Source organism: Buteo buteo, chromosome 3 (assembly GCF_964188355.1).
Source record: "Buteo buteo chromosome 3, bButBut1.hap1.1, whole genome shotgun sequence".
Lineage (NCBI taxonomy): Eukaryota > Metazoa > Chordata > Aves > Accipitriformes > Accipitridae > Buteo > Buteo buteo.
In genome coordinates, this window is record NC_134173.1 from 64,530,759 (window position 1) to 64,819,116 (window position 288,358).

Below are 288,358 nucleotides of genomic sequence, written 5' to 3' on the forward strand. Positions count from 1 at the left end.
TGACTGGGTTTGGTCCATCCGTGCTCCGTAAGGAAAGACCCATCAGCTTTTGCTTCTGGCCACTGCCAGCCGCTCTCTTAGCTCACCGGGAAGAATACAAACAGGTACCTTTGGTGTCTAACCCCAAATTATCTGCCCTAGAATTCAACCTCATTAGTAACATAAACCATTTGTACATGTGACTGACACCCACAGCTGTGTACATCGCAGCGCACGTTCTGGCTCTGCGGCTGCATACCTTCCTCTGCTGTGTTCCTGTTTTCCCACTATTTCTCTCAGCCCTAGCTCCCACCACTTTATTGGAGCAAAGTGAGAAAAGTTCATAGAAATGTGAGTTGAGTAGTCATTTCCTTACCTAGACTTGCATTTGAAGTAGAAGGTAAAAAAAAAAAAAAAGTCTAACATAACTTAGGGACTTTATTGTTAAGCAGCTTAACCCCAGTTTACAGAACACTGAGGCACCGAATGAGCACGGCTGTGTGTGCACATGTGTAGGTGGCACAGCCTTGCACACACACCTGACATTCAGAGAGATATTACTAAAATTAAGCACAGGTTATGGCTGCATCAAGATTAATTTCCCTGGTTGCACTTGGCTGTGAACGCCCAACTCTCTGCCCCCCTCCCCAGCTGGCACTCTCCCACCTACGTGTTGTACTGACACCTTCTAGAGTCCCGTCCCCCCTGGCTGTGACGTGCCGACTTGTAGGTCCTGTGGAAGCGACTCTGAGAAGGTCACTGATGGAAAATCAGCATCCAAGCAATTCCGCCTGTGTTGTCTCAGAAAGACTTTGACCCTTACGTTACAGTTCATAATTAATTTGCACCCCAGACTGGTCATCAAGCAATGCTATATCAAATCTCAAGTTCCTGTGGGACGAGGAAGAGTGATAAGCCAAAAGCAGGGATGTAGGGAAGACAGCACAGACAGAGTCAAACTCTTCAACATAAAGGCAATTGGTGTTATTTGCGCCATATCTGAAATGGATGGTAACAGCCCGACCAAATCCCCGAGCGTGCCTGTGTTGCGCAGTCGGTGTCACCTACCCTGTGCCCCTCCAACAGCTCCGGCACCAGTCACCCCAGTCACCTGGGCTGGGGCAGCGGCTGGAAGCAGCACTGCACCCTTCTGCCCACGGGAACCCGGCTGCCCCCAGCCCGTGGGGTCCCCGGCCCGAGGGACACGCACCTGACCGGCTGCCAACACAACCATCTCCCCCCTCGCGCCGTACGGGATGTACGTGCAGTGAACCAAACGAATGAAGAGATTACCTGGGGGTAATAAAGTAGGCATACTCATTACAATTTTATAACTTAATTTTATATACTAAAGCACAAACTGTAATTGCAGTAGTTAATCTGCTTTAACTTCATAATGACATTTACTGGCGCTCCGCTAACCAGAATGCTTCATGTATCATTGGTCATATGTTCACTTGCTGGGTATACCTTGGTAATAAAAAGTAACTGGTGAGCACTACCAATTTATAAAAATGTTATTCAGGTTTTGTATGTTCACCAAAAAAAGTAAGACATAGATGCATATGGTCAACATTTTCTCCAAAATTCAGTCTCTGAATAATCAGGAGCATCTCCTATTTTTCCAGACTGCCTAAGAAACTTAAGTTGCTGACAGTGAAGTATTTAGCACATGATGAACTGCTCATGCCACCCAGATCTTACCAGTGAAGTGTATGTATGTACCTTGTCCTTCCACAAAAAAGAACATTTACTTTAACCTATTGCTTTTAAAAATACTTTTACCAGTTAACTAAATGTGGTTACTGACTTGGAAATGAAGTCTGCACATTCACTGGATGGGAACATTTCCTAGGATAAGCCCATCTGAATGCCAAAGAAATGTCCGATACCAAACTATTATTTCATATAATGAAATATGATTATAAATAAAACAATGTTTTTCTTCCTATATGATACTTGTACAACAGATATAGAAAACACAAATTTTCCTCACCAAACATTGTAAAATTTGGCAGATAGATACCATATCAGCATCTTCTACTATACAGAAAACAACAGGTGCTTCATTTACTTACACAACAGCTTTGGCTTGAGGGTGTTCTGTGCAGAAAAGCAATAATGAACTTCAGGGAAGTAATTTGCAGAAGCAAAATAATTTTTAAGACTTATTTTGCATCATTCAACACTTAAGTTCAGCTTCCTCATTTGGTTTTCATAATAAAAATGTTGCTGCTTCATTCTTTAATACATTCTTTAAGTAAGGAAGGCGTGTTCCTGTGACTTGAATCAAAATCAGATTTTGGCTTAAGAAGGGGAAAAAAGGAAGAGTCTCTCCCCGTGATCTGCCTTTACTGTCTGTTATTTCAGTAAGCTCTTTAACAAAATCTGTACTGTGTTGGGTTGCTAGCAGACCTACTCCTATAGAGGAAGAGCCACTTAAGAAAATACTCTGCACAGCCCCAAACGGGTGTTTTAGTTGGTCAAGAGCACTGCGAGTCCAAAGTGTGCCATCTTCAAAAGCTGTGCCTCGATGGAGCGGTGTTCTGCTCGTCTACTTTCTTAGGTAGACAGAACGCTATGGATATCAACTCTCCTGTTGACAATCACGTAACATCTCCGTATCGAGAATGAAATAGTATTAGGAATATATTTAATACCATTCAGCAGCTAGAATGTAGAGGAGAGTCAACCTTGATGTCATTCAGCACACTAGAGATTTAAGTGCAGAGCAGACCAAACATTATTAAAAAAAAGTAGTCCTCATTCTGTTCATTACTTGCCTACATTCATTATGCAGCTCCTGGAGGTATACCTTTCCCGCCAACACGGTTTGCTGTTTGGATGCAATCTAGCAGACAGTATCACCTCTGAAATTCATGCTGTCCTTGCTGCTCTGCAGTATTCCAGCAGTAAGTTCTGCTGGAACTGAAACGTTACTCTTCCAGCATCCAAGAAACTCCAGACACTGTAAAATGCGGCGATCTTCCTCCCTGTAGCAAACGGGCCCTCTGTAAGCATAAACCAATTTCCCCTTGGCTTCATTTTCAGTGTTCCACGCACACAATATGGCATTCCATATCAAAAGACAGCCAAAGCTTCAGGAAGAAAAATTATGGTCAGTGACCAAATACTTCTTTGGTCATGAGGAACAGGCTAAACTATAGGCAAAGCATGTTGTGCAGAAAAACCTCTTTCTGGAAGGTAGCTGAAGACTGCGAGATAAACTCCCACAGGACATAAAAAATGACCAATAAAAACCTCACCACCTCCTCATTCCTCCAAGATGCATCTTTTAATAATATTTTTCTTCTCTCTAAGAGGACTACAGTATGCATGCACATGTATTTGGTACCTGCACTGCTTTCTCTGAAGAGTTGTGTTTTTCTAATGTCATTTGGCTCTGGAATAAGTTTGATTTTGCTTACCACCATCACAGTAACTTCAGTGGGTATATTCACCTAAAAAGGTAAGGGAACTGCAGGCCTACATAGACATGCATTCAGCAAAACCTCCCCATTCATTTTTTATGGTATATATACTCCGCGTTCTAGAAAAGGCTTTCAGAAGAACCCCACAATCTACTACAGAAGTAATAAACAGCTCAAGCCACTGGCTTTTTTACATCCCCCAAAGAATGAATTCTACACGAACAATTCCCTTTTTCTGAATTAAGGCTGGCATCCCCTCATTCATCAAGCTGTGTAAAGGATGGATTACCTGTTTCACCAGTCATTTACTGACAGCGTGCCATTCGTGGGAGCTCTGTGACCATAATCATTAACTGCTCTTACGGCATGGAATTCAAGTGCTGCAACTTTCAGACTGAGATACTTCATTTCAGTAAACAATGTACTGTTTCCATGAGATGTAAATAATCCTTAAAAATGTATCAATTCTTCAATGATAGTATTAAAACAAATGTAATTAACAAATATCCGATCATACAACACAGAGTACAGGTGGTATTAAAAATATAATATCTATTCTTAGCTGTTTCAAATACAGTAATTTTTATAATCTTTCCAAATAAATTTTGCTAACACTCATCAAAAACATTGTGTATAGAAGGGTTGACTGAGATGCACAGATGCTTCCATGTTAGAATTTTTTTTCAAGGAGGAGAGACATTCCTGATGGCACTTCTTCTTCTTCTTTTATTGTTATTACTTCCTTCGAAAATCTTTAGGTCTAGGGAAAAAAAAAAAAAAAAAAAGGCACTTTAAGAAATGTATGGGACCTACAGTGGCTTTGCTTTAAGGATGCAGTAACAGCCATATCTATTTTTATTTCCTTATTCTGGTGCTTGAAGGTTTTGTGCTAAAGAAGAGTTTTTTCTGGATTACGTAAAAAAGACAAAACAAATCAAAGAAGTTTACTAAGACCTCTAAGAATTTACAGACACCAGGACTAGTTGGTCAAGGTGTTTATTACGAGCCACTCCTACTTTCCTAAGCAAAACAAAAAGCATCTTTAACTGAATGCAGTCTCACAATGACTTTAAACACTAGTATTAATTTGTCTCCACTTTAAAAAAAATGAATAATTCATGCATAAGATGGCAGGTTTTAAGTTAACAGCATAGTCTCCCACTAGAGTAATTAAAACCGATGATTTAAAGAAAAACCTACTTTGAGTCTTAAAAGGGTCTGCAATCCTTTCTGCTTGGATAACAAATGTGGAAAGCGCTCAGACAACAGACTGCTGTTTGTAATCCTCTGCAACTTCCTATTCAAGCATATGTCACTACACCTCTGCCTGCCACACATCCACGGGCTATAGAAACCACGTTCTCCCCGAACCTACAAGGTTCAGACTAGATGATGATTTTTAGAAGAATGCTAAGTCTGAAGGCTAGATGCAAGTCTACATCCCTAACAGGTCCTGGAGAGAAGTCAGGGCTCTGCCCAGTCGCTTCTAAGAAAACAAACAGTGCAGGCCAATGGTCTCTGATGGGCCCGGGATGCACACCGCGTGTGCACAGCATGAAAGGGCTGCTCTTCACAGCACACTGCACCCACACACAAACACGCTGCCTGCAACAATACAACCTGTTATAAATACAGCAGCCCTTTATTCTTGACTCTTCTGATTGCTTCTCTCGTATACCAATCAAAACAGGTAATGTGAACTGTGTCTCACTAGAATTGAACAAGAGATGTAATAACAAAGGTTTTGTAAACATGTAATTGGATACAGGGTCAGTGGATTTGCTGTGAAGTCAAACAAAACCAGCCTGGAATACAGGAAAAGCTGCAAGCCACAACAGTAAACCAAGTTAGATTTACAACAGTGGTAAATTTTATCATTAATTTCGTTCATCAGTGCAATTATTAAAAGCAGATAGCAATGGAAACAGGGAGCTTACTTCGGAGACAGAGAGTTTAGATGGCTGCAGAGATGCCATACAGAAACCTAATATTAGTCATTAGAATTGTATGTTGCAGATCTAGCATTTTTCAACCAATAGCACTGCAAAGTGAAGTAATTCATGCAATTCTTGTACGAGCCTGTAGGTTCTTATGTGAAAGCAACTCTCTAATTCAGGCTATGCTATTTCAAGTGTATCATATAAAATTTGATGATTATATGAATTTTAAAGAACAACTATAAAGACAAGCTAGTGTTCATGCTGTAAGGAATCATAAAGCCTCTTTGTTTTCCATTTAAATGGCGTATTCTGTATTAATGTTTGGACCTGTATCTTTTGTGCATGAAAGAACTGCTGTAAGCACCATATCCATTGTTTACATACTTGCTTAATGTTGGACTTGAACATATGCAACATTTGATGGCAAGTATGTGCTGGAAAGACAAGTCATATTTCCTAGAATCCTGGATTTCAGCACTCGGACATATTCCGCATTTTATAACTCAGATCTCATCTCTGCATACCAGAATATATATATTTCATTATATTACAGTTTGTGGTGTATTAAGAGAGTGGGATTTTGAAAAATTCTCAGCAGTGACTTAGAAGTTTTATCACTGCATCCATCCTAGACAGGTGGATCAGTGTCAAAGGATTTTAGAGATGCAGCATGGCAAAGACATCATTGTCTTGCAGCTTATAGCTATTACTCTTGTTTTAAAGGCCAATTCATCCTCTTGCACATTGCTCAAAGGATTTTGCATTTTTCTTCGAACAGCACATTTAAAACGTCAATCTAGGGTTATGTTGGAGTGCTGCAGAGCTAGGGGTCTCACAGTACTTTGTTCTGGGGTAAAAATCCAATTTTTTTTTCTTGCTTTTTATCTGCATTTCAACCTTAATGCTCATTGTCTTAAAAGTTAAACGCATAAAACACTGGACTCCTAGTTTGCAGTCTTACAAAGTTAATGAAGCTTAACGGCAGGATTTTCTACACTGAAACACTTGTGTGAACAAATACAAAAGTTCTTAAAGCCTTTTCTATTGCCACAGTGGGCTTTTATGCCTACTAGTACTTGGCTTTTGGAGGCCACAACCTCTGCTTTTAAAGAGTCCTTGGCACTAGGAAAGCTAAGCCTTGAAAAACACTGCCTTTGCCAAAAGTGTTATAAATATTTTGTCAGACGAAGAATATGAACCCACAAAACCCTTGTCTACTCAGAGAGAATTATGAACTACTTGTGAACACCAACGGATAACTGCTCATTGATAAATGACATAAATCCATGCCAGAGTGGTGTTCTTTGATGGCAGCGCTTTTGCCCTTCCTCAGCAAAGCACTGAGATTATGCATTTGGAACAAAGGAAATGATATCTCCTCAGAAATTCACCCAAAGGCAAGACTTCACATAGCTGCTGCCTTTTTTTTTTTTTTAAAAAAAGGTAACATTCTTGGGAAAAAAAATTTTGCTGTATATTGACAGCAGGCTCCAAGACAAGGGGAAATAGGAGGCAGAATGTGGGAACTAGCATCTCTGAAATCTAAGCTGAAAGGCAAAGTATTATGGGTTCACTGAAAATATGCAACATTAGTCTGTGCAGCAGATGTCTGCCACCAAAACACGTAAAAAAATATTTGTCCCACTAGCATTTTATACTGCATATAAAAAGCATTAAGACACAGTCCAGTGAATTCTACGCAAAATACTCAGCAAATTAAATTAACAACCATTTATGCTATGCCTCTCAGTGCTTCTCTCTCTTAACAAATTCTTTACCATTGAGTAAAAGAAACTGAAGAGCTGGTCCTAAACTCTTGATTACAGATTTAAAATCTCTTAAATTCTCCCAACTTTTTTCCATACTCACAGCTATCAGAAGAGTAATACAGTTGATGTAAAATTCTGACAATCCACAGTCACTGAACCTTACAAAATAGGTAAACCTGAACATATGTGCAGTTCATAGGATGATTTTTTGCTATGGAAAACAAAGGGTTCTTAGTTGTCCCCACTGTAACTGGTAGTGCTTCCCAAAATTCTGCAGAACTAAGGTATTCCACATAGGCATTATCTTTTGATACGGATGCCAGCCCTACACTCTTGAACGCTGAAGAAATCAAATGGACCAAGAGAGTTTTCCTGTTTACAGGGAAACAGTAACTTTTTTGCTCCGTACCCCACTTCAACAAATAAGACTAAGGTCAAACTAAACCCTAGAACACGGGCTAAGATTTTCTCCAGCGGCACAGCAGGTCTGGTTCAGACTATTTTATAATCTGATTTATCTCACACATATACCTCTTTGCAAACCAATACTCTACAATGCGTTTCTACTCAGATATCTCAAATTTCTAAATAGCCTTGAACTTGCCTTAATTTTGAAAATAATTGCTATTCTTATCTCTTGATCAGTGACAGCTGTTAATGGTAATAATTTCAGCAAGTGTTAATCCAGTCTACAATACAGAGAAACAGTACAACATCAGGAATGAATGTGCATGCAGTTAAAAAAAACATTTCTGAAACTAAGTCCCATTATGTAACAAAATAAGCCAAATGCCTCCTTAAAACATCAAAATCACAGCTACATGCGCCTACAGTTTGTGTCTTCCTAGCCTCCACGATAACTCCCATATGAAAGAAGCTCCATCACTGATAACAGTAATACTACTGTTACATATGCCGTATTATAAATCATAGTTAAAAATACTGCAGTCCTGTGACATCACCACTTTACAATTCTGTAGAAAGCACAATAAAACTTTGATTGCATTTACTCAAGAAACAAGTTATTCAAAGTATAAAAGAAAACAGAACTGAAGGCAGATTAACAAGACTGAACTGTTAGTATTAAATGAAAAATGGAAAGTGAGATAATAAAGACAATCTTCACTGAAAAATCCTTTAATATATTACATCACTCTCTCAAAAAGATGTCAAGATTAGAAAACAGAAGTTCAACTTCCTGACCTGCCACTTTATAACTTATTCACGATATCTACAGATTCTGAAAAAAATATTAAGAGGAAAATGGTAGGAATCCAGTTCTGCCTGGCTCACTACTACAAACTATTTTCAGCATGCTAGTGTGCAAATACAGAGTGATCTCCAAGAAAGGGATCATAGAATCGTAGAATCATTTAGGTTGGAAAAGACCTTCAAGATCATCGAGTCCAACCATCAACCATGCCCACTAAACCGTGTTCTGGACCTGTGAACTACCTGTGGCCCATGAAGACTCTCTAGGCAGCCCGCAGAATTACATGCTCAGCAGAGCAGAGGAACAGGACAATTGATTTATAAAATTCAGAGAAGTTTGTTTCATATTCTAAAGATAAAGGACCTGAACATCCCTATTATAAGGCTTTGTGAATCTGGATGTTCTTTTCATACCACTTATTTGAATGTAATGAAAATCATGAGCTAACTGTACACTGTGTATAAAGGATAAAACGTCCACTTGTGAACAAACTATAAAGGTTGGATCTACAACACTCAACAGAATATGCAAAATGTTGGTGGAATTAAGGATCAAATGCAACAGTTATTTAAATTCTCAGAAATAATGTGCTAGCTATATTTAAGGGATTCTGAAGACACCCTATACATCCAGGTTATTTTTAGTGATTAAAAAATCAGAGCAGTTTGTAAAATCTCACTGATACACAAAACTGACTTACTCTTTCTCAAAATTAGAGCCATTCAGATATATTAACAAACTCAAAAGAGTAGTTGGAGGGGCTAATTGAGATGTGCAGATGCTTCAGATACCACTCACCTACAAAGGTTTTGGGAGTCTTGGTGGACACCAAGTTGAACATGAGCCAGCGATGTCCCCTTGCTACAAAGAAGGCACACGGTATCCTGGGCTGCATTCAGCAAAGGATTGCCAGCAGGTCGAGGGAGGTGATATTTCCCCTCTACTCAGCGCTGGTGAGGCCACAGCCGGAGTACTGTGTCCAATTCTGGGTTCCCCAGTACAAGAGAGACATGGACATACTAGAGAGTCCAATGAAGGTCCACAAAGATGATTATAGGACTGGAGCACCTCACATATGAGGACAGGCTGAGAGAGCTGTGACTGTTCAGCCTGGAGAACAGAAGGCTCAGGGGGATCTCATCAAAGTATATAAATACTTGAAGGGAAGACGCAAAGGGGACAGAGCCAAGCTCTTTCCAATGGAGCCCAGTGACAGGACCAGAGGCGACGGGCACAAACTGAAACACGGGACATACCGTCTGAGCATCAGGAAACATTTTTGTAATGTGAGGGTAACCAAGCACTGGAGGAGGCTACCCAGAAAGGTTGTGAAGCCTCCATCCTTGGAAATATTCAAAAGCTGTCAGGACACGGTCCTGGGCAACTGGCTCTAGGTGGCCCTAGTTGAGCCAAGGGGTTGGACCAGATGACCTCTGGAGGTCCTTTCCAACCAACTGGTCTACAGCAATACAATGACACAGTTAGAATTGCTTTTCAGACAAAACTGTAAACTGTGTGAAATCTGCACAGACACTCAAGACAGAATTCACGATGGCAAGCTTTAGCCTAAGGAGCAAAGTCTCTTCAAGTCATCTCTAAAATCAGCGAAGAAAGACAGGGCTTCCCCAGAGTACTTTAAGTAAAGATCCATTTTATTTATTCCAAATGGAGCTTAAACTACCTGTGCTAACTTAATACTGAAGTTTGGTGATCAAACATGTTAGAAGAAGAAGAACTTAAGCAGCCTCCGTAACAACCCCCACCAATTCTAACATAACACCACCTTGTGCAGCTGCATAAAACAAGGTTATCTTCAATCTAGGTCAGTTCCCTGATTTTCTTTATTCTGTTGCTACACAAGCAGAATGGAAAGGCAGGAAAAGTGATGGATGATACTTAAAAACCAGCCTTTTTGCCAGAAGAAATGTTCATGAAGCTATGACCTCAGCCTCTGAATATCTCACATGGCAAACAGAAACTAACAGTACAAAAAGACCTACTTGCATAGTTGCAACTATGATGGGACCACCCTCTCCCCATAATATTTAATATTCTTTTTCAGTATGATGTGAAATGTGCTCTTCCTAGGGTATTTTTCCTGTCAAAGCGGACAGAACAGAGACCCTTTCCAAAAGTTAAATGTGTTCAATTTTCAACTCCTGGAGTGAATATTTATTTCCATCAACTCTGAACAGACTTGCTGCACAGTTCCATCTTTATTAAATTCTTGTCAGCACATTCCAGCAAAGATGTTTCCCCTTGCCTAGCAATGTTTTGTGGAGGTAAAACAGCCTCAGAAAAAATAAAATAAAATAAGGGGGGGGGGGTTTACTCTGTGAAGGCCAAATCTAAGTAACCACCAGTTTGTGTTATACTGCAACTATCTTGATTTCAAAAATATATAAGCCAACTTACCGCCTTATTTCTAGGCAAGCAAGAGAACACCTTGTAATACAGTCCTTACAGCAGACAGATGAAAAATAGCATTACTTACCTCAAAGAAATAATAAGGTTAAGGCTCTAGAGTAATACACGACACTATTTTATATGTAAAGAAGTTATTTTACAACACTTTACAGCATTTTTATTTTCAGACAATCCTTCAAAAAAGATTTTCTTTTCATTTTTAATAGGTCAGAATACTTCTTCAAAACTACATATCTTAACCCAAATTATTCTGTTTCTCAGAACCTCTAAATGCATTGGGATTAGCTATAACAATATAATTTATATTAGACATTGCTCTTCCTTCTTCTTCCAAAAGAAGTTACACATCTGCCTAATTTTTTCAACCACATGCTGCTCATAAAATAGCATTTAATAACATGACCTTATCTTCTTTCAAGCTCAAAAAACCTGGATAGTCATCTCTCCATAAACAATCTCTACTCAGAATAGTTTTGTTGTTACGTTGCATTGTCCAAGGCATTTCAAAAGAAGTTATACAAAGCCAGATTTCACGGTTACTACAGTCATTCATGTGCTTGAAGCATGTATTCATGACTGCTAACTAACAGTTTCAAAGCTGCCTCTGCTAAGGAGTAAGATTGTCAATGCTGCAGAAGAAGTGACCTGTCAATACCTGCTCTTGACTCAGCAATGCACACCTGGTTTGGAAGCTTTGAAGATCTCAAATTGCATTTTTCTCTTCACCTGCAGGCAATTATCTCACCATTGGAGAATGTGACCCAGAAAGCCAGAGTTCCCTGTACTTTCTGCAATCTCACCAGCAATAACAATGAGTGTTCAGAAAGGATTTAACCTTGCATCAGCACTGTAAAAGGTCAGTGCCTTACGGCTAACTAATGCTGCACACTAATAAACTGACAAAGAGATGAAAGGAGTGGTACAAGAGCAAAAGTTGAAAAGGATAGGCTTAGAATTCTGTTAAGACTTCACTGCTTCCATGAATGAGAAAAAACACTCCAGATGCATTAAAAACCTCGTAAAAATTAATAACCATCCTGTATGAAAGGCACATCCATCTCTTCCATTCACAGTCTGTGCAACACTCCCTATTACTTGAAAAATGTCATGTCTGGTAGGATTCCCATTTGCATGGGTTATCCATTAAAAAAAAAAAAAAAGTATCAGTCTTAACTCACAGTTACCAAAATGTTTTAAGAGTAACTCATGCCAGAGGATTTTAGGTCTGTGGTGGCTATGATAAGACTTTTTTGCACTGGCTTTTTTTTTTTTTTCCTTTTTTCCCCCATTTCCTGCAGAACAGTGGAAAGTTCCCCAAACAGCTGAATGAAGTCTTCAGGATGACTGTGTAGTTTTACAGAAGCTCTGTGTGATATTCCTAAACAGACTTCAAGAATTCTAAATAACAACAGGGAAAAAATCTCTCCAAACTTGGCTGAAAAACTAAAACATAAAAACAAATGTAGTTTAATTAGTGTTAAAGTACTTCTAAATTAGTCCTGAATTTGTTAAGTAGTTAACCAATGATATCCAGTGGCTCATAAATGTGTCTTTTAGGAGAGTTTATAAACAGTTTCTAACAGAAGACAACAGACAGGGGAAGACCAATTAGTGAAAAGATCTTGCAGATTGATCACACCACTTAGTATCTAGCCCTCAGCCAGTCTGTGATCCAATTACTCTGAGGTAGCAGGCACACTAGATCTGTATTACTGTAATGCTCTTCTTCATATTTATGGAAATCACAATCACAGGAATGTGGGATTATTGCTAACTGATGACAGTCGGCTGCTTACACAGGATAAATCTATGGCTCACCTTTCGTGTCCGCTTATTAACAACAATACGTGTTTTTAAGCCTTTTCTTACAACAAAAGGTTCCAAATAATTTGTTTTTGTATAAAACTGTTGCACAATACACATAGCATGAAATTTGTGGTCTATCTGGCATACTTTTAAAGGTTAATTTATGAATACAACTATAAAATTTTGAGTATCTTAAGATTCATTTTTATGGACAAACTTAAAAGACAGACTTCAACAAAGAGTCAAAATTTACTGTAGACTCCAAAACAAGAGGAATATATATATATATATTTTTCAGGTACACTTCGCAAGTTGTGCCAAAGTCAATAGCTACTAGGTAAGTGCACTACAGCTGAAGGGGATTTCTGAACACATTTCCTCTGTTTCACTAATCACACTAGTAAATCAAAAACCAAGGACTAGGCATGGCTATCATTCTCTGTAAAACCAAATTATGTGGTTACACTCAAATATCAACAGAGTTTGGAATGGGGCAGTGCAGGGGGTAGTTGCATCATTTTTCTACTCAAGATGTACCTACTATCCCAGGGTAGCTCTGTGCCTCTGGTAAAATAATCAGTGAAACAGCTAATGATACTTAAACTATCATTAAATTTGCAATAACCACCTTGGCCTATTGTAAACTGTGAACTTCTTGCTCTGCTTGGGGGCAAGAGAACCTTTTCCATATTGGCGTAGTTCTGATGCAGACTATCATGTCAGCTAAAAAGCATTTCTACAAGTGTAACTTATTTCACTTGGAGAATAAACAAGAGTAACAGAAACTGCACTTAGTAACAAAACAGAGTCAGAAAAGGTGGCTTTACTGATACTGTTATGCCAGTACAGCTATAGTGACTAACCCTTTCCTGCGTACACAAAGTTTAAGATAAATCTTTTGTGGTCCTCGACTGCAGCTTGGGGTTTTTTCTATATAAAACTAGCACCTGTTTTAATTTTTAAAAAGTGTCCATAAATCAAGTTACCTAAACCAATGCTCATATGCATTTAGGTACTCTTAGTGAAACTAATAACGCCTTATTTAAAATAAATTGGTTACAACCCCAGTTTCCCTAAAACCAAATTAAGCAAAACTGAACTAAGCTCTTTAAAAATTACTGTCAATCCCAGGTTTTGACATGAATTATATGAATTATGTCTGTAAAATGATTTAAGTTAAACCAATGCAATGTACATGTAAACTTCATCTCAGCAAGATGATGCTTGTTGCAAACGAAAAGGTTTTCTTTAAATGATGTATTCTGCTAAGAACTGTAGGACTGTAGAAAGAACAGCACTGTACACTTGGCTTTGTCCAAAGAATTACGTTATTCTTCAAATAAACAAAGAAGTGGGTAAAGGAACGGTGAAATGCTTTCCAGACTTAGCGTCAGCACCAAAAGTGAAAAAAGCAAATCTAGACATTTATAAAAGAACAATTAAAAAATAATATAATTCTCATTTCATCTGGGCAAGTAGTCCAACAGTAAGATATACAACCATTCTCATATTACTCATCAAATTCCCATTAATATAGTTTCTATTCTCTCATATGAGATCAACAGATTTTACGGGAAAGGAAAAGTAGCTTTGGAACTTTCTTTTTGAGAGCCTCTTCAGACAGCTGAAGTAAAAGTACCCAGTTACTCATTTATTAAATCTCTACCTTCAACTCTAGTTTTAGCTGCAGTGTAAACTAAAGAGAATCAGTAGCACTGGTGTGTTTCATCAATGCTAGAGAAAAGCCAGTAATTCATTTTAATAGGCTAAACAATCTAAACATGAATTTGTCAGATTTCTAAGATGTTTAAGCTACTGACCCTTCTCGATTAGCACCCAGTTGCTGCCTGCTGTTAAAACCTAATGTAGAGAAGAGCAATTTGCTTCTCAAGTATCTGTGTGGCTTTTTGTCCACAGGAATTTAGATCCAGCTATAGTAGCCTGAAATGTGAGACCCAATTACCTTCAAGACTTCTGTTAAGTTAAATTCTACAAAAAATCATGAGATTTTTTTTATGCCCTTACTATAAAAGAAAGTTACCACTGATAGTTCCCAGATTTTAATGGGGGTTAATGATCTCCAGTTAGTTACTGGAATTCCTACTGAGACCAGAAAAGCCACAGAAAATGAACTTCCATAGGGATTCCTCAAAGAGTACAGTGGAACAGGATTGGGGTGTATTGGCAGGATAGCTTTTTCCTGGTTTATAGAGTTTCTGGTTTTAGGAAAAAGTAAGACTGGCTCAAGTCTTTCACAGAAGTTTGTGTTGGCTACCTCTTCTCTGAACACTGATACATGCCAGCCGTGCTCTGTGAGAGAAGATGAGCACTCAAGTTGGAGGGGCAGTACTTATTCCTAGCACAGAAACACCCCATAGCCCAAGATCAGAACCAAACGCTACGACACAAGGCACACTACAAACACAATTCAAAACCCAAAAAGCTGCAGACATACTCTTCAACTAAGCTGAAACCAAGAGGATGGCTAGAGTATGTTTACCTCAGTGCAGAATTTTTAAAGGCTCATTAATAAACTTGAGATGGTCCTTACAAAAAATGCTCAAGACCTCACCATCTTTGGAGGAAATCTTTATGGTTTTCTTTCTGAGCTTCTCCATATAGCTGGAGTAACCATCCCCCAAGTTTTCATTTATTATACGTTATATTTCATTGTAGAACAAAAAGCATTTTACAAACTTGATATTAGCTACAAGTTATAATCTTTGTAACACACCACATCACTGGAAATACTCCAAAGATCATTTTTGTATCCAATATAATGCGAAGTGTCTTTTGGTGTTGGTTCCCTGTAATCTGAGTAAGTTAACAGACAAAAAAAACTTCATAAACTGAAACTGCCAGCATCTTACATTTATAAAAGTACTGTTTATAACATCATTTCAGCCACTTATCCATGATATCTCTGGCGGCTTCCTCAGAGCTGTTACTACTACAGCCCAGAAATAATTTGACTAAAAATAGGAGCTTACACTAGAAACTGTACAATTGGGCAAGACAACTACTGTTGCAGTTATCTTGTAAGACAACAGAAAGGGCACTGTAGCTTAGAGGATCTCTTAATCCAAAAGCCTGTTTACCAATGCCTACAAATTTCTTTGCTAGGAACATCAGCAGTAGGCTTCAGGTTGCCTGAGGTTGGCATGGCTAGCTTTAAGGAACACAAAGCTAGGGAGGAACTGGAAGTGGAAGTTACAACCACCGTATCATTAGCACAGGATGTATGAGAGGATTATCAGAGCCACCTGCGGTTCCTAGGTGTCTGACATGCTTGTGTTTCATCACCTACAAACTTTTCTTTCTGAGAACATTGTGATCCTCTGCTTTCAAAGCCATGGAGCACACTGCTCATGAAGTACCAAGAACCTGTGTGCCATGCCATGGGAGTGACACGCAGCGTCAATACTGGGACCCTGCCCAGCCCATGCTGTTCAGCTGAAACAAAATTACGGCTTCAGACCAGGTTCTGCAAGCTCCTGTTCTCAAAGCAGGATGTACAAATGGGGGCCAGAAACCAGGCAAGTTACTCAGAAAATCAAACATTAAAAAGGTGTTTGGTTTTCTTAAACCTAATGTCAGAGTTTACAATACATCAAGTTTTAAAAACCTCAAAAGTTTTCAAGGACTTTTTCCCCAGAAAGACAAATGAGAGGCTGTCTGGCTCAAGGAGAGTTCCTATTGAGGCTGGCAGCGAACAGGCGTTCAGTATGCACACCAGCACCAGCCCGAGTGCGCTCCTGGATGTCAGACAGCTCTGCTTTCTTAAGGGAAACTCTCAGGAATGCATCCATCTAACTGGAACAACACAGAGCTGCTGTTCCATATATTTGGTAACATTCTTATTTAAATACTTCTTCAAAAACAATTTCCTGCCTTTAAAACTGTCTAAAAACATATATATACCCAGACAGTTAAACAACTTTAAAATGGTATATAAGAGGAAAAATTACACATGAATCTGATGTATCCTTGCTTTTACAGAACAGATTTGTTTGCTTAGTCATATGTGACTGGCAAATTCTGTGATGATTTCTGTTTAAAACTCATTCAAAAGACATACAACCTGAAACTTCAAACACACTTGAAATAATGGTTTCATTCATGTTAAGAAGCTACAAAATCAAATGCAGTCAAAGGAACTAGTTTTTGATCTTTCTCCCCTCTAAAAGTGACTGGAAAAGACATAATTTAACTTTCCTGTATCTGCATGGTTTTCCACCACACTTCTTTCAAACCTCTCCCATCAAGGGTCTAAGAGAGGAGCTCTGCACAATTTGGGAAGTCAATTGGTTCAGGTTAGGGATAAAAGGAAAGAATGCTCAAAGAAACTCTCTCACACTGGAACTATGCTGACATTTAATTCTCCACTTTCACAGAGCAGGATCCCGCTTGATGTCTGCTGTGTTGGAAGGAGGGGTGACGGGAAAGTTCTTTCTGAAAAACAAACTATTTGCTAGGTTTCCACACCAGACCTGTGCTTTCCTTAAAAACCGTTTTTCTGTTTTAGTGTTCCACTTGGGTATGGCATATTTGTCTATGGTGTGTCAGTCTCCGATTAACAGCAAAACAGCCTTTGAAAGAACATCTATAGCAAGACATTTTGATACAAAATATAGGTAAAAAGTCCAATGAGATCATTAGCAGCACTGAGCATGTTCTCTTCACGTTCTGAATGAAAATTATTTACATATTACTTCAGATTAAAGAGAAAAAGGCTCTTTTCCTCCTAATACTAGTAACTTCTCATATAAATTCAGTAATTTATATTCATTCCACATTATCTGTCTTATGGCTATTCTATATACAGTGAGGGACATTTCTTGGGTGTAAGTTTTAATGTAAAACCTTAAAGAATAATTTTCCTGTTGTAATTATATTTACCTCTATTTTATAGCCTTACATATATTTACACAAGCTATGCTTTTCATTTGCTCTTTCCATTAAAGGATACAGCTACTTTTAACAGGCTAGTATCAACTAAATATTTTTTTTCCCCATAGAAAGATGTTCCACAAAGAGTGCCTCCCTCTAACTCCTTTTTTTAAAAATCACTCTCAGAGGAATTTAACTCCTTTTGAACCTCTATCCTTCATTAAACAGAGTGGTCACCAGGCTTAGAACTTCATGGAAGATAAATAGTAATTAAAACCAAAAGTCCTGTAAGGCAGGAAGACTTATTAAAACCATCTGAAGAAAAAAATAATTGAGTTTATAGTTTTTCTACACCCTTCATTTTCTCTTTTGTTGTAGGGACTACTCTTACTGCTTGGAAGCTATCTACAGGTTCTACAGAAGCTCACAGACCAAAGTACAGAACAGTAAACATATAGGCCTTTTGTATCCTAAAATGCAGGACACAGAAGACAAGAAAAGGCTACTCAATTCTAAGACCCTAGTACAGAGTAACAAACAATAGCTCAAGGAAAAGTCAAACAGGACTAACAGTACTAGCAACATATGCATTGGGGTTCTTAAACACAATTTACTAAAATATTCATCTATTTTACTATCTATGTTTGTTTATTTTCATCATATATAAACGACCATAAAATAATTTGCATCAGAAGGGACCTCAAAAAGTTATCTGCACCACTTCCCCACTGAAAGTGGGACTAACTTCAGCATTACATCAGGTTGTTTAGGAACTCGTGCAATCAAGTTCTGAGCATCCCAAGGCTGGAGATTCCACAACCTGTCTGGGCAGCCTGTCGGCTGGAAAAGAATAAAATGACAAGGAACTCAAATAGAAAGTCAGTTTTGCATTCTGAGACACACATGTATTCCTACAATATCTGGATTTCCAAACACCAACTAATGTTCCCTTTACATTTAAAACTCTTCTGAAACAATTTTCATGTCAGGTAGCTGTTTTTTTCAGTACACCACTAACTGTAAAGAGTATCAGGTTTATACAATTATATTTTAACTAACCTGTCTTTGGTTTGTTGAACAAAGCTGTCTACAGTATTTTGTCCTTTTTTTGACTCATTTTTAAAAGAAGCTTCTTGCGGTACACCTCTAAAAAAGTGACATCATTAAAGAATACATAAACATTTAAATCTTTGTTGTTTCTACAGTGTTTGAAAGGAGTAACGCACTTCTTCCATGGGCTCACACACACTGAAAGAGTTCAGAACATAGAGTCTATTACAGCTGGATATTCATTGAGCCTTTCTTTTAGTGCCTTTGGTGCAAAGCTGTCTATTCTCAGACACTCATTTGGCATTTTAATCAGAACAGTGACTACTACAATTCACTTTAATTCCCCCTTTTACAGACTTCTGTGTTTTACTTATCACCTCAGAAAGTTACTTTACCAAATTTGCTCAATTCTGTATCTTTTATTTCACAACTAAGCCCTTCCCCCCCCATAGTACTCTGAGTGCTAGAGAATCACCATAATGCATTTATTCTCTCAGTCAGGTAGAATACCATCATCATTTTTCCCATTACTTCAAATTGGAAACTCTGCCCAACATCAAAACTGCCAGAGAAGTGAGATGAAGGTTAAACTAAAACTCATCTATTTGACACTAATATCTGACATCCACAATGGTCTGGTTGCAGGCCAGGACAAGAAGCTGAAATTACAACAGCTACAGCAATAAGCCCTGCAGCTAGTGGAGAGATGGTAGATAACCACCTTCATTCTTGATCCCTCTGTTAGGACTTAACCAGTTCCTGAGAGCAGAAAAGAAGACAGGACTAAAGTCCAACACAGCAAAGGTATGGTAGCAGTGTTAGGTATTTCCTCCTGCCTTCAAAAGTGGCTCTAGCTAGAGTAGCTGACTGAAGGGAAACTTCTGGCCTAGTCTCTCTACTCAGAGTGTTAAAGTTCTCCCTAACTCCCCTTTGTTTCCCTCTACCCCACCCAGAGGCCACTAACTCCACTCCTCTCTAGCATTCTCTCACATTCATTTCAGACCCTCTATTCCATTCCTCTCAGGTCCACCCACTGCCCTGGTTCTTCTCACCAGAATACCCACTTGAGTTACCCACCCAACCCACAGGAGAAGCACTATGATCCTCCCACTTGAAAGCCTCCAAATCAGCTGCAGGGCTTCTAAGGCAGCAGCACTCCCCAACCTCTGTAACTGGCATGGAGTAAAAAGACTGTATACAGATTGCACTCACTGAAAACTGATCAGGACGAGATTGTGGAGGAGAGAAATATAAAAAATGGAATGCATACATGTTCTGTGAGCTTGGAATTCCTCCAGAGGGAATGATTCCAGGAAATGATGGGAGGGGAATTCTAGCTTCAAATCTAGCTTCAAAATAGTGTTCTTACCTGCAGATTTTCCCCAAGAATCAACACGCTCAAATAGTTTTCTCAATGCTAACATGAAGCTTTTAGGAAACTTAGTTTGACAGCAATGACTAAATTAGATGGCATCAAGTTTACTTGTCCTCTGCCACACACACCTACATGTCAACACAGTTAAGGTGGCCCAGTGCTGAGGAAATGAACTCAAGCAAGACTATAGTATTAGTACTAAAGACAGTTATACAAGAGTATATATACCATACTCCATGAGAGGCTTATCAGCTTTACTCTAATGCATTATAGAATTCTGGTCATTGGTGCAGTCTAAATTTCTTCAGGGGTAATATCCACTGAAATCTCTAAGAACCAAGAGATATCAGCATTTTAAACTCCATCCAGTAGTGAGGATAAAACCAAACATAGCAATGTGTATAACTGATAGATTAGAAAAAGTAAAAAATCAGTCTACCTATTTCCACTCTGAAGAGGGCTTAAAGCATTGCTGGACTTTTTTCCCTTTCAACAGAGACTGTAATACTGAGGTACCTCAGATTACACAGAACTGACACACAGACTTTATTTTACTATCATCTAGGATCAGAAGCCTAATTACAACTGATTTTTTAATAAGCTTTTGAAAGTATTAACCACATTCATGAGAACACAGGAGAAATACGACAAAACCCAAGTAATTTCCAAAATGCTCTTCTTTTTATGCTGTCAATGCCCTTCCCCTATTTTAGAATAAAGGCCTAAGTCAACCCATATTAAGCAAGCGCTATCACAAAGGAGTGTCTAGATACTGATACATAAACACGCTTTTTTGTGTGTGTAGAACACGCTTCTTTTACATGTTATCTAAATAACATTCACCCGATATTTAAATTTTTCCTACCAAAACCCACATTAAACTCTACATACTGAAAATCAGCAGAAGAGCACAAGTTGGTACCAATCATCTGGAAGGCTCCAGATCAGACTCTACCCTACTTGCTTAATTCCCACAGCTCTTTGCCTTTGGCACTTAAAAGAAGCCCAGCATTAAGAATTCAATAAATTTCAAATTTTATCATAAGACAGGCTGTTTAGCAACTGCTCATTTATTACTATACACATGTAAGATCTGCCCTTCTAGGTCACATGAAAGCTCCATCATCTCAGAGGCAGGTGCACAGAGAAAAAGAAACAAGATAAATATACAGCAATATTTACAACTTCCCAAGCCATGAGTCACATCTGGAGAATCATATTTAATAGCCACTGATGACCAAACACTTCACTTTTTTGAATCCACTTAAAACTTTCACTCAGAACCTACACATTTAACTGCAAGACAGGGAAAACACAAAAAAAGACAAAAGCAAAATGGTGTGCATCTTTAGTAGTCATGTGATACAATCAAACCTCATGATAACATATGCTTCACCAAGTTCAATCACTAAAAACAGAGGAAAAACATTCCACAAATGAAAGGTCTCATCCTGTCTCTGACCTGAAAAATCAATGCAACTCTGTACGACTACTATGTGTGTGGATGTGCAAGCACAAATACACATTATACATAAATAGTTCTACACATGCTTTTTCACTTAAGACTAGATAAATGTCACAGACTAAATTTCTCCTATTATTATTAGGATTTGCAAGCAAAAGCCCACTAACGTTAAGAAGTTTCACTAAAAAAATATTCTGGTTTCTGTTAAACATGTGACAGAACAATGGACCATTACTCGGTTTTCCCCTCAAAGGAATACAAATCCTATAAATATATGCAAAACAGATACAGACATTTGTCCTACATAATTCCTGGGATTTCTTAATTGCATTTGTCTGGCTTAGGCAGTGAAAGCTGCTGGCCCATAAAATGAATTAGGAGCACACTCTTTTGTGCTTTTGAATTGCAAGAAGGTCCTTCTCGAGTGTTCATTTATGTTATCCTATTACCACCATTCTTCTGGAAAGGTTACATCTCTTGTCCACATATCTCTGCTGCCTATGAAGGGTAAATACCCTTATTTGCATGTGCCTTATAATGCAGAGAAAATACATGCTGTAACTTAAAATGCTTAATTTACTTAACACCTCCCCCCCCAAATCCTTTAATATTAATTTTAGCAAGCAAAAAGCATCAGGCCCCCTTTAAAGGTATAACAGCAGCTTTGGCCATGCACTAAAAATTATTTGCTTTGTCCTTCTACCGATAGACCACTTAAGAGTATTATTCTTATGTGAATTTCCCTTTCTCTTAATTTATTCAAATTCTGTTTTGTTCCTCCAGACTAACTTTACCTTCCTACTTAAAACACCCCCTCTCTTTGTATTTAAAGGCTTCCTTTGTTTGAAAGGTTACTGGTTTTGCTATTGTACAATGATTTCTTCTACTGTACAAGGCTTCCTACTATCCAGTCACTACTAGCTACAAATCTAAACCACAGAGTTGCTGCAGATCATTTTCTAATGGTGTTCTGCAACCTGCTGGACGTGAAAATGTACACTGAACCTATAAAATGCTCCTGTAAAAACATGAAGTGTCCAGTCCTGTTGATTTGAACAAGACTAAGTGAAACAAAGGAGGTTCCAAATGAACATCAGGAAACACTTTTTTACTATGAGAGTGACTGAGCACTGGGACAATTTGCCCAGAAAGGATGTGGAGTCTTCATCCGTGGAGATATTCAAAAGCAGTGTGGACATGGTCCTGGGCAACTGGCTCTACATTGCCCTGCTTGAGCAGAGGGGTTGGACCAGATGACCTCCAGAGGTCCCTTCCAACCTCAACCATTCTGTGATCATTCAGCTGTCAAGACACCTGAGAGATTGTATCTTAAGCAGACTCATGAGAAATAAGCTGCTACTACCATTTCAACAGCTGACCTCTGTCCACACGCAGCTAACATCTGGTTCAGTAGAACTACTCAACAGGATGACATACGATTGGAGACTTATATCAGGTCTATTTTCGAGGATTAGCGTATAAGTACACAGGAACACTTTTTTACATGACAAATTGAAGCATAACCTTTTAAACACTACTATCGAAATAGAAATACCAGTAATCTAACTGGAGATAGACCACCAAGTTGGTCCTGGTGCTAGTTTATTTACACCTTTCCCCACCTCCCTACGTGTTACATTTCTTCTTGAATTTCATTAGAATACTCAGGAAAGGGGCCATCTTTCAAAATTAATTTCTCTGTTGACTACTGTAATGGGATCCTAAGCATGAATAGGACTCTCAAACACAGGAAAAATCATACTGGTACTAGACAGAAAATGTCCTGAACGTAACACATTATTTTCACAAGCAGGTTGACTCAATGCTGCATGTGGTGGTGTAAAGCAAACCACAAATACTCACTCATATGCCACACAACTACTGTGGAAATGATTTTGCACAAGGAAAATAAACTATTTATCAAAATAAACACGTGGTATGTTCCCTGCCAAAGATCTACTCTCCAAGGGCTAATTTAGCAGAATTCTTTCCCTTCCTCTGGAGAAAATCTGAAGCATTCCCCCCCTTACAGTAAATCGTTCCCTCACAGAGCCACATGGTGTTTCCTTTGGCTATGGCTAACAGTTACGTATTATAGAGTACATACAACTCAAAGAGGTTAATGAAGTTTTTTACTCAAGTTTTACTCAACTCATTTTGATGAACGAAAGAGTTGAAAATATTTTAAGTAAAGCTTTTCTCATTAAAAGAAAGGTCAGAAATACAAAAAACTTAGCAACCACTCCCTTCTAATATGACCATTCTTTGGTTTAGTAACCTCTTCTCCCTCCCCAAAAGATGACATGAAGAGAAAAATAATACCTTTTTTTTTTCTTACTGATAATGTGAGAGTCTATATAGTACATATTCAGTCAAAGTACCCTTTTAAAAAAATCATCTAAGATACTTACGGAGTCCAAACCTTCGGAAAGGCAGCAATTTCTTCTGGTGTATATTCATCTAACCTCTTGGGGACTGCACGTGGCTGAGGAATCTCTTGTAGAAGATTCTTCTGTATATCTTCTGGAATAACCTGAGGCAGGTGGAAACAGGCTTAGCTATCTGATTGTTTAAAAAACACCACCACTCCCCCCCTAGTCCAGACCAAAATTTGTCAACAATACTGCATTCTTCGTGCTAAGTGTTTGATCGAAATACAGAAGACAATCTCACGCATATCTTAGACAATCACGCGTATCATGCGATATCATGAGGGTTGATTGTATCACATGACTACTAAAGATACACACCATTTTGCTTTTGTCTTTTTGTGTGTTTTCCCTGTCTTGCAGTTAACGTGTAGGTTCTGAGTAAAAGTTTTAAGTGGATTCAAAAAAGTGAAGTGTTTGGTCATCAGTGGCTATTAAATATGATTCTCCATATATAAATAAAAAGCAGCTTGATTTGTCTTAATTTATCTTCTTACAACAACAGTTTTGCTATTGCTAACACTCCTTCTTCACCTCCAAATCACACAGAAATGAAAATGTAACTGCATGACAACTCACATCTTCCGGGAACAGATGCAGCCTCTGCATCATAGTTCTTCTCTGAAGGTTTTTTGGAAGCATTCTATAAACGGTCAGTTTAACAATCTGAGGAAAGATAACATGGCAACAAATAATCAGACAGGCTATAAATAAAATGAAAAAGGTAAGCTGGGTTTCCCTCTGTCCATTCCACTAGTCATTGAACCTCTTTTCAGTCAACTTCTTCCATGCTCAACAACTCTGGCACCACATTTAGAAGGTGCTCTAGACTTACTGTTTTGGAAGAAGGAATACTTACTATAACAGCCACATAGATAATTTTAGCTTAGAAAGTTAAGAGCTATATTTAGCATTGTGGATAATTGCACATGATCATTCAACTTTGAAAAGAATTGAGAAGCTTATGTTAACTCCATATTGTATTGCACACTTATATACAGCCGTTATTGAGGAAAAAAATTAGGCTCTAACAAATTTACCAAGTGTTCTCAGCATCTAGTTTAACACTGTAATTTGCTGTGTTTGAAACTTCTATATAACTAATGCATCTTAAGCAAAGCTGACATACCAAGACACTGTATCACGAACATACTATACACATGTATAATTTATTCCCTTGGTATTAGTTCCAGATGAACAATCTCACTTCTGAGCATCAGGAACGAATAGAATTTGTACATCTACACTAGATGATGCTTACTGAAAAGTAACAATATTCAACAGGATTTCTCTTGAACTCTAGTATAGATGCCTGTCATTTAAATACAAAACACATTGTTATGAACTTCACCCAGAAAAGGAACATTTGTAAATATAAACCAAGGCATGCAACTGTAGGAGTCAAAAAGGGTTTTATAAAGGACATCAAAGCATTTAAGGGTAGACGTATGTGCAGTTTTGGCTCCAAGCCACCCAGACATAAACAAGCTCCAAATCAGAAACTAGCCAGGCATGCTTAGCGCAATGTTAAACTGAAGTCAATAAGCCACGCTGAAATGCAGTGCACTAAGCACAAACAAATCTCCCAGGCATCCAGATATTTTGAAAAGCGTACTGAGCAAACTTGCTTCTTTTTATACAATTAATTAAAGGAATCCAATCAAAATTTTAGAGACAATCACTGAGTTCCCAGACGGAACCACTTAGTTAAGACAGAATGATTAATTGTTACAAGTGAAATTAATGAGAAGTGCTAGTTTTTAAACTAGCAGAAATGCAGGCATTTCTACTCAGATACTTAAGTTGAACACTTAAGATAGTTTGGCCCCAGTATTATTTTCATTTTGGCACATAACAGACAGTAACATTGTCTTAGGATCCTCATAAACATATACTATATGCCTTGAGAAACTCTGAAAGCATTTAGAGAAGCCTCAACATCATTAAGATTTTCAGATGTTATGCAGCCAGTACCATAGATCTGTGAACCAAGATGATAGAAGAAATACATGAGGTTGGGCAGAGTAATCTGTAGCATTGATATCTTCTCTAATAAAAATTATTAAGCAACTATTAAAAAACAAAGATGAAAACTAATGCTTTTAGGGATAAGAACTATTCATGCTTGTACAGCATACTACAGTTTATTTAGGTCACTATATCATGTGCTTAGACAAAGGCAAGAGGAAGATAGAAAACAAAGCTTCACTAGTTTACTGAATATTGGAAGTCAAGTGAGACACCATAACAATGTAAGAAAACACATGGATATTAACAACAGCTCACGTGAACAGCCCTTTTACCATCAACAATTTTAATTTTGTACACTTATTTTCCTTTCTACCCAATATTTTTCCTTATAGCCAATAAAACATCAAAATATATCAGATCTAAAGCAACAGACCCAGAGACATCACAACATACTGCCTGTGGGGATTTTTTTCTTTATTTAAAAATTACTTTTAACTTCAGGTTGTGAGGGAACCAGTGTTAATTCCTTAGATTAATAAATTGTACATACATGTGGTCCAACATATGACCTATGACCTACAGATACACAGAGCTAGTTATTTAATGATTTCACTCCAATAAAAAGAGATACTTTAAAATACTTTAATGAACATTGTTAAATATTTTACTTCTTCAAACAGCCAATGTTTGTGTCCAATTTTTCATCTTCCTCTGCAGCATGTGACACAGACAGCTGTTGAAACAAATCAGTGAGCTAGACAAACAGCTGGTCTATTCTGGTTGTAGATACTTCTGCCTGCTGAATCTGATTTGATTTTTTTAGCCACATTACAAAGAGAACAGTTCAGTTGTAAAAATGTTCTTATTAGAAAGTCACGCTGGAAAAGAATTATTTATATGCTCAAGTTAAACAGCGAAGAAATACTTTCAACGTTGCATACAGTCGCTGCACAACTGACAACCTCTGGGGATGACAGACTAACATGAAAGCAGGACTTGGAGAATGGTAATGGGTGATGAATGATCATGGATAATTGTATATTCAATAATAGTTTCTCTAGATAAGTATGCTCAGTGCAATAAGCATAATCCAAGGTATGCTTTGGTACTTCTGCCAATCTCCACACTGTTCGGTAACTTGTTTGGCTTTCTGTGCCCTCTCACACATGCAAGAAGTGCATTACTGCAAGATCTGCAATAGAAAAATCACCCTCATATGAAGCACAAACCATTTTTTCACTGCCAGGCAGATCACAGAATCATAGACTGGTTTGGGTTGGGAGGGACCTTCAAAGATCATCTAGTACAACCACCCTGCCATGGGCAGGGACATCTTCAACTAGATCAAGTTGCTCAAAGCCCTGTCCAACCTGGTCTTGAACACTTCCAGGGATGGGACATCCACAACTACTCTGGGCAACCTGTTCCAGTGCCTTGCCACCCTCATCGTAAAAAAATTTCTTCCTCATGTCCAATCTAAACCTACCCCCTTTCAGTTTAAAACTGTTGTCCCTCGTCCTGTCACTACAGGCCTTGATAAAAAGTCATTCTCCATCTTTCTTATAAGCCCCCTTTATATATTGAAAGGTCACAATAAGGCCTCCCTGGAGTTCTCTCTTCTTTAGGCTGAACAATGCCAACTCTCTCAGCCTTTCCTCATTGGAGAGGTGCTCCAGTCCTCTGATCACCTTCGTGGCCCTCCTCTGGACCTGCTCCAACAGGTCCACGTCCTTCTTATGCTGGGAACCCCAGAGCTGGATGCAGTACTCCAGGTGGGGTCTCACCAGAGTGGAGTAGAGGGGCAGAATCACCTCCCTCAACCTGCTGGCCACAATTCTTTTGATGCAGCCCAGGACACGGTTGGCTTTCTGGGCTGCAATCACACATTGCTGGCTCATGTCCAATTTTTCATCCCCCAGTAACCCCAAGTCCTTCTTCACAGGGCTACTCTCAATCCCTTCATCCCCCAGCCTGTATTAACACTGGGGATTGTCCCAACCCAGGTGCAGGACCTTGCACTCGGCCTTGCTGAACTTCATGAGGTTTGCATGGGCCCGCTCCTGAAGCCTGTCCAGGTCCCTGTGGATGGCATCCCTTCCCTCAAGTCAATCAACTGCACCACTCAGCTTGGTGTCATCTGCAAACTTGTTGAGGCTGCACTCAATCCTACTGTCTATGCCACTGATGATATTAAATCCCTGCCTGATCCACAGCAGAAAATTGGACTTCATTGTTAGTCTCTCCCATTCTGGAGTTTCAATGAAACTGAATTAACTCACCAAGGAGACATTTCAAACCTCATTTTTTAATTGCATGTTTTTGTGGTCATCATAGAGCCTTTAATGTCTGAGCCCCTTGAAAACATTATACTCATGCAGAGAACAAGAGAGAGGAAGAACAACCTTGAGTTTGAGCACACATAATGCTTGCCCCAGCAACTCACTGTAGGGGCAAAGAGGGAACAAACCCTTGGCTTCTGCAGCAGATCATAATTTCCTTGCTGGAATAGATCAAAGGCAGATTTATAACATCCACCCCACCCCTGAAGCTCATTCACTTTGGTCAAGAAGGAAAAAAAAAAAAGTAAAAAAAAAAAAAAGCCAAATAAGTGTATTACTAAGCAAAGCCCTGTACTGTACTTTTATTATTAACTTCAAGGTAGTTAGTCCAACTGTAGAACAGAAGGCCATACAGGGAGCTAAGACAGAGAAGGTAGAGCTGGAAAACCTCTAGCTTCCTTCATTGTAACTTCTGCCTCAAGGATTTTTCTGAGCCAAAGCAAATCCAAACCCAGCTCCTGGAAAGACTAAGTTTACATCCAGCTCCTTGCCCAAAATTCTGCCTACATCCAGAACCTCACTCTGCTTGGTGTGATGACAAGTCAACAATTTAGTGAAGTACAGGCTTAACTGAAGCTGTACAGATTGCTTTTGCAACTTTAGTAAGGTTGTGTAAGAGAAAAGGCAGATTCAATGAGCAATATTTACAGGGTGTTACATAAGGGCTCTCCTGTTACCTGAACATGCTCAAGTTTTACTAAAATTACACCAACCCTAAATAATAAGCTGTGGAATTGCAAGAAAAAGTCTCTTGCTGAGCTTATGCAAAACCCCAAACGCAGATTCAATGCTCCCTGAAAACACACAATAGAACATGCTGTTTCTTTAAGGAATAAAAATAGAAATCCTTCTATCTCTTTGTAATACATTTCTAATAAAAGACAATTCTTTCTTATGTTTTGTATGTGATTATTTTTATTTTGAACTATTAAAATAACAAGAGCTTAATTTTACGAGAGGTAGATTTCAGTTGGATTTCAAATTGGCAAAGTCGTCTACCTACCCATAGTTCTCACTGCAACCTGGATCTCAGTTTAGAACTAATTAGTACAGTTTAACAGTTTGTTCAGTTAGTTATGGATTCCCACTGCCTCCTCTCCCCAGTCCTTTATCACTAGTAGTAGCAACCTGCAAAATTCCATGTCTTCACAAATACTCACTCCTAAAGGCCATGACACTTTCTCCAGCAGGTAAAGACTCGCCATCAGACATGTAAACCCTTAACGTACACCAGAGCATTAATATTTATGGGATTTTTAAAGTACTAGAATGCTGTCTGCCCTAATTTCTTTTGAATGAAAAAATTGCTATTGGCTGTAGTTACAATTGTCTTCTTGAATATTGCAATACCTTTTTTCCAAGTTGGCTAATTTATATACTGACAGCATAGACATGTTCTTAATCACAGTTTTATGACACTACTTTTTTATTTTCCAATTTAAAGGGCTAATATAGGAGAAGAGAATGCAGCTCTAGTAAAACTCTTGCACTTTCGGTCCCTCACTACCCGCTCTAACATTTTATGAGTATGAACAAATTTAAAAATATATTTATCTGAAACACTGTATGAAGCTTGATCATTTCAATTTTTGTGGTAGGCTTTGGCTCATATGCAAGTTGCAGACTATGCTTGATGGAGACCAAGTTCTGAAAAAGATTCTTTGCCAGATAAAACATACTTTAAGGATGGAAATCAACAGAGCAATACCACTCCTGGTCCCAAGAAGCACAAAATAATTGGCCAAATTTCCAGAAGAAAGTCTACCCTAATGGCTGAATTAAGTCCAATAATCACCAGGAAGCAACTCTAGAACATGGGAAGGACACAGCGCCCCAGAGAAAACAAACGGATTAATTACAGGGCATACTTAAAAAAACCTAGAAGAGTTTCAGGAGACACATCACTTAGAGGTACAGCCTGATACTACATCTTCCTTTTACCAGTTCTCGGTTTTCTGTCCTGTATATGATACTGGTCTTTTCACTGCATGTGTTATAAAAGCATTCTGAGAGCTTCACCTTTCTACCTCTGACAGTTGTACGTGTAGTACAGCAAAAATGAATGTACTTAATACTGCCATAGGAATCATTTGTACATAAACTTCCATTGCATGCCATTTTGTTTTCCACTACTGTTCAGCACTTAAAAACTTAGAATTTTAATGTGTTCTTTAAATTAGTATCAGTGCCTTGCAAATTCAAGTAAGAAATGGATTAACATTTTTTTAAACAAGGAAGTATTTATTTTTGTCTACTACAAAGCAAAAGACTGAGTCAGCTCTAAGACTTATTTAGAGCACCTAGAGGTTTTAAGACAGCAGGTTCCATAAAAATATTCTCCTCTCCATGCTATACTAACTTCTGTGCGCCTACTAATCCAGACTTTGAAGTTGTGCTCTACTTAATCAAAAAAACATTACTCCATAGCAATAGAAGAAAACTCTGTATCTGGTGTTTCAGTAACCAACTTTTAGTGTGTACGTATTATTATATGAACTATCCTATAGTGATGCAAAGAAAATAGGCTTTCAAATACCAACAGCAAGACTTAACCATGTTTTCTGTCCGAGCTTTTCTTCAAGAGATCACTCTTATGCAGATACAATGGCAAGTCTATACGTGCAAGCAGTTGCTAAAGAGCATTCAAAAGGAGAATTAGAACATTTTAAGCCCCTTCGTATCAGTGCCAGCAGCTGAACAAACCAGAACCCTGACAGCCCTGGAGGCTTCCTCACAGCATAGAGCCACCCTGCCTTGCTTAATAATCTCCCCTAGCAGGTAATATTCATTCTGAACAATTATTGCCCATTATTTCTTTGTCAGAGGCAATACAGCCTCCGAATACCTAAAGGTCAATCCTCTCACTGAGCATTTGGTATTAGGCAAACATGATTTCTTCTTTTTCTTTTTTTGGGGGGGAGTTTCTGATGCAGCCAAAAAAAAAGTAAGCCAAGTCTTGCCTACTTTTAAAATTAGAAATAGAATAAAAATTGATTGAAAACTTTGTCCTTACAGGATTACTACCTGGTTCTACAGATAAGATCTGTCAACATATTTTGCAGGCATTTTAATTAAAAGCTGTAAGATTTTTCCAGAAAGTTTTTTCCAAGTAATCTTTGCTCCCTCTCAAATCTGTGAGATTTAAAAGCACATCTTTTAGTCTTCCCACACCAAGTACTTCGAATCCTAATTTGAAAGTGTTGGTCTCATGCCTATCAGCATTTTTCCAACGAAACAAAACTTCTGCAAATTTTAGTAAAAACAAACACGAAAACCCCAAACTTCTATTCATTCCAAACACCTGCATCTCAAATAAAAAGGTTTACCTGTTTCCTTCATTTTCAAAAGACTCCCTTGGCAAACAAAACACACAAAACCTTTCAAACAGATTTTTCTTAACAACCTACAATAGAAATTAATGTTGTCCGCTAATATATATCTTAAGGGAGTAGTAACAGCATACAGAGTATTAGTATTATATTAACCTGAAGAACTGAGAGGCTGTTTCAAACTACAGCAACAAGCTGCTATGCTGCACCTAAAGAACATACTTAATACTCTCGTCTATGGGTGGTCCAAGAATTTACACTAAATCTAAGTCAGAGAAAGAAAAGGCTGAAATGTGAAGAAGCTCTTTTTTTCTTCAATAAGCACTTCCTAAAGTAGCCTGGCCAAGTCCAACACACGAGAGCTATTCTCTGCTATTCTCCAGAAGAGCAGACAAATGAAAATACTAGAAATTTTAAACAGATTCACAGACACCGCCTTCCCCATGCCTCCCAAAGGAACTCAAAGGTGCTACAGGTAAAAATGTGCTAGACTATTTACTATTGCTATCTTTTTGGCAACACACTGTAATTTTTACCCTTCCATAAAAACAATTTTTTCCAAACTGCTGAAAAACTTGGCACAATGAACATGGAACTTCTATTAAGTTCTATACAAAACATCAACTATGCAGACCTCTTTTTGTATTCACTGCCCTGTATTAACATAAAAGATACTTCGAAGTGGAAAAAAAGAGTAATATTTTGTCAATCTCAGGCACAAAATTATCCATCTGAGATTAAACACTTATAATAGGCACAGTTTTTTGTTTTGTTTTGGTTTTTTTCTTTTCAACTATGAAAAGAAGTCAAGGATTGGAAATTGTTGCCATGGGAGGTTTTCAAGACCAGTCTGGATAAGCCCCCAGCAGCCTTATCTGACCTAATAGCTGACACTGCTTTGAGTAGGAGGTTGGACTAGAGATCTCCCGAGGTTCTCTCCAACCTAATCATCCTATAATCCTATGAAAAAATGCATGTGCACGTTCAAAATTCAGCAAAAAATCCATCCAAAGCACTAACTCCTACTTGCAAGGAATATAAAGGTCCAAGTTAGTAAGACAGATAAATGATGTCAACCTCCATAAGTGAGAATATCAGATCACCATCCATCCCTATCTTGGTACCTTATGAAGAAACTAGAAATGATCAAGGAGGATTATCTAACCATACTGCAGTAAACATGTCTAAATTCTGACAACTATACTTACAACTTTCAGCCTCCCATGTAAACATAAATGATACCATTTGGCATCAAATTACTTATTATAACCTTTTTAATTAGCTTTTAGCTGTGTAACATTTTTTCCTAAAACCAGTCTCTCTGTATACTAGAAACTATGTTTAAACAAAACTGTAATGGAAAAATATTTATCTTGGGGATTTTTATGTTTGAGTTTAGACATATGTAAGTAAAGACAGTGCTAAGCAGTATTGGAGTCCTACTATATACACACACTCATGGAATCTTACAAGCTTTAATCTGTTTCTTACATATACTGAAAACAGTCATATTCATTGCAAAATCTTGTGTGTAACACCACACAAATTTACAAGATGTTATGTCAACATCCTTTTCCTTGGAAGTAGTCTCTCCCATTAATTTAATGCCTTAATTTCTGTAACAGCACTATTTCAAAAAATAACATTGACTCATCTAATGAAGCACTACCAGGATGAGCTAGCAGGAGACAACAGGACCATGGGCAGAGAAAAAGGAGTAGCCTCCAGGATGAAAACAATGCTTTACAGAATGAAGATTTTGTTTCCACAGAAAGATACAGTCTGCTTCCTACAACCTACCTAATTCCACTGGCTTCACAGGATTCGAATTTAACACGATTAAAAGAGAAAAGGTCTCTTCTTGATTCAAAGAAGTCAAAGCAATTTACAAAAGTCTCCACAAGAACTATGTGTCATTTAGATGATAGTTTGAAGATCCAGATGCTACTTAGGCTAGGCATTGCTCTCTTTACAGTAATTGTTTTTCAGGTTTTAATAACTAGTTCTAAAAATAAAACATGTTAATAAAACACCATCATAATTTTCATCTTTGTCATACCTCAATGTCTTTCACACCAAAACAATTCAACTAGTACATACATGCTTCTAGCCATAAAAATCACTTGCAAGTCAAAACCTCTAAGAGCTACACATACAGAGTATATTATGCCAAGCTACCATCCACTACTATTGATTATGACAAAAATACATGAGTCATCTTTAGGAGAGGGCCATCCAAACATTTCATCTTCAATAGAATGAAAGAGTTAATTGCTGAAGGCTCTCCACAATTCTGTTTAAAAAAACCCTTCTCTCTCTAAATTAGACCAAGCCTTGAGCCACATCACCATTTGCTGAGCCTCTGTCCAAAATGCTTTAGTTATTGGCAATGCATTTAATCCTCCCCTGTTTGCACAGAAATTCATCTATGAGTCTGGCAAGAAAAGAGGTATTTCAGAATGAATGAATGCCAGAAGGTAGTTTATAGAACATCCAGTTTCAGTCCCTAACAAACAAATTGTGTTATACTGCCTCCCAGTGCACAGCGTCTGCCTGAAGCTCAAATGAAAAAGGTTGAAGAATCCATTTTAGTCATGGAACTACCAATAATTCCCAAAGGAATTACAACTATCTTAGAGCCTGTTCTCAAAAGCATTTAGCATTTAAGTGGTTCTGAAAAATTCTAGACAGAAAATAATATAGAACTCTGGGATTTCATTTCACTTTATTTAAAGGAAGAAATTGCAGAAGTTAAAATGAAAACCAGGCAAATTCATGTGGTGGACTGCTTTTTTATTGAGTACTTGTACAACACCTTGCATAAAAAAGTCTTGGGACAAACCAGGACTTCTACATCATAGATTGAAAGTCATTGACAAAACCCAAGAATTTTACAGCAGATAAAATTTCTCAAGGAAAAAGAAAGAAGCATTTTTATAGTTTATACATAAGGTGACCCCAGCCAAAGCATTTCAAAGTAAAAAATAAACATAGATAACTGTTAATCTCTGTGGGCCTCATATTGTGTTCTGAAACACTAATACTTAGAGAATTCAGTCCTCCAAGGCTGACCATTCAAAATGCCAGTAAAAGTAATTTTGTAACTGTGTAAGTCAACATCCCAAAATGTTCATATCTAGCACCCTGGTTTTTTAATCAGTAACAAACGTATCAACACTGATGTTCAGCAGAATTAATAACAGTCTAATACAGAAATTTAGTAAAGAGGCTTAAGTTCAATGTAATCACCATTTCCAATTCTTTCACAGACAATGAACACACAGCACTGCAGAAAAGTTTTTTTAAAAAAAAGTCATTTAAGAAACCCTACAGTTGAATTTTACTGGGAGAAAGAGGCAGGTGTACTTTCTAACATTTTTAAGATTAGCATTTTTCTTGCTAGGTCTTAAAAAAGTAGTAGGGTTGGTAAGCTGAAGTACAACTTAGCTAAGTCTAACTTCAGGCACTCCCCTTGTGAGAAAGGTCAGACCTCTGAAACAAAAAGCAAGTGAATCAGTCAAAAATGAGTGACGCAAATTAACTTGATTTGCTCATTTGGACAGCATGGAAGAACCACGAACCTACCAACCTTCTAAGAGCTGTTAGCAGAACGACCTGCAGGTAACTGTTGTTTAGGGGAACTAATTAAATGAAAACAAATCAGATTTACAGATGAAAGGGAAGAACGGGAAACACTTACAGCAGTTGGATCCTTTAAATGGAGCTGAGTTGCTGTCACTTGTTTGAAACCACCAGGATAGCTAGAAAAACAGAACAAACATACAGGCTTAACGCTATGTGCTCAAGCATGATATTAACACCAATATCAATACATCTTGAACATCAGTATATTGGTATTATAAGCCTTCAAAAAAGGAAGTTTTTCTCACGAGACCGACTATACAGTATTAGAAAGATTCTATTCTGTCAAGTATGCAAGTTTAACACCATTTGTACTTTCTTATTTATTCGCTTGAGTATTGAAAAGTTTGTGTTTCACAAGCAGATAGGTATAAAACTGCTTATTAAATACAACATCACAGCTACACAATACAACGGAAGTAAGATATGCAAAACTGGTAATATTTGAAGATGATCAAGGCACATAACCAGTCTGGCTGACATACAAGACAACCACTTTGAACAGTATTTATTTTCTTATTATTTTAAATAAACTTTGGCATGATTTGGCATATCTACAGTAATAAAATTTGACTTACACTGCAATGCATCCATCTTTTTAAAGTCTATGTGATATGGTGAAGTTGCACCAACTCATAACACACATACTTTAAATGAATGATACAGTGGTGCAAGAAATTACATGGATGTCAGCTAAAGCTGGGTTTCATTTTGATTTAATTGCATTACTAGGTATCAGCCTAAGTGAAATAAAAATAAACCCAACATCATTAAAACATGTCCGCTTAAGGAGCTGCAGAGATTTAAGTATTTGTTTTAATTCTACAATTCTTTTCACTTGCTCAAAACCAACTCAGCTACTTCAGCAAGTGCTTAAACTTACACAGAAGTTTCTAGTGAAAATTTTTTAAGAAGTTATAGGGGTGGAGGAATAAAAAAAAAGCACATTCATTTCCATCAACTCTGAACAAGAACCTCTCAGAAATTCAGCAATGGAATTTCAGGACTGAAACATTAGTGCCAGCAAAATTAGCTTTCTCAATGTGATTTATTAATCTCCCAAGTGGATACATTTTAACACTTAAGAGATTATTATCTAGTGTTGTCACTGTATAAAATAGGAGTGACTGTTCTTATTTGACTGAACTGATTATTGCCACAGCATCTGTAATTGGTTATTGTACTTCCATCTGTAAACATTATTTCTGCCAGAATAATATATTATACACTATTGTACACATCAGTGTATCTTAAGAGCATCTCATTCTCACTCATTTTTCCAATTTCTTTTTTTTTCTGATTCAATAATATATCAATCTTGATGTTTACTGTTAGATAAATAGGTACTGGTAGGATAACGTAATTGAAGTTGGCAGCTGTATATATCTTAAATGTGCAGTGCCAATAGGAATGTCTTCTACTGCTTAGTAAATAGAATAGTTCTGATCATTAGGTTCATGGGTTCACACAAAACAACCTGGCTCACCAAATCTGTTAACTTACTCAATTGCTCTGACTACTTTTAAGTCAGATTATTTCCCTAACTACATACACCATGGGGAAAAAAACCAAAAGAAAACAAAAAAGAAAAAGGTTTGCATCATTTTAAACATAGTAACACATGCAAACAAACCCCAAAACATGTAAGTAGGAACTCGCTTTTGAATCAATATACTAAAAAAAGACTTCAGCTATTAAGAAAATATGACATTAAATTTACCACTAGCTCATTTGAATCTTTATTACAAAGCTTACCCAGTATGTGAAGAATATACTTTCTGTTCCCATTTGTTACCAGAGAAGGCAATATGTCTTGTATTAATTATGACAACATGATCTCCGCAGTCACCTACAAGGTAGAAATTAGTGGAAAATATTAAAAGAACGATAGGAGTAATCAACCAAAATAACTATAAAGTGTGCGATACATATGTAGTAGCTCATACATACATATTTCATAAAGCTCATATTTAAAAATCTGAGCTTTTTGAGTCATACCATCCAAATCTGCACTTAAATACCAACCATAATTATTATTTTTGTTAGTACTGTCAGGTTAGAAGGCAGGTGAGAAGGTAAAATACCATCAGAATAGATAATTAAACCACTGCAATTATTCAGCTAAGATCTGGAAATCTGGCTTACAGGCAAGCACATCACTTTATTCAACACATTATGCTGCATATGCACCTGTTATTTCTAAAAACCCAGAATAAAAAAAGGTTAGTTCTAAACAGCTATCCTACGTATTTTTTTAATTTTAGTTTTCTCATTAAAATTGTACCAACATTTACTGGAGGACTGAATATTCTGAATAAGTAAAATAATTCTGTTAAATAATTAGAGCCTCGGGCCAAATATATAAAAGAAACAGAAAGATCGAGGGGTGTGAGGGAGAAAAACCCCACAAAAAACCTAACACAGCTCTGTTGGGGAAAAAACCCCACATTTTCATTAATCAAGCAGAAGTGAATGTTACAGCACATACAGATATGTTTAGTGTTATAGCAGTAACTTTCATATCAAAAGTTTTTTTAAGTGCAAAGTCTATAATCTATCACCAATACCTTGCCAAAACCAGTTACTTTAACAGATCTTCTTTACTAATGAGGTGCTAATAAAACCCATACTATCTGAAAAATATAATGAAAATATGGAAAAAGATGTAATTTTTCATTTCAGAAGTAATGATCTTGATCAGCTGTGTAAAGTATAACCACCCATTCAATCAATTGAAAAATGATTTGTCCAAAGTTCACTCTCATATGCATTACCATATTAGAATAATGTAAGTGTTTGAATAGGCTCATTTTATCAAAACATTTTTGAGTAGGTAACAAAGCAGCTACACCAAGAAAGACTTAAATTGAGCATGCATTTTTTTATAGGAGCATATAAATTAATCAAGGCAAGTTTCACACCCTATTTAAGTTTTCTTCAATTTTTTAATCTTGTGTTCCTTTATAGCTCTACTTTCAAGTACAGCTAAAGTGCAAACACGATTTAAACATCTTCACTGATGCAGCCTGTCAGCACTGACAGATCAGTTCTAAAATCACTGTATGTCTAAATAAATGTCACAGAACTGACACTGGACTTTGTGCCTTTATTTTTCAGTTGGGAAGATTACAGAATAAGCTCATCTAAGGAAATCTTTGCCAACAGTTCTCTACTCGAATAAACACTGAATTAACAATTTCATACACCAATAGATCAATTATGAATAATAAAGAGCCAGGAGAAAAACTAACCAAGATACTTACATGCTACCTGAATAATGACTGCAACCTGTTCTTTTTAAAGTAGATTGAATTTAGGGATAGCTAATGTCTCCTTCAAAATTCCAAATTAGTACATTATTTTCCATTGATCCTTAAACAGTGTTGTTCCCATCACCTCAGGGATGGCTGCACTTAACAGGAAGAAAGCAAAAACATTCACCATCTCCACAAACACAGTTCAATTGCCTCCTACTTTTGAAAAATATTCACAAAATACCATACAAGAAAACTCTTCCTTTAGGCTATTTTCGTGCTATAATATCGAAGTATTCCTTTATGAATTATATAAGTATGTTTTCCTCAAGAAATGCACAAAAACAAGGCCAGTATATTCTATTACATTATGGTATATGCAATTTGTTACATACAGCATATACATGGCACATCTTCAGATAAAACTAAGCTGCCACTATAAATCCATTTTACATCTCTGTACATTTATAACTTCATTAATTCCCATCACACAGTAAAAACACATGCTTCAGGTGCATGCGTTTTTCCTCATACATTTTAATTAAGCGCTAAACGGTCATTAAAGGTAGGCATTGTACTGTCAACTGCTAGCTCACAAGACTGACAAACTACTTGCCAAATCTTTCATTAGAAGACAAGTCTTAGCTGCTGCTTCTAGCCTTTATAAACTAGCATCGCAATCTAGAGTAACACCTGGGATAGATCGGGTTTGTGGGACACTTCCATCTAGCCTAGCCTTTGAGGATGCAGAGAACAGCAGCAAATCCTACCCAATCAACAGAAGTGGCTCACCTACACCTGCTCACAATCCAACATAAAGAACGGATCGCCCAACTTTTTAAAAACCTGGCCCACTATTTTTGGTTCTGTATTGTGAAGCTGCTCACAAAGACAGGACACAAGGGGATGAGGGTAGAGAGAAGGGGAAGTGCAGAAGAAACCTACAAATCCAGATTCAAACCTCCTGAACAAGGTGGCATCCCCATATTTAAGGCATATGGTCTGACAGCATCTAAAAAATATAAGACTCTGGAGAATAATGAAAGATTATCCCTAAAAGAGAAATAAATATACAGGAAATCAAATTTCTTTCCTTCCCTAACCATGGCTTAAATTCAGCTCCAGGTACTTTTCAACACAATAAATAAATAATGATTTTATGGAAGGGTATCTGGATACCAAATTAAAAACAAAACAAAAAAATCCCCACAGTGTTATTCTGTCTAAGGAACTGTTCTCTCACAGACACTAAAATATTTCTTGTTAGCTCAGGGAAAAAAAAAAAAAGAAGAAAAAAAGAAGCATTAAGTACACCAACTACAAACTCATGCATACTTTGCTCTCTTAGAGAGTATCAAATGTCTCAGTAGTAGTAACCTATCGATGTCAATCTCAGGTGTAATGCATTTGGTACTGATTTATAGAATACTTTAGACAAAATAAAGTTATCCTTGAAATGACTTTCCAGGATTTTATAACTTCATGGACATAAAAGTATCAAAGATCTTTCCCACAGGACAACCAAAAACATTTACTCTCAGTGTCTGCTTTATTTTTCAGACAGCCTTAGTCTCCAGTGACATCTTGTGGATAAGACATAATTTGCAACAGCAGAACTCTGGTACTTAAAACATCTTTAGAATACTACAAATACTACCTTCTATTATGAAAAACAGATCAAGTACAATTTTAGTATCTACACTCTACATGTATGAGCAAAGTTTAATGCTTCCTTTATGTTTCAGTAATGTCTCTTGAAAAATTTGCATGAGTATTACAGGAGACACTGTACCATCAATATGAGGCATCACCCTTTTATTATCTATAAAATGCTTATCACCATGAGACAGGCAGTGCAATATTACAAATAACAAGCAAGATCACAGATACATCTTTACTGCTGAATCTTCTAATTTGCAGAAAAGCAAAATGATTTTTTCATTTGAAGGTATCTTTCAACAATGATTACGTCTCCCATTTAAGAATCAGACAGGTTCCAGCCTCATTATCACAGAATATCTGAGGTTGGAAGGGACCTCTGCAGGTCATGTTGTCCAAACCCCTGCTCAAGCAGGACCAGCTTTTGAATATCTCCAAGGATGGAGACCTCTTGGTCACCCTCGCAGTAAAAAAAAAAGTTTCCTGATCTTCAGAGGGAACCTCCTGTGTTTCAGTTTGTGCCCACTGCCTCATGAAGACAGGACTTCTCTGCACTTTATTCAGAATAAAGAACCACTCCAAGAGTCTGTAGTGTTGTGCAGCTGCTGAAAGGCAGCATTCGGAAAAATCTAATCAAGAATCACATCAGTGTTTCATTATGTGCACTGCAAATTAAATCTTTACATCTACATGCAATGAAACACAGTTCAAGTTTTTTTTTAAAAAAAGAAAGCACAACCCACTGTAATTCAGCTACTAAATTATGAATTCATAATGAGCTTTATATGGATTGGTAAAGACAATGACATAAGGTTGTAGAGGGGTATGAGAGAAAAAGATGAGAAGGAAAACAAAGGCATTTATAATATATAAGTAATTGAAAAATGTAAAGTATCAGGCTTGATTTTAAAACTGAAATCAGAAGAAAAATACAAGTGAAGGAAAGCAAATTTGCTTTAATCTACTGCAATACTCACTTAGTGCATGATAAATAGGTTTATGCCTGCCTTCAAGTCTGATTACAGTTGCAGCTGCTATTTTTCCTGGTGGCTGCATCTTTGCATCGAGGAGATACCAGGCTCTGGCAAAAGTAGCCCATTGCTGAAGAGAAAGAGAGGTAGTACTTAACACAGTAAAAGAACACACTACGATACATAAATCTAGCTCCTCTAATTAGATCAACACTTTTTTTACACCCCAAAATACTAGAGAAAATATTAATATTCAACCACACCAGCACCCCCCAAATAACTTTTAAGTAGATGGAGAACGTCGCTACACACTGCGATACACCCAATGCTGTACGTGCTTCCAACGTACGTAGCGGTAATAACACAACACTGCCAGGTTACCAGCTCCGAGGGTTTTGTTTCAAAAACGAGGATCTCCTGCTGCAAGCTTCCTTTACTGCTAACAGGCCGTTTAACGCCCAACATCTCTTTCCCTCTCCGGCGAAGGGCACACCTCACCCAGACGCCGCTTTAGGAACACGACGGGCCTGAGCCGCCCGCAGCAGCAGCCTCGTCCCTCGGTCAGTCACACCCGGCTGACCGACACCGGTTCTTTCAGCCGGCCCCTCGGGGCCAATACCGCAGCGCACGGGCGCTCCGCGACGAAGGGAAGGAGGAAGAGAGGGAAAGAGGGAGGGAGGAAGGGAGGGAAAGAGGGAAGGAGAGAGGGAGGGAAAGAGGGAAGGAGGGAGGGAGGGAAAGAGGGAAGGAGGGAGGGAAGGAGGCCGCCCGCCGCCCCGGCCCTCCCCTGGGGGCCCACCGTCCTTTCGTCCCGGCGCCCGCCCGCCCCGGCCCTCACGGCCGCGCTCTGCGCCACAGCGGCCGCCGGCGTCCCGCCACGGCGCCGCCGCCGCCGCCTGCCCTCGGAGGCAGCGGCCGCCCCGGCACAGCCTGGCCCGAGGGGGAGAGGGCCGCGCTCACCTGGGCCGCCTTGGTGTAACTGGCCATGGCCGCCCTCCCGCCGCGGCTGAGGGGAAGGGGAAGGGAAGACGGAGCCCCTTGGCCGCCGCACCGGCGGGAAGCGGAAGCGCTGCCCTGTGAGGGGCGGCGCAAGGGCGGCAGCGCGGGACGTTCGGAGCGGCGGCGGCTCCTTCCCGTCCCGTCCCCGCCCGGCCATGGACCGCTACGTCCTGCTCCTCAGCTGGGGCGACCGCAGGGGCGAGGGTGCTGCGGCGGGCGGACCCGGACCCGGGCCCGGAGCAGGTACCGCCGCGGAGAGGAGGGCGCCCGGCGGGTCCGGAGGCCGCGGCGTGTGAGGAGCCGCCTGCCGCGGGGCCCGACCGAGCTCGCTTAACGAGGGCTTTTCTTTACGGTCGCTGGGATCTGCGGCCCTGCCGGCTTTTCTGGATCCCTACCTCGTTAAATCCCCCCCTTTTTTTTTACTTTCGGACTAAAAGTCTTTAATGGCTTAAGCTCTCAGAAGTTTAGGGCGTTTTGTGTTTTGCTGTGGCGCTGCTATATGACTCGGTAGAGCGTTCCTGAGACATGCACTACTTTAATGAGAACTTTACAAAATTTGTCTTCTTAAACTCCTGCAAATCTGTAGTCGACAGGTTTCTTTTAAAACTAAACTTTAACTGAACTTTATAGTGTATTTGCAATTTACAGTTACTTCTGTAATTCACTAGCTTTAAGAAAAACTTTTTTTTTTTTTTTCCAGCTGGGGTTACTGCAACCCTTTATCAGTTCCTGAAAGCAAGCTGTAATTCATCTATAAATGCAGATGTGAGCACATTCCCAGGTAAATAGAGTGATGTGCAGTAAGGTCAGGCAAATTTTATCAAGGAATTGGCCTAGGCACGTTTTATGATCTAGGTGAAACAAGTCAGAAACTTAAGGAAACCCAATTTCTGCAGTGTGCCTAAACCTGCAGGTGGGACTGCTCCTGCTGCTACTGTTTCTGTGGAGAACTGCTGATGTCATTTCAGCAGCTGAGGTGTTAGGAGGTGATTAAATAGATTGGACACAAGAAATGAAAGAGAGGAATTTTGAAAGGTTGACAAATTTGAATACAACTTAGCAAGGAAGAGTAGGAAAGGGCTTGTTTCTCATGTCAGTGGGCAGCTTGATATTTTCGTTACTCCTGTGATGTCTTCGAATTTTTTCAGTGGAAGCAATATTTGTCTGTTGGGTATTAATTCAGAACCCTAATCCATGAATACTTATTCAAGGATTTTGTCATCTTAAAATAGATTTCTGAAGATCTGCTTTACTACTTTTAGGGGCTGGGTGTTTGGGTTTTTTTGTTAAAAAATTATTTCTTAGTTCTTTACTTGGTTTGGTATCTAGTGTTAAGGCTCATCTTGTCACAGCTGTCATATAATTATGATTCATGTGGGGAAACCACTATAAGTAGTTAAAATTCATGAAGATGGGAATGTTAAGCTCTTTTCAACTTCTGTGCTTTTTATTGCATAGAAATGTTGAGAGAGCATCTCATTTTGTGAACTGTGTAAACCGTATTTATGAAAGTTGTGATTTAGTTCAGGTTTGATACAACTGCTGCAAATGGAGAGCAATATTGCCCAGAATGGAGAAGAGGTCAAAGATTTTCTTACTTATTAACGGTCAGAGGATCAGTAATAGATAGACACTTGCCAAGACACTTAACCTACACCTTAACATGTTTAGAACTTAATTATAATGCCAAAGGAAAGTAGAACTCGAGTCATTGTGGCACATTAAATGACTCAGAGTTGTTCGTTATAATAGGAAGAACAGATTGTAGTGGATTGATTATTTTAAATAATTGTATTATCTCTTTGCAGCGTGTTCAGTGGCTGGTATTCCAGGTGAAAAGAAATGGTATTTTGCAAGTCATGTTATATGCAGTTATTATCAAGTAAGACTTTTTTTTTTTTTTCCCCCGAATGTAAGTTCCTCAACTGTCTGCCTGTCTCTAATGCAAGTTAAAACTGTGATGTTCAAAATCGTTTTTCCTTAATTAATTAGTTTTGCTTGATTAGTTCTGCAGTTCTGACTGGGAGGAAATAAATTTTGACACACAGAAAAATGAAGACTGTCTCCAAACAAGTATTGACGAATGCCTGGGAGCCATACAAAATTTTGAGGAGGATGACAATAACAGTAGAGAGTCACTGTCTATGACTGAGTATGCATATTATTATTTTTACTGAAAGTATAGTGATCTGACATTTAACAGTAATAACCCAAGGGATCAAGAAAGCTTAAGAAGTAAAAGTTATTACCAAAGCAACAGTTAACTATGAACAATCCCCTACTACTACTGAAAATAATTCTATTTTGTTTAACATAGCTTTAATTTTTTTAGCTACAGATTTTTTTTATAGAATAACTGAACAGTTTCCTAAAAGCTGATGGTTATATATACAAAAAGAAGTTTCTTGCTAATCCATCTTGAATCCTACTTCCAGTTTTACTGCAGATTGTTTTGAAGTCATTTAGACTACTTCTGCCTCAGTAAAAGGGGAGATGAGTATATCTCATTGCCTAGGTATGTTTGTGCAGAATTTTAAAGATTTAAGATACTTACACCAGGTAGTATTCATTAGTTGTAACTTTTTGTTTTGAAATGACTGTTTATATTTTTTTCCAACCATGTTGCTCTTTATTTTCAGCATCTATGATGAAGCTGCAGAAAGTCTGCATCAGTTAGCTGATAAACTGCCTGCCCCAGGTAATCTCTCTTAAAAAAGCAATCTTATTTGAGTTTTTCTTGTTAGCTATTACTCTAAAAACTCAGCTGGTAAAGTCATAGTCAAATGGAAAAATTCAGAGGATGTTAGTCTGTTAGCTGAATTAACTTGTGTGCAGCTCCTGCAAGTAGTTTAAGGAACCTGAGCATGATTGGCCTTGCAAATCAGCTTATGGACTAGTTTGCTGCTTGTTTCTCTGGAAGGCTGTATTTCTGTAGAGTTTAAGGTAGCTATTTATATAATTAATTTTTTCATCTCAAATGGCGCCAAAGTAGTAGTAGAGAGTAAGCAACATGAAACTCAACATACAACCACAGGAAGTTTTTATGGAAAAGAATGGAAGGTGTTGATGTCAGGCTTACATCTGATTTGCCAGCTGATTGCTTGTGGGTGGGAGCCATGAAGCTGTGAAGGAACATAGATCAGAACTATTGGATTCAGGTTTTGTCAACTGGAGATGCATATCACCTTCCATGTTGGTATTACATAATGTTGCAGTAGTTGATTTGGGATAGCAAAGGAACTGAATGCGGAAAGAACGAGAAACAGTAGTTCAGAGGTGTTGGAAGGAGGAAAATGACATAGCATAGTTGTACTGGAGACAACTCTGATCTGTCAAATACAGTGCTGAGTGAGAGGAGTAACGTGTAGAACCACTGTAACTGAGTGAATGGCAAAATATTTTGTGTTAATCTAAGAGGAGCAGCAAAAGATGAGCTAAAATGCGGGAAAATGGTTTTAGATCTTGCTGAAGTTACTTGAAGTTGATCTTTAAGGCCATTTTAGTGCAGTCAGTGATAATCAGTACTTTTCAATCTTTAAATAACTGAATCATTTACTGAATAATGGCACCTTGAGTCATATATAACTGTTTTTACAGGCAGAGCAATGGTTGATGTAATACTGCAGGCTGTTGAACGAGATGGACCCAAGTTAAAAGACTGCTTACCTGCTATTGGTGCCCTGAAACACCTGAGAGAATGGCACTCTGCACAAATCACTATTGCAGCAAATGATTCTAAAGGGTATGCCATTTATTTTAGGTCTATAAACAAGGTCACTCTTGTTTTGTGTTAGTATATGTTAGTGGCTTACAATAAAACAGTGTCTTGAGTACTTTACATGTATACTTTGAAAATACATAGATTTGCCTTCTATTATCATTTGAGGGAAGGAATTACTCATGCTGATTTATTGTAAATACATGCCCTAACCAGAGGGGCAGACAAAAAAGCAAGTCCTCTGAAGTTCCTACTTCTATGAAAGCAGAAGGTAAAATACTTTCCCTTTCCTTGCCATCACTAGTGGCTTCAGTGTGCATACCATGTTTCGAAGTTGTACTATGCTACATAGTAACTTGTATTGATTGTAGTTTTGCAGTTTTTGTAAAATGAATATATAACTCTGCTGGTTTTACTTTAAATTTTATATTACCTTTGGTATTGCATTTCAGGGAGGAAACAAGGAGTGTCTTATTTGTCCCTTTTGAAAATAGGAGTACAAATGCTCAATTACTTCCTGTATGCTTCTGCAGAGTCTTAACACTGAAACTATTAGTTCAATTTGAAATTAAGTCCAGTAATTTCCTTACAGTCCTCCTCTAACTGACATAAGTAGGCCATGATATGTCTCAATGTAAACCAGAGTGGTTTGGTTTGGTTTTTTTTTCCTGTGCAGTAAATTATTGTGTGGATATTGAATAACTTGGTAAGGTCTCCTCCACTTCCCCTCCCCTCCAACATTCCCAAAAGATTCAAGTTTCCTTCATAGAATAAGTGGTTAAGCTTAATCCTAAGTTAATAAAACTGTTTAAATTTAAAATGTTCAATGGTCAGTCCTTGGATAGAATAAGCAATATTCCGACTATATAGTACTTAAGGTATACGGAGGAAGGTAAAACTTATTGCAGTGACTTCCATGAGTGCTTGACCTCAGTGCTCATTGATGTCTTCCTGTGCAGCCAGCTTTTGACCAAATACATTTTTCTGCTGCTTTTTATGTAAAATGTGGCCATTTGGGCATACAGTTTCTCTGATGAAAATTCTCTCACTTATTCTTCCTGTTCTGTTGATGGTGCTGATTTCTTTCAGAAAACAGACGGGCAGTAGGACCCACAAATACTGGCTGTTCTCTCTCTGTTGTTGTTGAATTTGGGTAATACTTGTGCTGCAGTCACGTAGTTGCAAGGCTAACTACAAACCATCTAGATTGGCCAGTGATGGCCCCAGTGATGGCTACCTGGCTTTGCTCCAGCTTCTAGCACCCAACCTTACTGTGATATGTCTGCAGCTTGCCATTGCCGGTCTTATTTGATGTCTGACAAAGTTCTTTGCTGTCACATTCATGGAGCATATGAACAACTTCCTTCACAGAGCCTGAACCAGCAATTCTGTAATATTTTTCACTTTGTGGAATATAAAGCTGTACATGTTTTTCTTAACATACACAAGACCATACAGTGCTAAGAGGAAGTAGGTAAATTCAGTCAATTTGCACTGCATGTTAATTTGTAATAGTAAATTCGTTAAGATTAATTCTTCCTTATTTTTACAGTAGCTGGCAAAAGATTGCAGACTATCTATCAGCAGACTTTGTATCTTCAGATAATGTTATGAATATTATTGATTTAAAAGAACTCTGGAGAGGAAAGATTCAGATATGTGAAAGAAAGGTAAAGTAACTTTTTTCACCTATGGTTATTTTTTTAAAGCATCTGTGTACGTCATTTAAAGCATGTATTGTACAGTGCATTTTATGCTTTAAGCCAAATTTGGTTTTGACAATGCAATGGCAGAGGTAACGTGCAACATATCTGGGTGGGTGGGAGAACAACTTGCTTTTTAGCATGATGAAAGGATAAATGAGATCAAGGCATCAGGATTTGAATTTCAGAAATCCAGATGCTCTCCTCGAAATATTTGCCTTAGAACTTCTTTTTCAAAATTAGATTGTTTTCTATCTATTGAAAATCATTATGTAACTGTGAGTCATTGTTGCAAGCACATGTCTAATGTTTCTGCCAAGACTGATAGCTTTGTGATCGTGAAAGACATTGTTTACATTTTCAGTATTAAGGTTTTGGATATAGTAGTTGGTTATCTAAGTCTAATATTCCTGCCTAGTTTTACAGATCTGCTGGAAACAAAAATAATAATAATTATTTAAAATAGTAATACAAGTAACTGGCTGAAGAGAAATAAATTTTCTTTCTCTTTTGACACATTTATTGTCTCTTCCCCCCCCAGTTTGGATCAGAAGTTAGGTTTCCAGAATTTTGTATGAAGAGTACTTCAGCAAAGACATTCAGCACTTCACATTTAAGTTCTTGCTGTGCCGCTAAAAAAGAGCGACAATCGAGGAATACTGATGCTTTGCCAGAGGCAAGTATTATTCTTGATCTTTCTTTGAGCCACTAGAATTCATCTGTTTTACTTTCCTGAGAAACTTAGTAATTGGGGAAACCGTAGAACTGAAAGTTAAACATAAAAGTAATGATTGCATAAGATTGAGGAATGCTTCCTTTGTTCATGTGTGTTCTCAAAACAGGTCCTTAAAACTTCATCTGTTTGTTCTTAGGAATGTGATACCAAAGTTTTTTTCAAATAGAAATTGAGACTTTATTCAATCTTAATACTCAAAGCATGTAATTTATTTATGAATTCTGTATTTATCTAACTTTTTCTACTTAAAAGGTTTGTTTGTTTGTTTTAATTACTGTTACTGTTTCATGTTTTCCACTGGAAGTAGATATTTGATGGGAACTCCAGAATTATATTTATTGATGAAAACAAAATGAGTGCTTACGAAAACCAGTATCAGTTAAGAGATTATTATTTTCATTGTTAAAATATGTACATTTTGGATTGCATTTGTCCGTTCCTGGTAGATCTTATTTTTCTTTGTCTTTGAATAAGAGTTGCAACCCATTTGATGCACATGGTTGACGTTCTAGAAAGTAAGCTTTATTAAACAGAATTAAATACCTTTCTTGTTTTATATATAATTATGTTTAATATGGTATTGTGAAATGTTTTTATATTCCTTTATACCTCTTTCAGATGTACTTGTAAGGCAAATGCCTCCAGCAAAACACTTGAGGAAATTATACTGAGATAACATCATATATAATGTTACAGATTTTTTGATTTGATCTCTTTTCAGGTTTTTCATTACTATGGTCCTGCACTAGAATTTTTACAGATGGTGGTGCTCTCTGATCTACCTTCCTTTTTTATATCAGATCTGGAATTCGAGCTGTATCCTTTTTAAGGATCTAAACTATTACTAATAATAGTCTATAGCAGAAAGAAAACAATCAGGATCTACCCATGCAAGCAACACATGAGGATTGGCAAGGGCTCATTCCATTCTAGCCTGCCAAAAGAGTCATAGTGATTCTTCACAACTGGATTTTTTTCATGTTGAAATTTAAATTACACTAACAATAACCAGCTATTTTTGATATTATTGCACATACACTTTGTCGACGTGTATGCTATTTGTGGGGAAAGAATACAGAAATATTAACTACTGTGTAAGTTTAAAAAACCCAAGCCTTACTCATTAATGCATATAGTGTGCTACACAATATAGAAACATTTTTCCACAAATCATGTTTTCATTGTGTAGTGCAAAATCTGTGGCAAGGTATAGCAGAGAAGTTGTGTATGCTGCAGAGATCTCAAGGTATATTCCTATTGGTTTTAAATGTATGTACTTTTGGTACTAGTCTTGGTGTAACAATAGTAGCTTAGGCTGTATAAGTCTCCCAGGATTTTGAATATATAAATATCTGTTTATGCCTGCCTATATTAAAGATGTCAGGGGTGTATTTCCTCGTACAACATTTCCAAGTGTACCACTTTGCCTGGAAAGGTGAGTTTCATATATTTGTGGTACTGGAGTATCAAATATTAGACACTTGCAGTCCTGATTTGAAATATGATTGTAACATGATTTGTAAAATAGAAATGCATACAGTTCTTTGGAAAGGTAAGGTTCCTTAAGTTGTTCTGTTCAGGAGCCTGGCAGGAAAGAGTATCAAGGAGACATCTACACTGCTTTTGGACCAGATATCTTCTCTCTCTGGGAAGGTAAAAACTTCTTTATATTTAGGTATAGCAGAAAAATGAAGATACATATATTTCTCACAAAAGGCACAAGAATAGTATTTTGAAACCTAGTCTTTGTGTAAGCTGCTTCAATTCTAAAAGCAAAAGTTCTAAAGCAAATTTGGCTTTTAAAGGTTCATGCTACACAGGTCCTGACAATTTGTAAGCCCACTGAACGTTTTTCTCTTTGCCTTAGCTAAGCTTCGATCTCCTAAAACATTTTGTAACTTTTAATCCTATCCTGACAGATAATTTCTGTGCTATCATAATTCAACTATTTTTTTAGCAAAAGGCAGGCATGTGTGCAGCCTACAAAATGTATCTAGCTAGTCTGAAGTGGTAAGCTTTTTTATTTTGCATGTGCATATTCTGCTTTTCCATTCTGGTTTTGGATAAAAGGAGTTCTTGAAACATTTACAAGCCTACTTCCATCCACCCACCCACCTGCCCCACCCCACTTGGAATAACAGTATGATTATTCATTAGTTTGAAGATGTTTTTCCTGAATGTTTAAGGTAATGTATGCTTGTTTAGGAAAGGTTTTTTTAGTGTTTATAAAATAAATCTGTGCTAATCAAAACAACTTGCAATGTAAAAGTGCTGATACAGTTATAATGAATAACTTCTTTATTTACTATGGAGACAGTGTTCCATTATCAGGCTGTATGTTTCATCTTCAGCTTGTTATTTAGGTTTTTTAGTAATTTTTTTCTCCCCTGCCACTCCATTCTCCATTATGCTTAGCCAGAAAAGAAAGAAGTCCTTTTTCTAATGTTGCACCAAAAATATTTTTTGGAATAGTTTTATATTGGTAAATATCACAGGTAATTTTCATTTTACATGAGGATACTGAACATTTGGTCAAATACCTTTTACAGTCTAAGAACTTGGATTTCTACTAGCTCTTTTAAAGAAAAAGCCAAAACAGTTAAAACACATTCTCAGGCTACTTTTTAGAGTCTGCACATGTTGAATTGAATATGTTTTCAAGATAACAATTTCTTGTAGGGATTTTTTTTGCAGTCTACTACTGGAAATATTATGCATTTGTAGGCTTTTCTAATAGCCATAAAAGCATTGTTTTATTGCTTGAGTATTCAAATACTTATGCATTTTTTCTATTAGTGCTTATTGGCCTGAAATTTACTTACAGATATAAACATAGTCCAGTATCTCATTAACTGAAGAGGATAGCATGTAGGGAGGAAAAAAATTACATGTTTTTCAAAGGAATGCAGAGTCACTGATGCCAACTCTATCTTTGAATTCTCTATTCATTCTGGATACTACTTTACCGAAGTGTGTTTAGCCAGATTATTGAAAGACTTGTAATAGGTAACAGATAACTTTTTATGTATGAAATAGAAATTCAGCAGTTAATGATCTCTTAACTGGAGCAAAAAATAAGCACAATTTTTACAGCTTCAGTGTCAAATGCTGTTCCATCTCAATTGATGTGAATGACAGAAGTGTTAAGTAAAGATGTTTTTCTTCAGTATTGTATTGTACTTGTATTTGAAATAATGCCAAATCAGTAGCTCAAGAATGAAATGTAAAACAGGTTTCAGTAATATTGCATGTATTGTATTTGCTGTCATTATTTAGGTGGGAGCTTTGTTTACATTGCCATGTAATGTAAGCAGCATAGTGATCCCATCCCCTGCCCAGCTGAGTACCAAGAAATGGAAAGAATATATGGCTAGGAAACCCAAGGTCATTACTGGTAGGTAAAAGGAAGATGACTACAGGTATATTTTGTTGTAGTTATATGTGTATGTGTATATATGTGGTGAGGTTTTTTCTATACATTTGGGATGCCCTTTTTTTCTCCAATGAAATTAAGTCAGTGACAGTAATCTTCATTGACACAAAAGGTTTTGGTGAATGCAAGTTCAGCTACACAGACTTGTTGTAGAGGAAAATTGATAACATCATGGCAAGCTTTAGGGAAACAACACATTTCCTCTAACGCATTTCTGTGTCCTATCTGTCAGCTAAGATCCAGCTTTCTCACACCTTTTTAAGGTGATTGTACAATCCATGGGCAAAGAGGTTTGTTTCTACAGATGGAAATCCAGTGTGCTTCACTTAGGTGCTTCCCTTCTCACTTAAGCATTTCCAGAGGTTCTTCAGTGCACTTGCATTTAATGTCAACCTCTTCTTGGGAAAATACAGAACATCAGGAAATGCTGAATGCTTCCATTCACGTGAGAGCCTGTGTGCTTAACTAGTGGTTGAGAATATGCTCCTTCTTCCTTATGGGGCTGTACTGATGGCAGGTGACTCCTCTTAAGCATTGTGCCAATGCTTAGAAATTCTGGTCAGAAAGTGAGAGAACAGAATCGGTGCAGATCAAGACCGGGTGGAATTTCTCAGTCAGCCAGTATACATGCCCCGTGAGTGTAGGCACTGTGCAAATAGTGACTGAGGTTTGTAGGGACTTGAAAACATCAGGCTAAATGGAGCTTGGTGATAGCCCAGTGCTTAAAGTACTTATCTAGAACAGGACAAGATGTAGGATTCTGCCGCCTTATGTGATTTTGTTGTGTATACAGAGGTCTAATATATAATTCATGCAGATTCCAAGGAACAGTGACTTCTGTTGCCAACTGAAGATAGTGTTTGTAAAGAACTATGCAGATGAGGATGGCTGACAGACTGATTTTTTTTTTTTAGGTTTTGGAACAGGCAAAAAATTGAGAGGAATTAGGAAGAGCTGTGTAACAGGGCAAGAAGCTTAATTCTGTGGAGTGGGTGCTGGCAGTTAAGGAATAAGCTGCTGCCCGAGCATTCACACACCAACCAAGGAGTCGCGCGCACACCACTGAGACTTTAAATGCTAGGACCGGAGTCCCTTCGCAGCAGGCGACTCCAGGGAGCTGACGGGTGTCCCTTCCACTCCTCACACACACACGCTCACCCTCGGGCACTGCTTCTCCTCTTAGGCTCAACCCTAGGTTCCCCGAAGCAGAATCTCTAATCAAGTCCTACGAATTAGAAAGCGTGATTTATTCTATCGAGGATGCACAAATTTGGACAGCTCAAGCTTTCCAAATTACAGCCTCATAATCTTATCCCTGTATTGCCACGTGCTGTTTACATCTTGTTTGGGTTTGGTCCTCGTTCTCATGTAGCTTAGTTTGCCACCTTTTGTAACACAGTATATAGATTTAAAATGATCTCTGCATGTTTGGAGGTGGTAGAGCAGAGAGGGTGTGATTATAGAGCTGATCACGGCAGCAGCATTTATACTGGAGAGATTCTGCTGATGCAGTCAAATGAGCACAAGATCCCCAGTGTCTGCACGACCTTTGTCCTGTGCTCCAGTGGAAGGGTTTTGTAAAAGTATTAACTATAATGTGATCAGTAGTACACAATAGATTCTTATTAGGCCTCTTGAGCAAAATTTAGAATAGGAGGAGAAACATGGCCATTTAAACGTATTTGCTCATGTAGTTGAAAACTTTACTTTTTAGTGGCTACCACCAATCTGACTATATTAAGTATTTGCAAATCCGTAAACTCTTCAGTCTGTGGGAAGGTGTAATTCTTTGAATTGGTTGTTCTCAAACACTAATTAAGATTAAAATGAGAAATAAAAGCTTTCCCCTGAGGTATCAGCTTTGAGATGCCAAGATAAACTGGAAAAGGAAAATATTTCAAATTACTAGGGGAACAGGGAACAGGACAATAGTGAAAATGTGTCTGGAATCTTTTTTTCTTTCTTGTTCTTGTCTTTCTCCTTTTTTCCCTGTATTTATATATTGAGGTAGTGGGATTTTGCCTCTTCCCTTCCCCCTCCAACTTAAACTTTTCAAGAAACACTGGAATACTTCATATTCGTTACTAACAAAAATTTGTATTAATAAAAATGTTGCGGTTTAAGCTGAGCCAGCAACAAAGCACCACAAAGCCGCTCGCTCTTCCCCCCAAGCCCCGGTGGGATTGGGAGCAGAAAATATAAAGAAAAGCTCATGGGTTGAGGCAAGGACAGGGAGGCATCACTTACCACTTATGGTCACAGGCAAAAGACAGATTCAACTTGGAGAAGGAACAAAATCAATTCGATTTACTACAAATAAAATCAAAACAAGGATACTGAGAAGTAAAACCCAAACCTTAGAACACCTTCCCCCCACCCCTCCCTCCTTCCCGGCTCAACTCCACTCCCAGTTTTCTCTACCTCCTACCCCCCAGCGGCGCAGGGGGACAGGGAATGGGGGTTGCTGTCAGTTTGTTACCTGATCAGAAAGTAACTCCCAAAACATACTAAGTATGTTTAGAGAGGAGAGACGTGGCTTTATTCTGTGCAGGTGCAAGGTGGAAGATTTCCACAAATCGAGCACACCTTCTGAAGTTGTCAGTCCATACTTATACACTACAGTTAAAGCACCACGCCTATCTAATACATATGTTCTGCCTAACTATTGCATGTTCATTAAGTTGAGCAAGTATGACATGTTCTCTTGAGCACTCATCGCAGAGTCTCCTATGCCAGCGCGGGGGTCCGTGGTGGTCTTCGGTGGTCCTTTGGGGAAGAATGCCCCTAATCCTTTTGTCCTTTTATGGTCATGCATCATCTGAGGACAACAGGGTCTTTGTTTCTCTGGCCAACTCCTCCTTTCTCTATGGGGAAGAAGGATGTATGTCCTTAATTAGCAAGTCTGTGATTCTGAAATGTGCATTATCTGGTGCCTTGACTATTATCCAAACGCTCCTTAAGCATCCTCTATTGTAAGCAGAATCTTAAACTAGATAAGCTTCACCTTAAATACAGGTAATCTGAACAGTCCTTGAATAGCAAGCATACCACACTTCTCATGTTTTAGTTTTTTTCTTTAAGCTATCACCACCTTATTTGTTAATCAGTCTTTTGAATGCTTGAGGCGACAAGTTCATCACATGCTGTCTCTGCCACTCCTTCCTCCTGGGGGGGAGGACTCCTCACCCGTCCCCTGCTCCAGCGTGGGACCCCACGGGAGACAGTCCTTCCCGAACTTCTCCAGTGTGAGTCCTTCCCGCGGGCTGCAGTTCCTCACAAACTTCCCTGGCGTGGGTCCTTTCCACGGGCCGATCTTCAGTCACAGCCTGCTCCAGCGTGGGCTTTCCCATGGAGTCCTGGCCATCCTGGGGGGCCTCCGCTCCCCCGCTCCCCTCCCTGGGCTGGGGGGGGACAGCCTGCCGTCTCACCATGGGCTGCGGGGGCATCCCCTCCTCCTCTCCTTCCTCACCGACCTCGGTGTCTGCAGAGGTGTTCCTCTCACACTCCAATCCCCCACTCACTGCAGGTTCCCCTTCTGAAATCCGTTCTCCCACAGGCGCTGCCACCGTCACTGACGGGCTCAGCCTGGGCCAGCAGCGGGTCCGACTTGGAGCCGGGGAAGCTTCCAGCAGCTTCTCACAGGAGCCGGCCCTGCAGCCCCCACCCCTGCTACCAAACACCCCACCACACAAACCCAATAGAAAACGTCAAGCTCTTCTTGAGTTATTTATTGAGACAGTACTGCAAATATCTTATGAAATTGAGTGATTTGACTTTTAAAACTTAGTACATCAAGAAGTATTCATTCTTTCCATTTCTACATCTACCAAAGTACTATAACATGTTTTCTGTGTAAAAAGATAGCAAACCCATCCTTTCACTGTTATTATCAAGTCCTACATTAACTTATTTTCAAAACTGCATACTCTATGCCAGTGTTTAAAAATAGAATGTGTTTGTCTCTCACCCAGGCTATGCATAAGTGTAAAGCAGTGAGTGAAACTTACTAATGAATAATGCAGCTTCCTTGGGAAGAGTGTGTACAGTATTTCCTTTTCTTCTACAGATGTATGTTCTTGCAGTGAACACTTTACCATTATTTCAGTCCACATATGCAAAAATGCCTGTTTTTACCTAGCGGAACAGAACCTTCTATAATCAATATATGTATCGGACACTGTTTGCCTAACTCTTCATTGTTTCATGGTAGAAATGTAACTTTGCAGGTTAAAGGCTTGCCTTTTACTAAGACCAATTAAAGAACTTCTCTTAGTTGGTGGTTGGGGTTTCCAGATCTGCTTTGTAGCCTGCATTAGAAAGGTGGCCCTTGCTACAGTCCCAGGAGTTCGGTGCTGGTAACATGCTAGCTTTAAGCCAGCAGCGTAGTCCAACTCATCTTTGCTGCTGTAGCACATTTTTTTTGCATGCTCTTCAGCTTGTAGCTCTTTAAGGGGTAAACACCAGCTGTAGTTAGCGTCTTCTAAAAAGATGTTAGTAAGGTTTCTCACAGAACAGAAGAGAGCAAGTGATAGAATTTTGATGGTGGATTATAGCTTGTTCTAAAGCTGTTTTCTTGAGGGTGTTTCACAGTTATGTCCTGATGTTTTTTTAAGTTCCAGAAATTGAACTGAAAGGAGAATCTTGTCGATATTATTTCTTGCTACAAGGCAATGGCTCCGGAGGGTGTAAAGCAACCTTGATTCACTCAGCTAGCCAGATCAATGGTACGGCCACTCTTGCTGCAATAAATGGAAAGCTAAAGACAAAAGCAGAAGAAACAGAGTCAAGTAAGAGTTATTACTTATTTATTTAAGAGTACCTGAATGCACGCAAATGCTACTAAAATTTATTTGTTCCTTTTATTCATTCTAGTCTGTGTTAAAAAGGAGAAAACGAGGAATATTACATTTTAATGAGTGTATCTATTCTTTAAGCAATATTTTGTCAAATTGATAAAAAATATAATAAGACCCTGTTTATTCATACAATTTACTGCTACCATATTTTTTAAATTGACTACGTAAAGTTGTAGTCAGTCATTTCTCATGACTGTGGTTAGTTGTAATGTTTTAAACTACAGGGACATCCAAGTAATATTAATGCAAATCAAATTTGAAAAAACTTAAAGTTTAAAAAGTATGTGTATTATTGGTGTAAAGACTGAACAGCCCATGCCTAAAATCTAAGGAACTGTCTGTTGACAAGCCTATTTCACTGATGATTTAAAATAAAAACCGCAAGGCCAGCAGACAAGTTGAATTTCATGATAATGTCTTCAGTTACTTCGCAGATGTCCATATTACTGTAGAGTGGTTAGGGTATGAGCTAGCATGCATATCATAGCTGCTCCAGTAGGTAAGAGCATGTATGTAGACTTTTATTAAGAGTAGTTGTCATGTTACAACTACATGTAATAGATAACTTCGTGTATTTGCTCTCAATAACACTGACAAAGAAAAGGCGCACAGTGACCTGCATGTTACCTGCTTATTTCCTTATTATGAAACTAAATCCGTGTGCGATATGACTGACTGCTTACCATTTGTCCTAATTAAAATCCCATTAGTATGGTGTCAGAAGACTGAAAGTCCTTGACCATATGTTGGGAGGAAACTTTTCTTTCCTGGTATCAAACTTAGGATCTTTTTATCTTCTTTAAATGTCAGTCATGTTAATTGTGTTGTCATTATATTGGTTTTGTACAGAAATTCAGACCCCTATTGCACGTTATCCCCCTGGTGTTCAATTGTAATTAATTTCCTTTTTTTTTTTTTTTTTTTTTTATGATTAGCCATATTTGAAAGTCTGGTCGTTTCCTTTGAATATGAAATTTGTTTATCTGCTGTGTTTATGTCTTCTTTTAAGATGTAGTGACTTGGTGTCTCCAAAGTCCTATGAGGGAATCTTAATAATAAATTTATCCTAATCTGTACAGGCTTCTGTATTGATGACTTTATCAAGTCTCTGCCATGTTTTTGTGGAGAGGAGATTGTACAGAGAGAAGAGAAACTGTCTCGTCTCCAAGTGTTTGCCTTGAAGGAATATCTCAGTAAGTAATCGGGAGAGTACTGGTAGCTCTCAAACTAGTATTTAAAAGGTCTTTATTTCAATGTGACAGCTCACCTTACAAAACTGAGGTGCGTTGATCACTTTGTGAAGAAAATGTGGAGCTTTAAAAATAAACTTTTTGTAGTATATCTATGATTGTATGTCAGATAATGACTTTTAAATATTGAGGAAAAGAGAATGCTGAACTTAAAGTTAGTGGGTGTTTGTTACACTAATACTCTGAATGTTTGAGCATAGTTTTGGAATAATTCTGTGGTACTTGGCTTTTTCTCTGCTTTGGTTTTTTAATGCTTTTTTTCCTCTAAAACCCTTACTGCTGGATGTGCGTTCTACAAAAATAAGAATTCTGTTTTGGGGTTTTCAGGGGTTTTTATTTTATGCTTTCTTGCAAAAGCCTTAAACAGCAGAGGAGAAGTATGCATTGGAGATTTGTTACACTTACCATGATACATCATTCATAATAATAACTGAAAGGTCATCCTCTGTAGATTTTCATGACTTTGCAGAGAAGTACATTTGACTGTCCTGATTTTTTCTGCCTAAGTCCATTGCTCAGAGACTCAATTAAAACAAAAAATGCTTCTGAGTGATTGGCTAGATTATTGAAAATGGCATACTGTGAAGATAATTTAAGTGTATTATCATTAACAGAATACCAGCTTAAGGAAAATAAGATTTCTGCTGATAGTCTTGTCTTCTACCCCCCACCCATCTTGCAGTCATTCTCAGATTCCTGTCTACTTTAACACTGAGCTTGGGGCTGCTTTAGAGCTTGTGTTTTAGTTTGTTTTGAGTGGGTTGCCCATTTCCATTAGGGTAAAGACTGAATAGGAGCAGTTGGGATTTGCTAGTCTTCCTAAATGATATCAGAATTACCTGACGCTTGATACTCTGACCAAAGGGACTGGAACAGGCTATCAGTTATATTGGAGCCACACTCCTGCAACAGCTGTAAAAATAGGTGGGTAGGAGGTTCTGCAGATTGGAGCTTGTCACGTTTAGGCTCAGCAAGCCCAGATGTTTGTCTCTTGGGGATTCAAACCTAGATATACTCAGAAATGCACGTATACAGAAATTAAAGGACTGTAAAAAGGTGATTCACATGTGATTTCAGCTATTCTCACTGCTAAGTTCTTTCACTTGCCTATGGAATAAACCACCCATGCCTTGCTTAAGGGTACAATAGTAAGTCTCAGATTAACTTACATGTGTTATTGTTTTGGGGTGGGGAATTTTCTTGTTTGGTTGTTTTTTAGCAGGCTTCAGTTATTCTTTGTTACTTAGCAGGTGCAGTTGCTTTTCTTTCTTTCTCTTTCCTTTTATAGAGAGAAAGGAATTGACCAAGCAGCCTCCAGTTATTTCTACTGATGAGTTTAAAAACTTGTTAGAACTTACAAGAGAATGTTTTTTGGACCTGTGCAACACTAGTCTACCTAAACCTGTTCTACAGAAGGTTGCAAGTAAGACTAGGTCATGCACTGTGATTTCTGGTAAGTATCGTTATTTAGAAAATAGACTGGTTATTCTCCTTTGATGTATTTTCATACCTGTTGTCAATTTCTTACTAAAAGAAGGAGAGTCTTTTACCAAAAGAGGGTAAAATAGAAGGAAAAGTAAAATAGCTTTTTTAGGCCTTTTTGCAAACCAAAATTAACCTCGCATTAACTATTTGCTTTCTTTTCCTTGCCAAAAAATTATGCAGAAAAGATTTCTGATCACAGCACCAGGAAGATTTTCCTCTATATTTATGTACTTTTTTATATATATATATATATATATATATATATATATAAAAAGGAGTTTATATACATATATATATTTCTTTAAAGAATAAGATTCTTTATTTCTGTTAAGGGTTACCCACCATGTATTTCTTGCAGAATCTGATTTAATGGAGCCAAATCCATTGGAGTGGCCAGAAAGACATGTTCTTCAGAATTTGGAAAACTTTGAAAAAAACAAACAAAAAATGAGGTAATGGTTAAATACCGGAGATTTTCTTTGCAGTGACCATTGAACATCACTCTAGAGGAACTGTATAAGTTGATAGCCATTCTGTAAACTGTTTTCAAATATATTGATAGTCTTTCAGAGAAAACATTGCTTAAGGCTAAAACTAATTTTCTGTCAATTTCCAAAGGTGTATTTTCTTGGTATTTAAAGTAGTATTGTTTTGATTTTTATTGACAAAACGCAACTGCAAGTTAGCTAAAAGTACCATAGTTCCAAAACTAAGTTACCAAAATGGCACTACTAGAAAATAGTAGCCATAGTAGAAAAATACAAAAGCTTTTTTTGCTGCCAACATGCCCTGGGGAATAAATAATAAAGATAGAGCAGCAGGTTTTGTCAGCATCTATCAATGTGTTTCTAATCTCCTTATATTTCCTAAATAGTCATTATTTAGTATCAGGTCTCAAGTAATTTTAAAGTAGAATATCCTATTGGTTTTATGTTTGAAAATTATGTTTAGTTTTGTTTTTCCTTCAGTGCTGTTTAAGTAAAACCTGTAGACCTGTGTGTCACAGTACAGCCTATTGATTTCAGTTTAGCTCTCACTTTATATAAGACTTAATGATCTTTGTCTTAACATGTTTGCTGACAGACCTTTGGAGCCAGGTGTCCAACTGCTTTTTTCTTAGTCACTTCCATCCAATTTTTGTCTTTCAAATACCATAGTTGACCATGGCCTAGATTGGAGTTCTGCGTGTCAAATTCTCACCTTAGATCTCTGCTTTCTCATAGGTATTATTATTATTGGCTTTTGTCTCAAACAGGTAAAGTTCTTCCTTCTGATTAGCTTTTGAAAAGCTTCCTGAAGGACATTTCTGTTTCGTAGTCAGTTCACGTTTATTTCATTGTATTCTGAACTGGTCAGCATGTTGCTTAACAGTAGAAAGAGAGAACTTTGCTATGACTGAGGACATTAAAAAAAATAGAGTTGAGAGTTGCATGCAGTAGTGGCTTTATGGTTCCTTTGCTGCATATTCTATGTCTCTTTTTTTTTAAATGGGAATTAATTTTTGATTCTACAGGTCCATAAATGGAAAAATGGGATGAATAATATTCTTCCCATGTTGTATTTCATAACCAAGCTCTAAAATCTGGAAGAAATTACTTCCTTCAGTAGGATGGTAGAGAATTTGCATCAATATACTTTATCATGAACATTCATGCAAATGTTCTCAAGGAGCAACCTTGTTCATTCTACTTTGGAAATACGTTTAATTGCTCCATACTAGCAATGATTTATTTTTTCTTTTTTTAATACAACAAGATTACTACATTGAAAAGAAAAAAAAAATAATCTTAGATTGGTCTTTCTTTTCCTTTTTTCAGAGTTTCTATGTTTGCACATTCATCTGAGCAATTGCTGGGGCATAAAGATAGCCAGCGGGAGTCATTGACATTGCTCGATGCTAAAGAATTACTGAAATATTTCACACCCGAAGGGCTACCAGTTGGTGATCTTCAGCCACTACAAATTCCCAAACGGTATGAATCAAGCATGTTAAAACCACTGAAGACCATACTCAGAACTGATGTGGGGGAATGTGAGTAACGACCAAGTGAAAGTCTCAGAATGGCCTAACTGGATTTGAGTTTGTAACTTGCAACATCCTTACATCACGTGCCTGCCAGTGAAATCAACTGTTACAGTCCTCCAGTCAGTTTTGCTATTTAGTTCTTTCAGAATCTGAAATGGCTGGAGATGATGATGTTGGTCCTATGCATTTAAATAACAAAGTAATCACCTGATACACAAAAGTGTGCCAGTAGACCTTTGCCATGGCTATGTTACAAGCTGCTTCTACCATATGTGTCCATTTCCAAAGAAGTATTTCTAGCAAAGCAGAAGTTGCTGTGGCAGAACTTTAATTTAACTGGTGTGATTTCTTTCATTCAGTGGAGGGGATACTAGGTGGGAAGACAGAAATGTAAAAAAAGGCAATAGCTGAGCCTGTTTAACTGTTTTTGCCTCATGTCATGCTGGCCCAGCATTCCTGTCTATATTCTTATGTGGTAAAGTGCTTAAAGGAAGCTTGTCTACTCTGACTGCTTTGCAAGTATTCACCCTTAGTGTGTCTGCTTGTTAAGTCTTAGTGTATTAACCACTACTTTTTCAGCAGGAAGATTGATACAAGGAGTTAATGGAATAATTTTCAGGATCTGAACATCTGTTAGAGTTAAGGCCAACCTATATAAGAATCAGATAGTGTTTGTAGAAGCAGAGCCTGTGCTATTTGTGCAGTCTGTCATAGCCTGCTAGGTAAGCAAGACAAATCTTTGTAGTCACTACAGTTATATTTGTTGACCTTTTTAATGCTGAATAATAGAATATATAATGGAATCATTGGATACAGCCCTCAGTCCTTTTTTAAACTTCATTATATGTAATAAATTAAGAGTGCTTGTGAGAGGGAAAGGTTCTGTAGGATTTTGGAGATTTCTGTAAAATACTTATTGGAGTTTTGAAACTAACCTAAATATGTTCTGAGCAGAGAATTCAAGCAAGTTAGAAAATAGGCAGTGAAGGTTGAGAGTCTCCTACAGAGTTCTTACAGATGATTTAGGATTTTGGCTATAATGTAAAATATTTTTATTCCAATTAGTTGTGTGGGAAAGAAGTGAAGAATTTTTCACTACAAAAATGTTTTTTTAATCCCTGAATTTTCAAAAGCCTCTAGAGAATCTTTGTAGCATAGACTACTTTGATTCTCTTGAATGATTTACCTGGATTTCTGCCACTTATCATGAGAAAGTATGATGATGAAACCTTTGCTTTGTAGTACATTAATGTGAGTCACTCTCATAATACTTAGACATCTTGGATATCTAAGGGAAGTATAAAGCCAAAATCAAGATACTAGATAATAAAGCAGACTAAATGTTTTTGCTTGAAGGCTACAAGGTCTGCCAATGACTTATACTGTACGTATGTATTCTGCTTAGTCCAAAAAGAAACCAGAAAACCTCTGAAAATCCATAGCTAGATTGTTGTCTGGGAGATAGTGAACCAATTCCCTTTCTGACATACCAGGTTGCTCCTACTGTTGTGTCCAGCAGAATGCTGGACTCCTGGCTGCTTGCCCCTGCTGGCAGGTGCTCTGACTAGATTCTCTGCAATGTTTAGCAGCTTTGCACAGTAGATGTTCAAGCACAGTGACTACAGACCCAAAGATTTTCCTGACCAACAGAAGGAAAAAAGAGATTTTTGTGACAGACTGGTGAATTAAAGGTGTTTTCACTTGTTTTCCACGTTTGAGCTTAAAGGCGTGGTAGATTAGAGTTTTGGCTGACGGTCTTTCTAAACTACCATCTTGCTAGATTCAGTATCACATCTTTCCTGGGTGTTTTTTCCCAGATAATTCTTCTAGTGGTAATGGTGCAGAGACAGTCAATGTGAATAAAACTTCAAGCAATGTGTAAGTTTCAGATACTGCTATATCTTGCCTTCATCTCTTCCCTTTAGAGATAAATCTTATGTGACTTTACAGGGTATGCTAGGATCTGGCAGCAAGCTCCTGTCTGTCTTTCTATGGCTTATTCTGTTGAAATACTTTCAAATACATTCATATGATTTAGTTGCAAACGGTTACTGGCTGGAATTCAAACCTCACAGGAGACAAGTGGTTAGATACAAAGCCTGGGAAAGGTAGAGACAACAACTGTTGTTGTTAGGTGAGACAACTTGAAGCTAAAGGGAAGAAATTCACTGATTATAGCACTGGATTGAGAAATGGGACATCAGTTCGCAGTTCCTCACAGTTCATTCTACTACTCAGGTATCCCATTGTGAAATGGGGTGACAGTTGCCTGATTTTATTAATAAATTATTCGGAGCAGTGACCTCTAAACTGCTTGAAATGTCTAGGAGCTTCTGTAATAATAATAGCTCAGCAGGTATTAGTTAGTTGAACTTAAATTCTCACTTCAATAAAGATTTAATTTTCTATTGATGCTGTACCCCAGGGGCTTAGCTACAAGACATGCTGTTTTGGTCTTCCTATGTCAACACATTTGTTTCTGACTTCTGGAAGTATAATTTATCCTGATTGTAACTCGTTAAAATAGATCTATATTTTTTTTCCTTTCAGTGAAAACGCATTCCTTTTGACACCAGAGCTTACTCCTCGGAAACTCAGAGGTTTGCCTTTTGAAAAAGCAGCTGGATGCCATTATCATGGACTTGAGTAAGTTTCCTGGCTTCTTTTCCCAAAATTATTTTTCGGCTTCCAGTCAAGGTATGATTAGAAACATTTCAAGCAAAATGAACATTAATTATGGAAAACTTTATGTATCCTTTTCCTTCATTGGAACAACTTTGCACATGCCACCTCTCCCTTTCTTACCTTTATTTTATTCACTGGTTTAAATTGCAACACTCCTGCCTTGATGGTAATGTAAAAACCTGTAAGTTTTTTTTCTAAGTTGTACTGCTGTAGCTATTCTCAGTGTGTCTGAAAATGTTAATTCAGAATTAGAAGTGGCAAGGGGAAGAGGGTTCATTAGTACATATCAAGTCCCTGGAGCAGCACATGTGTGAACTACATACATAGTTTCTACTTTGATATTAAATTGTAGGCACTTTCAGACTGATAGTCACGAGGTTTGAGACCTGCTGTGAAGCTACCTGTATGTTCAGGGAACCTGAAAACAACACCAGCAGGCAAGTGTTAGTGGTAAGAATCTTCAAAAGGATTGATATGTTTAGGACTGTATTTAGTCCCAGACAGCCAGTGTTAGTTATTTGTTATTGAGGAGAAGAGGAAAAGGACATACACAAACACTAGAGTAGATAATTCAGCATAACTCTTCCGTGTAGACAGACTCTTAGTCTTAACACAGTATATATTAAGAAATGCAGTGGATACCAAGCGTAGGCAGTTCAGTCTTCATGTAAATTTCTGCCACCTCCTAAAATCACATTTTCAGATTATCAGAACGCTAATCAACTGCACAAATAGTTTGGTTAAGCCTGTGTTTTAGGTAATTTTAGCCATATTCTCTAGGGAAGCGAAGCAGTCATTCTATCTGTTCAGCTATCTGTTTCTTCTCTTTTTCTGAGTGATAAGTCATGAACCTGGTAGCCTTTTTAGGTTTGTAATGAAAGGCACAGAGAGGCAACTAGGTAGATTGGAGAAATACAGATTTGTACTCCCAGATGTGGGAAGGAAGCACTTGGTCATTGTCTGTTGGTATGTGGTAGCTTACTGACCAGCCTGACTTCAGCAGGGAGCGTGGATGAGGATTCAAATTAGGCACCGCACAGCTTGTGCTGTCTCTTCTCATAGCAAAACATGATGGGTAGAGACCACAGGGAAGCCTGGATATTGTGGAGAGGAGAGAAACTCTGGCATGTTAATATTACAAGGGGAATGTGCTAGCAATAAGGGAGGGAAGCGGTAGAGTGAGATGGTAGAAACTATTGTGAAGGGGAGGAATCCACAGCTGTACAACCAGAATATATTGTAGCAAGAGTATCATATGGTCTTTTGGAGCAGATGTGTTTTGTACCATGCAGTTGTGATTGCAGTTTCCATCTGCATAGCTGTATTTATATTTGGAAGTAAAGTCTTGTCAACAAAACCAGGAGTAGCAGTTATGATTAAATCAAATTTCTGGTGTAATGAACCTGTGACAAACACTTGAATCCTGTGTTGCAAGGAGAAAGTAATTGCCGTTAAAGCAGAGTGAGTAAAATGGCAATTTAACTTCTAAAGATAAAAACATTTTTATCTTTGTAGGGCATGTGATTACTCAGAGGTCTGAGAATATAAATAAGGAAAATTAAATACCTTGAAGTTTGTAAGTTAAGAGAACTTACTCTTATCAGATAATGAATTTATTTCTAGTGGAAAGTCTTACTCAGCTGTAGAAATGGATTCACTGGTCTGTTATTAGAAAAGTGATTTTCTCCCTGAATATGAAAATACTCCAGAAAAATCAGATCTAGCAATTTAACGTGTCTCTGTGTTAAGAGATAAAAGTAGAGAATATGTCTAGAGTTTCTAAGAGTAGGAAACATTGCTAAGTAGTTTGGAGGGTGGGCTGAGAGATAGCTCACATTGTTCAGAAGGTTTGTTAAGAAAAGGATGGAATAATACTGGATAATACTGTTGTCTTTCCCTGTGTAGAGGTAATGTAAGTTACTGGGCAATGAAGCATTGGTCTGTTGCAGGGAATCTTGGAAATCATTTACACAAGAGAAGAGTTAGTTAAGATGCATTTTGTATTGTAATCTCATGAGTATGTTTCACTGAGTTAGCACTGTTCATTTGTTCTCTTCCAGCTCCACTTCATTTAATACAGTTCCTTCTTTCGATTTGGTTGATTATTTGTAATCAACAGGAAGCTGGGTGCTTGTTCAGTGACACTTTTGTATTTTTAGCATTTAAAAAATGTGACTCTCTCATATAGCAGTGCTTATCTTAGACAAAGCTAAAAGTTGCATTTCCAGAAGAGTGCAGTTAGCAAAGAATCTGTACTAAATAGCATTTAAAACACTTGCCTTGCCCTGTCTTCCTCATACTTACACTCAGTTAATACAATCTCACAGCAACCTAGTTTTTGGCACAACCTGTCTTTTCCTAAAATTATGTCAGTATCGTTGCATTTTAGGATTCCTGAAGTACTCATAACTTGCAGATTATGTGTATTGTACTTCAGGATGTTTTCTTCAGGAGTTTCCTATGTGATTCTCTTACGGCATATGCACTGAAGAAATCTTGAGTTGTTTGGTTGGTTTGGTTTGGTTGGGGATTTTTTGACTAGGAACGTTGCATTGTCCCAGGAAGAAATGGAGGCATATTGTATGATCATATTATCATATTAGACTTTATAATTTTATGTAATATAACCTGATATTTTCTGGGTCTCAAAGTTTTGGTGGATGCTTGCAACATCTGAGGTCTGAAGATACTGTATCCATTATGGTGTGCTGGGTTCATCATGTATTTGGGTTCTGAGTTATCCTCATTGCTGTTTTATTGGAGTTTCACACTGGTTAGAATGTTAACAGGGGTAATATCTGTTAAGTACAGACTGAATCTGAAAAACAGTAAAATCTAACATAGAGAGAGACTGGTGATACAAATGTAACAGAGCTGACTATAAGGAGCAAATAATCCATTGTCAGCATCCTAATCCATCACTTAATTGTTCAAGGGAAAAATTCTGCTAATGTCCTTGGAAATCTTATTTGTAAGACCACAGGCTAAAGACTTACAAATAGTATATGATTCAGCTTATTCATTGGAGTTAGACTTAAATATAGCTAAATCCATCAGGCATGTGTTAATTTACTGGGCTGTTTTAAGGTATCTGTCAGAACAATACACCAGTCCAAACAAAAAGAGTTTTGGAGCTTATATGATTGTCAAAAGTAAGATGTTCTGGGTTTTTTTTCTGATTGTAATGAAGCAGAGACTTCCTCTCACAGATTTTTCACCAATTACAATTTTAGATATTGTCTAGATAACAGAAGAGCCTTAGAGAGAGATGTGGGATATGCTGAACTTCAAACTCGTCTTATTCGCTATGAAACTCAGACTACTTGCACCAAAGAGTGCTGCCCTGTGCCGATTGTCTTGAGCCCTCTCCCATCCCCTGCAGTCTTGTCAGAGCCTGGAAGTGTCCCTGATGGAGAGTCTTTACAAAGTGAATTCAAAACCGAGGCATCAAGGCTAAAACGCAGATCAAAAGACTTGGATTGCTTTTATCCCAAGAAAAGGTAATGCACTGAATAAAATAAATCCTTAGGATGAAATATTTCAGTAGTCTCTTGTGAAATGCATCTTTTCTTTCATCTTGAAATGTTTTTAGTGAAGCTATCTAGACAAATGTTCTAGTTGTTTAATCCTCTTCTGTAGGTTCTTTTTTTTTTTTTCTCAAGTGTGACCTTTTATTGATAGCATTAGATTAAATCAAAACCATGCAGCACAGGCAGCTTTTATTTAAGAGATTTGGGGTTGTGTCTTGCAAAGTCTCAAGTGCCTTTGAAAAGATGACAGATAGCCTCATCTAGAACCAAAGCTGTCAGTGCTGTTGCAGTACAAATAAACAACTAAAGGTTTAGAAAGCCAAGCACTGTACAAACAGAATAATTGAATTCCTAATCCAAAGAACTGCTGGTGTAAGATGACCTACGAAAATTCAAACTTATTGTCAGCCTTGTTTATTAAAGTCTTTTCTGGAAGTCTAGTTTTTAAGACTTCCCTTTGTACCTTGTCCTCACTCTGAAGATGCAAACTCTTTGCGTCAATAAAAAATAACTGCTATGTAACACTACTTCTGAATTCACTTTTTACTGTAATACTTCACTTCTTCCTTCCTTCCAGTTTGATACCCTTTGCAGTCTAGTCACAGTAAGCCTTTAACAGAGGTGTGGTTTTAGGAATATCTGTGTCTTTTTGCAGCTTATTGAATAGTTGGAAAAGAAGATGCAGTTGTACTTAGCACTTCATAAATTGGAGTTTTGGAATTACCAACGCTCTTACAGTTGAAGGATCAAGGAATACAATGTTCCAATAGAATTGTAACGCTCAACTTCTCATAGTTAAAGATGAGTTGTGACATTCCTGTAGGGCAAAAAGAAATTAGATAGTTTCAAGAAGCTTTCTCTTATCCTGAGACTGGAGGCCATCAAAGTCTACTCTTCCTAGCTATCTAGATGAAGGGTCCATATGCAAACTACCCCTTCTTCCAAAGAGTTTTGCTTCTTAGTTATCTTCTTTCTTCAGTTTGTTTCTGGATTTTTTTTCAATCAGATGTGCAATGGGTCTATGTATCAGAGACCAAATCAGTCAGTAAAGTGTTCTTCTAATACAAAAAAAATGTTACATAAAAGAATCCTGTCTTCTGTTTTCAGATGCTGTTTGTAAGAATGTACAGTACTTAATACTCTTAGCAGCAGCCTCTATAGCAGAAAGAAAGGCACCAACAGAGTCAGTACAAAATCTAAAAGTTCTATTTATTTATTTTTTTTTTTCCCCCAGGCTAACCAAATCTGAGAGTACAGATTCCCTCCTCTCTCAGGCAAGCGGAAGTAGTGGGAATCACTATACAGCTGCTGTAGCGAGGAAGCGCTCTGAAAGATCAGTTTCTTTAGCTTCGATGCCTTTGAAACAGCCCGGTCAACCTCACAAAGTAACCACTAAGGTTGTCTCAGCAACCGAATCTGAGACTTCAAAGCCAGCCAAGGAATCAAGATCCCAGAAACATACAAGGGTAAAGGTCTATGTTGTTTGCTTAGTGAAAAAGCATCTGCTTAACTTCTTTCCATGTGACTTTATTTTTTGAATGTTTTAACTGAAAGTGAACTGTCTTCACCTCTTTGTTGTTATTAAATTTCATTCTGTTCACTTGCATAAGTGAATCCTGAAGGCACTGAGGAGAGTGCAGCAGAAACAAGGAGTGAAAAAGTATGTAAGGAGTATTATATCATGCCCAGGGAATTAAGGCTGAAAGAGATAACTAGGAATAAAAAAGGTGGGAATGGATATAATGAGTAAGAGTTATGAAATGTATAAAATTAATATAAAATCTAAGGGCACCAAAGAAATATCTGTGCCAGAAGGGTCAAAGCCATTGTAGAACAACAGACTATTCTGAGAATAAAAAAATATTCCAATAGTTGTTCAAGTCCATGAATTGAGATAACATTTAAATACTTTGGTACAATAATGTTTAATTAATAGCTGTATATATTAGGAATGCCACTTTTAAAATAAAGTACACAAAACTGTTTCTGGCTTGGTGATACTAATTTTAAAGTTATCCCAGGGTGCTTGAGAGGACACTGCATGAATGTTGATGTTGTACTGTCAAAGGCAAGTTGGGATGACCCAAGTAAGCGTAAATTGGTGTGACTCATTCAGACCTACAGCAAAGTTTAAATATCTCTGATATAAAGAATGTCAGAGTAAATTTTCTAATATGACTGTGGTGTCTGATTTTTTTGTATTATTATTGTTTTTCAGTATGGATGTGTCAAATGAGAATATCAGTGTAAAGGAAAGTAATATATATATATGGAGATGAGAAAACCCAAGCCATTACCCATCTTTTTCTGTCTTCCAAGCCCCATGTGAATATTCACTGATTCTTTACATTGCTTTGTCATGTAAGCATTCCCTTAATTTTTTGAGATGAAGGAAATGGAAATAGATTGTTAATAACTCTGCCCAAATTTGGTCAGTGGGTTGATGGTATTTGGCCGATGGATTAATGACAGAGGCAAGATCAGAAAAGATAGAGTGTTCATTTTGGTGTTTGTTTTTTTGTTTATTTTTTTCTTCCCTTGGACAATTTTTCATGCCAATAATTGGGATGAACTTTTGAGTGTGTTTCTATTTTTCCAAGATGCTGAAGGAGGTGGTTGCTAAGACTCTTCAAAAACATGGAATTGCAGAGGATCACAAGTGCTTTCCATCATGTAGCCAGCGTCTATTTGAGATATCAAAGTTCTACTTAAAGGTAATTAGAAGACATGCTTTTACACATGGTTGTTCTTAGTCAAGTGAATCCATTCCTGAATAAAACTTGAGATGGACCGTGTGATATTCAGACTTGATTAAGCTAGTGTTTCCTAGTGGTGTGTTAGTATTGTGTAGAGTGTGTGGATAAACCTTTGGACTTGTTGCCAAATGCAGAAGCTAGTTTTACAGTATATTTTGGTGGTTGGTTGTTTAGTTTTTAAACCTTATAAAGCAGTTGTCTTTTGTGTGAGATAACATGTTAAAGCAGTGCTCATGCTTATACTATATCGCTTCCTTAGCTGTTGTAGTTATCTCCCAGCCCTAGCTGTGACAGCTCAGCTTCTCACTTTTTCTAAGGCTATTGGCTCAATAGGTAGCTTACACAACTGAATCAGAAATTCTAGTTCCCTGACATGCTCACAGAAGTCCTTGTAAATGCATCGTAGATGTGCACAACTATGTAACGCATACTGACTTGGCAGTACCCCGCAGAATTGCGTCAACCTCATTTTTAGGAGAGGATGAGAATTGTCTCCACAATACCTAGGAGACTTTGTAAGTCAATGCTTGAGCCGATGTTACTTAGGGCACAAAATCAAGTTAAATTACAGTACAGAGTGTTTAAAAGCCATTGCTCACAAGCTGAGCTGCTGTTTCTGTTCACTTGCATGCGTTTAGCCCACCAGTATTTGTGAACTAACTCAGTTTAGTCAGCTTCAGTAAAGGTGATTTAAGCTAAATGAAGTTGCAATTGAAGAGGGCTGAATGCTTACACAGACAATTAGAACATCTTGCTGATGAGCACCAACTTCTTCAGTAATTAGAATGCAGTTGCGCAGGCATTCTGTAAACACTCCCAAAATCTCCCTAAAGTATGCCCTGAAGGAAAATGATCTAATCCAAGATCAGGAAGGGCTGTGTGTAGGGATGAGTGAGTAGGGTAAATCAGATGGGTTCACAGTTCCATTCCAAGTAGAAGAGCAAAAGGAAGAGTACTGCAGTGATCCTGTTCTTCAGAAAGCTGATCCAGAGAGAGCTGTAGCAGGATTTTTTTCTCCTGAGCATCTTGCAGCCCCAAGTCTGTAGGAGCCCTTCAAATCCTTTTCTGTGCTGTGTGCTTCAGAAGCATGATCTCATAGGTATCATTTTTCTTTCGAGACAAGTAGTAAATGAATTTTCTTAGCTTTCCTTTCTCTTTAGGCAAAGTTATGTGCTTGCTTTGTTTAAGAGAGTGGATTAGGTTGGGGTAATTGGACTGCAAAACAGACAAGCCATTCTAGGTTTTTCCTTTCTTGCACTGATTTTCTTTCTCTATGTCCTCTTCGCTGTTCTTTGCCAGAACTCTGTACTGCAATCTAAGCAAACAGTTGACTTCCATGTTTATATAGAAATAAAATTTCAATCAAGATGTAAGAACTTTGAATATAATTTAAGAAAAATTTCATTTCTGGAAGTGTGTGGAAGGTTAGGAGAAGCGTGACTCAATCGTACACTTGACTACTAGGTTTGACCTTCTGTAGGGAAAGCTGCAACCCATTGGAATAGATTAGATTATTTCTTTTTTAAAAAACCCAAACCAGTCAAGTAATTCTTCTGTGGTTCTGAACAAGGTGATGAAAGGGTAACACCCTCCCTGGTTATTAGGGCTGTTATGATCCAAATTAGAGTGAGCATATGAGTTTGCTTATTTCTGTGGCTTTGTGTTTCATATGTAGGATCTTAAAACTTCTAGAGGACTTCTTGATGAAATGAAGAAAACAGCAAATAACAATGCTAAACCGGTAAGACCATTTGTTTACTTGTTCCTGTAACTAGCCAAGGCTAAATGTAGCTGTGGCAGCTTGGCTGTAGGATAGTTTAGTCCGCAGCTTTAAGAGAGGAAGAGATGCATTCCTATGGCTGTGGGTCTCATTTCGCTCTCTGATCTCACAAAAACTTTCTCTCAATCAGTAGTCCCATGGCAAAATTTCCAGTTGCAGATATTCAGGTTTTAGATGGTATTCTAGTTATAGCTGCCAATATGATATGCCAGAGTGAGAAATGGAAATGAAGGCAATAAATGTTTCCACATCACTGGGAAAAAAAAAAAAGAGAGACAAGATTTTTCTTCATTTGAGAGAAGCCTGGATCATTAGGGAATTCTTTACTTGTGTTGGAGGAAATAACATTTCTTTTCAAAGGTTAGGAAGCAATAAAGGGATCTATAAAAGGAAATAAATTTCTTAAAAGAAGCAATGAAAATTAGTAATTTTAATCTTGGGAATAACTGTAAGCACAAGGGATATCAGATGAGCTTAGTTGTGCCTAAGGTGGGAGTTAGATGAACAGTAGCAGAGTAAATAGCAGGAGTAAATACTCCTGTCCTCCAGAAATTAAGTAACTCTGATTTAAATAATGAAAAACAGACTGAAGTGAGTCCCTGATTTAAAAAAAAAAAAGTATCATGCATATTTACAGTACAGTTTTCAAAATCATAAATTAAATGGAAGGATTTGGACTGGGGTAGTTAAATAAGAAAACCCAAGCTCTTAAGGAAAACTGCTAGATCCCCACAAAATTTATTCTATGAGAGCAGTATTTATTGCGTTCTGTACTGTGTTCCCTTGTGAATTGCTTCGTACAGGTCATGAGGTTTCAAAAACTACATGGGTTGTGATGTTTGGTGTTGAACTGGGATATTGTGATGATACACTGTTTCTCACCACCATCTTTGCCTGGGGAGGTATCATGGTTTAATCCCAGAGGGCAACTAAGCACCACGCAGCCCCTCGCTCGCTCCCCCCCACAGTGGGATGGGGGAGAGAATCAGAAAAAAAACCCTTGTGGGCTGAGATAAAGACAGTTTAACAAGACGGGAAGGGAAGGGAAAATAGTATTACTACTACTAGAATATACAAAACAACTGATGCACAATACAGTTGCTCACCACCTGCTGACTGATGCCCAGCCAGTCCCTGAGCTGCAGTGTCCCTGGCCAACTCCCCCCAGTTTATATACTGGGCATGACATAGTATGGTATGGAATATCCCTTTGGCTAGTTCAGGTCAGCTGTCCTGGCTGTGTCCCTCCCAGTTGCTTGTGCACCCCCAGCCTTCACTGCCAGGGCAGTATGAAAAGCTGAAAAGTCCTTGACTTGGTATAAACACTGCTTAGCAACAACTAAAACATCAGTGTGTTATCAACATTATTCTCATCCTAAATCCAAACCACAGCACTATACCAGCTACTAAGAAGAAAATTAACTTTATTCCAGCTGAAACCAGGACAGGAGGCCAGTTGGTAGTTTTATGTATGTTTGCTGTTGGCAGAGGCATTAAAATTGGGCATCTCTTAAGCTGGCCACCTCTCCCTCTATTAGAGAATACTTTGAAACTACTTTATAAAAAATATGACTGCCCAGGACTAGTCAGTGGTCTGAACAACTACCCTGTTTGGGAAACAGCAGTAATAATGGTGGCAGATACAGCAGTGTACAAATTATTCTTTATCCTTTCTTTTACAGCTTGAGGAATTTTTTGTGCTGGCAACACTAGCTGTTTAGCATCGTGTGTGCACCTTGTTGCTAGTAGACGGAGAGAGTGGGGTGAAGTAGCTCAGTTCAGGGAATCTAAAAATACCTTTTTCTAAAGACAAAGCATTCTGTAAAATTAAATACAATTCTTGGATAATGCTGTATCCTTTCGGTTTATTAACAACTCTTTCTCCTTTTGAATGGATTACTTTTAAATCCTGTTCAGTAAAGACCACACAGGTGGTGATAAAGGTGGTGATAAAGAAAGAATTGATAGAGTGTATGAGATGTTCTTAAGTTGCTTTCAAGATCTGGAGTTACATAAATAATTTGTTTTCTTATTTATTTTCCCAGGTGATTGAATGGGTTTTGGAGAAGACTGGCAAGTAGAGGTAGTGAACTGGTGCTATTCACATCTTCCTAAAAACTGCAGAGACAGAGCACTTCCGATTTTAAGAAAAGCCTTATACTGCCCAACACAGGTGCACACATATCTACACACTGGAAGGACTTTGGTCAGCGTAATTATGTAGACTCAATTCCCAAGCACAGTAGCATGTTTTAAAACTTTTTATACTGAAAGTTTTAATTTTTTAGAAAATTCAAATGAAAAAAGTTTTTATATTATAAATATATACATATTTATTATGTTTCATTGTTAAAAGGAATATAGCTTGACTTGGTTTGATAAAGCTTTGTATGTTTTTCAACCCTTATATTTGTTTTTTATGTGAATAAAAACCCCACCAGATTTAATTTTAATAACAAAACTACTTTGTTTTACCTTTTTTGCATTAAGACCTCTATTCTATTTATTACTACTTGCTGTTGTATAAACAGCTGTTTACAGCGTTGACCGTTGACATTTTATAGAATAATTAAGAACAGTTCCTATTCTGCAGGTGAAAGCAAACATAATTAGAATTTGAGTCACAGTTATCTCTGTGTTGTAGTATAACAAAAAAAAAAAAGCATGTCTTTTGAAACTTGATGCAAGGTCCCATTAAAGAAAGGATCATTGTTTTACAAGCTGCATTTCTGGTATAATTTCATGTGTACTCTCTGTAACACTCCTTAGAAACAATTCATAACAGAGTTCTGAGATTTCTTTTTATGGGAGAGGAGAAAATCAGAATATAGCAGTAACGGTGATTGTGAGAACTGTGAAAGAGCTGGCATGCTATGATAAAATGTAATGGAAAGAATAATTTCTACCTGAGTTGTGGGCATAGTGAAATACTAAATTCAACCTCAGTTTGCTTAAGTCTCAGGCATGTACCTGCCTTGTATGAGTGTAAGTATTCAAGTTAGTATTATGTTGAGAGGAGGAGTTCCTACCAAAACAAATACATTTCACAGCTTTCACTGTAAGGATTTCCTGTTCATCATATAAACTAATGATTAAAATTGAAAGAGATGCAGTGTTATTGTTTGCTATATTCTCTTGGAAGAAAAAGGGATTAAGCAATACTAATATAAACAAAATGTAATATTATAAAAAAGTAATTGAACAAAACCATGTGTAGGTTAGACTTAATACTGTAAAATCTACTCATTCTCTAAATGAGCCTTCCTGATTTTGTGACATTTATTCTTTGCTTAATTCTATTTTGTGTGAAGCCAAGCCCTAAGGAGGTTTTTCGCGGCTAACAGGATCTTGCATTTAACTCTTCTGTTCCTTTGTTCCAATGTGTATTGTTCTCCTGAACTCTACAAGACCTTCTCTGTGTGGGTGTGTACTTGTTTTAACTGCACCCAGAGCCTCAGTAGGAAAGCTGTGTAGCTGTTTTACTGTGACAATGGGCTCTAGTGAGTACAATGGGCATCTTAGCCCAGGACAAACACAACTACTTAGGACCAGGATTACATTTGTCTGCAAAATGCCACACATCTATAGCATCCCGGTTCTACTGATCTGATGAAATAGAAATGCAATGAAGGTAGATATTTAAATAATTATTTAATAAGTGCATGCACGAAATTGCTCCAATATATCTATTACTGTGTATGGTTCACATTTCTTTGCATTCAAGACAGAAAACAAGAAATTAATCAAGACATTAATCTTCATTAACATTTAATACTGAATAAAGTCTCTACTTCCAAATAGAGAGAGAAAAGCCATTACAATCTCATCTCTTCAGCCTGAATGCTGATACTTTTGTCCAAATACTAAAGCAAGCCACTGAAAGTTGTATTTCCTCCTTAATTTTGGGGGGGTTTATAAACTTGTGATTACAAAAACTTTGTGGTTAATAAATTATGCAGAAGTTGATAAGCAAAAGTACAGAAACTCTACATTAAATACTTGAGGCTAATTGCCATGAACTAAGAAAAGCCCTTTCAGGAAAGTAATTAATACTCTTTAATGGGCTTTCTTGATGAAAAACTATCTGCACATATCTGTAGAAGGACCTCTGTAAAAAAGTGCTTTTTAAGATTATTTTTTATTATTTTCTCATTCCTCCCTTACCTCTCTATAGTGTCCATAGTGAGCCCTGGATGTAGATACTAACTATCTTACTTCAAGTAGAACCCAGTGGTTATTGTTTTAATTAATTCTGTAGATTCAAAGGCTGGCCTGAAATAATCAGCAGGAAAGCAGTCAGGGAAACATAAGCATTTTGATGTATTGTTTGTTTGCATAATTCCCAGTGCTGAACTAATACAATCCTGCCCATGTCTCATTTGCTCTTTGTTACTACGTTGCAGGGTTTTTTAGGGTAAGTGATAGCTAGTTTATTATCATGGCTTAACACTGTGCCCCATTTGAGCTGCGATAACTGTCCTTGTCCATGCTCCTAACCTACAAAAAAGCTTGCAAAATAATTTCACCTGGTCTACCGTTACAGTGCGAAACCAAATCATCTTACACGTGTTGTAGTTCAAAAACCCCACACTAAGAGTTCCCACAGCTCAGGTAACATGTTGTAACTTACATTGATACAGAATGTAACGTCACCCTTTGCCTCTGAATTTCAAATTATTTTCTTGTTTGTGGGTGCTGAACCCAAAATCCAGTCAGCCTATGCATACTTTGGGCGGTTGCTTTCATGTTTTTTAGAAGTCAGGATATAAGTCATATTGACCAATATACAGTTATGTTTTGCCCATAATCCATGTTATATGCTTATACAAGATTGGGTAAGATAACACTGATGTGGTTGCAATTACTTGGTGATACGATTACTTGTAATATTACAGCAATTGCATGATGAATATCACTGGGCTACCACAGAATTTAACTTGGGTACAAATGCTTTTCCAAATTCACAAACTCCCTTTTCCATATTCACAGTTCTCCCTGGGGATTTGTTTTCTAATGCCTCTTATTCAAGCACAGAAATTCTGACAAAGGAGACAAAATGAAAAGCTAATCCTTTGTGGAAAAAGTAGCTGGTATGTTCGCAAGAGGTTGTTATCTTTGTTACTTAAATATTTAATGTTTTTCCCTCACGCTTTTAAACTAAACTTTTGCCCTGGTTAACCTAGGGGTTTGCTTATATCAAGCAGGCTCAGTTTCTTGAAATTTTGCTAGTATATTATTATCTGCTCTTTAAAATCAAAGTCACCACTGAATTCAGAAGTGTCCATTTTAGATACAATTCCCAATTACTTTACAGTAATAGTATATACAGTAATAGTGTGTGTATATATATAGTAATATATAATACATACTATAGTAATAGTCTATATATATAGTAAATAGTCCCAGTAAACAGCTAGTTATAAACCTACAAGTTTGACTCTTATGAAAAATAAGATAAATTTACCAATCAATGATAGTATAACAATCTGGGGCACATCATTTGTTTAGGCCCTGATTCTGCTTCCACTGAAACTGAAGAAGCTCCAATTAACCTTTAAACATGGGTAAGAGGACATTGAGAAGTCTTGCAGATGGAAATCAGATCAACCTCTACTTCAAATCAGCTGTGCTTCTGAATGTGAAGAGCTGGATGGAGTGTGCCTCCATGTCCTATGGCAAGAAACAATACTTACCTTCCGCAGAAGGACAAAGCACTTGTTTCGTTATTTGGAAATGACCAATTCTAATGATGTTCGTGGTAGCGATTTACTTGGTAGCACATAAAGAGTTGTGTTTCGATTTATAAAGTACCTTAAGAGATGCCAGTTCCATTTAAAGAGCAAGACTCTTAGGAAACACAGTATGTTTCCCTGAACACACTCAGATCAGCTTTATTTTCTTTTATTTTTTTTTTTTTAACAAACACCTTGTATCACATTTTTCCAATAACATGTATGTTCCAATATGTATCCAAGTCTTTTTAACGGTGAAGCTGCTATACAAACTTTCTGATCAGACCGTTCCATTTACAGTCAGTATTTTGTGAAAAGAGTGGAACTCGGGAATATCCCTTTTTAGGGTTTCCATGCAGCTGGTCTGCCATACCTCAGATCAGACTGAAAGAAGAGGCTTAAATTCCCACAGTTAGCTTTTCTATTTATTTGGGCCACTAAGTTAAGAATTAAAGTAGAAGGGACGAAAACCATTTTTTTTCCATAACCATTCATAAGATAAGCAAGGCACATGTTGGCCTCACTCCTTGAATGCAGAAGCTCGAGCAGAAATTTCTACTCTTTTTTTTTTTTTTTATGACTTCTATAACCACCCAGTTAAGTATAAGCAAGAGAGAAAGCATTGTAACTTCAGCAGGTGAGTCTGAGCGACCTCGCCCAGAACATCCTTCTGACCTTTCAGTAAATGCCAGCAGCAAAAAAAAAATGCTGCATACTTATGCTTTCAGCCTGTCATCAACAGTGCCACTATCACATGAACACCGGGCTTACTTGATAGAAAGCACCAATGCACCATTGACAGTACATTAATACTTTTTTTTTTATTTTAAATTTTTAAAAGTCATTCCATCAATACGATGAACAGTTCTCTCAAGTAACTGAATTTTTAACAGAATGACTGAGGTTTAAAGTGTAATTTTCCCCAGCCCAAAACCAAAGGACAGCCTTTGCAACAGCTTGTTTGGGTACAAAGTAACCTCACCTCACAAAAATCCAATAAATGACTTTATTAAATATATTCTTTTCCTCTAAAATATAAATATTCACTATACTCTTATAAATGTGGAGTAGGCTCATATTTCATTTGTCTATCCCATCCAAATACGAATCAGTCCAAAATCTGAAAATGAAGAAATAGCATCTGTAATTATCATTATTTTTTCTATAAATATATATAATATGAATTTTCTTTGCAAACTGTTTAGTTATTCATTTATACTTCATATAGTACTGAGCACCTTAGATTACATATTGTGTCATTTAATTGTTGGTACTAATATAGGAATTTGTAATATTTACAATGCACATACATGTTAGGTATAACATTCCAGTGATTTGTAAGTGTTAAAGGAACAAGGAAATAGTGCAGTATAGTTTACATATGTATTTAACCTACCCCACTGTATGCAAGTTTTCACTTCAATCTCTGGAACTTTTATAGGAGCCTGTGTCCAAATTTTTAAGTTATACTTTGGAACAGCAATAAAAATGTCCTGAATCGCTTTTTAAAAACTTCATACAACTGTTTACTTGACGATGTGATGTGAGTCCATACTCAAAGACCCAGTCCCCCCAGCGTACCGACTGCTCTCAGCTTCTCAGAAGATGTTCCCCTAGAAGCTTCCAAGCCAAAGGACACCCAAGTAACTGCCACAGAAAGTTAAGTGAACGGCAGTGGTTGCTAAGTGAGAAAAGTCCATTTGGAAATTATTGGAGAGTTATGTAACATATTATCTCCTACCTTGTGAATTTATATGAGGAATTAATTTTTAAGTGCAAGTACCATGACAGTAAAAACAAAGTTCACAGCTGGGTGAATCCCCTCCCAGGCTTGCTTTTGACTGATGGGACGTTCTGGAAGTGGGGCTGCTCTTCCAAATGGCGATTTAGCTGTTGTTCTTCAATATCATTTTCTGTATTTGTGGATTCAGCCCATCATCTTAAATTTTTAGTTAGTTTCGATGATTAAGATAGCTATGGAAACCACCATGAATTAATTCCTATACTGTGAATAAACAGCATGACTTAGACTTAACTTTCAAGACTTAGCTTAAAAGCAACATGGAACCAAACTGTGTTTTTAATTTTCCTCTTTGCCAGCCAAGTGATGCTAAGTTGAAACTTAATGTGCTTTCTCAAGAATAAAAGAAGTGTTGTAATATGACAAGTGAACTTCCACAAACTTCGGATTTATTACTTCCTGTACAGTTCCTGTCCTTCAAAGTATGAATTTAGGGTAAAAGTCTAAAAGCAAACAAAATCTTACCCCTATATGAAACAGTTCTGTTTGCAAAGTAAGAGCAACTTAAATACCATCCCTGTTCTGCTTCCCAACCTGACCATGTTAAGCCAATTTAGTAGTTCCCTGTTCCCACCTGACCACGTTAAGCCAATTTAGTAGTTCCCTGTTCCCACCTGACCACATTAAGACAATTTAGTAGTTCCAGGTGCAAGCTGTGTGCATCATCTCTGATGATGAAGGTCAGTGTTCCTGCCTGCTTTGCACCCAATGTAACTGTGAACAAGGCTGAAACTCAGTGATTCGCATGTTTTGACTTAAAACGGTAAGCTGTGGTGCAAAACAGGAACTAGTAAGTTATGGGTACGGAGGTGAATGTCTTGCGTTGCACCAGTAAGGAATAAAGCTGAACTTGCCAAGTCATGCTCACAGGAGCAGTTCCATATTAAGGCTTTTCTGGCAGCGCAGCTCGTGTTCCTGCCCTGGTGTGTTTCCTCACTGTTGTGGAGCTTCCTGAATAATTTTTCTGATCTAATCTAGAAAAGTCTCAAAAAATCAAGTCTTCCTCCTTCCCCACATTTGTTCTTCTATGAAGACCACATAACCAGCCTTGTCAGAGCTGAGGGGGTGACACCGTAGGGGTAGGAGGACAGGAAGCTCAGCATGGCTTTCTGTTGGAAAACCACTGTGGAAATGTGCTGGCACAAGCTTTGGTCATGCTTCAGCATGGATTTAGGTAACTTTTACCTGAGCTGGGGATCTTGGGTAGTTGAAACTCATTAAGCCATTCTGGGAAGTCACTGTAAAAATACATCCTGTGTGTTCAGTAACAAAGGACACTCCTACCTACGCCCCACTGACAGCTGGCTCCCAATACATCGCTATAGCTAGTCTTGCTTTGGGTCCTTCGCTAGGAATGTACACAAGATGTCTTCGTCATTTAACTTGAAAGTGCCCCTCGGCAGGGACCCTCTGGCTGTTCACTGACCACAGCTCTATTGCTTTAGAGCATCTGACTCAAAGGTGCATATTGGCATGCTCTGCTGGGTATTCAAGCAAGAGGTTCTGACAGCGCTCCAAGAGAAAAATCTTCTGTAAGTGGTGCACAGGTTAGAACAGAAAAAATATTTTACGTTTGGGTGGTGGGACAATCTTGTTTGGAGAACCTCTACTCAAACAACTTTAAGCTTGCATCACAACCAACACCCGCTCTTGTCTGCTTAGCCCTTTACTTATTCTATATAAACAAGTACATTGAAATAGGCACAATTTATGATTCTGAAACATTTACATGTATGGTACTACATGCTTTTACTGTCTCATATGGGATTTTAAAATCCTGTTATTTACAATGAAATCCACTGTTTTCCTTGTCATGTCACCTCTTTAGCTGATCAAAATGAAACCTGGGCCTTGGAAGACTGCAGAAATGACCAACACCCAGTACTGAACCCCAAGCTGGTGTACGCTGCTAGCTGGTATGGGCTGCTGCTGTTGACTGTACTTCAGATTAGCATGGTCACTTTGTCCTTCTTTGAAGAAACAGATGTATCCCACTTATGCCACCAAGCCAAGTCTTGTAATCTTTGCTGACAGGAAGGAATGAATGATGAACACAATTGGTTTTGGACAGGAATGAAGGTCCAGTTGCTGAAAAGTACAGAAAGAAGCCAAGCTGAGAATTATTAGATTACAGCTCAAATAAGCAATCATTTACGGAGTACTTGATTAACTGCTGCCTGGTATTTTGAACAGGCTTCTATTAATAACAAGCCTTTATTACAACATACTGTCTCTCCTTTGCATACAGCTGCAAATATTTAGGTTACTGAAAGTAAGTAATAAGCATCTTGAGAGCAGATGGGATCCTGGTGCCTCTGGGCTTGCATCCACCTGGGTAAGCAGCAGAAAATGGAGTCAGATGCTGCAAGCAGTTTCCCAAGAGGCTCAACCCCTCCATCTTTTCAGGCTCTGTTTCTGACCAGGGATGGTGGTCAGATGGTCTATGTCCAATACCCAGTGCACCTGCTGTTGGTCATAACTGAAGCCAGGATACTGCACTTTCAGCTGATGCTGCATGGTTGCTCCTCTGTTCGCACAGCTGGCAGCGAGACTGAACTGAGACTTTTTTTCCCATAGTCACAGTTCAGATGATCTCACCACATGCTTGCTAAGCATGACAGACTTGTCAGTGTGACCAGCAGGTTCAACAGTAGGTTCACACCAAAATAAACCAGATTTGCCTTTCCACCAGTCGACTTTATTGAGAGCTAGTAACAAATTCCCTTCTGAAAGCCTGACAATAAGCAGTTCACAGAGTATATGTTATCAAAGGTAACGTGAAGAATTAGGCACCCAACCTGCTCAGGAACTGCTGAAAAAATTTGGCAGGAAAGACCATGTTTATATGCATAATTTATGGTATCTAAACTGCTTGTAGGAATAAGCACCTTATTTTTAGGCATTGTGACAGCTAACTTAGAGGCCTAAGCAGACAGTTTGCACTACATCTGTAGTCTTCAATTTTTTTCAGCAACTATATGTTCAAAAATAAAATGTAGCTTGTTGTCATAACAAAGTCCCTATGTGTACATTGGAATTAATAATATCTCATTCTTAAGTTCTTCCACCCACAATAATTTAAAAAGTTAAATGAATACATACAAAAATTCTAACATCTGGCTATTTAGAGATACAATTTGTTTTTAAATGTAAGAAATCTTTCATCCCTCCTTGCATGGTTTTACCATTTTCTCTCTCTTTTTAGTTTATTTCCTTCTAAAGCCAGATTGTCATGCTGCACTAGAAAACAGTGTCTAAATACTGGTACTGGAATCTGGTACTGGCCAGCTGTTTAGAATAGAATAGAACAGAACAGAATAGAATATGTAGTAGGAGGGGACCTTCAACGATCATCCAGTCCAACTTCCATTAATGCTTCTCCACCCCCACAGCCTGAAGGACACCAAAGGGATGGTAATCTGCATCCCATTGCTAAACACAGTACTTACAATTTCTCCATCCTTTCCTCCAAAGTCTAAATAAAGCATCCTTATCCCATCATCGGAGGACATTTTCAGTTTTTCGTAAGGATATTGTGCAATTGTCTTAGAGAAGGCACCATCTTGCGGTTCAGTTGTAAGAGAGAATCCATGTTCATAATGGATGGTCAAACGGCACTCCTGGCTTTTATATGTGCAAGCTGAAGACGGAAACAAAATTTAGTCTGTAATGTTCTTAAAAGCAATAAATTCTATTTGGCTGCAGATATCTGCATTTTACATTCGATCTCAACACTACTTGTGGAAACTAACCTTTCCTAAAACTGGGCTAATCATGCTCTAACTGTAAACCTGCAGATTTGGGAAAACAACAGAAATCTTTCTGTTGTGCAAGGTCGAAGCAAGGTTTGTTAGTTACGGTGTAAACACACAGACTAAAATTGTGCTCGGCAGTAGCAGTAGTGGTGTCAGGCCTTTCGGTTATTCGCTGCATTCTTCATGTTGCAGCATACATCTACATGCTGACACAAAAACAATCTACTGAAGTTTAAGAAGGCTCAGGCTGGCATTTCCTCCTTCCAAACCTTGACAAAGTCACAGCTACTCTTCTTCTTATGTCTGACAGACATAGCCAGAATCAATAAATGCGGCGCACAACACACGAGAAAATTAGAAGCTGTAAAGGGTTTCCCTAAAGTATTTTGACAAAGATGAAGACACTCCTGAGTGCTCATTAGTGTCGTGGTAATTGAAAAAGGGCCCAGATAATTGTATATAATCGCTACTGCAAGCAGAAAGTCTGCATCTTCCCCTCAGCTCAGAACCGTAGGCCGTGATCCAAATTAAAAAATGAAGAGTTCAGGTGTTCACATCCCAAATTCTCTGTTCCACTACTTTCCCCTGAACAGTTCTGCCAAGAAGGGTCCTTGGCACTGGGATAAAAGCACCACGACAAACGAAGGGGCTGATGCCCTCCTCCTCTTTTGGAAAGAAAGGCACTCATGTCACTGGGCCGAGGAGACGGACATGCCCTCGAGGTGGTCCCCACTGAACGGTCCGGCTGGTTTCCACACCAGAGGCCCTCGAAAAGCCGCCCGAGCTCCCTGCAGGGCACGGGGCCTGGCAGGCCACGGCCAGGCATCCCTGAGCTCCGCAGCGCCTGATGGCTTCAGGAAATCGGAGCTGCCCTTGGTCACGGAGCGGATTTGTGCTTTGGCTCTTGCTCTCACGTTTTTAGGCAACGAGTGGAGACAACGTTCAACTTCAACAGCCCCACCGACCGTAGGGCTAGCGGGGGAAGGACTCCCAAATCCCGGGGGCACAGCCCCAAAGCCTCCCCAGGCTAGCAGCTACCTCGCCGAACCGGGCATCACCCCAGAGCATCTGCAGCCGATTACTTTCATTCCAGTCGATTTTGCATGTACAGAAGTGCTAAGAAGTGACACCCTGATGCTCAGGGAGGGAAATGACTAGCCATCAAAATGTGGCTGTTGGACTGGTTTGTATTTTTTTTACTCTTCTCAAGTGTGCAGAGCTGGGTGAATAAATGACCAATTCACACTTGTGAACGTGCCGCTCCTCCTCTGCCTCCTCCCTCTGCAGGAGAAACTCCCGCCAGGCTCTCAGGAGTCTCCTCAATCTCAGAAAAATGCTCTTTTCTGTGGGTTTCTGGACAAACCTCTGACGATCACTCCTCTGTGACACTCAGCCCTATATGGCTGACTACAGACTTGTGTCTGAAACAACATGCCAAAAACAAGACCAAAAGTCAGAAAGACAGTGACTGTGTTGCAGGCCACAGGTACCACACCAGCTGGGACTGGCTCAGAAACCAAGGGGACAATATTTTAGACACAGAGTCCTAAATATGCACATTTTTTTAAATTAATCACCTCTAGCAGAAGGAGCCTGAGCTACCCATGAGTGTCAGGAGGAGGTGTGGAGATGCAGTGCCGCAGACGTTACTCACATGTGGTGATTTCCGTGATGAGCTCCGCAGAATTGTGGCAGCCCTGCACTACGCTCCTCGTCCACAGTGAGAGGTCTCGGCTAGTCTCTGTCCTGAACAGATGGGTTTCAATCCCTTGCCTTGTACCGGTTCGGGTTGCAAAAGACAAATCCACCCCTGACTGCGGTGAGCCTTTTCCTGGGCCAGAATGGACCAACCTGCAATTGAAAACACATCATTGGATTATCACGCTGACAGAGCACACTGTGCCAAAATTCCTACCCGAGCACAGCTCTGCTTTATCCTTTCCTAAACACATGTGGTTCAGAGCATGAGAACAGGCATCTCCTCTGTATTTGAGCCTAAAGTGACCCCTAGTGACACTCAGAACAGCGAAGGTCCAAGGAGGAGAGTACAGCAGCAGCCAGACATGCAGGTGATGATGGGGATGTCTTAAAATTTCCTAATGAATTGTACAAAACACCCATTTGGATGAGGAAGTGAGGGAAATCACTGACTGGTCTGTGGTGATGGCATTTGGTCCACAGCTACAAGTGCTCGCTCAGATAAGGCAGCTGAATCCAACTTTCACTGTCAAGCAGCATTTGCCATAAAGCTTAAACATCTGCAGCAAACTCAACCGTAAATACTGTCAGATAAAGTAAGAAGTTCTGTAAAATATGCAGATGCTGAAGTACTGTCTTGTGCATACTTTTCCCATAAGGAACCTGTAAAATGCAAAATGTTGCAGCTACCTGTAATCTGAAATTCTTTCACATTTTGCTGCAATTAACATTTTTTTGCCTGGCATCAACAGCTGATCTCCTGTGACCAAAAAAGGTTTGTTCATCTGGGCAAACACTAATTGCAGGGAATATTTTTGAGTGAGAAAATCAGCACCTCATAATATTTAATTCTTCTTTAAGACTGCCTTTTTGGTGTTTTTTTTCCCTGCAGAAGTGTGGACAGTGAATACAGAATTCACTCAGGGACATGACACTGATTCAGCTGAAAAGAATAAGCCAGAGGAGCTCATCACCCTTTGAGATCCAGAGACTAACCCTCAGAGGGAGTCACAAAATGAAATTCTTCTGAAAACCTTATTTCTGTCTTGTGTCTCGTGTTTCCCCTTCTATAGCCAAACAATATACTTCATATGAGACTATAGAGTAAGTATGTAGCATGGTAGTAGAATACTTGTGCTGAAGGATAAAACATTAGATTATACTAATCATCTACTGAATGCTAATTCACCCTCAAATTATTGTTTTGCATCTGAAAGAATAGTTGCCTGTTAGCTGACACTGTAGAAGTATGCCATCAGAGATGTTTATTTAATAGAGAAAAAAAGCAGAAAGGAAAGAAAAAGCACAACTTCAGCTTTTCAGTTATTAAACCACTAACCATAGGGTATCTGAAATTTTCCCCAATTCCCTGGCATTCCATGCTGACATTTGGGATGCACATTGTGCCGAACAGATGCATCCGTCTTTCATACCCCGCTAGAAGGTTTGCAAGATTTGTTCATGCTCAGGTTTGTGGTAACTTTCTTTGGATTTTAAGCATCTGCCTTGATTTCATAGTCCCAGGAGGTCTCGGGAGGCAAGATGCAGAGTATCTTGGTCAGAGCTGCTCTGCCCCATGTCTGGGCAGGAAAGCCTCTTCCAAAGAGGCACCACCACCCTCCCCAAATGCTTTTTTTGCCTCTAGAAGGGCTGCGTCAATGCCCCACTCAGCTTTGATACTCAAGGTCTCCTAACTGCACCCTGGGCAGATCTTGGAGCTGGGGAGTCAGTGGCAAACAGCCAGCCCAAAAACATTAATTCACTTTCATTTGGCATTGGGAAGTGCAAACTCTGTGGGGAAGCTGCATCTTGATAATTAAGGCAGGAGACTGGGAACTGAAATCTCCGGTGACTTCTGCTGCTGCCTGTCCCTGGCCAGTCACTGCCACTGCTCTCATGCTGCCTTCTGCTACTGGGGCGACTGCAGGAAAGCAGCCTGGAAAATCACATCAAGTTTGTCAGTAAAAATAAAGCTATTCCAGCTTTTCCCTGGGTCATCCCTTCTCCTTTATGCAGCGCTCATCAGCTGTGCTAAAAATTGTTTTCTAATATTTGTGATACTGAATGTGTGACAGACAGATGGTTCCAATGTTTTATATCCTTTCAAATCCAACCCCCACTCCCCTACATCTTCATACTTTATCCATAGCACTGGCACTGTAGGTTTTTCAGCATATAGACAGAATGGAGATCTACTTTACAAATTAAAGTATGTGACACATGCAACATGAACATTGTTTCTTGCCTGCCTTCTCATTTCCTTTATACCCTCATTATTAAAAATTCAGTCTCACTTTAAAATCCTTTTCTATCATACAACTCCAGATCGTGCTTTGGAAAATCATGCAGTTAAATATGAACCAGACAAATATGCAGGGGAACATTTGATAGTGTTTATGTACCAGCTGTCAGTACTGAAGTATTTGGGTACAGGTCAAAGGATTCCCAAGCTTTAATAAAGCTGCATTCAAGTGAGCTGTTTCATTTACATAAAAGATGTTTTCTGCTAAAGACCACAAGAATACCTTGAGAGGCAAAAAAATAGTCTTAGAAACTTCACAGACAGCTTCCCCTCACCCCCGCCTCCCCGTCGCTCTGACCGCAGCCTAGGATGTGTTCGTGGTGCATGCTGCATCCCAGAGCCGAAAAGGCACCCCAAGGCCAGCTCTGGTAATATTCACCCACAACCCCTGAAGGTTACTGGGCTCCGTGGAGGTTTCAGAGATGCCTGTGAGCACGCTGGAGCCTGAGCATGCTTCCCTGGAGCAGCCAGAGCCGCGAGAGGGCAGGAGAAGGTTGGTCACCATCGAGCCTGTTTTGCACAGCGCGTACGTAACAGGCAGCAGCTGTAAAATGCAACTGTTGGGATGCTCCAGAGAGCCAGGGAGGCACTTCTAATCTTCTCGAATTTCTCCCTTGTCTCTCTGTATTTTGGGGACTGTTTTAGCATTATTCTTTGCAAACGTGTGATAGCAAGATGGGTGCAGTCCAACCTGAAGTGCTGGTGCTGGCTGAGATGCACTGGGACCTGCTTCTCATCCTAATGCTACGAAAAGAGTTTCAACCATTTACCGCAACAGCAAAATCTAATGGCCTCTTCAAAAAGGACAGTGAAAACAGCACTGACATTCAAAGCAAGCATTCAGCTGCTCATTCGAGATTTATCTCAGAAGAGACCATGACACAAGTGCATCAACAGTCATGCAGCTCTACCTAGTAGAAAGCCACTATCATCTGACCTCTCTTACGCTGAAACCACTCCTTACCCTGACTTAGCATTTGAAATCTGCTCTGGAATGGCTGTACTCTTTGGAAACCTATGCACATGCTCTCAGTTCATCCGAGTTCTGCACGGAGGGAGCCACAACCACTGTCACTGCCCCGGCAAGATGAGCAGAGAACTTGCACAGCTTGCACAGCACCTCATACACCTTCCCTCGGGTGCTTGGGGACTCCAGTGCTCTCCGCCTGCCCCTCTGCCCACTTGCACAGATGGCTAATTGGTGCCCAAACTCCTTCCCCAAATTTCCATGGCATTAACTATCAAACTGCTTGAATACTTTGTGATTACAGACCTCAGGTTTACACAAAAGCTACTTTCCTGATCTTTAATCAGAGTCCAACGTGGGCTGCTTTTTTTTTTTTTCCTTTCATTTCATATCTGGCTATGATAGATAACGGAATTTGATTGCAAACGTTTAAGATGTAATTACTTAAGCCCCATTCCCATGCTGGAGGGAGGCACTGTTATTCAGGTGTAAGGAAACACTGAAACAGATTATGACAAAAAGGTCCTTGGAGTCAGGGCTATGAGCCAGCTGCTGTGCCTCCTGGTGCAGAGATTTAAAGGAACAACTTAAATCTCCTGATCTCAGTTTTATTTGAGCTATTACTTATATTCCACACAAAGCTGGGAAAGACTGACTGGAAAGTATTTTTAGGTCTTAATAGCACCCATAGGTTGAAGGCAAACTTATCAACAAACAAAAAGGGCATGTTGAAATTCTGCTGTTAAAATACTGTAAGAAGATTGCAATCCTTCTACCACTTTCCAATTTTCTCTGCTCATTATGTCTTGGGTAGATTAAGCATGACTCCGTACAGTATCTGGCACTGAAGTTTTCCAGTTTCAGCAGCTTTTCAAATATGCATTAGCTAAGCAAAAATGTTTTCCCAAGGACTCATAAAAATCTGAAAGATGGGAGCAGCCAAGATTACAACATGTGGTCTGCAAACTTTCCAGGTGAAAAGTTCTAAATTGCACTGATCAATGCACAGAGGGGATTAAAAAACCCGTCACGAGGAAGGTAATCACTGACTGAGAATGAACACAGCAGTCAATACCAACAGCAAACCCTGTGTATTTTTTTGGTATAACTGTACTCAGTGTGACAGGTCATAAAACCAGGATCCTGCAGGGTTTTAATCAAAATCACCCAAAACAGTAGGTGTCATGATTTAGGGAATCTGTCAGTTTATGTAATCTGCTCACCTTGGGGATTCATGTATTTATACGTATTTATCAGATTGCGACTCCATTCTGAATGTCACGTTCTCTATATCTGCTGTCTTTTTACCTGAGTGTTAAATTCACAGCTATATTAGTAAGAAATCACAGAGATGGGGCTGGAATGGTTCTCAGGAGGTCACCCGGCGCATCCCGCTTCCCAGCGCAGGGCTAACTGTGCCGACACACTCCTGAAGGTTACAGTGTCACCTGTCCTTCAAAGTCCCCAGTGCTAAGGATCGCACACCTTTCCTAGAGAATCTAATCCAGTACCTCACCCACACACCAAGTTTTTCCCAGGACCTACCCCAAATCTCCCCTATCCAGCAGGGACCTGGAGAACATGCTCCCTTGTCCTCCTCGTGTCTCATCTTCATACTTGAAAACTATTGATGTATTTTCCATGGACTTCTCTAGATTAAATAACTAAGGTTTCTTAAGTATTACCCTACTGACAGTGCTTTCTAGGTCTTACATTTGCATTGCTTTCTTCTAGACCTTCCACAGTTAAATGGCATCTTTTTGGAAGTGCAATGCCTCACATGAAGGTGGTGTATCACCTGAGGCTTTACTCATGCTCTGCAGTTAGGTAGGATTACTACACCTGCCCAACACACAACACTTCTGCTATAACCCAAGATGATTTTCTGTATTTTCCAGGTGCTTCCTGGCAGAACAGCTACCTTGTCACTCATTTTCCACCCCAAACCAGCGCAGTTGATTATTCCCCAGCACTGAACTTTGCACTTGTCCTTTCTGAACCACATCCTGTCTTTCTTACAGACCACTTTCCCAGTCTGTAAAGACCCTTCAGCAGCCTGACACCTGTGCTGAGCAACTTCTCATTCCCCTCCAGCCTGAAGGCTGATGCTCCTCCACTCATACGGGAATCCCATCGGACAGGGAGATGACTATCCCCACCCAAGGCAAACTGGTCTGCTATCAGATCTGAACTCCTGAGAAAAAGTAATTAAGTAACAGGCCCTCCAAGACAAGGACTTAAGACTGTTTGATGCAGTAAATTGGTGGTCACTGATGATGGGGGCTGGCGATGCCCACCAAAGTGCTGTCTTTACACGTGACGACGTGTGGACAGGAAGGAGAAGGGTGTGCTGCAGGATCTCCAGTCACTTTAAGGACAAGGACTCGGGTCCATGTACAAACGACACCCCGAAGCAGTGGGGAGGAGACGCAGCACCTTCTGCTGGGGTGCTCTTGCTTCACAAACTCTCAAGGCTTAGTGACACACCTGGATGCAGCCTCTGGCTCCAACACCTTACCCAGTTTTCACTGGGAATTGTCACCTGCAATTGTCAACCTTCACCACCACACTGCGCGGCAGGCTGCAAGCTACAAAGCTTGGGGATCTTGCCTCATGTTATGGTAACAAAGAATGAGTCAGAAGCTGGCTTCCCAGAAAGTCTGAAAACTCCATCATGGGTAGGTAGACTGGGACAAAACAAACATCAGTGTAATTCACCCACTTAATTTTTTTTTTTTTAATATACTGATTTAGCAGCAAAGCCTCAGTTCATTTGGGGAGAGAACTAAAAGACCGAGAACAAAAGTTAACTAATGAGAGTGCAGTAAGAGCCCCACTGCTTTTGCCCATGTGCAACCAGCCCTTCTGAATGAGAACTCATTGAAAATGGTATAATAGAGGCCTGTAGCAAGGCCAAAACAATGGAACAGCAGCTCTTTCTCAAGCCCTTTGACCATACTGGCAGAGAAACGTGATTAAGATTCACATCAAGAAGCACAGACAGTTTCCACTGCACAAAGACAACCACGGGAAAGCTCTCTCTGAATTAGTGTTGATGGATACATTCAAAATAATGCAGACGGTTATTTCCAACCTAGATTCAAGAATGTGTCTTCTAAGCTCACCATTTTAAGCTAAAAAAGCCAGGAATTCATTTGCTAGAGCAGGAACAGAAGCCGTGGTGAAATTAAGTGTCTCCACCGCATGTGCAATCCTCCGAAAGCCCCAAACCAGTGGTGCAGAACTGCCACACCAGCACATCCAACTCAAGGCAACAATTCCACTTTTTTCAGCCTGGAGGAGCAGCTGGAAATCTGAGCGCTTCTGCCAAGCCCTCAGGTCTGCACACTGAGATAGAAATCTCAGGAGATCGAGCTTTTGGCTTTTTCAGCACTCCTGCCTCTGGATCGAGGCCAAATGGCTGCGTCCATAATCCATCTGGTATGCTTCTGGCCATTAGCCTTGGCCAGAACTTGAAATGGAGGAGAAGAGAGGAGTTCAGGTGAGCGCATCAGCCTACTGAAGAAGAATCTGCTTCTCAAACCATGACATTCTAGTGTGATATATAGCTATGCACCAGCTATACCTGTTTCTGGCTGACTCAGCTGTTCCCACCACTCTTGAAGGGGCCATAATAAAAAAGCACAGGTACCTGGTGGCTAGCAGGGGGTAGGTATGCAGAGGGCTGAACCAAGCTTCTTTCATCCGTGGCATGCTCTCATATATTAAGAGGTCTTTCTCTGTCAAGACCACTAACACTGGCTTCCAGTGCTTCTCATTGTCTCCTGGCACCTGAAAGAGAGCAAAGTTTCAGTGAAACAACAAGTGACCATCATGCAAAGCCCGAGGATATGAACTTGTCAAGTCCTGGACAAGATAAGGAACAAAAGAGAGTTTTACTTCTTTGGCTTTTTGGTATCTCCCACCTGAATTTATAACCAGCTGCAGCAGAAATGGAGTAAAGTGCAATGACATCTGCTGCTCTCATCAGCAGTGCTGTTTCTAGCCCTCCTTGCAGCCTTCCCCTACTACAGGCTACTCCAAAAATGCAGTAGTGGAAGAACACTGAGAGAGCTGGCTGTTATTTAGCTGTGGTATGCACAAAAGGACCTTAAATGCGTACTTATAACGTGCACCATTCAGGCATAGCTGGCACACTAACCTGAGTGCTGGACACTGCTGCTGCTGTTTCTATTTCCAGGAGTGAAAAAAAGCTGCAACATCATCACTATTAAAGAAGTGTGTCAGGTAGTAAAAAATAGTCGTTTGGAAGCAGATGCTTTTTGCCTCAGCAGTTCATGTTTTCATTGCTTCTCCTTCCTTCATACCATTCTTCCAGTTTTACAAGTGCCAATTTATAAAGAGATCCAACCTAAACAGGGGGTTGATCTGAAGCATTGACTAAGTGATAGATCTGCATCCACATTTCAAACCCATCTGTTAAAGACGTCTAAAGACTGGGGCATCAGAGCCCTTTACTGGCTGCAGAATCCAGGCGTGGAATTGTATTTTGTAGGTTAGCCATGTGGTAGTCCACATGGCTACACAATTACTGTTATGGGGACCAAGTATGGATCCTGGTTTTTACCTATTCTACTCTGGCAGCATAGAAGTGTCTTCAAATAGATGGGAATATGAAAAGGTCTTAGTTTCAAGTAAGAAGGAAGCTCTTCTCTTTCACAAATTCATCATTTTCCTTTTGGTGCGCATAAAGAAAAAGACACCCCGTTAGGCAGTAACACTCACAGACATGCTTTCAAACCCAAACACCTCATCTGGGTACTAAAGGGAACGTAACAAATTCTGAGATTCACCAGAGAATCTGATTGTCTACATGACTCCTCCATTAAAACCTTCTCTGGGAAAAAGAAGCAGCTGTCTGGGCTGTTTTATGGGTGATGCCAGCCTACTTGCCATGGGCATGTGTCACTGGGCACATCACTGGGTGGAGAAACATATAAAAGGGATCAATCAAAGGTTGGCCAGGCTGGGAGTGCACAGCCAGAAATGGTGATTCAGATCCTTAAGTACGATGTGTCTTCAGTGATGGATTCAGATTGAGAACCACACTTGAAATGCTTGTATCTTATATGAAGACAGGATCCCACAAATTTCTAAACTTTTAAGGACTTTAAAGACAGCTGTAAGATAGCCTTCCACTGGAACACCAATGCCCAAAGCAGATCTTAAACTAAGATTTTTGGCTTGCATAATTTTTAAGAGTTATTCTTCCTTCTGAATTAAGCTTTTCCAATAATCATATTCCTGTTTACAACGTTACTTGCTCATTGGTTGTTCATGTCTGTGTGTTAATCAACTTAAAAGTCATGAATGGTTCATCCTTTTAATTTCTTCAGAAGCGTCAATACTTATTTACAATTTTCTTGTGGTGACAGTTTCTTGAAATGCAACCTTTCACTTTCAAATAGGGCTGAATAGAGAAGCTGCATAATTAACATAATTAATACACTTCAGAAAGAATGCAAAATCCAGAGTTCTTGCAGCCCGTGTACCACAGGAATATTCATACGAGCAAAAAGCATCCTCAGCTTCTTAATACCTCAGTTATTAACTACAGCTAACACCCCAGTTCCTAGCATGGGAATATAGAAGTAAATGTTACAGTTAATGTTAACATTTAATAAATGTTACGGTTAATGTTAACATTTAATTTTTGAGCACCTGCCTGTGTTCTTTAATTTGAAAGATTTTCGTACACACTTCTGAAGATTTCCAGAAAAGAAAAAGGAAGATAAATATGAAGGCTATCATAGGATGAAAAAGCAGGATGTTCAGATCCATACTCTGGAGGAGTAAGCAGGCAGCATACTGGGCTGTTACTTCTTTTTTTTTTCTATTCTGTGACCACAAGCAATCCAAAGACTACAGGAAACTGCTCACAGCTTTTCTGCAGAACCATCATGCCTGTGTAGCATTTTCAATCACAAGCTTTGTTATTAGGTGGCTGGTCAGTCAACTGTGACTCCAGAACATTTGGGAAACACTTCTCCCTGTAAAGCAACCACAAGAAAGGGAATAAGCCTCATTTTGCTAGCTGGTCCCACAGCTACTTGCTGGACAGCCCTAAGCATCAGGAGCCAGAATTTCCAGCACAGATCCTGCGGTCACCACCCGTACAGCAAAGCCCACAGCTTTGCCCCAGTCCTTCCCAATAGCAGGGTGACTACAGAGAAGATGTGGCTTGGTCATAAGGTATTGAAGACTTTTTCTCAAGTATAAGTGACCTTATGCTACCCCTCCTTGTAGGATGTATCCCCTGTTTGTACGGTGTATACTGGGAAGGGGAGAGAGGAGAACAATATTTGCTTGCGTCCTGCTAGAAAGCCCTCCCCAATAAGAAGGGCCACACAATACACACATTTTTAAACACATTTTTTTAAACCTTGCTGGGACCATAGCTGTCTCACTGCTAAGGAATGCTGGTGTAAGCAATACTGCTGCTATTTCAGACCTGAAGAAGGATTTGTGTGCCTGAAAGCTCGTCTGTTTTTTTCCAGCTGTAACAGCTGATCTAATAAAAGATACTGCCTTGCCTTAAAAACCTTGAATTGCGTTACTGTTCCCTGAATTTGTTGGGGTTTGGATCAGGCTTTAACGGCTGATGTCGTGCTGTTCAACAGGCAGTTGGCATTTCTGGAAGGTGCCAAAGAGAACACACTGTCCTGTAAATGATAATAGCAAATTTTACAAAGGAAGAAGAGAGGCTGCAAATATACCATTAGCCTACAGGGCACATTAAGAACAAATCATCATGGGAAATTAATCCAGATCAAGCAAGTGTCGTACCAAGCATGAATATAATAGCAAATAACAAAACAGAAGCAAAACCCATGCTGCTTACAGGCAGCTAAGTGAAGGATTTTTTCAAGTTTTAAAGGTTTTAAGATCTGACATATCATAAAGATAACATGAAATACTTCTCTAAGAGTAAATTTAAGTATCATTTGAGATAGATTTTAGAGGCACCATTGTAGACAATGGTTAGGGCCAGCTTCTTAGCCAGAATTTTGCAGAATTCTGGCACTTGTGCTACAGTTTCTTCGCTCCAGTTCCCACTTGCACGTACAATTCAAAGTGCATTGATCTGTGTTGCAGACAAATAAAATCACCATCCACTCTAAAAAACTTTTCAAACTCAACTCTTTTTCAAAGTCAAAAATGTTAGATCAAATCTAGATGAACTAGAGAAAAGAAAAATCAGTACTCCTCAAACCTCCCACCACAATAAAACAAATCAGCAAATTTTTTGCTGGTCTTCTGGGCACTGTTCAGGTAACTCTAAGCAACAAGTACCAGTGCCCTCTCTCCATGCTCTGCTCATCTCAGCTGAGGTCACTGCTTATACTCCCAGGTGAAATTCCACTTCAAGTCAATGAAGCTGTAAATGTTTACATCAGCAGCAAACTTGTTTTTTTCTTCCCTAGACACACTGTGCCTCTAGATCAAAGTCTTCAAGTACAAAGCTGAAAAGGGAGAACATATTCTAACAAAAAAACCCCAAGTGCGGTGAAGCATCCTTTTTGCTACACGCAAACCTCTTTGCTCCTCACATACTCACCCCATGAAGTGCAAACCCCACTTTTTTTCTCTATGCACCTCCCTGGTTTACCTTTCCAAATTCAGAAAATATTTCATGTATGGCAGGGATGAAACCTGATTTTTTTTGCTTGTAACACCGTGATGGCTGGGCCTGGGATGACACCAGAGGAGACCTGCATTCACATCTTGCTCGGCCATAGGCTTCCTCTGCAAAGTCAGCCTAAATGCTCTGCATTTCCATATGGACACCACGGCCTCTGCTGGGGTTGCAAGTGGTGCTGTAACACACACAGCAGGAACAGACGTAAGTGTGAAGGTGGACAAAACTGAGCAAGAATGGCTGCTGTATTTCAGCAGCTACATGGAGACTTGTCCATCAACCTTTGGCTACAAGAGCCAAAGTGCTTTGATGCAGAAAGCAGATGGCTTACGCAAGGTTAGGAAGCGTTAGGACACGCCAGACCCCACCGCACCAAGGATGCGCCTGAGCTCTGGCTGCTTCTGGATGCCTTTGCAGTGGTGGGGCAGCATCGCTCCAGGCTTTGCTTTAGGGCCAGACCTGCAGTCTGAAGGACTGACTCTGCAAATAACGACGTAGCAAGCTCAACGCTACCTGTACGACTGCTCCTGCTGGCTTTCTGGCAACTGCTCATGTGCTGAAGACCACTGCTTGCAATGTACCCTTAAAGAGTAACTAACTCCTCTGATACATAGCAAACAATATTTCAAAGAGGACCCAGCTTGTTCTTCCTGCAGGTGGTGGGGACTCCCTGACCCCTTTAATGGGTATCACAGCTTCCAAATCTTTAATAGTTTTCACATATAATTAGTTGCCGTAAAGACAATGGGCATCTCTGTAGAGATAAATCCTTTCACAAACGGTTTGGCCCTTTGCTCTTTCATCTGCCAGGTCTCCTTTTCTTAAGGTTTTTCTTTGAATTTCAGTTATTCGTCTACTTCAGGCTGCCAGGAATGGATGAAAGAATACTTCTAATCTATGAGGCTCACAGATAATTAAATTAGAGGCCTCAGTCTACTCTGGAAAGCTGTTTTATATTTTCATTAACTCAAAAGGGACATTTCAATTACATTCCCTTTTTAGTAAACAAATTATATATTGCCAGCAGACTCCACTGCAGCAAGTATCCAATATACAGCCTTTCAGAGAACTGCTGTGAAGGCAGCAAGTTTACGCTTACAGTAAGTGGTTTAACCCCCTTTTGCATCACCCCTCCCAAATCCCAGAGCTACACTATCCCCTCGCACAGAGCACAGGAGAAGCAACCAAGAAATAATTTTTTGAAACTTTTTTCTTGCTATTTTCCCTCCTCCCTCACTTAAAATTTCTCCATGCTGACAAGAACCAGCTTCCGCACTGGCTGGGATATGTTCTGCTACATATTTCTTGCCTTTTCATAGTCTTTTGATGAAGGGCTATGTCCATGTTCAGAATAAATTTGATTCATTTACAGAAACCTACTTGTCAGTTCCTGAAAATAACAGCTGGGACTGAAAAGGATTTTTTCAAGACAAACAGCAGTGATGCAGAAATACATCATGCAAACCCCAGCATATGCAATGACACTGGTAATTCTGTGAGCTCATTTGACAGGAGGCAATTTGCAGTGCAGGAGTGGGTGTAAGTGACAGCCGTAGGCAGGGGATATCAACACCTCCCACGCCACACACAGATGAGATGTGTTTTGCTGCTAAACTTTGTAGCTTTAAACAGGAAATAATGTGCACATTGTTTAGGGAAAAAAAAAAAAAGCTAATGAAAATGTGTCTGGTTTTGTTCTTCTCTCTTTGACCTCCATGATGGCTCAAAGTTGGCTCGTGCCATTATCAGATCTGGATTACAGTCAGTGCCCGCACAAAAGTTCCCCCAAAGGGCACAATATTGCCTCCTGTGAGCAGCGAGCGAGCGATGCACATGCTTGGCCGTGGTGCCAGTGCCGTGTGAGCAGCCAGAGCCACGCAGGTCAGGGGGGAACCACAGCAGGGACCACGCTGATCCACCTCTCCTGCTATCCTGAGCGGAGCTCAGGGGTACGCTGACAGCTATAGTTAGAGGCACTGCTGCGTACGGAGAGGACACCCATTCTCAAGACAGGTCTGTTCAAGTCTGAACTCCTTCTAAATATCCTTTAAAATGACAAGATACAAGCCAACTTCTGTCAAAAGTAACACAGTCAACCACGTCAGCACGGCAATATGTTCAAGCCAATGTCCTGACTCTCTGGACTAATAGGATTTTCAAACAGCTCTGGCTCAGATCCAAATACCTCTAAATGTCAAGAGAAGCACTCGGCCATCTGTACTCACCCACGCAAGAATGGCAGGTGATCTGAGACCTTCCCTACAGCCAAACAAGAATGTCCAATCGCAGTTTTGTAGTGGAGGTTTGCTTCAGAGCTCGGTGAAGTCAACCAGAGTTTTTTCTAATGACTCTAGGTTTTGGACTAGGACCTTGGGAAACAAGGCTGGAGGGCTGCATGTCTCCCATGCTGCAGAGAGGATGGACCCAAATTCTTCTCAGAGGTGCACAATGAGAGGATGGGATTCAACACCCACAAGTTGAAACACAGGAAATTCTGATTGGGTACTCAGAGAAACTTTTTCAGTATGTCAGGGTGGTCAAACACTGGAACAGACTGTGAAATGTCCACCCATGAAGATGCTCACAACATGACTGGGCAAGGCCCTAAGCAAGCTGGTCTAGTTGGCTCTGCTTAGAGCCACAAGAACTCCCTTCCAACCTATATTATTCTGTGAGTCTATGAAACACTGGAAAAAAATGAAAGAAGTCCAGATCTGGATCAGAAAGCCATCATTTAGGTTGCCCCTGAGTTAAAGTTGGTCTGTACATATGCAGTTTTTCATGCACATGTGCCGCCCGAATGTTGCATCAGTATGAATGCAGTAGTCACACAAAATGGTTATCGCAGCTTAAGGCTTTGCAGTATGATGTGTAGTTACCTTGTACCTTAAATCATCTAGAGCTGTATAAAATGTGTACCCTTGATCCTTCTGACTTGGCAGAGTTCAACACTCTGGATTTCCTTTGCAGTAGATTCCTTGCAAAAGATAAGGAATGGAAGGGAGTGGAAAACCCAGCATCACATAAACTTTATTCACTGTACCACATAAGTTAAGTAAAAATATATTTCACAACTACATGAAAAAAGTTTAAAAACCTGATGTGTTCTCTTTCTTCTCCTGATCCATGGGTCCACAGAAACTGGTTACCTAAATACACACAAATCCAACTCCAGGGGACTCAAAAAGGAAAAAAATGGTAGTTCATCTATTTTAGGAACCTCTACCATGACCCAGGATCATTTTGCTATGCATGAAGTTGAGATTTGAAGGTCCACAAGTAAGAGCTCTTTTGCAGTGAGACAGGAGACTAGCTTTCTGATAATGTCAGGAATCTTTCCAGGGAAGAGTAAACTGGCAGAGAGCACAGGAGATGGTAAGTGCCCCACGCTATTTGTTAAAGACACTGGCTGGTGAAAGGAACTCTACTGTGTTTTAAGAAGTATTCTGATGCTTTCTGAGTAAAACACATTTTCTTCTATAGCAATTTCTTCAGACCATGAGAGGAGAGCACTGTCTGAAATTAAGTAGTGGTAATTTATGATGCAAGTCTTTGCAAACAGCAAAGGTCCACTCCTGGGAAGATATAATGTTGAGCTAAATGATTTCTGTAGAAAAACCTGCACTTTGCTATCTCCCCCCCCCCCTTTTTTATTGCTTCTCAGAAATTGCCAAGGGAGAGCAGGGAAGGGAAGAGGACATTTCATCACTCATGGGCTGTGACAAGGAAGACCTGCCTAACCTGTAAGTCACAAGGACAGAGAGAGAAGGCAAGTCAGACACATGGGAAGGTCAGAACAGCCCAGCTGGCACTGGCAACTGAGGCTGATCAAGAGATAGTGGACAGGCCAGCTACAGTCCAACTGACCTTCAAAGCCAGTTTGAGTGGGAACAAACCTGTGCTGGAAGAGGTCATATTTTAAGTATTGCTTATAAAAGAGGCACAGGGGAAGGAGGAAAAAAAAGGAAGGAAAGACCATTAACCTCAGGCTTTTCTAACCAGTTATACGGATTGAACAAATGAACAGAAAGCCTGAAGAGTGGAGATGAGCACAAAGCCACCATATAAAAGCAAAAAGCTTGCAAAAGTGGAGGCAATCACAGCAATATCTCTTTTCCAGCACACTCACTCCACACATTCAGGATAAAAGTGAAGATGCTATTAGCAGACACCTTTGCATCTCTTGTGTGTTCACGCATTCTGAGTATGCATGGCTTATCTATGGGATGTCTGGGCTCTTCAGACTGCAAGTGAAGGTGGCTGTAAACTTGCTTTCAGAAACATGTCTCAGGAACATATCACAGAAAGGCTGGTGATAGAAACTGCCTGAAGCTTATTAAATATTTAAATAAAAATCACAGAATTAAAATGTGGGATGAACTGTACTTCCAAGACATAGCTCAGTTCTGTGAGAGATGAGCAGCTGTGCTGTCTCCAGAATAAACACTGGACCTCAAAGTACAATAATCCTATTACTAAAGGAAAAACACTGAACTTCCCTTTTAAAATGGAGCAGTCCCCTTCCTCCAGTAAGCCAAGCTTGCCCTAGGAAACACTAAGAAGGACCATGGCATGGTCTTGCATCTTCAGTTCCTGGAGCCGTTTTGCACATCAGGATCAGCCCCAGAAGAAGAGATCATACCTGTTAATGACTTTGAGTTAGAGGCAAGAAAAGAGAAGGGAAGCTTTGGAAGCTCTACCACATCTCCTGTGCAACTGCTCAAGAATGGATACTGTTACTCAGTGGTGTGGTGTCCTGGTTTCGCCTGGGATGATAGAGTTAATTTTCTTTCTAGTAGCTGGTATAGTTTTATGTTTTGGGTTCAGTATGAGAAGAATGTTGATAACACACTGATGGTTTCAGTTGTTGCTAAGTAGCATTTAGACTAAGTCAAGGATTTTTGAGCTTCTCATGCCCAGCCAGCGAGAAGGCTGGAGGGGCACAAGAAGTTGGGAGGGGACACAGCCAGGACAGCTGACCCAAACTGGCCAAAGGGGTATTCCATACCATGTGATGTCATGCCCAGTATATAAACTGGGGGGGGGTGGGGGGGGGGCGGCGGAACTGGGACAGATCGCCGCTTAGGAACTAACTGGGAGTCAATCGGCAGGAGGTGAGCAATTGCATTGTGCATCACTTGGTTTGTATATTCCAATTCCATTATTATTATTGTCATTTTATTATTATTATTATCATTGTTAGTTTCTTCCTCTCTGTTCTATTAAACTGTTCTTATCTCAACCCATGAGTTTTACTTTTTTGCCCGATTCTCTCCTCCATCCCACCGGGGCGGGGCGGGGGGGTGGTGGTGAGCAGCTGCGTGGTGCTTAGTTACCGGCTGGGGTTAAAGCATGACATGGGGAAAACTCATTTCCCCCGGGTATGCTCCAGGATACCAAGAGCAACCACTATTCTCTGCTATACCCTGCAGGTTGCTATATGCCGGAGTTTCTGTCCAAGCCAAGGTGAAGCATTTTATGAGGGAGTTCATCATCATCAGTGGAGTATAATGGTAATTGTACAGGAGTAGGATCAATGTAAACACACCATAGTTTCAACTCACTGTCTCTAAAGAGCCTATAATTTACAATTGAATCTGACTTCAGCTGATCAAGTGGGCACCAGATTAGGATAAATAATACCATTACCTCAAAAGATATACACATCTCATCTTTCAATTCAGTAAAAGTGCATGGATTTCTAATCATCGACTCAAGAACACTTGTCCACAGCACCCAATCAAATGTGAATGCTGGAGGTGGACTTTTGATTTGAAAGCAGCTTGCAGTTTTTAATGATGGCTCAAACATGTAAATTGCCATCTGAAATTATTACAGTGTCTGTTTCGTGAAGGACAGGTAATCATCAATGTCTGCATTAAAACTAGAGTGACTGAAATCTGTCCCAGAAGATGTTCTGTGCCTTCTCTATCATGTTGTCTTTCCTAATATTCAGTCTCAGAAATAATGGTCCATCATGATGGGTACCTTTTCAAGACTGACAGATTTGACTGCCTTACCCAAGGGTTGTTATAAATCATAAGTGCTGGAAGAAAAAATAGTAGGGGAGCAATACAGAGAGAACAGGATGTTTCTTTGTCATTGTTATTATGTTGTCTCAAGGACAGTCCAGAATACTGTGTCGTTTCAGTCTATTGTGTCATTGATCAATATTCAGTAATACTGATGGACTGCAATGCAACTAATGACCTCAAGCAAATGAGTGAATTCACTACACGCCTGGCACAAAAATGTATTCTCTTCAAAAAAACACTGATAAAATCTATATGTTATGCTTCATCAACTGGAATTTTGAACAAGCTGAGAAATATTTGGAAGCTTTATTGAAAAAGCAAAGATTCAAGTAAAATCCTTAATAATTTGGCTTAATTTTGAAAAAATGTGGAGCAGCCACAGGTTTCTGAAAAGCTTGGTGAAAATTAGTCACAATCTGGAATCCAAACCTACTTATTTACATGCCTAAGTAAAGATCTATCACAAAAAGGTCCTATATTTGTCTTTTTTATGATTTATTTATTTACCTGGTTGTCATTTTCAAAGCCATTCAATTATTTGAGACCATATCTTTTTTTAAATGGATAGAAACAGAAAGTCTGTATCTCTGCCAGCACAGTGACAGACCTCCACAAGCTATCTAAGATACTCAAGGAATATACCTCCTTTCTTGCTGGGGAAAAAAAGGAACTTAAATATATAATTTTCATTAGAATTTGTTTATCAAATTCAAGTTTTTCTGATGGGCAGGAAGATATTTTTTTTTCCCCCAGAAACCCAGCTGAGCTCCAAGACACCTCTGCCTGCCAAACAGGTTTCCAGTTTGCTACACCTTGGCAACCAGTATGGAGAGCTAGAAGACCATCCAGTAGGTTTTCATGGTGGATCTCAGTATTGGTGGATCCCAGGGTGCCAGTGAAGGTAGGAAATGAACGGTTATTTCATTTAATATCCAATTTGCTTTCTTTCACTCCTTAACCAGGACAAAGTTGAATTTTAACATCTTTGCCCTTTCAGAGAGCTCTGTTTGATATTGGATTTGTTAGTTTTCTAAGGAACAGGTAAAGAAGACAACTAGGATCTAATCAAAAAGTGCCACCTGCCCCACTGAAAAGCTGAGAATATCCTTTTTCTGCCTTCAAAGAAGGCTTAAGCCAGACACTGTTCAGAAATGTGAATGCTTAGATTCACAGAAAGAGGGCTGAAAGATGACTTGAACAATCAACTCATTCAGCCTCTGCTCAGGAAAGGACAGACTTTGCTCTCAAAATTTGTCTAGCCTGTTGTGTAAAACCTTCTCTGACAGAAATCCCCAGCTACTCTATTGTAGTCCCTAACCAGCTTCACCATTAGGAAATTGTTGCCCATGCTGGAGCACGTGCCACTGTGGTCCTGGGGATACTGTGAGGTCAGATACCATTACGTGCTTGGGAGACTAATAGAAAACTCAAATTTGGGGTTTTAGCTAAATGTCTAAGGTGGTCATTACTCTCACCCTGCCAAAGAAATTGCAGGAGAGTGATGGTCAGAGAGGAAAGGGATAAGTGGGAAGAATGCAGGAGACAAAGTTCAGAGCTAGAGGATAACTGCAGCTCGTCACTGGTCCTGTGATTTGCTGGACAACTGTCACCACTACCTGTCTGGTACATGAAGAAATGCACACACATCCCTAACATTGCAAAAATAACCAACAAGGCAGCTTTAATAGGAAACCAGTATTACCAACTCCAGGCAGCCAAAGGTCCCTTGGGGATGTCAAGTGGGGCTTGAAAATCAGTTTGAGGTTTGCTTGGTATTTAAAATACATTTTTAATTCTTGCTGATCCACCAAGACTTTTAGCTTTGCTGACATTCCATAGTTTCAAGCTTTTCTCTGTGGCTAGGAATCTACAATAAAAATGAGAGCTCAGCTTTCATAAAACTTCCTTATTTCAGAAGATGGTAGAAGAAGAAATATCCCTAAAGTAAAAGTATTCAAGCTATGAGGTCTGGACCTATGGTCAGGATGTGACCTGCCACTTCTCAAGAGGCATCACTTTCCGAGACCCGATACTGCTTATATTACAAGATCTGACGAGATCACAACCCAGGGGTTTATGGCAACAACTCTTAATTAATCTACTATCTACAACAAAAATGTAGCAAATATTGAAGGGTATGTGTTAGTAGAAGCTATGAATATTCAAGAAAGCCATACGAGGAAGACAAACATAAAGAACCTTCTACTTGGCAGTTATCTATGCTGAGTTTTAAATTAGCCACACAGGACAATTGGATTTAGTGCTGTGCCATGTTATTTCATCTGGATTACTAGAAGATACACAATTAGGGCCATCAATCTACAGACCCAAATCCTACAAATATCAGCAAATTACATGCTATAAGCTATGCAATTTTGAAAGCTAATGCTCTTTATCTGGTTCTAATTCTCAGTGTTTCATATTTTTGCAATAATCACAGCATTTAACTACTCATAGGACAATTCTACTGAGAACCGAACATTCCTCTAGAAGAAAAACTTGGGAGGAATAAAGTCAATTTCCAAAGCTAGTATAAACAGAATGCATGCTACAGGTTATCTCCCTGGGGCCAGGATGGGAAACTAAGGTTTCAGATTTAAGAATTATCCCTGAAATACATAATTTAATAAAATAAAGAACTTCCCGGTAACAGCATTAGACTTTTACATCTCTTAACAAACACATCACATATCTGCAGATAAATGATTTTTGGCACGTGAGATACAAGATCTCATGAACCAGCTCATTTCATCAATGGAAGACTCTTTCCTGCTGTGGGGTAATAAATCACCCTGGCCAGCAAGTGCCAGCCATTTACAGTCAGAAATGGCTGAGGGTAACATGAACATCATAGAGCTGCTATTACTTCTGCAGCTACAAGAAAGTGAAAACCCGAAGAGGACAAACACATATGAATATTATCAAAGTGACTACACCTAATTCTACTCTTGGTATTAGATACGTATTTTCACTGAAGTCACAGGGAAATTTTACAAATTATTTCTTCCAGTTTTATTCCTGCTATGAAGATAAATATTTGTCTTTTCATTGAGATCTCTTTTGTAGTTTGTACTGGCCTAAACATCTTACATATACTGATATAAAAAATTTTAACTCAGTTGGGTAACACCAGTATAAAACTGCAAAAAGAAAATTGGAAACCATGTACTTCAGTAACATTATCATATGCAATTATTCATATAACCCATTTTAGAAGTATAGCAAACAGGATTAGATATCATACCAGTGGTTGCATACCAAAATTTCTGGATTTTTAAATACCATGTCCTCATTGGCTTTTTTATTTCCTTAGCCATATGGAAAACAGTCAGGCACAATTAACTATTTGTCAGAAAACAATCTATTAATTAACACCATTCTGTGTGAACGAGCTGAAAATCATGTCCTTTGCTTGCCAAAAAGCTTCCATTTCTGCTTCATGTTTGTGCTTAGAACTAAACATAGCTACAGATACGCTGCTTGACATAACTGACCAAGGGAAAAAAGAACAACTGCTGCTGAGGTTTTTCAGAACCAGCAGCCAGCGAGATTTTTCTAAAGATAGGGAGGGGGTCAGCAGGGCTTCACCTCTGCATCTCGTAAAATTCTTTACTGACAGATCTTTGATTAAACTAGGCAGAAATAGATTAAATCCCAATTAAGACATTCATATTTGTGGCAGGGCTTGAAAGAGCAAAGAAAGTGAGGGGGGAGAGTTAGTTACAGTGTTTTCTAGGCTTAACTTTAAAAATACAGGACCTGACTTCAATTATATTTATATCCATTCAATTCTACTGACGTCAATGGATTTACTCCTAAATTATGCCAGATGGAAATCAGGCTAGCTATTACCACATTTTCATGCATATAACCAGCACCCCTTTAAAAGTACCGTTTATTCAAAAGCATGTCCTCAGACAACATGGATCCTCAGATAACCCAGACAAAATCAGAAGAAGGGGCAATCAGTGATGAGGAATGCCAGGGGAGAACTGCAGAGTGATAGAAGAGGAAAGGAACAAGGAGATCTGGACCAAACTTCTTTTGCTGTTATCTGCACATGCACATAACCTTCACTGCTGCTGAATCCTGGGCACTAAACCAATAACCTCTGGGGCTGACACAGGACAACATGATGGCTATTTGCTTCCCTACTAGAAAAGCAGTCTGTAATCTGTGTTACCTCTGAGATCGGTATTCTAATATTTCTTTTTTTCGTATAGCAGCCTGCAATGCTTCCAAAACTTTGAACCCCTTTGCAGGTCCATGCAGGGCTACAGGTGCATGACTGTTATCAGTTAGTTGTTGGCTCCTCGTAGCGGTTTTAAAAATTGTTCACTCTCCTGGATGCGATCCTATAACCACAACCCATTCCTTCTGCTTGTGCTTGCAAATATCCAAGCAGCTGTTCTAAGTTATTTGAAGGGGCTAGAGACTGAGGTTTTACTTGACGTTGTCCAGGCTAATGGAAACTGATGAGGTACATGACCTTCGATGAGTGGAAACAGCCCCTCTGTCCAACCTGAAGTGAAAGAAGACAGAGAAGCTAAAATTCCTCTCTTTGAGGTCTCCCTGCAGCTGTGAAGACTTAATCTTACAGGGTTATGAAAGGTTCAGAGAAGGCTCGTCTTATTCTTGCCAGCAGGGGATATTTCAACACCTTCCAGCCCACTCAACAATTTGTACACCTGTCTGCACCCAATGATCTCTGCAGCTCATCAGTGGGCTGCTCCTTCCACTGTCACCTTCCCACAGGCTCCTGTAGCTCCAATTCATCTCCCAATCTCTTCCAGTGCTGTCCCACTCTTCCCTTCTCCAGAGCTCTTTCGTCTTTCTGCACTCATCCATTTGGATTATGTCCCACAAGAACAAAAATCACAGCAGAGACACAACGTCTGATGTGTGGTTCCATGTTTCCTCCTTCCTCTACCTTGCCTACTCAGATGGTCAGAGTCTGGAGCAGGGTCTGCTCCTACTGGTACTGTTTATGCTGCAATCTCGCACCATGGCACTCCAGGTTTAGCTAGTCCCAAGGCCCTCTCATACTAACATAATTATTAATATTATGTTATTAACCACAACAATCACCACCAGAATCAGTGCTGCTCTCTTGCTCATTTCAAACTCTTGCAACAACAAAGCAAGAACCCCACAGTAAGTCAGCTTGTCCTCAATAACCAGCTTTCCCAAAAACCACAAAAGCAGGGGGCCTCACGACAAAAACATCACATAAAAGGTTCCCACACTACCTTGTGCAGCTGTGCAATCCCTCTCCACACTGCTCCTCTTTGCAATACCTCCAGCTTCTTCCATCTCTACCAGTTCCCTTTGCCTTGTTAACATCTTCCTGCAGTTTTGGGCATGCAGATTTAAACCTCTGTTCTGAAATTTTAGGTGGGAGAATGTTAATGTATTCTTTAACACTATGATTCAGTGATCCAAAGAACATAGCAAGAATAAGCGTTTTCTAAGTGGAATGAACACATGGGTGTGTTTAAGCCTAAAGTTTTAACGTATTCCCTCCTTGAAGGGCCCTGCAGAAAGCCTCACAGGATGAGATGAGGCCAGAGACAATACCATAAAAGTCTTGTTTTCATAATGATGTACAAGAAATTAATTCCATAAGCAAATAGGTAATCTTCTATTTCCATAGCAGGCTTCTCCTCAACGTGAACTTTTTAGAGCCATTTCCATAAACGTCACTGACATTTCCAGTATGAAGCACACAAAAGCAGCTATACCCGTACTACGCATCGGCAGCCTACTCTGGCCGATGTCTGCAACTATTTTCAGCACAAGATCAACAAATTAATGTTTGCACAGCAGCATCTGCTCAGCAGAAATGTATAAATAAAAAAAGCCCCAACAATAACACAATATGTTCACACAGTTTCAGGAATCTTCACTGTGGCTAACAGTCGCTAGTATCTAGTGATTAAAACCCAGGTGCTTCCTTCCAGCAGGGCTACTGTTACAGCACAAGCACCTGAAACTCAGGGAATCCAAATAACATCTGAGAAAACCTTTGGTAAGTCCATTTGTCTTCAACAGCAACACCACTATGTTGGGAGCAGCAGGTCCCAACCCCCACACCGAGTCTCCTTCTGATGTACACCCAAAGAAACAGCCCCTTTGGCTCCAGAGCCCCTTGTTGTACCCTGACTATTGAACAGGCACACTGTACAAGCCGATATGCCCTTCCAAAGGAGGGGGTGGAAATCCCAGTACTTGAAAAAAATGTTCCAGGGTATCCATCTATATCCTCAACAGTCTTGCATTTGGAGCTGGTAAGAATGGGTGTGCTTTTGCTGAAGTTGCTGGAGTTGCTGACAAGATGGTTCACTCTTCTTAACAGCATGACATCGAAGTGCTACCATTTTTTAGCAACTTCTTCTGACTCTTCTGATCCCTATGTCCAGTAAGTTTAACTTCTATCGCTTGTTATACCTGTGACTCTACTGCTGCTGACTTTTCTGAAAAAAACTAAGCTGTTAGAAGAGAAAAATACTTAATGTCACTATTAGACCAGAAAAAAATGTGACTCCATGAGACATTTTAGCAAGAGCAGCTCTAAAATGGACTACAGAGTTTTCCATGGATCCTGTTGTGTGGCTATTACTAAGGATGGTGTACCACATCTATGTTGAAATTGCATTATTTCTGTGTGCTGTGCTAGTGCTGGAAAAAATCCAAAGTCATTCCAACAGGTTCTGCCATAAGGTCAGGTGTAATACAACAGTACGTAATTTCTCTACCCCTACGGTACGTCTGACAGGATAAGTCCCCAATGCCAATGTGAGGCCACTTCTTCCACCTCCACCCTCTCCAGGCCTTGGTAATGCCGCATGTATGGGGAACTCTACTAGGAGCAATGCAAGGATGGGGCAGTTTCTCATACATCTACTCATACTTTGCTCTTCCAGAAGATCCTGTTTTGGATTCTCCTACCCGCTGACCCCCCTTCTCACCCTGTCCCTTTCCTATCTTGCATCCAAAGTCTAATGTGAACACCAAAGACTGCATCTCTGTGTACTTTGGGTTTTTCCATTCGATTCCACTAGATTTTCTGTGTGAAGCAGTAACGCTCCTTCAGCTTTATTGATCAGTTTTCATTGCACAAAGAGGAGGACATAAAACTGTGTGCGACCTGCAGAAATCACATTTATTCTGTCTCTATTTCTCTGTCCCCTGCAGCTGATTATTTAGGGCTTACATTAAAACTGGAAACATTGCCTTCTTACGTAGTCATTGTGCAACTCTTCCTTCCTTTCCTAGTCCTTCAAGTGAGGAAGACAGCCAGGAGAAGAATATTGTGCATGTTGAGATTTTTGTCCATCTCTCCATGGGGATGATTAGCAAAATACTGTCTCTCCCTAGATTTACAATTGTAAAATGAGATCAAAATCTGGCTCTTCGAGGGAAGTGTTACTTTTGGATATGATCAGAAACAGCTGCTTTCAAAACCAGTGATGCTGGCTGGTTGTCATAATTCAACAATTAGTCTTAGGAATTTTACTTGTGAGGACAGGAGAACTTTGCTGAAATATTGCTAAATAAGGTATCTACTAATCAAAAAAATATAGCAATGCTCCCAAATTCCTTGCAATGCCATGATAATCATTAGATGGTAATCTCTGACAAGGTTAAATCTAATGTTATTCAATGGCTGTTCCCCAAAGTAGATTCCCTTTTGGTAGTAAAATCATTATCTTACTGTTTAAACATTCAGGCTTTCCTCTCTATTTCACAGTTCATAAAGCACCTTTATGGTGTTGAGATTTTTTTTTTTTCCAAACAGACAGAAGATGGTTTGTTTTTCCTGCTTTGATTAAATCCTACATCCCACAAGCAGTGAACCTGTGCTACTGCTCTACTGTTTTTAATTGTCTCCTTCTATTAAGATGCCAGCACTGTATGTCTTTCCTGCAGCCCCAGCACGATTTTGCTACGTGCCTGGCATCAGCGCTGTCGGGTCTGAGGTTAATGTGTACACCGTACAACTCATTAGCTGCACATTACTATCAGAGCCAAAAATCAACATGATTGATCCAACAATATGTTTGGGCTTAGGATCGAGACTCAAAGGAGGTCTCACCAAAAGCAAAGGTCAGCAACTTGGCACAATTTTTGCTGTGCACAGAGAAAGCTTTTCTTCCAAACTATTCATCAGGGAAGATACAAATGACAACCAATATGGGCCTCATTAAAAACAAGAAGAGGAAACCCCTTGGAGAGGGAAAGGAGGCTCCCTTGCTATCAATTTTTTTTTTCTTCAGTTCTTTCCTAAAGCTTTTATTTACATTACAGTAAAGACAACATGGAGCTTAAAGGTAGCTGTGGGGCTTGGGGTTTACGAGACTTGTTAGACTAATTATCGTGATGCACACTATCAATTACTGTCCAGTTAAGCAGAGAGGATAACTTTGCAGGCAGAAATAAATCTTCAAAACTGAAGGATCTGGGGGAAGGGAATAAAAGGATTTTTTTTTCATCAGCACTATTATTTCTTTTAGTTAAAACTCCCGTGTCAAAACATTTCCCGTCTTAAAATAACTAAAATAAAACAGACACTAGTTTAAGAGTGGGAGAGAGGAGAGGAATGATACAAGAAACCTTTTCAGTTGTGGATTTGTTTCAAGTACAGTTCTTATGAGGATTTCACTCATAACACAAGCACTCTTGCCACAGTCAGGCCCTGAAACCAGTACTTCAAAATATGCTATTTTACATATGGTATCATCATGTTCTTTCTTCCTTAGTAACCAAGGGTGTTGAAAATGCTATTGATACAACAACTAGGCTGTACGAGAAATACTTCCCTGCACACTCCAGAGTTAGTGTGTTGCAATATAATTGTTTAATGGCACATTTTTGTAAAGGCTGTCATGGTATTATGGGTATAATTTTATTCTTCCAGGATACGATAATAAGGTAAAAGTCTGGCGTTAATAGCCTTAGGAACCTATTACATAAACAGAGGTTGAGGATTAAAATTGGACTGTATTTGTAGAGTCTGCATTGAGTAAATGTCTTGCCACACTGAAAATTATAACACACATAACTTTTCCCTCTCCACTATTTTTTTTTAACTCTCCTATTCTTCTAAAGGTCAATCCCTCTTTCCAACAGAGAACACAGCTTCTTTTCAAGGTATTTTTAGAAAATCTGTTTATTTTTCTCTGTTAACAGTTGTTTGGCAAAACAGGATACAGGCCTATATTGCTTCTGCTTGTATCAGCAGTGATACTCTCTTCTTCCGCAACACCCCTCAAACATTAACCAGCTCATCTGTCCTAAAAGCACTTGTGGGTAGAGACAACACACCTCTGATTGCAAGCTGAGTGGGCAAGCAGGATGGCACAATACTATGCAAAAAGATAGGGAAAAACCCAAATGTTTTCCTCTAAATTAGGGCATTTTTACTAGGAACGGCTCCACTTTTGCCAGGAGACTTCTCCATGGAGATCAGCTGAGGGTCCTGGGGGCAGAAGGGCTGCAGGGCAGAGAGAAGAGGGGGGTTTTTATGGCCTATTCTGCTGCTTTCTAATCTATTTATTCATGCCATTAATCAAAAAGCTGAAATGGGAGTATTGTTGTGCTAGAAAAACCCCCTGATGACTGGGGTGAGAGGAATTCATAGCGGGCAGAGCCTGAAGGTCAACATGCCCCTAATGGGCCCCTCCATTCCCCTGAAGGTGATTTTTAACTTCAGGAGACAAAACCAGCAAATGAGAACAAGGTAACTTTGAACAGAGAAAACACAGCTTGATGGGAACTTGATGTCTAGAAAAGCTAAGATTTTCTAAGATAGACAATCTCTTCCCTTTCAAACTTCTTAGAGCCAGCAAGCAGAAGAATGCAGACAAAAGAGCAAACAGACAGAGTGCAAGGGTGCAGCTCTTGCAAAACACTGTCTTTCTCAGTGCCCACCGTGTCACAGCGGTGCGTAATCAGGGTAGATCAGCCCAAGGGATGTAAGAATAAATCTGTTTGTCCCGTACAACTGAGGCGGGATCTAGGGGCTGGAGGGTGAGCTGGGTTTCTACAACGCTGCTCCGGTCAGTGCAGTTCATGGGGGAGATGCTCAGGGCTTTCTTAGCGCTCAGTCTGCATTTGCCTTGCTCTTTTGTTTCAGCTAAGTTTGCCCCAAAGCATTGCCTTAATGCCAGCCTCCCCATCCCAGATAACACACACATCGCTCCACAGCGTCTCCGAACACTCGGGATGGGCTCCACACCTTCCCCAACCGACGTGCTGGTCTGCTTTCTCCAGCCCTTCATCCCACAGCTGGGCAAGCACAGGCACTCCCCTTTCCTACCCCACCACTGCTGATGTCCAACTTGGACCAGGAGAAGGAGGCAGAAACACAAGGCAGAGGGAGACCAGTTGCGTTGGTGCCTAAGTCCTTAAAATAATTGGGAAGGGCACCCCGTGCTCCCCACTGACGGCAGGGCTGGATATGGGTTCCGGAGAGGTCTCTGCTTCCTTATGCAACACGTGTTTTAAGGAGAGGCTCTTGTTGCATTTACATCACATTTGAAAACCAAGCAGCATCACTGTCCCCAATTCCTTCACTGTCTTTCTTGTAATATTTACTGTCAGAGGCTGAAAGAAAAAAGGAGGTCTTTCACCTGCTTCCGAAGGAAGGCGATCAAAGCCTTCTTTCACATCATACCTGTATCTTTCCTGCTTTTTTTTTTCCAACTGAACTTGACTGCAAATGTGTTCAAACACGCGCTTTCAAACCCGTGAAGCCCTGAAAGGTGAGCTGATCCGGCACATGTGCAAGGGGAGGTGGACCCTTATGGACACATCCAACTGCAGCTGCCAAGGTGAAAGATGGAGAGGCCTAATATCGTGAAAATTTAGCAAGATCTAGGAAGAAAATCCCTAATCTACCAAAATCTAGGAAGTCCCTCATCCAGCAAAATCCAGCCCAACCAAGCAGCAGTTCAGGTTTGGGTTATGTAGAAGAAAGAGTTAAGCATCCATGCCGTGGGAGCCAGGACGTCCTCCCACAGCCACCACCCCGCCACGTTGGAGGAACCGAGAGAAACAGCTCCCACAAGGTGGGGAGGTTTCCTTTCGGCGTCCTCTCCTCCTTCCAAGCTACAGCCCATCATTTCCCCTCTCAAACCCTGCCCCGGGTTTGTCAGCAGGACATCTGCAGAGGTCCCTCTCGCAGCAGAGCCAGAGGCCACCACGTGGATCCCACCTGTGGTCCGTGTCCCCCCCTGCCCATGCAGGCACAGCTGCCAGAGCAGGAGTCACGTCTCCGGGCTCATGATTCCTCCTGATGCAGGAAGGGAGAAGTTAAATAAAACTCCGCAGCGGGATGACATTAAAAAGTAACTTTCTCATCATTCCTGGGGTTCATTAGAACAGCAATAGTAATATGCTGTATTTTATGGAAGAAGTTAAGTCCGTTGTTAGGACGGTTAGATCAAAACCGAGGCAGAGGGAGAGCGGATGTGATTACCTCCGCTGGGATCCAGCCAGAACTAACGCAGCCCTCACGGGAAGGACAACAGGACATGCAGGGCCTCAGTTTACACTTCAGCTCTACTTCTGCAAGAATAATTTAACACCTGAAGGCTACCGCAGGCTCAGCGGTGCTCACTCACTATTTAACTGTGCTCCATAATTATCTGATAGAGTGGTTTTCCTTCACTACAACCACCAAACTGTACTGCAGAAACACAGGCTTTCAAGCTCAGGTCCTTCATGCATTTATCACCATATTCCTATAATTTTTCATGATTTATTTACACTTACTCTTCTTTTCAATCCCCTTGCACTGCGCACTTCTGCCTGACTTAGATTTATCATTTGCTTGGCTCTCATGAGCATGGGAAGAAATAGCACGTGTGTTACAGAAAAAGACTGGCAAAGCCTTTAACACAGTATGGTGAATGAAATGGCTGTTTTCAGCCTGAGTTTTCCTTAATATATCTATTTACTGGAGGCACCTAAAGCAAGAAGAGAACAATGTTACTGCTGATGAAAGTGGCCTGTGAAGGAACCTCACTGAAGCTGGGAGAGGAAATTACTCTTCATGCTATTTCAGGTTTACGTCTTTCCTAAGAACAGTCTGATCGTTATCCCAGATAATGAAGACTGCTAATGTAATTAAGCGCTCTGTTGTGGTGTTTTACAAAGCAAACAAATAAGTTGCGGAATTAATAAGCTGCAAGGTTAAGTGACACAGGGCAAAAGCAGGACTCTTCATTTGGATGTAAGTGCTCCACAGCAAGTAATTAGCTGGGATTTAAAAGTACAATTTCTAATTTAGGGCACACAGAAGATTTTCCGATTTGAGGTATGTGTAATCTCCAAAAGGTCAGATCAATTTTAAGATTATGACCAGCTGTATATTATCAATATGAGAAATCGGGTCTTTCTCCAACCACTCAAAACAGGTGGCCAGGACCAAATTGCCTTGCTCTTCTTCCTGGGCATTACAGGTGTATAGTATTTCCAAACATGCCTAGATAATTAGTGAAGAAAACAGAGACTGAAAGTAAAGAACAAAAAAACCCCTGTAGAGACTAGAAATTGCAAAGGACACCACACTACAGGAATGTAATTTCCTTGCAAAGAAATTAGGCATCTGAGGAACAGTTTTCTTAGCAAATACCCATGTTTCTAGCAAGTTATTCATCTGGTTAAACCATACGCTGATTTGCACTGGGGTTAAGACCCAGTACAACCCAAAGCTCGCTGCACTTTCAGCCTAAACATGCAATGGTACTTTCCAGGGCCTGAAGAAAGACCTGGGGATTAGTATAACCCGGATTTTATTCCTGAACATGCTGCTGGTTCGGACTGTGCAGTCTGACGAGGCAGCTAGCCCAGAAGAAGAGTTATACGCTGCCTAACGAGGCAGCCCTGTTTCCCAATACCTTCCCTCTTGCCACAGGCTCCCACTACTACTCTTGCACTGGGATTTGCATCTGGCATAAAACCTGCAGAAAGCTAATGCTACCCCACCAAAAGTAATACGTTTTCTACCAGTATAACTATCTGATCCGGCTCAGGGTCAGACAAGCACTGCCACCACTGTGATGGGAGAGCTAAGGGGGATGGCAGCAGCCCCAACCATGGACATGCCAGCATTTTTTAAATGCTGCCTAGCAGCTGCTGTGCTTCACAAGAAGGTGGTTAAAATCAGATATTCACAATGTTAAATAAAGGCAAAATGTTTTAACTATGTGACGGGCTGGTGGTTTTCTCGTGCAAGGACATTTTTAAGCTCACTTTTACTATTTGGAAATTATACGAAATTGTAAGATTGAAGCTTTTTTCCCATTCTTTGAAAACTCATTTACCTCTGATGAGAACAACAACGTGGCTCTGTTGCTGTCTACTTGTTTTGCTAACCAGTGAACATACTTCCAAAGGAAACGGTAAACCAGAAACATTTTCATTTCATACTGGGGGAAAAAAAAAATCGAATACACTCTCATGTCATTTGCCTAAATCTTGTTTGGACAGCTTGCACAGCTCACTATCTTGCTGTTATCATTCCCTCCTCTGAATTAGAGCGAGAGCAGGAAGAAAAATATAATACTGCAATATATGGCTCGATACTGAAGAAGATCACTCTGCTGTGACATGCCTCGCACTTCAGCTCTAACACAATGATATGGTTATCTAAGGTTTGAGGAGACTGAACAGCCTGTAATATATTAACACACTTCTCATTTCAGAGATAGTGTCTGGAGCTGAAGAACAACTCCAATTCACCGTGCCGCATTGGTTATTTCCCCTCCAATATCGGGTGTTTTCTCCCCTCTGATCCCCACACCAGGTTTGTGGGAGCAACGATACACTTACCCTGTGCAGGCAGAGCAGCGTGAGCAGGAACCAAGTGCTGGAGTTAAGATCTAGTGAGAAAAGCCCAGAGAGGCACTTTTTCTGCAGCTTCAAATATTAACATTATAAAAGACAACTTGCAGCAACTCCTATTTTTAAGTTTCTCAAAGGAGCTTTGAGATAATTTTAAGAAGCCCACTGCCTGTAAGACATTTGACATCCAGAAAGGAGAACAGTCTCCGGCTGCAGAAGCGTTTTTTCTTTTCTACATTTAAAGAGTCACTGGCACAACGAGGACAGGGAGAGACGCAGAGCTCGGGGTTTCATTTAGGTGTTTGTTTTTTTTAACTGACCCAGCTACAAGCCTGACACCCGGCTACAGCTTCGGCTTCACCTGAAACCAGTCATGCTTTTGCTTGTTTGGCCAACTGCTGAATTGGCAAAAGCTACCTTTGCAAAACCACTTTTGCCAGAACACCTTTCTGTGTTTGCGTTAGAGGCAAAAAGGTAGATAAAGCTTTTGCCAATGATATCTTGGTCTATTGGAACAGACATTACAAAGTGATAAAATAAACTACCATTTCCTCAATGTTTTAGCTCTCCAGTGCGAGAGCTGAATTTGCTCCTCACGAAGGAACTCAACAGTAGGTGGATAAGCATGAGATGAAAAGCAGGCTGTGCTGAAGTCTAAAAAAGTGGGGGGAAAGAGAGGTGGAAAAGACATTTCTACGAGGATTTAAAGGATTCCTGGGAAGAAGAGGGGCAATTAACACACACATGGAAAAGCTCCTCAGGATGACACTACTAACTTCTTTTTTTGTCTTTGGCCACTAAAAGTATCTTTACAGGGAGCATTAAAAAAGGAAAGACCTGAAAAGATTAAAACCCACATGTAGCTGTGCCCTCCTGCTTAGCATGCTTGTTAATCCCACAGATCTTGCTGATACAAGAAAGAAAAGGTGATGGAGAGCGCACACACTTCATTACAAACTGGTACTTGAAATTTCTCTTAGTTACAGAAAAGTTTTAGGATGCCGGTGACTAATATAACTCCCTAATCCTTGGCCAGCTTCAGAAACCCTTGCCATAAGGTCAAGGTCAGGACAAGGTTAGTGCCTTAATAAAAGAGGGAATATGGCATCGCTAATGATTGCTTCTGGCTGTTTTTCTCCTTACCTATAACAACGCCACAGTGATTGTTTGCTTTCTTAAAGTGATGCAGACCTCTTTGCTTTACCTGTTGACAGACCCTCACTGCCCACCCCAGGGCACAGCCAGGGACCTGATGGTGGAGCTGCAAGATGGATGTTTCATGCTGAAGACCACAAATTTAGGGCTGTCTTCACAGGGAAGTTCAGTGAAGGTGGAAGAATCCTGTTAGCATGCAATTGCATAGTACCTTAGATAACCTACTATTTATTTTAATGTTACCCACCTGAGGGAGGCTCCGCTAATGAATCTATTTTTGTAGTACCATAAAGGTTGAAGTTTAGAGCTAAGTTTAGAGCAGAGACATATAAAAAATGTCAAACCAGGAAATAGCTTAATGAAAGCAGAGAGTAATCACAGCAAATTACAGTGAAATTTCTATGGGATTACATTTTGCATTCCCCAAACAAGCAGAGGAATTCATCTCACTTAGTGTCATTCCATTTTGCTGAGAATTCATTGTAAGGAAAAGTATGCTATGTAAGTAACATAATGCAATGCCATAAAAGCTGTCTTAAAAGTTACAGTCTAAGATGCTTTTCAAAACAGAGTTCAGATTTCTTCCCTCTGCAGTCCCTGGGAAAATAGCAAGATATGCCACAAAACATCACAGAGAAAAAAAATTAATGGTAATATCAGGAGAAATACAAGGCACATATTTGATTTTGTGGCTACTAATAATGAGGTCCCTTTCTGAACTCCAACATTTAGAAACCAGCCAGCAGTGGATGTGGTAGGGAAGTTCACCCCAGGAGAAGAAAGCTGGTATTCCCCATGTGCTTCCAAAAATCACTGCAGAATTTAATCTCTCCCCACTGGCAAACCCAGGTTTTGCATGACGAGCATCTAGGAAATCCCCTGTGGTCAGCACCCCACCTAGCTGCCTTGAAAACCTCCTCTGAAACACTGCATATACAGTTTGCATATATAAACCTTCCTCTCCCACACTTCAGGTTATCTTTCTTTCAACGAGGCTTTACAGCCCACAGTCCATTACCAAAATAAAAGCAATTTCATGTTGCTTTTTACCATATGTAGTGGTTTTCTCTACTTTTCAACACGTCTCCAACATGAGAAGAAGCTGAGAACTTTTGACCTCACTCTGTTACTATTGCACAGCTCTGGATGGTTAGTTTAATGAAAAAAACATGTTGACTTTTGGGTAACAATGTCACTGCAAATCTCTCAAGGCTAATTCTTGATGGCAGCCACTGGAACGTGCACAGAGCCACAGCCTGACCCTATTAATGGCAACACAAGTTTCACCACTAAATTCAGCAGGACCTTGAACTGGTCCATAATGAGTAACGTGAAATAAGATCCTAGACCATAAGGCAAAAAAAAAAGAGGAGAAAGAAGTCTGTGAACAGGATATTGTATATTAACTGTAAGGAGAGGAAATTAATAAACCAGAAGCATGCCATATGTCTGCTTAAAATGACCTGTGAACGTTTTACATATAAGGTCTGTATGTTCTGCTACAGAGCAGTTACCCTTTCAGAGGACAGTATTTTGCAACAGAAAAAGCCTCTTATATACCATGTTTTGTAAGTTTATAGAAACGGATACAAAAGCAAAACCAATATTAAAGACCCCACAGCTGTACAATTTAATACTGTTAAAATTGACTTGCAAATGCTTTGGTGTTTTAACCCCAAATTATTTCCCCAAATTTCCACATTTTCTACAGCACTAAGCCACGGAGTTGTGCTGTCCTCCCCACTCTGCAAGCTTGGAGGGAGGGGCAGGAAAACATACAAAATCTGCCTAGAAGGTTTTGCAATCTCTGCCTCACTACAAGTGGTGTGGACTGACCCACATTTTGCTAAAAATGAATGGTGTGCCTTCTTAAAGCATGCTAGCTAGAAATATGGCACCTGTGGCTCCCATATTTTCATCTACAAAATCCCAAATAGAGCTAAAACGTACAGTATTTTTTTCAGGGCAATGGCAGTCAGCTTTCCACCCCCGTGCTGGATGCAGAGGTTGAAAGGGCAGTGTGTACATAGTGGCCGTTTTTCCACACACCTCAGCTGGAGAGGCAGAGATGCTCTGAATGGCCTCCCAGGCAATATCTGGATGGGAGGTATGTCTAGGCACAATCCTCATGCTGTTACCATAGCAAATCCACGCTTATCAGTTGGTACGGTGCCTAAAACAAATTCTGAGGCTACTGATTTGAAACCAGATCATCTCATACTGATACCATCCCTGTGCATTCATGGGTTGGCTTTCCATAGGTCAACAGATCCCAAACTACTTTCGAACTGAACACCAGCTTTTCCCTGTGGCATAAAATATTTTGAGACTCAAACTGCGCAAGACACGGGGTAAGAGTTGCAATTGCAAGCTCGGCCTTCTACAAAGATCAGCTCAAATGCAGCGTTACAGTTAAAGAACAAGCTCCCAGGCGCAGTAGGGACACTACCTCGTGACCATGTCCAGCTCCTGTGGCCAGGCACAGCAGAAGGGTGGACCATGGACCAAGTAACTGGTTACTTCCCAGGCTGGGAGTAGGAAGGTGACATCTCATATACGTGAACAGGAGACATAACGGCAGGGGAGCTTGAAGCTGGTGTCAGTTTTTGTGACTCATGTCTCATGCCTGAACTTGACAGATCATGAGACTTTTCATCTCTCAGGAAAGTCTTTGCTAATTGGCATACAGAAGCGAAGACACAGGGGACCTTCTAGTTTTTTGGTTTTTTTTTAAAAGCACAAAAATTGGCACGTTAAGAAAAGAAAGGTCTTCATGGAAAGCTAAATCAAAACCCAGAATCTCATTTAGCCTCTCCACTTCCAGACAAGGCTGAATTCAGGAACAAAGAGCAAGCAAGAAAGAGAGAGCACAGAAATGAAAATAAGAAAGTTTTCATTACCTTTTCTGCAAGCCAGCCTAGATGTCTAATCTCTCGACTTCCAGCAATCCCTGTTTTACCCAGCTGGTCTCTGACCTCTGCAATCACCCTGGGGATGAGCTCATTGACACTGGAGTGGATGGCATTGAACCAGGCTTGGGCTGTAGCCGAATCCTTACTCCTGAGCACCACGGTGTGCTTGGCATCAGGCGAATGAACTTCAATAAGTCTAGAAAAACGGGTGGGGAAAACGTTATGTTCACTCATATACCATTAGGCGGCAAAATTTATTACCTTGCTTAGTGTTACAATCAGTTAAAAAGAAGAATGTCAAGACCTAGCATTAAAAACTTACCTTTACAACACCTGAATAGAGTAGGATCATCTTAACTGAAACTAGGCCAAAACTGGCATTTCAGTATAATCCTTGAGAAGGGGATTTCCCAGTGTTGATGCAACCCCACATCTAGCACGTCAATAGGAGTTTCAAATATGAAGACAAGAGGAGCATTCACGCATTAACATTCACCGACACAGCAACCATCCAGAACTGCACGGGAGATGACTGCGGAGAAGCCAGGGATAAGCTGCTGCCTTCTTTAGCTCGGTATCACGGCACACCCGGAGGTTCTCAATGTGTTTATTTTACACATACAGAGCTAAATGCAAACCACCTTCACCCCAAATGGAGGAGTTTTCTCAGGACTGTGCTGTGGTTTCTGTGACACCACTAAGCATCAGCCAGAAGCCCACCGCAACTGGCCTTCTCCAGGAGTTACCAACCCCCTCAATGCTCCATTTAGAGCCTGCTAACAGTGGCAGCAAGAAAGCGCTAACCGCAACCATATGATTGCTGCTGGCAGGCATCTTTTACAGTTTTCCAAACTCCTGTGGAGACTTTTTTTTTTCCCCAAAAAAACACGCTTACTAGACCATCCTGTGGGCTTCCACTCTACCACTGTGGTTCAAAAAGCACAAATGAACACAGTTTTCAGGAAAATTAATCCTGTCCATCATGGTTATAGGACCTGTGCCAGCACCTTTGCTAACAACAACAACAACAAAAATGCTTTGAGAGGCAGCTGCAGCTATTTCAGCTCTGTTCTCAGTGAAGTTATTAGTTATTAGTGGTGCTTTGTGTGCTCTTTATAGCTTTGTGGGCCACTTTTACTTGAACATTTATTAAATAACCCACAAAGTAATAGTCTTAATGTAGCAATTATAAAACCAAGCCCTGGTCATTGCCCATCACTCAACTCCGTATCACATTTGTGCTTTTTCATTATACATGTACAGTGACTGCCCCTGAACATTACCAACACAAATTTGACCTGGGATCTGAGCCTAAGCACATACTTCTGTCCTGTCTATTGCTGCCCGATCTCTGGGACACACAACGACTCCTTTCTGTAGCAGAAGGGTAATCAATTCAGTGGAATTTATTCAGGTTGAGGTTCAAAACAGTACTGTGATGCAAATATTTGTTATGCAATTAGAAAATCCTGCAATTTGGAGCTTAACTAACAATTAAGAGGTTTTAATTAACTGGTTAAACCAGAGCAGAACCCAGAACAGAGGGTGACTTGATCTGCACAGCTCTCTGGGGCTTGGAGAGCAAGGACTGCGGGTCTTGTGTTTGTCCATTTTGGGAAGGGGAGGTCTCCATGTAGACACTGCTCTAAAGATAGAAAAGGTCATGATTTTCCAAACTCAGCAGATGAACTGTGCAGGGTCCTAAATCACTGTTTGGATAGCTTAAAAAGTGGGTCGATTTTTCAGAAAGCGCTGAGCAAACACAATAACGCATGTGTCCTCAGTAAAGCTGCTGGAGCCCAGCACTGTCTGAAATTAAAGGCTCTTATTTAGCCACTCCAGGATGCACCGAGGATTCAACTTCAGGTACGAAAAGGAAAATTCCTTGTCAGATGATGCAGGTCTGGTGAATAAGAAAACTATGTTTGTAGATAGGCATGTTCCCAAACACACTCTCATTTTTTCTGAACTGCGAGAAAAAGCCGTCTCCCTGACAGTCATGATTTAGCCATTTGTGTCAGATGATCATTACAACCATACACAGCTACCACACCCTGGTCTGTCTTTCTATCAGAAACACTGCCCTCCCACTGCCGTATGAACTTGAGTTTGAACTTCTTCTTGTAGGCAGCTACCAATGGAAACAAACTATACAGACTTGGCTTTTCAAAGTACGTTGTGGTAATCAGGGAAATGTTGCTTATTACTTACAGAGCACTTTTTGGCAGGAGATCTCACAGCATTTTACAAATGAGGTCAGTGACAGCATCCCCATTTCACCACCAAAAAAGTGGAAAGGTGCATAACCCAGACAAGGCAGGGAACAAGCCAGGAGCAGCACTCAGGATTTTCTGCACTCCACCTCCTATTTTCATACTTCTTTTAAAGACAAAAATTATTTGGACAGCACAGCAGTATTGTGCTGGTTTTGAAAAATGTTAATTCACTGTATGGATTGTGTGAAACAATGTTCTTTACAAAGCCTGTGGTTTCTACAAGGGAACTCCCACCTCCAAAGTCGCTGCATATCGTGCAGTAAAAAAAGTGCTGAACAAGGACTATAAAGACTCAGAAGCATGTGCTGCTTTTTCAGATGCAAAGGAACAGCAGCAAACTTGTGTAATTTCTTTTTAAGTTAGAGTTGTAGCAGGCTTTGGTTTAAAAATAAATTATCCAGAGCTGAAAGAGCTTCCAAATGGCAATGCGCTTCCCTCCAATTTGGAAAATGCTTAAATTCTTACTTAAAGCAAATGGATTAACACACAAACATGTGTTTTGGTACTTGGGCCTTTATCAAAGTGTACTTCCTTTGATGGTGGCTATTTAAGTATTTGTACAAGAGTTCTGTCCTCTAAAATAATGAACATTTAGACAGCTCTTAACAATTCTGTTTAAGGGGTTCTAAACTATGTATATTCTAATATATACACATTCTACTGTGATATCAGTTGTTGTGGTTAAACCCCAGCCAGCAATTAAACACCACACAGCTGCTTGCTCACTCCCCCCGGGTGGGATGGGGGAGAGAATAGGAAGAGTAAAAGTGAGAAAGCTCATGGGCTGAGATAAAGACAGTTTAATAGGCAAAGCAAAAGCCGTGCACGCAAGCAAAGCAAACCAAGGAATTCATTCACCACTTCCCATCGGCCGGCAGGTGTTCAGCCATCTCCAGGAAAGCAGGGCTCCATCACGTGTATCGGTTACTTGGGAAGACAAACGCCATTGCTCCGCATGTCCCCCCTTTCTCCTTCTTCCCCCAGCCTTATATGCTGAGCATGACGCCCTATGGTCTGGAATACCCCTTTGGTCAGTTGGGGTCAGCTGTCCCAGCTGTGTCCCCTCCCAACTCCTTGTGCACCCCCAGCCTGCTCGCTGGTGGGGTGGGGTGAGAAGCAGAAAAGGCCTTGGCTCTGAGTAAGCACTGCTCAACAATAACTAAAACATCCCTGTGTTATCAACACTGTTTCCAGAACAAATCCAAAACACAATCCCATACAAGCTACTGTGGAGAAAATTAACTCTATCCCAGCCAAAACCAGCCCATCAATGTATATATTCTAGTATACATATGCACACACACATACTGAGCCATGCTTGCAAAATGTCATCCCTCAGTGACTTCTTATGGGGCTATTTCGGGGACTGCTTGTCAGTCATCAAAATTTGATGGTGATGCACTTACTGCATAAAGTAAACTGCATAAAGTCTACCTCATGCCCTGAGCTGAGTGACAGGAAGATTGGACAATACATGCTACACTTCTCAAAAGTGAGTTCAAAACAGGAATGAATGCTGCTTTAAGAGCCCTGAAACTCAGTCCTTTTATCCACAGCACTGGTCCAGCCCAAGCAATACATCTGCAAGCATTGTTCCTGTGCAAGCTGCTAGGTAGGGAATCTTTTTTATTCATACCTTAAGGACAAAAGTCTAAATCCTCAACTGCCTGAACTCTGCTACTGGCTATTTCTATAAGATCGGTGCACTAAACTATCCTTAGGAAACCAGGCTTGCAGATTTCCACTAAAGATCCAGGACTCCTGTCTCTGCAGTCAATTGGGATGGAGATACTAAAAGAAACTTAAAATCTTCCTGGAAACCCATGGGCTCTGACTGCAATCAGATGCTGAAAGCGCTGCGTCCCTATAAACACTTCCCTTTTCTGCCTTTCAGTCTACACTGCTTTGATTCACCAGTCCATTTGGATGATGCTTTTTGTGTAACAGCTGACTGATTGCATTTCCATATTTTTTGAAAAGCAAAAAAATACCAGTGACCTTAGTAAACTCCAACACTAAAGCACTTTAATGTTTCCAGCAGTCCAGCCATTGTAGCTTTGATTTTTTCCTTGGCTAAACTGACCACCGCTTACTGACTTCTGTTATCTGCAGTTCAGTGATAAAGTTCCCTTAATTCCCCACTGAATTGAATTATTTAGGGCAATGCCACAGCTGTGTTTATTCTCACACTCCACCACAGTTATGTAAATACTGCATATGGAGCTGTTTCTGATAAAGCCTATACCAACCCAAAGGGATTATATGTTAGCTCTAGATGGCTGCCAAGATGCGCGGCATCTCTCCAGCTTGGCAATGCATATGAATGATATCACATTTTCTCAGAGATCATTTGGCAAACCTTATAATAAAAGAGTAATTTTCTCTCTCCTTCTCAAAGAGTCCCACTGAGCCGAGGAGTGTTTTCAGCATCCCCTTCTCTATCCGCAGAACATGGGGGTGCCACAAAACCCGGTGCCTCCAAATGCCATAACCCTGCATGTAAGAGGTGAAAACTCCCTCCCTTGCTTCATCATCCAGAGTTTTTACTTTACAGAGGATCAGAAGAAGTGGAAAGCAAATGTTTGCTAGACCATACTCATTCCACATTTGATAAGGCCTCTTTCTGTAGGAGTGTTCATTATCTAAGAAATACCTTTTATCAAATCTATTGAAAGCACTTCTCCCACCAGCATTGGCTCAGGACCAAATCAGGCACTGATTTACACTTTATGCCTCTTCCTGGGTCAGATTATGCATTCAGTGACTGATTAAAGTGTGGAGTAAATCCCTTGAAGTTAATGATAAGCTGGAGCCAGAGTTATTCGAGTCCATCACGCTACTTTGATTTTGCACCGGCATAGCCAGGAACAAAACACTCTGCCACTGAGTCTGTAAACTTAAAAAGGGATCAAGGGCCAAACTGCTCACTCTACCTCCTCCATCATTGTCTGCACATGAAACAGTAAGTAATTTAGTTGATTTCCGAGTGTACAAACACTGGAGCCTTTCCAGCATAAGGGGAGATTTAGAGGAACACAATGAGATATTATATTTAAATAGTTGTAGGTTCTGTTATAAAATAAGTAAAAAACTCTGTTAAGTTTCTTTTTCAATTCTACATGCAGCAACAGGAGATGAACCAGGAATAAAACATGTCAAAATTAAGCCATGGAAACATTCGGTTTAGTCTGCAAGGAAAATATTCCATAAATAGACTGTTAGACTTGCAACAAATTCCCCAGCATACACTGAAGAAGCATCTTCATTTGACGCACCTAAATGGAGGTGAAAGCAATTTTACCAAGCAAGTGCTATTTGGTAATCAAGTGGAGTTTTTTCTATGTGAAATTCTCTTGGTCCCCTCGCTGTCACAAGGGTATCCGCTGCATTAACAGTTAGTTGCTGACTTTCAACTTACACTGGTAAAAAACGATGTAGATAGTCGTTTCTTTGGGAGCTGGACTAGACTGATGTCCAAACAGAGGGTGTATATATCACTAATGAGCTGTCACAGTTGATTTCATTTCTATTTGCTGCCAGCTGGGCTTTAATAAAAGGGATATCAGCAGAGTTGCGCTGCATGCAAGTAATGAAAGGATTTGGTTCTGTAACAGACTTGCTCACACTGCTGTGTGCCGATGCTGACCGATCTGCAAAGCACATCACACACTGCCTTCTTTACTAAGAACAACTACAAAAGTCATTTAGCAGTTTTTAAAAATAGTTTTTTAAGGAGCAGAACTCTTTTTCTGCATTGCCCAAAAGACCTCGTATCTGTTTCTTTCTTGAATTTTTCTTCTATATAGTGGTTGTAACAGTGCTGAATATTGGTAACGCAGGAATACACAGTCCAGCCTTCTTCACAGTGGATTCAGCACCAAATAATGGCAAAAGTGCTGTTTCAAGGACCAGTGGGGTCAGCTACTCGGGAAAAAAAAAAAATAGAAAAAAATGAATTAAAAAAAAAGAAGAATTATTTCAGAGGCACGGAAGGAATTTGATTTAATCTTTAAAAGATGCTGTCTGAAACTTTAAGACCAGAAGATGTTGTGATTGGTGTGGTCAATACATTGACCACAGCTCCCTGAAGCAACTCTTTCACAGCAAGAAGGAAAGCGTATTAATGCTAGGCAAAAAAAATTCTTTCAGCCACAAAAGCTGCACCTCTTGCAAAGCCACAGCCAACCTCAAAGCACCTTTTGCATCAAAGCCAACCTTCTGCAGCTGGAGCTGCGTCTAGGCTAAGCAAAGAGCACCTGACTGTAGTTGGTAATAGTGGTAAATGACCCCTTCAGATGAGACGAGGGTGGAGAGTCTCATGCTGCTGCAGAAATAAGACATCATGGGCTTGGAGAAGAATTAGATGTCTTCTGAGAAGGAAGACCACTGATGCTGTTGCTGGTAGGCAGTGCTGTAGTAGGAGCCAGGGCAAAGAAGGGGACGTGATCCACGAGCATGGATGAAAACTAACAGGGAAATGGGACAAATGAGCAGGGCTGCTGATAGATCAGCTCCGTCCTGCAGATGAATTGTCACGGGAGAAAGTATTGCTGGAAGAGAAAAGCAGCAGGTCCACCTCATCTAGCAGGATGTTTCTCAATGTCTCATTATTTTATACACCTACTTTTTGGCTTCCATGATCAAGAAATCCCAGGGATCACTACCTAGTTGCCAAGCAAAGCAAAACAGAAGCTGGACTGTTCAACAACCACAACAGCAAAACCACAAACTCCTTCTGGATCAATTATTGGCCTCTGAGTGCTGGGGAGAGAGCACCACCTGGGAGCCAACCTCCCCGAGATACTGCCGTCTTCTTCAGGGACAGCAGGCATGGGTCACCTCCCAGCACTTCCACTACCGGCAGTAAACTCATCTTCCCACTGAATAGACTGAGAGATTGACGGAAAAGCTGCAAGTGATGAGAAGTAACAACTTCAGCATAACCCCCCCTGATTCCTACTACAGGAAAACAGGAATTTCCATCAGCAGAAACGCATGTGAAAGCTAGAAGTGACCACAGGGTATTAAAATAGCCATGTCTCTGCGTACAACTTAAGCACTAAAGCGCAGCCTCAGCACCTACCAACACTGAGCTGCGGCACCTACAACGTCAGCCCACCACCCAAGGCTCACGCTGTGGCTGTAATTTGCAATTTGCTGCTATACAAGTGACTACACAAGCTGCAGGAGGGAGCAGCTTCAAAAACACCAGCTGAAAATCCTGCTCGTTGATTAACGGCAGGTCAGGCCAGATCAGAGCTGTAAGACTGAAATCCAATTTGCAGACCCGCTGATAAGCGAGGGAAAGCCCAGCACTGAGCACAGGACAACAGCCAGGCAGGAAAAAGGGTCTTGAGGTTGTCACTGGCTCCACGCCATAACACGAAGACTGCAGGGACGAGGAGCATGGCAGGAAACTGAAACCCTTGCATATCAACTTTCTTTGTTTGGCAGATCTCAGGGGTGTTAAAATTGCTGTCAAACATTATTTAGGGGCAGCTTGGGATGTCAGCACTTACATACCTTTACATACAGACACACATAAAACATGATTAACTGTTTGCCCTCCTCTGTCCTGCCCTGTAGCACTAACACAATTCTTCCATTCCCTTTAATCTGCGACACATTTCTTGGAGCATTTCTCTCTCTCCATCTCTTCAGTGCTTTGATCTTTCTCTTTTTTGCAAAAATGTTCACTAAGTAAACTCTCCTGCAGTTTTCACTCTCTTGGTTCATCACTTTGCTTTGTTGGTTGGCTTCTTTCTCCATCACCTTTTCTTAATTTGTTCTCCTCCCTTCCCTCCATGCATTTCTCAAGGCAGTTTCTTCTTCTTGTTCCCCCTCCCCTGATTAATTTCCAGTTCCTTTGCCCTTATTTCTATTCCTCAGCTCAATCCTCTACAGCTGAAGCTGGTTGGAAAAATCAATATTCTTTGACTTTTTCAAAACTCCCCTAACTGAAGCAGTGGCTGAAAAAAAACCCCAAAACACAACACAAAAACCCACGAGCATACCTTCTTTTTCTCCATTAACTCAGTATTTAAATATTTTCACAGAAAAGAAAACTTTGGTTAAAAGTTTTTTAATCAAAAATCCAGCTGAAAGCGTTCTGCCAGCCTCGGTTACTACCACCTCCACACCACACACATCCTTCCTCACCACCCACTCACTATGACATATTTTATTCCTGTCAGATCACATTCGGTCCCATTCACACATAGACACACACACATACACAAAGTTTTATTTACACTCACATATCTGCATGCATGAATGGACACTTTTTTTGAGTAACCTATGCAGGAGCTCTGCCCATTCCTATTTGATTTGTGCTGGAGATGGGAAGGACACCAGGAGCTTGCCTGTTGGGCCCAGAAGGGTGAGGAGGGGAGAAAGCCCCATGTCATTATGTCAGGGAAAAGATGTGACTTGTTTTTCAAGAAAATGAAACATGAGTAATCCTAGATTCACCAAGACCTGCATGGATTGAAGGTCCGTCACAACGTGCCATAACTATCCAGTTCTACACTGGTATCTCAAACACCCTGCAGGAAAACTCACGGGTTTCCACTGTTTCCCCAAATCCTGGCACATTCCCCCAGCAATTCACTTCTCAAACTGCTGCCCAGAAACTACAGCAGGTCCTTAGGAAATTAGAAAGCTATTTTAACATGATCTAACAGAACAAAAATTAAACCTGAAGTAAATAAAAGTAAATGAACACCCAAAGTTCAACCTAGTTTGTTGAAGTTTTTGTATAAATGAATACCCTTGAGGTTGCTCTGCAGAAAATGGCCTTTGGGTTGTTCGGCAGAGTTTTTTTTCTTCTTCCAAAAAGCTTATCTGGTGATTTGACTCAAAAGAGACCAAAATGCACCTCTCTACAGAAGGGACAGTCCTACAGAGGTGTCTGATCTCAGTGGCCTTCCAAGAAGGCTGAGAAGAAACTGAGGCTAAGACATAAGTTCATACAACCCAGAGCAAAACTGATGACCTGTTTGGCTGGTGGGAATTTTCATAAGTAATGGAAAATAACTATTCCTAATAATGAAAAAACAAAATAAAAAGTTCATCCTTTCTGTCTAGAGGTTTCAGAACTCCAGCTCCTACAGGGCTGGAAAACTGCCCCTTATCAAGACAGATGACTGCAGCTTCCAAAATGTACCAGCAATTGCAGAGCTGCCCAAAAAGCAGATGATGTAGATGATAGAGGATTGTCAGACAGCCCAGTCTGAACCAGTTATTAATTCTAGCAGTTAATGGTTTGCCCCAAAATTCTGTTATAACAGAAGAAATGCAGTCTTACGGGTCTCTCATCTGACAACCCTAGCCCTGAATGCATTGACCCCAGCTACCAAGGAGGGTCCCACAGCCATGCAACTCTTAGAGAGGACATGTTAATGTATCAAGGAGGAGGAGGAGGAGGCCTTCCCCATCACCCAGCCATTCATCCATCCCACCAGTCCACTCCTCTCCCCACAGCCCAACTTCTTCCCTCTCCTGCCCTCAGGGTATTGAAGGAGAAGCTGCAAATGCCTTTTTAGCTATATCACCTAACTTTTCTCAGCTTGAAAAGAGAGAAGAGTAGATAAATCTCAAGTGCCGCCCACTTGTTCATCCCTTCCAGTAAAGAGCAGATTTTGGGGGCAGATTAGCAGTTACACTACTATAAACAAACAAGAATACCACAAGAAACATGCAACTTTACACAAAAGGAGGATTTGGATCCATAGCAGTAAAATAGTTGGGAGCTAAGGTTAAAAACCGATGTTCACCTTGATCTTAAATTCACGACCCTTTGTGGGCAAGGATGTAAAGGGCTTCACAGTGGTAGATCATACTTCTGTAACAGCCTGTGCACACTGCAACAGCATAGCACAACAGGGTGGTTTGAGGATGAGGGGAGAGTTAACTAGAGTTTCACCCTGATTATTGTAATTTTTGTTCTTTTCTGGATTTGAATTGCATTCTTTCAAGTTGCTTTACTTTAATGTTGGATTGTTGATTTCTTCCCTAGTTAACAGTAATCTAAACAGATAATAAACACAGCCCACCAGGAAAAAAAAAGAGTAACAAAAATTCTTGATATAAATCAGGACTTTGACTCTAGCAGGCTCAATGACTTCTTCAAAGAACTTATTGATATTCAAATAGTAAAACATGTCTGTACCGATAATGATAATGAAGTGCTATATGCCTTTCATCCAAGGATCTCAAGCTGTAGCTCACAACAACACTGTGAATTAAGTACGGTCTCTCCATTTCACAGAGATTTTGTCTACAGCCAGAGAGCAGCTCAATAACAGCACAAGGAGCAAGGCACAAATTCCATGGGGAGGTGTGGAGGGGGATTTTTTTATACTGGTAATGCACCTATTATAGTATCTTTACCTTTGCTCTACCCCCCACACATATGAAAGTCCTTTCTCTTTCTTTTGCCCACCTACAACACACAGTAACAGAAAAAAACCCAAGTTTCCTAAACCAAAGGCCAGTCCTGCTAAATCTGTACTGTCCATTAGGAAGGAAAGATTTCCACCTCCCCAGGAAGCCCCACAGAACTGCTGGTGTCCACCCAGGGCTGACACTGCTCCAGCATGCTGCAGCGGTGCCAGTACAGTGATGGAAACGGTCCATCACCTCCTTAGTGCTGGGTCCAGGGCTCAGTCTTCGCCCAGCACCTCACCCCATCTGTGCTTCTACCAGTAGAAGCATTATCAAACTACCTCTTAAGAGGTAAAACCCAAGACAGATGGGACCTATGCTCTGCAAGAGCAGCCATAACTCATTCTCAGTACCGTGGTCACTGTCCACAGCAGTGCCCTGCCCTCTGCGAGCCCCACACCAGGTATGTGACTCAGGGGATCCACTCCCTCGTCAGTGGGGAAAAAACCCAGGCTGCAAAGCTGAACATCTAAACCATGCTGCTCTTTGAGGAGAATCCAGCCTTTGCTTTGTATACCAGTGGCTGCTCGTGCCTGGCAACATCAAAGTAGGGTCCTGTTTACCAGGCAGGAAACAGGCAGGGTGGAGGCATGAGCCAGCCCACACTTTCATCAACAAGACATCCAGACTCTTCTCTACTGCCTAATACTTGCCTCCCTGCCCCCTCTGCCACCCTTAAATTACACCAGCATGAGCTTGAAGAGGTGCAGGAGCTAAATGTCCTTCATTCCTCAATAGACTAGACTAGAGTAGGCTAGGCTAGACTAGAATAGTTCAGCTGGGAAGGACCTACAGTGATCATCTGGTCCAACTGCCTGACCAGCTCAGGGCTGACCAAGTTAAAGCATGTTATTAAGGGCATTGTCCAAACACCTCTCAAACACGGACAGGCTTGGGGCATCGACCACCTCTCTAGGAAGCCTGTTCCAGTGTTCGACCACCCACTTGGTACAGAAATGCTTCCTCATGTCCAGTCTGAACACACCAAGTCTTGTAGTCCTTTTAAAGAAAAATAGTTGTGCTTTGGATCAGCAGCGAAACTGGGAGTGCTGGAAGGTCTCAAACTACACACAGTCAACTGTCATAGACTTTTACTGAAAAGGCATGGAGTTTCTACTAGTACTCCAGACATCACCTGTATAAATAATCAATCAGCCTCACAGCTAAAACTGCATCAGAAAAACATTCAGGAAGTCCATTTTTGGGCAGTCTGTCCTATACTAGCGTCATAGGTCCCTGACTTCTACTTAAATATGTTTGTCTCTCTATTTCATCTTCATCTTCTGCTAACTTCTTACATTTGTTATCAGCATTCATGTCTCGAGTTTTTTGGTGCAAGGACTGGTTTTTACTATGTCATATTAAATCTGGTTGAAACTCAGGTTTTGTTTTAAAGAAGTTTCAACTTTTGTTTTCATGCCTTATTGTAACAGAAGTAAATACATCCAAATTCACTAGAATTGTTTTATATTTAAGATTTTGAAATGCCATTTCAGCATCACACAGATGTTAAATCTCACTGACCCTGTTACTGTGCATTACTGACATGTTATTAAATAATGTAAGAAATTTTTTTTTAAAAGAATACATGAAAAAGGAACCAGTTTGGGGAGTGACAGCTTTGCAATAAATCTTGCAAATACTTCTTTCAGTGAATCGGTACTTCCCAATGAAAAATAAATAAATAAATAAATAAATAAAAAAAAATTAATCAAAGTAATGAAGCAGCTTACATCTATAGCTGCCTTTGGAGTAAACAGGTCTCAGTCTGTGTTGCACCTCCCTGTTGTCCTGGGAAGCTCAGGTAATTCCCAGATGCAGCTCAGTGCTCAGAGCCCAGAATGAATGGATACCAGCCAGTTCCTCTGGCACCTTTAAAATGTACCTGCTCAATTTTACCTTCTGATTGTAATTCTCAGTCCAACCCCGAAATGGACAACAGATAAGGAAAATTCCTTATCTGTTTCTCCGCGTGTCCTTGGTGTGAAGTCTATGAACTATACCTATACTCGCTGCGGCACTGCCACTCTGAGCAGCTGTCAGCTGGCACCATGCTGCTGGGAACGTGTCGTGGCTCATTTTTCCTAGCTTCAAAACCAAAGCAAACTTTTCCCATTAGAGGGCCAAATCCTGCCAATGAGTAACTCAATTCTTAAGATTGGATCCCTGCTGAAGTTCCATGTAAAGGATCACACTGCTCTGGACTCCTGCCACTGGAAAAACGTGATCTCTGCACACTAAGTGCTGGCAGGATCAGGCCCACACCTTCTGGGTTTGGCTGAATGAAGTGCAAGCAGGATTCTAGGGTGATTTCAAAAGCAGACGAGAAAAACCTTTTCAGTCCATGCACCACAGCCTTATTCCTCCAGGGAAGTCGTGTCTCCTGTGCTATGTACAGAAGTACCTTTGTATTATGTTCCAAGACTTTAAAAGCACCAACAGAACAAATTTCACCTCAGAGACCTATTTATTTCTTTTTTTTTTTCTTCCTATTCCTTAATATCATCACCAGAAATTGATGAAAAGCTTTTTATACTGCAGTAAGATTTACTGCTTATTGGTATTATTAGCTGTGACCATTTGGACATGTTCCTTCATTGGGAGGGGATGCTCCCTCGTGAGGCCTGACATTAACCTTTTAGTGCTGCCACCAAGAAGGACTCTTATCGGTAAAAATGCAGGCAAACAACAGATTTTAGTAATTATTTTAACCTAGTTTCTTCCAGCCTAAAATGTAACAATGGCCCCTGTGTCTAGAGGAGAATGACATAGATGCCTCTAAGATGCTCTGCATCTTTTCTCCTGTTGCTGTGTTTGTACTATTAAAAATACTTTCCAACACACTACATTTAGCATTGGTTTGTATTAAGGATCTTCTCCTTGGTATCTCACAGCTTTTTTAATCAGGTGACAGACAAGACAATTCCCTACCTCCTTCAGAGTGAACCCACAGGCAGGTTAGGTAAAAGAGACATCTGAGAACTGCTGGCTCTAAAAGCACCAAACTTCACTCCTGCTCTGAAATAACAGGCTCACCAAACCATTCAAGAGTAGACACAGAGTGAGGTATCTCTTAACTGGGACCAGTCTTCAAGGAGAAGCAGAAATCTTATGCAGGGCTACCAGCTCTAGTGGGAAAACCATATGTGTAACTTCCTCCGTTCCCATTAAAACCACATTTCACCCCAGCTTTCTAAGAACTGGAGGTGACTCAGTGCCAACAAGCAGGTATTTCCTTCTGGGCCCTTTAACATAGGTATCTTCTCATGCTGAACATAAATCCAGTTCAGCCTGGTCCCACAACCCTGCTATGACATGATCTCCAGCCTGCACTGGAGAAGTATCTGCACTGGAAAACTCATGCTTTCTACGTCCATGCTTGGTCTTAGATGAAAATTAGCTCAGCTATAGTCCGAAGGAGCCCCTTTATAGCCAGCATATGCCTTGGCAGCCTGCCAGCAGTGCTCTCCTAAAGCCATCCAGCAAAGTGACACCATCAGTTATAAGATCTATGTGTGTCAGGTCACTAGGTTATGAAACGGAAGTGTCACAAGCATGTAAGGACATGGTTTGGGCTCTGCTGTGAAGGAAGATCAAATTATTTTTGTGGAATCAGATTACTATCTTGGGATATATTCCAGTGGGAAAGGGTCACTGCATTGTAATAGCATTTCTACTGGGAGATATCAGTTCCAGTATTCCAAATAGTTAAAAACCCCTGAAATAAGTAAAAATGCGAATCAATGGGATGCCACTATTCCACTGCAGCTAGCACGACTGTGAGGTACTGTGTGCTTGGATGGAAAAATCCAGCTTAAGCTGTACACTGCACTGTGTTGGACTACAGTAACAATCAGAGTCACTCTTTCCACAGGAAATGACAGCAACACAAAATGAAAACCATGATAATAAGCAATATGACTCTCCCACATGTTACTTCCTAGTAACACCTAAGAACACACACACTTGTAGGACGCTTCGAAAAAGTCAGCTCCGTTGCAGAACTATCATGAGCAATGACTGTGTGTCCCTCTGAACCAGTCCTCCTGGCCTTCAAACAAAACTGAGGACCAGGAGAGTGACAGAAGCTGAGAACTACCATACAATCAAAAAAAAGAGAAAAATGTTGAAAGAACAAAGCCAACGTGTAAAGCATCATTACATTGTGCTGATTCAAACAATGCGACCTGCATGGGTATTTTTAAAATACACTCCATGGCAGAGAGAACGACAAACTCTCAGGCTAGCGATACAGCTGTCAAACCTCAACATCTTAAACTATACAGATATATGTGAAAAAAAAGTGGCTGATACCAATAACCACCTTGATTTAAACTTGAGAAAGACTGCTAGGGTAATTCCTGTTCTACAGTTGCACTTCTGTAGTGGTCAGTTATCACTGACTATGGTAGTAACCACTTGGTGCGAGCAATACTAAAAACCAAAGCATAGGGAGGGAAAACACCCTTAAAAGAAAGTCAGAAAAATATAAAAAAGAAAGAAGGAAAATTACACAGATACTGATAAAGTTTCTGAATTGCAATGCAAGAGATTACAGGGGAAGCCATCCCCTGCAAACCCCCTTCTCTCCCCTCTTCTCCTTATCCTTCTCTGCAAAGGAAAATGTTAACTTTTATTTATGCCTATACGTAAGTGCTGAGAATCAAAGGCATTATACCCAGCTTCTGGGCAAGCCAGCACACTGCAGAAAAACAAAAAGGCCATTATTTGGATGGAAGAAGCAGTCTGTGTTACTGACTTGACTGGTCCCTTTTTTATTAGCAGCTGTTAGAGCAGGGATCAGAGAGCGTGCTGGTGTGGTGCAGCTGTTCCACATATGTTATAAATAAGGGCTGTTAAAAGCTCATCCTATTTTTAACGCTATGAAAAAAAACCAAGAAGTCATAGAAATTCCCCATTAATGCCTTGTAAATGGAACTTTTCTCCTATTCTTGACTTTAATGCCCAGAACTGAATGGACAAAAAAGGCCATTCTTAAAATAATATTCATTAAAAAAGAAAAGAAAATGCAGTTTAGTGGAATTGGATTAAGCCAGCCCAGAAGATGTAACCAATTAGTGTGTACAGTGTCTTTTCCTTCAAAAGCAGACACTTAATCAGGATGAAAACAAACCCCTGAGATTGTATTTCTACTAAAAATGTTGGATTACTGCACTGAAGAGTTTCTCCAGCACAACCCAAAAGCTGAATCCCGCACCTCACAGCTCAGACACCACCACCCACCCTTCCCAAACCGGTGATCGCTTGCCCCTCACCGGGTGGCCGTGTGTGGCCAGAGCCCATCACCAGCTCTTGCTCACCAAACCCAATGCTGAAAAGGTCAACAACAATTCAACGCGAAGGCAAAAATGCAGCCCCGGGCAAGTGCCCCGCTCACCTGTTTTCGGGGTCTGACACCGTCACGTTGCGCGTCACATAGCACATCTTGAGCGGTATTGTCTTCTTGTCTCTGTGGATGGAGAGCGAAAGCTGCGACAGGGGGTCGGCAGAGGCGCAACCCAAGCGGGGAGATTCGGGGGGAGGTGTCTCCCACCCAATTTCTGAAACAGGAGAGCCTTTCTTCACATAGGGGGTGGCTTCTCTCATGTACTTCACTATGGAAAAGAAAAAAAGAAAAAAGAAAGCAGTAAGTAAATGGATACTCAGTAGTTGCATCCCACGTGAGTTTTTTGAAGTGGGATCAACCCTCAGCACTGGTTATTGTCTCTACTTGTCCAGCATCACAGCATTGGAAGGTGCAAAAATACCGAAGATGGAGATCTGACTGCTGCCAATCTCAGTACGGTGCAAAGAGTAAAACGAGGGAAAAGAACAGAATAGGTGAAATAAAAACATATAGCTAGTGTAAGGCCAGCAGAGCCATCTGACCTCTACTTGACAGGCTATAAGTCCTTGTGCGGCAATTCCTATGTACAGAAGCCGTGAGCTGACTGAGGTATAAGGAAGTTTTTAAGAAAGACATTCAACCAAGTGACAGTGAATCTATTATTCCTCTATCTAAAATGTTCCAGCGATACTCCCAGTGCTGCAAACTCACATCTTGCTTCTGGTTCACGCTTGTCAGTGTCCCGCCACTGATCTTGACAGCTATTTCTGCTTGCAGGGAAGCAGTTTTAGCTGATCTACTTGTACATATATATATGGAGTAAACAAAAACTAATTCACCTCTTAGCCTTCTCTTGCGGAGATAAAATTGAGTTTGAGCCTTTCATGAGAGTGGCGGTGTCAGATTAGATCTCTTCTCAGCCTCTTCCAATGCTTTTTTCCAGCATGGATAGGAAAAGTGAATGTAGGATTCCCAAATAATCTTAATGTATGCAAAAATCAGTACCTCTTTTACACTCGTATTTCATATTCCCCTCTTTATGCAGGCAAATATTGCAACATTTTCCCTGTTTTTGAATTCTTTTGGCAGTTCAAGGTCACTGTTGATTTTACTTCTCATGTGCTTGGCAAATCTGCCAGCCAGTGTCCAAACCTGACAGAGCTCAACCAAGAAAAGACCTCACATTTAAGCACCCTGGTTAAACGTATATATCCAATGTACACAGCTGTGGCTGCCTAACTGGCTCTTGCCACTTGATTGTACCCATGACTCAAACAGCGATAACACAAACTGAAAGGGCAGGAGCACTGTGAACTTATTTGGGGAAGTTACTAAAATGCTGTGAGAGAAGATTTCAAGGAAATGGTGCATATCATCGTGTTAGCTTGGCTGAAGAAGCTGGGTATGACTGAGTAACGAAAAGATGGGTAAATTACAAAAGGGCATTGTGGTGAAGGAGGTTAAATTAGGGAAAGCAGACTGAAGTTTTTAAGTTCAACGTGAAAGCAATGGAAGTATTCAGAGGAGTGGAGAAGAACAACCATATATCTGTCAAAACCAAGGATAAGGTACGTAATTTCAGCAGCAATATTTTCAAGTCACTTCATAGCAGCTTTACCAAGAGCGATACCTGTGCAAAACTGGACTCCAGGCTCTGTAAGCATCTATTGCCACATTTTCTCTAAAACACCTTAGTGCACATCTTGCCGTTCCTCTTTTCTTTTTAAAAAATCTGTGAACTTCAATTATAAGGACTTCTGTGTTTAGGTATTTTACAGGATATTCCTCTGTGAGAAGGATCATTTGTGATTTATCAGAAATGCTGTCCTACCCAACACTGCTGTTTTGATTTCTTTGCCCCATATTATTCCAAGTAATTTTTGAAATTAATTTCTTCCCTGCTCAGGGAAGAGCTGGCATGGGATTCTACCAGGTTTCCAGAAACTATTTAAGGCAAAAGGTGTTGAGACTGATTTTTTTGGTCTTTTTGTAGACACCTACCTGGAGTCCATTATCTAAAAACCTGTGTCACCTAACTCTCAAAATCAGTGTTCATCCTTGGGTACTCCATAATTGACTTGATTTTCAAAGGTGCTGAAAATAAGCAGTTTTAGCCAGTGTCATACAGATACTGGTTTTAGCAGTCGGCATCTCAGTTTGGATGTCCTCATAGCCTTTGGGAAACAGAGAGACGGAACACATACAGATGTGGTGAATCTATCTATTCCTGTTTACACTGAGCAAATATGACTTTGTCATTAACTTAGATGGGAGGAACAACTAAAGCTGTAAAAATCATGTTTGACTGCAAACAAAATTTTGTTCCCTTTAAAATTAGAGCTTATCAATAAATCTGTTGAAAAAAGTAATCCAGTCAGCTTTTGAACTCCATTACAGTGACATGCCAGCAAATGTGATGCTAAATAAAGGTCCAGGTCTCAAAAGTGTAGCTATTATTTCATCTGTGCGATTTTCATCCTTTTTCAGTTGCAGCTATAGGCATTCAACCTGAGCATCTTTTAATTAAGGAAAGGAGAGAGGGGCAGGGGGGAGGAAGGAAGCTGAAGTGAAAAATTTGGCTCTAAACTTAAGCAGGAACACAAAATGTGAATTTAATTCCCCAGCGGCAGGGACAGAAGAAAAGAGCTGTCCCTTCCATGTGCCAAGAAGCCAAGTTTCCATGTGATGCACTGGTGAATTCATGGCAGGCAGCTGCACTGTTTCAGAAACTCCTGTGAAAGAGGAAGCAGGAGCAAGAGGAGAGAGCAGAAACACAACCCTCTTTCCACAAACTGAGTCTCAAACACAACAAAAGCCAAGAAAATTACCTCGTGGAAAAATGTCCTATGAAAATTCCTGCCAACTTCTGAACTCCCAGACATCTAGTTTCTACGAACTCTCAACAGGAGATGGTTGCTCAGCCCCAGAGACTTACATAAATAAAGACTCATTAATATACTGGTAAACTGCTGAACACCATCTTCCTATAAAATTCTACAGGAGAATTAAAAAATAGAGTGAATACAGGTTTTCTGTGGAAAAAAAAAACCCAACAGATTTTTGTAGTTTTCTACTAATTACTTCCCACTTCCCACTAAATACAAGCACTAGATTCATTGCTGAATTCTGCTGGGTTTTTACAAACCAGACTTTATGGCTCTTGCATATTCAAATGTGTTTCATATTTTAAAAGCCCCCAAATGGACACATATAAATGTATAAATGGAATATGGGAGTGGAACAGGTGGCAGAAATTGATCCATTTATATATTTTTTTGTATTATTTAAATTTCAGAGCCACTGTTTTCCATTCGCCCCATCAACATCCATAATTCCGTGTCCATAACCAAAGTCCAATTTATGAATTTAGCTGAAAAAAGGCACACGCTGTTCAGATGACTCGTAAGTTTTATCAGCAATTATTTCCTATTTACCTCTAAACTCTGGATGCAAATACTGCAGAACACTCTGTTTTATACCAATGCACCAGTAACCCTACTACACACACAGCAATTAATGGTGACCCCACACGTGTCTACATTTTGCAGTCTGTCCATTAACCAGTTCTTAATCCTCAAAGTAGAAAACAAGTTGATACCAGTATGTATTACAGGCATATTCCTATTCCACACTGCACTATCTGAGAATCTTGGATGCAGCACGGTTAATGTATAACTGAAGTTATACAATTCACTTCCATCATCAAGTTTTAAAACCAGAAGAAATACGATACAGACTATTGGATGTTAAAGTAATAATGTGGATAATATTCTGTTTTCAGATCATTACACTCAAGAGTTAGACTTCCCTTTGGATACAGTAGTACAAATTCAGGTACTGACTGAAAAAGAAAGCTGCTACAGAGAACACTGTTTTTATATATTGCAAATGAAACTACCTAATGGATTAAAACCCCAAAACATTTAATAAAATTAAATAAGGCATGCCATTGTATAACAACTCTGAGTTATGTGTAACTATTCTATAGGCATGTATATATATATATATATGCCTTCAGAACAGATACATATGTCTAAAAGGTATACAAATATTAAATATATATTTATATAAAAATGCTACATCCTTTAAGACCACCAGAATGTACTCTGCAAATACAAAAACCAATATGCAGGGACTGAGAAAAAATTCTAATGGTTTCATTATTATAACTCAATTCACTGAAAGACTGTAATTTCAGTCGAGAGTTGTCTAAACTCATCCATTTGATGCTATAACTCAACCTCAGAGATCCTTATATTTGGTACTAATTAATGATCTGTACCCTTTTGGTGCACCACTAATAAGAAACTGCGGTCAAGCAATTAAAATTCCAATCTCCGGAGCACCCCTCCCCACAAAGAGGAAGGGAAGTGGCAATCAAGGGAATTAATCCACTGATACACATTGAAATATTTTGCATTTATTTTTTGATCTGCAAGACAGGCAATGTAGCTTCCAAAAAAGCACTTCATTTATACACACTTCTGCCAAGTCCCAAGTCTCCACAATTAATCCTTTGTTACTGTTCACAGATGACTTCTTTGGGAGGAAGAAGCAGGCTTTTAATGAGAGCAATACTACAGACCAACTTGGTCAGGTTTTTGGCCAGATGCAGTTCTGAGGAACTGGAACTCTTCTGACACATTCAAACTGTTTCCTAGGAGGGAAGACAAAGACCACTGAAGAGAAGCCAGCACTCCTGAGTGAAGCTCTTTCGTTACTACAGGAACAGGATGTATAGGTTTACAATATGACAGCAAAAGGAAAAGCATACCCAAATCTGCTCGAAGAAAGATGATCAAGGAATTCCCCTTTGCAGGGGAAAAGCACAGAGTCTCCTCTTTAGGCATTCGTTCTCTCCTAAGTAAATACTCAGAGACAACTACCAAAGGTAAGTAGAAAACAGCACCCAGAAACCTCTTGAGGCTATTTTCAAAGGATGCGCTAATGTTACTGATACCTATACCCCAAAAAGATAGGTTTTCCAAAGTTCCCATAAATCCACCTTCACCTGGTCTGCTTCCTGCCAGGGTGAAAGATGGCCCAGAGAAGAGGAGCTAGGCCAGTCCTCCACCATACTTAAGACTTTTTAAGACTGCACGCAGGGATCAAGCTTTGGAGTCACTCAAGCCCACAAATTGAACGTGATGAGATCAATTGCTTTCATCAGCTTACTCAGTATGAAGGGGTTGTTTGACTCGTCTGTGCTGAAGCAAGTACACCAGACCACCTGCAAGAGTATTGCGGGCAACATGGCATACAAAAACTTTTCTTGCAAAAATGATTCTTGGTTGGTTTGAGAAGAGCTGCTAATGCAGAACTAGAGAAGGGCCCAACCTGCTGGTAGGCCGTTCCCACCTGGAAAGAAGGAAACAAAAGAAGACAAGCACTTCTGAGATTGTAGATAGCACTACTACAAGTCCAAGTTATCAACTCAGAGCCATCTAACAGCTGCTGAAGTGACACTGTCCCAAGAAAAAAAAACGTGGACGGTAGCAAAACCTAGAAGTAAACACTGCGGGTATGCGGCCTTCAGAAGGGCAGATCAGCCAAGCAAGTCAACCACTCAGCACGGTTCTGTCATTTTCCTTGATGAAACATTAAAACACAGAATTTGCAGTTTGGGTAAGGCACAAACCAAAATGCCCCAAATGGTTTCAAAGCTAGTTGTAACTGAAAGGAGAAGTCTTGCCATAAAATTTATAAACTATGCCCAAGTAATGTCAACATAAATGCAGAGTATTTTAAGCTATTGTCAATGGAACTGAGATTAACAGAGCTGGAGGAAGGTCGACTGTATTAAAATAAATTCAGTATCGTGATACCAGAATTTGCCTGCTAGGTTTTATGTTAGAGATCAAAGTTCCACTTAGCTCAAGCAAACCGCACGCCCTACAGTGAAGACGTGTATAAAAATGAGATGAGAATCTGTCCAGCTGCTGGTGCCATCATCAAAACTAAGACCCAAATGCTTCAAGAAAAGGGTTTATGAATCAGATCATCTATGAAGATGTGTCGCATGACCCTTTCAACAGCTTTAATATGGGCATAAACCAAAAACCAGTCAACAATCCTGCTTGTGAGTGTTTCCACTCCACTTCCTACAGAAACATCTGTTACTACATTCAGACAAGTAACATCCATTAACATCATCTGCTTTCCCCCGTGCTGAAAGGGATTTGAAATAGTAAACCTCTTGATCTGCCAAGAGCATCAGATCTCTGCCTCTGGGAGATGATACAAATTAGTTAAAATAAACACCTTGTGAGAATACAAATCCCTTCTATGCTTTGGCCATTTCTCATACTATAGGGAGACTAAGCTGAATTTACCGTTTTCTGCTGTTTTTAAATTAATTGAGCTGAATTCAGTGTATGTTGCTTCATCCCTTAAAGACACAGGCTTGGATCTAAATTGTAAGAAAGAGGCTGTTTTTAAAATCCTTTTAAAAATACATTCAATGTAGACACTTACTATACTTTTTATAAGGAAGACATGAGTGTTTTGAAAGAGTGATTTCAGAAAGATCCAGGAGACAATCATGCCTTTAAGATAAAGTTTACCTGAAGGGAGGGTGTTAGCAATGCGTGCCAAAAGGCTGCTGTTAAGTAACCAGGCTTCAAGCTCAAGCTTTCAGTGGGCTGCAAACAGGACCTTGAAAAAGATCAACAATTGCATTTTAAAAATATGAAGAATACTTCACAGTGTCCCTTTAAATTAGCAGCTGCTTTTATAAAAGAGGTGGAGCAATGTTAAGCAGTGCTGTAAGCACCATCACACGTTGCACCCCAAAAATGAAGGCAGTTCCTCTTCAAAGCACCTTGCAATCAGCAATTTTGCATGGTTAAGAGAATTTCTTTGTCAATAAGGTAAGAAGAATTGTGGTCCAGACAGCAGACTGAGGGATCAGCATGTCCAGGCCCCCATCAAATAGGAGAAAACAGGAGAAAATGGGCTGCTCTCAGAAAGCCATGCAAGGGTGCAGCCTGTGAAACCTCATGGGTTTGATAACCCAAATAGGGCACACTGAGCAGCCACACTGTGTTATCCATAGCAGGTCTCAAAAAACCTAACTTGCCACCAAAGATGTCTTAGCAGTCAAGAAACTGTAGGAGGAAACTCAGCATTGAGCCTTGGCAGGAGCCATGGGCAGCCCCTGCGGATGCCTTCTCCTTCCCACCTGCACCAGGGACCTCCCTTTTCCGCTGATGTCAGCACTTGTGGACCTGGAGATTACATTGCCAGGCCATCCCATGCCTCTGTGTAACACCAAAACTTCTTCAGAGAGTTACTTTTCCTCAGTTTCCTTTCCTGAGACATTACCTATGGTGTGGGCTGATTCAGCCACTGATTCCCGAGGCCTGATGTTCCCCTTTAGTAAATAAACACTTCTTCAACCCTTTCTGAGTTTCCTCAGTGCAAATGTTTCTGGGGAGTGAGGGCTTTAAATGTCTTCTTTTCTTACGTAGCATATCAATTTTGTCAACTGCAAAATCTAGTAAGTATCAATCCATTTTCATTCCTCCACAAAGCCACGGTTTTATACTCCGCATAGAGCAAGCATGAGCAAAGCACACAACTTACTCCCCTCCAGTCTGTATTAGACAGCCTGGAAGTTTCGCATGCAGTTAGCATTTCCCACCCACTTCTGCCCCTTTCAGCTCCTTGATGAGTTACATTACCAGGTTCTAATAATAAAGTCCATGTTTGAGGCTAACAGCACACATGTTCAAGGAAGCAGGACCAGTTTCAATGCCGGGGTGAGATTTTTGTGTTTCTGCTCAAAACAGATTAACGGAAACTAAACAGACACAAAATTGTGTCATACACAATCACAGTGAAACCTGAGGCTAGATCACTAGCCTGGTTCAAAGCTCTAAGTACGTGACACTCGCTAGCACTGAGCTGATGGAATGATCAAAAATAGTCACAGGTTGTCGGTAATCTGGTACACAAAAATTTCAAACTGGTAAATTAATAATAAACTAAAGACAGTCTCTTTACAGCTGATGTTGCTCAATACTTCCCATTATAATTCCTATTACTCATACCTACTACACTGAATGTGTTCCAGTTTCCTTCAAGTGATTTAGTTTATTTTAAACTTCAAAGTTTGTGTTTCAATAAATTGGATCTATTCAGTTCTGGGTTTTGACGTGTCACTAATGATAAATGCATGAATTCTAGTGGCAAGATCCCATAAGCTATTCATCTGTCTTCCAAAAACTTTACATACTTCCCCGTATGCAGACATATCTCTCTCTTCATAATGTGAAAAACAAATTTTAGCTTGTAGATATTCTGTAAACCCCAGAAGTACAGTGTTTGGTTTAAAAGGAGATGCTTATAGCTTATCTAGAAGGAGACACTGATGCTATCTTGAAGAGCTTGTACTCAGAAGAAACACTACTCCGTGGAGAACAGGGAGCAGCTACATTGCACAAGTGTCCCTTATCTAATAAACTAAAAATTGAAAAAGACTACTGTCAAAACCTGCAAGCAGTAGCTACGTAACTTACTACATTTTTATGTAAAATGTGACACAGCTCATTTACTACATTGTTATGTGACATTATGAACTATACAATTAGAACTATGCAAATCTTTCATAATGGAAGTGGAAAACATCTGAAACAGGCAATTTGGGAGCTGAACATGGAAAATAGCAGTCACATTTTGAGAAAAAGCTTTGTGGGACCTCTGAGTCACTCATTGATAATCAAACTGGATCTTCTGCTTGTCTCCAAGGCAGAATGCTTCATAAGTTAAAAAAATTTTTAAAAAGAGGTCTTAGTCACATGATATTAGGACTAGGTCATCATACTCCTTGTAACTCTACTCAAAGTACAACAGAAAAATGTGGCTTCATGTAAAGTAGGGAAGTGGAACAAAATACATTTCTTCAGTGGACCCGCAGTACTCAGATTCCTAAAGACCACCTCCTACCCAATACTGACATACTATATTTTAAAATCTCTTATCTAAATCTCAGGAATAAGTTGATTCAGAATTTCTCATGCACTGCTCATGCTTGTTGTTTTCCCCCTCTCTGTTAGTATTTATAGATCCTTCTCCAATCACCCACATGCTCAGATGGAATTCAAGGTGTCTGGCATCGCCAGCATGCTGTAATTTTTCTATTTACATGAGTAATCTCAAGTGTCAGAACAAATATTTCAGCCACTAGTGATTATGTGAAAAATACATAAGGGCATTACGGTTTTAGAGCATGCTGTTATTTCAGCAGTCACACAAATCATTAAGTATTACAGGATAGACTGAAAATGGCACTCACTGAGGGAAATTATTGCACTGTGTGTGATTGTACCTGTTTTACAGATGGCTAAACTGACACAGGCAAGTTAAAATGCCTTCCTCAAAGTCATGTAGTAAGTCAGTGACAGAGTTCTCAGCACTAAACTTAATTTCTGCCTCTTTAGGACTTTTCATTTTTAAGCAACCCGAAGGGATCCCAGTGCCAGTGAAAATCGGATTCACAGTGCCTACAGTCCTCTCCCTATGGGAAGACCTTGAAGACCTTCCAAGATCCCCCAGCATTTACTTTGAAGAGCAGGGCTTCAATCACTTGCCAAATTTCAAAGTTCATTTTCATTCTTTACTGGACAACACCAAGAGCTTTGAAAATGAGCAAACTCAGGGCACTCATTCAGCTAAGAACTTGCCCTATCTCCTGTGGCCTGGCTATCCATTGAAAGCCATCAGATCACCACACAAGCCCTTATTTTTAGGAATCCTTTAGTTTGCAACCTTACCAACAGGAGAGACCAATGGCCATATCCAGAACACTCAAGTGCCAGTGATTATTAATACTTATATCTATATGCATACAGTTACATAAATACAGACAGATAGATAAGTATAATATGAACACTATTGAAGTTCAGTGACTTGGACTGAAAATTCCTATAAATGCCCATGTGCCTGCCTACATCTCTCTCCTTTTCTATTTAAACTGGGAATAACAAAGTCTGGTAAATTTGGAGAAGCAGCCAGTCAGTTCTACACTGCGAGCCCACAGGAATCACTTCGCTCCACCAGAAAGCACCATCTCTGGGCTGCCACACCATCACAGTTCAACAGGAGAAGCACAACAGCTCCTCTCATAAGACATAAGAAAATCTGTACAGTAGTCTTAAGACTTCTATACAACTAAGGAAAAAAAGAAACACAAATCCAAGCAGGTCCCTAAATTGATCATGGGGAACTGGGATAAGTTTTTTCTGATCAGAGGTGGGCATAATGTAGCAACTCTATTTTTATTTATTTCAATGTGGCATAATAACAGCTCAAGACCACCTTTGCCTGGTTCTGAAGTCCAAGTACAGTCTCAAACTGCTTCTTCTCCACCTAAAGACATTTGCAAGATGACCCAGGAGGCGCGTGGCAGACCTGGAATGAGGTTTGGCTCTACACCTATCTCCTTGCTGGTCTACAGGCTAGGAGAAAACCACCTGAAGCAGACAGATTGCTCGCTGAGGCACTAGAAGGGAGACGAGACCTCACAGGACACCACCCCTTGTATTTCAAGGGGTGGAGGAAGCAGGACTGTATGTCCAGCAAAGGCAATGAAAAGAGAAGGGCAATGAAACATTAAGCCACATCCTTGTGCCTCAGTGCTTGGGCTTCCATTTCAATGGAGCCCTTTTATCGCAGGGATTGCGTTTTTCTCTAGGAATAAACCACCAAAACCCTAACAACAAACTACAACAATTAAAGAATAAGCACACTAGTCATTAGCACAGGCTAAAAGGTATTCAGAAAGCACGAGCACTTCTAGCACAGGAAATTCTCAGAACTGCAGCACCCAGAGACCACGACTGAAACCCAGCTGTGCTGCCACAGGACCATGGCATCATGTGCTGCTGTTTGCAGCTCGAAGTCTCTTACCAAGATGACAGTTCTATTCTCATCCCCGAGAAGCTGTAGTTACTGTATCTTAAAAAATGTCAATGATCCCTCATGGAATATGGTCCTCCTGGAACTCCAGTGCATAAGGCAATTTGGGAGTGAAAAGAAAGTCTTTTTTTTTTTTTTCTTCTTTTTTGGCAGGTTTATTATTTTTAAATAGCATCATTTAAAACTATTCTGCAGACAGGATCTCAGAAATGAATTAGTGAACACAGGGAGCAAGGGAAGCAGTGAAAATCCTCATAAAAATCCTGAATTCAGAAACTGATCTTTTCTTCCATGAAATGGTTTTGTGGGGTGCTCTGAAAAATACATTCTCATTCAAATTCATTTCTTTTTCTACAAACAAAATAGTACTTTGAATTGACATTTTGATTATAAATGTCTTTTTAAGGTCAAACTCCTTTTCTAATAAATATTGCATGGAGTGTCCCCCAGCATCCATTTTGTCAGATGGAAAATTCATATAGTTATGATTCCATCAGGTTTCTTGCAGTGGACTGGGCATTTAATCAATGAGAGCAAAGAGCATCTAAATAGGGTTAGGCTTCAAATTCCTTTCAGTGAGAAGTTAAATCCCCATTAGCTTTGAGCCATAAGCCCCCGTGGGTTTAGCATGCAGCTTAAAAGATAACTCTGAGAGGGGTCATGGCTCTTTACTGTAGTACAGAAAGCCTATTTCACAGATCGCCCAGCAATAATAATGTAAATATAATCCTGTTTCAGTGGACACTTTATCCTTCCAGAAAACAAGCAATGTTTTCTGTCCCAGAAAAAATCACATTAATCTTCAATTTAAGGGCAAAGTAATTCCCTGCTTCATTCAAACCCTATTACAGAGAATTACTGAGACTCGCCTGGTACCACGCTGATGCTGGGGCCAGCGTGGTCCCCCCACCTCTCTGTAGGACAAGACAGACACAGGTTGCTCTCAGCAGCTGCTGAACAGCAAGTGCAGTTGACTCGGCACATCAAAACACATTTGCTCGCTACGCCAAATCCCGGTTTTGACTGTTCCAGGTTAGGTCAAAGCCAGGTTAAAATAGTACAACCTATTGTTTTTCAGAGTCTGCAAACTGCCTGCCAAGTACTTTTTGGTCAACTAGTATGGGAGGCTGATAACAGAGGCTGGAAAAGAAACTGGCAATTCCCAGCTGAGCTTCAAAGGGCTGTAATGAAATGCAACTCCGGTTCAAATCATCACAGAGAAAACCATTTGTTTAATCGGTGAGAAGAATGCTAATTTGTTTGTATCTCAAATTTGCCATTTGTACTACTGGAGCACTTACCAGGATTAGCAATGAACCGGGGCATGACAGCCTCACATGCTGTGCAAACACAGAACAAAAAGCTGGTCCCCTCCCAAGGAGCTTAGACATCAAGTACAAGCTAAGAGACAATAGGGACATGACAAGGAAATAAGCAGGCAGAAGCGCCTACAGTAAAAATCATGCATGTATCTGCCATTGTTGTTACAGTTGTATTGTATTCCCCTGTAACAGAGACAGCCGTAGCAGGTGCTGTTTGTAAAAACACTGGAAAAACATGAGGAAGAAAAGGAAATACGAGTAGGGTGATACAGTTGCTAGGATGCGTTTGCAATTAATAGTGGCAAGAATTTTCCCTGTGTTGTTATCACTGCTGCTTCCCATGCAGGGATTCCACCAAGACTTAAACTTTCAACACCACCTCAGGCATAAAAGGTTTTTGCACTGGAGTTGTTGCTTGAATTCTGCTGATAGATAGATATAGATATAAAAGCATTCATCTGAACCAAGGACAACTCAAGCAACTGGGAGCACCTAGCCAAATGAGGATGCTCGCCAGAGCCTGTATGGACAGGGGGACTGGACTTGAGGCACATGTAATGCAAAGAAAACTCCTCAATACATGTGCAGATTAACTGCAGCTCTTCTGAACCTCACACTCACTGGCTTGGCCTCACATGTTCAGGCCCATTCCCACAAAAGGGGAAAAAACCCCTCCCTGTATGTCTGTCCTGTAAATCCTGAGAATAATTCTATTCCAAAAGTAAACAAGCTTGTGAGGTGAAGGCAGACTGAAAGCAAAGGATGGTGTATGTTCATGCTTGCCATTAGCATAACTGGTTTTCTTTATGCTCCAGTGTGGGAGTACCTTTGAAAAGAGGAGCTGAAAGCACAGCATTCCCATCCACATCATCTATGCTTTTACAAAGACTTGGGGATACACAACAGGGATAACTATCTGCTTGAGGCTTGTTTGCTTTATTTAGTTCAAGGGCAGGTCTCTCTTGCTACTTGCAGAGAACACAATCAGATGATATCAGTGCTGCTCCCTTTTTTTTTTTTTTTTAAAGCAGCACTGATGGGCACAGCAAAAAAAAAATCAAGAACAGTTTCTGCCTCAAAGAGCTTCTGATCTCAGGGTCACTTACAACTTCTACCAAAGTCACTGGGTTCATCTTCAATGGGAATTAGCCCAGCTCCAGTGGTCAAAGCTGAAGATGTGAATAGTCTATAAAGAGGGAAAGAATGGGAAGTGGGAGGAAAACTAACCCCAGCAGGTAGCTGCATGAGTAGCTGTTGAACTCCAGTTCACCAAGAGATATCCCAAATGGAACCACTGGAAAAAGTTTTTACTTCAGCTGTACAGGACCATGCCTCAGCGCAGATCACAAACACCAGCCTGTCTGTCTCTCCGCAGTCAGGGTGACTCTTCTCTCATCTTGCACACCAAAGACCATCAGAATATCATTGACGTATCTCTGAAGAGATCACTCACCTAACTAAGCTGACCTTTGGGCTTACTGCCATAGTAGGTTTGTGCTTCAGTTCTTAAAGGACAACTTTGAAACTCTAGATTTCAGCAAATGTCAGAAACTGATAGACAATTCAGTATTTATTCAGTGCTCATCTCTGACTCTTTTAAAGACCACTTCTGCAGTTGTTCCCCTTGCAGAGGCCTTCAGAGGCTGAAGTAAAGTTGGTGGCAGACTGACAGTCTAAAGCAAAACTTTTGAGGAACCCCAAGACCAATCTGCCTGGTTGATTATTACATTTAAGAAAAGAAGATGGGGAGCTGGGAGACGATTTTAAGCTAGCTGATGGCAGAGGTATGCCTGTGATATTTACACCTCTTCTACCATAGGAAGTGTCAGAAACTTATTCCGTGGGTGGGTAAATAATGGCTGACTAGTTACCAGAAGTTAGGAGCTGAGAATATTGGAGTGCTGTATACACTCTTTGTTTAACCAAAGGTTATTCTGTAACTCTTTTATTAAATGCGTGATAGATTAGAGAGTGTACAAACCTATTAACTGCTAAGAGGGCAGACGAGTTCAGAAGTATGTGCCCATAAATAGAGTGCTTCTAGGTCACTTCAGCTTCCTCAAGACATTTTTCACACCATTTATAATGCACTGCCTTGTCTCATCCCACCAAAGGGCCAAATCATCACCTCCTTCAGAGGCAGGACTAGAAGACTCATTGGATTCTTCCAGATCGACAGCAGAAACCCTGCACCTCAGTTTAGCTTACAACCACTAGACCCGCCTCACGCTCTGCAGGTTATAGGGTTTGCGCTTAGCAAGCAGTGACATTAATGATCAATGACCAGAAAGCCCTCTTCAATGACAGTGTTAAGGAGATAATTTAGTAGGAACAGAGCAACTATATGTATGCAAGCCCATATAGTAGTACAGAGACCTTTGCAAATATATACACATTTACATGCATCTCCTCAACGTACGCCATGTCCTAGGATGCTGTTATATAGCTAAAGATTTCTGGCTCCCCGTTCCTCCAGCAGCTGTTACCTCATCACAGTAGTCCTATCCCCAAAACCCTGGGACCAAATCTGGATTTGTTCTTCTGCCAGGAACTGATCCGCAGCAGTCCCCCCTTCACGCCAGCCTCTGCCCCAGCCCCTTCCCTGCCTCCCTCCCCACCCTGCGCATCCCTCTCTCACCCATCCCAGCGGGTGCCAACCTCTCCCCTCGCTGCCAAAAACACCTCACCTTCCTTTGCACCCTTCCCCTCCCACAGCAGCAGCCTCTAAACTCTGCTGCAAAGGAGGAGGAGGAGGGGAAGAAGGAGGCACAGAGAGAACCACTGCTGCTGGGCCAGGCTGCCCTCGCCCGCTCCCCTTTTGTTCCATGCCCAAGCGTGCACGCAGGGAGCAGCAGCTGATGCCGGGCCCCAGCACCTCTCCCAGCCCAGCAGCACCCTGTGCTGGGGCAGGCGCTGCAAGAAGCTCCCGGGCTGCATTTTGCCGCTTGCAGAGCCGTCCCCGTGGGACAGCACAGCAGCAAGGGCAGAAGCATCCCGTGAGCTATGTGTTGCACTACGGTGAACGACGCCAACACGTTCATGCCAGAAATTCTAACTACCTACCATTGCACAGAAATATCGCCTTCCTGACAAAATCCCTTTACAGCATTCAGAGCATTCGCTACGCATCAGTATTTTCAGATCACTTCACAGCAGCTCAGCACCCAGCACTGTCAGATCAAGTTGCGGCAGCAGGTCTGTGCCGCTCCACGACCCCTCCGTGCAAAGGGAAGCCTCTGATAAAATGGGAATGAGGTGCCCGTGCCCACGGCCCATCGCCACCCCTCTGTCATGCATGGGGAGCTAGAAGAAAGTAAAAGACAAAATATGTGTAATTAGAATTACATTTTTAGAAAGGGATTGTGGATCTAATGGAGAAGAAAACTTTATCAAATGAAGGACACAGTATCCTAAAAAAAAAAACCCAAACAACAAACCAACAAAAAAATCCAAACACAGAGCAAACAGAATGCTTATTGGGACTGTTACTGCGACGTTACCTAACAGGATGAGCAAACTCATTACAGCCTGGCTGCCTGCTTGATATTCTCCGCTTTCTTATAGTCTACAGTACACTTCCAGAGAGTTAGCTGCAATGGTGAATTCCAGCTATATTCAATACAGGCAGTAATTAAATGGTTATAAAAATGTGAAGCTGGAATGCTGACAAACTCTATGAGCGGCATTATCAGCAGTGACGGTCGGGGAGTCAATCTGCCGCACTTCTCCAACGGTTTAAATAATGTTTGCCAGGATCCCCCAGTCGACGCTTTCTCCCCCCGTCTCTTTGCATCATGCCGCAGTAATCGCGCAGATGCCTGCTGTGCTCAGAAGATGGAAAGCTCGAGAGGTTCTTCAGGGGAAGAAAAAAAAACAGCAACAGAAAACTTCAGGCAATTAAGCCACATTTCACCTTCCAGCAAGACTAACCCAACGGGCCACCAACAGCTCCTCTCCCAGCCACGGATCCCCCCACCCCTATGGCACCTCTAATGATCTTGCTATTTCCTTCTTATGATGAGAAATAATCAGTTTTTTAAATATACACCAGGAGCGTGTGGCTGACACCTGCCCATTAAGGTCAAGAACAAGCAGGTATATTTATCCCAAAATTTGTGACCAGGGTTTTCTCAGTAGACAAGATCCTCCTGAATGACAGGGCTGAGGGGAAAATGGGCTGTGCTACCACCTCAGACCTACACTTCTGACTAAAAGCCATTTCCCAAATCTCCTAAAATGTTCTTGTAGAACCAGGTCCTCCTCCTCCCCCAGAGGAGAGGTGAGGACGGAAGGCTCAAGCACCTGCTCCATCGTCCCTGTCCCCCCTCAGCCCCGTGCTGTAATTACAGCTGTCTGAAGTCAAGCATCTGAATCCGCGCTGTGATGAAAAGCAGGCTCCTTTGGCATGGGCTATCACATTTAGAAGCATCATTGTTTTCCTTTAAACTCAACAGCTGCCCCTCAAGTGGGAGGAACCGGAGTTTGCGCGTGTGCATGCCCCCTTCCCAGGTCCGCTCAGGCCTTCCTGCTCACCACCCTGGACCCTGGGCACGCCGGAGAAAAGCCCCAACTACTCACACAATAGCAACACGTTCATTAATGCTGCGTGTTCCAGTCGTCTATCACATACAGAAATATCAGATCAGAAATAGAGACAGAAACACTGATTTTTTTCCTATTTATTCTCCTACACAATGCACTATTTAATGCTCTACAGTCCTTCTGCAGCCTCAAACCAGCATTTGATTTAAATGTTCTTTGCCTACTGTCCTCTGCTTATGATGTCCTGACTATATTCCTTTTTAAGGACACCCCTTTGTCCTTTGCTCTGCTTCTACCACAAAACCTACAGGGCTCTCCCAGCTGGTAACCGCTAAGGCGGGAAAGAACAGAGATTAGCTCTATTTTACTGTCTGATTTGTTTCCTATGATCAACCAATTAGGTAGGTCAGGGCTGAGTAACTCCACAAAACTAAGTCTGTATAATTGCTTGCTCATCGTCTTTCAATATTATTCTCAGCTTTCATCCCTATTTTATTCCCATCAACAGTTACACACCTCATCTTTAAATGTTGATCTCTTCAAGCAAAGCACTGTCTCCTCCGGCTTCCTTCTGCATTGCCCAGCACTGCAGGGATACGATCCTGATGTTTGCTAGGATGAAAAAAAGCCTGTCTTGCTTTTGGGCTGCAAGCACTACAGCCGTCCAAGCAACCCCGCCGAAAGCTGGAGAGGCAGGAGGAAGGAAAACACACCTCAAGCCTTGGACAATATATTGTACCTCCTTGGAAACAGCCATCAGGAGGCCTGATTTAACAGCAGCGCACTACACAGCAAACACAGCAGAGCCTCCACACATGCTCCTCAAACCTCGCTTTTCCTCCAGTGTAGGTGCAGTACAGTCAGCCCATCGCCAGGCAATGCCAACATGGTATGATCTGGCTTCTAACACAGGTGATATCAAGACCGTCGCTGTTACTCCTGGCCAGTTTCCTTCAAGCTCTTCCTTGAGCATTTCCATGGGATACTATGTGTATTCCAGATAACTGAGTAAAATAAAAATAAATGAGAACAAACAGAAGCTTGAACAGTATGACATTAAATTTCCATTTCTGCATCATAAAGTCAACTGCCACATGGTCCATCACAAAATTCAGACTATTAATTTTAGGCTACCTGGTTTTCCTGTGACAAATATCAGAGGATAAAGTTTGCTCTTGCTGAAGGGGTCCAATTCCCACCACAGTGAATGAAACTCGCTAAAACAGAACAAAATCCAGCCTAAATCTAATGGAAGTAAATTTGGAGGGAGGAGCAGGGAGATGAGGGATGGGAGGAGGACACTTTTCTGAGTTTTTTATATTCTTAGTTTTGACTCAGTAAGGAAAAAACAAATGTCTGAATTCAAATTCTTCACAATATTAATGACAAAACCTGTTTCTCTTAGAAAAGCCCAATAAGCACACAGAGGCTCCAATTATTTTGCAGTAAAAAAAGTTTAGATCATTTCTTCTCAGTGTGTTAGAGAAAAATTACACGACCAAATTCTGCCAGCATATTCCCATGTGTATTTTTACTCATCATCAAAATAAATAAATCAATATATCCATAATATTTAAAGACCTTAGACATAGTTTATAAACCTGGAATCTCAGCCATAGAGAACATGTTCTTCAGCTTTTACCCTGAGAATAACCAGATCAAAAAATTGAAAAGTCTATATAAAGTAATACATTCTTGTAAATGCACTCCATTTTAGGAATAAGCCATTTCAAACTGTACCTTCTACTTAAAGATGAGAAAGTACAGAATCGCAGCCTCTACACTGTGGTTTATGCCTCCAACACACACAGCTGCAAAGCAAACATTAAATTAAGAAAGCTGCAGAACTGTGGCACAGCACGACATGGTGTGGGCAGGACTTTGATTCCTATCTTGAAAGGCAAGATCTTTATCTCCATCTGAAAAAGTTACTGTCCATTTATGAGGTTAGAAATGAAGCATGTTGTATACGGGGAATACTGTTATAGGCAACATTTTATTACTGTGGAAAGTTAGGAAATTCCAGGTTTAGGAAATGCCTGGAGACATTCCCTTCCCACCCAATTCCCCATGCTATGTGGTTCGTTCCCCCTAACTATCAGGCATCTCTGTTATCTACACAAAGTGAAGCAGAAAACTGTCACCATGCTAAGGGAAGTATTTTAATTCTTCTCACTCACCATGTATGTAAACTACTACACACAACTCAAAGAAGTATATAAGTATTATTGAAACTACTTTGTCAAGGAAACTTAATCTGATACTCAAACCAGTATTGACTCTCTTCTTACAATGCAGAGAGAGGTGCAGATTTTTAGGAATGATTTGGGATTCATTCCTAAATCAAATTTACATTCTCCATGCAAACACTCGGATTAAACAAAACTGTTATGTAATTTAAAAAAATATTTAAAATTATTTCAAAATAATTTTAAAATAGTAAACCCCCCAGGTTTAAAACAGAAAACAGTCTTGTAACTTGTTTATACTAAAAATAAAGATGCACAAACCTATTTGGTCACTGAAAGTATGATTTGCAGTAAAGGAGAAGTCGTGGCATGGAGTGCAAAGTCAACACACAGCATAACGCAAAGGCTTGTTTTAAGTTCAGCTGCAATATCTTTCATCCCTTGCCCCCTTGGACAGAGCTCCTACTTCACTGATTACCTCAGCGTAAATCCTGTGGGATGGTAGGACTCACGGCACAGAAATCAAATCCAGTCCACGTTAGCCAGCTAGTAAGAACAAACCTGCATACCGTGCGCAAACAAGCAGTAGCTTCTGCTCAGTTATATGGCTGCCATCTGATTTTTAAGAGTTAAAAATAAGACAGTTTGATGTGTCATTTGTGACAGTGACAGCAAAAGGGATACTGGAGACAAATCTTACAAACACTGATGCTACTGGAACACTGCATTACCTGAGGCAACTCGGGCCTTGCTCTAAAATTGTCCCTGAAATTGAGTACTGTCTTGGGTATTTAGGACGCTGGAAAGTCTTAGGTGTACAACCCAAAATCCAGAGACTTACTGCAAAAAGACACCACCATCAGTGTAAAAGTCAGACTTTTAAAAGTCTAACAGAGGTGCAAGGTGCTGCTGGTGAAGATTTCCAAGATTTCCTGGGGAAAGACAGGAGAAACTGTAGTATTTTTTGTGACATACTCTTGGGAGAACACTTGCCAGTAGGAAGATTGACTAAAACCCCTAAAATCACCTGCTCTCCCAAGAAATCATGAGTGCTGTCCCACAAGCAGAAAGTAGGTGAGATGCCAGAGCAGTGGTGACGGAGAAGCTGGAAACTGTCACATCCCGGCAGAGCACGGCAGGCTGTTCCCTCATCAGCCACAGAGCAGCCACGCATGTGGCTACACTGTGTAATGCTCAACTTGCCAAGGTCTTCTTCTCTTCCCTTTCGTTTCGGGTGCTGTACTGTCCATAACCAGCAGGTCCACTGCCGCGGCAGAGAGCAGCGATGGGGCACCACAGGGTGCCCCGCTCCTCATTGAAGACAGCAAGCTCTGCAGCCCTCACAACAAGCAAAAGCTGTTGTTGCATGGCCAGGAAGGTCTATGGCAAGAAATTTGTCTTTGTTTTAGCTGGTATCGCATGGAAGGAGGGTTTGTGCAGTCACACTGTTATCAGGCCCTCCTAATAACAGCATTCACTGATCAGTTTTGATCGAAGATGACAAAGACTGGCAGATATATTCTCAAACACAGCAGAGTAGAGAGACTTTTATCAATGGCCTGCTAAAGGAAATAACCGGAGGCAAATCCTCCTTAGACACCAGAAGATTTAGAGAAGGGAAATGGCATGAAGTATTTTCTCCCCTGTGCAGATTCTTTGGTAAAGAGAGATAAAAGCTCAGCAAAACTTTTCCTGTGTTAGGACATTACAAATGTCACTCTTGCCCCTAGACTCTGGTGTTTACAAGGCATGAGTTCCCACCACAGTTTTATAATATTTCTGGTTGATTAATTAGATTAAGAAGTCAATCAACCATGAAACAGGATTCACTGGAAACCAGGCTCGATTAATTCTGGGGCTGTCAGACTTTGTTTTTGTTGCAAATAAGCAGGAAGTCCAACTACGAGAACAGCAAAAGACCAGAACATTGGATTCCTCAAAGAATTGACAGAGAGAGCCCAAGCCCCAAATAACAGTTTGGGCAGGAACCTGTTCCCCTGCAATTCAAAGAGCCTGACTTGTATAAGACATGTGGCTGCCTTCAGCCCGTGTCAAGTCCTTGCCAGAAGTACCCATAAACAAAGAGTCATCCCCATTTTGCAATGCTCCAGACTGGGCCAGATGGAGCCCTTGATGGGAGTAGATAACTGAGACCTGAAGAGCCATAAAACCCCTTCTGTCTAGAAGTGCCCTGCAGTTCAGAGGCACGGCAATAGCTGGGCATCACAAGCATCCAGTGCAGCAGCTGGCCCTAACACGCTACAGGATTCGAGTCACCAATGTCATCAATCCCCACGCTTAACCAAGCATGGTGACATTGGTCTTTTAAGACGAAAAGTACAAGGAAGTCTTCTTGTAGAGCAGAAACCAGGCGCTGGCTGAGCTCCCAAGTCTTCAGGAGATGATTTAATTGTCTCTGCTGCTTTGGCACAGTTAGCTTTTGGTAGACACGCGCTGCTGCTATTCCCTTGGTGATCCAAGCTGGCAAAATCAAATGACTAAAAATGAGAATTCTGGGGGGAGAAAGAGGCCTTTAATGTGATCTAACACAACTTAAAAATCTAAAATGAAGACAAGAGCCAACAATGTGGCATAAAGAGAGGCATCCACTGAGCTTAAATTACTACCTTAGAAACTGGCATTCTCTATAGTTCACAGAGATAAATAGACCTCTCAAGAGGGCAATTCATGCAGCAGTTATTGTAAAGTGGGAAGAAATCAGCTTTTGGAGCTGCCAGGTTTTCTCTTTTTCTCTATTAACAACTAGGAAGAGTCAGGATCTCGTCTCAGTTAGCTGTCAAGCACTTAGCTAAAGTTCAGAGGGATGAACTGCACCCAGAAGACCAAGAGACTCCACTTGAGCAACCTGTATTTGATTTTGCATCAAATCCAGTATTTTAAATCCAAGGTCATATCATCCAATTATAATTTGTAAATGCTGAAGTGGTGCTGCAAAGACTTGGGAGACAGGAAAATAGGAGTAAATTAAATGCTCTGGAGTTTCCATAAGGTTTTTTTGATTACATTACCATACCCAAATCACATGCATATACATTATTCTTTTAACTGCAAACCATAATCAGAGATGGCAAGGCAGTTCATTATGTTTCACAAGTCCCAACTAATGGATCTTAAAAAAGGTAGCTCAAACCCATCAATCCTCCTTTTCCCATCCCTCCCCCAGCCTATTCCAAATCAAAGGTATGGATTACCCTGTTTCTAACGTGGAGCTTGGATAGGCAGAGATAGGACAGAGACATTCTGGAATTCTTCTGGGCAGGTTTATTTTGATGCTATCTTGCACAGACAATGAGGAATGGATGATAAAAAAAGACTCAGTTTTCTCAGCAGGTGTGAAATTGAGTAATCTTTTAAAGTTACTATCTGTGTGAGGCAAAACTAAATAGAAAGATAAATCTAAAAGATCATGACCATCAAAGAATAAACTATGTCTTCTGCTTTTTCATACAGAGTTAGACAATGCTATATCCCTATCACCGAGCAATATACTATACCACTCAACAGGCATCTGGATGGTCCAGGAACCACAACGTTGCATACATCCCCTACAGCAATGCTGCCTTCTCCTTGGAAATCTCTCATGGAAGCCGGAGGATTTTCAAATGTCCTGCATTTTGTCTTCACAAATCAAAGATTGTAAGTGACGCACCAGCAACGTACTATTTAGTCCTGATAACCCGAGAACTGAACAGGCAAAACACAACTGCTACGCAGTCTCCCCACTCCATGGGTGGATGTCAAGTTTTCAGCCTCTGACTGCCTTCACTCCACTGGTCCACCCAGTGACACCTCTCAACAAAATTACCAAGAATTAAAACTAAAGGCTGAGCTGTCAAAACACAGGGTAGTCAAACACAATTCTGCAAATTGAACTAAGTTAAGTTCTCTTATTATTGCCACCAATAGTTATTGCAAAGAGCTTTACAGTTGAAACTGAAGAACTCATGCATTTGCACTGAACAGTGAGGATTCTCTTCAAGGAAGAATTAAACTCAGAATCTAATACTACCAAAAAAGAAAAGAAAAAAAGTTTACAGTAATTAGATAATCTGTTGTCTGTGTTTTAAGTGGCGTTTTCTTCTGTTTAAAAGAATAAAGAGATTTTATCTATACAGCTAAAACCTGAACTGTACTCCAAACGCTCCTCCATCACTGAATCAGCTACCACCTTACTCTATTTTTATGGTAAAATTACAATAATTAGTCTTAACTGGACAGGAGAAACTGAACCACCTTATTCCTTACGTAAAAATATTTCAGCTGTTATAAATTAAATTTCTCTACTGCAAGCACTAGTCTGAAACACAATTATTTCAGAACTTAGTCTGAATTGGTATTCAAATGTAACGACTTGTACCCTCAAAGCAGAGTTAACTCACTTACCCTCTGAAAAACTCAAGTGTGCACATGGGAACCTTGTTCTGAACAGCCACATTAGACAACTGGCACCTATGCCCGAGGTCTTCATCACATTAATTCCCCAGGCTCACACTGCTGCATGTTTTCCAGTCCTCTATGCACAATTTCAAGGTACAAGTTAAAAGTTAAAGCTATGTGTTGAGGTCTTTCAGTACTTGTTTTCTGCAGGCAAGGCACATTTATATGGATTGTCAACTAATAGTTATTTTTTGGGATCTTCATTTCCAAATGCTAAAAGGTGTATGTAGAAGGGGAGAGCACACAACTTGACTTTTCAAATGTCAGAGATATATGGCTGTTTAAAAAGTAAAAAATCTGAAGTTATACAGAAATATACAGAAAATTTACCTTAAAGCAGACATGAATAAAACCAAAAGAAAATCCCAAATTTTCCAACTCTATACCCAAAAACATACAGAGATCTAAGCTGACCACAGCATGAAGGAACATGTTTTAGTTTGCGTAGAAAACTTTTTACTTCCTGGCAATAAAAACAGGGCACTGACCTCTCTGCCATAATCTCAGTCAAGGATGGGTGGTAAAAATAATGGTCAGAAATGTAGAGCTTCAACTAATTTATTTAGTAGCTGCCGGGGAGAGATTCAGGGGCCAAAAGTTGTTCCAACAATGAAGCAAATCCGCTCTGTGCCCAGACAGACCCTCTATTGAGACAGTCTCTTGGTTACAATAGAAACAAGATCACAGTTAATCTCCAATAGAGAGCTACATGCCTTGGCTAAATCAAAACGTATACCCCTTCCTGGTGCTCTCTCCGAAAGCCCTGCTGACAACAGCAGAGCTGACCAAGCGTTAGTTATGAGGATGCAATAGGGCTGGTGAGGTTGAACCAAAATTAATTCATCCTCTCCGTTTTGGCTAGCCTTTTTGCTCGCAGATGCAGTGCCATTTTACAGGGACACATTTATTTTTGTAGCTGTTAGGAGCTGATGATGGACAGCCTGTGCTCTGCCCCTGGGTTCCCTTCTACCTCGTTCCAACTTCTACAGCCACCCAGAGTTACACAGCTAATTAGTGTGGTCATTCGACCTGTCATTGATTATTGATTTGTCATTTGATGACTGATCAGTCAGCAGATGACTGAATTTTGCCCACTCCTCAGTTTAGGGGATTTAAGAGAGAAGGAAAGGCCAAATTCAGTCCCAGAGTTAACAAAGACTTTATCACCTTGTCCAGGTGGAAGAAAGAAGGTACTATTAAACAGTAGAGGTAACTCTATAACTTCAATATGGTCTGCTTTTGACTCCTTCCTTAAATATTTCAGTTTAAGAAAGTCACCCTGAATATATACAAAGGCAATAACATGAAACTGGTGTACACAGAGAAAAAAAAAGCCTAATCCAGAGAAGGTCACGAAATAGCCATATATGTTTCTAATACAAAGAACTTTGTCATAGCCAGAGCTGAAAGAACTCAGCTGAGCTGCCATGAACAAACAAGCCTGCAGGGAAATGCTGCCGTTTCATGCAGGAATTCTTGGGCATGCATTTGTAAGCTACTTCTTTACAAGATTAAAGACTTTGAATATCCTCTTGATACAGGCTTTGCTAGCACGTACAATGAGCAGGCTCCTGCCAGGCATGGGTTTGCTTACCAAAATCAGAGACATAAAGAACGGTCTGGACATACAGAACCTAATTACCGGAACACTTCCAATCCCAAGAAAAGACTGAATAAAACCAGCAAATACAAGTTCCTCTAGGAAGATAATTAGTCTTTTTCCCTGGCTTATGCACTATTTGCAGTAATATTCTGTGGTTACCAGCAAATTACCAAAAAAAACCCTTTGCCTTCTACCAATGTCTGCCTTCTATATGTTTCATGCGTGCTTCTTTGAAAACATCTTCTCTGACTGGTAGTAAGATGCTCAAATTTTTATAAAAGTAATGATAAATGAATTCAAAGAATCTACATTTACCTTCCTTATCCTGAACTCATTTCGCCAGCCTTCAGAAGATTTTAATTAATCATTGAACAAAAAGTTACAAAGCTGTAGGTTGGAAGGGACGTCTGGAGGTCGCCTGGTCCAGCCCCCACTCAGAGTAGGGCCAACCTCAAAGTCAAGAACCAGCTGCTCAGGGCCTTGCCCAGGCAAGTTTTGAATTCCTCCAGGGACGGCGATTATACAGACTCTCCGGGCAACTTGTCCCAGTGTTTGACCTCACATTCTGAAGATTTTCCACCTTATATTGAATCGGAATTTCCCTTGTTTCAACTTGCAAAATTAAAAAACATGAACTACAGGCAATTTGAAGCCTTAAGAACTGCAAGTGTTGGCAAATCCCAACTCCTCAGCACAGAGATGGAAAAGTAGAACTGGGGGAAAAAAAGGACTTCAGTGAAGTCTATATCCACTGGCTACTAAGGTAAGTAGAGGAGACACACACCCATAGTCATTCCTACTTTTCCCAGAGCTGATCTGGGTATTTTGGCCAAGGGCACAGGGAGCTTTTGACCATGGCTCCAACCTGGACCCTGGATCAGTGCCGTGAGGAGTGTCTGCTTTGTTTGCATTTGTATCAAGTTCTACCACTAATCCACTCTGTAGGAAATTTTTAAGTTTCACACACTGTGGATTTTGAAGATTAAAGGCTCAAAACATGTTGCCTGGATACCATTGGTTAGATAAGATTTCTGAAGAGAAGATTATGCAAAGAATTACCAGATGCAATGAAATAGCTCAGGAAATGCTTTTGCTTTGCTTGCGCCATTAAATTTGTCCCTGATGTTTCTCTTTTCATCTGCAGAATTATTTCTTTTTTTAAAAAGCCAGATTTAAAAGAAAAGCAAATAAACTCTGGTCAACAGCATGACAAACAGAAAAAAATGTTTGAGTTGGTCTGAACATTTTCAAAAGTTTTGTTGAATTATGCAGGCTGCAAGCCAAGTGTTTCCTGGATATCAGAAGGTATCAGGTCTAGAGCTTGCTGGTAATTTCTAATGTAATATTGACCCAAGTAAGATATGCCGGTATACTTTTATCTCAAGACACTGCCAGTTGACAATTCTATGTGTTCGAAAAATTAGAAGATTTTGTCTTCATTGCAATAAGGACAAAAATAAGCAAGACAACCTTAAAAGCTATTTCCCAAAGCAGGAAGAACGTCAGATGTATAAACTGTATATACCAGTTTGTATAAATCAGCCTCAGAAAGTTTGTTCCTTTCCTTATTTCCATCAGGAAGGTCTAGTACAAGTCTTGTACCATACATTTAGGTTGTATGTGATAGGATTTTCTTTTTTTCTTTCAGTTGTCTCTGTTAGAGATCAGCCAGACCAGACAGTCATTTTTAGAATAAACTTTAAATAGATCAGTCAGCTCAGTCACACTATTTGTTTACTGAAGCAAAAATGACAACTATATTCACCTACAAAACAAAAAATCAAAACTCAAAAGCCTTCTATCCAGTACTTACTCAATTCAGTCTGATTGGGTCATTCTGGCAGCTCAGTGGTGGCCACAGTCTCCTTTAGTATGAAACTGAAGTAAAGGAAGATGTGCAGAATAAACATACATACTGAAGACCTTCCTTGAAACTTTTGCAGCCAAGACATGAAAGTCTTCCAGAAAATTTCTCAGGTTTTTGACATAAGGCAAATGCGAACAGCAAAATACATTCTTTAGGATGAAAAATATGCCAAATGTTGGCTTTTGGCAGTCTAATTCTTGAGATCTCTTGGATTGTTCTCATTATATCAAACTTCGTTACAGTCATCTTGATGAATCTTCACCTCAAGACAGATGGACGAAGTGGATTACAAGGAGGCCAACTGAATAAAATGAGTTCACAAAACAAGACTGTTAGGGAACAGGAACCATGGATCTGGCACTTGCTGTTCCAATCCTTATGAAAAATTCACCTTGGGATATTAGATTATTGAGGTACACAAGGTACAAAAATGTTATGGTAGCTCTAGAGCAACCATTAGGTGGTAATATGACAAAAGCGCTAAATTTTCTCAGCATTAAATTGCCAGAATATGCAGTGAATCTATTCAGATAAGATTCTTCTCTCTGAACCTACATCTCATTAGCATGAACAGAAAAGCAGGAAAGAGGGAGAAACAAGCATGCCCAAGTAACACAGGCAAAACACGACCTCAATGCAACACACAACTCCTGGATTTCTTTTCCCCTCAATCACATTAAAAACTGCATTATCACCATCCACTAAGACCTACAAATCTGAAGGGCACAGCTGCGATTTTGAAAATCTATGGCCACCACAGACACTTTGACTTTGTGATTACTGTTCATCATGCCCATCTGGCCTCATACCGCTGACAAAACGATGCCTGTAATGCAGCCTGCAAGAATTGGACCATTTCGACAGATAGCTTGATGCTGTCTTACTGTTACCAGCTCATAGGAAAACCCTTAGGACTATATATCAAACAGTGATAGAAGACCCCAAAATCCAACGCAGTTTAATTTGCAGCCAAGGTATGAGTAGAATCACCTGCTACTTGAGAAAGAAAGACTGTGCATAAGAAATGAATAAAACATTAAATACACAGCAGGTAATCAAATGACTAAAACAGTTTTGAAGGGCTTTTTTTTATTATTATTATTTTATATTTTTTTGGCAGGTGGTACTAAAGTAGTCTGTCTGCTCCTAAACTTGTGTCTCTCAGTTGGAAACACAACATATAGTTCTTGTGCCGCAAGGCTGAATTAAACTATATTTTAAATTCTATGCCCAGGTAAAAAACTTCCTACAAAACCTTATGGGCAAAAGAAAAGAAAACTTAGTTCTTATTAATTTTCATATTTCCAGTCTGTCCCAAAAAAGAAATGCTAAAAAGCCTATGATCTGTCAACCCATTCCAGATCTAAGTGCTTCATGTCCAAGTTATCCAGCACCTGTAATAGGACTGATCTCTTTTTCTTTTTAATATGAAACCACTGATCAATGCAGCAGAAACTGCTTAGCCACTCACCTTTTGGGAGGGCAGAATGTAACATTACCTAGGATCCTACCTTTCCGTATACAAAACGCCCTGGCAGGAAAACCCAGTGAGCCTGTATTTTTTTTTTTTTTTTTTAAAACACTTGAAAGACTGTAAATGCTAGAGGGTGTACTTTCAACACCCTTACATAACCTGTTACACTTCGACAATAGGGCTTTTCTGTGCTCTGAATAATCCAGCAAGCAGTCTAGGAGCAGGGAGCTGGTGCAGCAGCAGACAGGCTGCAAACAGGACTGGAAGAGGACCTGCACATCTGGCCACCTCCTGGGTTCAAAAAGAAAGGAAAAAAGCTGCACGTCTGCAACTGGCAGGAAAAAGGGCATGAGAATCAAATCCCCAGTGTGGTCCTGTCCAAAGAAAAAAAAAAAAAAGCCCTCTCTGTCTGACACAGCCCACTGAGCTGCCTCTAAGCCAGCACAGTGTATTTGACCATAGCTTTAATTAAACTTTCCTTAGCCTATGACTTGGGGTTTGGTACTGTCCCGCACCCCTCCTGTGCTCAGCAGGATGATATTTTTGCATTAGGTGTCACATTTCTAATATAGACACCTGCTCCTCCCTACCAATGTAAGCAGCACTTCAGCAAGCCCTCGCTATGGCTCAGTGCATATAGAGAGGCCATTCCTAAAACTGGCTTCAATGATCGTTTCTCTCCAAAAACATGAAACAGGTAAAATCCCTCAGGGTGGAGAAGGAAAACCAAAACACACACCCCAGCACCCCAAGACAAATCAGTAAAGTATCACAAATGAGCAGCTCCTGTAACGTAGGTATTTATCCACTGAGAACTACAAGGAAACCAAACGAGCTATTAATTTGCGAAGGTCACTGAACAACCATCAGATAACAGGATTCAGTCACTGCTGACATGGACTGAATTTCAAACACCAGTGGAAGGCTTTATTTTTGTATTCTTGATTTCATGACCAAACCACCAAATGCTCTTAAGGTTGCTAGTGTGCCAAGAACTGAACAGGGGATACATTTCGGGTTAGGGGACATGACATCTGCAGTACATTAAAGGGAAAATCTAAAGACTGTACCATAACGTACCATTTCTTGGGGTAAAAGTTTTCATCTTCTGGGGCTGTCAAATTAGCACTGTTTGCAAGGACAGACAATCAAGCACCTTTTAGTCTGAGTCCTCTGCTCAACCAGGCTTTGCATTCACCCTCACAAGTCTTCTGGGAATGAGGTTGGGACAATGGACCATCCTCATAACACCCAAATTTCTTTTTTGAACAGACCCTCCCAAAACAGCCACGGTCACCAGCACAGTAGGATTCCCATGAAGAAAAAAATAATTGCCAGTTGTGAGTAAAAGCAAGATTACATAGATTAATATAGAGAAAAATATAAGTGGAATAGAGCTGTGAGTTTTACCTTATTCAATACCCAAGAGTGCATCTGAAGAGCACATTTACCTGCTGCAATTGCAGAATGTCCCAGAGCAGGGATTTGAGTGCTTATTTCCAAGTTTCTCTCATTAGCATTTTTAAAAGGAAAAGGGCTGTTTTCAGGATACGCAATTTTCAAACCATTACTTTGTAATCGCTAAAAAGGTGAAAGGGGGGAGGAAAAACCAGCCCAGAGATAATTCGACCACTGGCATGCGGTCTGCCCAGTAATGAGCCCACCACGTGCCTTGAACAGAAAAGGAAGCACCTGGTTCTTCTGCAAAGTCCCAGGCGCTGCAAGCAGAGATGTGCTGCATGCATCAGCCATAAGAGAAGGAGAAGGGTGAGTGCCTCTTGGTTTGCAGGCACTGCACTACCTGTGGCCTTACCTGCTCCCATAAAAGCTGCAGCTGGAGCACCGGCTGCTATGTGGGCTCCTGCAGTCTGTTACTTCAAGGGCAAAGCCATAAAATGAGGATTAAAAAAAATAAAATAAAAGTTGCGGAGCTAACACAGTGTTAGCACATACTGCTTCACTCGTGCATATGCTGTGCTACTTCCCCCTCTCCCTCACTGGTCTTGTTTATTTAGACTATGGGCACTTTGAAGAAGGGACACTCCTCCTCCCTATATTTGGATGCCAACTTCCCAATCTTCACCAGATTTTTAGGCACATACCGTAACCCAACCAGGACAGGCCACGCTGCCAAACAGGGTCAGAAGTTAGGCAGCAGATAAGCTAGTGAGTCTCTCCAAAGGGCTTACTCGTTAATTAAGGGATGTTACTAACCAACAAATACAAACTAGTCCAAGCCAGAGAGAGCTTGCAAATAAATAAGTAGTACGGTTTGTTCACAAGCTTAAAGATAATTACACTCAACTGGCTGAGAAGATGGGAAGAAGTTGGCACAGGCGCTGGTGCAATGAAGGCAGTGGGAAGCCTTGATTTAAATGAACATCACATTTTTATCCTACATTGTTAGGATACAAAGTTAGGATAGAAAGTTTTCTAACAGCGAGCATTGAATTATCAAAATATATTGACATGCAGCTGCATACTGTGGCATTACATTTGGTACATTTCTCCTTGTAAGAAGATAACAGATACAGGATAAATATTCTAATTATTAAAATTCATTATTTCTGTCACTCTTTGCTTGGACGGCAATAAGGATCCAATGACAAATGGAAAAGCAGGACTTTATATAGTGCAGCCACCCTAAATGTGACGTGCTCTCAGCATCTGATTAATGTATGGTTTCTAAGCCAGCAACCACCATCACTTCAGCAGTTTGAGTTTCCTTAAAACTTTTGCAGAAAGCATACACTGCCAATTTGGGGGAGGCCTCTTTTAATTCTGCGTTTTCAAAAGAAGTTCAATTAAAATAAGAAAAAAATCATGTTCCAATTAAACAAAGAGGAACTTCACACAACCAGCCTCCGCACACACCTGGGCCTCCAGAGAGGCCGCCCTGCTCTTCCCCTTCAACTCCCAGCCCTGTATCTCCTCCTCCTCCCTCCAGTTAGATTAAGAGATTAATTTAAAAAACTTAAGTTGTAGGAGGCTTGAAGCAAACACCCTTAAAGTCATTGAACTTGGGGTTGTACTGGGAAATCAGCTGGAAGGTTAAAGCAGACGGCAGCCCTCACGACCTGGCCCCCAACTTGGAGGGTTTCCATTTGTCTGCTGAAGGACTTCACCTCACCTCAGATCCCTCTGACTCCATCCTTGTCCCCCACGAAATTCAGACACAGAGGGTGAAATTGTGCCGCGCAACTCAATGAGTTCAAGAGCTGTTTCTTCTTGGTGTAATTTAGATGCTCAAATACAGCTGAAGGACAAACACATTGGCACATCACCAGGGAATGGGTCTGTGTCAGGGTTTAAGGATCTGGTCAGAGACAGAAGGGCTGAGCTGGGGAATCACTGAGAGAACTACATCAGGGAGTCACAGAGAACTACTAAAACCTCCCCACATCCCTTACGCTGTGGCTGCTGAAGTTATTCCAGGGTTGAAGTGAAAAAATGTATTATTTCTAGCATGTCCATCAAACAGAGCTGGCAGCAGTTCTTCACAGGACAGTCAAATTCACTCATTGATGCTTAATCCCCCCTGCTTTCCCTCTGCCAGAGACTGTGTTTCAGCTCTTCATGGAGATGCTATCTGTCTCCCAGTCCTATGCCAGACAAAAAATCTTTCAAGGTTATTTTAAACCAATCTGGATGGTCATCAGGATAGTCCTGTAAGGGGTTACTGATGAGATTAACATTAGCTATTACAAGTCAGTGAAGAAATCTAAACGTGATAGCGGAAAAGGCTCAGAGAACATCAGAACCAAGGACTGCAAGAGAGAGAAATACATTGATAGTACACTCACATCTCCAACGCTGCATTCACTCTTGGTCCCTCCATCTGAGGAAGGATTTGGAAAAACAAGAAAAGGCACCGAGAAGGATGAAAAGGATGCTTCTAAGTGTGTGCCAGCTTCCAGACATATCAGGAGACTAAATATACCAGGACATGCTGAAAAATGTGTTCGGTGATAGGAATGACAGAGAAAACAATGAGTATTCATCATTTTTCCTACCAGAGAACTAATGAGCATGCTGTGAAATTATCAGCTAGCTGGCTTAAAAGAGAAGCATTTTTTCTATGTAATACATTTGCTTGCTGCAAGATATTGCAGGCATAGCTTTGGGTATTCCAAGGCTTAAAAAAAGACTTTGGACAAATCCATGGGGGTGAGGCTGGTGGTGGCTATGACATAGAGTGGCTGGGGTACAACGCCTGGCTCCACAAGTGCCCAGCTGCCAACTGCCCAGAGGCAGAAGGGGGATACAAAGGGAAGGAGCACCTCACCCTCACGCAGATTTTTATGCTTTTCCCCCTAAATACCAGCTTACTAGCCAGCGTAAGAGAGAGGATCCTGGGGTGGCAGACATCCAGCCATATCCATATGGATGTTTATGTCCATGCATGGGAACAAGCCTGTAAGACTGTTTATCTAAGGGTGATCCTGGCCCAGGGGGAGCTGCAGGACGAGGACACCTTCACCGCAACTTTGGAAAGCGGCTTGCTCATCAGCAGCAGCCCTGCACACTTCCTACCCATTGCCAATATAAGTCCTTCAGAGAGCGTCCAGCGGCTGGAGGTGGGCTGCCCACCCCACCCCAGGCCAGGGGTGAAGCCCTCACTCACTGATGTCCTCCAGGGATGCTCGCCAACTGCTCTCCCCCCCAAAAGATGAGATGCCAACAGCCAGCAAAGCTGCAGGAAGAGATCTCCCTTCCCCCAGGGACCTTATGCTTTAGTAGTGGCCTGACCCAGCCACCATTTTCTGGATTCACACCAGGCAAGGTCCTCAACCTCCGTCCTCCAGCTCCACACGGAACAGCAGCAAAAGCAGCCTCGCACACAGCAGTCAAGTCCTCCTCCTTCCTAGCCTAGGTAGGAAGAAAAAGAGTTAAAGGCGGGAGGCCATGGTGAGAGGAGGGACGCAGGAAGCCAGGCTGGAAAAAGTGCACAAACTTGCTGTGATAACTTGGGGAAACAGGATGTCGCAAGGAGGCCAAATGCCCACGCTGTTCCCACACCCCAACGCGATGCTGTCCAGACTCCCCACCCCCCTGAGGTTTGCCTTTATTTTTAACAAGTGCAAAAAATTCCCCAAGGCAACACTATACTGACAAATATAAATGACTCAGCTGGAGATAGACTGGCTGAGTAAGCCCCAAGACTAATTTTCTCTCTAGCTCTCCTCCTCTCAGAGGTAATCTCATACCTTCACAATAACGAGATCAAGACAAAATACATCTCTGGTCTGTCTGCTGGCCTGGGTCAACAAAACACTTTGCATCTCCCAGCAGCATCGAAAACTATTGCAAGGCAGGACATTTTTCTCTTAGTCCACCTACGGCCCTAAATAAGCCTTTGCTACTTCAAGTAATGAAAAAGTACTGACAAAATCTATCAAATCGGTCCTGCAATTAGTATTCTCCTAGCTGCCGTAAAAGTGATCGAAATATCAATACCCTCAGCAGCCCCACATAAAGATGGGCTACTTCCCCAAAAAAACTTTTCTTGAGTAAACAGAGGATGTTTGCAAAAGCCCAACTGTTCAAAACTTGCTTCAATTTAATAGCTGCACAAATAAGGAAGAGTCCCATAAGGTCTTTCAATTAGAAGTTCAGAGCACTCAACCTGCCAAGGAACTGGGGTGTCATGTTGCCAGCAGTCCATTAGGAGGCCACAAGAAAAAAAAGTACAAAATCCTATTCACCCATGAAGGCACCTACCTGAAGAGTGCACATGTTTTCACACAAACCAACCAAACCATCCAAACAAATACCAAAATGTTTAAAAATGTATAGGCATAAATCCAATTCCATACATTACTTATGTTTGCATATACGTAACAAGAACAAAATTGTCTGAATGATTTTGGTTTTTGTTTTTAATCTCCTACAGTCTTAGTGCATTCAAAGGAATCTAACTGGTCTTCTGCAAAAGATGCAACCAAAAAATCATTCTTACAGCAAATAAAGTACACTAACACTAACCATATTCAAAGATCCCGTTGAAATGAACTGTAATATTTGTTCCCTTGCAATTTAAGAAAGAATCATTTCATTATTAAAAATCCAGTGGATGCAAGGCTTCTGCGGACTTTATTTCTTGCTTCCATTTTCCACCAGAGAACCCCAATGTGCTTTACTGCCATTAAAATCCACATTTTTGAAAGTGACTGCTGGTTTTAGAAGGGGGCAAATTTCTGTTGCTCAGCTTCAGAGATGTTAAACTGGGCACGCAAGTGCACAACCACCTGTATGCACAACTTCAGTCTTCAATTAGTACTGCCTTTGTAATATGCTGCTTTGATGGAGACACTCTCCCCATTTTTTTCAGCAACTGAGATACTAGGGGGGGAAAGAGTAGAAAATACCATTGCTCTGAATACAAGGACAGTTTTCTTACCCAGCTTGTAATGGACCCAATCCTCAAATATGGATTGGGTCCTTAAATTGCACTTTCTGTAGGTTTGTGAAAGGTAGATGACTACATATTTAGTGTGAAGCAAATATAGAACAGAAATAGCGAGAAAATTCATAACTTAAAGTGTAGGGCCAAAATAATAGGTGTTTCAAGCAGTTCAACTTCTTAGTTAAAAAAAAAACCAAACAGCTCCAATGCATTTGTGCAAGCAACTTGCCCAAACTCCAGAGGCTGCTTAATCATGTCTGAGTGTTGTAGAGGCAGTGAGGGCTTGCTGCGATGAGGACACTGCACCAGGCAACACACAGAAGAGGGAACCAGAAAAAAAATATATGAACAATGGTGACCCAGAAGACATGAAAGCAGAGAACAGGCAAACAGAGAATCGTTGGGCTCCTCTTGCACAAGGATGAAGGCTCACCTCATAGAGTATTTCACAGATGCAGACAGATCAAATGAAGAAAACGGTGGGCTAGCCTGATTGCACGCCTTTACTGCCAAACTGTCTGGGCATCAGCCTCATATATTTTGCAAAGAACATGCTTTGGCTCCTTTTTGTTTTCTACACTGTTTCCTGTTCACCCTCTCTACTGCTTTGGTTTGTGAAGCCAAACTTCTGATCAAGCACCAGATTAAGAGAAAGCACATTAGAAAAGCATTCTTTATTCCTGCATGTGAACAAAGCTGACATTTCACATACATTCATAATACCGATCAGCTAAAAGGGTTTACAGGGCAGATAGGCTCCCTCCAGGCTATCCGTTTCCATAATAGATTCTTTGCTAAATCTATAAGCCAGGAAAGGATGGATTGTAGATATTTAAGCAGCAAAACTAATTAACTAAACATAACTACTTCCTTTGAAGCTTTAGTAGATGGTAAGAATTTCCATTTTTCTATTTTTATGTGTGAATTGGAAACATTTGTGAAACTTGGTATTCTTCTGTCATGGAAATTAAGAACAGTATTTTCAAGCATAAATCATCAAAAATCCTAAACTGAAGTGAGGGCTGCTAGCTTCACTGCTGTGCTCTGGCAGGTCCCCCGGATTAGATTGCAGATGACTCCTCATCTCTAATTTCTGCTGGGTTTGGAGATGTGTTTTTTGCTTTCTCAGAGACACTTCCCTGTATAAAGAGTACATTTACCACCTCTCTACTTCCACCTTCATTTAAGGGGGAGACTTCTAGATTTATCAGCAGGAGTAAACATCAACATCTACAAAGATTTCAATATTGGACACATTTATTAGCGTATCTGCTAAGCTTGCGCACCCCAAAATTGAAAGATTCAAATTGCTATGGCACACAAAACCATACTTTCTGAGGTCCATGCTGTTCTTCCAGGAAAGAGGGTTTACACTTTTGCCAAAATAAGTTAAGGCAGATGCCTTAATTCCTTTCCAGATTCAGCTTGCTTAATTTTGGGATAAATTAAAAAAATGTTTTGAGTCTTAAACTCATATTTTGCACCTCCTGCTGCTTTTGTTGTTGCAAGGAAGATGCCAAATCCTCCCACCTCCTCTGTCCTGTGCAAAACTCGTAGGCTCTGAAGTGTTGAACTTTCAATAGCTTAACCTCTCCGAGGAGCTGAGAAAGGTGTAGCTGAGACCTGGGTTTGCCCCCACTAAAGCTGAGACCTGGCTCTGCCCCACCACTAAAGCTGAGTGAGGAGTTTCTGTAACTAATGCACAAAGTTTACAAGCTAAGAAGGTCTTTGCCAAAGAGCTGGTCCTGCTCCAGGAAAGGGCACAGACCTTGGTCAGCCCAAGTCGCTTTTCAGGGGGGTGCAACTTCAGGAAAGCAAAGAAAAAGAGATTTGTATCAAAAATTGCGGCCTAGGCACCTGGTCTTGGTGCTAGCTTAAAGGGAAAAAAAAAGAAAAAACCTAAAGTCTAAGGGAGAAGGAAGGATGACAGATAAATGCTTGTGAGGTCTCAAGAAATTCGCCTGCAGAGCCAGGTAAAAGAGCTTGGAAGAGCAAGAACAACTACGGGAATACATGTAGAGATGCAGCATGAAAGATTTGATGCTTACATACAAAAGCAAAGAAAAGAAGAAAAATTGTCCTTATGGGTGCATCAAGCACAGCTATACAGTCTGGTCCTCTACCTTCACCCTGGGCCATGCTCTCCATCCTGGTGTCACCAGCACCACCCCACAGCATCTCTGAACAAAAGGGATGGTGGCAGCTCACACCAGCCACTGGGGATCCAGAAGATGAGGAGAAGACAAGGAGAGAGAGGAGGGGAAAACAAGGTGATCTTACTGTATCAAGTGTTAAGATAAACTGACACAGTGCCACCATTCATCTGCTCTACACGCAAAGCTCCCTGAAGGTTTTCTGACTGCCTCCACTGTGTCCTTTCTCGTGGGCACTCTGCCCAACACTGTTTAGGGATATTTAAAAGGTAACCTGAAGCCCAGGAACTCATGTAACTGTGCTGATCTCCAGGTTTGCTGCCTTCACTGTTGGCTGTGTCTTCACAGAAAACCTCAGAAAACAGCCAGTTCCGTGCTGAGGCCACCTCTGAAAAGGGCTGATGCAGTTCAGTCCTCTCCCAAAGGGGAAGCTTTTGTGCGTATTTCTCAAAAAACAGGATAAAATAGCACAGAAAGGGACACATGAGGTGTCGCCGTCTGTCTGCCCACACCACGAGTTTGGCGAGATGCCATCTGGGCTATTGGCAGCAAGGGGTTTCCATGGCCTCCCCATTCTAGAGCTTTTTAGTCATGTCTATTAATTTAAATACCCCCCCCCCCCAAAAGGAGTTAGTCACTGTTTCAGACAAAATGGTTCTTATTTCTTGTACTTTCCCAGAATTTGAAAGTTTCAGATAAACTGATATTACACTAAAACATATCAGTTAAGGGGAAAGAAAAAAACCACCAAACCAGAACAATGTATCACTACGTGAAGAAGGCTGCTGCCGCTGAAAGCGAGGGGTTGGGTGGCTGCTCACAAACCGTGCCCCCCAGCTGCAGGCTGAAACTGGTTAGCATGTAATCGTGATTTCTCTAGCAGGTTTAAGAAGTACCAGGCCAATTTCTCAGTCCTATCCATGAATTACTGTTTGCCACCCCCTCTGCTGTGCTGAGGGCACTAGACTGGGGGGGGAACCATAAAAGGGATCATATAAACTGGCCCAAGTCTAAGGGATGCAGTCAGGTGCCATTCAATAACTGGCCACAAAGCCAGCAGGGCCCGCGATGAGATCAGAAGAGATGCTCAGGTAGGAAATCTTTTTCACCCTGTTGATGAAACAACATGAAAACACACTCCTCGTGTTCAGCTGGGTGAACCAACTCCCTGCCTGATTGCAAAACCACCCGTATTCACGTAAGGGATGGTTCAGGGCTACATGAGCCACACAAAAAGAGTCAGGAACGCACAGCTGGGGGTGGAAGGAGGTCAGTGCCACAGCAATAACCGTTTAGAAAAGCTTTAAGCATAATGCAGCCACACCCCAAATTCTCCAACATGCCTTAACTCACCCCTGATCAATACACTAAAGTCTCTAGATGATGCAAAACTGCATTTCTACACTGCACCACTCAATCTCCTGGAAGAGCCAGAGCAAGGACCTGGAAAGCAGTCTCATGCTAAGAAGGAAGTTGTAACTCCTGAATAAGAAAATGCAAAGCCATCCTGCGGGCCTGAGGCAGTCAGTCTTGCAACCAAACCTAAGGGTCACTACCGCTTTGCACAGAGTAGTGACTCAGGTTCCCAAGATCCTTCCAGAGCTTTCAGAGCCTGCTAATACCAATTTTTTCTGTGGTTTTTTTTTTTCCTCATATCTTTGCAACACTTCACAATTTTCTAATTTAGCTAATGAAGATAAGCTTCTTACAATTCTGGGGATGCTTTCTGATTTTTTTGTTTTAAATAAAATATTTTTCCAAGAAAGGAAGTCTTCAAGCATTCAAACACTGGGTATTCTGAGTAGCATTGCCAGATGAATTATAATGTTGGAAGAGCATAAAATGGAACAAAATACTGGTGGAGGTGCAAAGAACCCACACACTTAGGTTGGAGTCACCAAGACTCAGAAGGAAGAAGGCATAAATAACAGAAGTAATAAGCAACAAGTTAAAAAAAAATGAAATTGGTTACTACTAGGATGGGGACTGAATACAGAAGGAAATAGTATACTAAAAAAATCTTACATAAATAAACTAGAGCATTTGGAAAGGTTGCAGAGCTCAGAAAGCAACTCAAACAGCTATAAGCTCTGTGAAATGGGTAGGAGAGTCAACGTAATTAAATGGCCTCAAGGCAGAGTAAATACAGAGTGGCTGCATTTAGCACAGAACAAGTCATCTAGATCTAAGACCCATGCAAGCACTGAAAAAATCACAGGATTCCCACACTTAAAGTGTGATCAGCTGCACCGTATGGACCAAATTCAGCATTCCCAGGAACAGAGTGAATTGGAAGCTTTTAAGACATGTCTATGCATGAAACTAAGGGATTATCTGTACATAAACCCATTCATGAATAAGATGCATTTACTCCCTAAGCAAGGTGTATACAAGTAAAGCTCTGCACTTCAGCCTCCCTTCCTGTCTTAATCCAAATGAACACTTAAACATGCACAACTCCAGAGTCTCCGCTGAGTCTGTGCTTTGCTCCTGGGCACCACAAGACTCAGCTGTCCCTCTTCTCGCCCATCAGAGGTAGTGAGGGGTGTCTGATTTTCTGGCTCTTGCTCCTCACTTCAACTGCAAGATCATTGCTTTTGCTATCAAATCAACCCAGCCTTTGTTCAGGACAGGTACTTTTAACTTCTGCAGAATTTCCCACTCCCACACACAATCCAGGAGACAGCCTGTATGAAAGATTTATATCAATCCTTTATGCAGCAACACAAGGTTATATAAAAGCTGGGATACGCAGAATACAAAGCAGGTAAGAAGCACGCTTTAACTTGTAGGTGACACAATTAACACTGAAAATTCAAGATTGTCACACGTAAGTCTGGCACTTTCCAAAGTAAAAGGTAGGGTTTTTTTCTCCACTGTGGCACAATTAGCAACACTAAGAGTGATCCTGGCCCTGCTCCATCACTGAGTGTTTGAAGTTGATTTCACCAGGGCCCGACTTCATCCACTGCATGTTGACAATAACAAGACATGCCTCAGCACGATGGGTGCAGTTTCACAACGGCTTTACACGGATCTAAACGTGAGCTGTCCCCCAAAAGGGACTTGTAATGACTCAAGCTTCCCCTGACCTTGCTGCCACTCAGGCAGCCAACGTGGGGACCTGGAGCACCCCAACACGCAGCATGGCCACAGGGAGCAGTTGTCAGAGCTCAGGTGGAGGAGCAGGAATGAGCTGCCGAGGCCAGGAGGAGGGCAGGAAAGTCCTGCTCGGTTCAGGCTGCAGTTTCACAACATGTTGTCTTCATTGACAAAACCACCTCACCGGGTTTCTCCTCCAGCCTCAGCGCTTCTCCTGCCTCACACTGGAGTCCATGGCTCCCTTCTGCCGGCTTCCAAGTCTGCTCTGTAAACTGCATCACCCAAAAAAACAAGCATTAGAGATGACATCTTTTCTGGAGCCCATGTAATTTAAAAAAAAACCCGCTTCTGGCATGGCATTGCACACAGTTAAATCAGTGCAACCACAAAGAGGTGCGCTGCAGCACAGGGATGGGCTTTTCTTATGCAAGTTTCTTGCCAAGGCCAGCACACAATGCAATTACACTCTAATATTCTCAAAGAATATGTATGCTTTTTTTGTATTACTTGCAACAAAGATATGTAGCACTTCCTGCTCTTTGGATTGTATCCTGCTCTGCACAAATTCTCTGTCTCCCTCAAAATCCCCAATTCTGGAGAACTACGTAACTGAGTGAGAACTGAGAAATAAAGAACTGTCCTCAGGTTGCAAAGAAAAAGCTGGAAAAACATTATAAGGGAGGGATCTATGTCACATAACTTTAATCACCTAAGAGGTGTAACTAGAAGCCAAGCTAGTATCCCTGTAGTAAGTGAGGAGGGAGAGTGGCATCTCCCAAGGACCACTCAGACTGTTTCTCTCTCTGCTGTCCATCCTGAGAGCAGGGATGCTCAGCATAGCCTAAATGCCTAACATAAGAGGAATCCTCTCTAAAGGTCTGAACACCCCCGAGAAAGGGGAAACCAAAAGCAAAATCACAAGCACCTTTCTCTGCCTATTACCTTCTAATGCTCAGAATTAGAAATCAAGATTTTGGGGATAGCAAAGCTCACTACACAATCAGTAAAAAAGCATAGTATAAAGCCAGCAAAAGGAAGCACTCAAAGATACAAGCAAGTCCATTTTATAAATAAAAAAAAATAAAAAAAGAGGAAAAGGGAGAATGATTTATCCTTTCGACCAAAAGCCCAAACCAATTAGATAATGTTCCTTTAAGAGCAAAGACTGTATCCCATACATTACCCCTCAAAACAAAGTCAAATGCCTTTTTACAGCTTGATGGGAGCCTAGATAAAATTTAATTTCATGTGGCCTCTAGCTCTGCATCCTTGTTAAAACACATTCCCTGTTAGCATATCTCACAATTAGTCAAGAACGTCAAAAATTTAGGAGGTAAAGGGCTCTTTCTTGCACTCTCTGAGTGCTAAAACAATGACGTCCCCTTCATAGCTCCTTTAAAAAAAGAATTAAGCCATTAATATGATAGTTCTTGATAGGAAATTAAAGTCTACATAAAAGCCTGGTCTCCAGTCTGGCTGCAGGATGCTGCCGAGGAGCCCAGCAAGGTCTGAAACTACCAAGACGACAGATTTCTCTGGCAGTTGTAGTACTGGGATGGTATCAGTGGGGCATCTTCCCTCCTGCTCCATGGGATATAATAAACATTGGTGGGTGATGATAGCATCCCAGCCACAATCCAGTCGCACGCTGTGCTGCCTCAGTGCTCCTCCACCCCAGAGGGAAGACCACGCCAGGACCTCACACGCCAAGGTGTCACGACCACATTTCCCCTCTGTTCTTACCTCTACAGCACGAACATCAAAAACCATGACCCAGAAGCGAACATGCCAGCTAACCAGGCCAGAAAAGACATGTTTCGCTTGGCTTTATTTGCTGAAGCCCAGCCCAGACCACAACCACAGAGAAGCAGAGAAGGATCAGCCTGTAACAAGTGAGCCAGAGGAACAAAGAATGGACTTTGTCTCCAGCACGACGCTTTTTCAGCACTTGATTTCTAATCAGTGTTACTAGACATTAATAATACTGCCTAGCCTGGCTGCCAGCCACTGGGGCCACCTCTCACTGTCCATCACCACTGCTACAAATAAAATGACAGAACATTCGGAGATGATGTACTCATTTTCTGTAGGCTCCAGCTTCGTGGCTGCCCACGTCCCAAGCCCGGCCCCATGTCATTAACTGAGGTAGAAGGATCTGGAGCAAAACTAGCAAACACAGAAGTCAGCACACACTCCCTACGCAGCAGGTAGGGTGTGAAAAGAGTGGGCCCTGCTGATGGAAACACTCCACACTTTGCTACACATTAGGTACAGCCTGATGAACCTCAGCAGCTTACAATGCGCCTGGCTGAGTGGTGAGGACAGGCAGCGGGGATCCCCGGTGATGCAGCAGTTGAGCGGTGCTCTGGATAGCAAGGGCTTTTAAATGTCTTCCTCTTCCTCCTCTGATGGGTAACTGAGATAAAGCCAAAGGAGCCATACCAACAACACTGGCAAAGCCCAGAACATCCCACCTCTCTGCTGCTGAAGGTAAGAGGTGCTGCAAGCTACACCATGCCCAGGAAAAACTGAGAATAGCTCTTGGGCCCTGGGAAGTAACTTAAGTTGAACAGAGTTTACTTAGGACTAGTAAAAATAACAAGCACTTGGATAGATGCAGTGTGAGGCATCATACAAACGAAAAGGGCAGAATTAGACTCTACATCAACTCCAGCTCTCCTCCTAAATTTCACGAGGGCACACCTTCCAAAGTAACAAGCAGTGGCAGAGGTTATTACTGGCTTTTGTCATTGCTAACTTGTTTCCACAAGGGCTATTCCTACTAAACACTTGAAGACCTAAGCTGCCAAAAAAAGAAACAACCAGCAGTGGCTTTGCTGGGCACCACTACACCTCTGCACCGCTCGGTGCTCCAGGGCAGCGAAGCAGCTCTGAGCTGCTAACCAGAGGAGAAAACGTCTGCAGAGCAACTTGGGCAATCCTGTGACACAGCTGAAATACCTCACGGCCGATGTTAAACTTTGGCTCATAAAGATTCGAACTGTTTAACTGCCTGCTCGACAGTTCGCTCTGCAGCAGCGTTTTAACGGGGACACAGAGGAGGCACTTGTGTCCCTCCTGCTGATGGACAAGCCGCAAACAGCCGGTCGTGCTGGGTCAGAACCCGTTTTGCCCATTCCCTCGGAAAGAAGAGGGACGTTTGTGCTGGGGACACAAAGGCCGATCTGTTCAGAGCTGGCCGCGGTCCTCCCGCCTGGCTCCCATCGCTAGCCTGACACAGGCTGGCGTCGAAGGGGGAAGGGTAAAAACGCGAGCACTGTCCCATTTCCCAAAGACTGTTCCTAGCAAATGTCACTATTTCAAAATGTTGCACTTTGAGAGTACTTGTGTGTGCGAAGCACTCATGAAAATCTCAACTGTGTAAATTGGAGTTTCATTTGTATATTCAACATTGCCGCTCTTTAAAAGTAAGTTAAACATGGCTACATTTTTTCCAGCAGAAAAAGCTATGATCTGCAAAACAGTTCTTCTCTCCTTGGCAATCGTTACCATTTGCTTGTTTGTTTTGGTGCGGCGTAGCTTGGGAGGGAGGAATGTTAATAAAAACATGAACACTTTTCCTCCTCACCTTGAACGGTGACAGGCTCAACAGCAAGCAGCTTTATATAGTGCAGTCAGCACTCGTGCCCACAGGAAAGGAAAAACAAAATTGTGGGTCTTCATCTTGCGCAGCCTTACCCAAACTTAGCTTCAGTGAAATCAATTAAGACATGTTATGTATGCAAAGGTCATCTTCATATATGTAGTTACAGGATCAGGGCATAGAGAGAGGAGCCTATACACACTGAACTTCAGCCTACACACACACTGCAGAGAGCTGGAGAGGGCGTTCTGCCTGACCTTGCTGCCTGCCCACCCTGCTTCAGCCTGCAAAGCGGAGTACTTTCACCTATTTTCATATATTGTTATTTTCATATATTGTTATTATACAATATTTATTTAAAGGCTGAAGAGACAGTGTGACCTACTTTTGCTTTGCAAGCACTTCCAGGGAGTAACTGTGCACAGGAGCTGTGGAACCAGCCGTGTGGATCCTCTAGCACGAGGCAGCCGTGAGGAAGGCTGGTCTAAGGGGGGCTGCCCGTGCCCCTCACGGCTCAGTCCCCTCCATCGCCTTCCACACTAAACAGGGACGTGGTAGGAGGTGGTTCTGGGACAGAAGCAAACCTCCCCCTGGAACAAGCTGAGACTAACAGGCCCTCTTTTCTCCAGCCTCCTTGGCCGCTGTGGCTCATACGGAGTGTGCTTCGGCAGGACTATTCAGAGGGCTCAGGCTGCGCCACGGCGGTCCTTCAGCCAGAACTGAACCCCAGAGGAGCCGATGCTGGCGGCACTGCAGCTGAAGTGCCTGTCAAATCAGACCCACATTATTTTTTTTTCGTAGCATTTACCAAGGAAATAATGTTCAAAAAGCATGGGGTTATTATTGCAGAGCTGTGTCTCGCTTGACTTTTCTGAGTCAGTTATTATCCTTTAACTAGGTACTCTTCAGGTAATACTCTAAGAGCTTTCTTTGCAACACTCTTCCAAAGCTATGATTACAGGTTTAGAATCAGGGGTTAGTTTCGACTCACTGTATTTTCTAATGATGCCGTATTTAAAAGAGAAAAAAACACAAGGTAATTGGGTTGCATTCCAGGCCTGGAGACCTCAGGGCTCCTGAGCTAGCCCAAATTCTCCCAAGACCTCAGACACAAAATACAGCAGACTTGCAGTTTATGTACCACCTTGTGATGACGCCAGTTCTGTCACTTTTCAATCACGCTTAAACTGCGGTTGCAACTTTGCACCTCTTCAGAGATAAAGAAAACCATCAGGTTTGGCTGTTGGCCAGGTGACCATCAGCAGCTGATGGAGCCTGCCCCGACACAGCGTCCATCCCCAGCAGGGATCTGCCAGGGTTCAAACACACAAAGCAGCCAGCCGGGATAGTCAGCAAGCTACTGTTATGATTATGCAATTACTTGTTCAGCTACAACTGCAGGTTCTCCTGCATAATCTGGCTGATAAAAAGCAAACTTTTTCTGATGTTGCCTCGTATCCTAAACAGTGCAGTGAAAAGCCAGAAAGGAGGAGAATGATATCCAGAAAAAATCAGGGGGGGAGAAGAGCACTGCATTGTTGGGTCAGGGGCAAGACATGCACAGGCTTTGGGCTTGGTGTACTCTGCAAATCCGGAATACCTCTGATGACTGTCACAGTCTGGCATTATACACTGCAATGGCACCGAGGTAGTAGCAAACTCTAATTTCTCCTGGAGAATGATCTATGCATTGACAGTGCTACAGGGAGAGCAGGAGGGCACTTACAAGCCTCCCGTTCAACAGGAAAGAGGTCAAATTTCTGCTGGGTGCAGCTTTTTGGAGAAAACATAACTCTACAAACCAGCCTTCACCTGAAACTACATTTTTGTTGTCTCCAAAAACAATGACTGCTTCCTGCTCCGGTTAAACATTATTTTTAGTGTGTCTCTGCTGTTGCAGAGGTCAGAGCTTAGCTCTGAACAAGAAAGAAAAAAACATCCTTTGGAAAGCTGTTGATACAGTATCTGTCACCCTGGAATTTAAGAGAAACCGAGGAGGTTTGCAGGAGTAACATTTTCATGCTTTCCTAATTTGAGACGAGGACCCATAGCTTAGGCACAGATCCGACTGCGCCGAATTATTCAACCTTTATGATTAGCACTGAACAGTAGATTAAGAAACAACAACTGCTTCATCAATTATTATTGCACAAAATGACTGAACTCGGAGACTGAACTGCTCCCACATCTATTTTACAATGCCTTTGCTCATCAGTCTTTGGGGGAGCGGGAAGGGAGTAGGGACAAGCTGAAAGGGTTGTGGAGGGGGAGTATGGAGTCAGGTTTGGAAAGCACAGTAAAGCAGCATATAACATAGAGCCTCAATTTAGGAACAGGTCTTTTTAGCCACGCAGGAAGCCAGCGAAGTGGCTCCAGTAAGGACCAAAGATCTGTCCATATTATTTTAAAGGAGAATTAATGCAGTAGGTATCAGAGACAGGATAAAGCTGCATCAGCATCTTTTTTTCCCATCAGTGATTTATGTCAATATTGCTTGCTAAAAAATACCCTAATTCCACTGAAATCAATGGGAAAATTCAGGCCAACTTGAAGAGGAGGCGGCTTTCGCTCTCCCACCTTCTGCTCCACGTTCACTCCCCTTTCTTGGCACTCTCTAGCAGGCGGCAGGTTGTCCCCACCAGCCTGGCCATCGCCCGCTCACGGCTGGAGGCTCAGCCAAAATAGCCAGACATGGACAGTGGGGTCCAGGCGGAGAACAGAGACCCTGAGAAAAACCAAAACTGCAGGTGCAGCCTTCTGTGAAGCACTCCAGCAAATGAATCAACCCAGAGACTCCTTCAGTGCAGGTATAATCAAGAGTCTTATTTATTTCCATTTTCATAGAACAATTAACTTAATCTACATACCACTGACAACAAACAAATTCTGTCCTGGATATGAGCAAATGCATGTACAACATGCATGCAAGCTCACGGCATACACTGTATGTATGTACCCACTGGTACCTTGTGCTCATGTAATATTGCTGATAGATATTTATAGCTGTGCCTACACCAGGGCTAGGTCGGCTCTGGCATTAAACAGCAACATTTAAAAGCATTCCTAAACCAACATCAGCCAACACAATAGTGAATAGAAAGAAAGCAAAAGGAAAATAAAGAAACAAAGTAATGCATCGCATATTCCCCTGTAGAGATAATTTCCCACCCTTTATGGTTTCATGAACAGTTCTTGGTTCCTTCATATACATACAGTTCTACACAAAGTTTTTAATACAGCAAAAGCTAAAAAGGTAGTGGGCCAATTTAATTCACTTTGAGGAGATATTAAAATTACACCTAGAAGAGCTATTTTAGGCAAGTTTTAGAGACTCAAGAAGTTTCTTCCTCATTTCCCTCTGTATTTAAGGCTTCTACTGCGAGTTTCACAGCAACAAGGAAGTGTACCCCCAGAACTATGACTAACTGAAATGATCAAATGTAACTGTCTTACAGGAATTCATGTGATATATCACTTGTGACTTCTCCACTGGAAGCGTATCTGTCTTGGCTCATACCAAATATACATCCTTATCCACTTCGTACAATATGCATATTGATAGAAAAGTAACAGAACAAAGTGATTAAGGAGAACAGCATGTCTAAAGTTTCTGAAGAACAGAATAGATACCTGCACTTACAGAAATTAACTACATATTTTAACAAAATGGGAAAAAACTACTGCACTGAGTTGGTCAAAACTTTTTGGCCATGAAAATTTCCTGTTGATAAACGTAAAATGATTGCAAAGATTTTCCACAAGGAGAAGGTACCTTGGGTAATTCTCCGCTATTCCACACAGAAAATTCTACTTAGAAAAGTTTTTAAATGCAAGTTCCAATCAGCCTTTTGAAAGAAAATAGCTTTCTTTTTAAATATAAAATGCCATTTCAAATTAAAATATTGTAAAGATTCCCACAGAAACTTGTGTGTTTTTAAGCCCACCCTTCCTTTCCTCCCTCAAAAACCAAAAGGTATTTGTTCCTCAATATTTTGTTAAGAGAGTGAACCCTGAAACCTTTCTAAGGTCTTAATACTATTTATGCACATAGACAGAAAGCTCTGGCAGCACTTGAATGAAAACTCAAGCATTAAATACTAACCTTTCAAGGTATGCCTAGCAGAAAAGTTCAATATATATGTATGAAACAAGATCAACACAGAATGGTCCTAGCATAGAAGTCCTTACACAGGCAAAGCCCAGAATCAATTTAACTTTATTTTTATTGGATGAAATTTATAATATGACCAGACTCACTATTTATTTCTTCAGAGCTTCACAGACAAAGTGCTGCTCTTTTGATAGTCTATCCCACATGTTTAATAAAATAGATATAACACAGTGAAAGGAAAACATAAAACTGACAGAGGATCATTTTTAGTTTCAGGGATATTTTATACACCATCTCTTAGAACTTCAATTTATGGCTTTCCTTAATGGAGCCTTTCAGGGTTGATTTTAATGTGTTAAGTGGAAATTCCACTAGTTTGTTACTGCAGTGTTTTCTTTATGACCTGCACTCATACATCACTTAGGTCTGGCTGATTTACACAGACAGCCGTTGACTGAATGGACTGGGAACTTTTTAAAACTAGTTGCTTTCACTTGCATTCTTCCTGAATTAAAACGCTGTTTTCTTTTATCGCCTTTCTGGCTGGACAGTTCTCCAGCGTTCCACAAACATGAAGACGACTGAAGTTACTATGAGGTTTTTTTACCTTTTTTAAGGCAGGAATACACATTTCCTCCCCAGGGCTAGACAAGAGCCGCGTCCACAAACATCCCGGCATCAGCCTGCAACCCAACCGCTCCCCCTGCAAAGAAGAGGGCAGCAAAACCCAGGAGGGCAACAGTGGCCTCAAGCAGACTGGCTGTGGCATCTGCAGCACCTTGAGGTTTGTGGGCGGGTTTAAGTATTGCTTGTGTCTCTCCCCGCCAGTGTGCTCAGGACTTCCTCAGCTGTTTGAAGAATTTGAGCTATGTTAACCCTTCGACCAGCCATCTACCTGAGCTTCTGAAATCTAGGTGGATTTAATTTAGGCAAAGCACAGTAATAACACCTGGAGCTCTTCACGAAGAGCCTGCTGCCATCATCCAAGCCACTCCATCTCGAAGCTGGCTCCCTTTCTCTTGCAGTAAGCACATCTTCCTGACTTTATTCGACAGAGCTCACAACCAGCTACATCCCCTGCTCTGGTAGAGGCTTTCCAGGGGTGCAGTGCAGAAAGCCTCTCCATGCCAGGACAGCTCACCATGCTGCCCTCACAGCGTAGAGACCCAGTGGGTAACACAGGCATCAGCTCAGCCTCTGCAGACCTGGCAAAGCCCCAGCAGCCTCAAGTTGGTACAACCATGTTGGCCTAAAGCACGTTTGAAGGTCAAGCCCCAAACAAGGAATGCCTGTTGATGGGGCTGTTCGTTATAGAAGTATGTATATAAATACATCTTAAGGTGTTTGTGCCTAGGTATGTATTTATATGGTAGATAATCCTACAGGAATCCTGCTGGTTCTCTGGAGACACCCCTCCATCCCAGCCACTCATTGCTTAGGGAGAAGGCTGTGTACCAGGAGAGTCTGCCACTGCACGAGACAGGAAAAGTAAGTCAAAAGGGGCAGATAGTTACCAAGGCCAATGTGTTCTTTGGGAAACAATGGTAATTTGGAAGCCTTTTTTTCTGTCCACAGCATACCCCCCCCAAAACAACAACAACCCCCCACCTCACCCCAATCCCACAAAAACAAAAAAACCCATCCCGAAATCAAACAAAAAAAAAGCCACAAAGAATTGAAGCAGTGTGGTGGGTTGACCCTGGCTGGACGCCAGGTGCCCACCAAAGCCACTCTATCAATCATGCCACGCCTGCCTCAGCCAGACAGGGGAGAGAAAATATAACAAAAGGCTCGTGGGTCAAGATAAGTACAGGGAGAGATCACTCACCAATTACTGTCATGGGATAAACAGACTCAACTTGGGGAAAATTAACTTAATTTATTGCGAATCAAACCAGAGTAGGGTAATAAAGAGAAATAAAACCAAATCTCAGAACACCTTCCCTCCACCCCTCCCTTCTTCCTGGGCACAGCTTCACTCCCAGATTCAATACCTACCCCCCAGCGGCACAGGGGGACGGGGAATGGGGTTTACGGTCAGTTCATCACACGTTATCTCTGCCACTTCATCCTCCTCAGGGGCAGGACTCATCACGCTCTTCCCTTACTCCAGCATGGGGTCCCTCCCACGCAAGACAGTCCTCCACAAACTGCTCCAGCGTGGGTCCCCCACAGGGTCACAAGTCCTGCCAGAAAACCTGCTCCAGCATGGGCTCCTCTTTCCATGGATCCACAGGTCCTGCCAGGAGCCTGCTCCAGCGCGGGCTTCCCATGGGGTCACAGCCTCCTTTGGCCATCCCCCTGCTCTGGCGTGGTGTCCTCCCCGGGCTGCAGGTGGAGATCTGCTCCCCCGTGGACCTCCCTGGGCTGCAGGGGGACAGCCTGCCTCACCAGGGTCTTCACCACGGGCTGCAGGGGAATCTCTGCTCCGGCGCCTGAAGCATCTCCTCCCCCTCCTTCTGCACTGACCTGGGGGTCTGCAGGGTTGTTTTGCTCACATATTCTCACTTCTCTCTCCAGCTCCAGTTTCTGTCATGCAGCAACTTTTTTTCCCTTCTTAAATACGTTTTCCCAGAGGCGCTACCACTGTCACTGATGGGCTCAGCCTTGGCCAGCAGCAGGTCCGTCTTGGAGCCGGCTGGAATTGGTTCCATCAGACACAGGGGAAGCTTCTAGCAGCTTCTCACAGAAGCCACCCCTGTAGCCGCCCTGCTACCAAAACATTGCCACGCAAACCCAATACAAGCAGCAAGTATTGAGGGCAAATCTTACTCACCCCATTCCTGGAAAATACTCCTGAACATCCAATAATTAAATCCCTCCTTTGGCTTCACATCAGCAAGAGAAGGATCCCACTGGCTCCTGCCCAGCAAGAGTAAGACCAACGGGAAGCTGCCTGCTATGAGGCAAATCATGTCTGCCACTGCTGTCCTGCCAGCCCCACTACCACCTCTGTCCTTACAGGCTGTTTTGCAGTGACTAAAGCCCAAATTCCAGGATAAACAGATAAACTCCCACTGTCTGAGTTAAAACTATTAGCTTAAGGCAGCCTCATAAGCTAGGTGCTGGATAACACTAAACCTCTCCAGCATCTTCACGCTCACACAGCTGCCTCTTGCTCCCTTGCAGAATCAGAGCCACTGGCAGTTAAAACACACGTGTTAGTATAGTAAATCATCCTGGAAACAGCTATTATTGAAATAACTCAGACAAGAGTGGAGATACGTTATTTCCATGGTATAGCTTTCAATACTCTCTCATAACTACTTGATCATGTTAAAAGCCAAAATAGGTATCGCACCAACAGAATATGCCTATGGCAAATGGAACATAAAGCTTAACTAATGACCCTATTTCCCTGAAAGGGCACGTGAGGCTGATAAATAGTCCCATGAGGTCATGTTATCTGTTGGATCAAATCAGTTAAGTTGTGCCTCCTTTGCCAGAAGAGAATTTATATTCTGAGACTGTCCTTTCTTAAAAAAAAAAAAGTTTTTTAATTTTATTTTTATGTTATGATATGTCCCTAACTTTCAGATACTTGGAGAAAGGATTCTGTTTCTCAGATACCTACACCATACCAGGAATTGACCATTTTTTAGCCTACTATTAAAGTGAACTGAAGCTATTCACACAGATGCACGCACGCACAAGTTACTCATCTGTGTGCTGCCTGAAGCAGACTCACTGTTCAAATACGTGTCATCTTTAGATGAAAACACCCCTGAGCAGTGAGGAATAAACATAGCCACAGCCTTAGTTTCGATGACTTTTAGAGCTGTGCCAACAAGCACGACTTCCAACCGTTCAGCAAAAAGCTGCACAACATTTTTAGAAGAAGTGTGCTGTATGTTAATCATTTCTAATCAGAGACAGTTTCTCCACATCTACTGTTCTGGCTCATTTCCTTACAATTAAGAACTCCATTCTACCCAATTGCTACAATGCAGATTTGCTACTTTGGCAGTGACCTACTCTGTCATGCCCTTAGTATATGTGCAGTGAAAACGGTAACCAGTTCAGTAGTTCAAGTTCTAGACAGGCAAAATTAAAGCCAGACTATAACAGAAGTGTACAGTAGCAGCAGTTGGAAATTCAAGTCTGCCAAAGAGTTATGCAGAAATTATGTGCCTTAATTTAATTTACGTGAAGGAACAAACTTAACCCAACAGCAAGGCAATATCTAGTGGTGAAGCAATCTGAAGGACTAGTCACAGTTGATTAAACCTTTTGTAAGCGAGTTTGTTAACTTACGTTCTGCAGAAAAATATGTTTTGATAGCTAAGTGGATAATGGACAAACCAATTTTGCCTTTTCCCAACTTCTCCTGCAAGCAGAGTTAGGCAAAGAACTTTTGTGTCCTAGTTCATTACTCGGTGTTGCTGGACTCTGAGACATTGAAAGATGTTGGAGGCCATAATTTCAACGAAACTTCTCTCTTCCAGAAGTGCAAGGCACAGAAGGCAGGGCCATCAGCCAACTTTTAAAGCACAGAGACCAAGTTTCATAGAGCAGCTTTCTTGGTCCTGCAAAATAGCAGTTGACAGCCGCTTATTTAAGAGCATGAAGGAGGCTCATCACACACCTTCCAACATGTAGCACGTGTGACAAGTAGCACTCCACACTTCCTGCATACCCTGTAGTTTCTCACAAACTTCTCCAGCCCAAATCAGCCATGCCTCACCTCCAACATCTTCTAACTCCCTTCTTGCAGTGACGCTCCTCAAGGCACATATTGAATACTGCCACTCCCCTGATGTTCCTTCCCATCTCTACAACGAGCTTTGTGCCCCTGCCAAAACAGACTATTTATTCCTACTATTCAGAGTGCTAGCTCTTTCCTAATCCGCCACAACAGTACGATGCTCTCCCTGATTGCTCTAAGTGCAGATGTCCTGGCAAAGACCCTTAGCACAGACACAGCTTATGCTGACAGCAGTATTTTTCTCTGCTCGACATAGTTTAAGGTTTGGAGAGGTGACATGGCTGAGCCAAGCAAAGCTCACTTCACACCAGCTACAGCTGCTGTAGTGACACCAACGGGAGGTCGGGAGGCGGTAAGAGAGATGAATCTCGCTCACCTCCACCCACCACATCAAGGCCAGCAAAACTCACAAACCCTATATAATAAATAGTTAAAAGACTTTTTCCGTGTTCTAGAAACACCGCTAGCATCCCTTCTTCACCAACTATTTTTCTGAGATGCTTGAAGAAATTTTCAGGCTTGGAAAGCCTGAGTCTCCCATGCAGTACTGGGACAGCTTTGTTCCCATCATATTTTGTTCATTTATGTATGCTGTTGCTCTCTTGAACTACTGTTTCCTCCAATTTCCCTTCTACTGAAGTAGCTGTACCAATTCTAACAAGTAGCCATGGCAACATAATCTTGCAGAATAAAGTACAAAATAATCCTATGATCAGAAATCTAAATTAGAAAAATGGAATGGAAATAATGTGTTCTTAAAGCCTGGAAGTGACCACTGGAACAGATTACAAATTGATATGGTAAACTCTCCAACACTTACAAACCCTGAATGCACACAAATGCAGTCAAATTTACCAATAAATTACTACCAGGAGAAGCTTCACACCATGTGTTATAAAAACAGTGAGATTAAGAAATTAAAAAACCCATAAAATCGTTCCCAACCTATACCTGAAACCACCAACCTATTGGGATCAGCACCTGTACTGGGCTGTCCCAAATCCAAACTCTGATTTGAATTACAGAGACTCCTCACCAGCTCCCTCGGGACAGACATGCAGCGAGTGTTTCTGACCCAAACCCAGTGGGTGGCAGGGATGGGGAGAGGCCAGTGCCGCTAGCCATCACCTGTGTGAAAATGCCTTCCTGGGCGGGTGGGACTAGCCTTCAGTGAAAACGCACCTGCCATGGCATAATTAAGATACAAACACTGTTTCATTAACTATAGCAAAAGCCTTTGGCTTTCAATTTTACTTTGTGTAATGGTTTAAAGATTCTTCAAAGAGTTATACCAAGTTTTCCATTTAATTTTCCACAAAGGAATCACTGCTGGGATTTTTAAAAATGCTTTTTTTTTCTAATGATACCTAACATGTAGACTCTGTATGCGCAATTGAATCCCAGATCCCTAGACATATTTAATCTTCTAAGCACCCTTAAGGAGCTGGTACTAAGTCCTAAGGAAGAATGATTTCCAAGGCAGGGGTGTTGAGGGGGAACCCTGCACTTGGTCACATAAATCCAGGAATGTGTTGCCCACAACTGCTTTATTTTCTTTACAGTAACTGAGAAAGAGGACTTGTACCAGATTTGCTGCAAAGAGGATGTACTGATTCTTATCTGTGAAAGCTGATACAGACTGTCTGGACTGCTAAATTAGCCTGTAATCTAATCTAATCAATGAAAGACACATCAAGTGCTCCTAAGCTTCCCCATCAGCTGTAGGCAGCTGAAACAATCAAAACTGAGATTCTCGGGGACTGCTTAGACCTGGTATTCTTGAGAATAAGATGCTCCTTTCCCTTTCAATTTCACTTTCAAACTGATGTGTGCCAAGGGCAGCTACACAGGCTATGAAATGCAGTATAGCCCCGAAATCCAAAGCATTCCCCTAACTGTGTATTTGCAAAAAAATGCAAAAAAATTGGAAAAAAAAAGAAAAAAAGAAAAAAAAAAATAGAGTGTTTTCTCCATAGGTTTACTGGAAGTGTAAGGAATAACTAAGCATACAATTCGCAATCACTGAGATTTATAGCCCTGACTGTAGTAAGTAGTTACATCACGTAGGCACTTATTAAGTGCCCTGTGCCTTGTTTTTCCCCTACAACTTGCAACACTTTCTTGGATAAATACTGTATTTTGTTAACCCCCAGAAATCTCCTGTGCCACTACTTTACTGAAAGAAACACAAAAACACAGATAAGATAGATAGAAAAATACAGCCAACAAGTAGCCCATGCCTATTTTGCACTATTTCAACATGTAATTCATACAGGCAGAATTGCTTTGCTTCGTCCAAAGACAATTTTAAAAGGGTAGGAAGGGGAGAATTCTTACAATTCTAACAGAAATACTGCTTGGAAAATAATACATGTTACTACAGTACAGACTACACCATGTTTACTCTTACATTGCTTTAATGCTGTGGATTACTCCCAAGAAGGCTACAGAAAATGACCATAGCCTACTGTCCATATGCTAAAATTCACTAAGCAGGGGGCTGCCTCTCTGTGGGAAACTTCTGCAAACCCAGAGAGGCTGCGAGAACCACTTCTCAGGGGAGCTGTAACCCCTACCTTGCGACTGTGTTAGCTTAACTGAGAATCACTTAAAACCAGTAAGAAACTAGCAACACTAAGAAGATGTTCCTTCTCCCACTGCGTACCTGCCACCATCATCATCAGAAGCTCATCTGTACACTCTTAACAAGTTAGGAAGTGATGCAATCTAAAAAAATATCATGCAGCTAGCTAGCAAAAAATACACTAATGTGGTTTGTTTTTTTTTCTCCACATCCAAAACCGGTATCGTGCAGAGAGGTCCTGTCTGACATGAGTGCAGACTACTTCAGTTTTTCATTGAGAATACAAGTGAAGTACAACCGGCTGGGTTACAGAGCATGCCAAGGGACTGCTCTCATCTAGGATGCTCCGATAAAAACAAACACCTTTTGTGTCTTGAGAGTCACTTGAATGTAATGTGCCTCACACAGCACAAGAGGGGCTGCTTGATCTTCCAAAGTGCTTATTTAAGAAGACCCAATTTAACAGAACCACAGGGAAATTATATGTACAAACAATAGCTGTCATGACAATTTTAGCTGCCTTCCACGCCTGCAGATATATACTGTACAAGGAGGCTGTTCTCTCTCTCACGTAGGGAGATTCTTTGCGCTTCTGAACGCTGGCAAGAAGCTCAGTCTTGATGTGCTGAACACCTGAGAAGCCATCCAGGGCCGACAAGCCCAATGCTAGCGCTTCCCCTGGCCCTGCTCCCTGCCTGCTTTGCTCCCCTGCACCCACGCCCAAGCTGTGATGGAAAGCTCACAGGAAATTAAACCCTGCAGGCAGAAGAGGTCCATCCCTGCAGATAAGGAGAAAGCAGGATTTCTTAGGGCTCAAGTCCTTCCTCACCATCACCTCCTTCTCCTCTTGAACCTTGTGCCTTACAGCTCCTCCTGTAACAGTGTTGCCTGTTGCCTTATTTCCCTTCCATTTATCAAATCCTACCTGCTTTCAAGGCACCCTGGCCACCCCCACACATCAGACCTGTGCGAAGGAATTGATTTGTACAACTTTAGCTTAGTAGCTGGACTGCAACAGACTGATGCCCTTCAGGGTAGAAAATGAGAGGACAGAACAACCCAGGACACCTATTAAATTTGTTAGAGTGGCACCTCTCCCACCCGGCTTTACAGCTGTACCACCCCACACCAGGACAGCTACTGCAGCTAGGCCACCCCTAGCCCTTCAGCAAATAATTTCCATTTTTACCAGCTCACAGCCGGTATCAGTGCAGCAAGTGTTAAAATGAAGCGTCACCCCATCCCTTCTCCTCTTCGCAGACCTTCCACTTCCCGTCACCCACCCCAGTGCCAGCCCTGCCACCCACACAGGGTGCAGAGGGCCGGGGAGGGATTTTCCACCCCCCTCCTCCCCCCAGAGGAATGCAGGAGAGACCACAGTTTAGTGCTGAGCTGGGAAATGCCTCATTTCACTGAGCAGGCAATTTTAGGAAGGACACTATATAACAGACGGGCTCCAGCACTCCGACGTTGGGTATATTCAGCCATACTGACCACATCTTCACTGCTGATAACCTCTAAGAAATAGTCAACCGTAAGACCCTTTCCAGGAACGCACAACGCATCGGGCAATACCCACAGCGCTGTTGCACTGTGAAATATGCCTCTCACGCTTTGCACCTTGCCATGCCTTTGCAAATTCAGCTTTCCTGGTCTGGAAGTCACAAGCAAGTCTCAGAATCTCCCTGAAAACACAGATGTTACATTTTGCCCCTGGCAACACATGCTGGCATTGCTCTGTTAATTGGAGAAAGATCCTAGAGAGGAGCTGCACAGGGGTCTTGTCCTGCCCCAGCGCAGGCTGCTTTTTGCAATACATAACTCTCTAAGAAGTCAGGAAATGGCAAATTCCTATTGTCTGGAAGGAAAGGAAAATCAAGGCTCTCCCTCCTTTATTTTAAAGGGAAAAAAACCTTTTGGATTTTCCTTCCTTTAGTAATAAAAGGACTGTTTTAGACTGTGCTGCTGAAGAAAGAGCTTCAAAGTGGGAAACTGAATCGCAGAGAATTGTTTTAAACTGCCTGTTTACACAAGCCATTCATGTAGAGAGGTTCCCCGCTGAAGGAGTAGCGCCTCCCGGGGCAATGCTGGGGCCAAGTCTCATTTTGGTTACTCCACTGAAATAGCAAGAGAAAGGCAGGACAAAATACTGAGTTCAGTGTCAGAATATTTTAACTCTACATAGGGATGACTCCTGAAATACGCTCTCGATTTAGAAATTACGAATTCAATCGCGGAAACAACCACTAAGCCACGTCAGCCTTCACGGAGCAAAGAAACGCAAGAAAATAGCTGCAACGACGATAGGAGTGGAGAGAAGGAGGGTGCTAAGTCCACGCTGAAACAGCTTCATCTTAGCTCCTACCGGGAGGAAGGCTGAGGTTTTTTTAGGACTCGCACAGCCGAGCGTGTTCAGGTGCTGTTACTGCAGGCACTACATAGAGGGAGGGAGACTGTTGCAAGCGCTATGTACATTACTCATTAGATCACACCAAAGGTCAGCCACTGCCTGGCCTGCACCCCAGGAAGCCCTTAAACTGCGTAAACCAAGCAGTAACAGAATTTAGATGCAACAGCCTCAATTCAGACCTCAGAGAGAAGTTCGTATTAAGACTTCACGGGTATCTTTCGCAAGCGCTTCGGCTGCAGTGAGGGAGGACGAGATGCAGTTTGGTCCTGCGAGCAGCGTGGGGCACGCAGGGAGGGGAGACGCAATTGCCCTCAGCTTCTTAAATCGTCACGGGGCACTAGTCACGGGGCACTAACTCCTTCGCAGTTTTCACTGTCGTGTGGACACCACCAAACGGTTTCTCAGTATGCGCTACTGCAGATGACATTTTCTCACCTTCCCTCCCCTTCAAACTTTTTCTGTAACTTTATGCTATAGTTGGTTGCTCATGGCTGATCCTCAGCGGCACCTCCTAACAGGCAGCAGCACCTCCTTTGCTCCTCAGAGTAAGCACCAAGAAGACGCACGTGAAAAAATGTGTGGTACCGAAAGGGCTACAGGCACAACGAGGTGGAAGCGCCCGTGGCTCGGGGGAAGGCGACGGCACAGAGGAAGAAGGCGCAGCAGCATGCCTCGAATGCCACTGACCTCCGGTTAAATGAACTTTGGGGCAAATATGTAATCACTTTATCAAACACACACCAAGGGCATTTCTGTTCATTCTCTCAGGTGGAGCGAGTAAATGAGTCCTTGTGAGGAGACAAGGATTGAACGCCTGTGAACGCCTCTCTCCTCACGAACTCGCTGTCCCGGGGAACCTGGCTCTGCTTCTGCTCACGGTCTCCCCAAGGTCCGACCCGTGCTGGGGGCAAACCCTCCCTCCGTGTCTCCTCCATGCACACCACGTCTGCTCCTTACTCCGGGCTCGGTTTCTAAGGCAGTACACTTCTTACAAAACTGTTTCGGTCACCCTTGAGAAAGGAAACGAAAGCCGCTGCTTCGCGGGGATGGTTAATGTGTCAGTGAGGCACCGCCAGCTTCGTTCAAGCGTCTTTTTCCCCCTCTTCCCTAGTCGGGAGTGGGGTGGTGGAAGGGAGGGACAAGGAAGAATTGGACAGCTGGAGGTTTCGGGCATTTCGAGCTGGCTCGGGAAAAGTCCCCCGAGCCCTTCGCTTACGCCCGAGGGGGCTCCTTTACTCCTTTAACCCCTCCTCTCCCGGCACCCAGCGCCCCCCCCCCCCGCCCCTTTCTAGGGCTGAAAAGCCGCGAAAACGTCCAGGCGGCAGATCCTGAAGATCCCTCTCCCCGGCGGGGGCGGGCCAGGCTCCCAGCGTAAGCCCTCAGCCGCGGAGCCGACGGGGCTGCGGGGGGCTCCGGCGGCCGCCCACGGACGGGGCTGCGGGGGGGCTCCGGCGGCTGCCGGCAGGACGGCAAATTCCAGCCCCTCTCCCCCGCAGCCCGCCCGTCCCTTCCCGAGGGGCCACGGCCGCAAGGCACACGCCGTCGGGAGTCGCGGCGCGGCAATAAACTCTCCCCGCCGGAAAGCCGCCCGGAGGAGCGGTACGAGAAGCACGGGGGGCACCTCTTCGCCCCCCCCCAGCCCCCGGCCGGGCTCCGCCGCCTCTCCGGCAGCCCAGCCGACCCGCCCCGAAGCCTCCCGCTCCGGGGCGTGCTGACGGCCGGGCTGTTCCCCCCCCAGTCCCCCGGCCCCTACCTTCCAGCAGCACCTCCTTGCCGGCCCGCTTGAGCGCCTGCACCGCCTCGTCGTGGGTGGCATCCCGCAGGTCGGTGCCGTTGACGGCCAGGATGGCATCGCCCACGTAGAGGGCCTGGGTCTGGTCGGCCGCCAGCCCCTTGAAGATCTTGCTGATGAGGATGGGCATCTTGTTCTCCTTGCCCCCCTTGATGCTGATGCCCAGCCCGCCCAGCTCCTGCTTCAGCACCTTCACGCACCGCTTCTTGTTGGAGACGGCCTCGGGCACCTGCTCGGGGGGGTCGGTGAAGGCGGTGCGCACCGCCGCCGCCCCCCCGCCGCCCTCGGCCCCGCGGCACGCCGCCCCATCGCCGCCCAGGCCGTTATGGGCCGCGCCGTCGGGGCGCTCCTCGCCGCTCAGCACCAGCGCCTCGCCGCCCAAGTTGGCCAGCACTTTGTGCCAGCGCTCCCGCACCAAAACTTCCAGCCAGCCGCTGCGCTGCGCCCGGCCGCCCCCGCCGCCGCCGCCCGCCGCCGCTACCGCCATCTTAGGAGCATGCTGGAAGCGCCGAGTGACGGCACCCCCGGCACGGCACGGCGCGGCGCGGCGGCAACCGGACTTCAGCCGGGGGGCGGCGAGCTCCCGGCGCGGCGGGGTGGGGCGAGGAGCCGCGGCCGCCCCCCCGGGGCCGCGCCGGGGCGGGCGCACCTGGCGGCGCCGCCCGCTGCCGCCGCGCCTCGGGGTGGGTGGGCGGGTGGGTGCGTGGTGTGCGGCCGGGGGGTCCCGCCCCTCCCACGGACACATCGCGGGGACCCTCTTCGAGCCGAGGGGGGGGTGGCGTTCGGCGCCGAAAGGGACCCGCCGGCGGCTGCCGTCTGCGCTTGCCGCGGTGTCGCGGGGAGGCGAAGGAAACCGGCGGCGGAGAAGCGCTAACGAAAGCGCAACTTGGCTTTTCCCAGAGGCGTTTTTACGAGGTGGATTAGAACTCAAGAGGTGGCACAGAGGTAGTTACAGTTCGGCTGTGTGAAAGTGGAATCCAAGCTGTTTCACGGCTTTGGAGGATGAAGGGGGCAAGTGATCGTCATGGGTACTTTGGCACGTTTGGAAACTGTTTTCTTTGCCCTTTGATTACAAATTTTTAAGGCCCGTGGAGGCCACCTTGCCCATTTTGCAGTTTTTCCCACGCTCGCTTTCCTCCTAGGAAGCCGTTCGGTGCCTGATGAGGGGCTCGAGGCTCCAACTCAGGCACCAGCAAGGACAAAGCTTTCACATCGCCGGTTTGGAGATGCCACCAGTGGGCCTGGGGGTGCTGCCCCACAGCGATGTGACTCTACAGGCACCAAGCTCCTCCTGGACTGCCTCTGTGGCTGCTCCTTGCAGAGCAGCTGTGGCTCCTTCCTAAGCAGGGCTGGAAACTCCAATGGTTCTGGACCATGTGGTGTATGTGGGAGCAACACTTTGGGGAGGTTGGGGTGGCCAGTGGTGTTATTAGTCCCATTCATTTCGGCCACATGAGTCATGTGGGTCCCTAAATGTGGCATCCTGGTCCTCTCTGAAGCGATGCCATTCAGTTCTGACACCGGGGTTTTGCTGCCAGGTACACACAAGTACCCCAGACTAGTGCGGGCTGGGCAGCTTGGGACTCACCTCTTCAACATGGGTGGGACCTACATAACGGGATCGTCCTGGGACAAGCTTGCTTTGGTTTAGTAGGGTCTCTCGGACCATGCCCCTCGCACTGGGCTACACAAAACGTATTCCCTTCCATCTGAAAGACGGCAGAAGGAGTCCTCAACCCTCCTTCGTCTGCAGCCTCACCCAGGCTGTGCGCGGGTCCCACCTCCCCAGTAGGAATGCAACCCTGTGCCTAGGGAGGGCGGGAACCCAGAGGCGATGGGTTATTCGAGGATAACAGGTGGGCAGAGAAAAAGCAGACTGAAGAGAGGGCTCTTCATTTCTCATGTTAATTAATGCAAGGTGAAAAGCTATAATTAAGTTTTCAGAGCTGTGAATCCAGAGTGAAAAGAAGCATGTCCTGCTAAACCTGAACAAGGCACCTAAGCCCTAGACAGGACAAGGCTGTAACACACCCTTTTCTCCAGCATTTCTCACTGACTAATTTAGGTAGCTCATGTGCAACACCCTGGGTGTTTGGGTTGGTGTTTCTTTCAATCCCATTCCCAGGTGCCAGGCATAGTGAATGAGTGCGCTTGTTCAGTTCCAGCAGCTTCAGGTAGGTGAGAGAAGGATGGGAAGGAATGGACAGGCATGCAAAAATTGGGTATTCCGATGCTGGCTGTCACAGCACTCGCATTCCTGTGTAGCTCCGAGCCCAAGTAACCAGGCTGAGTTATAAGATCAGGCATCTCTGTTTCCCAAGGGATCACCTCTTACCAATTATTTCATATTTTTTCTTCATGAATTAGTAAAGAATCAGTGCTGCTGCTAATGGAAGTGTGTCTCCAATTATTTTTTTAAAGACATTTCAGAAAATTTACGAGGAAAAAATATTCAGATGGTTTCTGTCCTGTTGTCAAAAAGTAATAGAGAAAGGAAAGGAAATGTTTAATGCCTCACACTTCTCCTTCGGCACACTGTGCACTTGGCCGTGTTTGCCGAGTGTGTCTGTTTCTCCGGTGGGGTTCCCATGGAACTGCCTTGTATAGACAATTGCACCGCGTGTATCTGAGAGCTGTGCTTGTTCCAGCTATTTTCCTTTCCCATTCCAGCAGAGGTAAATAATAAAGTTTCCCAGGGTCAGCATCCGATATATTGGTCCCTGGTACTAAAAAGTCTTTACAGCTTTTTTCATTGCCTCCTCCTCCTCCCTCCTCCCCACCTTGGAGCTGTAAGAAAACAGAGGTGATGTTTTAATCTTGAAAATAAAAGTAGTGAGAAGACAGTGTAAGAGATGCTGAGGCACAGGCCCAAGGCAAACAGTCTCCCAGATCGTCTCCCCACCTGGAGACAGTGTGATTGATACCTGATGTCTGTGCTTCCCTGTCTTGGGAGTGCAAGCTCATAACTGTGTTTGTGTACCCTGAGTCTTTGTGTACCCCGAGTCAAGAGCAACTCCTGGCTGCTGAACTTGAGACTTCTCTGCTGGTACCCCTGCCAATGTTACTGTCCGCAGCCCTGCCTCAGGTCCACTAACTACACCTGCAAGGGTAGTTTCTGAAATAGAGGTTCCTGCAGCAGGAACAGGAACAGAAGATGAAAACAAGTGTTTAATCGGGTGTGCAGCTATTGAACGCTCAGGTTTGCAACAGAGAAAACTGCTACTCCAAAGTCAGCTGCTGGTCCCTAGTGGTTTCCAGTGCATGGCAGAATGCAAACTCCTAATTTCAGCTATAAACTTCTCCTGACAGTGATATTTCTGACATAATATGCAAATACCCACACTGCAATTGCAGCGTTCAGTGTGACTATTTGTGAGGAAGCCAGGATGTGCGGTGGGATGGGCAGAGCACTCAGTACTTCCAAACTCCCATCTCTAGTCACTAGAAAGGCTTCCAGTGCAGACAAAGTTTAGCAAAAATCTCTTTCCGTCACTTGCCCTTCTGAAAGGGTCTGCTGTGAAAAGTAGACCCTTTTAAACAAGTCAAACAATCATCTTTTGCCATTTCTATTTTAGCAGCATGTAAAAGCCTAAACTAGATTAGGTCCCCTTTCACTCATGCTGTATAAACAAATTGTTAGGCAAAATAATGCTAATAGGTGCTGTTGAATAGGTCTTTGATCTGTGGGGGACTGTGGGCTCAGCTAAAGGTGAGGGGCTACATGGAAGAAGCAATTCAGTGAACTGGAAGAAGTGAGGGGGTTGGAAAACACAGAAACTGCCTCCCGGGACAAGGAGCACCAAAACATGTCCAGGTCAGAAGCACAGCAGTAATGTCTGAGGCACTGCCTGAGTGCCCAAGCAAGGGGAAGGGGTTTGTGGTCTGTGTGTGCACACAAGAACAAAAATAGAGGAAAAGCAATGCAGAAAGGGTTGTCAGGGTGACGCTGAGGAGGTTCCTCAGGCTCAGCTCTACTAGAGGGGTTACTGGAGACAGAGTCAGAACACTGCCTGTTCTTGGTTCTTTTCCTCCTGTTTTCAGGCAAAGAGGTCATCGTTCATGTCTTACGTAAATAAACTGGCCTCCTGACAGCAAAAACTTTGCAAGGCCACATATACAAGCTCACCACTCAGGCAGCAGTGCAGGTAGCACAGCTCCCACCCCGCTGCCAGGCGGGGAAGGTAAGGACACAAGAGAGCCTTTCTATAGCTGTGGCTTCTTTATGACTGTCTGTGCCATTCTATAGCAGAGATGTAATTTTTGAAGGGGTTTTGGGAGACGCTTGAACCCTTCTAGTGCTTTTTTTCTTCCTTTTTTGTATTACCATATAGCAACAATAGCTCAAAGCCAGCTCATCCAAAATTCCTTTAAATTGGAAACAGGGTTGTGATCCTTGAACATGTTTCAGATGACAGAGGTTAGACAAAATCAGGCCTGGATGATGACGTTCCCATCTTGTTACCCTGACACCGACCAGCTCAGCAGACGGATCTAGACAGGAAGGAAGCCCAGTGTCGGAAGCCCAGTGCTGGAAACCCGACAAGTAATGAGAGAGCTGGAAGGGAGTCCAGTTCCTCCAGTGATCCCAAACACTGCAGCAGCCAAGTTTAAGTAAGTCTTTCTGAGGAACGTGCCTGAACTAACTCTACTCATTCCCCCATGGCAGCCCCTCCTATGTCTACGCATGCTGGGATGCAACAGGACAGGCTCCAACCCTGATGCAGATGTCCCCGTTGCATGGTGGTGGGACCTCTCGCTTGGCTGGTGTCACGCCTTGCAAAAGGCATTGCTGGTGGGGGGGCTGGCAACCCGCCTAATCACCCCAAGCAATCCACCCTTTCCTCAGTGTCGAGGGAGCCTGTTGGCTTTAAAGTCAGTATTCAGCAATCATTACTCATTGGTACTGGTGGGATTATGAAGATGTCAAGAATGCCTGAAGACCTTCATAACCTGGAGGTTGCATTATGGCTTATTTTCAAAACTATGAAAGCATTGTTTTTCTTTTCCTATTTTGAAGCTATCCAGGTTTTTACACACATCATGGCATTGAAAAATAAAATTAATGCATAGCTTTTTGCCAGAAAACACTTTATGCATTCAGTTTTTCAAAGCGGGAACCTACTTGTGCGTACATGAAGGAATTATGTGTGCGAAATCTGTATGTGCACCTACCCGAGTCACATGTTAGCTAGGCAAACTGAGAAAATGTTCCCACAGCTGGGGGGTAATGGGCCAGGCTGCAAAGGAACGTGTCCCTTCTGCAAACACAACTCTGGTGCAAGTGAACGCAGAAGCGGATGCCAGGAAGCATTCAGGTTTCTTGTGTGCACAGATCTGGGGCTAGTTCCTGCTACCCTTAAAATGACTTTAAAATAGGCAGGATCAAGCTCAGAACCCTAGAAACTTTTGCCTTGGCTTCAAGCAATTTTATGAAAGAACTAAACCCAAAAAACTCTGAAAATAAAGGTTCAAAACTACAGTGTTGACACTACAGCAAAGTAGAGTTTTTCCTGTCTTGGTGTCCTGCACTTGCTCTGCAGATCTCTTTCAGTGCGTTAGTTTCTTAACTTTTTCATTCCAAGTTACTTTGATCCTGTCACTTTGCAGTTTCTTGAATTAGTTTTTTATCTCTTGCATACTGATCTGCCTCAACTCCCTAAGCTAAGCCCAAGATGTTTTGAATGCCAAGATCAGAGGTTTGCATTGCTGTTAATTCTTGAACATATAATAAATAATGAGGAAAAAGGTGGTGGAACTCCAGATTTCATCCAATATGTTTCAGTCCTGGTTTTCCTTTTCATGAGAAACAAATTAATCTAGTTGGGTGTCAAAGCAACCAAAGCATTTTTGCCATCTTGTTCTTTCCTGGTCTTAACCTATTTTTTTTTAATGCTGCAGGGGTGTGATATATTGTGTGTTACAACCACATGGTTCTGACCTCACAGCCCAAAGACTTCATCCCTATGCCCTCGACCTGTCAAATCCTGTGCGTTACTGCAAGACTCACTTGGAGGTGCCCTTCCTCTCCCCCCACTCATGTTGTGGCACCTGTGAAGCACACTGTCCATGAGGTCTTTGGGCTTTTCCTGCTCTAGGATCTCCTGCAGTATTGCTGCTCTTCTGTCCCCAGACATCTGTGCCTGCAGCCTGCTGCTCCACAGCAGGACAGAGGCTGTGCTGCTGCGCGGGTGCCAGAAGTGTTTGCTTCCTTTGTGCAAAGCAGTTCGGCTAGAAAAGCTAGTTTGCTCCTTCTCTAGCCTTGAGCTCCAGCTGTACCCTGGCACAGGTGAACTAAGGTCAACTTTCCCATTTCCATGCCACTCCCAGGGCCATAAATCAACCAGTTAGAGTGGTGGGAAACAGAGGCGGCCTGCTGGAACAGAAGGGAAAAGAAGAGAGGAGTCTGTAATTTGGAAACAGGCAATTCTCCAAGATCGGTCTTGCAAAAATGATGCTAAGCTCATGCTACGACTGCAGCACAAGTTTGTCTCCCAAGAGGAGCCCCCAGCCCAAGAGACGGAAGCAGCATGGTCCTGCTGGAGGAGAAGAGCTCCCTAGGAGTCCTCCGGGACCTTAGCAAGGCCCCCCTACCTCCCCGTCCTCATGAGAGCAGCAACTTGATACTCCACGCAGGAGGGATGTCCAGATTCTCTGTGCTTCAGAAGCGCCTTGCTCCCTCATCGCCATCGCAAGAGAGGGCAAAGAGGGCAGGCAGCCTGTCTGAGCTCTGCACTGTAGCGATGAGCATGAGCCGCAAACCAGCAATTGGGATCTTGCTCCCACTCATTGCATAGCAGAACTACATAGGAGGGGAAGTAGTGGCTTTCCAAAGAAACGTCTTGTGCTGCACAGACAATGCGTGGACAGGCGGAAAGCCTGCTCCACCGAGGAATGGGAGAGTACAAAGCTATCACTGGAACACTGGGAATAATAGTGCTCACCTTCAGGTCCTCTATAATATTATTATATTTTTTGCATGTGTATGTGGCATTGCCATATTCTTTTTGTTTCACTTTTGAGCTCTGCAAAGGCTTAGTTCCTCTTGCTTCAGATGATATCTGTGCTAGTTCTCTTCTCACAGCACTGTAAATCAGGTGTAAGTCCAGGGAGGGCAATGGAAGACCGATCTCAGAGAAAAGAGAATCAGCTTCAGTATATTTTTGATTCTTGGATGTTTCTCTTGTGCTCTAGAAATAAGACACAAAGTACCTACAGTTAATTACGATGGGAACCATCACATTTGGGGGAATTACAACAATGTGCTTATCTGCCCAGATCAAATTATAAGGCAGGTCTAGGAGGGAAACATTGAAAGTATGTTCTTATTTTAGTGTAATCAGTCTGAGTTAGCTTTCCATGGGCAGGAATCACCTGAAAGAAAAGTAGGGCCAGACCCAAGCAAGGCAGGGAAGGTGTGTGAGGCAGGGTAGGAGCAGATCCTTTACACACAACAGATCCATTCGCTGTTAACATTGTAAAATGGACCCACAGTTCTTTGTTAAATCAGAGATTTCTGCTGGAAGTAAACCCACCATGTTTACAAATCACACACAAAGATGCTTTAAATGCCATTTTGAAAAACTGTGAAGGTATTCGACACTGAAATCTAGGTGACTGGCTATGTGACATTAAAACATCCTTTGTTAATCCCACTTGTTGCACGATGGGTCCTAAGAGGGATGTTTGAGCACTTCTCCCATCTGCCTGGAAGATTCCTCAAGGAAATTTCCTAAGTGGCATAGCTGCTGGTAGGGTTTTCTGAGTTTTTTTCTGTTGTTGTGGTTTGGTTGTGTTGGTTTTTTTTCTTTATGTCAGTGTTTTCTTGTGTATAAGCCCTGGCCAGCAGGCTCTGAAAGCCACTGTCCAGCTGTGTGGCTGTGGATGAATCCTTGGTTTGTGTCCTAGTTTCCTATCCATTAATGGGCACAATAGCACTGACTTTCTTCACAAAGTACTTTGACTTTCTTTAATGGAAACTATCATATGAGCTAGACAATGACATTTCTCAATATCCAGAGTGGAACTAAAAGGTGAGAAAGTCACAGAGGATGCAGGAACCTCTAGAGGTAATCTCTTCCTCACCACCCAGCACTGCCAAACCACATCCCCATTTGCTTTTCCACACTTTGCACACTCTTGGTTATGTGATAAGGGAACAGGCTGTTCTGTCCTGCCCTGCCCTGCCCTGTCCTGTCCTGTCCCTGTCCTGTCCTGTCCTGTCCTATCCTATCCTATCCATCTTATGTATCCCGCCCCCACTGACAGTGCTGCCACTGTCACTGCTTCTGCCCAAAGGGTCTACCGAGATTTGAAGCTCTTGGTGGTAGGAGCTTCCCGTACATGACTAATATCTGTAACATACTAACCAGGTGTATTTTTATATATTTAATCCCACACCGCTCCAGAATTAAATGTCGTATTTAGCATGGAACATATTGAATAATTTTCTGGCAAGGTGGAATAGGCTGAATCCTTCTTAAAATTAAGGTGATGGTGAAGGTGAAATTTTTGCACCTCTGTATAAGAAGTGTGGTCTTTCAGTAGGTGATATTAGTTAGACTGTACTGAAACACACTGTTAATGGCAAGCGTTGTTTCAAAGGTTGGGTGGTTTTTGAAGTATTGGAGTTTTATTTAGTATAAATCAAAATCAGGTTGTTAAAATGAGAGTTGTATTAGAAACTGCACAATGTGTTTAACAACTGGTGGGATAGTGACTGCAGTTATTTAACCAAGTACACTTCCTCTGGGAATCTGGCTCTACCACATGTAATGAGACAAAACACGGTGGGGAGAAGGGGGTGATTTTAGCAGGATATGCTCCTTCATGCAAATGCAAATACAGAATATCTTTCTTACTAGATTTGAACTGAGACAAATAAGCATGAGCCTCTGAAATCCAGCACCAAGAACACACAGGAGGGTAGCTCTGGATCACTTCCCAGTTGCCTACAGCAGTGTTTCTCATTTTTTTCTGGGTGGCAATCCATTATTAAAACATAAACAATAAAAACATGATTGCTGTGCATTTACTATAAGAGTAAAAATGCATTCATGATAGCAGTGATAAGCTTGTATAATTGGAGTGTGTGCTTGGCCAGAGAATACAAAATTCCTAAAGATAGTGCTGTTTTGAGCCTATAGGAATGAGGGTTTTTTTGATCCAGACTCTTTAATGTTATTTTAAGGCTGGGATAGAATGAAAGTAGGGAAGTGCGACCAGCAGAGCTGGGAGAAGTCTAGCAAAACAACTCCAGCCCCATGGAGGGGCCCATGTGGTGATCGGTACCACCGATCCAGGGCAGTGGAGGGTGAGTCCTGGAGCACAGTGTAAAGACCTGGAGAAGGTCTTGCGTGGGGACATGCACCACACGCGGCTGAATGAAGATCCACTTGTTAGACAGCAGTCAAAAGTCTGACTCCTGCTAGTCTTTCACAGCTTTCCTCTGCCCTATGTGAGGGTAGCAGCTACAGCTTACTGAAAAACAACATTATTTGGTGACAGGATCTTTTTTTTTAAACATTTTGTTCGTACAATACTGTATTCAAATTCTTTCACTGCCAGGAAGCTCTCTGGACCCGCTGCTGGCAGTGGTACTGAAATCAGCGTGAACATTTATAAATCTGAACAGCTGTAAATGTTCACCAGGGTTTGTAACAACCAGACAGCCCCAGCCCCAAAAGACCCAAGACTTATGGACTTTTGTGTGCCTTTCTGCAGACAGTCTAGTAGCTCTGCAGGTTCATGCCTGCTGACATTTGCAGGGCTCCCACGATCCCTGGTGCAGTGCTGGACAAGAAGGTCTAGACGGAGAGAACTGTAGAACTCTAAGCCTTCAAGTCTTGCACATCTGCACAACAAATGTGCAACATCTGTTTTCTCATGGAGAGTGTTTGTTTCTTTAAGAAAATCCCTAACTTATTGGGGTCTTGGCATAGGGTAATGCTCGCGTGGGAAATCACATCTCTTGGATGGGATATTTGGATCACTATCCATATGGCAAATGGAGTCACTATTGTGAGGGTTCCTGCAACAGTGACTTCTGCTGGATCGGATGAGGGTCCCCGAACTGCCATCCTGCTCAGTTCCTGTAGTCCAGCTGGGTCGGGGTCCTACATGACCTGCTATAGATTATCTTAAACTATGAGCAAAACAACCCCTAACTTTCTATGTTATCCCTTACTATGTGCAGAAGGCTGTTCTACATGACCATTTCTACATCTGCAGGAACATTTTCTACTAGACTATTTAGAAGTAGCTCATGAATGTGTAAGTTTGCCAGTTCTGCAGCAGGTACTGCTTGGGGGAGTCCTGAACATGGCCAGATTGTTCATCCTACATGCTAACACATTGACACACCAAATAGTGTCCATAAAATGATCTAAGCACAGCAGGAGCTGCCTGGGAGAATCTCTGGGACTGCCCAAAATTCCCACATGGACTCCCGCCCAATTCCTCTTGCAGGAATTAGGCAAAGGCTTTGCTGTGAGGGTGTCTGGGAGCTCAGGCACCTTGTCTCAGATCAGTCCCTTGTGCCACCTCCACAGAGACTAGCTGGGAGCTCTGGGACCACCCAGGGAACTAATGCCTAAAAGCACAGGGTGTGCACCCAGGCACAGCCTTGATACCAGCTACACCGCAGCTGTAACTATAGGACAAACTTGAATGTCTGTAACTTAAATTCCATAGCTCTTACTACATAAGGCTTCTGGCTCCATTGCAGGACGCCTGGAAGTCCTGGCATGGTAAACTATTTCACAGTCTCAAATGAAGCCCTGGGATGAGAGCCAAAGACCCTGGAAACAAGATACCACCTCTGCGCTCTCTTTTAGATCAGTTTTAGTGGCAAACTCAAGACAAAATTTTCTGTTTACATCGTTTTGCTGCAGGAGTTCCTTGGGGATTGTTTTTAAGACAACCCGTTCAGTGTGTTCAAAGTATGAGTTAGGGAAGGGAGGGAGACTATAAATGCATCTGTTAAACTCACCTTCCTTCAGTGGGATGAGCCCTGTTGAGTTGTGCCTAGTAGGCCTATTTCCATATGCTTATCTGTCCTTGCAGCACTACTGGGAGACAAGATCACACAAGGTCCTTCCTAGAAGGGCTTGACTGTTGCCTGCCACAGACAGTAGACATTTGTAGGTGGTCTGAGTTCAGGTTTCAAGCTTGTCTCAAGGCTGAAAATTTAATCCATGCCCTGGTCACTGTACCACTTCTGGATTCTGTTTGAACCCACCTTTGGATGTGGTGAACTGCCACTGCCTGTGGGTTCAGTGCATGGACTTGTTTGGATAAAATGTGTCAGCTTTTGTTGAGACTCACTGATTGAGAAACACAGAGGATTCATGCTTCTCTTCTTATCCTTGGAATTATTCTCAGAAGGTTTCCCCCAACAGAAAAAGTAAATTCAATGTTCATACTCATTTTCTTGAAATACTACGCTGGCTTCCTAGGAAGCTTTGAAGGGGACACCACTGTCCAACAGATGGGTGTTGCAGAAGAGAATATGAGATCATAAATAAAACAAATTCCCCTTCTGTGCTTTCCTAGTCCATAACACTCATCATTTTCTCCCATACATCTTTGCAGACAGCAGGTTTCCCTGTGTTGCCCATGATCACCTTGTCACTAAAATCACCCATGTGGTGAGATATGGACTGGATGAGTGGATGACAAGGCGGGTGGAAAATTGGATTGTTAGTGATCCATGGCCTGGAATAACTGGCAGCCAATTACTAGTGGTGTATCTCAGGGATTGATATTGGGGCAATGCTGTTTAGTGTCTTTATTAATGGGATGAAGTGCACTCTCAGTGAGTTTGTGGGTAAAAGCAGTCCATACTCAGGAGGGCAGAGCTGCTATTCAGAGGGACATGGACAGGCTGGAGAGGTGAGCTGACAGGTACTCATGAAGTTCATCAAATGTCAATGCAAGTTCCTGCAACTGGACCAGAATAACCCACTGCACCAATACAGGTGGGGGGCCAACTGGCTAGGAAGCAGCTTTGCAGAAAAGACCTGGGGATCTACTTGGACAGTGTGTCCTTGCAGCAATGACATACTGGGCTGTATTACCAAAAACATAGCTAGCAGGAGGGAAGTGGTCCTTCCCCCTTTATTTAGCACCTTTAAGACTGTGTCTGGAGCAGTGTGATCAGTTTTGGGCTCCCCAGTGCAAGAAAGACATTAACAAACTAGAGCAAGTCCCACAGAGGGTCACTGAGATGGCCAGGGGCTGAAGCACGTGTTGTAAGAGGAGAGGCTGAGAAAGTTGGGCTCGTTCAGCCTGGAGAAGGCTCAGAGGGTTCTTAATACAGTTTACAGCTACCTAATAGGAGGGTGTGGAGAAGACGCAGCCAGGCTCTTCTCAGGGTGCTCAGGGAAGCAATGGACACAATCTGAAACGTGGGAAATTGATATAAGGATACAAGGATTCCTAAGGGAAGGAAAAATCCTGCAAGGGTGGTCAAATATTAAAACAGGGGCCCAGAAAGACTGTGAATCTCCATCCTTGTAGATAGTGCTCGACAAAACCCCGAACAGCCTGTGCTAGCCCTAACCCTGCTCTGAGCAGAAGGCTGGACCAGAGACCTCCAGAGGCTCTGTGATTTTGTGACTCGGAGTTAGCTGAAGGGAAGATAGGCTCAGAAAAGATCTGTGCTTTCCTAGCCACATCAGTCAGCTTGTTCTTCACAGACAGCAGGTCAGCAGAGCACACTCCACTGCACATATCAGTTGTGCCTTCCCTATTTTTAGCAAATGCTGGAAAATGACTAAGTGATAGATACAACCATGTTGACTGTCCATCAACACCGTTTAGTGACCTGGATCCAATCCACCTCCCACTGAAGCCCATTGTAAGATTCCCACCCATATAATGGGATTTGATGCAGGTCCCATGAAAACAAGAGTATTAAAAAAAGCTGCAGCATTAGAGGCAGAAGTCATAGTAGCTCAGTACAGGATTATCCCCTGCCCTCTCCCAGCTCCATCACATACACACACACCCATCCCCACACACATGCAACCTCCTTTGTGGTGTCGGCAGTTCTGTACTGTACTGTAAATCCTACAGCGCTAAAATTAATTAAAACGGAGATGCATGTTTACTGTCAATAAGAGAATGATACTCTGTTCATTACAGATAAAATTGGTTTAAATGTGCAAGAATGCCATGGGAAAGCAGGAAGGTTGAGGCTATAAAAGAAATAAAGTGATCAAAGAATATTGGTTTCAGCAACTTGTGTTGTTTCATGATACTCATAATTCAGGGCAGAGTGTAGCTAGTCAAGTGTGATTAACTTCTTCTGGGATCTGACATCTTACTCTCTTCAGTAGCAAGAACTGTAGTACGCAATGTTCACGGGAGATAACCGATCAATGGAAGCGTGCCATTACGTGAAAGAATATGTTCTTTTGATTCTCCTCTGCTGCCGAACAAGTCTCTTTTGTTCCTTGAGTAGAAGAGCAATATAAAGGGCTTTGCACAGAATAACATAAAGAAGAAATAGGCCCTCATATAACATTCTCGGCAGGAAAACGACAATTTGGGGAGAGGTTTCGTTAATGCCCAAATCCCTGCTAGAAGCTCAGCAGGGAGGACGGGAAGAGCAGCAAATACAAACAATCAGGCATTTGTTAGGTGATAGGGGACCTACGAGCGTACGAGAAGCTGCGCTTTCATTCAGACAGCGCAGTAAAATAAACAGAGTGCGACAGTGAAAGATGAATGGGAAGGTAATTCTATTCACATTCACAATATTCCAGAGGCAATATTTTCTGAACAATGGTCCCTGTTGATGCTACAAATGCTTGCACATTGTGCCTGCTACTTGCTGAACAGTCATGACACTATTCGAGCAGCTGTATTCTCTAATTGGAAAAGAGAAGTTTCCAAAAACAATGAAAGGCTGTATCTCATCCATGCTGAAACTGTTTGGAACCTAACTCATTTTGGTGCCTGACTTCCCACCCACCCCCTTTTTTCACCCTTCCTAATTGGGATATCTGGGAAGATTTGTTCTCTCAAGAGGCAGAGCAACTAGAGGCCAAACCTTGATAACTTCAAGTCTAATACTTCAGTATTTTATCATGGGCTAGTGCTTATCAGAATAACAAAATAAACAGTAATTTTGTCTACATTAGAAGGAGTTTGCTATTATGAGCAGGCCATTTAGATATACATCTCCTTTGCCTTTATAAACTGTGTCTCCACTAAGAGGATTTGCACGTCTACATGGTTTAACTCTACTGGCAAACTTTCCCTGGTGCATACAAGGTTCCTGCACACTTTCTGATTCTAAGAAAGCACTTAGCCATGATAAAATAGGTAGGAACTAAAGGAGGAGAAAAAGAAAAAAAAAGAATTTTAATTTCCAGTGAAATAACTTATTACTACTGTTATTAAAGGGCTTTTTATACATAGATGTGCTGTTTAGGGGTATGAATTCTTCACAGCTCTGCCAGCAAGAACTTTAGCCATAGACAAGACAAACTTCTGTCCTGGACTCTGAGGCAAGTTTAACACCATCTGTCTGGCTTAAAGGCCAATTCTTACACCATTTGGCTACAAAAGCAAATTTACATTAATGATGCGGATCCTGCACATTTGCTTGCTAGCTGTCTGTACACAAAGCTGCCTGAGTTTCTTAACCTCTTGTGGTAAAACCGGTCCCCTCCCTGGCCGCAGGGACAGCAGGCTGCTGTAAGCAGGCCCAGGTGCCAGCTGACATCTGGAGAAAGTCTAGGTCATTTCTAGTTTGGGATCTAAAAATCACCGACCAGAGCTCCAACCTCTTCCCTCATCCCTTCCTTTCAATGCAGCCCAGCCCTCCTGGATTTTGAAACCATTGCCTCTGATTTCTCAGGTCCCCAGGGGCTTACACAAGCTCCCTGGAATTCAGTCCCATCTGCGGGAGCACTGTGCTGGTGGTTTAACCCTTGAGGGATGCAGCAGGGAAGGGCAGGAAAGCTTAGGAGGGATTTTCTTGACTATGGAAACCTTGGTCTTGAGTTAGGTCAAAGCAGTAGAAATCCTCCCACTACCCCTTCCCCTTGATCATATACATTTCTGTTGTCTGTCTCTTAAAAATTTTTCTCATGCTGATGGTCCATACCTTGCTCAGAAAAACACCTTGTCTTTTAATCTTCTCTCCTGAAGCAGCGTCCACCTGCATAGCACCTCTAGAAAAGCACTACAGAAATAACAGAATGGAGGCATATTGCCACAGATGAAAACCTGAAAATTAAGAAGGATAACTGTCATTTTCCACCTTCACTGTGACTTTGTCATCATCTTTAATCAGTAATATATTCTGTACTGCTTTAGATTTTCAACACAGTGAACGGAGGATTCTCACAACAACCATGGGGATTAGTTACAGAGATATTATTATCTCTGAACTAGATGGAAAGAAATGATCTTGTAGTGAGAGGACACCTCTACAAACCAAAAAGATATTGCTTTGATTCAGAGAGGTCTGAGACTGTGGACTAGTAATTTAATTTCCATGCTTCAATTTCTCCATCTTATTGAAACAGGAACACTGATATTCATCTGCCGTGGAGGGGCATTCTGATGAGGATGAGCAGGGTAGTGCAGGGCTTTTACAGCAGGGAGCGCGAGCAGAAAATAAAATTAAAATTTAAGAGATGAAGAAAAATGGCAGGTGCAGAAAGGCTGAGCAGCTCGCTGAGGTCTGTGCAGCGATCCATCTGCGGAGGCAGGATCAGAAAGTAAGAGCTGCCAGCTGCTGCTCCTATCGCAAGCAGCTTCTGGCTGAAACCATGGGCTTCGCAGAGCCTCTGGAGAATAAAAGTACGAGGTTTTTTTCCACGGGTTTGTTATTTTCTGGTTGTTATTGCAGATCGCACCCTACCTAGCAGCACAACCCTGGGCAGCAGCGTGGCTGGTGACATTTTGCAGTGGTGGATGCCATGGTTAGCGAGATGCCTTTTAGTGAAGTGAAAGGAATATCACTGGTTGACCTTTTGGTTGGGGCGTCTGTCCCAGACTACTGCGTATGTTAGTCAAAAGTCAGTCACATGCTTCTTTTCCCCTTTTTCATACTTTTACAGGCCAGAAAATCCTGCAACCTCTGAGCAATTAAAAGCATTTAATTAAAGGCTTTGAAGGGATCATTTCTTGCATTATTAAGCCAGAACCAAGGAAGGGTCTTTCACAAGGAGTTGAAGAGAGGGGAAAGACAGATGGAAGGACAGGACAGAGCAGGTTATTAGAGGTCTCCCACAAGCAGACGTCCCAAGGGATTACAGAGGCGCTGGGCTGGAGTCAGCTGCCGTGCCTTCACAGACTCCCCTTGCAACCCTAGCTCTGAGGCTTGGTTTTGCAGCTGGCGCTCTGGGTTCGGTGTTAAGTCTGGCCAAGGCCAACCATGGCCACTGATCTCGAAGGCAGCGGTCTCTGCTTCTGCTGCTTGCAATAGATGAAACTTTTTGGTGAAACTTCCTTTTTCTTTTCTTTTTTTTTTTTCTTTTTTTTCCCCCTTTTTTTTGCTCCTAATTTCAGATCAGCATCCACTCTTAGCTTCAGACATGTACCCTTTCCTCTCTCTTTAAAGAGTAAAGGCATTGGGCATATGTATCTTCTATAATGAATTCAGAGGGTTGAAGTATATTGGCTCAGCTGGAGTTTTGTACAGTTTTGTATTGTAGTTTTTGCTGCGACAGCCTTAAACTGCTCCAGTCTCTGTGTTGGATATATTCTCCCTTTTTGCTCAGAAATCCAAGTCAGCACTGAGATGAACTCATGCATGTAAAAGGCAGGTATGTAAGTGCCTTTCCTTACTTCACGTCAAAGCTGTCTGTACAGGGATACAAGTTTAATCGCTGGCATTTTGGTGATTTCTAAGTAGGCTTTCAGAAGCCCATCTTTGGCAGGGGTTAATCAGGAAGCTCCAGGTGGCAGCTATCGCGTGAGAAAGACTGCAGCCTGAGCTCACAGATAGGACTTGTTTAATCACAGCTCTAATTCACGTTGGTGACAAAATCCAACCTGTTTTGAATAGAAACAGTAAAAGTTTGCAGACGTTAAGTATTCCAATCAGGAAAGGAATCAATATGATGTATCTTAGGTGACTGAGGGCAGAGCTTGAATACCAGAAATAAATGTTCAGTCTGCAAGCAGCTCACAGGCTTGAATGTGCTCAAACAAATTTTCTTAGACAAGCTACTTAAATAGCCTTTGGTAGACAACAAATATAAACACTGCTGCCTGTTTGCAGAAAAGAAACGTGTCTAAATTTCCCTGCTAATTTTTTTACTGTGAGATGTTCACCAGGAGATATTCTTCCTTCATTTCCAGATTGTTTTCTTTTTGAAAAATATATGCTCTGTGTGGTCACTTTGTATGTACATAAGACCAGACGATCAGTCAAATGATCTTTTAATGCTTCTAGATGATATTCTGAGGTCATAATACAACAGCTAAGGAAGCTCACGTGTTCTGTGAAACATGGGAAAGAAATTAATTTTTCTCCCAAAGGCCTATACATGGCTGTTACTGATTTTTCAAAGTTTGCTCTGAACGTGTTTGAACTGTTTTTTTTCAGACTGAAGAGTAGAAAGACAGTAATAGGAATGAAGTGACACTAATAATACAACATCAGTTCTTTTCTTTTTTCTCCTTCGCCTCAATATGCAAAGTCTGATAGTTGCTGAAATATATTCAGTCCTGAAGGACAAAATGGGGAGCTGGAAAAAAACCTAGCATGCTGAGTGGCTGAATAGGAATGTTGACAGTGGTTGTGAATTTTCTGAACTGTTTCATGTCTCAGAGTTTTCACTTCCAAAGAGAAGACAAATTATTCACTGCTCCACAGGTATTTCAATAGATCACTTCATTGATGAGTGGGTATGCAATTAAGCTCATGCTAAAGCACTTATTAGCCATAACACCTATAGCTCTTTAATTATGGGGATGGAAGATGGCAATCAACTATATGAGTTAATCATTGAAAACTGCCTGTCATTAATTCCTCACCATTTGGCAGCTAAAGCTTGCAGGGTGAATCTTTACTCGGCCAAAACCCTCGGTGAAGACAATGTGGACTTTGCCAGACAGGGTCAAGTGGAAGTGAATGGGTGTTTTGCTTGAGTTAAGAAATAAATGCATTTTGTCATGGTTCAAACTTTTCACTGCCCCTCAACGCTGTATAAAATCCCATCAGCCAGACCTTGCTGCTGCGGGGAGTTTTTGCAGTGTGACCATTGAAATTGTCTGAATGAGCACTAGATTATAAACCTACAGTGTGTAGCAATTTCCATGGGCAACGTGGCCATTCTATCGTGTCGCCAGCAGCATGCCTTCCTGCTTTTTCCCCCTCCCTCGTGAAGATTCCCTCCGCATAGGAGACCCCAGCTTCGGAAAAGGGGTTTGACTTTCAGCTGCAATAACCACTTTGCTGCCCAGATGCTTGATTAATAAATATGTATGAATTTAGTATAGATTCAAGGTTTTGCTTCTGAAATGGCTAAGCATAGCATCAGTCAGCATTGAAGTGGCTTCTCTTTACCACGTGCTCCTCGCACTTTCTTTTCCCTGTAGAGTCCTGCCTGACAGCTTTGTCAAAATGTGAGCTGGTTTTGTGCCATGGGCAAATGTTTATGAAGAACAGGACTGGCAATTGAAATAATTTGTTCCATTTAACTAAACAAGTTTTTGAATCTTAAATTGCCAGGAATAAAAAAAGCTCATGCAATCAAAGAAAAACAAAACCCAGGGTAAACCTAGTAGATTAGAACAGCAATTATTATCCTACAGCAGTAAAAAAGAAAGGAGACTATAAAAACCCTTTAAGCTTGTATTTTTTTTCATTAGCATTACTCACCAATGCTTTGTTCATTGCTGATGTTATTTGAATTTGTATTCTGTACTGCAAACAGCTTTTCTGTAGTTTTGTTTCTTTCCTGATGCCATCTCCGCAGAACAGAACATTTCTAATAGCAAACTTGGAGATAAATGATATCCTGATACACAGCCACAACCTTACAAGTAGAAGGGAACAGCTTTCTCTGAAAAAGGTTGGAAGCCCAAAGAAGCAAGATCCTGAGGTGAGAAGCAAAGTGTTGTTGCACATGAGAGAGCTCAGCATTGTAAGGTGATGACTGAACTGGCCCTGGCCCAGCAAAAGAGTCCAGCACGTGTTGGGCTGTCAACACCGGAGTAGCTCTGATGCCAGTTGGGTTGGTCCTCTGCTGAGGACCGAGCTGAGCTTGGGCATGTTTTATGGTGGAGTGGACAAAGGCAGGGAACTGGACCTGTCGGCTGAGTCACTAAATCACTTGCATTTTTTAGTTTTTAGGACTTCATTTTCATGCCTCCTTTCACATAAAATCAGCCCCATCACTGTCCTAAGCAGCCTGTTGAGCTGGAGCATCACATCCTGGGGGGACTGAGCCCTTTTCTTCTCCTCTGATACTACATGGGCTTGTAATTTTGCATGTTGGATTTGCTCACGAGGTCAGGGTAATTCACAAAACCACAGTTTTAGGTATTAAAATGATTACCTGACTTGGCATGGCTCTGCTCAAAGCTCTAAGGGCTGCAATTAATACACAAGTGAAAATTCAACTCCAGCCTTATGCTTCCTCCATTTGGTTGCCACCAGTCATGCCTCATCTCCACCTAGGGAGCTAGTTGGTTATTATCTCCACACCATGAATTTATTACAGCACCAGCAGCTAAAGTGGGGTTCCCTAAGGTGAGGGTGGTAAACCAAGACAGAAACTCAAGGAAGAAGGAGCTGAGGTAGGGCTGGAGCTGGTGCAGAGCGAGGGACCTGGACAAGGGCTGGAGCAGCAGCAGGGAGCTGACCTACGAGGAGGTCTGGAGAAGAGGACAGGAACGAAAGCAAAGCTAGAGCTGAGGGCTGCTCTGGTTCGGAGGGATGAATCCTGAAGAGATGCCTTGCTGTGGTCAGGGCTGTGCACAGCAAGCCTGCATGCAGCCTGGTTCCTGACCATGCCTCACCGTGGACCCTCCTTGGTGGCCTTGGTGACAATGTGATTGTCACCAGCTGAGAGGGTGGAGGTTGGTGGAGACAGCTGGTAGGGCTGCTTCCACAGTTCAACCACCCTGAAGACACTACCCAAATTAATAGTAGGTTTTTCATATCTTCACCGGGACTGGAGTAAGATTATTGTTTTCTAGCTCCTCAGAAGGCAGGTAAGCTGCTGAGAAAACACAGCATAGGGACACATGGTAGTATTGCTGCTGGATAAGGCTAGTGTGGTTATTCATTCCTTTCTCACTAACGCAGGACAAGGCCATCATTATCTATTTTAAGGCAAACAGCAAACGCTGTTATTATCACATCAGTGGATCATTCGGTTATTTTTGTTTGCATTGCAGGAGCACCCAGAGGCCCAAACTGTGTTGAAACACCTATTTGCTATGCACAGGTCATACTTTTAGCGAGACCGTCCCTGCCTGGAAGAGCTTCTTCTGCACACACAAAGCTGATCATACTGCACTGGAGCAAAGAGAAAATGCATGATTTACCCAAAATTGTAACTCATGAAGTCCTTGATGGAGCTGTAAATCGCTCTAAGGACAGACTCGTTACTCAAGCAAGGTGGAGACACAGCAGATCTGATCAGCTGATGTTTTGGTTTTGAGTCTGGGAAGAAAATATGGTATATGTCCAGAACAATCTACGTTAAATACGGGGGTGGGTGGGTGGAAGTGTCAATTCCAGTTGTTAATAAAGCAGACTGATCATGGGAGGCTTAAGGACTTTTGTACACTTCTTTGCTAATGATCCCTTTAATTACTTACTGTAAGTCATCTGGAATGAAAATATCACCATACTCATTTAAAGAAGAAAGGTTTTGTAATGCTGTGTAATATATACGGATTTAGAGCTCTGTGGATTAAATTTGGCAACTTCAAGCATGCAAAGTTACTAATCCACACTTTGTCTATAAAAAATAAAAAGAAGAAATGAGGGAGGCTGATGCCCCGAGGATGGCCGGGGAATTCCACACATGCCTGTCTTCTGCAACTCCTGTCCAGGGAGCAAACATTAACATCGGTGTTGCAATAGTTACAGGCAGACTAAAGTGACACACTTGCAGCAGAGCATAGGTGGTTTTATCAGGTACTTCTCTATGTTTTCACCTCATGGTTATTTTTTTTGACATTTCTATTCTTCCAGTTTCCTGGTGTTTTAAAGTATGTATTTGTAACATTTAATTCTATTTTCCTGTAATAGCTTCATCCACAGAGAATTCTCTTGGAGAACAGCCCAGAGATTTTTCTATTTCTTCTTATGCCTTTATTTTCCCTGCATCTGCTATTACATCATTTATATGGGTTACATCCATATAATTTTAGCTTTTATGTCAGACTTAAAATGCCATAGTCAGGCTGTCAAAATGGCTAAGTCCTGAGGATTTTATTCAGGCAGAATTTGCACTGAATTGTCTGTGATTGCTTCAATAAATTGAATGTTGTAATATTTCTAGTAGGTAGGACAAAATAACATAGGTATAAGAATAGAGCATGAGTAAAAAATTAATTTTAACCAGTAAATTGAATCACATTGTGCGATTTTCTCATGGTCAATCATAAACTGGTAGAAATCAAGGAATTTTGATTTTGAGGTCAGTTTTAAACCCTTGACCGCACTTTCAGTTCTATAATTATAATGTCCCTTGTTAAATTTCATTTAATACTGAATTTAATAAATTCTGTAATTATTTTCCTGCATCTCAATGATAGATCCTGGAATCCAGTATCAAATATTTAAGTGGTTTAAGTTTCCTGTTTGTACTTTGCCTTTTAAAGATCACTGGACTCCACCTACCTGTACTCTTTCTGGCTTTCTGTCCATCTGCCCATCCCCCCATTACCTGTGGTTGCTTAGCCCTAAATCCCATCTGGGACTCAGTACTTGAGATTTGGTAATTTTGTGTAGCAAAACACAAGAAAGAGGCAGGAAGATTGTACTAGATTTACAGAACCCTTGTAACTACTGTTGCATATTTGAAGATCCTGCCATTGAGTAGGAGTTGCTTGAGGGCAAGATCCTGCAGTGCCTACAGGTAACAAGTCACAGTTTGTGAAAACTGTGATTTTTCTCTCCACCCTTCCCCTGTTTTTCTCCCCCTCCTTCTTCCTCTTTCCAAAGCTCTCTCTGACTGGGAATTGTTTGTTTAACTTAATTCAGCAAGTTGAGAACAGATTAAGGATACTCATACCCCTACACCCCAAAAGTAATTAAGTGGAAAAAAGGCAATTACAGATTCAATTTTTCTTGCTCAATCTCCACCTATCCCCCTGTTTTCATGTGTGATTAACCTATCAAACATCCCAATTTCTTTCTCAGCCCCCTTCCGCCCACCTTAGCTGGAGTTATTAGCAGCAAAGTATGATGTTTGTCAGAGGGTGAATTACATCAACATTGCTCCCAGGCTGTTCACAGTACCTTTATTCAAAAGTCACACTTCATAAAATAAATGAGGCGTCATGTTGGGGTGTATCTGAAAACCAAGCCACGGGTAGGTTTTATGGGTAACATGACTGTTGTGTGACATCCTATTTTTCTGATGATCCACCTGGCTGCTGTGTGTTACAGGGGACACCACCTCCTCTGGTGTCCATCGTCTTTTAAAAGAGAGTGGTGAGCATCAGTGCTGCATACACGCAGCCTGAGATATGGGAGAGCAATACCCAGTGGGGTGTTTTAGGAGAAATGCCTGGTTGATGGACCATGGTGTGAGCAGGCTCTGGGCTGCCCAGGACCGTGGGATCCCACCCACGTGCAGACTTAAGAGGAGTTATTAGCTGGGCCTTTGGGATTAGTGCTCTGGATCCCACCTCGGAATTCCTCCTCACGTCTCATTCCTATAGCCTCAGTTCGTTATTGAACTTGGTCCTAGCACGTTCCTGAGAAGATGGATTATTTGTGAACGCAGTTGCAAATTACAGAAGATTAGAAAAGGTTTATGAACTCTGCTGGGCAGGTACATCACACAAATGGTGTTTGAACTGATAGGAAATGAACATAGGCACTTTGGGTTGATTGGTTCCTTTTTAATGTCCCCACACAAGTAGGTGTTAGTGACAACATTAAAAGAGCCTGGCTGGGTCACAGATTTGATGGAATAGCAAATCCTTTAAGATTCAGGGTCAAATGCAGCTCAGATTGGCACACCATTTGATCCCACTCCATGGCGATGATATGAAAGAGCTGGATTTCATCCTTAATATCTCTCAGCGTTGCTTGCTGCTAGGGGATATGTGCTGTCAAATAACTTCTGGGAGGCCCTCATGCTCTCAGAGAGAGGAGCTGAGGAGGCCCTCAAATTACAGATTTGCCCACCAGTAACAATGTCTCCTTAAACACATATTCCAGTGTAAGCAAATCTCCCGCTGCTGGGGTGATGCATTTCTAGTGGCTCCTTGGATAAGACAAAGGAACAGAAAAGGAGAAAGTAGAATAACACAAAAAGGCAGAAGCGGTACACCTTTTCCTGTCCTTTTGGAGGGGAATCGTGAGGTGATAGATAAGATTGGAAAGGAAGCTTGTTGCCCTCAGTGTCATTGCTCTTGGGGCATATGCATGTGATCCCTTGCAGCTAGATACCTCTTCCCCGCTGGGCAGGGGACAAGCTGTGGAACAGGACTAAGTGCTGCAAAGAGCTTTTCTGTCTGGCACTGCAATTAGTTGTGTAATTTGTGGCTGTTTGCACAGGCACACTCTATCCACTGGTCTCTGCACACTCCTTTGTTAATGGAGATCATCAGGCAGTGTTGTTTCCCATTGTGTGTCAGCTTTGATATCTCTCTGACTGACATTTCTTCCGCTGTGTCTGCATCCACTGTATGAGACTACAACATCAAGGGCGGTCGTTTCCTTTGGTACCAGAGGAATCCACTCCAGCGAGCAGCCAGACTGAGCTATCAGTCTGGAGAGTTTCGAATGGATCATAATCAAGTCTTCAAAGTCCAGGGGCCTCATTTCTCAGGCAGTTAGACTATTCTGACACTCATTCAGATGGTCATTTCAGAGGGACACCTCTGATCATTTGAGTGAGAACAAGACCGTTACATCCACTTTATACCAGTATATAAAATCCTCCATCAGTAGGTGAGTGAGTTACAGAAGCAGATGATTAAATGGACATCGTTCCTATCCATATATGAAATTGAGAATTTGGTGCTTAAAATTATGACCCATTTAAATACTTTGGTAATTTGGGGTCTAGGCTTTTGGGTTATATTATTTTGCAGAGTGTGAGGCAAAATGGGGGTCAGTGTACCATAAGCAGGATACATCCCATCAGGGTCTCAGGTTCAAATGCTGCTCCACATTAACATACACAAACCCCCTTCTTCTGCTTCTTAAAGGTTTGTGCTTGTGACTCCTGACAGTTATTGGTGATAAATTATAACAAAAATAGCTCATGAGTTTATATTTAGGTGCTTCCATAAGGATCTGCTAGGCTAAATTTGTCTGTGGCAAGTTACTTTATTTGGCCATTTGGCCCTGAGAGGCACATCCCTCATGTTTTCCCAGCAATTCTATTTTCTTAGTTCTTACAGGAAAGGAAAGAGTTAAAATTTCCTCCATGTAGAAAAGGCCATAACGACAAGTCATTTGAATACTCGCCTCAGTTTTCCTGGAAAGGAACAGGAAAGAGTAACAAGTTCTCTTTTAGCTGCAAGTTCTTTATTGCCCTTGCTAATACTTTTAGTCAACAAACTTAAAGATCCTGTGTAACCAGGAACTGAACATGCCGCCAGCGGATGCTTAACTTTTTTGCACCCAGTTGATAGACAGGCAAACTGAAACAGGGCTAGGGGGGTGAAAGAGGACCAACACCCAAGTTGCCTGACTCCTTCCTCATTCACTATCATTACGTTAGCATTTTGGTTGTGAAAAATGAATATATTCTCCATCTGAGGCACTTCATGCAATAGAGGATAAACAATTCTATAGTTGTAAAAGGTCATGTGGGTGAAAAATGAAAGGACATTTAAAAATGCAGATTTATATTAAGTAATACTAAAAAAAAAACAAACCATAGAGATTCTTTCCCATTTTGAAGATTTGGTATCTTTGGGCACATTACTATGATCACAAAACCAAGTTTGAAATCAGTGGGCACAGGTCCTTGAAAAATTCTTCTACTCCTAAAGTTAAAGAGAAAAAACCACCTGGCAATATCCCTGCTGACTATAACGGTTGCCTGCTGCACAGCTGAGAAGATATTGGTGCTGACAGCACAGAAACAGCACACAGGTACCTGCTCCAGATGCTCTTCCTTCATCGTTCAACCCCCCCGAGTCTTATGTACATTGTCATTTTCATTGGAGTGGTCCTAAAACAGAGCAAACAACTGACATAACCAGCTGGATAAGCGCAGTAAAGACACTGATACACTCAAAGTTAAATTTGCAATGATTAAGCTGAATGTTAGTCTTAGACCTGTGTGTTTCAAAGAGGTTGAGCTGCTCTTCCTCCTGTTGAAGTTGGTCATGGAGTGGCTCTTGATGGGCTGAGTAAATTTATGGCAAGGAGCCTCCTCCAGGTGCTTAGGGAGGGGCAGCTCTCAGGCCTTGGATATGCTGGGCTAATTTTTGATCACTGTAAATCAATGGGCTGGCACTGCTGTGGTTAGAGAGAAGGAGCTGTGGATCCTGATTTGATTTCCTTTGCTGACAGAGCCTTTTCTGGCTGCCTCAGCAAATGCCAACGATACAGCCAACAAGTGGGGCTTTACAGAGAAAGGGTGCTGCTTCCCTGTCTCTGAGATCACTGAGTTTCAAATGGCTGATTGCCCCCAGCACTATAGTTTTCATCCAGATCATTTGTCCCTGCAAGAAGTTTAATTTATTGGAATTAATTTCATACAGCTGCTGGAATACATCAAAGTGCAGCGAGAGGGAGTTGAGCAAACTCAGCCCCCACGGTGCCTGTCGGGAGGGAAGCTGCCATCTGTCTCCCTGACGAGCTGCATTAAGTTTTTTTTTGCCTGAGAAATCTGTGCATTTTGTTTCAGTCTCAGACACTGTTCCTCAAAGATGCTCTCTTTAAGCAGCTGATGTCCGATGACAGTGGGCCCTGGGGTAGTCCCTGCTGGTAAAAATACAGTACAGCTGCAGCTCAGATTTAAAGCTCACCTCTGTAGTAAGGTGGGAGGAAACTGCTGATGGCAGATAGCAGGTGGGATTAGGTGGCTGCTTAAAAGGCTTCACACACACACCACTGGGCCAAACCATTTGGGGGTCAGGTCTCCACTGAACCTTATGCAGTCATTTTCTCCAGGGCAAAGTGGTATATAGCACTGCCTGATGGGAGAAGACAGTCTCCACCTGAAACACTCTGCGAGATACAAGGCAACAGAGCATCTCACTTCCAGTGGTACCTTTACCCTGTTCTCTCAGCATTTGATTATTTGTTGATGATTTTGGGTTTTTTGATCTAACCAGAAATTAAAGTTGTGCTAGTTCAGCTCAAATCAGGACAAACATATGTGATTGCAGCGGTGAGAGCCCTGTGCGTGCACTGAGCTCTCAGGTACACGGTGCCTTAGCTCAGGAAGGCTCAAGTCTCTTCCCACATCGCTCAAATAGTGAGGTCAGATGAACAGTTTGGAAACATGTGGTGGTCCTGTCTCCAAGCTGTGCTCCACTGAGCTACTGCATGACATTGGTAAGCCACTGCAGGACAAAGTGTCTTTGCTTCACCTCTGCTGAGGGCTTTGCTGGGAACTAGCAGCTTCGAGGGTGGGAAATATGAGTTGTTCAACACTTTGCTGTAGGAGGAGAATTGACTGTTTGGCCATACCATGATGAAATAGAAATATCTATATTTCTGTTTTTACAGTTGCAGAGCTGTTTGCGTGGATTGGGCTTTAAGGGGTACAATGTTTATGGAGAGAAACCTATAGGCTTTAGACATTTTGGGGGGAGAGGGAAAGAATTTTCACTCATGAATTTGTGCAGAGTTCAGCACATGGAGTCCTGACATAATGGGGCCATCTAGATATCACTGCAATATAAATGATAAGTAATAGAAATGCAATGTCCTACTAAGATTAATAGTAATGAGGTAGAAGGAAAATGACTACTTCAATGAGATGATAATAGCATTTAGTGACATACAGGCGCTATACTTCAACAAATAGGTAGTCAGTTGTAAAAAAGAATAATCAGGAATCAAAATGCTTGCTCTAGGATATTGTTACAGTGGTCTCTGATCGTTATAATGTGCACTTGTGCTTCAGTCAGTGGGAGGAAAAGGTCCAGCACATCCTTAGACTGCGACAGCACTTCTCTGTGTTTCTCCCCTTTCCTTGTTGAGATGCAAGTCCCTGTCTGTGTGTTTTAGGGCATACGGTTAGCATTGAGATAAGAAAGAAGTTAGGAGCGTATGTGTTTATTTTTTCCCTTGAAATTGGCATCAAGAGCATAGGAGCACAGGAAGGGAAGGGACCTTGTGTGCTTCTGGGTCCAGTCCTCTCCAGCTGCAGGCTATTGTTGTAGGTAATCCCCTCCTTAATGGATCAAGTCCTGTCTTGGGATTTTTATTGCTGTCATCCATTTTTGGGGTTGTTTTGGATCCCCACTTCCTTAATAAGTAGAATTTTTCATCTAATTTCCAGCCTAAGTTTTTTCATGGAGAGGTAGTTCATAACCGTTTGCTCTTCCGTCAACATATTCTTTTCATTAAATAGCTCTTTCCGTCCATGGCGATTAACCTCCTGATGTATTTATACAGAGCAATCATATCATGTCTCTCTCTATTTGGCCAAGCTTTTCTATGTCCCCTGGTACTGTTAACTTTCAGTCACCAAATATGTGAAGTAGTTGAAGGTCCTATGGGGGAAGATGTTGCCCAGCTCTTTGAGAGCCATACCATGGGGGCACCTGATGAGCTGGGATATGTGAAGGAGGATACAGTTCACATACCCATCTACTGAGCCTCCATGGGTGCTCAAAAATGTGCCCCAAACTTGGGATATGGATTTGGAGACCAAAATCCATGTTTATCTGATGTCAGTGACTGGAAGGAAACTTCCACCCACTGGAGGAACAAGGACTTTTGCAAAGCTCTCCCAGAGAGTACACATTTCCTACCAGATGTTCCCTCCTGGAAATTTTGTTTACCTCATACTGCAGGTTTGTATTTGTTTCTGTGGAGTCTGTCTGAAGGAAGATATTCTTGTGCGGCATCCTGCCTTCCTGGGTCTGCATTAAATATGCCAAGACTTATTAAATGGGTATTTCTTGGATGGTGTCTTTTTCTGGATTGTGTGGTTGGCTGGTATGCACAGATAAGGTAATCACCGCTGCCATTGCAAGGAAAAACAAAACTGCTGCAAAGCAGGATGACTGGAAATCTACTTCCTATTCTTGCTCATTTTTGTTAGAATAGCGGCTGATTCACTTTTTGCTGGCTGCCTTTAGGAGACAGCTCAGTGCTGGAACCGCTCACTCCAAATCCCTTGGAGTTACCAGACTGCCCATCTGATTCGCCCAAACGCTGGAGCCAAACTAAACACTGGCAAAAAAGACCAAAAATAATACCCAGCTGAGCAGGTTTTGCACAAATAAATCCATCCACCTTTCCTTTTTCGTAATCCTTTCCCTACCTGTGATCCGTTATTTTTCAGAAATGAAACTGGCTGGTTACTTGCCGAGGACAGTGCTTTGCGGAGGAAGGTCAACTGAGCTGAGAAGGTGGTGCCACGTACTGAATTTTGCACTGAGGATTGTGCAGAACATGTCCCACTGTCCTGAAACACAGGCACAAGATTTTCCTGGTGCCATAGGGTCTTCACGTTCCCAGTTGCACAGATGGGAAAGTAATGAGCATTGCAGGACAGTGAAGCAGTAAGAAGGTGCCTCTATTCTGAAGCCTTCTCTGTCATTAAGGCTGCAGCTTCAAACAAATCAGCATATTTTGGTCACGCTGTTTGTCTCTGTTGCTCTGCTGAGTCACACCAACCCTTCAGTTTCCTTCCCAAAGGCTCCCACATACAAAGTCCTTCTGTGCCTCACCCACAAGGCATAACTTTTTCTGGCTAAGATGAGCTTTACTTTCCTACACCAAATGCTTTGCACAGTCATCTGTGAAAAGACATGTTGAAAACTCTGTGACCCTCAGGAGTTCCCATTTGTAGCTGGCTCCGTGTTTAAACCATTCCTTTTCTTGCCTCACCATTGCACACGAAACATCTGAGAAAATAGTGGGAGCGTTGGAGAGTTGTTCAGCAGCCTTGATACCAACACCCAGTGTTTCTGGCTATGGAGGAAGAGGCAGATGGTTTGCATGTGGTGTTTACAGCATTCTTTTGGGGATGCATCCATGGCACACTGTGGAGGATGTGTTTTGTGGTGCTCCGTAAGGAAGCAAGGTATGGTGATGAGTACACCAAGACACCGTGTAGTCAAAATACAGGCAATATGCTCCTGTGAGCAGGTATTCCCACATCAGGCTAAATTCTACTTTGAAATTCTTGGCTTGGCTCCCACTGGGATTGCACTCAGGACCGGTTCAGTCTTCGGCGAAGGAAGCCTTGCCAAGAGGGATGGTGGCAGGCTTGACACAACGAGCTGGGGAAGGAGCAGCCGCACCACCGCCGCCTCTACGTGGCAGGCAAAGGAGGACAGGTTTGCTGAGAGCCATGCGGGGCAGCGGGGGTCGGCTCCTGATGGAGGGGCTGGATGAAGGAAGAGCTGGCTGGGCAGCAGGGAAGGATGGATTTATCCCAGCGGGCACCCGAAACATCTGCAACTCTGCAATACCCAGCAGAACTACCTTCTCCACAGCCTCCCTTTTCCTTCACAGTCTGGGAATCAGCTCTGCTGTCACTAATAAAATAAATTTGGGGGCTCTCTTGAGGATAAGGACTGCATATATTTATCCTTATGGCTGGGAAAAATCAACTATTGCTACATGGCTGGAAAGCCTCAAGACAGCTCTGCTTGTCCCAGCGCAGCCAGTAGGATTTATCACGGGATCTTCTTTGAGAAAGGGTGGGACCCCTGGGACAGAAGGTAAAACGACATACCTTTGCAATGAACATGACATGGCTTTTTTGTTCTTTCAATTTTGTGAGCCAAGTCATCCAAGTATCAGCATTTCCATGGCCAGGTTGTCCCAAGAGCAGCAGAACTAACAACAAATCATTTTATAAGGGTTTGTGGTTTGAGGCTGATCTTCTGTGGGAATTGCCCAGTTTCTGAAAGGAGCTGAGGCCACAGTATTGTCCTTCTCTCGGTGGGGGTATTAGTGAGGTCTCTCCCCTCTCTCTGATTACTTAGTACTTCTACAGTACTTGCCAGAAGCTTAATAATGTTGAGACCTTTATCCCTCTATTAAATTTGGCTGCTGAGAGCCAAAAGATTCAAAAAATATTTGGGAGGAGCTGACTGTTCAACAAACACAAATTAATGACATAATACAGCTGGAAATTGGGCCAAAAAAGCACTGAGGAATGATGAGGAATTTAGCCAACTTGCTAATGATGTTCACGATCACAGTTGATCCCAGGTGGGAAAACACAGGTGGGATTTTTTACGTGCAAATTGCCCCAACAAGGCAGGAAAGACTTGAAAACCCTGTGCCTAAGTGTAAAAACGGTGCTTGCTGTTTGATCACCATGCCCGGTTCTGCTGCAGAACAAACTTCTTTCCCTCCCTGTGTCAATTTGCCTTTCTCAGCATGTGCCTGTTTTTTCTGCTCAGATCGGGAGCTCTCCGGGCAGGAGCTGTCTGTTGCTGTGTGCTTGTACAACACCTCTGATAATGAGAACTCCTTCTTGGTTCAAGCTGTTAAGCATTCGTATAACCCCAGTAATATATACTAATAAATAATGAAAATAGGAGCAGAGGATCTATCAAGAGAGCTGAAGCTTTTTTTAGTTGGATAAATGGCGTTTGACTGCACTTCTAAGCACGTTTTGAAAACAAACTAAAATTTTCATGGCTTGCCAAGATCTGTGCCATGCCCATCACTAACACCTAAAGCAGTGCAGAGCTCTCTTCCAGAGCCTGCGTAGCTACCTCAGCCACTCTAAGGAAGATATCATCTACTACGATAGATAGCCTTAGGTCCGATCTCTGATCATGACAGATAAGCAAAGGAAAAAGTGAGCTGGAATAAATTCATTTAAAAATATATTTATTCCTGCTGGGCTTTGCTAGTCTCTGCATGCCATGTAGGATCAGCGAAATTAGCCTGACTTCTCCTTGCTTGTGAAGCTGACTTCCCCAATTTTGCTTCACATTATTTTTGACTACTTTAGCTTCATTACCCCAGGTTACAAATGGTCCCACCACTCCTTTGTGGAAAATATTTTTCCATGCAGTCATCTGCCTGTCTCTTTTTTTTGTGTGTATGCGTTTGCTATTGCAAGTTTTCCCTTCTTGTCTGAGCGAGAGCTCTGTAGGCTCCTGCTGTTAATGGAAGTTCTGTGCTGCAAGAGGGAGAAGGACTGAGTGTGTGTGTGTGCATGGGGTGTGTATGGTGGGGAGAATATATGGCATGGCACAAAGACAGGTTCCTTGGGCTGAACTATCTAAGCACTCTAGGAAGGGCAGGGAGTGTTTCTGCTGAACTTCATGTCCCTGATCAGAGCAATAGGAGCTCGAAGTGCTTCACTTCTCAGCTGATCTGTGCCACAAACTGCTCCTTTATGTGGACCGTCTCTGGCAAATGGGGGGTTACACTCTAAGTGCTGCAAAGAAGCATTATAAAAAGTGTTTGGAAAAAAACCCTGTCTCATCTAAGGAGGGGCCCACCCTTCAAGGCTGGGGAACACTGGGTCAGCAGCTCTCTCAAACTGGGAGCAGCTCTGAGGTTTGAATAATTACAGCAGAAACTGGGCAGCTTTGAGATGTCACCTTACCTCTCTAAAGATTGTCTGTGCCTAGTAGTGTCTGATGTCCTATGATTTTGCAAGGCTACTCAAAATAACAGTATGGACTATTTAATAAACAACCTTTAAATATATCCTATAATGAAACAAAATATCTTTATTTTTCCTTAGTAGCTTTAAGCATTTTCAAACAGCTATAAAATCTCCTATTTTTAAATAGCTGCAACTTTGCAAATCTTTTTCTCATGCAAAGATTCAATTTTATTACACATATTTTAGTGGAATTTTTACTTTCATTTAATATCCCTTTGGTCTATTTTAAAACATTTCCTAAGCCTGAACACAAAGGCTAATAATTTACAATGCTCCTTCATTATTCCCAGTGAATGAACATCTTGCCAAGCAAGCGCTGGATTCACAGGCAATGCTCATCGTCATCATATCCTCGCTGAAGCCTGGCAGAAGCTGCCTGTAACCTGTGTGTATCTGCTGGACCCCCAGTTACCCCACGCTGGCATCTCCTGCCAACCCTTCTGGGGAGATGAGCTTCACCCTCACCTTCTCATCCTGTAGTGTTTTGAGCAGGAACAGCTGAAGACATGGCAGGTCAGTCTGGGGAGGATGAGCGTTAGGGCTGCTGCTCAAGTACTGGTTTGTTGTCATTTAATGTTCCTCCTGTGAGAGTGACTCTGCACTGGGCTGTCCCCAACATGCTGGCTTGTCAGCATGACCCCATGACACTTCACATGAAGTGGAGATATTAATACATACAATTTGCATCTGGATATCTAAATACGGATTAGTTCTTCTCCATAGGTTAAGACCTGCGTCCTCATGATAGACTATGTTGTTTAACACTGCTGCCTTAATAATGGGATAGTAAATTTTGCTCTCTACGCACATAGTTCATTCTCTATGCATGCAACTACAGCTACATGCCAGTTTATTTTATAAGGAAGATGGTCCCAGAAGAGATATACACACAGTTTACTACAGAATTTTAAAGCTTGCCCGTTGATGTCAAAACTCCGTTTGTGGCATCCATCTAACCAGCATGAACCCTCAGGACGCAGAGACTCCTCTCAGCCCCACCAGTGGTTCTCAGTACTGGGCACCTCCATCCCCGGGTATGTCACACAGAAAGAGGGACACGACGTGCAGGTGTGAGTCTTTGTTTTCATGGAAAATGCTGCATTTTCTGTTTCTCAGTTCTGTTTCTCTGAATGCTGCTTACCCATCAGTACAGTGGGCAATGCGACACTCGCTTGTATTTCTCAGCCATGCCAAGATACCGGATAAATATTGGCACAAGGGCTTTTGGGATCTGTGGTTCAAGTGTCCTCTCTATGGGCTGAAGCCTTCAGTGGCTCTGTGAGGGCTGGGTATGGATCAGGTGGGGCTCCAGGAGGACATGGAGGCCCATATGGACCTCCCTGAGCACCAAGCCCCATGCCAGAACAGAGCTGCTTTGCCTTCTCTTTCCCAGCTGCTATTATGACTGTTGATTTCACACCTTTCTATCTATCTATCTATCTATCTATCTATCTATCTATCTATCTATCTATCTTTAAAATGTTCATCACACAAGCTTGTCTTGGAAGTGAATTTCTCTTGGTATGACATATTCTAGTGAGTTGTCTGATAATCAGGACAAGAACGTAATTGGCATATTTCTGCTTCAGGTGGGGCAATTTAGAAAATTTGGTGTTGAGAGAAGACATTATTTTGACAAAGAAGAGTTGCTAAGACTCTGCAAGTCTGGAGGAAAAAAAAGACAGTATTGTTAAATTATGTAACTTCTGAAGATGCAAAAGAAGTCTTTTGTTTGCCTAGTTGTTGCTCTAGTCTTAAAGTCAATAGAGCTGAAGCACAGTAATGAAAAAGATCATGTTGAAAATACCTTGTCTCATTCAATTTTCTTGCCTTGTCTTTTCATCCTGCACTGAATAAAAATATTCTTTACTTCTGGACAGATTATCAAATTTAAAGTGTATTAGCAGGCACCAGCTGCGCGCTGTAATTATTTGGCTGAATCTTCTGACGTTAGAAGAGAAAATCTGAGTTAATGGCTCAGATGCTCTCCTGCCTGGTTCCCTAATATCTCCCACCTTGCACCTGGTACATCTGCACAGAGCGGGGATAAAGCAGCAGGAGGGCAGAAGGGGACTGTCTGGGACATGCAGCACAGAGGGACAGATGACTACTCATGCTGCAAGGGCTTTGTAGCAAAATATTATCCATTCTCCGTTAACAGTCCCAAGCGAGGAAGGAAGAACTCTGTTGTATTCCTTTCCAGATGGCTGTAATGCTGTTGCAGTAGTCAGGCGGGGCTGGATTCAGCTGTCTAAAGAGAGACGTCTAATGTCTTTGGAGATGCCCAAGAAGACTGATGAATTTGTGCGTCTCGGGTGATTTTCAGGGAGGTGCTCGCAGTGCAGGTCCAGCTGAGCTGCTGACCCCAGGGCTGGAGGAGGTGGGAGAGGGAGCAAGGTTTGTTGGCATCAGCATGGTTTTGTGGGTTTATTAGTTACCTTCTTTGCCTTCTTTTAGTTAAATGGAGAATGGCAAAATATGTTGCACTTCTAAATCAGTAATTCTTAGCGGTGGAGGCTAATTCAGAGCAGTAGGAGAGGATCAGTAGATAAAGCAGTGGGTGGTGAGGCTTTCCATCTGCACTTTGTGTGGTTCTTGGGCTTTTGCTTGGGACTAGGCTTGGTCTTGTCGTTTGGCCTGATGGTGCCCCTATGCACAGGAATTGATTCTGTCTGCAGAGCCAGTCACACCTCCCACCTCCACCAGGGGCTGGAGTACTCTGGTGTGTGCGTGGTTTAATTTCTCCTGAAAGGAGTCTAGTTCACGTGCACCAAAATTACTCTGCAAACAGGGCCAACATGCAGTAAATAGCAGTGATTGGAAAATTTGCTTTTCAACTGCATGACAGCCATGAACCAAAATCCTAAAGTAAGAGGTATGGGGTATCTGGAGGAAATTCCTTATCCATCTCTAGTAACTTGAATGCTCTTCAAATTTTACCTGAGGTTACATGATAATTTAGATAATCTGTTTATCTCCCTGTAAATATAGGGACAGATGTTCACTGCTGAAGAGGACTGTATGGACACCTCTGGGCTGTTCACGCTTTGAGGTGCACTATCTGATTGACAGATGCCAAGTGGGCTCTGCAAGCATGCATGGGCAAACCCAGCCTGGCAGAATCAAGCAATTATTTTACAACAGCATATTCTAAATTCTGTTTAGTTGACAATCTGTCCCCATCCTTTGGTGGTACATGTTTTCCCTCTTGAAGCTTTTTTCTCTAGCCTTGGGGGATGGAAACTTACCTTAGAAATGAAAGCTGAACCTTTGGGGAAGATCTCTGTTTAACCAGCGGGGCCTTCAGGCAGGAAAATACAGAATAGGATGAGACTGGAGATAGAATTGCAAAAGTTGGCAGCCTTTCCATGTATATATTACAGGGATACCAGAGCAGTGTTTGCTAGTATTGAAAAAGCCAAAAGGTTTTGACATAGCAGCTCTTGACCTTCAAATGTAAGCCTTTAGGAGCAGGGTACAGCATGTACACAGGCAGTGCTCTTTTAATAATAATTTCCTTTTTTGTGCTGGTGTCCACCTTTGCCTAGCTTCTTTTGGTGAGCAGGGCTTTCAGCAGTAATAATTAGAAAAGCAATAGCTCCTCTGGTGCTCTGAACAGTAAGAGAATATTCAAAACCATACAGAGTACTATGTGGATCAAGTTATTGCATGTGAAATCTTGCGCAAGTGCTACTTGCAGTCAGTTATTCCTGGCAAAAATATTTCTATGGTTAATGATGTAAACAGGAGGCAAAAAGGAAATCTGATATGAAATTTATTTGTTCTGCTATACCATTTGGAAAAGGGCCAGTATGTTAAATTGGAAATGCTGGTATAATTTACCATGATACATCCATTTTGACTACATGTTGTAAATACCCACTGGTTGATTGGAAGAACAGGGAACTTGCCAGATCACCTGGAGCTTTCTGTCACAAAAGAGAGGGAATCTGGAAATTCCAAGGTAAATTACATATGAAGAAAGCCAAAGGAGATTTTATAAATGGTTCATTGGTGTCAAATTGAGAAGAATCCAATAAAAAATAAACAGTCTGGGCTACTTCTTGTTCCACATGCTTTCCATAGTTACCAATGATTGTACAAAGAGAATGCAAAATATCCTTGTCCAGCAAATACAGAATTCTTGTTATAAGCTTTTTACCTCATACACATGTAGGAATAGATTTCTGAATAGCTTACCAAACAGGTTAATCAGAACCCTTCTTGCACTGAGATGAGAATCAGAGCTGCTAGTCCATATTCACATTCATTAATTCACAGGGAGTCTCACATTTTGTCCCAGACTTTACAGGTTAGGTATGTATCCACCCTTGCTTTGTCTGGGAAAAAAATAGTTCATACCGTCTCAGTCAGAAAGCATCTTTGCTGGCAGTATTAACTATATGCCAGAATAGCACTGTGGGTAAACTTTGGTCAGCCAGCCCAATTAAAAAATGTCAGTTAGGTCTTAGGAAAGAAGTGATTCTTAGATGGGGGTTTGTTTCATTAAAACTATCTTATACATATGGAATTAAAGTAATTTATTTTTTTTTTCTGCATAGTTATCATGAGCCACAGTCATAATGAAAATCAGGAAGGGTTCATAGGAGAAAGTCTTGTAAAGCAGGGACACACTTAAAAGCTTTCTAGTTTTCTTCAATCTCGCAGTGTAATAAATTGGGAAAGAAAATGCAAACTAATGTCTAGTGCAAGGTGCTGAATGATAGGATGTCTGTATTTATTCCTGGCTCTGGCACTGACTCTTGTGCTCTTCAGTGAGTCATTGCTTCACCTGTGAATGAGATGGCAATGATAAAAATCAATTTTATCTATATCCAAAAGATGCAGTGATTTCACAAGGTTTAATTTTGCTTTTAAAACATGTTTTGAAATACTCTGATAAATGAGCAATGAGATATTGCTGTGTTTCTAAAAAAGCCCTAGAAGAGTCATAGTTTAAAAACTGTACTTTAATCCACAAAGTGATTCAGCCCTTGTGAAAAATCAACATTTCAGCTACAAATCACTGGTCTGTTTCTAAGAGACTTTTTAATATAACTTACTATAGAATAGTATGTAAATTTTATGGTGTTTTGAAGTTATCTTTGAGATACTAGAGGAAGGAAGGTGACACCAGGGTTTTTTAAAAGGGTCTAAGGTAATCTGCTGAGATTACAGAGCACCAAATATGATCTCTACTCACAAATTGGTGGAGGTATAACATGAATGACTAGAATTACTAAACATACATACATGTTATAAACTGAGGAAGAGCCCAACTGAACTTTTCTAAAGGAAAATTGTGTTGCATATGTTTACCAGATTTCTTTGAAGAACTCACCATGTATGAGATTGGTACTGTTGAACTGGTTTTCCAAAAAGCCTTTGACCAAGTCTTTTACTAAAGACTGTTAGAGAAACTAAATCATCTTGGGGCGAGATGAAACATCCTTTTGTGGATTATTAATATCTGGTTAAATTGTAGTGTGGGAACTACTGATCACTTCTATAATGTGGAGAATTACCAGTGGTCACCCCCGAAGAAATGTGCTGAGACTGCTGTTGTTCACAACTCTTACGTGATCAACAATAAAAGGAGTGAAGGTGCAAAGGCAGAAAAGCTTAAGAAAAATAGGTGTCCTGGTTTCAGCCGGGATGGAGTTAACTGTCTTCCTAGTAGCTGGTACAGTGCTATGTTTTGAGTTCAGTATGTGAAGAATGTTGATAACACTGATGTTTTCAGTTGTTGCTCAGTAGTGTTTAGACTATAGTCAAGGATTTTCAGCTTCTCATGCCCAGCCAGGGCACCTGACCCAAACTGGCCAACGGTGTATTCCATACCATGTGACGTCCCATCTAGTTTAGGAACTGGGAAGGGGGGGGGGAGGCAGTTTTTTTTTTTTTTGGCCGCTCGGGGACTGGCTGGGTGTCGGTCGGCGGGTGGTGAGCAATTGCCCTGTGCATCATTTGTACATTTCAATCCTTTTATTACTTACTGTTGTCATTTTATTAGTGTTATCATTATCATTATTAGTTTCTTCTTTTCTGTTCTATTAAACCGTTCTTATCTCAACCCAGGAGTTTTACTTCTTTTCCTGATTTTCTCCCCCATCCCACTGGATGGGGGGGGGAAGTGAGTGAGCGGCTGCGTGGTGCTTAGTTGCTGGCTGGGGTTAAACCACGACAATAGGAAATGCTTTAGGATAGTCAAAAAAGGCTTTGAAGTCATGAAATCCTTTTGATTTCATGATACAGAGTGTTTTGGCAGTAAAATTGCAGATGAAATTTAATGTCAGTAAATGCAAAATGATACATGTAAGTGGGGGAAAAAACCTAACTGTAGCTAAAATGCACAGTGATGAGCTCTGTCTTACCTGTCTTGGAATCATGGTATGCAAAAATGTTGCCTTAAGTTCAACAGTGAATGAAAAAGCAAATTAAGTTTAGAGATTATTAGCAAAGGAACAGAGAGCAAGTATGACATCATGCCACTGTGTAACTCCAGGTTATACCCATTTCTTGGTCAGTAAATGCAATGAGTACTGTGTTAGAAAAAGGGAAAAGTCATAGCTGGATTGGAAAAGTAAGACATAAAGGTGGAGAAGGATGATTAGAAACATGAACTGTCACAGAATTCTTAAGGTTGGAAGGCATCTCTGAAGATCTAGTTCAATCCCCTGCTCAAAGCAGGAGCAACCAGTGCAGGTTGCTTATGACCATGTCCAGCTGAGTTTTGAATATCTCCAAAACTGAGATGTTTAAATGTTCCCTAACTTGATCCTTACCCACCAAGGATAAGTCTTCCTTGCTGCAGACTTTCCTGCTGGTCTCAGGGGCCTGCAGTTCCTAAAGGCTGGGCTTGCCAATGAAGACTGAGGCAAAGGCGGCATTGAGTACATTGACATTTTCTGTGCCGTTTGTCACTGGGTCCCTTGCTCCATTCAGCAGTGGGCCCATTTTTCCCCAGTCTTCGTTTGCTACCTATGTACCTTTCTTGCTGCCTTCTCATCCCTCATCAGATTCAAATCCAGGCAGCCTTTGGCTTTCCTAATCCCTTCACTGCACATTGAGGGTGTCTCAATACTCCTCCTGAGTTACCTAGTCCTGCTTTCACTTCTTGTAGACTTACTTTTTCATTTGAGCTTTGTCAGGAGCTACTTATTTGTCCATACAGGCCTCCTATACCCCTTTGCTTGACTTCCTGCACACGTGCATGGACCAATCTTGAGCTTGCAGTAGATGATGCTTGAAAATCAACCAGCTCTCCTGAACCCCTCTACTCCCCAGGATACCCAGGGGATTCTTCCTAGCAAGTCCCTGAATAGGACAAAGTTTGCTCTCCTGAAGTCTAGGTCATGATCCTGCTATTTGACTTGTTCCCTTCTCTTGAGATCTGAAGTCCTCCATCTCACGGTCACTGCAGCCAAGTCTGGCCCCTGACCTTCACTTACCCGACCAGTTCTTCCTCGTTTGTATCTGTCAGGTCCAGGGGTGCCTCATTATCATCAGTGCGCTCTGGAAACCTACTGGATTGCTTGTTTTGCCCTTCCAGCAGATACCGGGTTGGTTCAAATCCCCCATGAGGACCAGGACCTGCAATGTAAGGACTCTTCCAGTTGTCTGAAGAAGGCCTCATCTTCTCCTTCTTGCTGATCAAGTGGTCTGCAGCAGACACTCACCACAACGTCACCCTCATTGGTCTGCCCTCTAATCCTGACCCATAAGCTCTCAGTTGGCTCATCCTCCATGTTCCAAAAATCCAAATAGATTACTGCTATGCAGCTTGGAAGAAATGACTAAGGGAAAGGGAGGAAAATAACAGAGTTTTATAATTTGGGTGGTGCAAGGAAGATGAATGGAAAAAGGAGCTTCACTGTTTCTGACAGGATATGAACTAGAAGGCCAAGTGCACCTTAAAAACACCAGGAGCAGTATACTTTCACCCGATGCATAGTCAAATTATGAGCTCCTTTGCAACATGCATTTCTATAGGTCAGGTATATGTATAAGCTGAAGATGGGAAAAGACAAATTTAAGGAGGTTTAAACACTGTTACTAAACACTAGTCTTTAGTTACTAAAAATAATGGTTTGGATACCACCCTTCTGAATGCTAGGAGCTGTAATGCAGAGCAGGCAATAATCACTTTATATTTGTCCTGTTTTCTAATGTGCTTTCTGCTTCTGGTTACTGCTGGCTGCTGCACGAGGTGGATCTGTTGCCTGAGTATGGGGGTCTCTCCCTAGTACAGATTTATATCCGTATGCTGGACAAACCTCATACTAATGCAGTTCATCTATTGCTCTCTTTGGTTTGTATATTCTTTGCAGGCAAGGTAGCAACTTGGTTACAAGAGGTAAAACAATTGAAAAGCAGTGTTTATGCTGTGCCTCTTCATTTGAAGAGACAGTGGGCTAGAATATACACATGCAAATATTCTGACTACCAGCTCAGTGGTTCAATTTTTGGACATGTCAGTCCATTAGCTCTAACTGGGACCCAGTGGCTGAAACCAAGTAGCAGTTCCTATCTTCTTTTCCCTCCCCTGCTTTCCTGGTAATGTTCAAGGACTTGGCTAGAAAACATTCAGACACAAAGACAAAATGGGCCTAAATTAAATTTAAAAAATCAACAAGAAAAAAGACTACGGAACTGTTAATGGTGGTTCTTCTCAGAAGCTATTAGTTTGTAATGCCGTTCTGGAGACAGCTGGGCAGGGACTACCTCGAAGCTCTCCATTGCACAATAGTTTCCATATGATGTATATGACTCTGGAACGGGAAGAACTCATAAATCTTTAGCAAATTGAATCCTGCACAGGTTTCACAGGATGCTTGAGAGAAGCACAGAATGAGACTAGCTTATAAACCTGACCTAAATAACCAACAGTGAATCTTAAAGCAGACAGAAAGTGTCTAAGGGTAATAAAATAGGCAGAAGTGCTTGCAAACTTATTCTAAATACCAATTGATTCCACTTCTTCTAACAGCTTTCTGAGTCCATCAGCATGGGCCAGGGGAATCTCTCTTTATAACGCATTTATTCTAGGAGGCTTCTGAATCTTAGTCAAAGCAGTAGGAGCTGAAGCAAAAACTGATATAATAGTGGAAGAAAACTCCAAATTAAAATCGTGGCCCCGATAAGTGATCCATTACATTTTCTATTCAGTACTGGTAAGTGCCATATAATTCGTACTGTGTCCTTTCTATAAAAAGCTAATAAAGGAGAGCTGGAAGTGGCTATGAGAGGCAGCCTGCCTATGTGGGAATGACCCCATGCCCAAATACCAGAGGATACTGAGAGTGGCACAACTTAGCAGAGCTATCCCTTTGACATTTTCATTGAACAAGCTGCTACTTCTGTTATTTTTTTAACGTGGCTCTTCTGTTTTTTAACAGAAAGAATGTCTTGAGCAGAATATAACCATGTACAGCCATTAGGCAGAGACATGTCCAACTGTGAGTGACTTTCTGCTGTAATGATGGACTTGGTAGAGATGTCCATCATAGTTCTGGAGTTTTCATATCATCCAGCTCCACTTGCTTGTTATGAACCCACACTTGATTTGATGCCTCACTAGCTTTATACTGCCTCAAGCATGACATTTGTAATGCAAAGCAGAAAGGATTTTGTGCAGATATTGAGGAGACACACTGACTGAACATGGTATTAGGATGAAGGGACCTCTGACTTTAAAGGTCCTTTCTGCTGCCAACCAGATTCTGCGAAGCAGTACTTTACTTGAGAGAAAATGGATAGCACTCATAAACTCACTGGATTGTATGTCAGGAAGTCCTTTCGCATACTTTAGAAGGATGAATTCTTTAAAAGATCCATCCTTTCTAAAGGAAGTCTCAAATAAACCAGACCGATTGCCCCCAGCAGCACCTGCATCTCTTGAGGGGTCCCCAGGTAACACTCAGAAATACCCCTGCACTGCAGAAAGCAGCTGGGAGAGGGTAGAGCTTCGGCTTGCCTGTCCCTCTGCCACCCCAGGGACAGGCGGGCACGTCCCGGAAGCCCTGAGCCTGCCTGACGTGGGGCTCTCAGATGGGTTGGATGAGTGGCCAAGGGGACTCATTTATGTCTCTCCCCTCACGGTTGGGGGAATCTCTAATCTAAATCAGCTGATTATATTTGAAATGGCCAAATCCCACTGTAGTGATATAGATGATCCACTTCAGTGCATAAGTGTATATTTTACTTCTATTTCATTGGGATATTACCAAGTGTTTAGAGTCAAATGCTGCCTTAAATTCTTTGCTGACTAGAGGTAGTTGAGACATGACTTCCTAAATTTGGACCACAATGCAAAGAAGGAACTGTAACTTTTTATAATTGTGGGTTGTGGGTTTTTTTTTCATTTCCCTTTCACAAGCACTGGTGAGTGTAGGTGATGTAAAAGGAACTATATAGAAACAGGGATCTCTGCCTGAAGCAAATGGTGTATTAAAATAACATCACTGTGAGCTGTTGTTAGCCCGCTTCTTTCCAGATGGGGTCTCCACAATTGCATTGCAATCGTTGATAAACAAAGCAAAAATGTGCATTTTTTTAGAATCAAAATAAATACTTGATATGCAGCAATGAAGCAGAAAAGGGTTGGCAAATGCACTGCACCAGTAGTCTGGCAACAGTATTACTTCTGCTAGCTTTGAACAAGCTATTAATTGTGACCATTTCCATCCATGTCTAAATAAGCCCTTAGTTGTATTGAGTTAACCAGAAGGTCGTCCTTGAACCTGGACGTGAACCCAAGTAAAAAAATGTTTGGATTTAGTCAATACATAAAACAAATGATGAAAAAACCTCTAGGTGACCACACTGATTGTGCAGCTTTGTACAAACATTTATTTTTCCTGGGATTGATGTGTATTGAGTGTAGCTGGCTGTTCTGCTTGCTTGCTTGTTTTACTCTTCAAGAGTCTATTGTTCGTCTGTTCTGCAAACACTGTAAAGATCTGTCCTGATCTGTAGTGCAAAAAGTTGCTGTAAGTCTCCCTTATAACTTTTTCAGAGCATTTAAGACAACAAGAGGAATTTTACATAGTATTTGAGGTTGCGCCATTGCATTGGTTTGCTGAAAGGGCATTACTGAGGCTCAAGAGGGCATAGGGAGTTAGTGGTGTAGCTGTGGTTGGCATTTTATGTCAGGTGGTTGTATATGACTCCAATTGTCATAACCATCCTTAAAAATATTTTTAATGGTTTATTGAAGTTAAGGGAGAAAAAAGAAGAATCTAATTGAAGAATATGACATATAAAGTATGAAATAGGTTTTGACATTAGGTTTTCTTCCAGCACTGAAAAAAATCATTGTAGGAGGATCTCTTGGTTAGTATTAAAAGTAGTATAAATAGTTCACTTTGAGAGGAAAAAAGAAGTTAATTTGGATGGTCTAGAACTTTATTTTTTGAAGTTTGATCCTGCTTCCTTTTAGATAAAGCAAGAACCAGCACACACCAATGAGAAGAAATGACAGGGAGAAAATGTGTCTCGTGCTGGTTTTCACTTACAGTTCACTGTGGTAAGGCATGGACCCAGCTCTTAGTTTGAAAAAAACACTTGGAGAAATGGAAAGCTTTTGCCAGCATTGCGCTGCTTGAGACATTGCTCCTACCTGGCCTCTCTAGGATCTGCAGCAGGAGTCAAATTTTGACTGTATATTGCAAGAAGCTGGGATTGAGTTTTCCTAGGGGACTGATATCCTTTGGGTGCTCTTCTCTGCAAACTTGGGCAGGAGTCCTTGCAGCCTCCCCAGTGAAGGACTCCCCCAGTGAGCTGCAGGAGAGGGTGAGGGAGGGACCAGTCAGGGTTACACCATGCTTCCTCCAGTCATTTTTTATTTAGTGACCATGTCAGCACTACCAGCCAAGGAAACATGCCTGTGAGCCTGGCTGTTATCATCTGTCTCACTTCTCTAACATTTCTGCTTGTTATCCCACCAGCGGATAGCATTACTGCAAAATGCCTTGTTGAAATCAATCCTTTTTATACCACTTGTGGTTACTTTTGTTTGCAACTCTACATAACAAGCTGAGACAGGTTCCTCCCACAACGCAGCATGTAGAAAATGGGTCCCCGTAATCACACCTCTCGACTCTAACCGGGGGGGCCCTGAAAACTATTTCTTTCTCTTTAATAGAGGCTTATTTTCCTGATGTGGCTCAAATCCTGCTCCTCTGGCTTGGAAGGAGTGACAGGTATGACTTACACACTCAGAGCAGGCAGGACTATTTCCTTGCTGAGTACGTGACGATATACACCCCACCGTGGCCTCTTCCAGGCAACGCCAGACTGCGGTTATTCACAAGCCCTACCTTAAATACCACGAACTCCTTAGGCTGGAGAGTGAAGCTGCAGGGCCCTCTTGTGGGAAGAAAGCAGCAGTCCCGCTTCTTGTGAAATGCATGAACTTGGGTGAAAACCCGCAGTGAACATGTGCCGTCATCTGTCGAAGAGTTGTACCGGGATATGCGATGTGTGACAACCTGGGCACCTTCCCTTGGTGCTCAGATCTGATTCCTATCTAGAAGCCTAGAAAGGAGAAAGGGTTGTATTTATAAACCTCAGCCCTGCATATGGCTGCTGACCTCTCCATCTCTGTCCCTGATCTTCCAGGGTGATTTTTTTTTTTCTCTACCCTAGTCATGGATCTTAACTCCTAAAACCTCCCTCTCTGCTCTGTTCAGCCGGGCCCAGTGGTGGTGGCCCTTCGTTCACTTGTGGATGAGTTGAGTCTACGCCACGGTCACGCCATGACCTGGGGACCTGCCACATCCCCTTCTCTCCTCCAGCTGGTGACCACAGCTCCTCACGCCCTACCCCAACCGCACTTCCACTAAGGAGGAGCGTGGCTCTGTGGCCTCACCTCCTTGTGACGTGCTCTTGCCACTCCACCTCTTGCCTCCTGGCCTGGAAAGACCCTGGCATGGATTCCTGGAGGTTTCAAACACCTTTCGTGTCTTTGTGCCTGCTTCAAGGAACTGGAGTCCTCATCTTGGCCCGGGCTGTTATCCGTGTGTTTAGAGGAGCTGTGAGCTGGCTGCAAGCAGTGAAGCATGCCGGAGCTGGGGCCAACAGGCAGGCAGAGTTAGGACAGGCACCTGCTTTATGTCAGATCTGTGAAGAGGAGACGTCAGATTCTAGCTCCTGAGTATGCTTAAAATGTTAGTGAGACGAGCCGTGTCTGGTTTCACTCTGGGCAGGCAATAGCAGGAGCTGGACATTGGACCTTTTGTACTGAACCACACCGAGGTGGCTGACGGAACAGTGAAGGGCAAGGCACGACGGCAATTCAGAAATCTTTGACCCAAGCGTTACATAGCTCCCCAGCACAACACTTGTCACACTGAGTATCCCAAGCGTATTTGAGTATCTAATTCTGTCCCTCTTAGTCACATCGAGAACTCTGGACCTTTTGCTATAGAGCAAGACCTGTTTCTGACATCAAACACTCTTCTTTGAGGGAGATGATGCCCGTTTGCTACTCAGTACTCTGATAGCTGTATGGTGCAAGAACAAAGCAAAACAAGAACCAGCCCTGCTGAAGCTTACGTTAGGAGAAAGATCATTGCCATTATGATATCCTTTTTATTACCATATTGATAGATGTTTGCATATTTTCACCTGCTGTTCTGATCTCAGTCCGCATCTGCCTCTGCTGTGACAGCTTCATGTCCTCAGGCATCCTATCTGTTTAGCTGCAGCAAAATCTCCTAAATTACAACTCAATCACACTCTTTCTTTTATATGTACAGTTAAAACTTTCTACTACAGTTATCTCAAATGTTGAACTTAATAATATATGAACCGATCAAGGAAATTCTTGGAAATATTTATGTTATTGAAAATTCTAAGAATCAGGAATATCAGAAGTGAAATATTGCAAGTATATTTGGAAAGTACAGCATATACTTAAAACTCAATTTCAGAATAATTGGTACAATATGACTTTTGTCTTTCTAAGACTATTTTCTGGAATTCCATTTTCTTTTTTTTCTGATGTCAAAATGACTAATTGCCATTAATTTTTCATGAAGTCATAGTCAAACTCATACATGAGTATGGGCCAGTGTTGTAGCTAAATCTTCTATTGGTTTGTTAAAAAGATTATAATGAGTTTTAAAATATACTTGATCCTGACATGGACAGTTTGTTGCTTTTTCTAGTTAAAGCATTCCCCCAACAATTCCTCCTTGCCACTGTTTTGGGAGGATGTACAACACAAATAGTTGTCTCTTGCAAGAGTTGACAAAAATCAAGCCATTGATGAGTTGAGGAAGAATGCTTTCAGAGAGGAGGTTAGTTACTTTTTCTTATTTGCTGTTTTTATGTGTATGTACAAGGCTTTTAGGAGCAAAACCTGTGTTTTGGCAGGATGTCACCCTTGTTGTGGAATCCATGAAAGCAGAAACAATGAACATGGTGTTTTATAGTTCAGAGTAAGTAATGCTGGGTAGGAGTATGCTGAGGGTTTTGAGGGAAGTGTTACTGGTTTTGGAACAAAAGGCATTGATAAGCTGTTGAAGCATATTGAACCCAAAGCACTGAACTGTACTGTGTGTGCTGCTGACATGGACCCTGAACCTCACAAACTGGACCAGGAGGCCAAAAGTTAGAGCAAACCCTCCATCACCTCCAGCAACAAAGAAATACAGAACACAAGTTCTGGAACTAGCACAGGACCTCAGTAAACACCTAGCGATATTACACCAAAACCTGTTGCACACCTGGCTGCCACTTTGAATAGTCTTCTTCATGGGATTACCACAAACTAAATGAAAAAACAAATCTGTAGTTTCTTATGTGATCTGCTAAACCTGAGAGCTTGGATTCTAGGAAAAACAGTGTGACTCAGGAGACTAGTTTTATTCAAATTAGCAGCAAATTTTAGGAAGGAAGATCAGGCAGCCTATTGTTCTGCCCTGGGGGCAATCTTTTATAATACTGCAAAATCCCAAATCTGTATAGATTTGGTAGAGCTTTACATTTATTTTGTGCAGTGTGTAAAGCATTAGAAGAAACTCAGTTCACTTAATTCACTTGTCTCCCTCCAGGACAAAGGATCCATTTGATTTCCATAGTGTGCTTTGACTAAAATGCTATGTCAAGTCTATAAACCAGTTGTACGTACAGAGCTAACATAACATTTTGCTATTTCTTTCTGCAATAGTGCTTCACTGGGCCTGCCTTATATCTGACAGAAGGTGGCACAGGATTAGAGTCCTGTTGGCCTTATTCCACCTTAGGCCTTGCTCGCAAAGTCCCCAGCTTTCTGGGCTGCAAGGAGTCATTCCCTTAGTGTGCCCTTTTCAGCCATCCCAAGCGTTCAGAGTTGCGTTCCAAATCCATGGTCGTAATGAAGATCCAGGTTATGGAGTTGTTCCACAAGTATATATTTAGACTCAGTTCAGCAAAGGTCTAAAAATGTGTCTAAATCAAAGTATGACAAGGCAACACCATCCAGAGATACCTTAGCTGTCCTGGAACTAGCTAATGCCGTGCTGGAAGCAGTACAGCCATGGTGGTACAATGGTCTCCTGGGGACATTTTAGCCCTTTTGGAGCCACACATGTCAGCCTTGGTACAGTGGTTTTGGAAACCTGGCATGTTCCCTGAGGACTCCCACTAATTTGCTCTAGGTAGCACTATACAACATTGTAGGTATGATTTCTGTGGATGTATTCCTCTGCCTATGCCCGATAGCTAAACGCTGTGTTATTGGTCTGGGCTGGGTTATTATAGCTTGATTTTTAGCATTGTGGCTCAAAACATGCCTCCATTTTAGTGGAAATCTGGTGCTAAAAAGAGGGCCCATAGGGCACAATCCTGCACTGCTGAAGTCATTTGGGGTTTCACCATTGATTTCCATTGAGGAAAAATCAGGGATCCCAGCAGCTGTCATTGCAATATTACTGTAAGGTAGTGGTAGGTAGCTGCAGGCAATGTGATTTGGAAGAACAAATTAGACCAGACAGGGGTTAGATCAATATCTGAAGGATGATTATCTTGGTCAGCACAGTGTTTTCCATCGCCTAATCCAATCTAAACAATCTCTAAATATATCACAGACTGTGAAATTTCAATCCCTGTCCTGTCAGCCTGTTCATGTGAAGACGGATGACATGCCTGATGAAGTGAAAGGGCCTGATCCTGCTACGGCTCAAGTAACTAATAAATCTCCCATTATCTTCAGAGAAGCCCTGAAGGAGTCACTTTGTCGAATTGCTCAATTAAACAGAGGTAGCAGATCTGTTCCAGGTGTAATGGGTTCACAGCAGTTGCACATGCACAGGCCTTCTGCCCAAAGGAAAGCATCATATCTGCAAGCTTTCAAAAATTAAAAAACAAGCCAAAAAGAAATGGAGATGATGTTCAGAATGGGGGCCTGCTATTTTAGGCAGCCCTTGACCAAGACAGACCGCACAGGGACTCTGAAAGCCATTTATTGTAATAATTTTTTGTGGGGGCCAGGTGCTCTCAGATGCATGCAAATGCCCTCATGTGCTCCACTGCAACCCCTCGCCTACAGCTGGGTATGAGCTTGGAGGAGGGAGGTGATGCTGGCCAGCAAAATTGTCATCTGGGACGACATGAAGTTAAAGAAATGAGAAAACTGGACAAAATTTGGCTTTCACATTGAGAAGAAGTTTGCCTGGGATTCAGCTGGGCTTTTTGCAGAAAAGGTGGCCATCAGGACTGACAGCTGGGACAGCCAGGCAGCCCTCGATGTGGGGCAGCAGCCCAAGGAGGGTGCAGGTTGGTGGCAGGTTTTGGGACAGTGGCCCCTGGGATACCTGTAGTGATCCACCCAGGCAACCTTACTGGACAATTAAGAAATGGGTGAAGCATATGTTTGCAGACTCATAGATACAATTATTTGCTGTTGCAGTAATGAACTTGTGGATAGACTTACAGCAGGACTTGTTAAGTACCACTCTGGGAAGAAATACTAGCTTGTATCTGCTTTCCCACCCCATATGGACTTTTTTTTACCTTCTAAAGACAAAATGGTCCACTCAGAATAATATCTCTCTTCACCCAGGTGGAACGTCCCAGCCAGTGGTATGAGAAGCTTCCACTGTCACAATGGGAAGAAAATGAAAAAAAAAAAGAGTGGAAATTCACTCAGCAGATCCTCCCACCAGGCTGCAGGCTGGAACTGTAACTCTGACTGCAGTTGTCTTTATTTGCCCTCGATGTAATCACATACATATACATATGAGCCTCTTCCTGTTTATTACAGTAAATAAATATTTTGCCAAACTGAAAAAGATAACTAAATTGATATGATAATGAGGTTAAAATTTCAGGTATAAATATAGCCGTCTTTTAAAAAGTGGCTTTAAACCCCTTTCACATTGCTTACAGGAATTCATTCTGACTGCTATTAAAACCCTGGTGCCTTAATTATATTAATCATTTAAATCTTCACTTTAACTGCTGCATGTTATTTAAAACTTAAAAGAGCTACAAACAACCTTGGATGGCTGTAAGGCTTCAACAGATGTTTTCCTTATCATTACGATACATTCTTTTTTATTTCTCACTTCCAAAATACTATCAAATATTGTCAAATTACACGAATTTCAAAAAAAATAGAGTTGAGCTGAATAGTACTGGGAAAAATCAGTCAGTATTCACCTTTTTGGGTGTATAGTCAAGTGACAAAGTAATGGATTTTGAAAATACTCATGGGCCATGCCAAGGTTGCAGAAATACATACTTTTTTCCTATGTGAGTCAGCTTGGATCCAGGAACACAGATATTAGCTGCACCTTTTCCAAGACAGCTCGGGGCTGGAGCCAGTCTACCTCCTGATGCTCAGTGTGGAGATGAAATCAGTACCTGCTGAGGGATCCACACTGTGCTCCTCAGGATTTTTTAGGCATAGCAATAACGGTTCATTCTCTATAGCTATAGCATTTGTAAGTAAAGCACACCAGAGAGGTTGGCCAACTCATTAATTAAAATAGGAAAAAAAAATGCATTTGAAGAGAAATACAGGGTAATAACTGCTTCATTCCTTTGTAATTTACAGCACAGAGATTACTCGGGCCAGGTCCTGCATTCACAAATTCAGTAACAACTTTGGCATTGGTTCAGCACAAATAGGATGAAACCTGCTCAGGCTACTCTGAAATCTTAAGACAAGGCTAATGTCAAAGAAAACTATTTTAGTTCCAGTTAGGATTTAGCAATAGATGAAGCATTTTCCAATACTAATTGTTCAGATGGGTATAGTTGCAGAGTGGCTAACTCTCTTAGGCAACCAGGACTCAGCAGTACCTATGCTGGGCTCAGCTTGCTCTTCAGGAAAAGTGGATGCGTCCGGTAATGACTGGACATGGTGGGGGCAAAATATAAAGAGCAGCTTGAGATTGGTAGTAGAGGGGGTTCATGGTGGCCCCATGACTTCTAAACAGGAGCATTTTCCTTTACTCCTAGTTGGGAGGCTGAAGCAGTGCTCCCCAGGGGCAATCAGGTTGCTAGCTCAACTAATATTTATGTGACCTGCTCTGAGCAAGATCAGCATCCTGGTGTGAAATGAACTGGTTTTATCTGGAAAATTGAAACTCTCTTTTAAAAGAAGGAATTTTGGTCAGTGCCATTGTTTAAGAATGGACTTGATGCACTGGCTGATGGCTTGGCTATTTAGCTACAGTTTACATTAATTTTACTTTGATTTCACAAAAAGATTAAATCAAATTGTCCGTATCTGCCACATGTTGGATTATGCTACATGCATGCTGTTATTTCTGCAATGACAATTCGGTGATGTCATGTCTACTTTGTTCTTTGGGCATTCTTCCCCACATCTGGTATTTTGGGAAGAACTTAACATTCACTAAACCAACAACAGATTACTCCAACATACAATACTTCTTGTACAAATTAAGGCTCTGATCCTTTGAAGATTTATTCATATGCTTGCTTTCATGTACAATGGGTTGCCCCATTGAACTTGCAAAGTGAATAAAGTTTTGCTTATTATACATAAGTGCTAGAAGGATTTGTGCCTAAATAATGAAGCTGAACACTGAGAGTATATAATTATCCATAAGATTCAGCTATAAACACAGCAGAATCCACCTCCAAAATAAATGTAGGAAATGGAATGAAATGGAGAAGTCTGAGAGTGTTTTAATTTGCCTCATTCACAGCAATTTTGCATTATTAGTAATAACCAAACTGGTAATCTAAATTGCCTGCTGCTTGTGCTATATATGAACTCTGGCACGTGATTTGGTTTCTGCATTCATTTAGACATTTGCTATTGCCAAGAGATGTTAAAAGTAAAAGATGGGTGGAAAGAAAGGTCTCTAAATAATTTCAGTGCACTTTGGAGACCCCAATTTATTGCTAACAGCCATCCATTACTTTAAGAAAACTGATAGACATGGTTTTTACCATACACACAGTCCATTGCCTTCAGGATGACTCTAACATTGCCAGTCTAGATATATTTTGCCACTTACATGTCCTTAGTCCTCAGGTTTTACATCAATTCAGGTATATTCAGAGTTGGCCTAAATACAGAATTTCAAGTTGGCAGACAATAATAACTGTTGCTCAAAAATATCTAATGAACTGGAGCTTTGAAAACAAAAATTGCTCACAGATGCCCTGTGGTGTGAAAGAAAACGGCATTGCTGTTTCTTTAACCACTGCCAAGAGAGGAGCGTTGGGTGAATGCAGAAGCTCCAGCGTTCTCCAGGTTGACTGTCCACCACATTCCCTGGGCTGGGTGCAACACTCCTAGGCTCCTGATGAGCCATCATCTTGTGATTTGAAGGCTGGTGTGGTAGGCTGTGACATTTTAAAGATCAAGAAATTGATTTTCTTTCTGGGAATGGTCCAGGAGGGCTTGTGCAGCTACTTCCAGCTTCAGTATCCGGGTTCTGCGATCAGAACACGGGAGCCTGGAGACCTGTGGCTGGAGCCAGGACTTAACCGCTCTCAGGCAGTCAACTTCAGAGCACTGTCATGTCTCTCATCCAAGAGGCATATGCATGCAAGGGACTCCAACCTGCTGCTGTGGAGTTATGGCCCTGAGAGTCCTGAGGTCTCCAAGGGCAAATAAACCCAGGTCTTGGCTCTGGAGGGCAGGGCTGGGAAGACATAGGTGCCTATGTCTCTCCAGCTTCTTGCAGAAGCATTGAGTCCTTGTCATTACTCTCTGAAACCAGGTAATTTCTGTGGCAGCGATGCCTGTGGTCTACCAAGAGCTCAAGAAACTTGAGGTGTTACAGTTGAAGGAATTCAGTTCAAACTCCAGCTTTTTCAATGAATGTCATCAAAACTTTTCTGACCTGCTCTTGCTAGGACATGTGATACAAGGCTAACCTGGACTCAGAAAATGTGTTCTGAAAAAAATTAATTTGATTTAAAAAAAAACAACAACTGTATTAAATGAACATGGGTGAAGTGGATTTTTTTTAATTAGGAACTGAGAACAGATAACAAAATGTTCCCTGTTTAAGGAGAACATCCACAAAAAGCAAGCATTTCTAAACAATAAATGGTATACAAATTGATGGTTAATGTAAATGTCTTGAAGACAGCTTTTTTGGAATGTGTATGATGGAGTAAATAGTTTATTAACTTTCTAGATATTAAAGATATTTAAAGATATTTTGGATTTCTCGTGTTCACAGATTACTGAGACCAGAGAAAACAGGGACCTGGAACACTTTTAAAATACCCTTTACAAAAGACAGGTCTTTGTGTGTCTTTAAAACATTTTAATTTCTCATTTTTCAGCATGTCCTCTGGGAGTAAGATGGAGTTGCAATTACCAACAAATGCTGCCAGAAGATTCCTTGGCCCATTTGTTAGCCCATCAGCCTGCCTCAGAGCAAACAATGGTGGTCCCTGGGACACCAGTAGACAACATTTACAACACCACAGAAGCCATTTCTAGATTTAAAGGTCGTGGTTAAACAAGCTGTGCTGAAACTGGGTGAAGGAGAAAGGAAAGCAGCTGTAAAGCACCACTACATCCCAGCTCCATGGTGAGGCTGATCGCAGTTTCTCTCCTCAAGATCTAAGCTCTAGCTTTTCAAAGATTTGAAGACCTTTGTAAATTATCCTTGATAGCTGGTAGTGTAATGTGAATCTCTGTCTTTTGCAAACAGATCAGGTTTTCGTACAGACTGTTGTGGCATGCCTCCCCAGCAGTCCTGTGTGATGGGGATGGAAAAATAAAGGGTTTTGTCCGCAGCATGGTTCTTGCAGAAATAGCATAGCTCAATTCAGAAAACTACTGCATTTAATTAGTTTAAGTAACATGGATTTTCCCTTGGGTCCCCATCCTATTCTGTGCAATACTCCCAGATCCCACATCCTTTCTCATTTCTCTCACGGGTGCAGAACAACCTTCATTTCTCCTTACCCTGGCAAGGGTTGAAGTTTGGCAGCATACTGATGAAAAAAGAAATTACGTGAATGGCAGAAAAGACAAGAGTGATCCTAGCACGGTTGGCTAGGCACAGAGAGATGATACACAATGACTTCATTAAAATTTCTTTCCTGCCAAAGGGATGCAATAAGATGGGTAGAGGATGTTTTCATTTCAACATATATGCTAATTGCCACTCTACTCTCAGGAAAACATCACATGAAGAAAATGCAGCCTTTGTTGAAGACCGGGGAAGACTGTTCTGAATTCCTGAGCTTCATGGTTTGAAGTTTTGAATTTTTACTCTAATTTCCCTTCTAAATTGTAAAAATGAAGATGATTTCATTATTTTTGAGTAATCTGGGGGACTTCACAAGTACTGGTATGAACCTTTAGTATTGTAAGTACTAGCATGAACCTTTATCAAGAGAGGGGAAAAAAAATCAAATATGGTCAGATTTGTCTCCTTCCCCTTTGTATAAAATGCCAGTATGCCCTAACACCTCAGATATTAAAGAATGATACTCACTCTGTTCTGTTTTAACATTCTATACTGAATTGCTTTATTTTAGATAACTTCTGGAAAAATTCTGAATGTGATTTTTTTTTCTTTCCTTCCAGAAAGACTCTGGAGGTAGTTTGTTATTCTTTTAACCTTAATGGAACTTTTGTACTTGGAAAATGTTTCATGGCTACGTGTTCCTTCATGCTCCCACTTCAAGGTGAAATGTTTATTTCATGTTTTCCACAAAGTACATGCCTCAAGATTTCATAGAAATCATAATTCTGAAATTCTAAATTATATATTCATTGAAAATTTAAGGACATCAGTCTTGTGCTTTCACTGTGCATTATTTCAGATACTAGTGAAGGATTCTGTGTGGATTATAGATTTGTTTTGCCTTGTTGACTGGATCTTTCCAGCTATGTCTACAATATATTGAACTATTAATATAATCCACATGGGAAATTGCATGAGGCATCAATCCTGCAGCTAGGATAGTAGGCAGTCATGTAATTAAATATCATACCATGATACATCAGCAGAGGGAGGCCAATTTAATACGACAAGGGCAATCTGAAGCCTGGCACTTTCTTGGTTTAGGACTTGCCTTTACAAATTTTAAATGAATTAATCTTATTTGATAATTGCATACTTTTTTTGTACTAGAGGGAGAAGTCAGAGGATACATTTCTAGAATAAATGAATTATTACAACTTTAGAAAACAAAAAAGAACTCGAATTTTAGTTTATCACTTTTCCTAAATCATTTCTCCAGCTTAGAATTTGCCCTTCATACTGGTCCAGAAAGTAGGATTTGATAGACTGGGCAATTTTATTTGGCAGAGGGAAAAGTTTGTTGCTTTCATTTGCTCTGCTGGGAAAAGAGCACTCTTGGGTATTTCTGAGTCACATGAACAGCTACCCCAAACATTGTTAAAATAAGAACCTGTTATATGAAATGCACCTAGTAAGTGAAGCAATAGTTTAAAAAAAAAAAGCTTTTTGCTATATTCAGCATGAGCTGAAGCTACCTGAAAACTCCAAACTGTTCATTTCCAATACAGTAAATATCCATATTAGATAACTATCCCCATTCTTCACTCTTCCAGCACTCTGGCTGTGACCTGTGCCATACTTGTGCTTACCGACAGCTTATATTGGGCCAGGACAGTTTGTGGGTGGCTGAGCGGAGGGCTTTCAGCACAGCAGGGCTTTCTAACTAAACAGGTACTGAAGCTTAGTGGCAGTTTTGCAGCGTTGAACGAAATAAGGAAATTATCATCTATTTATGCTGTCTTTGTCTGTGGTTTCTAAGCACTACTTGTGTTTGGATTTTTGAACAAAGGTAAAACTAACCAGAACAGATGTATTTACACTTTCCCTCTCGGGTATTTGATAAGAAGAAGCAGGAGGGCTGATGTGTTTTCAAGCTTAGGTCTCTGTGGTTTTGGGCTCGCACCAAGCTAATCAACCCGCAGAACTGCTGAGACTGCAGGTGCCGTGTGACGGGCCAGCTCAGAGCGCAGATGAAGCAGATGTGTGCTCCTCCCTAATCACTCATAACTTATGTGGACCTAATTTATCTAAGTAATCCTTGATTATCTGAGTAATCCCTGATTTGCTCTTTCCTTAGTGTGTCACCAGATCAGTTGCAGTGGTTGACTATGGGTTTGTTGTCTGGTGAAATCCAGCTGTTCTAGTCAATCCATACAGATATTAAGTGTTTCTTGACATCTTCTGTTCCTGGCTTTCCCTTTTTACTGAGAGTGGCAAGACCATTTCCATGACCTTCCTCTGACTATCTAATAGGTATATTAAATGTTTTCTTGTTACTTCTTACATTACTTGCATCTGTGTTGATTTTTATGTCTTTGTGTGCTTCCATTTTGCTTTAATTCTTGTCCTTAGCTGTTTGAGCTATGTTTTGCTGTCTCGTTCCTCTTTATATTTCAAGTTATTGAAGACCTCTGATTCAGCTGCATGCCTCTTTTGTTTCCTCTGCTTTTTCTGCTTTTTTCATTGCCTCAGGATACTTTATTCCAATGCTTTTAGTTTTCTTTATTTTTATATGGAATTACCAATTTGCCCAATCTCTTTCCTTTACATATATTTCTACAGGATGCGAACTGCCAGCTCCCTGAATTTATTCTGCATAGCTTTCTTGAAGGCTTTTATTCTGTATTGCTTCTTTGTTACAGGAAGACCTCCTAACCCTCCCTAGTCACTCTAAACCCTGCCTGCCACTTCCATGATTTCCCTGCTGGTGAAAAGCAGATCCAGAAAAGCCTGCCTTCCAGATGTGTTTTCTAAAATCAACCCACAACACCTGCTGGGAAGTCTGGTTGAGATTCCTCAAACCCAACAGAGATGTACGTGAGTAAATGAATGTAAGCACAGGCCTGAGATCACTGCCTGATTTTCTTTATGGACAGTATTAAATAGCAATTTGTAGTAAGCAGTAGTAGTAAATAGTAATTTTTTTTGAGTGTCATTCATCTCATTCTGAATTGATATCTGAATCAATGAATGATGCCCCAAAAGTGCCCGTTTCTCACCACTGAGTACTGGAGAGCCTTGGATTGCTACTTCACATATAGACTTCAATGCTGCAGGTCTCCCAGGTCCCGTCTTCTGCCATCTGCTGCAGCCCCTTAGTGGTAGATGCTTGGGGAATGGGTCCCATTAACACTCAGCCTCATACTTTGCATGGCTCTGTTAGCTGTACAAAAAGAAAAAACTTCATCCATCCAGTGCCAGGATTGGTGGGCAATAATGCAAAGAGGTCCACTTAGCTCCCTACGTGTTAGTTTGGTGGTTGCAGTCCATTTCTCATGGATAAGATGTTGGTCACAGAGGTCTCCCCCATGTTTTCATAGTCATGCTGCAATACAAAACGACAGGGAGAACAAAGCATGGTGGTTGCCTGCAGGTATCACCTTCTCAGCATTGCTATCCATCAGGCAGAGAAGGTTAAGACCTCATCAGGTTAGTTATTGTATACTACTCTGATTTCTTCATTTGCATCTGATTCATTTCAATGGCTGCTTAAGGTACTGGTTGTGTTGTGTTCAACAGGTTCTCTGAGCTTACACAAGCCACGTTCAAGGGAAGTGAGAGCCAAAAGCCATTACAGCACTGATCCCAAGGCTGTTGTCAGTGTTGGAACAGGTCCCAGCTGAATGTAATTTCTTCTTAGCACAAGGACTCACATCTTGGGAACAAAACCAAATGCTGTCAGACTGTAAGACAATTGACTTTTCTAGTTACAATGTAATTAATGCTATTTAAATCTCAGAAAAGAAAGCAAAGGAACCACAAAAGGTTCAAGTTTAGGACTATGCACCTTTCTTTCACTACCTATCTCAAGGGAAGTGAATCCATTAGAAATATGGCTCCAGATGCCAAAAACAATAAAAACGCATACTTTAAGGTATAGCCAAATTGTGGTTAAAGTTATTTCTCTGTGGATCACACTCACTCATTAATTTAAAGACTGGACATTCTCCAAACTCTGTGGTTGCTTTGCAACAAGGGGTAAGATCCCAGTGATTAGATGCCTTACATTTTACTATTTTTCTAATATATCCAGTTGAATCAAAATTAGGATTTCAGAACTCTCTTGCTTTCTGAAGGAAAAGCAAAGGAGTAATGTAAACCTGTTGAAAATGCACACAAGCATTCAAAATAGAGTAAAGCAGTTTAGATTATATAAATCAATACGGCTCAATGGTTTGGATCACATATATGTGATGTGGTCTTCTAGGATTTTCATTTTAATAGGTAGAAAAGTGCTGCACTCAAATGCTTTCAACATAATTAAATTCATAGGAAATAATTTCATTTCAATATAGGTTGGCAGGAAAAGATGATTCTTTTGGAGAATATAGGAAAAGGAGCACATGAAAGTCTTGCACTTTCATATAAAACATTGTGAAGTGCCCTATTCTTCAGAGGCATTTGCATAAAGAAAACAGTAAACAAACCAGCAGAACAGTGTGCTTCCAAAGCAAAAATAATCCTTTTTGAAAGTCCATCCATGAAATTAAACTCTTACGTTAAAAGACACTACCGAAAAGCATAAGGAAGGCTTGTAGTTACTTTGAAAATTGTTGAGGTTTGGTTGTTGTTTTTTTTCTTTAAATATTGGTCCAGCAGAAGCAATTTATATTTTAAACTCCAAAAGAATACTGTGAATAGAAATATAGGTCTCTCTGTTGAGAAGCATAGTAATTTTATGGCAAACTTATTTTACAGATTATTTTAGGATATGCCTTTTTTGGAGAGACCAAAATTATATTAAGCTTATGTTTAAAAGCCTGAGATGATACTTTACTCAGGACTTTTTCTATAATCTTTGACTGCCGCTTGCAATCTTTGTATTGTATGGGAAAATGGCCTTTCAGGTAATCTAAAGATGCTCTGTCACATTAAAGTATTACAATCTTAAGCTAAAAACTTCTTAAAGAAGATTAAGGTTTTGCTCAGAAAATTGATCACTGCAATGCAGGGAGTATCTTTACAACTAACCTTCTTCTTATACTCCTAAGCTTTTATACACTTAAACACTTCTTAATATCTGCTGATGGCTACTATGGTAGAAAGGACACTAGATGAAATAGGTCTTGATCTGACCGGTGTTGATTTCTGCACAACAGACCTCCTGGCCCTGCCGAGGTCAGTGTTAAAACTCCCACACAAAGTAGGTGAGCTCTCAGGTAGTCCTGGGATGATTTCTGGGGTGTCTGTGCATTCAGGGTACGATACGAGCGGAATGCTACTGGCACCACAAGCAAGCAGCAGCGTAACCGTGCTGCACTCGGACAAACGTAGGATCGTCCTCTCCTCTCCCATTTGAAAGAAAATTCAGATGTGTCTCCTTTCCTTGCAAAATCACCTGTCAGCTCACTCCCCAGGTTGGTGTAAATCCCCCAGATGCCACTGGGCTATAACTGGTACGACTCCAGTACCGACCTCTCCCGACCCCATACCTGCCTGGGCTGTCCCCACCTCCCCTTGTCCTGGGTCCGGTGCCTGGTCAGCAGCTCCACGACATTTTCATGTTGCGGATACTCCATTGCTGTGCCACTAGCTCCAACGGAGGCTAGCCCAGACACCTTTCTCACGTACCCCATCCCTTCTGTTGCTGTAAAAATGACATTAACTCAAACGGGGTGAGTTAAATTTGGATTCTCATGCTCAGCTTTGAACAGCCAGACTTTAGTTGGCTTGAGGAAGACCTTTTATATTACTTTCTTGTATCTTCGGTGGTATTATTTCCTTTGCCTTTCTTTTTTTAGCCCCACAGCTTTTTAAAAACTGAAAAAAATGTCATAACTATCATTACACATCAAATAATATGCAAAGTCTCCTCCACAAAGCTGTGCAAATAATTGTGTATATGTGTCAAATGCTTGATTGCTTACAGCCTGTGAAATAATGGCTGGATATTTTAAAATCTTTCATTCACTTGATAGTCTAGGAAGTATTTTTAATGTAAATTGACCGTAGAGAGTTATTTTACTTTCAATATAGGTTATAAAATACATTAAAATTGAACTAAATTATTTTAGGCATGAAGATAGGCAGTGGGCTTTAATTTCCAGAAGGGGGCATTATAGACCCCAACTGGATCCTGTCAATGTACTGATGGTTGTTGAAGTTATAGGACCATATGAAACTCCCTATAAGGTTAGGGTACAGGTGTTTTGACTAATTTTTTTATTTCCATTTTCCAGGTGGGTGAACCACAGGGCTTTTATGAAAAAGGAAAATCTTAAACAGCTAATTAGACCAAGGCTTTCTAAAGAAACAAATCCTTTAGCTAAACCATTTAGGAAAGATTTGCTCACTAATGTTTCAAGTGCTGCAGGTTTTCAGTTCCCCTCTTGCAGGAGCTCCCTTGCAGATATACATGTGAATAGCCAGCTTTATGGCACTTCAGAAAGGACAGCCAAACCCAGAAATGCTTAGGATCACCAACCTTTTCTGACAGGTTTTGCTGTAAGTTGTCATCCCAAATGGTAGGTAGCAGTAGTCTGTAATGCTGGGGCAAGAAGCACTCACAGTGATTTCCATTAGTGTGCAGCATGGGATGTAGGGAATATGGAGGTCTCCAAAAGCCTGCATGGGAATGTATTGCCCCAGATGTGCTTAAAGCACTGATTTAAGTTTCAGCCCTGCAAACCTTGTGCTTGTGTTTAATTTTAAAGATACAAGTAAGTTCTATTTATGTCAATATACAGAGCATCCATTTAGAAACTGTAAAAGTGATATCAGCCTTTTTTAGTTTTTGTTTTTAAGTTTGTATATCTCTATTACTGAGCAGATTGTAAGACCCAGTTGACGTTGAGTCATTTTTTCCAGCACTTATTTTTATTTTGTTAGTTGGAACAGTATGGCCACAGGATGGAAAGTTGAACATCTCTCTACCACAGACTCAAGCTGAATGATTTATGAACCATGTGTGGGGTAAGATTTTAGAGAAATATATATTATACCTGTTCATCATGTTGACTTCTTTTAATGTTTCCCACATGTTACTATGACAACATTCATGGGATATATATTTTAATTTCTGTTGCACAGAGGAAGTGTGTCAGGTCTGCACATTTCACTTGATTTTATGGCTGAGCGCTGTGTCTGATGTAGGTTGTAAATCTTCTTGGAAAAATATATAAGAGAGTTTTCATCACAGTGGCTCTCCTGGCAATTCTGAAGTTTTAATAAGCATAATTTAAATTTTAAAAGAACTTTTACACCCCTTGTGATGTGGGGACTTCTAAAGTGGGGGCAGCAAATACTGTACAGAAAAGCAGAAGCTTCATGGTAACAATTGCTGAATGCATTAAGCAGTTAAACACATTGTTAAAACCCTTACATCAATAAACCCGGGAAAAATATCTTGTGGCCAATATTTAATTTCCTGTTTTCCTTACAGTGGGTACAGGATAGTTTTTAAACTTCCAGCTTTTTTTTTTTTTTTTTTCCTTGCAGAAAAAGTGGCTTAAAACGTTCTTTATAGTTTTCTGAACACGTTTTCCCTGGGACCTGAAGGGTTTTCACTACAGTGAGATTTTTCTTTTAAAAAATAGATGTAAAAACTAAATGGAACTTTCTGAATTAGGTTAGACAGTCTCAGTTTCTGCACTGTAAGCTGTTGTTCTACATGGCAATTAGTTTGCATATGCATCTGAAACCAATGCAGAGAAAAGTGACAGCAAGTTGTGCTGATAAGTTGTTGAATGGAATTATTCAGCAGGCCAAAACCCATTAATCACAGGGAACATTCTCCCTGTGATACTTCAGCATGTAGTTAAATAAGACTCCACTTATTTATTTACTTTTCTGTGTAATTTTTTTAATCAGAGTGGGAACATTGACTGCAGAGATTCCCCCCCAAAAGTGAAATCTCTTCCAAATCACGAAGTTAGAACTAAAACATAATTACCCATAAAGAATGAAGACTTTTAGTAATTTCCTGTCATTTCCCACCAAATTAAATTTTTGCCTTGCAATACTACTACACAAAAACACCGGTCCCATCGCATGTATAGTAAGTGGAGCACCCTATATGAAGGCTCCATTCTCACTTCTTTTCCTGTTCTAACACACCTATGTTCATAAAGGAAAGGAGAAAATCCACATCCCGTTAGTCTTCTTCCAGGCTATTTTTTAATATCGCTCTCATTTTGCCCTTGTAGCCACTGTAGCTTTTGCACTTGGACACCTAATAAGTCAGTGGAATATCAGGTTGTTCAGGACAAATGGCTGCAGCTGTTTATTTATATTCATATATACTATTGACCATATTGGTATAATGGTATATTTATCTTTCTAGTATTTAGCCTGCGTTCGTTGCCTGCAGCCCATGCTGTGCTATACCTCTGGGCATACCATTGCAGCTTAGTTCTGTTCTCCTATAACTTTATTACTTCTTGTAAAGTTGTGGCATTTTTAAAAAGTGGAGCTCTAGGGGAATTTACACCCTAGAAACACCTGACAAATGTAGTTAGCAGAGGGTTTTCTGAAACCCCCCAAATAGTCCTCACCTGACCTTCCACCAGTGGGAAGTACCACAGCTTAAAGATTAGCTGGTCCTTCATCACTGTGCCAGAAACAGCTCTGAGGGCCACCTGGGGGGGCATGAGTGACCTCCCACACGCTACCCACCGCTGCTTTGAGAACGGCTGCGATCGGCAGGATAACAACTTTGGAGTCCAGCTAACTCACTGCCCAGCTGTGGCAGAGCTTTTGTAAAAGACTGTGCCTTTATTGTGATTCCTGGAAGGCCGGCGTGCTGCTAAGCTTTCATCGCAGGCTCTGCGACCTGCCCGGGATCTCCTGTTTGACATGGACTGTTAGGAAAGTCCCTTCCTGGAGGCCACCAGAGTATGAGCAGAGATCTGTGACCTCCTTTCCTCACAAGGCCAGCTGCTGGGACACGCTTTCTTTGTCCTCTGCAGCAACAATGTGGTAGTATAAATCATTCCACGGCTTTCTTTTCAGTTTATGCTTGGCCTGTTTGGATTGTTGCAGATGTTACAAATTCATCCTGCGTTTTGACTGAGATTTTTTTCCTCATTTGGAAAGTTGTACGAGCTTCTTTTTGCAGAAGAGGCTTGCTTCATTTGGTAACACCAGACAAACTGACAGAGAAGGAGGAAAAAACCCCCAACTTTGCCCAGAGCTTCACAATTTCTTCATAAGCATATAGATGCTAATTTCCCATGTGATTTTCAGTCTGGCCATACCAGGCTCACATAAAGGGCCAGAATATGTACAACCCTTTCATCTGGCAGACCTAGACCCAAATGTGAAGTGTATGCCAAAGCACAAAGGGCAGATTTATGTGGGAAACTTGAGTCTATTCTGTTAGTTCTGTCTGTAGAGAACTTTTATAGACATCAGCTGGAGAGCGAACAAAATTTTGACAGGGTCAAGTTTCACCACCTGTGCTGTGGGGAAACACTGGTGGTAAGTTTGTATGTTTTCTACTGGAGATGCTGCAAAAAACAATGGTGCTTTTAACTGTGCTAAGTGGTGTCGGAAGAAAAGAAGTGAAATGAATAAACATATTGATGTGTATTTTCTCTGAAGAATATGCTAAAAATTATAAAGGAATATACTATAACATAAATTTCTGTTTTTTTCCAAGGGATCATGCCAACATATGATAATACTTCTAAGCATTTCTCAGATGGACTTGGTGCATATCACACAGCTTAAATTTGGCAGAGAAATAGGAACAGGGAGAAGTAAACTTCAGTCAGTTTGTCATATTGTCCATGGTGGAAAGAGAATTTCCAAAGCGTGTAAAGGATTTAGGTACATCAATCCACTGGAAGTCTGTTGTTAAAAATCCCCCCGTCCCCCATTTATCACGGGGGTACAAGGAAAGACTTAGAAACTTTCATTGTTGGTATTTCAAAAGTTTATGTTCCTTTACAGCAAGGTGGTAGGAAAAGACAGACACAGTTTTAGCAAAGGTAATTGCTTTGATAAGGAGTCAGGTATTAGTGTAGACCTTTGGCAGCTATCTTAAATAGCTTGTTTAGCTGCCATACTTAGCACTGTAGCCACACCAGGCTAAATGCATGTTGGCCTTTCCTGATCCTGCAGCCCCAGCAGCCCTAGGTGTCTCTGGAATTTGGATAGGAAGCCAGCTGGAAATGTCAGGCACAAAACTCTCTAAGGCACAATACAAGAATTCTTGTTCAGACCATGCTTCACCTCAAAGAAACTAAAAAAGCACTATATGCATTTGTTTCTGACATTGGAGCTTGGCTAAAAGTTGGGAAAATGAGAAGGATCTGATTCTGGGATCAAGAGCAAATGGATTAGGTATTGTACAGAAACACAGAAAAACACAAAATAGAAAGATGATCTCTCAGCAGACAGTTCCTCGCCTTTGTAGGCAGTGTACAGATGACAGTGGGAGATGATAGGCAAGTACCTCACAGAGACTGAAGGAAAATAGGAAAGAAGGAACTGACTGCAGTGAAATACTCTGTCACAACCCCACCACTGCTGGCTTGTGATCAGGTTTGCAGTTTTAAATGAAAAATGGCACGAAAGTCTGAAGACTGAGTCTGTGACAAAGGATTGGCACCTTACTGAACTGCCATGTATGATGTAAAACATATTTACCATTTTTTAAAATCACTTTGTGACTAATAACATTTTAGCAGTGCATAAGAAATTTATGTGCCTTTCAAGGATGCATTTGACAGTAGGGGTTTTAGGCTTGGTGCTCTAATGGTTCAACTCCATGAGTGAAGCAAATTGATTTGTAATGTGATAGAGTCACCAGAGCCATCAGCACATTTATACCACATGACTTTTCCCCAGCTGATAACGCTGTAGTTTATGGTGGATTTTGGCTGAACTCAAAGTAGAAAAGAAGACAAAGGTTGGAAAGCAGATGGAAAAGAGTCCAACATAATGAAAGCACATCTGCATCCAAGTTTGGTAGTTGAGCAGAAGAATGGGGAGGATAAAAAAGGCCACATATATCTTGACAGTTTTGGTAAATTTGAGAGGTATGTTCTCCTGGTTGAAGGAAGCTTAGCATTAAGATTTGCATAGAAGTGGCCAAATATACTTTCATCTTTTTTTCTGCTAATATTTGTTATAACAAGCACCTCCCTGAACTGTATCTGTCCTGCTTTCAGAGCAGAATTGTTCAGTGCCGGCTAGGTGCCTATGTTACTGCTGCAACTGGGAAAGTTAATTGTCTGAGGTCTCAGTAGACAGCCCAGTTGGTGGGCAGATATCTAAACTGACCAACAGACAGGAGAGAGGTTGTCCGTCTGTCCCCCGGATTATGAATTAGGTGTCTGTATGAGACTGTCATTGGTAGGTCCAACGCATTTCCTGCACTTTGAGGTCTAAATCATGGTTTTGGATATAGAAGAATGACTTACCGTTTTAAAATGTTTTGTTATGCCTGACACTGATATGTTGACCTAGTAGTTACAGTACACACCCCAGAGGAGGAAGGCTTGTCTTCTATTCTTTGTTCAGCCTTAAGAAGTTTAAATATGCAGATACCATCTAAGTTCAAATGAGCATCTTAGAGATTCACAGTCTTGCCGAAGCTAGACTGAAATGCTGCCAACAGCATGAGATTCATGTGGCCAAAGAGACACCTTAGTTCCAGTCCCTGCTTCTCTGACTGTTTTGTGCACTTAGCATTAAAAACAAAATAGAAGGTACTAAATAAATTTCTAAAGTAAGTATTTTGGGAAAGCTTGAGACCAAGCTTACTTCAGTGTCCTCATTTCTAGGCTCACAGATTTGTGTTCATCCACAAAAGAAAGTGCTCTATCTTTGCCATCTTCTTTATCATTTGGTAAACAGAGTTGTTCTAGAGGTTTCTGTAGTAGTCAGAGATCCTAATACCCCGTGGATATGATTCTTTCCATAAGGGACAGTGGGAGTAAGTCTTTCACTCTGTGGACATTAATACCAGTGCCTCCTTTTAAGAAAACTGCTAAAATACACTGAGATTTGACTCATAATGAGGTATAAATTAATCTTACTGAATTATTGCATGCTCAGATGTTCTTTTTTGTTGAGAAACTCTAGATGGTAGGATGGAGATTTTGCAATGTTTCTGCTAAACTTGGTTAAGACTGCTCAGGTGATAATATTAAATGTCTGTTGTGTCTGACGGTGCTGGTACTGTCAATGAGAAGGCATTAATCAGCAGTTAGTGAGATGATCTTCGTTTAGTTAATTTCCATGCTATAATTCTAAATTATACTGAGACACTGTGGAGACAGATACTTTAGTGACTCCCATGAAAGATTTATTTCATATGGTTGAAACTTTGAGAAAATGAGGAATTTATTCTTCTGTCCTGTACATAACAGAATTTTGTTGACACTGTGTATTAAAATTGCCCAAATAACTGCAAAAATGTATTACTACAAGTCATAATTTCTATTCAAAGGTATCCTGTTGCCTGCCCAAAACAGTGAAGCTGAAATGTAACTGTGAATGTGAACTAAATCAGATATGACGCGTATTATTGTCTAGGCAAGTGACTCGAGGAGCTGTGATATAGAGAATTGATAGGTCCTGCCTCAGGCAGAGGGGAAATGTTGACACACCTGGATAGTCACATTTTATCAAGGAGTCAAACCTGCAGTTTCATGCTCTGGTATAAAGTGGCATTTCTCATTTCCAAAATATTTGATTCTTCAAAAGACTAGGACCTGGGCTAGAGCTACATTACATCTGAGATTTAGTATGTGCTTCTTTATATTCAATATCCTTGAAAAAGACAGCCTACTGGGGGTTCAAAGATATTTTTTGACTTTGTATCAACAAAAGCAAACATAGGAAAGTAAGTAATAAGATTGTTATTATCGAGTACCAACATTTTTGAAACCCAATACCACCAAATAGCTCCATCTCTGTCCCTGGTGGCTATCAATAGTGAAGATGTAATTGTATTTTGTCATACAGTTAAGATATGATTATCAACAGACAGTTTATCCAGTCTTTGGCTTAATTTGCTGCAGATGAAAAGACATAAATTGGCTTTGTGCAGAGTCAGGTGTGGTCTGCAGAATGTATGTACCCAGGTGCAGTGCCATGAAATGCAGGTGATCTGTCCAGTAATACTTTATATCCTGGCACAAAGCCAGGGCAGAAAAAGCCCACAAGGGAACACCTTCGAGAGACTTCCAGATGGTTCTGTACAGGCAGCTTGGGCCCAGCTTGATTTATTTGCTTTGGCTAGGTGTGGATATAGCATTCAACTGAACTAGAAAGCCAGTCAAAAGCCTGGAGCACAGTATAGAAACAAATGTGACTCTGCAATATGATTCTCAGTGCATGCTTTTGTAACTACTATACTCGTGGTTCTTCCATGACTTGGGCATCACAGATCCCTTATGTATAACATAGAGATAAGTATATATGGAAACATGTCAAATGCACAAAGAAATATCTTCTTACGTCCTACTCCTGATGATGTATTAAGCATTCTCTGGCATTGTTTCTGTGTATTAAATTCAAGGTTGTGATCGATTCTCTTTTTCTTTCTATTGCATTTGTTCTTCTATATTTCATCACATGGTTTTGTTTATATTTTGTCAAGTGTATCCTGAAACCCCTGCTCCAAGGTGTTGTTAAGTTAAAAGAAATAACTAAGATTTTTCAACTTCAGAAATAAGCTCTTGATATGTTGTGCCTGTGGCACAGTAGCTGGGGAAGTACGAGCTCACACCCGTGCTGCTGCATGAGTGTGGTTCTACAGCTTTGAAATAGCCAGTTGACACCGACATTGGAGAGGCACTATGGAGAGCCACCGGCTGACACCTTGCTTCAGGAGCAGGAGGCTGTTGACACACAGATGTGGACACTGCTCTTTACTGTCCAATGAGAGCAGTTTGTAAGTAGAAAACTGTTATTTCAGTTTCTTTGAGTTTTCAATGAATAGAAGTAGTTAACATCTACCAGAAAACCTGTCAAATTCTCAGGTCATGCTTGGCCAGAACAGGATTTGGGCAGTATTCCTTCATGGTTTCTGTTGTTCTTGATCCTTTGTATCTAACACTTAGCAAAGAAGAGCCGTTAGGAAAAAAGGGCAGCCTGGAAAGCAGATTCCACTGCAATGAGGCAGAATTAGAGCAGCTGGTCCAGAGATTTAGCCAGTGATAGGAAGGCTTCAGTGATGAGACCGTAGCTGCGTGATTGAACATGCCCTTTATCAATTCAGACTGACATCAGCTTCAGTGGGATTTTGCTGGTCCTAGATGGAAAGTGCTAGGCCTCAAGAAATACTTTCCCATGAAGTATTTTCTCAGTTATGTGATGGACTCTAAACCAGATTTGAAAGGGATATTCTCTTTCTATGATATGTGATATGCCATTTTTTCATGAAATGAAATTAATGAGCCAAATGTCCAAGCGTGCTTCCTTGGGTGCAACCAGGCCCAAGAATCACCACGATTAGAGCAAACGCCCTTGCAAAATTACCAGAGGGACTACTTCAGAAAAGTGTGTTTAGTGTGACTGGTAAAATATTTCATGCTATTTCTCATTGCAACACTATATTCCTTAGAATGGTTTCAATTATATATAGTGAGTCAGGGCTTGCCTATGGGGAGAATGAAGCTGGCTTCAGACTTCTGAATTTTACAAGGACAAGGGGCTGGGCCTCAGTCATTCCTGCCGGGGGAGCATGAGTGTTTAATAACTGTTGCTGTTCCTGCTGCTATTGGGTGGATGGCAGAAATGATGGCAGTGCCTCTGGAGTACCACCTGCCTCTGCCTGCAAAACCAGCCACCATCCTATACAGTCCACCTCTCACGGGGTGGTAGTAGCACGGCTACCTTAGCAGGGCTACTGTTGTCCGTGTCTGGCCCAACTTAGTGACTGATGGCTCTAGACGTGTGTAGAATGAGTGTTGGTGAGAAAGCTAGGGGGAAATCAAATCTCTGAATTTAAAGATAATTAGCACTCTACCCAGTCTCCAAGAAGACACTTGGACAAAGAGGCTTGCATGGGAAATGGATTAAAATACCCGTGCATTGACAATGCCTAACGCCATCCACTTAGTGCAGTAGTCGGTGTGCTAAGTCACGCCGTAAGATATAGCAAACTAGTCAGTTCAGTGTACAAACCTAAATGAAAAAATAGGGTCACAGTCACACACTGAGATTAATCTATCTCCTTGCAAAAGGTGTTAGGAGAGCATTACTGTTTATAGGTGGTCAGGACTGTGGTTTCCAGGTGACTGAACTTCCATCACATCTGGATGAAATCTGACAGCACTTTAAGGAAAGAGATTTGCTTGCCACTCTCCATCCTGAGCAATACCAAATATCCTTCTTGACCATTGAAAGCAACAGGACCTCTGGTATGAAGGACTTTTCCAGGCTTGACTCCGAAACAACTGACAAGAAGCCCTTTAGAACATGAGTTTTTATTGTATGTTCCCAGAGAGAAGAGAAAAGTGTTTGACTATTCAGAACCAGGAGTTCTGAAAAATGTTGCAGTCCCATATAATGGCTTTATGAAACTTACGTACATAGTATCCCATAGACTACATAATGTTTAAAAATATCCTGTCACTTATAAAGTCTTGAAAAACAAGATTGTTCCATTTACAGGCCTGTTAAGAATTACAAGCCAATATGGCCAATGCATTAATTCACTATGAGGCTTTGCTACTATAATCCATCATTATCAGGCCCAGAAGTGGAAAGCCAGCATGACATTTAATGGCATATAGAGACATAAAATCTGGAAACTGCTGCAACTTCTTACAAGCCAAGTAGAATAAAACATTAATCAAAAAGGTCATAAAGTGCAAATGATAAATGGTTATGCAAGAAAGCAAACCACATGTGTCGCTGCTACTTCCTTCACACTTCTATTCCTCTAGCAAAAAAAACCCCAAACCAACAATCATTACAGTTAGCAAAACTGCTATCAGGACTGTTACAACTGAACAGATCTAAAAAGACTGAAATCCTAGGAAGAAGGATAAGAAGTGAGCAGTATCTGGGACCTTGATTTTTCTTTGTTGATTGGTAAATAACAGCAACAGGAATGGGCCAGGTAGAATAGTGCAAGAGCTACTGGGAATGGGGAGCTCTACAATAGAGGGAAAAGGAGCACTGCAGAAAGATGAATCTTGGCTTTGGGAAGGGTTAGGGGTGTGCTAAAGTGGAAGGCAAAAAGCTCTATGTAGTAGGTAGTGCCCTTTCTGTCCTGTAGGGTGAATATACTGCTTGTGTCCACAAAGAACTGTCCCTTACTGTCTGTCTGACTAAACCATGGCACGTGCTTTAGCACTAAAGGAATATCCATGAAGACCAAATGTATTTGGCAAGACAGCAATCAACCTGTGCATGGTAGAAGAAGGGTCAGGCCTGGAAAATTTGGCAGAATCCAAGCCTGATCTGCAGCTCTTTCCTGGACTCAGTATGCGGATTGTCCGGCTCATAGTTCACAAACGAGTTTCACCATGTCTAGTGCACACAGGCGACTCATGGGGGCTTACAAAAGTGACCCAGCCTTGGGTTGCCTTGGGGCCCTGTCTCTCTGCAGAGATGACTCACGGGGAGCTGTGTAGACAGCTTAGCCCTGGGTTGTCTGATAAACCCTAAACTAAACAGGGTGGTGGCTGAACCGTTCAAAGAACCAAAACCTGAACTGAGCCTTGAAATCCCTTAACAAATAGTATGCCCTGAGTCTCAATCCAACCACTATTCAGTCGCCTGAGGAAGCAAGGTTAAAAAAAAGGGTTTCAGCTTCAGTTTCAAATGGCAACCTTGTGTATTCAAACAATCACAGACCAGCAAAGGAAAGATAAGGGGAAACTCCACTCAGATATACATAATCCATTTAGGCATATATCATAATCCACTCAGACATAGTCATACACACCATTCCACAAGTCAAGGGATAAAAACTTGAAGATTCAGGTTGGAAATGGGGCAGGAGTAACTTCTCCAACTATACAGTTGGCTTGTGAAGGAAACCCTCCCCCCCTTGATCGGGATGCTGGTCAAGGTAACTTCCTTGGGATTGAGAGCCGTTACCTGGACGGGTAAGTGAATATTGTTTATGCTTTAAGTTTGTAAATGCATTTGTGGTTGTCTGTGAATCGCTTGTGGTTGTAATAATGTACTACTCTTGCCTTAAAAAATTGCAATAGTGCATTCCTCCATTGTATCTGTAAAACCTGCAATAGTGGTGTGTTAAGTCTGTAAGTGAAGTTCAAATAAGTCATTTGCTTGAACCTTGCAGTTAAGTCCTTTTCTGTCACACTCAGTAACAGCTGCTATATCACATAGCCAGGAGTTATACTGGCCTTGTAATTCCTCATGCTGCCTTGTGCTCTGCCAGGTCATGATGTCAAGCTCATGAAAACCAGAAAAGGTAGAGTTACAGTACAATTGCCCTGATGTATGGTCTCAGCTCTGCCTACTCTTGGAATGAGTCAGTCTTTTGGGTTTTTCCCCACAGTAAAGTATACGTAAAACTACTAGTTACTTTGTGCATCAAAGACAGATGTACCTTGCTCTTGGTATAAAAATGATGTTAATTTCATTGGAAGGGCATATACTGGAAAGCTGCAAAAAACTGGATGGGGAGGAGGGGTCAGAAGAATTTACTGTGATTCGTAGGAGGAGTCCTTATTGCTTCATGTTCTACCTGACAGGCTGCAAGGGAAGCTAGTCTTTTTGATGGCATCAGCAACAAAGAGGGGAAGGGCTAGGACTAGATACTGAGATACTCCGCTCCTGCTCCCCACCTCTGCCCTGGGCTTTCTTTTTCCTTTCCAAGTCCTCTTCTTTCAGGACGACTCTGAGGGAGACTGATGTGGGAAGAAGAGCTAAGGCATACTGAAGGAGAGATTTCTTGGTGCCTGCTCATTCCAGCCACTGTGCCCAAAGAATAGTCCCTCCTGAGTTTGACTCCCTCCCTCCCAAGATGCTCCCATCATCTCTCTTACCTCTAGAAATGCTTTAGGGTCACAGCCTGCAGTACCAACAGGCTGAATGCATGCTGTAGGCTCCTAGATACACATTTTTCTCTGCGTAACTCCACCTCTGTACCTGGACAGAGGGTGTGTTTGTTGTTTTCAGGAACTTGGCTCCCATTCAGACTCATGGTGTAGCTAAATAACACGCTGGGGACAAAGCTAGCTTTAAAAGTTCCTGCCTACTGGCTACACATTACTGTCTTTCTCTCCCTGTTGCAAATAACTGCCCTCTCAGCTGTGCTGGTACAGATGTTCCTGAGGTCGTAAACATGGAAACAGTCCTTGCTAAAATAACCTCTTACTTCAAAACCAATAAATGGAACTTGTAGAGTCTCCATCTTCAGAGATACTGAAATGCCATCTGGACATGGTCCTGTGCAACCTGCTTTAGGTGGCCCTGCTGGAGCAAGGGATTGGACTAGATGAACTCCAGAAGTCCCTTCCAACCTCAAGCATTCTGTGATTCTGGGATTCTCTAAAATGAGGGTAAATCCCCTGTTCACTAACGGCAGCAAGGTAATGGAATCAGTGGGACCAAGAGCTTCTTAAAAGGATTATATGTCTCATCGGTGTTCCACAGCATGGCCTTGCTGTGTTGAAGCCTGGTTTTGCATATAGGGCTGGAAGAAAGGGGTTTTTCAGGACCCTGGGTGACAACCATACAGCTGGGTCTGGCCTGAGTCCCTTGTTTGGGTGTATCAGCTTGGGTGTATCCAGGGCCAGAATTTACAAGGATGCAGATACAGGTAGAGTAGGAATTGCACTGTCAGTACACAGATACAATTTTCAGAGGCTGCAACACACCACCTTGAAATCAGTGTCTCACAAACTGTCTTGGTTCTGGTATGTCAATTTGTACAAAGAGGTACTGGAAAGTCATCTTTTGCAACCAATGCATTTATGACCTTTTAAATATTTCTTTTGCTGAGTGGCAGTGAGTGCCGAGATCAAAGCTTAGGGGGTGATTAAACTGCAGAGATTTAAGCCATAAGCAGGAAACTGATATCCAATGGCTTGAGAGGGTAATGTATCTTGGGAAGTCACTGAAAAAACAAATCAAGGCTGTGAAGCCTAACTGGAAGTTTGATTAGGTACAGAAAATTTCAAAGCAATCTGAGACTGCACATACATTTGAAAGCACTTGGAAAAATAGGCTATTACTTAAGAAATTATTCCCACTATGATATTGTGAACTCACTGCAAACATCTTCATACGTTAAACATCTAGAATCCAGATTCACTCAGGTCTGATGAGTGGTATGAATAGCACTGCATTAGTCTTACCATGTTTTTACCTAATCATTGGCTTTAGGGAATGCTTTTTGAGGTGAAGGAATGGTATTACCTGGCAATATAAATAAACATTAAAATCAACCTAAACCTCAAAGAAAGATGCAATAGCTTTTTGTTTGCAGCTGTTCCTGCCACTGCATTTTGTGTGCTTTTTTTTTCTGGACCGATAGCAAAAGCTGAGATATATCATACTTGGTTTAGATACTTAATTGAAGTATCTTAATGCAGAAGGAGGATTCCCAGGCTACATCCCCAGTCAAGGCAAGGTGGTGCCAATGGAGGATGATTGAACACACCAGTGCACCTCAGGGAGACAAGGTAGTACATAGATAGACTGAATCATGTCTCTGTCTCCCTTGCCTACAATGATAGCTTGAATTTTGAGGGTCCTTAAGTGCAGCATCTCAATTCTGTATCTAAAGCCTGGTGGGAGGGATCTGGGTGCAAGTCCTTGCTATTCACAACTGATCAGCAATGACTTTCTGTTCATTGTCCATCTGTCTTTGGCTGTTCATTTTTTCCAGTGTAAACCTCTGAAAATGCTGCAGTAATCACCACACACAGTTGTAAAACTTCTCCCTGTTGCTCCTTGGTTGTCTCCAGACCTAATGTTAATATTGCCTTCATATTCTGCAGTAATGCTGGCCATGAGACCAGGCAATTCAGACAGGGCATGGACCTAGGATTTCCTTTCAAGGATCCATATGTGATTCTTGCGGCTGTCAGTCACAGAAGAAGCCATTTGTTCACTGTGCAACAGAAAGTCTACCGGTTCTGTTTCCCTTCTATTCCTCTAAGAGGAATTGCTGATAAACTTAGAAAGTTGATTTTATTTTTTATCTTAACATAACACCAGGAAACAAAATATCTAGTGAAAACTGGATAAGGTATAACAACCTTACCTCTGTATCAACTGTGTGATTTAGCTTCTGTGTCACTGAGAATTTATCTAGGAAATTCCTTGTGAGGAACAAAAATATACCATAAAGATGAACTACACTTGCTGTTCTTCTTCTGAAAGAGCAACAGCCAGAGACTTCACACTCAAGCAATCTGATACTATTTAGAGAACTGCATAGATAACACTTCACATATCACCTTTGGAATTGCTACTAATAGAAAACGTAGTAATAGATTTTGTACTCATTTTCTGCATCTCATGAGACTGGTGAGGTACTGGAAAGATGTGAAGCAGTGCGTAATATGGCATAATAAATTTTGTTCTGAATAAAAGAGGAAACCAACTTAGCTCTAAGCAAGAGCAATATGATGTGGCTGGTAATCTAAGAAGTTACAGATGCATAAGAGGATTTTGAAGTTTAAGCAGTGAAATGAGTTTATAAAAGAAAGGTCTAGAAAAAAACACATTTTAATTCCCTGTCTTATTACTGTGTACTAAGACCATGCTCCTAAAGTTTGTTTTCCTTTTCTTTGTAGACACACTGTTATTTTGCCCTTGATATCAATGACACAGTACTTTTAAATTAATTTGAAATTATAAAATATGGAATGAGGACAATTCCTCTTACCTAGCATACCACTATGTTGCAGATAATTGAAACTTTCTTCATGTGTTAAGTGTACAGAAGAGCGAATAGCAAATTTACAGTTCATCCAGGAGATGTCTCTCTCTTCCTAAAATATGCCAAAGCCATTTGTTTCAAGGGATCTATCTTGCATTATAGATGTTGGCTCCCTCAGCCTGCAGTTATGACCTCGCAAGAAAGCAATACGCAGTCTGACCGCTATGTATGCTGTGTTCTGTTGTGGGGTTTGGCTGTTGTTTCCAGTGCAAACGCCTCATTTTTAGGTCGATGTTTTTAAAAACCATGGGAGCTGAACAAACATTTGTGCTGCAGCCTTTTTTTTTCTCATCCACTTCAAACTTAGGCAGTAGGCTAACTTGCTTGTTTTCTACAACCAAGTAATTTATTGTACAGTTCTGTAACTGCGACCAAAGAACACACAGTGACATCAATGGATTTTGGGGCAGATACACCTCATGGGAGCCTGAATATGTGCTATTATTCTGCTAACAACATAAAGAATATAGTATGAACAGTAAATAATTCAATATTCTCATTGAAATACATCACAAAGGAATTTAATCCAGAGACACGTATTTTGAAATATTTTCAGTTCTACTGCATGTAACATGCAGAATAGCAGATAGTCCTATGACAGTCAATAAATTTTAGTTTTGCTAATGACACAGTAAAAGAATTTATGCTTTAAGAAATTGCTTTGTTTTAGCAATACAGAGGATAGTCAAAACACTTGCAGTCCTAAGTCCTTTGGATCTACTGTTTTTTATTCTCATCATTGCAGTGGCTTTACCCTGTAGTTTATGATATCAGCTCAGGTGAAGCCAAAACTTCTTTTGTGAGGAGACAGACACAGAAATCTCTTTTTTCTCTGGAAAGAGCAAGCCAACAGCCTGGTTAGCCCAATGATTTTATTAATATGTATTTTTTCATGAGTTTCACTGACTTATTGATGATCTTCACTGGGAATTACAGGAATTATGACACCCATAACAGTTGGGGTTTTTTTCCTCATGGGAGAAATAATGAAATGTGCTATGAAGTTTTAGTCTGGTGAAGAGGTGCTGGGGCTTTCAGATGCTTTGGAGGAAAAATAATTGGATTTATATGAGCATTTTCTTACTACTGCCATTGGAGAATGAAGTACTCGTCCATGCGGTGGTCCAAGGTGAATCTGTGTACTTGGTGACTGGCTGCCTGGCCTTTGTGCAGATCAAGAAGGAGGCAGGAAAGGATGATGCCTTAGTGGAGTTACTCTGCTTCTGGAAAGAATCAGATAGCTAAGCATACACATTTCCCCCCAAAATTCCTCAAGAAAAGAAAAGGGCCAGTAAGATGCCCACAGCAAGAAGTGGGGACAAAGAGGCAAAGTTGAGCCTTTGTCCAAAAAATCAGGCTATTCACACAGCAGTATGGATTTAGCTCAGAGAAACTTCTAGGTTCGATTTGAAGTCTCTGGGGGCATGAGCTGTCCTGTGGCAACTCTGTCTCTTTTGGCAATAATATTTCTGTTGGCAAGCTGAGTGGCAGTACTCCGTGGTAAGAAAAGAGAAGTTTCACCTGGGTTTCCTCTTCTCAAGGCATTAAGACCAAATGCTGTTCACTTGTGTTGATCTTCATGACATGATTCCCCTCAGGGACTCAAAAGTTCATTAAAGTCATCGAGGTATCTGAGTTAAACTTAACTAAAAAAGGACCTGCTTGTACATTTCAGAGGTTGGCTTTCAGGCTTTCTGCAAAATCAGAGGAAAAGATACGATTTTCCCACACTTTTAAGGACCTCTTTTTAATTGTAACAGCAAAAACCTACTCATTTGTCTTTAAAACAACACCAAGCAGCAAAGGTATTATATGGTAGTTACGGAGACCTGTTGAATATCACATTTCTTGGACACTCTAAATGAGGGCAGAGTGTCCTCTGTGCTGTGGAAATGTTCCTATTAGTCAGCTGGCTGACATGGAAGCTTTTATTGTTGGTGTTTTTGTTTTTGTGTTCTGCTTTGCAGCTGCACTCCCCCCAGGAAGAATCGCGGGTGCTTCTGCTGACTCAGTCCTAGCCAGAGTCCCCTGAACGCGCTGGAGCCACCTGATTCTTGGAGAGCCTGGAAGTCATTTCCAGCCTAGTGTGCTTCATTTTGAAGTTTAGTCAAACGACACAGCCAGATGGAGCCGTAGATTGTCCTGGAGAAAACAACATCTCAAAGTGGAACTTTAAATAAAATAAAGAGAGAGAAAACTAGGAAAGGAGGGAGGAGGCTAACTTTGACATGTCCCTAGAGAAGCAAAAACTTTATCTCAAATGCCAGAGTGATGTGAGCAGCTGGAAGGATGGGATTCGAGGATTGAACTTTCGGGTGGAGTTTTCGGGGTCAAAGGAATATTTCTGCAAGCCACTCCACCTGTCAGCAACCAGTCTGAACCCACCTGCCTTTCTACTGGGAGTGCCCTGAAAACTTCGTGTTAGCTTTTTCTAAACTGCACTTCAGCTCTTCTAACACCACACTCGAGCCACAAACTTGGAGCTTCTGCCATTAATATGTTAAGCAGCTTCTTGGATTTGATGGCCGGGAGAGCCCACAAGGACCAGTGAGGATAGCTGGTGGGTCCCTGTCCACTCTAACAGAATTCTTCTTTGAATTCTTGCCTGTCACTTACAAAAACCTAGATTTAAAAAATTCCCACATGGGGAGGATTTACCAGTAGCCTTGATACGTTGTACCAGGTATTAGTTATCCTTGCTGTTAAAATATGTCCAGTCTATTTGATAACTTGTCTGTAAGCTGTTTCCGACCTGCCACAAGTAGATGCTTGCCCTTTTGCTTCAGAGTTGAAGGAGTCAACCTGAGAAGTGGCCACAATTTCCTACCTCCATGTCAACTTCTCTGCTTGGGCATTACCACCTTCATTCAGCCTCATCCGGGCAGAAAACTCCTTAGAGGCAGGGATGGACCTGCCTCCTGAGGTGTGCTGTGGCACCTGACTGACATGGCCCAATGCAACATCAGACAAATACTCCAAACAATTCTGAATTACCTACCAGCTTATTTATCAGGAGCAATATTATTCTAACACAGCGCTGCCTCCACCTAAAGTCACCTGCCCATAAAGTTTCCTATAGACAAGCTAAGCTTACAGCCCACTGCCCTGCTTGCTGGGTCATCAGGGTGAGCTGGGCAGGAGGCAAAGTGTGAAGGGGTATTTTGGGTGGTGCTCACCGTGGCTGCACACAAGACGAAGTGCAAAGAATGAATGCTGCCTTACAGCATTCCAGAAGGAGCAGTCAGGGGAACATCTGGAAAGAGGTAGGAACTGAGGAGCAATGGGATCCATTCTAGGACATGGCACACTGCTTACACTGACAGCATTCAGATAGCCTCCATAACGGGCATCTTTTCAGCTCTGCAGAGCCCATTTGAGTGAATAGTAGTAGGTTTTTTCCTATTTGTTTTTATCTTGTGTAACTGGATTTTTATCTAGTTGTAAGTATATCTGTTTACTGAAGCCTGTCTTCTAAAAGAATAATTTATCTGTATTAAACTTCCTTCAGTGCTTAGCCAATGGGTCTAATTTGGCCACATATATTTTCAGACACTCTCAATGTTTATTTTACAGAGCTATATGTTTGCAGATCCTATTTTACTGTCTAATAGCACTGGATCTTATCCATCTCTCTCGTCATCTCATTTTTTCTCCGAAAAACTCACTGTACAATTTCCAAATTCCTAATTTCATCCTGATGTAGTCATTGCAAGGCTCCTGCTTGGGGAACAATGAGAGAGTGAGTAAAATTTCAATACTTCTCCTGAATGTTTGTATTAGTGACTTCTGTAGTTTTTCCTCACTTTTATACCAGCAAGGATTACAAGCCTTTGCATACTTCTTATGCTGTGTAAAGACCTAGATGTGTGATCACGTTACCATGGTCTAAACAAGTTACTACAGGTCAGCTGAGAAGTAGTAATTACCTGCATATGTAGCAGAAACTACTATGAAATTATGTGACTTAGGTAATTCTCTTTCCTTAAGTGCAAGCTTTAATCAAACTAGTTTGTCTCTGACAAGCCTGTATATGCACATCTAAGTGGTGTCCATTCGTGCCTAGTGACTTCTAAATCACTGCAAATGGGCAACATATCTGAGCTTCATCATCATGTAAAATTATCTCAATTTCGGTACTGAACCCAGGAAAGTGGTCCTTCAGCTACCCCAAAGTAGCTGGCTACAGTCTTTTAAAATGACGTGAAGGTGCTATTAGAAAGAAGGTATTGCCACGTTTGCTGTAGCTGTTTCACATGCTGTTTTGCAGCCTCCTGTGCAGGTACCATGTTCTGGATGCTTTGATGAAGATGGTGCTGCCTGCAGTGGTGGGGTTTTCTATTTCCTATTTGCCTTAATGTGGCTGGAGCACTGGAAAGCCTTCAGGAGAAGGGGCAATCTTTTGGGCCAAATGGATTGTGAGGGGGAAATTTTTCTAGGGACACAGAGAAGATTGTATGACTCTTATTCAAGCTAAGAGAGTGCTGAAAAATGATGGAATGCAGAGCAAGTATGAGGAAAGGACCCACCATGCAGGGACATACTGCACAAGAGAGATTGGCTTTCACATCCTTTAACATTTCATTTAGAACTTCTGAGTCTTCCCAATTTAAATTTTCCTTGTACTAAAAAAGCCTCATGCTAGCACGAGGCTGGGAATGTTTGAGTCTTTGTTGAGTTCATCTCATACCCTTTTCTTCAGCAACATATATTATAGTGTGGATACCCCTCTGTCCTCCCTTTCTAACTTAAATAGCACTGAGTTGCAAACAAAAGGGACTTTTGGCACAGGACCTTGACCTGTATTTGGAAAGAAGGTAAGAGTTAGTGGAGTGGCTGATGAGCTCATGAAAGTTTATAGTTTGGCTCCTGAGATCTGTTTTGCACTTTCCACACCAAGAAGGAAGTGTGATAGCTGAGAAACACACTTCAAGGATACGCACTCAAGCATGTCTGACTGAGAGCACTTTCCAGGCCAACACTTCTGAGCCTTCACTTGCAATAAATAGTGATGGAGCATGAAGGTGTGGAAAGCACCTTTAAAGAGGAGATGCATGCCCCTGGGCCAGAGAAATAGGAAGATGAGGACCATGCAGGGACATCTGGCCACCATGGCCTTAAATGGTTTTGAATTGCACCATAAGCAGGGTTGTCTGCACTTCAAACTCATTACTGTGCTGTCATCCTGGGTTATGATGACCATCAGCGACAAAGACACATTGTGTCCTGGTGCACAAAATGGGAGAGGACCTCCTTTCCCTTCTTCTACTTCTATGTTCATAATAAAATCTGACTCTAGTAAATAGTCATATGATTTCTGGTTGGATACCAGTAACGGGGTGAAGGTAGAGCCTACAACAGCTCCCTTAACTGCTGTATGCCACTGTTTACGTTGCTGGTGTATAATTTTCCCCATACTTACTGGCGTCTTTTCTATCAGGTCATTCTTTATTAGAGTATACCAGTTTGATGCCATTGTCAGCTAGCTGACATAAACAGTTACACCAGTATGAAACTGTTATAAAGTCACAGAGTGCCACATCGTATGCCTTATATGTAGAAAAAAAATTTCCCTTTTCTTTGTTTCTCTAGTAATACAAAATTGCTATTTCTTCAGAGCAATAGCTAGTTTCTATGATCAGCTGTGAACAATTACCAAGCTGCCTGCCTTGATGATTTATAGCTTAGTTATAAAAGGGTATACTTTCTTCCAGGCTGCTTGCTAAGCCCAGAGGAAGACCCTGAGTTAATGGTGATGATGCTATTTTATCACCTGCTGTGAACTAATTCTAGGAACTAGTCAGATTTTTCTGAGGAAATTGCTTTGCAATGTGAAATCAATAAAGTCAATACTCTTTTCCTTTTTTTCCCCTATGTGTGTGGGAATAGACCAATATGAAGAAGTGATTTTTTGCAGAAAAGGTGCTTATTTTCAGGATGAAATTTCTGGTCTAAACCAGAGATGACAGCAACATAAGGACAATAGAACAGAGCATGGTCCAGTGGAGATAGCACCCATGGGGAAAATATAAGAATTCAGAGTTCATGTTTTGAATCTGCTGCTAATTTAAATCCAGTGTGAATTCCTTTGTAACCTGCTATTTGGGCAGATATTTACTTTTTCACTAAACACTGTGATAGATCCTGCTTTTGTCACATTGCAGAATGCTTCATTTGTTAATTAAAATTTTGATTAGTTCTTCAAGGTAGGAAAATTACTTCCTACAAGGATGCAATAAGAAAAATCAGGTAACTGATCTATTTTCTTAGATTTCTAAGAAATCTATTTTCTTAGATTTTCTAAGAAAAAATCTATTTTCTTAGATTTCATTTTGGCTTAGTGCTTGGTATCCTTTAAGGGTTAAAAAATTCAATGGTGAACAAATCATGGCATGTTAGTAGTTATTCTAAAGCTTCTTTTAAAGCTACATGTATCAAGCACCCTGGAGTTTTTGTTTGTTTGCGATAGTTGTTTTGTGTGATCATCTGTTATTAATTACAGTATTGTCGGTCAACTGGCTGTTGCAGTGATTAGTAGTATTGTTATAAAAGTATGTACACTCCCTTAGTATGTGGGTGGTGGTGGCAGTTGTGTTGATATCGTTCCTGTCTTCTTCATGGGACAGAGCTTTAGGTCTTGTTTCACTGCTTCATTTCTACCAGATCCCAGTTCTTTTTACTTTCTTTTTTGAAATATTTGTGACTTTACACTAACTGATACAGGAAGGGATCTTCTGAAGGTATATGGATTTTCGCCTCCTATAATAGATGCAGAGTGCTCAGGAAGATAAGATACATATGCTTTCTAGAGATATCAGAAGAAGGTTATGTAGGATCTTATTAATTGACAGTTTTATTTTTGTGTGACTACCCTCTAAAAGGTAAAATGAAACAGTGAGAAATGGACTTTAAATTAGACAGTGGCTTCTAAGAGAAAAATCAAGCCAGTCATTTTGATGTCAGATGGTAAATAAAGGTTACGTGAATGTCATTTCAGAAGGAATTCAGCCATTGATGAGGTATTTCTGTGCTACTTATGTCATGTTTGTATACTGAGTTTTCGTATATTTGTCCTTTAAAGCTTAGCATTAGAGAAACTTGTGCTTTTTTTTTTTTTTTTTTTTTAATGACACTAGCATTTAAAAGATTGGTGTCTTATTATGCTGGACAGTGTAACACAAATCTGGAACCACTGAGCTACTGATAAGAACTGCCATGGCAATAGACATACAGCTATACAGCTATTAACTGTGAAACTACTGCTGTAATTAGCAAGTGTGATGGCAAAAAGATATTTCTAGGAAAGCTTTATGTCCTGCAGACTCTGAGGGTTAGTGAGAGCTTTGGAGAAGCATAGGTTTTTGGACAGGGAGCCTTTAATATTGCTGCAGAGATAAGTGGGGTGAACCTAATCCTCCCATGCAAAGACAACTTCACAAAAGAATTCCTCTTACCCTGTTGCTTTACAAGCAAATTCCACTGGCAAACTGGCTTTTACTGCATTAGTTTAGCTAAAATATTGCTTTGGGCAGCCATGTCCTATACAATAGAGTCAATGAATTGCATCTGTATCTAACCTGAATAACAATCCATAGTGATCTAATGTTTACAACAAACACCTTTGGTATGTTCCAGCTAAAGCTGCCAAACAAATTCAGGATTAGTCATTAATTTTTCAACTTGATGCATTATCCTTTGTCTAATAGAATAATACAGTAATGTAAAACAGCATAATGTTAACTGTAATTTGGCCAAGAAATTCTGTATTGGGCTTTTCATTGAATTTTTGTCATGGAACTGGGTGAAACTTGCATAATAGTACTGTATGTTTTCATTCAGGATGAATACAGAAAGTAGATAAACACCTTCATCAAATTTCAGTAAAAGCAATAATCACCTTTGTTCAAAACTCAGACCAGATACAGAACTAGAGTTAAGAGTTCAGTTGCACAATATGTATGTCTTTCTATGGTTATTTTTGTGACTTTAGGGGCAGTGAGTGGATTGGGTGGCACACTTTGTGTACATAAAATATTGTAGAAGAAGTAAGAGTAGAGATGGCTAAGGATGTAGCAAAGGAAAGATATCTGATACTTTTTGCCCTGTTGCAGAGGTGTCTGGTAGAGCTTGACTGTGCAAAGCAGGCGGCAGGGAAAGCAGTCCTTCCTGGGAATCACTGGGGCTGCCAGGATGAGAGTGGGCACAGGCAGAATGGCTGTAGGTTGTTACACAGACACTCATGGATGAAGCATTTGCTAAACTGATTTATTGGGATCTTTACACAGGGTAACGCTCACCTGAGAAGACAAATCTGTTGAACAAGATGGTCAGTTGCTGCCTAGAAGGTGGTGGGAGTCTCTGCTGTGGGGGTCCTTGCAATGGCATCTGCAGCTGGACAGAGTGAGACTCCCTGAGCCACTCTTCTGCTCAGTTCATGTGATCCTGCTGGGTCGTGGTCCTACATGACCACTCCATGGCAGGCATGAGCCAGCACTATAGATTATAGTAAAGTACTTACAAATTCTGTCTTGGCTATGTACAAAAGACTGCCCTACATGACCCTTTCTGCACCTACAGGAATGGTTTCTGTTGACTATTTACAAACCTCTGTTTACACTTTGGTTACTTCTACAGCAGGAGCTGCCTGGAGGAGTCCCCAGCCTGGCCAGATTCTCCATCCTAGATGATAACACATTGAAGCACACAAGTAGAGCCTGACAAATGGTCTAGGCACAGCAGGAACCATCTGATGAACTCTCCGGGACTGCACAAAATTCCCACCTTGACACATCCTGCAGGAATTAGGCAAAGGCTTTGCTGTGAGGGTGTCTGGGAGCTCAGGCAATCACCTCGTCTCAGATCAGTCCCTTGTGCCACCTCCACAGAGACTAGTTGGGAACTCTGGGACCACCCAGGGAACTAATGCCTAAAAGCACAGGGCGTGCACCCGGGCACAGCCTTGGGACCAGCTGCACCACAGCTGTAACTGTGGGACAAAATTCATTTTCATCCTTATCTCATAAATTCAGTTTGATAGTTCTTGCCACAAAGTGCAAAACAAAACCCAAAATGATAAACCTGATACTTCTGCAGATGTAAAAGATGGACCATATATATTGTCTGGATTCAAAATGGGCAATAATGTTACTTCCACCTGTCTGGCCATTTGAAGAATGTTTCCTGTGCTGAATATGCACAGGATAATATGGTTCTTCATTGATGTGCACTGAAAATAAGAAATACTCTGCCAAGTAAAGTGCTTTACACTTACAGTCCTGATTCTTGTTTGCACTAAGGTTCTTTTGTGTGAGTCAGGAAGTATACTGAGCACTTGGAGCAAGTGCTCATTTTTCTGAAGATCTCTTTAGGTCATGGTGAAGAGCTGTGAGTTTAAGGGAGACTCAGTCACCAGAAGAAACCCAAGCTAGCTCAGTGTCATCAGAGTTCTTGTTTTCTCTTGCTCATAGATCAGGACCTGTTCCTGTTCTGGGCAGGACAAGACAGCTCCCCAGTGTCCTCACTTATGTGTGCTGTGTTGAAAGCAGGAAAAGTAAATGGAACAGCTGGTACATTAAATTCATGCCTTCTAAATCACTTCACTGTGGTGATAACAGCACTATCAATATCCTCTTTCACTTGTCTGCTACATAGTCTTTTTTGTTTGAGTATTCACAGGTCCCTTTATGTCACAAGACTTCTCCAGCTGAAAGCACCACTGTCCATGTATTTCGAGTGAAAAGGGACGTTTCCATGTTTATTTTAAGATTATGCTTCCGCTGTTGACATGGAATATGTGTGGTAATGGAAGTGTTAAAGGGGATGTTTGCATCTCTCAAGTGATTCTGGATAGAGGAAGGAATTGTTATCACATGCTGAAGGTTTGTGCCTTACGCTTAGTTCAGGTCATGCGGAACTTGGATAGCATTTTGGGTACAGTGTTGGGGTTTTTTTAGCTTTGGGCCATTTATATCTATCTAGATTATTGCTGCAAAAAGCATTTTTCTAAACCATAGCTTCGACCTCTCTTTCCTCTCTTCTGCTACTTCTCTGTCACATCAAATGCAATTTTTTCTTTGTTCTTAGAGGTTTTCTTGGCCTAATTTCCCCTACCTATCTGTATTCCAGTACTGAGAAGGTGACTTCTGTCTGTGATCAGCCCAGTTTGGCTCATGTTGTCGCACTGTCACTTCACAGTCACTGGTCTATTGTTGTGGTTTAAGCCCAGCCAGCAACAAAGCACCATGAAGCCACTCTCTCACTCCTCCCCGGCCCCGGTGGGATGATGAGGAGAAAATATAAAGAAAAGTTCATGGGTCGAGACAAGGACAGGGAGGGATCACTCACCACTTATGGTCACGGGCAAAAGCCAGACTCAATTTGGGGAAAAAACAGAATCAATTTAATTTACTACCAATAAAATCAAAACAAGAATAATGAGAATTAAACCCAAACCTTAGAATACCTTGCCCCCACCCCTCCCTCCTTCCCGGCTCAACTCCACTCCCAGTTTTGTCTACCTCCTCCCCCCAGCGGTGCAGGGGGACGGGGAATGTGGGTTGTGGTCAGTTCATCACACCTTGTCTCTGCCGCCCCTTCCTCCTCAGGGGGAGGACTCCTCACTCGTCCCCTGCTCCAGTGTGGGGTCCCTCCAACGCGAGTCCTTCTCACGGGCTGCAGTTCTTCATGAACTGCTCCAGCATGGGTCCCTTCCACGGGCTGCAGTCCTTCAGGCACAGACTGCTCCAGCGCCGGCTTTCCCATGGAGTCCCGGCCATCCTGTGGGGCCTCCGTCCCCGTGCTCCAACGTGGGTTCCTCTCTCCCCAGGCTGCAGGTCGGCATCTGCTCCCCCGCTCCCCTCCCTGGGCTGGGGGGGACAGCCTGCCGTCTCACCACGGGCTGCGGGGGCATCCCCTCCTCCCCTCCTCCTCCTCCCCTCCTCCTTCACTGACCATGGTGTCTGCAGAGGAGTTTGTCTCACATTCCACTCCCCTCTCCGCTGCAGGTTTCCCTTCTTAAATCTGTTCTCCCAGAGGTGCTACCACCGTCCCTGAGGGGCTCAGCCTGGGCCAGCGGCGGGTCCGACTTGCAGCCGGGGAAGCTTCCAGCAGCTTCTCACGGGAGCCGGCCCTGCAGCCCCTCCCCCGCTACCAAACACCCCACCACACAAACCCATAACATCCATCTACCTCCATCTAATCCTGTATCTCCTATTTAGCTCGTTAGAAGGTCTCTGGGGAGAAGTTGTTCTTTTCTGTGTTGGCAGTTAATGCAGTTATGCCTTGGGATCCCATTGGGGACCCTAGGCTCTTTGAAACTGTAAATTAATGAAATATGATTTAGTAAAAACAGTGTCATGCAGAGGGATGGGAAAGTGAGAAGAACTAAAATAACATCCTCAGGCTCTCTACATTAGCCTGTAGTGGTGCCTAGCAGGAGCTGACAAGCAGAGAAATGGTGCTGAGGATCTGCTGTATGAGGTGTGTACCTTACGGAGGGGGATTGTTTCCAGCTAGCTCTAGTAGGCACACCGTCGTTGTCTCTGTATCTTCAGTACAATTTGTCATTATGACATCAAATTAGGAAAGTGCAGAAATATTACTCCAAGGTAATAATTTTTTTTCTGATTGAGATCTGAATTATAAATTTATGTTCATCAGCCTAGAGTGATTTGTCAGAAGAGACAAATGATTTCCTTCTATATACGTGTTTGCACTGACAGGAGTAGCTTTATAGATCCCAGTGGATGGAGCATTATGGAAAATCTTGTAGAATAACACTGGAGCCAGAGGTTTAGTTTAAACCTACAATAGAAGACACTAAAGTGTGCCAGCCAAGAGCACCTTGGATGTAAAAGATTTCAAAGATCTGCCTAGTCTTCTTGAATCATAAGTTATTTTGGAGCAACCTGGCACTACAAAATCTTATTCTTTTAAAATTTCACCATACTTTTCACCTAGATAAATTCTGCCACTTACATAGCCAGTGGTGAATGGTGATGAAACTGGAGAGAAGAGAGGGAAAAAAAAGTGTTATCTATGTAGGTGTCATCAAGAGCTGTTATATATTTCTTATTTCATTATTTGACTTGTGCTGACATATGGATTAATAGTTATCCAAGCTGCCATTTATTTTCAACTATGACATGGTAAGTAAAGCAAAATGCAACACTTGCCTTGGTACTACCAGACTTGCAACTTGATATAAAACAATGGAAGGATGAAATAAAATGCACAGGCATTACTTCCCAATGCTTGTAAGACTGTAGTGAGCTGCAGATTTAGTTTGGTACCTGTATAGTTTTAAACTTGGTTTAAAGTGAAAACTTTCAAAAGCCTTTATTTTTCAGTATATTGATCTCACTCCTTTTTTTTTTCAGAAGTGATTTGATTTCTTTGTTCTGCTAAGTTTAATAAAATCTGCAAACTAACTTAAGCCTTAAATATCTGCTTTGTATGTTTCTTCTGCTAGTTAAAACATCAATTTCCATTTCTTGCAAATACTAATTGCACAGAAGGTTGTGGAGATACACATGTGCATGTGTGTGTGTGTATGTAATGTCTTGCTTCCTCTTTTCAAAGCATTGTCCAAACACCAGCTAATTGATTTGACATGCTAAAAGAGAAACTCAGTGCAACCAAGTCATTTTGGTATGAAAGACATTTCCAGCCATCTCCGTTCAATAATTGCAACCACAACTTCAAAGATGATACAGATGCAAATGGAAATGTGTGATCTTGTTCTATCTGGATTTGATTTCTTTCCCCTTTTGCTCTGAAATACTCATCCTCCCCTTCCTGCTGGGATCAATGATGGTTGGGACTGCCACGTACAATGAAGCTATACATGTCCAGAGCGATTGAATTTTACTCCAGGGATATAACTCCAATTCCCTCTTCCTCTCCTTCAATGGGACTGGCCCTAATTTTATGCATATTCTGTGAGTTATATCCAAAATGCAGGTCTGAATAAAATCTCCTAGGAGACGAATGGGGATTCATGATCCTTATCTTCTAATAGGCCCCATTCTGAGATCATCCTTCTCTTATGTCTTTCCAAATTCTATTCTTCCATATGGGAGTACAATAAATTGTTGTTAACTAGTGAATACCCCCACAACTCTTGCAGGGGATAAATCACACCACACATCTTGAAATTCCTAAGCATATTCCACCAGTGAAAGATAGTGAGCATCAAGTCTGTACAGATGGAAGTTTTTTAATACCTTAGCTTGTCCAAACATTTTGCTGATTATGTGAAGTTCACCAGGAACTTTGAATTTACTGCTGATTGTACATGGAAGACACTCAGATGCTATTGAAAACACAGCAGACCCTAGTGATCCTGTCTCCTCATAGCTCTCTATGTTAGTATGTATTGTGCTAGAAAGTTTCAGCAATATTTTCTCCTGTGCTTGTGCAACACAATGTCGTGGCAGTTACGCATAATCTGCACAGAAGATGGTGACTCTGGAGCAGCCGTAAGCATCGTTTTGTCTATTTGCCTCACCCATTTTCTGTCCATGTGGCTGGCTCAGGAGCTGGCAGCAGACTGCTCTGAGTATGACCGTGGTGGTGGTATGTGAGACCACAGCTCTACCTCAGTGCATGACACCAGGGTAGCAGATACTTGTTAGCCCATGGATGCTGCAGGAGGGGTCAGAGCACAGTATGGGAGAGAGAGGAAGAGTCTAGTCTTTAAATGGACTTCAAGCATAACGAATACGTGAGATGTAACCAAAATATGGAAGAAAAGTGTTTGTAAAAGTGCTCACAATTTCTGATGTTCCTCCAGAGTTCATAGGATTAGAGAACATAAGCTTCCTAGGAGCAGATTTTCTGATACTTCTTTCTTCTAGTTAGATCAAATTCAGAAATGCCATTTAAATGCACTGTTTTGCATTTTTTCTGGTGCTCACAAGTCACAACATATCAAATTTTAGCATCTCATGGGGAAATTCAAAATCCATTTGAATCTCTGTAAGTAAAGGTGCGAGGGCTCTGCAGGAAGACACAGTACAGTTGTTGCTGACTGGAGCTGCCCAGCTGACTTGACTGCTTCAGCAAGGTTATAAGAAGAAACACTGAGGTCATACTCATGTTTTTGCAGTAAGATGTCTTTGTATCATTGCATTCAAGTGACCACAACCAGACAAGGCTATGCCATAAGAGCAGAAAAGTCATGGAGTCCACAATTCTGTCATTTTTCCATAGCTGCGTGTTATTTTTTTAACGCTTTAATTTTTCAATCAGATTAAAGTTCCCAGTAGGAAATAGCTGTTGAATAGCCTCCTGTAGTTTCCTAAATGCAGGATATTTCTTTATCCTAATTCCTAAAAAAAAAAAGAAATTATTAATTTGCTTTTAATTCCAAGGCAGGGGTTTACTGTGCCATGGTCTCTAATGGCCAGAGTCTCCTTGGGTTCTCCTGGAACACTTGGGGCTATCACAACCACCACTACCTCAAGCCTCACTAACCAAACTCTGCAGGTCTTTGGGGTGTAAGCATGGGGACTGGAAGAGATAAGTGTGATTCTGTGGCCTAGGAATTATAAGGAGGTAGATGTAGTCTGAATACTGCCATGCAAAGTTTAGTTTATTTTATGTTTTGTCCATTTTTTTCATTGTACTTTGAAAATAAAGAGATACCTTAGATTTTGGACAGTATAATAGAACTAGAAGGTTAAAGAAAAGAGGTCCTTAGTTCTGTCTGCTCACATAGGTATAAATATGCAAGAGGGGGAAATGAATCCCCTTGATACAACAGGCTTATGAACCATATTAGAGAGTGGAAGGGCTGTGAGCTCATAACCACCACCTTACCCACTCACAACTGCACTAATGATTGTGGTGGCATTTAAAATTTTGGCAAACCGCCTCAAACGGCCTGTTCAAAGCTAGCATCACACTGCAGCGAGAGCCCTGTCGGGCAACCTGATGAAAATCAAACAACAATGACTTCAATGGGCTCACACAAAACAAAAGCTTTGAGACCTTGGTAGCAATTTCCTTTTTTTCTTTCTTCCTTTTTCTGTTTTAAATTGAGTTAATCTACATGCAATTTTGTTTAAAGACATTAGAAAGCTCTTTACTCAGGCCAGTGGCTGACTGACCAGCTAGTGCTGTGAGAAAAATTGTTTTCCAAAAGGAAACCGGGTGCATGCATGAATGTATAGTAGAATAGTATCCACCACTGCATGTGACAGGCTATTTCACATTAAGCAAGTCCATCACTGCAACAGGTATTTAGGGTACAATTACCAATGAAAACCATTTCTGGCATTTCCATGTCTTCCAAAACTATTTTGAAATCAGAAGAGTTGAGAGAAATTTTGTGAGAGAGAAAATGAAATTCCTTAAGCTGATATTGCTGCCGAATCCCCTCAGCAATAAGACCTTGCCATGAGTCTTCTCTTCGTAACTTATTCTGAGGATTCACTGAAAATGTTTTTCAAGCTGTAGGTATCAGACGTGAATCTTCAGTTTGTTTTGAACCTCACTGATGAGTGCCACCTTCTGTTTAATTTGCATTCATTATTTTGGGGTGGATATGACCTATTCATTCTCCTTAAGGTATGGGAAATCTCCTGCTAAGAGAAGCCCCAAAAGGTGGAAATGATAACACAAAGTTGCAGGAGAAGAGGGGAGAGGCAGCAGACTTCTTGCTGCTTGTGACAGAAGACCAGCATGTATGTCAATGTCTGTGTCATAGCTAAAAGTACTAGTCAGTTGGGATAGGTCTAGGGAAAACCATTTTTATTCCCTGGAGGTTTTTAGATTTGTCAAACCCAAACCACGGTATATGAAGAATTATATTTTCAAAACGAGATTGCCCCAAGAGGCTGATTTCTGTCAGCCGCTGTTCTGGGTTCAGCAGTAGCTGGGGTACTGATGGGCTGGATTTCTGGCCCTGTATCCATCATCTGGTGCTTGAGGCTTTCAAGGGTCCCTGGACCTCCTGCCAGGCTGCAGCAATGGACCAGAGAGGTGTCAAGCCCTGAGCAACTGCAGACCAAAGTTGGTGTTGCTCTGCTTGGTTTCACCACTGACTATCTCTGGCCAGCTCTAAATGGCCTGTACAGGACTTTGCACAGAGGCTAACTGTTTTTACCTGCTAAACACAAAGAGAAATGAAGTGCCTGAAAAGAAAAAAAAAAGTATTTAACTCAAAGAAAATATGCCTTTCCTTCCCCCTTGTATGTAATCTTTCAAATGAGATTTTATTTAAAAATCACTCCTAGCCATATGTCTCCTTTGTACAGAAGAAGACCTAGTCATCTGTCAAAATCTAATTTCACAGTCCTTTTCTTTTTAAAAAAAAGTAAATTTCTTTGTTAAGGAAAAAGAGAACATCATTAATTTTGTTGTTATGACAAATATGAAGAAAACAAAGCAAAGGAAGCAAAAGATTATGAAACGGAGTGGGGGGAAGTGGGGAAAGCTTCCTCTTCCTAACTTTTTCACTGAGTTGCAACAGATAAACTTCCCAAGAAATTTTCTTGCAAATTCCCCCTCAGGGTGCAAGTGTATTTGTGCGTCACATTTCACAGGCCAGGTTTTAGCTTCCCCCCCCACAGGAAGCGTTAAGGATGAGGCTGTCAGATGCCCTGGCCTCAGCCTGCTATGGCACAGCAGCAGCAGCTCAGTGTCAGGAGCGCAGGTTTGAAGGGTATCTCCTGCTTGTCCCAGCAAATCGAGCTCTTCTCTACATCAGAGTGGCCTCGGGGTGCAAGGTGACGGAGGGTACACCTAGTGTCCTTCAGCTGTTACAGGCAGCCTGGAGCTGGTCAGAGGGAAAATCTGTTAAATATATTCAGCACCTATGTCCTTATTTTCAGGTATTCATCATTCTTATAAACACTTTCTGTCCCTTTCAAAACCACCTGTCAACCAAGATGCTTTTGCTGCCTGCCTGGAATTGCCCATTGCAGGTTACTTCTGAATGAAAAGGGCAATCGCTCCTGTGGTCCTTTGAGAGGCAAGACAAGGAATATAGAAAAGCATTCCTTTTCCATGCTTGTAGTGTTATAATTTAGTCTGTATTTAAATCTGAAAGGCTAACAACCAACTTCACAGTGCTGCTCCCTGGCCAGCTCGAAAGTACACCATAGGGATATTTCACATTGTTTGCTCTTAGTTGTGTCTTATTTTTTTTTTTACCCTTTCTGAGGTAAAGATTACATTGGAAAGGATTTGCTTTTGTTGTTTCAGCAAGCAGAGCCAACTGGCAGCCAGTTTGGTGTTTATATCGCAGTTGTTTCTTCTCCAGGGCACAGATTTTAGCATTGCGCAAAATGGTATTGTTATGTCCAGATCAGGAAAAAATACTTTCCTCTCCATTACAGATATAAAAGTGACAGCCTGTGGGAGCAGAGATTTGTCTCAGGTATGTGTTGCTGTAGGAAACACCTGGATGCCGTAGATATAGTTTAATGTTGCTGATGGTTTAAAAATGGCAAAAAATATGCAAAGAGGAGAGTATTTTTTCCTTGTGTAGTATATAAGCAGTATTTTGCAGCCTTGCTTATGATGTTCCAAAGGAAATGTACAAAATAAAAACTGAAAAAGGAAATCCCAACAAAAATATTCTAAGCAACCTCACTCATCCTATGATAAAACTAATTTGGGAGACTCATAGCCAGTTTCAACTTCTTTACTCCATGAATAGCTCCACAGAATAGGACTTAAGAATACCTGCAGCTCAGTGCATCTTTCAAGATTTATTCTGCAATCTGCTCCTGAGAAATGTCCATTCCTGCATGGATAAACTTATTATAAAGCAAAAAGTCTGGTGTGATGGTATTGATTATGGTCTAGAACATGGCCCTTTGAACCACACTACCAAAAAGTACCAAAGTACTGAGGAAGCAGTTTATGGGAACCTCAATAAGTGCTAAGATCTTAAAGTTGAGATGATATTCTAAGAAAAGACAGTATATAGAGGGGAATATATGCTAATGTGGTTGTGGTTGCCTGTGATGCTGATGCAGCACTCTGAAATATTCTGTTTTAGCTATATTTTTCAAGAGTTTCTGGCTTCAGGCCCAAGTGTTCACAGTAGTTAATCTTTCTAATAAGAAAATTAAGAATTTAAGCTGATTTGAAGCAATAGAAGAAAATCTTTTACCCTGGTGATCTCAGTGGGACCAGAGCGCAGTGGCTGTAAATTGGCACAGGTTCATGAAGCCTCACCCAACTTTGCTGCAGTGTAATAACGAGCTGAATGATGCTTTCAGTTTGTTAACTGACTGGCGTAGATTGTGTATCTGTCCAGAGAACAAGATGTGCAGAAGTCACAGCTTGGCTCTGGATGAATACCAGTGCTCTGTGAATCATTGCTGAAGCCCATGTACTCATGAGCCAAGTGGGCCTGGGAAAAGCCAGGTCAGTTTTGCTTAGTCCAAGTTTCCAAGGTGTTTTTGGAATGTGGAAGTTTGTGCCCTTTTTGGACTTCACGACCCTAAGGCAAGTGTTGTGTTGTGTATCTCCCTGTTCTCGATCAACACATTCAGCAGCTGTGTGCTGAATATATGAGGCAGGCAGTACTATCAGAAGAGGTTCTCAAACACATTCACTTTTATTAATAATTTAAAAAAAAAGTGCTAGAGAAGTTACAGACCCCTTTCCTAGACTCCCCACTCCTCGCTCCAATTCTGACCTCATTCTTCCTGTGAGTCTTTCCTTGGAGAGTGTCCTAGGCTTGGCAGGTTTGCTTCTCTTTTTTCTTCCTCCAGGTTGGTCTTCTGGCATGTAATCTGGATGGTCTCTTTTGTCAGTCAGATTTCCTTCCTGAATTTGACTCTCTTTTGCTGACCTTTTTGCCAAACTTTTACACAGCTGAATTTCAGCCACCAGATGGACCCATCCCAACAAATCACTGTCCTCAGAACTGGCTCGGTTTCTGAGTTATTCAAGGTGGCCTTGATAGGACTCGTGCTGTTAATCCACTATTAGGTGTCCCCCTCTCTTCTGTTCCCCCATGGTGGAATAGAAAAGATTGTTATTATTGAGGTCAAGCAATTGCCACACAAAATGGGGTTCACAATGCCAGTGGGC

General features: G+C 41.5%; 3 protein-coding genes and 1 long non-coding RNA gene across 7 annotated transcripts; 1 reads left to right on the plus strand and 3 right to left on the minus strand.

Moving 5' to 3' along the window:
* Positions 1 to 1,303: 1,303 nt before the first annotated feature.
* On the minus strand, positions 1,304 to 42,015 carry MRPL13 (mitochondrial ribosomal protein L13). Of its 2 annotated transcripts, XM_075023880.1 has the most exons (7): positions 41,900 to 42,015; positions 40,946 to 41,069; positions 36,811 to 36,904; positions 35,114 to 35,174; positions 24,354 to 24,440; positions 23,757 to 23,878; positions 1,304 to 4,170 (listed from the first exon to the last, which is right to left on the minus strand). In XM_075023880.1, exons 1-7 carry the CDS (start codon positions 41,924 to 41,926, stop codon positions 4,146 to 4,148), a joined length of 540 nt encoding a protein of 179 aa, XP_074879981.1. In that variant the 5' UTR covers positions 41,927 to 42,015; the 3' UTR covers positions 1,304 to 4,145. The 2 variants fall into 2 exon arrangements, with proteins under 2 accessions (XP_074879981.1, XP_074879982.1); XM_075023881.1 differs by lacking the exon at positions 1,304 to 4,170 and having other exon boundaries at positions 23,753 to 23,878.
* An 11-nt stretch (positions 42,016 to 42,026) lies between these two features.
* On the plus strand, positions 42,027 to 75,014 carry MTBP (MDM2 binding protein). Of its 3 annotated transcripts, none has more exons than XM_075023877.1 (22): positions 42,027 to 42,181; positions 42,639 to 42,719; positions 43,747 to 43,820; positions 43,945 to 44,090; positions 44,578 to 44,636; positions 45,536 to 45,680; positions 47,212 to 47,326; positions 47,901 to 48,035; positions 48,817 to 48,911; positions 49,676 to 49,748; positions 51,372 to 51,489; positions 56,142 to 56,315; positions 57,464 to 57,577; positions 58,923 to 59,087; positions 59,478 to 59,571; positions 60,937 to 61,092; positions 63,696 to 63,791; positions 67,064 to 67,330; positions 68,595 to 68,826; positions 69,961 to 70,074; positions 71,792 to 71,857; positions 73,942 to 75,014. In XM_075023877.1, the coding sequence occupies exons 1-22, from the start codon at positions 42,094 to 42,096 to the stop codon at positions 73,975 to 73,977; spliced, it is 2,643 nt and encodes an 880-aa protein (XP_074879978.1). In that variant the 5' UTR covers positions 42,027 to 42,093; the 3' UTR covers positions 73,978 to 75,014. The 3 variants fall into 3 exon arrangements, with proteins under 3 accessions (XP_074879978.1, XP_074879977.1, XP_074879980.1); XM_075023876.1 differs by having other exon boundaries at positions 47,209 to 47,326; positions 73,942 to 75,013; XM_075023879.1 differs by lacking the exons at positions 42,027 to 42,181; positions 42,639 to 42,719 and having other exon boundaries at positions 43,805 to 43,820; positions 43,931 to 44,090; positions 47,209 to 47,326; positions 73,942 to 75,012.
* A 2,743-nt stretch (positions 75,015 to 77,757) lies between these two features.
* Positions 77,758 to 195,729, minus strand: SNTB1 (syntrophin beta 1). Its single transcript, XM_075023882.1, has 7 exons — positions 195,030 to 195,729; positions 135,881 to 136,097; positions 119,750 to 119,957; positions 91,804 to 91,943; positions 84,839 to 85,035; positions 82,879 to 83,069; positions 77,758 to 81,517 (listed from the first exon to the last, which is right to left on the minus strand). The coding sequence occupies exons 1-7, from the start codon at positions 195,553 to 195,555 to the stop codon at positions 81,425 to 81,427; spliced, it is 1,572 nt and encodes a 523-aa protein (XP_074879983.1). The 5' UTR covers positions 195,556 to 195,729; the 3' UTR covers positions 77,758 to 81,424.
* A 35,844-nt stretch (positions 195,730 to 231,573) lies between these two features.
* LOC142029542 (uncharacterized) lies at positions 231,574 to 239,559 on the minus strand. The gene is made up of 3 exons (XR_012649950.1): positions 239,335 to 239,559; positions 234,466 to 234,607; positions 231,574 to 231,806 (listed from the first exon to the last, which is right to left on the minus strand). It is a non-coding gene; the product is annotated as an uncharacterized LOC142029542 (long non-coding RNA).
* Positions 239,560 to 288,358: the final 48,799 nt, after the last annotated feature.

Bases quoted from the DNA above. Each gene is read 5' to 3' on its own strand.
- SNTB1 (XM_075023882.1), bottom strand. From the start codon at position 195,555: ATGGCGGTAGCGGCGGCGGGCGGCGGCGGCGGGGGCGGCCGGGCGCAG. The intron at 85,036-91,803 runs GTACCTGTGCTT...TTTCAATTGCAG, and splicing joins TACCCCCTGCTAGCCACCAG to GTTGGTCCATTCTGGCCCAG. The intron at 83,070-84,838 runs GTGAGTAACGTC...TTCCGTCTTCAG, and splicing joins CATCACGGAAATCACCACAT to CTTGCACATATAAAAGCCAG.
- MTBP (XM_075023876.1), top strand. From the start codon at position 42,094: ATGGACCGCTACGTCCTGCTCCTCAGCTGGGGCGACCGCAGGGGCGAG. The intron at 57,578-58,922 runs GTAAGTAATCGG...TTCCTTTTATAG, and splicing joins TGCCTTGAAGGAATATCTCA to AGAGAAAGGAATTGACCAAG. The intron at 67,331-68,594 runs GTAATGCACTGA...TTTTTCCCCCAG, and splicing joins TGCTTTTATCCCAAGAAAAG to GCTAACCAAATCTGAGAGTA.
- MRPL13 (XM_075023880.1), bottom strand. From the start codon at position 41,926: ATGGCCAGTTACACCAAGGCGGCCCAG. The intron at 23,879-24,353 runs GTGAGTTGTCAT...CACCTGCCTCAG, and splicing joins TGCATCTGTTCCCGGAAGAT to GTTATTCCAGAAGATATACA. The intron at 4,171-23,756 runs GTAAGTATCTTA...TTTTTTCCCTAG, and splicing joins TTTCCGAAGGTTTGGACTCC to ACCTAAAGATTTTCGAAGGA.